At 43.9% G+C, this 288,358-nt stretch overlaps 1 protein-coding gene and 3 long non-coding RNA genes across 7 annotated transcripts; 2 read left to right on the top strand and 2 right to left on the bottom strand.

The window, feature by feature from the left end:
* The first annotated feature begins 81,839 nt into the window (after positions 1–81,839).
* LOC122910513 lies at positions 81,840–167,898 on the top strand. Of its 2 annotated transcripts, none has more exons than XR_006385233.1 (3): positions 81,840–81,902; positions 165,490–165,568; positions 167,847–167,898. It is a non-coding gene; the product is annotated as an uncharacterized LOC122910513 (long non-coding RNA). The 2 variants fall into 2 exon arrangements; XR_006385232.1 differs by lacking the exons at positions 165,490–165,568; positions 167,847–167,898 and adding exons at positions 103,060–103,151; positions 103,847–104,063 and having other exon boundaries at positions 81,872–81,902.
* LOC122910514 lies at positions 108,304–113,741 on the bottom strand. The gene is made up of 3 exons (XR_006385234.1): positions 113,596–113,741; positions 112,432–112,568; positions 108,304–108,327 (listed from the first exon to the last, which is right to left on the bottom strand). It is a non-coding gene; the product is annotated as an uncharacterized LOC122910514 (long non-coding RNA).
* Positions 167,899–199,345: 31,447 nt separating the features above from the next.
* LOC122908795 lies at positions 199,346–201,488 on the bottom strand. Its single transcript, XR_006385025.1, has 3 exons — positions 201,368–201,488; positions 201,006–201,215; positions 199,346–199,399 (listed from the first exon to the last, which is right to left on the bottom strand). It is a non-coding gene; the product is annotated as an uncharacterized LOC122908795 (long non-coding RNA).
* Positions 201,489–260,336: 58,848 nt separating this feature from the next.
* On the top strand, positions 260,337–282,290 carry BCL6 (BCL6 transcription repressor). Of its 3 annotated transcripts, none has more exons than XM_044251969.1 (10): positions 260,337–260,408; positions 271,008–271,046; positions 271,889–272,060; positions 273,598–273,819; positions 275,444–276,415; positions 276,971–277,155; positions 278,521–278,688; positions 279,781–279,911; positions 280,040–280,177; positions 281,997–282,290. In XM_044251969.1, exons 3-10 carry the CDS (start codon positions 271,900–271,902, stop codon positions 282,138–282,140), a joined length of 2,121 nt encoding a protein of 706 aa, XP_044107904.1. In that variant the 5' UTR covers positions 260,337–260,408; positions 271,008–271,046; positions 271,889–271,899; the 3' UTR covers positions 282,141–282,290. The 3 variants fall into 3 exon arrangements, with proteins under 3 accessions (XP_044107904.1, XP_044107906.1, XP_044107905.1); XM_044251970.1 differs by lacking the exon at positions 260,337–260,408 and adding an exon at positions 268,620–269,833; XM_044251971.1 differs by lacking the exon at positions 278,521–278,688.
* The last annotated feature ends 6,068 nt before the right edge of the window (positions 282,291–288,358 follow it).

Below are 288,358 nucleotides of genomic sequence, written 5' to 3'. Positions count from 1 at the left end.
TTTCTTGATCCCTTAAATAACTATCCCTGGTCAGTCCATGCTGACTTTGGGTCTCAGGTCCCAGCTCACTGGGATCTTCCCCCTCCCCCAGGCAGCCAGTGGACACTATTCTTCCTGCTGTCCGGCCCAGTGCAGGAGGCTGGAAAAGGCGGTGAGCCAAGCCTGGAAGAGACTCTTAGGCCCGTCTTTATCCCACTGGTGAGAACCAGGCCTGCTGCATCATCTCACGCTAACATGAACTGGACAATCCAGTTTCTGGCTAGTCTGCTGCCCCTTGGAGACAGCTGTGCACAGGGAGGGCACCTCTGCAGGGAAGCAGGCCATCCATGCCAACCGGAACAACTTCTCCACCTCCCACGTCTGAGCTGCCAGCATGGGGCAGATGTTAGAGGCTGGGGATAGGGCTCCCTCTGTTTCTAAATCTTCAGATTTAGAAAGGCACCCCTTCTGGGTCTGTGGCCATTGCTGTAGAACACCTGGATTATGATTGGCTTCACATTCTCTTGAAATTGAATCACTTTTTATTGTAGCTTTCCCTGAATAATAATATCTGGGAAGTCAAGGTTTTGATGTGCTAATTATATTTTTCCAATAGACTGATATACTCCAAAATAAATTTATAATTATTCCAATAAGATCACATGTACGTAGACCTTCTGCCTCTCCCCCAATACTTGCACATGCTGGTGGTATGCATTGCACTTTGTGGAGGATACTGGGACTGAGTCTGGATAACACCCTCCGTGATGTGGCCCCTGCCTGTCTCTCTGCCTCATGTTCTGCTCCTTCCCTCAGGCTCACAGCCCTCCAGGGACACGGACTTTTTTGTTCCTCAAACCCGCCAAAGCGATTCCTACCCCAGAGCTTTTGTGCTGGCCGTTCTCTCTGCCAGCAACACTTCCCGCATGTGGATGGCTCTTTCTGGATCTTAATATCCATCTATCTGATCTAGTGGTCTGACACCACACCCCACCCCACCCTGCATAGCCATTCCTCTCTGTCCCTTGGAAGCAGTTTCCAAGGTCTGACATGGTCTGTTTGTTTGCCTGCTGATTTATTATTTCTCTGTGCTCAGTAAAATGTAAGCTCTGTAAAAACAGAGGCTTTGCCTACACTGTTTAGTCCACTTTCCCAGCACTTAGCACAGGGCCTGGCCCATAATACATGCTCCAAAAATGAACTTGTTAAATGAACGAAAACTGTAGAGAACTGATACTTAGGTCACTAGTCAAATGATTAAAAGACAGTTTGGTTAGTTGCTTGGTAATTTCTTTTTTTCTTTTTCCTTTTTTAAAAAGATTTTATTTATTTGAAAGAGAGACAGAATGAGAGTGAGTGAGCATGAGAAGAGCAGAGGGAGAAACAGACCCCCTGCTGAGCAGGAGGCCCAATGTGGGACTTGATCCTGGGACTCCAGGATCATGACCTGAGCTGAAGGCAGTTGCTCAACCAACTTAGCCACCCACTTGCCCTGCTTGGTAATTTCTAAGAAGAGACTGGTCAACTGCTGAAGTGTGGCTACTGGAGGGCACCCAACTCCATCCCTGCAATTCACAGGGGCATAGGCCACCTGAGTGGCTCACCCAGCCACAGGAGCTGACCAACGGAGAGCAGGAGGGTCAGAGCCACCTCTAGAAAAGGTGAGCAGACAACGGTCCAAGGACCAGTCATCCCAGCCTTAGGCCACAAGTAGCCACACCGGCTCAGAGACTCTGCCCACAGGGAACACGGTGGGAGCTAGAGGTGGGATGGAGTAGAAGTAAGGGATGTCGAAACACCTAAAATTGTCCAATCCATATCTTGAAATGGGAACTGGGAAGAAAGGTGAAAACCCCCTCACTCATGAAGAGGGTGGACATGGTTTTCCTTACAGAAGGAAGGATTCAGTCCCCCAAAGAAATCCAAGACAAGGTTAAAAGCCAATGTTTCCCATTTCCCTCTCTCTCCAGAAGTACAACTGTCATGGATGCCATCACATACCACCCTGACCCCTGCTTCAGAACAGAGGCACTCTTTCCAGCCACTCAGTATTGCTGGGATCACAGCTGAGTCTCTTCCCAGGGATCATCCTGTCTTACTTGGACCAACACCTCCACCCTGGGGACCGTTCATATTCAGTGTCTAGATGATATGGGGTACAAAGGCTGGCCCTTTGCCTCAATCAAGGGTGGTTCTGAAGGGCCATGCCAGCTCCCGACCAAGCTTGCTCCCTTCACGTTCCCAGTAAACTCCCTGCTCACAAAGTCTGAGAGTCTGTCTCACAGGGAAACCTAGACATATGTAAAACCCTAGTGGGCTGTGTCCTCCACCATCAGTCACCATATCACTGACACAAGAACTGATTTCCCACCAAAGACCTGTATGAGATTTGCTTCCTGTACTTGAAGTTGAGACAAATCATATCCAAATAAATGACATGTTGGACACCTGAAAGAATGGTGGATCATTCCTTTAAAACTACTCAAGACAATAAAAGTTAAAATTAAAGGAAGACCATGAAAATAGCCACTGTAAAGTAGTATTTGTGTGGCAGTTGACATTTTCCAAATCTGTTTCACATGAAGCACTTGACCCTGTTTCTGTGCTTCTCCATTTGCTTGGCCTCACCTGTCTCCCAGAGCCCTCAACATGCTCATGGTGGAGTCCCTGACTCTCTGATCATGGCCAGCTTTCTTGGATAACCCCAGACCTCCTCACACCAGGATGGATCTCTGGCTTGTTGTCCATTACACTCCATGCATGAGCCCCCCTGTAGCACTGCAGTGACCAGGACCACATAAGCTTGTCTCTTCTCACTGTTTCTAGGTTTAAAAGATGAGTCTGATCCCAAATCCCTAGGGGCTTCCCGGAAGGGCAGGGTGATGTCACCTGGAAGTTCAAATAAGTTCATTCTCCATGGGTGGAGACAGAGCAAGGGTTCCATCAGGTCTATCCAAAGACATCTCACAAAAAAGATCACTGACTGCATTTTGTGGTGATGCTGTGGCTAGGGTGGTACTCACCTTCTTGCACTTGTTTCCTTCCCTTCTTTCTCTTTTCCCCTCACTCTTGCTACCCTGAAATTATATCTCCTCCCACCCCCAAGAATGCATGCATCAATATGTATGCTTAATATAAGCTTTGTTTCATGTGGTTTTTCCTAGACAACCCAGGGGAAGAAGCAGACATTAACTTCTTTGCTTGATTTTTCACAAAAAGTCATTCTATGGGGGTAGGAATTATGACCACCACTTTCAGGTGGGTGAGCCAGAGGTAAAATGAACTGCCCAAGATGAAAGCTACCCACCAAGTGGTAGATCAGGACTTAGTCTACCCGTTCTGACTTCAAACTGGGTGTTTCTCTTACTTTGAAAGTGAATTTTCACCAAAAGTTGCGATTAGACTTGCTTCCTCTACTTGAAGTTGAGACAAAAAAAAAAAAAAAATCATATCCAAATAAAGGACATGTTGGACACCTGAAAGAATGGTGGATCATTCCTTTAAAACTACTCAAGACAATAACATATTCTTTTCCCAGAAAGGAGGTGTCTTGGGGGTGGGTGTGGGGGAAAACAATCCCCAGAAAGGAGATTGAAGAACCTCCTGCAAGGAGGCTGATGTGTTGAGATTATACACCCATGGACTCTTACCAGCTTCCACTCTCCACAGGTTCATCATCACACGCGGAGGTACCCTGAGGGCTGTGGAGAAAAACATGGCTGCTGGGTACATTCATTTCCTGAGACTGCCTTGACAAATTGCCACAAACTGGGTGGCTTAAAACAACAGAAATGTAATCTTTCACAGTTCTAGAAGCCAGAAGTCTTAAATCAAAGTGTCGGCAGGGCTGTGCTCCTCTGGAGGTACTAGGGGAGAATCTGTTCCTTGCTTCGTCCAGCTTCTGGCAATTGTCCTCAGTCCTTGATTTGTTGGCCACGTCTCTCTGATTAGTATTCACCTGGCCTTCCTCCTGTGTGTCTGCCTTATCTGCCTTCACCTCTTACAAGGCCACTTGTGAAGGCCTTCAGGGTTCTCTCGGATAATCCAGAGAGATATCCTTGTCTCAATATACTTAATTAAATTATGTCTGTGAAGACTCTTTTTCCAAAGAGGTAACATTCTTAAATTCCAGGTGTTAGGACTTGATCTATTTGGGTGGCCATTATTCCACCTAGGACACTATATAATAGGTCACCTTGCCCGGAGACATTGGCGTGTCCTTCAACATTCATGAAAACAGTTTCTAGTGTTCCTTTACGTGATACTATTTGCCTCATGGGCTGGCACCGAGAAGGAGTCTGGGCTGCAGAGGTGGCTGACGACAACGATTTCTGCTCATTGGGTTGGGCAGTGATCTAGGGTGGGGGAGGGGGCACCAGAACTGAATTTACCCTCCGGGCCCTTCCAGCCGTAGGTATGGGAGAAATCTGTGTCTCTGATGTTTTCTGGCTGGTGTCCCCACCATTCCTCTGCTGCAGGGATCACAGAGGATGCTGGGCTGCTGTGCTTATGTTTGAGTTTTCAGTTACTCAATCTGCCAATCACCCTGATCTAATATTTATGTTTTGCAGAACCGTCTCATGGCAAGTTTGGGAGAAGAAAATCCGCCTAGTCACAAATATTTGCAGTACTTGGCTTCGCTGCACTTGGGCCAGCGATGTTGAAAACGGGGTCAGGTGCTGCCCTGAGGTGACCAATAGATGTGCCTCTTGGAGCAGTCTCCTGGCAGAGTTGTTTTCCTTGGCTGCCCCTGGAGCTCATGGAGGTACTGAAAGGAAAAGGAGAACAACTGGGCCTGACTGGGGGGCCAGATGCCCTTGGAAGAAAGGTGTAGCCAATACCAACGTCCTTCCTTTGTTTATTCTTCCTCCCCATCGTCCTCCAAGGCCTCATCCACATTTGTGAATTACCATCTTTTTCTTCAGGTTCCCTTCACAGTTTCCGTCTCCTTGCTTGCAGGAGTCAGCATCCTTTGCAGTTTCTAGAAAATGGAGGCACTTGGATTCCCACCCCTACCCCCGCCCTGTGACCTGCCTCACACCCTTCCTCCCCTCTTTCTCTTAGAGCCACTCAAAGTCAGGTCTTCCACTGACACAGAGGTTCAGCCTTTCCTGTGTGCTCGGGGTCTTCTTCCCAAAATTAGTCCTCCCTCTTTTCATCAATAGTGTTACTGTTGACATATATCTCATATCCCATAAACTCCCCCTTTTTGAGGTTTAAAGCCAGTGTTTTTTAGTCTATCAATCAAGTTCTGCACTGATCAGCACTGTTTAATCCTATAATATCTTTTCTTCTTTTTTAGAGAGAGAGAGAGAGAGAGAATCTCAAACAGACTCCCTGCTGAGTACAGAGCTGGTTGGGGGCTCAATCCCTCCACCCTGAGATCATGACCTGAGCCAAAATCAACCAACTGAGTCTCCCAGGTGCCCCTAATCCTATAGCACCATTATCATCATAAGAAGAAAGCCCAACCCATTAGTAGTCAATAGTTCTTTGCATTTCCCACCCTTATACCCTACTCTCCCCACCACCTATCTCTTTTCTGTCTCTGCAGTGTTTCCTATTCTAGAGAGTTCCTAGACTCCCACAACTGGTGATTTTTTCTAAGTGGCTTCTTTCAGTCAGCATGACATTTGCAAGGTTTACTTTGCAGGTAGCATGTATCAGATTTCATACCTTTTTATGGAAGAGTAACAGTGGACTATATTTGTTTATCCAGGCATCAGTATGTGGAATTTGAGTTGTTTCCACTTTGGGCTGTTATAAATAACAATGCCATGAACATTCATGAATGAGTTTTTGGGTGGACATATGTTTTCAGTTCTCTTGGGGATATACCTAGGAGTGGAGTTGTGGGGTCATATGGTAATCCTATATTAACATTTTGAGGAACCGCTACACTGTTTTCCAAAGCAACTACACCATTTTACTCCCCATCAGCAATACATAAGGGTTTAAATTTCTCCACATGCTCACCGACACTCATCTTTTTAATTTTCCCATGCTGGTAGATGAGTAATGGTATCTCGGTGTATTTGTTATTTGCAGTTCCCTACTGACTAATGATATCAAGCATCTTATGAGCTTATTGGTTATATGTAAGTCCTCTATAGAGAAATGTCTATTCAGATGCTTTGCTCAATTTAAAGTCCATCTTTATCTTTTAATTATTGAGTTGTGGGTATATATTTATTATATATATATTACATATTGTTTGGATTTATTATATTATATATTATAGATATCAGTCCTTTGTCAGATACATGATTTGCAAATATTTTCTCCCATTCTGTGGATTACTTTTTTACTTTCTTGTCTTTTCACGTTTGTTTTCTCATGCTTCTAAAAGCAGTTTTAAAATTTGATGAAGTCTAATCTATCTATTTTTGTTTTTGTTATTTGTGCTTTTAGTGTCCTGAGGAGTCATTGCTTAATCCAATATTACAAAAATTTACTTTTATATTTCTTCTAAGAGTTTTAGAGTTTTTCTCTTATCTTTAGGTATGGGATCCACTTTGGTTTAATTTTTTTTAATATAGTGTATATTAGGAGTCCAAAATTATTCTTTCATGTGTGGATATCCCATTGTCCCAGCCTTTTTTTGTTGAAAAAGCTATTCTTTCCCCATTTGATTTGTCCTGATGCTCTTGTTAAAAATCAATTGATCATAAATATAAGGCATTATTATGTCTAGGTTCTCAAATGCGTTGTTGTCTTGTTTATGGCAATATATACTATCTTGATTACTACAGCTTTGTAGTGGAGTTTTGAAATCAGGACATATGAAATCTCCCACTTTGCTCTTTTTCAAAATCATTTTGGTTATTCTGGGTCTCTTGCATTTCTGTAGGCATATTAAGATCAACTGTCAATTAGTGCAAAAAAGCTAGCTGGGATCCTGGTAGGTAGGGGTTGCACTGAGTCTGTAGAACAATTTGGGCGGTATTTCCCTCTTAATATTCAGTCTTTGAATCCAGTAATACGAAATGTCTTTTCATTTATTTAGATCTTTTAAAATTTCTTTTTTTTTTTTTTAAAGATTTTATTTATTTATTTGACAGACAGAGATCACAAGTAGGCAGAGAGGCAGACAGAGAGAAAGGAGGAAGCAGGCTCCCTGCCGAGCAGAGAGCCCGATGCGGGGCTCCATCCCAGGACCCTGGGATCACGACCTGAGCCGAAAGCAGAGGCTTTAACCCACTGAGCCACCCAGGCGCCCCTTTAACAATGTTTAACAACTCTTATGCTTTTGTTAAATTCTTTCCAAAGTATTTTATTCTTTTTAATATTAAAATAGAATTGTTTTCTTAATTTTATTTTTGGATTTTTCATTGCTAGCCAGTAAAAGTTTAACTGATATTTGTGTAGTGACTTTGTATCCTGCAACTTTGCTAAACTTGTTATTAGTTCTAACAGTATTTTGGTGGATTACTTCAGTTTTTCATTATACAAGATCATGTCATCAATGACTAGAGATAGCTTTACTTCTTCCTTTTCAAACTGGATGTGTTTTATTTATTTATTTATTTATTTATTTTTGCCTAGTTTTCCCAGCTAAAATTTCTAGTGCTACATTGAGTAGAAATGATGAGTGGAGGTCCTTGTCATATTCCTCAAGTTAGGAAGGAAGCTTTTGGTCTTTGACCAAAACGTTTGATTCTATTAACTGTGGGCATTATAGATGCTCTTCCTCACGTTGGGGAAGTTCTCTTCTATTCCCAGTTTGTTGAGGGTTTTTATCATGAAGTGGCGCTAGATTTTGCTGAGTGCTTTTTCTGGGTATATTATCCTTTTTTTCCCTTATGTTATTTATTTATTTATTATTTGTTTATTATTATTTAATTAATTTATTTTAGAGAGGGAGACAGTGTGGGGGGAAGGGGCAGAGAGAGAGGGTGAGAGAGAATCTCAAGCAGGCTCCATGCCCAGTGCAGAGTTCAATGTGAGGCTCCATCTCAGGACGCTGTGATCATGACCTGAACCAAAAATCAAGAGCTGGATGCTGAACCTACTGGGACACCCAGGCACACTCCCCTTCGTGTTATTAATAAGGTGCATTGCTATTCATATGCTGAACTGATCTTTCATTCCTGGGATAAATCCCACTTGGTCATGGTATATGATTTTTTTGTTTCTAGAGTCCTTTGTTTTATATCTGCCATATTTTTTTCTCTATTGATTTCTTTTCTCTAGCTGATAAATGCTCATTTTTTTTTTCAGTAATAACAGAGAACCAAATAAACTTGTTTCATGGGTCCTATGCCCTGTTCTTAAGCCACTGCCCCATCTCTTTTCTTCTATTTTTATTCAAGTTTTGGAAAGAGTTGTCCTGTTGTTGGCTTAATACTGATTTGTAACTTAACCAAAATGGAAGATTGTTTTTTTTTATGATTTATTTATTTATCTGACAGAGAGAGAGAGAGTGAGTGAGAGATCACAAGTAGGCAGAGCAGCAGGCTGAGAGAGAGGAAGATGCAGGCTCCCCACCAAGTAGAGAGCCCAACACGGGGCTCAATCCCAGGACCCTGAGACAGGACCTGAGCTGAAGGGAGAGGCTTAGCCCACTGAGCCACCCAGGTGCCCCTGGAAACTTGTTTCATTAAGATCATGAAAGACTTTCCAACTACCAAAGTCCACGAACACTTTTTAGATCTTATTTTATTAGATTTATGTATCATTCTATAGTTTGTTTCCTGTTTTCTTCTTTTTTGAGACTTTCAAATCCCTCGTTTGATCTGTATCTTTTTTATTATAGTTTATTGTTTTCCTTTGTGGGCATTTCCCCCACTGCCTATAAATATCAGATTCCTTAAGGTCTTGTCTTTGGTGTACTTCTCTCACTTTATATCTTGTCTGGGAAGTCTCATAGATGCTCATCATTTTTATTATCATCTGCATGCTGAGCAATAATGAATCTTTACCTTTTCTCAGATCCAGCCAGGTATATCTCAACACCTGGACATCACTATTTGAGGGTGCCACATGTTCCTTATATCCAAGAAGTCAAAATAAAACTCCAAAGCCTTTTTATCCTGCCCAACCTGTTCTCCTTCTAGCATGAAGCAAATTTCTGGGATTTAGAAAAATTTAAGCATCATTCTGAGTGAGGTGAGAATTGACTCAGTTTACCAAGACAGGTGACAATCCTACCTTTTCATTGCTGTGAGATGCTGTGTAGTAGTAAGAGATAATTCAACATTTTACCCTTTCCTCAGAGAACTTTTAGTCTTAACTAAGAGACAGGAACAGATACAGATGACTGGAATCCAAGGCAGTTGAGAAAAGCAAGATAGGGTTAAAAAAAGAATGATGATAGGAACTCAAAGGAGAATGAATTTGATTCTGCCTGGAAAGATGCCATATGGAGGTGGGGAGACCTCCCAGAACTGATGACTTTTGAACTGGGACAGGAAGGTGAGCGGGACTTAGATGGGGCAGGGTGGTAGAGAACTGGCTGAGCTTCGGAGGGGGGGTGGGGGTTAAGCCAGTGTGTACAGGGAGGAACATACGGTTCCATGTGTCTGGTGGGAGATTGGAGGGAAGTAGCAGGTGTTTAGGTGGAGGCCAGGATTTGAAGTGCCTTGGATGCTTGAGATCTTGGAGAATTCAAGATTTTATTCCATAGACAGAAGAGACTCTCTGAAGCCGTTAAGAGGAGTAGTGACAGCATCCATGTCACGTCTTAGAGACATTCGAAGAGTCCTATGCATCCAGTGTTTACATGACTTTAAAATAATTACTCAGAGTCAGTGAAGTAGACGAGGTCTTGAGTGATCACCTTGTTCTTGTTTTTGCTTTGGAAGGTGTGGTTTCTTATATTTTAAGATAAAGGGATGATAAGTAGCATCGGACATTAACCTGCTAAAGTTTGGCCACTTCTGCACAGGAGTTCTTCTTCCCCATGCTCCTCTGGCTTTGTCCCTTGCCAATCCTGAAATGTGTGTCACTGTGTCCTGAAGGCAAGAGGAAAAAATATACATTAAACAAACAGGAAAAACGGGGCACAAACAAAAACCCACCAACAGCTGTACATGGCAGGTGTACAGAATCTTCCCCAACAGCCCTCCCCCACCCCTCCATCCCGCAACATTGCTGAGGTCAGAGAACATAGGCAAAGTGGGGCTTCCTCAGGGCACAGAACTTGAATTTCATGATCTACTCCATGGCTGCCTTTATGCTTCCCTAACAGGGAGACATTTCTCCCTCCTCTGCTTTCATAAGTCACTCTGGTTAACTGTGAAGTTCTCATGGCTTCTGGTCCTAGGCTACCTATGAAATCCAAGGGCAGGACTCTGTTATCCATTGCTGTATTCTTTATGGTGTCCAGTGCAGAATCCTGTGCATTCAGGTGCCTTAGAACAGTGATTAGCAAAATGTGAGCAGCCTGGGGGGATGTAAAGAACATTCTGGGGAGTGAGAAGAAAATATAAGAACTTCATTCTTACATTCTTATATGACTTCATTAAATCAACATAAGAAATGAAGCTTTATTATTCTTGAATGTATAGACTGACAGAAGTGTGTACATATAAAATATAAATAAATGTATTGGGATTAATGCTTAAATTTTTTTTGGTAAGTTTTGATTAAAAAATATTGCAGATCATGTTCTAGGTACAGAATTAATGATTGTTGTGTGAAGTAACTCTAAAGTATTTGGTGATAAATAGGAAAATTCATTACCAAAGAAAAGCTGGATCATTGATTTATCCATTTATTCATGCCAGCAAATGGATATGAATATTAAATAATGCCTGTATGAGCCAGGCAATGTATTAGGCTCTATGGGTTGTTTTGTTCAAAGATGAAATAATGTATGTGGAGGGACTTCGATGAAGTTTTAACTCCATATACTATGAGCAAGGTTATAGGGCAGTATATGGGGAAATGGATAACCTCATTGCCTCTTGGGGGGTGGAGCGTTTAGGCACCACTTTTCTGAAGGACATTTTGAAAAACATGGCAAAGACCTTTAAAAGTTCATACCTAGACCCAACAAGTTCACTTCTAAAAATTTATCTACAGTATAACTAAGGATTTATGCAAATACTTAACTGTAAGAACGATTGTCACAGCATGATTTCTAATATTGAAAAATCAGTAACAGCTCAAATTTTCAACAACATGGGATTGCTTACATAATATGTGTTGCTTCCATTCACATTAAAAACTGATATGCAGGTGCACATTTAATTACATTACAACTTACAATGTTTTAAAATTAAAATGAGTTATAGAGTATTATCTAATACACAATGGTTCTATTAATATGCATGCATATAGGAAAATATATGCTAAGGGTGCTAAGACTTTTTTTCAGTATTAGTTTTGAAATCCACATATTGTAAAATACAGTTCTGTGAATTTTAACTATGTGTAAGTTTGTGGAACCATTACAGCGCTCAGGACAGACAGTTCTACAGCTTCAAAACACACACACACACACACACACACAAACACACACACCCTTGTGCTATTGTCTGGGGTTATACTGAAATAGCTGGCAACTGCTAATGTGTTCTCTGTTGGAATAGTTTGGCCTTTTTCCAGAATGTCATATAAGTGGGATCCTATAGGATGTAACTTTTAAAAGTGGACTTCGTTCTTTCAGCATAATGCCTTGAGGATGTGGTGCTAATAGTTTTTCTTTTATTGTCGAGTAGTATTCCCTCTTTCGGCTGTACCACAGTAGTTTACTCATGCATTTGAAAACATTGGGCTGTTTTCACTTTGGTGCACTATGAAGAAAACTGCCATAAACATTTGTGCACAGATATTTCTGTAAACATATGTTTTGCTAGTTAAGTGCACGTTTTTCTTTGTAAGAATCTACCAAACTGTTTTGTCTTTATATTTTTCCACCACCAAAGTATAAATGGTAGCAATAATGGGTTATTGTCAGATTCTTTTCTGCATTGTTTTGTTTTGGTCTATTTTCACCATTCTAATAGGCATATAGTGGCATCTTAATCCTGATTTTCATTTTCATTTCCTAATGGCTGATGATGTTGAACACTTCCTTATGTGTTTATTTGCCATCTGTATATCCTCTGTGATGAAGTGTCTATTCAAATCTCTTGTCCGCCTTGAAAAATCAGATGTTGTACTTCCTTATGGTTTACTAGTGAGAGCTCTTAATTTGCAACTATATTCTCCCAGTCTTCCCTTGTATTTTCATTCTCTTACTAATATCTTTCACAGAAAAAAGTTTTTATTTTAATGAAGTCTTATCCATGTATTTTTTTTCTTTTATGGACTTTGTGTTTAGTGTCATAACTAAGAAATCTTTGCTTACCCCAAGGTCATGAAGATTCTATCTTATTTCACTTACAAAACTGCTATAACTTTATATTTTATATTTATGTCTGAGATCCATTTTCAGTTATTTTTTCTTACAAGATATGAGGTTTAGGTTGATTGACTCATATTTTTAGATATAGAACTTCAATGATTCCAACATGAGTTTTTGAAAATAAATTGCCTTTGTGCCTCTGTAAAAAATCCATTAGCCATATTTGTGTGTGAGTCTGCTTATGGCCTCTCTATTCTATTCCAACGATCTCTGTGTCTATCCTTTTGCCAAAACCACGTGGCCTGACTGCTTTATGGTGGGTCTTGAAATCAGTAGGATGAATTCCCTAATTATATTCTTCTTTTTCAAGTTTGTTTTGGTTATTATAATTCCTTTGCCTTTTCATATAAAATTTATAATAACCTTCATTGTATCTACAAAAAATAACTTGCTGGGATTTTGACTGGAGTTTTATTAATTTTGTGTAACAGTTCATAAAGAATTGACATCTTAAGAATATTGAGTCTTCCAACCCGTATGGTATATCTCCCTATTTGCATTAATTTAACCAAGTTTGGGGTTTAGAATGTGGTTATTTTCTTTTTGTTTATTTGCTTATTTGGATAGTGTCTCAGTCCTAAAATTTGTTGTTATTTTTAAATTTAATAAGCAGGTCTTTCCATAGGTAATGGAAAGGGCAGATCAGAAAAAATGGACTAGAGATTAGAGATGACAATCGTGGTGAGCTGCAGGGAGACCCAGCTATCTGTGGGTAAGGAATTTTATAGACAGACATGGCATCTGGAGAGTATGGTGAAAGGTGGGTGTAGGTCAGAATCTGGAAGAAGCAAGGAAAGATGGAGGTTCCAGCAGAAAATCTTCCAGTGATGAGACAATGTTTCATGTTGATTCAGGCAGGGTCTGAGCATCATAAGAGGTCAGGAAACACGGTTCTAGCTACTGGGAACCAGGAGGGGAACATCCAGTCTCTAGTGGGAGTGGAGATAGTTAGCAAAGGCATGGGATAGATAGCAAATGCCCCAGACACTAAAACTGGAGCACACATGGGAACGAGGCGGTGACCCAAATATGGATTCATATCACCGTGGAAGGATTGGCCAGGTATACTAAGATCTGAGTCTTTTGAGAATCTGGACTAAGGCCCCTGAAATTCAACTTGACTACATCCTAAACTGGTCCTAGGAATGGTATGGTGTTGATCCCAAAGATGGAATTTGAGTGGCCTCAGTTGTGAAAAGAGGAGGAATGTTAGGGTAGGAAGCCAGGTGGAGCATTGCTCATTTGTTCACTTATTCACCCCACATTCACTACATGAAAGGCATTCTTACATTATTGCTACAATCCATGGTCATGCTGTCTCCTTGTGGAATGAGTAGATAGTATGCCTACACACGATCGAGCACACACCCTCTCTCACACACGCATGTGCTCATGTACGCATGCATGGGTGGTTGCACGGAGGAATGACAAGCATTGGCGAAATGCCAGCTGGGAAACCCACGGTACTAAGCCTCAGGCACTAGGAGCCCCATGCATCAGTTCACAAGGTAGCCGCTAACATCAAAGAGTGTTGGGATTGTTCCAAAACTGGGGCAGAGGATATCTGTGACCCTGAGGTCTTGTGACACCAGAGAATAAGTTGATGCATTTCCTTGGGATTGAAAAAAATTCTAGATGGTATTTGAACAGCTGAGCCTAAGGACACAATGAATTGAACAAAGAGGGAAAGGGACATATAAAAAAAAATTAAGTAGTTCTTAATTTAGATAGCAGCATGAGTGGGGGTATTTTTTTTTTTCCAGCAGGAAAGGAGATTAGCAGCTTCTTTTTAGCATCTAAGAATAAAAAGACAGCCAGTCTCTTGACTTGAACTTGCTTATTCTAAGCCCTTATCATAAACCATCACTCTCCTTGTATTGATTTCTAGCCAACGATTAACCAGATGTGACCTTAGAGCCTTGATAATAGCTGGGGAACTCATTCAACAGAGGGAAGCCTGCTAATTTATGAACAAAGCAGGTATTTACAGACCCCCTCAGCCTGGGGTGAGTAATTTTCCATCCAGGTGCCATAAAAAGTCACAAGCACAGAGCTCTGATGGGTCCTTGAACGTGACCATCGGGAAGGATGAGGTGGTCTAGACCTGACTGGAGATGATTTGATGCAAAAATCACGAAACTAGCCTCCTGCTGTGGAGTACTGAAATTCAGTGCCTAAGTCCCCACCTAATAGGATTACTATTACATTCACTCTTGTATACATTACGCTTTACAAAAGTTTTTTATAGCCATTATCATGGCAATATTTTTTCTGTATGATTCCATTTATAGGTTCAAAAATAAACTCAAGTAAACTATAGTGTTTAGAGATGCATACTTAGGTAGTAAAACCATATAGCAAATCAAGGAAATGATCACAATAAAATCCGGGAGCAAAGACTCTACAGGGAGAAAGCAGGTGTGATAGGGAAAGTGTGATAGGGAAGGCACATGTGTAGTCCTTCTGGGTGTTGGTCATTTCTTCCCATGAGCGCAGCTTGCTCAGGGATTCGCTTTGCAATAATTTGTTAAACTGTACACGTATGACCTATGCATTTTGTGCACTAATGTGTGCTTTATTTTACACACATCCAACAAGCAAAAAGTCAAGAAAGAAAGGAAGTCATTTCCTTCTCTGTGTCCTTTGAATCATAATTGATTGTTAGTGATTTGAGATTCTAGGCTAGAGATGGCTAAAGCTATGCTACATATAAAGTGGGAATCCCTGGAGAATATTGTGCATGAACTGACCATATTCCTTATTTAGAAAAATCTCTCCCTCTCTCTCTCTCACAAACACACTACACACACACACACACACACACGCACGCACGCACATACATATAGTTCTAGTCTGAGAGTTTCATAGAACGACTAAGAGGAACGACGAAGAGGCTTCCTCAAGGTTACCAGATAATGTCAGAGTTAGAATTGGATCTTAGGAGTTCTTCATCTGATGCTCCTCATTTAATGCTCTTGGGTGAAGATCGTATTCCACTTACAGCTTAAAACATTCCCCACATCTGTTTATTTCAGATGGAATGGAGTGGATATCTTGGCTGATTTTGGAATTGTCTGCTGGTTTTCAAACTTGCTTTAAAAGATGGAGACTGTTTGGCTCTGTATGAGTTAGACATGTCAAAGAAAGGTTCACTTGGCATTGTGGGTTAAGCCAGTGAGAAAGATGTGCTTGATTTCCTAGTAACAACAGCATCTTGAAAAATTAGACCCTCTTTTACATATGAGATTAAATCTCATTACAGTATTTTCGTACACCAAATATATTATGTGTTCACTGTAAAGCGTTTAGAAAAATTCAGGAGAGATAAATAGGAAAAAATAACCACCCGTAATCCCAACTTGCGGACATAAACATTGTTAAACTTTGGTAAGTCTTTTGGTTTGTTTAAAAAGTGTTTGCCAAACTGATATCCTAAAATACAGTTTTGAAACTTGTATTAAAAAAAAATCTTACCAGTGTATTGTGATTCTGTCTTCATATTAATAGTTCTTCTATAACACAATTTTTAAGGTCCATGTAATATAATGTTGTGTAAGTGAATGTGTCATGTTTCTTAAAAAAACAATTTCCTTTTGTTGACTATTTGGTTTTTTTCAATTACTGCTTTTGCAAATAATGTTGCAGTAAGCATCTTTGTAATTAAGTCTTTGCACACGCCCAGTATTATTCCCTTAGAATAAATTCCTAGAGGTGAATTCACTGGGTCTGGGTCAAAGGGTGTGCACACTTTAAAGGTTTTTGTTATGTTTGCCAAATTGCCTTTCAGAAAGATTATCTCAATTTATGCTCCCCCAAGGAGTGAATAAAAGTGTTTTCCTCAGCCATGCCAATGCTAGATATTCTCATTTAAAATGTTAAAAAAAATTTTTGTTTACTAGTAAGGTTCCAATTTTTTCCTGTGTCTTTCTAGCCCTCATGCTGCTTCAATTCTTTTAGCTCATCAAGTAAAATTGTGTGCTATCTCTTCTATAAGAGTCCTGATGTTCAAACATAGATTACAGGACGAAGAAACCTCATGGGTATGTATGCACTTAAAATTTTCCACTTAAAGCATGGAGAGAATCCATTATTAACGAAAAGAAGAATAGATTTTTGTCCATGTTAACACTATGGCTCTCAGCTGAGTCGCTTATTTACCTAACTAATGCCCCATTAGGCGTTCCAAGCACATTCACATATTGTTAAAATACCTAACGATCATTCATAGAAATGAGAAGTCAAACAAGCCCAGAGTATCAATTTGCCAAATCCAACAAGCTCCTTGGCAATGTGCTTACAAGACCCTATGGGGGACAGCAGGCATGAATAGGTTAGACAGCCCATTAGCTTATGAAAAGAGCTGTCGAAGCCATCATAATCTATCTGCCAGCATTTCACTGACATTTTTTTCTGAGCTTATGGTGATAGAAAGCTATTTCCCACATTCCTACTCAGGCACTCAGTGGAACGATGGACAGGTTAAATCCCAATAAAACAAATATTGCTACGATGCAAATCTTTCTGTAATTGAAAGAATGTTAGGCCCCAGGTGGAATTCCATTTATTTCAAATATTTTTTTGATGTCATAAAATCCTAACACAACAAAATAATTGGGACAATGCTTGGGCCTACATTCTATTGGGATTTGACTTATTAGTGATAGTTTGATTAACATGGCTTCTGGAAAGAAATCTCCTTTGATTAAAACAGCAGCCTGGGGGGGAGCAGCTTGGGAGAAGTATGGACTTGTTCTTAGTTATTGCTGAGGTCTAGAGGGTAAAACCGAGGTCAGTGGGTAGAAGTAACAGAGTTTGATTATAGATAATCTTAAGGAATACATTTCCAACAATCAGGGTTGTGCCAAGAATGGCTGCATTGTGAGTTAGGAAATGCCCCTTTACCTGTCAGCGTCAGAGCTCCCACTGGAGGAGCGGTAAGGAATGCCAAGGAGGCATTTCCTTTGTTGTGGGGCCCAGGATTTGGGTTATCAGAGCAAGTCACATGGACAGAGCTGGGGTGGGTTATTTTACCAATGACTGTTTTTTAGTAATAAACATGAGTAATTTCAAGCTAATATTTTTCAAATAGCTTATTCTCTATTTTGTTTTTGAATAATAAGCTAGTCAAAGACAGATTGCCAAGGTGAAGGCCGTCATCGTCTGAGTTAGGCCATACCGTCATGTTAGATTATTTCCTCCAAATCTCAGAGGTATCAAAGCCTTTCTTTCTAGCAGAAGCTTCACTGAAGGCCAGATGGTTCTCCAAGGTGGCTCCCTTTTGACCAGTGGTCTACTTTAATTTTGTGCCTCCCCTGTCTCAAGAGGGGACGTCTAGGGCCTCTGTGGCAAGGGAAGACAAAGCCTGGAAGCCTCACAGAAACTCCTCTATGCCTTCACGTGGGCCACGTCCATTTACTACAGTCCACTGGTTAGCATTACATCGTCACCCAGACCGACTGGGCTGCAAAACTGTCCTCCTGTGTCCCCAGGAAGAGACAAATGAAGCAGTCCTTATGGACCCATAGTGTTATGTTTTGCCAAGGTGCCATAGATTTTCTTTACTTTCATATCTTACCTTGAGGGAAACATATTTTCTTTACCCTATCATAGAACAAACTAAAGCGTGATTCCTACTTTACCACACCAATGACTGTTTTCTTTTTTTTAAGATTTTTATTTACTTATTTGACAGAGATCACAAGTAGGCAGAGAGGCAGGCAGAGAGAGAGAGGAGGAAGCAGGCTCCCTGCTGAGCAGAGAGCCCAATGTGGGGCTCGATCCCACAACCCTGGAATCATGACCTGAGCAGAGGCTTTAACCCACTGAGCCACCTAGACGCCCCCCAATGCCTGGTTTTACATAGCTTTAGCAGTTAACTTGCTCCACTGTTGTAAAAAGTTTGTTCTAGCTGAGAAGTTGGGGTATGTATTCTCCATGACATCCATACCCTCTCTCCTGATGCAGTACTTATCTGGAATAAAGTTACCAAAGATGGTTTCTGAGCCTCTTGAGTAATCCTCATATTTTTCTGACTTTCAGCTCTGGATCCCTCCTTGCCGGGTCTCCTTAATGCTCACTGTTGAGGAAAAGGAGTGTGTTAGTTTGTTAGGGTCATTGTAACAAGGCACCACAAACTGGGGTGGGGGGTGGGGGGTGGGGGGCATAAACAACAGAAGTTTATTGTCTCATTGCTCCAAAGGCGGGGAGTCTGAGATCAGAGTGTCCCTTCTGAGGCTGTGACAGAGAATCTGTTCTGAGCCTCTCTCCTAGTCTCTGGCGATTTGCTGACCGTCTTTGGTATTCCTTGGCTTGAAAAAGCATCTTCCTGATCTCTGCCCTCATCTTGACATGGCATTCTGCCTGTGTGTGTGTCTCTCTCCGTATCCAAATTTCTCCTTTTATAAGGACACCCATAATACTGGCTAAGGACCACCCCAATGACCTAACTTCAGCTTGACGACCTCTGTCAAGACCCCATCTCCAAATAAGGTAACATTTTGAGGCAAGAGACCTGAGTTTCGACCCACTTTCCTTTTTTGAGAGTCTGTGCTTTGATCTGTTAGAAGAGGGGGTTGGGCTGGCGCACTTGGAAGTCCTAGCCTGCTCTGAGACTCCGTTACATGATTGGTGACACTGTAAGGTACAGAGGCATCATGTTGGAAGAACCCATGGCTAGAAGGGTCTGTGTGGCTTTCTGGGTCCCTAATCCACTACTACGCCATGGCTAAGGTGCAAGGAAGAGAGGCCACGCAACGTGGCTTACATGCTGAGGGACTTATTTCGGCAGGCAGGTTTAGATGCAGGGTCTTTTCTCTTTCACACATATATATGTATATGCACACAGCTTTGTTGTTGGATAGGGGAGGGAGATATTTTTAAGAGCAGAGTCTTTTATCCCCCTTTTTTTTTTCCTGGAAAAAGATGAAATCATCCATTTATTCTGGACCAATTACAAGCACTAGAAAGCACAGGAGGAACAGAAAGCCTGATCACAAATAAATATACACTGGGGGAGGGGGAAACAGAGGAAACTGTTATTGATTGGCCTTGTAAAATCTGCTGCTGAATCGATAGCAATTTCTGGAAATGCCAGACATTTATTTTGTGTGGCTTGAACAGCGGAGATAATAATAAACGTACTTATGAAGTGAGTCTCTTGACACCATTTCCTTGAGCCCCTTATAACAACACACATACATAATAGGTCTGATAGCTCCATGAGCCACAGCGAGCGGACTTCAGACTCACAGCCCCAGTTGCCCACCACCAGCCTCCCCTCTGTGCCAGGTACAGCATTCAAATAAGTCTCTTAAGAAAGCACGGACTACTGAGCTGCCTGAAGAGATGGGAGAGATGTCCTTATCAGCTGTGGATAGACAGGCTGGGGTTTGTTCTGAGACTCAGAGAAGAAAACCAGATACTAAAAATGCTGGATCCTGCCTGGCCATTAGGAATTTCTGAGCCTGCCCTCTCACCTGTCCTCTCTGAGCTCTGTTCGGCGTTTCTTTCTAACGATGGGCAGCTTCCCTGAAGTGGATGCCCCCTCATCCCTATCTGTCCTTTGTGGCCAGTCCCTTCTCTCTACTCCATGTGCAAGGACAATTGAGAGCCTCGTCAGGGCCGTTACGTCTGAGAGAAGTCTCAGCGGTGTTACAGGAATCAGGAAGTTGCTCAATGTGCTTCCGTGTAGTCAAAATAGCTACCATTTATTGAGCACCTATTACGTGCTATGTGCTTCATACTCAGGGCCTCATTTATTTCTTCGCACAGAGTTTGAGTCACTATTATTCTTTTACCAATTTTTCTGGTAAGAAACTGGGGCTCATAAGGTTAAATATGTTACCCCAGCTTATGAAGCTATTATGAAAGAGCTGCATTTGAACTTAGATCTGACTCTAGATTCTGTATTCTTTCTTTTCTGCTTTTGCCTGCTAAATGCAAGCCAGGATGTTGGGAGATGGAAATATAACATTCAGAGGGCCTTGAATGCCTGGTGAAGGCATGTCAACTACTCTTGTGCATTAAGGATTGTATGAAGTTTTCTTGGAAAATATAAATAGGACAATCAGAGCTAAGTTTTAGGGGCAGTCATATTAAGGATGGATGGATGCAGGGAAACAGGCTAAGAGATGAAAGGGTACAAGATCAGATGTGATAAGGTGGTTCGGACCAGGAGAGGAGCAGTGGGATCACCAAGGGATGGATCTTGACAGTCACAAGAGTGGAAAATGTTTCCCCTTCTCTCCACTTTGTCTCATCCCTGCCTCTGCCTCCCTTCCCAACCACTTCACCTGTTCCTATTTTGGGATGGTGGGAGGATTCCCTGGAGAATATTTATTCCCAGCCTGGGCCTCTTGATGCAAAGTCATTCTCAATGATACTGTTGGATACAGATGCCTGCTGAGCTGGGAATAGATGGAGATCACTTTTCCATCTCACTTCCTTAATATATCTCCATTTAGTATGGTACTGCAAAGAAGAATTTGAACTTCTAATTTGGATGGCAGGGGAACGTGTTCTTTTTGTAAACTGGTAAATTTCCGGATCTCTGGCTATGTCCCATCTCTTCATAATGAACCTGTAACTTTGTGAGATAGTCTTCACGACTCTGAAAAACACAGTGTGTCTTCCCCTTGAGATCTGAGTTGGCGTTGAGAGTGACTCTTTCCCTCCAAGCACTCAAGGAACTGGCTTTCTTCAGATGTTAAGTCAGTCCCTGTTTCAGAGAAATAGCTGGGAGGGTCACTTGACAGCCTCAGTTGGTAGAGCATGTGACTCTTGATCTAGGGTTTATGAGTTCAAGCCCCACTTTGGGTGTAAAGATTACAATGACAACAACAACAACAACAATAATAATATTTAAATAAATAACTCAGAAAAATATCTGGGAAAGAGCTCTCTGAAAAATTGAAAGTAAAAGTGGCTTCTTGGGTGACTATCATGTGAGAACCCAAGTGAGTTAGTTCTTCAGATGTCCTTTGGGCATGTGTTTTGTACCATACCCCATGCCAGGGCCTATGGGAGAAGCCAAGAAGAATTGCACAAGGTTCCATCCTTCAAAGAGCTCGCTGCGTATTAGGAGACATAAGTTCATGTTCACAAATAATATCTGTAAAAGGCAGTCTCTGGTCCACACCATAATACTGCCATAGAAAATAGAGGCCAGGAAAGATCAAAGGGAAATAGAAAACAGAGGTTGCAGTTTTTTTTAGTAGCCCTTGAATAAGAATGGAAAAAAAAATGAAAATTTGGGGTATTCCAGGTGTAGAGAATGACGATGGCAAGGCGTTGCAATGAGAAAGCACAGAGTGTGTGAGGAATCCCAGAGAAGAATCTAATTCTCTGAGATCCAACATGGAGATCCACTGGACCTCAGTGGAAGGAATGGGTAGAAGATTGAAAAGGTGGATTAGAGGAAACTTTAAATACCAGACAGATGCAACAACTCCGCACACAAAAATCTGACAACTTAGATGAAATGGACCAATTCCTCAACAATACCACAACTTAAACAATATGATACAGATAACTTGAATAACCCTATAATTACTAAAGAAATTGCATTCATAATTTTAAAACTCTCAAAAAGTAAATAACCAGTATCAGAGGGTTTCAATGGAGAGTTCTGCCAAACATTTTAAGAAGAGTTAACGCCAATTCTACACATCTCCTAGAAAACAGAAGAGAAGGGAATAATCCCCAACTTATTTAATGAAGATAGAATTACCCTGATATTGGGGCGCCTGGGTGGCTCAGTGGGCTGGGCCTCTGCCTTCAGCTAAGGTCATGATCCCAGGGTCCTGGGATCAAGCCCCGCATGGGCTCTCTGCTCAGTGGGGAGCCTGCTTCCTCCCCTCTCTCTCTGCCTGCCTCTCTGCCTACTTGTGAACTCTGTCTGTCAAATAAATAAATGAATAAATCTTAAAAAAAAAAAAAAAAAGAAAAGAGTTACCCTGATACCAAATGATACAAACAGTGCAAGTAATGACAACTACAGACTAATGGGCTTTATGAATACAGAGGAAAAATATTTATAAAAAATACAAGGGGTGCCTGAGTGGCTCAGTGGGTTAAGCCTCTACCTTCGACTCGGGTCATGATCTTGGGGTCCTGGAATCGAGTCCCTGCATTGGGTTCTCTGCTTGGTGGGGAGCCTGCTTCTCCCTCTCTGTCTGCCTGCCTCTTTGTCTACCTGTGATCTCTCTCTCTCTCTGTCAAATAAATAAATGAAATCTTTAAAAAAATACAAAATATGAAATAGAATTCAATAATTATGAAAAAATTATATGCTATGACCAAGTAAGGTTTATTCCAGAGGTGCCAGACTCACTCCAATACTAACAAGTAGATTAATATTAATCCACCATATTCACTATCTAAAGAAGAAAGAAAAATTGATCATCTCAGTCAATGTAGAAAGAACACATAACAAAATTCAATATTATTTATGATAAAAATTTTCAGAAATGTATGGTTAGAGGAAAATATCAACTTGATAAGGAGTATCTGGAAAACCCTGCAACTACTATTATATTTGATGTTGAAAGGCTGCATCCTTTGTCCTTTAGATCAAGAATGAGGCAAGAATGCTCACTCTGACCTCTTTTATTTGTATTGTTGGAAGTTCCAGCAAATGCAATGCATCAAGAAAAGGAAATGAAAGGAATAAAGTTCAGAAAGAAAAAAAGTCCCTATTTATAGATGACATGATTAGCTATATGGAAAATTACAAGGATTCGAAAACAAAACAAAACAAAAAACAATCCCTCTTAGAATAAGTGAGTTAATCAGAATTGCAGGATACGAAATAAACATACAAAAGTTGATTGTATTTTTCTATACTAACAAAGAACATAAAGACATTGAAATTCAAAATATAACATCACTTACCATCACTCAAAAAATAAAATATTCAGATGTAAATGTAATAAAACATGTACAGGACTTGTATGCTGAAAAGTAAAAGATGCTGAAAAAAGAATCAAAGGAGATCTACATAAATGCACAGACATACTATTTTTGTTCATTATTTATAAGACTGAGCATAGCTGTACTAGTTTTCTATTTCTGCTGTAAAAAATTACTACAGGCCTAGTGGCTTTAAAAAATGCAAATTTACTTTCTTATAGTTTTGAATTTCTGAAGTCTGAGATTGGGCCTTATGAGGCTAACATCAAAGTAATGTCAGGATTGGTTCCTTCCAGAGGCTCTGGAGGAAGAATCCACTTCCTTGCCTAGAAGACACCAGCATTTCTCAGTTTATGGCCCCTTCCTCTGTCTTCAAAGCCGGCAGCATAGTACCTTCCAAGCTCTTTCTGTCCCCTGCTTGCATCATCACATGTCCCTTCTTCTGACTCTGATCCTTCCACCTCCTTTGTAGAGGGACCTTGTGATTACACTGAGCCCATCTGAATAATGCAAAAGAATGTTCCTACGTCCAGGTTTTCAAACACATCGGTAAAGCCCTTTTTGTAATGTAAAATAACATATTTATAGTTTCCAGGGATTGAGACGGAGAAATATTTGAGGGCCCATTATTTTGTCTACCATACTAGTAAAACCACCAATTTCCTTCAAATTGATGTAAAGATTTATCACGATTTTCAAAATTACAGTAAGATTTTTTTGGTTATGTATCAAAAAGATAAATAATTCTAACATGATACAAAACTCTAAAAATTTGTATGGGAAGGTAAAGAAACTTGAAAAGCTAAAGCAATTTTGAAAAAGAAGTATCAAGTCAAAGGAATCTGTCCACCCCATTTCAAGACATATTATACAGCATGTAAGCAAGACTGCATGGCATTTGCAGAGAGATGGACACACAGATCAATTGAACAGAACAGAGAGCCCAGAAATAGACTCACACAAATATGACCATCTGTTTTTTTGACAAAAGTACAAAAGCAATCCAATGGGGAAAAGATAGGCTTTTCAACAAATGGTGCTTGAGTGATTAGATATCCAAAGGCAAAAACAGACAAACAAACAAAAGCAAATGAAGGAACAGACCTCAACCCATGTTTCACATCTTATATGAAAATTAGCTAAAAAAAGACCATGGATTTAAATGTAAAACATGTAATGTCATTTACAAATATCTTGTCCCATTCCATGGGTTGCCTTTTAGTTTTCTTGACTGTTTCCTTTGCTGTGTAAAAGGTTTTTATCCCAATGTTCATAGCAACAATGTCCTCAATAGCCAAACTATGGAAGGAGCCAAGATTCCCTTCAACAGATGAATGGATAAAGAAGGTGTGGTCCATAGATACAATGGAATATTACCCAGTCATCAGAAATGATGAATACTTGCCATTTGCATTGACATGGATGGAACTGGAGGGGATTATGCTAAGTAAAATAAGTCAAGCAGAGAAAGACAATCATCATATGGTCTCACTCATATGTGGAACATATGGAATAACATGGAGGACATTAGGGAAGGAAGGGAAAATTGAAGGGAGGGAAATCAGAGGGGGGAGATGAAGCATGAAAGACTATGGACTCTGGGAAACAATCTGAGGGTTTCAGAGGGGAGGGGAGTGAGGGGATGGGGTATCCTGGTGATGGGTATTAAGGAGGGCATGTGTTGCAATGAGCACTGGGTGTTATATGCAAATAATGAATCATGGACTGTATGGCGAATAACATAACATAATAAAAAGCAAAAACAAAACAAAACAAAATAACAAACAAAAGCCCCCCCCAAAATGTAAAACATGAAACTATAACACCTTTAGAAAAAAAGATAGAGAATCTCCCAGATCTAGAACTAGTATCTAGAAATATATCAGAACTAAGCAGAGTTCTTAGACTTGACACCAAAAGTGTAATCTGTAAAAGAAAAAAAATTGATAAATAAGACACCATCAAAATTAAAAAAAAAAACACTTATTCCATAATAAGCCCTATTTAAAAAATGAAAAAACAAACTATTCACTGGGAAGACGATATTTGTCAGATATTGAAAAATACCTGCCATAGAATTAGTATCCAGAATATATATAGAACTCTCAAAACTCAAAGGTTAAGAAACAAACAACGTAATGTGAAATCAACAAGAGACATGAAGAGATATTCTGCCAAAGAGTATGTACAAGTGGCATGGAAACACACAGAAACATATTCAACAGCATTGGGGTTCAGGAACATGAAAATTAAAAACAGATGTGATATCACTCTACACCTATCAGAATAGCTGGGATAACCAAAGGTAAGGACAACACTAGGAGCTAGCAAGTAGGCAGAGAAACTGGTTCACTCACAAATTGCTGGTGGGAATGTAACATGATACAGTCTTTCTGGAAAGCAGTGTCTTCAAAAAGCAAAAATTGTCTTCAAAAAATAAAAAGTTAACATGTAACACGGTCCTCCCCAGCAACTGCACTCCTGAGCATTTACTCCAGAGAAATGAAGACCTGTGTTCACACAAAATCCTGACCACGAGTATTTATAGCAGACTTGCTCCTGACAGTCCCCAGCTTGAAACAGATCAAGGGTCTTTCAGGGGGTAAATGAACTGTGATATAGTCCTACATGGAACAGTACTCAGTCATAAAAAGGAGCTAACTTGACCCTTACACAACCTGGGTAAATCTCTTCTTAAGAATTATCGTGGTAGGAAAAGAACAATCTTAGCACGATACATATACTCGGATTCCATTTACATTACATTCTTGAATTGACAAGATTTTAGAAATGGCTAGCAGAGGGGGGGTTGCCAGGCGTTCAGGAGGAGATGGGAGAGGGAGTGAAGTGTGTTTGGCTGTAGAGGGCCCCCTCAGAGATCCTTGGGGTAACAGAAATATTCTCTGTCTTGACTATATGGATTCCAATATATTAGCTATGATATTGTGCTATGGGTTTGCAAGATGTTGACATTGGACAAAGGGTACTCAGTCTCCTCTGTATTATTTCTTACATATGAATCTACAAGTACCTCTAGATAAAACATTTGATTAAAAAAATGCTCAGATGAGACTCAAACTAGGACGCTAAGAGTTTTGGAGGGAGGTGATGCAGAAATGTGTGAAGGAGAGCAACCACTCAGGAGCCCTTAGCTCTCCCCGCACTACCACCCCCCCACCCCGATCATGACTTGCCTGGGTTCACTGAGGTGGCTGGCATGTGTCTGAGTAATAGCATCTTCACTCTTGTTTGTTCACTTATTTGATAAGCATGGTGATCGACTTCTCCACCTAGTGTCCATGGGTGACTTGAAGTATTGTCCTATTCTGATCTGCTTCAGTGGTTCTGGAGGGAAGTCAAGGAGACATTTATAAAAGACTCTGTGGGACTGAACTCTGCATTGGCCCCAGTGATAAAGTTTGGGGAAGTCACACCAAGAAATCGTCTAAAACTCTCCAAAGCAGTGGGGAGGTGGTAATGGAGCATTATGGGCATGAGTTGTCTAGGAGCTTGTCCACTGAGCCGCAGGATGAATAAAGAGAAAGAATAAGAAGTGAAAGAACATTGGCTTCTAGATGGTGAGGCCATTCTCTCCCCTCCTTCATGCCCCCATCTACAGTCACAGGAACACTCTACCCTCAAGGATGAGCCACGGTCAAAGGCAAGTGTATGATGGACTCCTGAGCTGGAAAGGGAGCTTTTGCAGGGTTGAGCTGATAGCTTGGATGGCTTGTCCCCGCTGCTTGGGAGGGGGCTCTACTTAGAAAGCCACAGTCCCTGGGAAGCCCGGGGAGGGGAGGGGAGGCTCAGGAGGGTTTGTTTCTGTTTTCAGCCTGTAGCCTGAGCAATGGAAGGCCTGTCCAAAGAAGCCCAGAGCAACAGGAATCTAACTGAGTTCTGGGGCCCAGGCCTAAGCTTGTGGTAATAACGTTGCTCCTCTGCCTGACTTTGCCACTGCCTGGCTCCCTCAGGAAGTGGTCCTGGCAGTTGGCTTGAGGGTTTGGATCCTGGATCCAGATTCCAGATGAGAGAGAAAGAGAGAGACACACCCACAGAAAGAGGAAACAAGTTAAAAAAAAAATACATGTATGGTTACTTCTTCGCTTTCTTTTCCTTTCTACGTGTCCTTTGCTTATTCTTTTCCTGTCTTCCTTACCAACCCTAACCTCCAGTACGGGCTTCTGTTGTTGTTTTGTTTTATTTCACATTTTTTTAAAAGACTTTATTTATTTATTTGACACAGTGAGAGAGAAAGAGATCACAAGTAGGCAGAGAGGCAAGCAGAGAAAGAGGGGGAAGCAGGCTTCCCACCGAGCAGAGAGCCTGATGCGGGGCTCGATCCCAGGACCCTGAGATCATGCCCTGAGCTGATGGCAGAGGCTTAACCCACTGAGCCACCCAGGCACCCCTTATTTCACATTTAAATCCTTGTTTTGTTTTATAGTAATTTTTTCTGTTTGGTTGTTTGGTTGGTTGGCTTGGCTTGGGTTTTGAGTAAACGATAGCAAATTCTCTCATCCGTTCCATGTCTGAATAATGATACGCAGGACTCTCCCCAGCCTCCATTCTTCCCCCTGCCCCCTTTCTCCCTCAGGCCCAGCCACACCTGACTCCTGTTCCCTGCACGTGCCAAGGAGGTACCACCTCAGGGCCTTGGCATTTACTCTTTCTTTTGCAGGCTTCTCCACCCCACAGATCTGTCCACAGGGCCTGCTTGCTCACCGCTCCAGGTCTTAACTTAAATGTCACATTTTCAGGGAGATTGTCACAGAACATCTTGCATAAAATTCGGTCACCCCTACTTCCAACACTGCTTACCCTCTTCTCGGTTTTCTTTATTCTTCAAAGCATATACGACTCTCCAACACTCTGTATTTTACTTTTATTTCATTTCCTTTCTCAATTCCTCAGTTCAATGTAAACTTTATGAAAATAGGGCTTTTTGACTGTTGTGTTCACTATGGAATGTGTCTAGAATAGAGCCTGGCAGAGAAAGGACAGTATCAATAAATATTTGATGAATGAATGAATGGAATGAAGGAGTGAATAAAATTCTCTTTGGTGTTAGGTAGAACAAACAAATATATTTTTAATATTTTAAATTAAGTATATTATTAATTAACTTAATTATTAAGTATATTTTAAATATAGTGTGTTATTAAATTAAATAATATAAATTAATTATGTATAAAAATGCTATAGTAACAGATATATTGAGTTGAGAATATATTTATATTTTAAATAAATACACTGTGTGTATGGATATGTTGATCTATGCAATATATAATATTATAAGCCTTATTTATTTTAAGTCTATGATGTTGAAAATAATCCCAGACTGGAGTTTCAAAGGTTGGGGTCAGTTCTGGCTTCTTCAAAACAGATCTCATGGGAAGAAACATTTTTGTACTTGTGAAACAGGCCTAATATTTCCCGTGTGCCTTGTAGGAGTATGCTGGGAATCAAATAAAATATTAGATAAGGATGTATAGAAACTAAAAAGCAAATCACACACCCCCTCTAACCCTAACCTCTGCGAGGATGAAGCCCTGTTATAGCCACGTTTGGTTAAAGAATTCGGACAGTACTTCCTTGTCCTGGTGATTCTAGAAGCACACACTACGACAGGACCGCTGGGTGTTCCGTGGGCCTTAATTTTCCCATGATCCTGTGAGGCCCTCCGAGAGACTCATGTTCTGAAACCCAAGTGTGATTTGGGAACTTATCAGGAGCGTTTCAGGAGGGGAAAGGAGAGCAGAGCCCAGCGTGTCATGGAATATTCCTTCCTTTCTTCCATTCCCCCCGAGCCCTGCGCCGTTGCATTTCTTGCTGTGTATTATTGACAGAGGAAATGCTGATTCATGGTCTGAGTTACAGGAAACCTTGTTTCCTGGTGAAGGAACAAGCTGGGCGGTGCTGCCAGCAGGCTGCTCTGCCAGTTTCTGTCCCATGCCCTTCTCCTGGGCCTGCACCCAGAGCGACTGAGAAGGGGTAGGGCCAGCTCAGGCTGAACCAGTGAGGTCACTTTCCCTTGGAACTGAATCCGGCACAGGCTCCTCACTGTGCCTCTCTAGCCCCTTCCGGCTCTGACCCCACGATGCCTTTCCATCTCATCTCCCACCACTCCCTCCTTGCTCTCTGCGCTGCGGCCACACATGACTACTCCCAGTTCTCTGTGAACACCTTGTATTTTCCAGTCGCTGTGCCTTGGCTCACGGTGTGCCCTGCCTGGAATGGCCCCTGACCCAGTGTCGGCTCATTGAAATCCTACCCATGCTTCACCTCTGCTCAGGGCTGCCTGCTGGGTGAAGCCTGCTAGGTTACCCTCTATTATTTTTCGTTCTCTCTTTTGGTAGATGTATTTTCAAATATGCACAAAAGTAGACAGAACTATCAGGCCAACATCCACATACCCACTTCCCGGCCTCAACAATGAACTGGTTTCTCTTCAGTAGCACTCGATCCCTCCTTCTTTGAGCTCTGCGAGGCGCTCTCATGTTCTGTGCTTCACTCAGCTTTGCTGAACTGCGTGGGAAGAAAGTGAGTCAGTCTGTTTAGAATGCTGTTTACTCACCTCCCACAATGGGGAAACTGAGGACCCAAGAAGTGAAGTGAGTTGCCCAATCTCCTAAGACAGGTAGTGGCAAGCTGAGGCCAAATCCTTCCAAAGGGCCTCACAGTCTAATTGGCAGGCGTGGATAATATACTCATAACAAGTATGTGCTATTGATCTCGAGTACTACAGGAGTTCAGGTTAAGTGATTAATAAGTATGTGTTGAATGAGTAAGTTAATCTTCTTTCCAGTTGATTAATAAGATGACCCCTTCAGCGTGGCCCCACGCAGCTCCCCGACCTCTCCATGCTATAATCTGATGTCAACATGCAGAAGGCTCTGGAGATACCTGATTTTTGTGGAGAGAAAAGCCGGTGGGAGTTAATGAGAAGTTTAAAATGATGAATAGTTTCAAATAAGCTCTGGGTTATTCCAACATGGGGTAGAGAGTAGGTATTCTGTACCTCCAGAGCTAAATACTGCTGACTTAATTTGGGCTAGAAAGGAGGAAGAGAAATTAAGAGAGCCTTGTCTTCTGTGACATGGAGTACATGTGTATTAGCTCATCTGGGAGGAAGGCATGGAAAAAAGGGTGGAGAGATAAAGCAAGAAATAAAAAGCCAGCAGAGGCAAAATGGCAATTTTTCATCTCGATCCAGATTTGGCTCAAACCTTGATTTTGGAAGTACAGCAAGAGGTCATCTCGATGTCCAGTCTGTGGCATCCTGATTTACTATCTCAGAAAAGAAGGGAGGGATCTGGTCATCAGCCAAGAAACTGTTGCCAATGGGGTCGAAAACACAATGTGTGTGGATTTTCCTTGTAACATGGAGTTAAAATATAATTTGATAATGCATTCCCTTAAAAAAAAAAAAACAAGGGTCACGTATAATCAGTGTCTAATCACTGTATTTCTTTGTGGGGCGAGAGAGAGAGAGGGGGCTGTGTCAGACCGCCATCAAGCGCTCTGTTTATACTGTCTCACTGACCCATTAAAACAGTGACAGTCACACCAGCAATGCCCAGGTTGCAAGGAGGTTGTGAAGTTCACCAAAATAGTGGACAGAAAGTGATTTGTAAGCTGGGAAGTGCCTCAGTAAGGTCATGACATCTGCCATTTCTAGAAGCATGCTAGTAGTAATTTGATGACAGAGAAGACATTGCCCTGAAGGCAAGAGAGGAGAAGAAGGGACAAAGAAAGGTTATTAGAATGATGGGCTCATATTTCACATTTTTGTATGCGCCAGAGACCTAGGTAAAGAGAATATAGGAGAAAATTCTGGAACTTTTGTTCCTCTCTCCCATTCGTCGCTCTCTGTTGGTATCCCTGTGAAGATCATCACTAAAGACATCAGCATGAAAGCATGGTCTCTGGGTCTGTTTGGGGGGCAGCAAATCAAGGGGTGGGTATACAGAGGATGTGGGGTAGTGAGAACTGTTCTGCATTTGGTAGATAGTCTGGAATTGTGAAGAGAGGAAAATGGGTCGAATTTATGGATCCTGTGAAGAAAAAAAAAGATTTAAGGTTTAATGGACAGATGGATGGGGTATACTCCCATTTGGGCTGTGAGAATACTTCCGAGTACAGGCAGGAACCACGTACTATTAAAAGGTGACCCAATATATATACCATGGAATACGATGCAGCTATCAAAAGAAATGAAATCTTGCCATTTGCAACAACGTGGATGGAATTGGAGGGTATTGGGCTGAGCGAAATAAGTCAATCAGAGAAAGACAATCATCATATGATTTTCCTGATAGGAGGAATTTGAGAGTCAGGATGGTGGGTCATGGGGGGTAGGGGAGGAAAATGAAACAAGATGGGACTGGGGAAGATAAGGGACTCTTAATTTCAGGAAACAAACTGAGGGTTGCTGGGGGAGTAGGGAGGTAGGAAGAGGGTTGTTGGGTTATGGATATTGAGGAGGGTATGTGCTATGGTGAGTGCTGTGAAGTGTGTAAGCCTGACAGAGACCTGTTCCCCTGGGGGAAATAATATACTATATGTTAATAAAAATAATTAAAGTTTAAAAAAGCAACAACAACAACAACAACAAAAGGAGACCAATAAAAGTCACTACGATAGATAGGGTTCTACTACAGCAGAGGATGATTTGTTTTCTGAAATCCATGAGAAAACATTTCCTTCCTTTTATCTTTTCAAAGATTTTGTATATTTATAGAGTGAAAGAGAGAAGGGGAAGCAGGGGAAGAAGGGTAGAGGGAGAAGCAAAACCCCTGCTGAGGAAGGAATCCGAAGTGGGGCTAGTTCTAGGACCCTGGGATCATGACCTGAGCTGAAGGCAGACGCTTAACTGACTGAGCCACCCAGGTGCCCCAGAAAAGAAAAAAAAAGAAGAAAGAAAAAAAAAAAGAAAGAAAGGAAAAAAAAAGAAAAAGAAAAGAAAGAAAAAAAGAAAAAAGAAAGAAAAGAAAAAAAGAAAAAGAAAAAAGAAAAGAAAAAAATCTTTCTAAAAGGAAAAAAAAAAAATCCCTTCTCCACCTCATCACGCATGCTCATCTGCCAATTTATTTTCTTAAAAGAGTCTTTCTTCAAGGGCATATACAGGTAGGTGTGGCTGACACTAAGTAACCATTACAAATTCCAAAAGTAGTCCTAGGTACAGCAAATTGGAATTTAACACCTCTGAAGAGTTAAGCGCTTGTTCAGGCCTCTGAGGGACACAAATTGGAAAAGGATTCGGGCCCTCAAAATGCTTACACATTAGCAAACACGTGTCGTTTCGAGTCCTCAAAACAAGGAGGAAAGGCAGGGCTTCCTTTTTTAGCTTCACAGGATTCATCTTCTGCCACCACCATCTTTGCGACAGGACACCAGTGTTTCCAAGCCAGAAGCATTCAAAGAGTGGCGTGAAGGTCATGGTCATTTAGGGCCTGGAAGATTTCCATCCGAGAGCTCAGGTGAAGGTCTCGGCCCCTGGAGCCGGCATCACCAGGAGAGAGCCCAGCAGGAAGAAAACGCTTTGGCTGGGCTGTGCAGAACTCTTTAGTGGTGGGGTCAATCCCGAGGTTAATGTATATTTGTTAGACTTTTTTGTTTCCTGGAGTCACGTTTCCATGCCTAAGCCCAGAGTTGCTCTGTAGACTTTGGCATGGATTTAGTGGCTTTCTCGCTGAAAGGCAAGGCCGGTCTCTGTATGCAAGATGACTTCTGACGTCTGCCCTTAAAAGGACTACATGTGATTGTTCAGATCAGGCAATCAGGCCTCGAGAAGGTACACAAAGAATGAAGGATCCACGCTAGTGTGCTTGCAAATGTTTCACAAGAGATCCTCCAGGGGAAAGAGTCTGATTGGAGGGTTTGCTGATGTCAGTAATGTAATAGTCCCCCTACAGCCAAGTTCAAGCTAGAAGCATGATGGTCCCTGAGTGTGGAATGTGGGAGAGCTGCCAAGGACCAGCACACCAGCGGCCAGCAGTCAGAGCAGACATAGCGGGGCTCACTCAGAGGAGCAGGGAGAATTGGAACTCAGAGACCAGACGAGGCTGTTAGGCAGGTGTGGGTATGGGCAGTGCCAGCAGCATCGGAGGACAGGAAGAAGGTGACAGGCCAGGTGGCAGTCAGCATCGTGCCAGCTATAATAGACGGTCATCTGCAGAGAAAGAGCTACTGCTCACTGAGAAAGACGGTGTGATCAGGCCTGTGCATGGTCACAAGCTGTCTCCCAGCATCTCTGTCAGGCTATTTTAATTCTATTTTGCAGATGGGGAGACTGAGGCCCAGAGAGCTCAAACGGCTGGTCAGGAAAGAAGTGGTGGAGTGAGAATGGAGTCTATTTTCCTCTACACTATCAAGCCAGGGAGAAGCTGGGAGTGAGTCCCGTCCCCAAATGTCTTGGACAGGATGTGTGGTTGCTGGTGGCTGATGGTGATTCCTGGGAGTCTTGACAGCAGTGTGGGAATGAGGACACCGGTGCATTACAGAATCGGGGATTTGGTGTCGGGACCTAGGGTGTGGGGTCAGAAAGGACAGACTCCAGGCTGCATCAGACTAACAACCCTCAGCCTGGAGCAAAGCTGAACACCAGTAAGCTGGCAGCTCTCGGAGCCATCACCTGGGCAAGATGTCAATCAGTGAGTCCTGGTTGTGGTCCTTGGGTCCTCAAGAGAGGGCCCTACATGGGATGACTACAGACATCTGTGTTTTATATCCATATGATGTCTAGAATACTTCAGAACTGTAATCTAGACTATGGAAGCTCATTTGAAAATGCAAATGTGCATTTAGTTAATATATCTCTTGTGACCCTACATGACTCACGAGCAGAGCAGAGGCTGCTGTGAGCTGTGCGCCGTGGAAGGCATGCAAGCTGAGTGAGGGGAGCCGTGCGACCACTGTGGATGGAGGCCAGGTGAGTGAGCTGTGTTGGAGGGGCACAACAAAGTGTCCAGAAGGTGGTGAGATAAGGGATGAGGCCCAGAAAGAGAGAAGGAAGGAACTGTGTTAAAGAAAACCAGAGGAAGACCACCTTCCATTTGGAAGATCAAGAAGGTCCAGTTCTGGAAGAAACTGTAGGGCCTCTAGGGACTTAAGGTGGGGCTAACTCGAGAGATAAGCCTGACCTTGAGAAGTCACTGAGGGATCAGACTTCACCAGCATTTCTCATCTGTAGATAGTTTATGTTCCGAAGCTCCTTTCCTGAGTAGGAAAGTTCACTTGTATCTCTTAACCCTAGTACCTAGGTGTTAAACTGCAGTGGCACAGGGTGGGAAATGAGGGGAACATATAAAGAAATCCTGTGGGAGATTGAGGTGAGCTGCTGTCATTATGGATGTCCTATGAGAGATGAGCCTCCCTCTTCACTCTTGGGTATGAGTATAGCCCCAATCCGGGCCATTATAAAGGTGATTTCATTTCACCCTGCTAATGAGTGGCAAAAGGAGGGTCTGACCCTCGGAGACTCTTCAGAGCCAGAACCTATATTATGAGGCTAACCCCATAATGTGGTCTTTCTTTTACATCATTCAGACTGAATATTGGTAATTCTGTCTCCAGCTATTTTGGCCTCTGGGCGTTAAGTGTCCTAGGAGTAAACAGATCTCGTTGTTCCAGTGAACAGACCCAGGAATCAATCTGAGCTGCAAGGTGACGTCCTGTCTCTCGGGTCCCATGTGATGCTAGCAGTAGGAGAGAACTTCTTCAGAAACAGAGGTGATGGATGTGTAAGATTTTTCAAACCCGTGGAAGTTCCCAGAATGGATTCCCTTCAGGTACTGGACATTGGTTAGAGACCCAGAAAGGGAGAGCCCAGATGGTGAGCTTCTTGAGAACCAGTGTGGTTCCTGGCGCAGAGTGTCGAGTACATGGAGAACAAAGAACTTACGTTTGTGGAAGATTTCACACTGAGTTACATAATCATACTGCTCTCCCCTGGTGAGTCCACTCACCACTCACCAACTCGGCCTCCAGGCACATGGTCGAGACTCGGGACCAGAGCCGATTTTGGCAGGGCAAATGGTGCTGAGGTGGAAGCGTCAGCATTTGCCTAAATTGTTCTTCCATTGGCTGAGCCAGGTGACTTCAGGAATATTGCTTACGCTTCCTAGGGCCTCTGTTAAGTGGGAAGGCTTATTCTTTCCAGCTTTCTCTCTGGATCATTGGGAGGATCTCAACAGCTTAGAGAAAGTAAGTCTTTGTGAGCTTGGAAAGAAAAAGCAAAACAAAATGCTTGAGATAGGCGACGGAAGGTTTCACCTTGTAGGCAAAAAGACGGACAACATGGCGGCTAGCTTGGAAGTCTGGGAAGGCTCACCATTAGTGAGATAGTAGTTGGGTCAAAGGGGAGAGTGATAAAGCATTCCTGACACTTTGCCCAAACCTGGCCCAGTGCCTGAATTTCTACTGAAGCCACATCGCCGGTGCCTGCGGACTCTGACTCAGGAAGTTCACCTGCTGCAGAGGGCGATTAGTGGCAGTGCCCACCACCACAGCTGTGGGCTTCCTGCCCCTGCCTGCCCCCCGGGGCCCCTCTCAGCCTCATTCCTCCTGACCTCCCTCCCCCTTTCTCCTTTTTGGAACAACTGTGCATAATCCCCTCTCCCCTTCCTGCCCCTTCCCCAGCGCCCCCACCTGCCCTTTCTGATTCTGTGCCAGCAGCTGGCCGGTGAGCAGTGCCAAATCAAACAGATGTGTGTGGTACTGGCCGGCACGTGTCGCCAGGCTCTCTGTCCAGCCCCGTCCCTGAGCAGAGCTCTCCCACCATGGTCGAGGGCTGAGCACCCCATCCCCTGTCAGGGGCATTGCAGGATCTGAGCAGAGAAGTGGCCGGTCACCATGGCCTCCTGACCGCCTTCATCTCCCTCCCCCTCTTGGCGATGTTTTTATTTCTTCCAGTGTAGCACTCCTTCCTTGTTCTTTGTTGCTTTTCTTGTATTTTTGTTTCTCATTGAAAAAAAAAAATTCTTCCTCATTAATCAAACTCATGAGACTTCTGTACATTGCACTAGAAAAGAAGGCAAAACAGGGTATTTAAAACAGGTTTTTAAAGTTCAAGTTCTCCTAGGTGAATCAAAGACATCACAACAGGCCAGAAACCAGCCAGAAGAAGAATAACAGCTGGTCGGCCTCACCGCAGCCCGCCCAAACCCGGGGCCTTCAAGATGTCACTTCCTTCCTTCCTTTCTTAGTCAGTGGCATGCAAAATTCATGGTAATTCTCAGAAGTAGGTACCCTTGCAAGCAAGTGTCTTTGATTTTTCTGTACAATTGCCCAATTCTACTCACTCCCACCCACCTAAGTGGGTATGACCTGTAAACAGCAGCAATTAAGCCAAGAGAGCTCTGTGACACATCAAAGCCCTCTGGCATAGCGAAATCTCATTGAAAATAAAACGAGCCGGTCTAGCATTATGATGCAAAAATTGCTCTGAGTTTTAAAGTATATATATCTCAAGAATATATATTTTTTTCTTATAAACTTACTTTCTGCATAGTTGCTGGCTGAGAAAACCGTCCCAACAGAATCGAAAAACAGCAATAGTACAATAGTAATTCAAACTTCAAATCATAGTCTTAAATGTTGATAATGATTAGTGGCTTACCTGAATGTCTCAAAATTCCACAGACATGCATGCCCTTGGCATTTGCCAATTGAATAGAAAGTACCAGATTATTGAAATAAGACCTTTCATGGGTTTCTGTATATTGCTTAAGAAAGTGGCCGCATTAAAGAAATAATAAATTATAAGAATGAGTATCCCATTTTGCCCTGACTTCCAGGATGCTCAGAGAAGAAGCTGAATCTGATGCTTAACCCAACAATTATATTAGTCTTGCCATTTCTTCTTGTTTTAATCCAAGTTTCTAGTTCTAGGTTTGTTTATTGTTCAGTGTTCATCTTCTTTTATGTCATAAATTGCCCCAAATTCTTTTTGGGAAAAGAGGATGGTATACCAAGTACGGGGAATCCCATAAAAAGGACTTCTAATAATGATGATGGTAATGATTCATGACACTTCACTTTCTACCTTTAATTAGTTATTTATGTACTTGTTGTAAGGTTCTCATTAGACTGCTGAGTCCCCGAAGGCTGAACGCGCTTCAGGGAGCAGCATCTCCCCTGGGGTGGGTGTTTAGCAAGATTCTGCTGGATAAATACAGACTTCAGGTGAATTTTGGAGGAAATAGATTGAGATTTTCGTCCCCTTCCATTACTCTTTCTTTGGAGAAGACTCTATTGATGTAACTTCTGCAGACAGGGAGCTCTGAGCTAATATATGGGGCCGCTGCTGTGGTGCTGGGTGAGAAGTAATCTTCTCTTTCTCCTTTGAAGACCGTCGTAAATTTTTCCTTTCTCTGCATTGTTCTCTCCCTCTTCCTGAATAAGACTCAGTAATGTTCTCCTACATAAATAATAACCACTTACATTTACATAAGCACCGGTAACATTGGCACATCCCTTCCAGAAAGGATTTGAGATGGGCATCTTAGAGGATTTTAAATTTTACAGCGTACTCTCAGCTGCGGTGGCGGCCGTTGGTAGCTGATATTTATTGCATGCTCACCGTGTGCCAGGCACTCGGCAAGGGCTTTTTGGACACTCATTTAGTCCTTACAATAATCCTTTGGGGGAATTACTGATGTCCCCACTTACCATAGGAATAGATGGTGAGGAGAGGGTGGCTGGCTTATGGACATTGGGGAGGGTACGTGATGTGGTGAGTGCTGTGAAATGTGTAAGCCTGACAATTCACAGACCTGTACGCCTGGGGTTAATAATACATTATACCTTAATAAAAAAAATAAAAATAAAAAAAATTTCTCAAAAAAAAAAAAAAAAAAGAATGGACGGTGAGGCTCTGGAACTTGCCCAGGGTTGCACTGGTCGGTGGGAGCAGGACTGGGGTTTGACCCCTGACTTCTGAGTACAAAACCCAGGCTCCTACCCTCTTACATATATACTCCCTTAGGGTCATTGCTCCAACCCAGTTAAACAGTCACAGTGGGGGCAATGAACCCTGTTGTACAGATGAGAGGAAAGAGGAAGAGCCGTGTTTGAGTGTCAACGACATCCAGGCCATTGTGCTCCGCTCACAATAGTTCATTTGCTCCCTCTGGTCAGCCCACGAGGCAAGCAGTGATGGCTGTGTCACAAAAAAGGGGGCCCAAAGCTTCAAGCACTGAGTTAACTGGCACAGGCGCCTGGACGAGAAGGTAGGATTTGATCCTGGATCTATTTGGCTCTAAAGTCTACTCCCCCTCCCCTCCCTGCCCACTGTCCCCCGGACATGTTGCAGAACTGGCCCGAGTTCACATCGTGCGGTTAAGAAAACAACACCAAGTTGGGTCTAAACAAGAGTTCTTTTAAGTGCCCTTTTCAGGTTCTGGTGTCTTGCTGGGGTCAAAAAGTGCAGTGTCTGTCTGTCTACTGAGTGTCTTTCCCCATGTGACCTTGGGTGGGGGGAGCATCTTATTATGACTTGACAAGGCAGATGCAATTGAATTTCCATCTCATTCAGAGCAGAGAGAGAATAGCTTTGGGAACGAGGCTAGTTTGAAACAAGGGCTCCTGAAGCTAATTAAAAGCTAGGCTGGAGCTGTGCTTTTCATTCCTTAAGAATGTTCGACCTCATTAAATAGGAAAAAGCAAATGGAATTTTCTGATTTTTTTTTTCAGCTTCTGCAGGGGGTGGGGACTTGGAGCAAGTGAGACATACTTCTACAGCTTCTAGATTGCACATTATCTACGACGACATCACTGTTGCAATGAAGGTTTAACCCTTCTCGAGTGCTTAGTACCCTGGGAGAGTGTAACTTGGCAAAGAAGACATGGAAGGACGTCCTGGGTCATCCTGCTTCAGGCTCCTGGTCCCCTGCACTCCCTTCCCCCTCAACTGAAAGGGATGGAGAGAGTGGTTGCAGGCTCCAGCAACAGTGGAGGAAAGGGCTGGCCTTTGGAAAACGCTCCCTTTCAGACACTTGGAGCTGGCCTGCTGTCACGGCCACAGGGTTCCAGCCAAAGGAAACAGAAAGCTTTGCTGGATGGAATAGAAGAGTCTGAAACATTGTTCTGATGTTTGGACTTGGGACTCCCAGTGGCCAGCAGGAAGTCAGGGACCACATGCTCAAGCCACCGAGATGCCTGGGACCGCTAAGACAGAGGTCAGGCTGGCAAAGGCTTATCCCAGAAATCTTTAGGTTTTGATTTAAAAACCTCCACCTATGGGATCCCTGCGGGGTGCCAGGCACTGGGCTAGAGGCTTTGCATGTATTATATCTAATCTTTCCAGCCACCTTGCATAGTAGGTGTTATTATCCTCATTTTAGAACTGAGGAAGCAGAGGTGTCAGCTATGATCTTCTTCATGGCTCTTGGTCCTGCTAATAGAGCACAGTTGGAAGAGTCCTAGTTTTGTGAAGGATCTGAAATGGAAGGAATATTAGAGGTCATGTCTACCTTCCAAGGATAATGATGAAAAGAGATCGAGAGCCAGAAATGTAAATCAGTCTGCTCAAGGACACACAGCGGAGCTGAACACTTTATGTCCATCTCTTCTTTCCCATGTCCTAGCAGGAGAACAGAGAGAAGTGGTTGCCATCTGGGATGAATGGAGCAAATGTCAAGGCCTGCTCTGGCCCTAAGAAGCAATGATCACCACAGACATGGCAGGTTTCAGAGGTCTTCTCACTCAATAGGGTCGACATCTCTTAAAAACAAGGGAAGGGGAAGCTTGGCAGTTCTGGGAGGAAAAAGTAACTTGCCAATGATAAAAATGGATATCCATGCCCGTAAGACATTTTCAGCCTTTCACAAGAAAAGTGCAGAAGCAGAGTCGGCGATTTTAGAATTGTCTTTTTTTTTTTTTCCATCATCTCGTAATCACTGGTGTCACACACAGCTAAATCTTTGCTTCCAGGGGCTGACAAGTTTGCTTTTCTCTTTCTTCAGCTTGCTCCAAATTGCTCAGGGTTCCAGCAGAAAGCTCTTTTAGAAATGTCCCTGTATTATCTCATGAAGTCTCCAGAGAGTGTATAGCCCACAGTCAGTGCTGTGACATAAACACCAGACTCTTGGAGCCACATGCGGGATGGCCCAGGCCCCAGCATCTTGGAACTCAGAAATGGTGTATGTACTGGGGTCTGGCATCGGCACCATATACAGAGTACTTAAGAAGCATTAGGGCTGAAAGGAACTTGGAGGCTATTTCAAACTCCCATTCTCTGAATTAAATCATACCTATTTTTCATCTGACCAGTGAGTGGCCTTCAGAAATTCTCAGATAGTAACCTGTTGGTTCAGTGATTGGGTCATTTACAAGGGCACAGAAAAAGTAGTTGGAGTGATTGGTTCTATTTTTCATCTTGAATGCTCTTTAAGAGACATTTTTACTTATCTGTATGTGAAAATAATAGTAGCTAAACCTGTTTATCAACTGAAAGAAATACAAAATTGACACACATTCAAGAGTTTCTCCAAGCCAGTTTTAGCCATGCTTCCTACACTTCAGCTACTGGATGACTTGCTGGTGCCTGATTATGTCATGACAGTGCCCACAGGAAATAATAGTAATAGCTTTTTCAGTGTGCTATCTATGATTTACCCTCTTATCAAAAAGGATTTGATACTTGCTAGTTAACTTTTCACATAATATTGTCCCACTTAACTCTAGAAAGGACCCCTCGAAAGGGGCCTCTGTTTCCATTTTGCTGTGGTCAAACCCAGGCACAGACAGGGGAAACATCCAGCTCAAAGTCACTTGGTGTTTTAGATGTAGGAGCATTGGGTCTCCTGAGGGCCAATCCAGAATTCTTTCCTCTGTATTGAATGGGATAAGGGCTTAGTTCTCCCAGATTTGGTGGAGATATTTGACCACTGATACTTGCTCCCAAGATGGGAAAAACACTTGCTGTTGCTTTGCCATAGCACAGTAATGACCACATACCTCATGTGCACACAAGCTTCCCTGCCTTGATTCATCCCGTTCCCTCTCTGGGAATGCCCTCCCTTCCTCTTCTCCAAATGACCAACTCTTCTGAATTCCTTTTAAGCCCATGTGTTCTCTGATTAATTTTCTTTTCTTTGTCCCATGGTGGTTGCATGCCTCCACGTTAGTGGGCAGGAAGCCATAGCTGGGTATGTCTCATGGAGTCACAGAGGGGACAGAACCCAGTGACCAATTAGACGGAAAGCTTGTTCAGATGCAGGATCAAGTCTTCGTTTTTATATTTTCATCACAATGCCTGGAACACTGGGTATTCGGTCGATGTTTGACCAGAAGTTGCTCAGAGCCAGAACATCAGCCTGCTCCTAGAAAGAAACAAGGTGGCAGGCAAGGACTAATGTAGTAAAAATGGAAACCAAGATCTCAGCCTTCAGATTTCAAAGTGAATTTCTTGAGGCTACAGATAACTTCCTGCAGTGCCTATGCATTTCAGATGGTTATGAACACTTTGGAGGGACTCTTGGAACTCTGGGAGATGGGCCTACCAGCAGTTTGTGTCTCGAATGAGCATTAGCTCCCTTAACTAATGCCTAGCTAACTGCTGGTGTGCCACGTACCGTTGCCTTAGCCTGTATTTTTCCTTCTATGTGTCAAAAACAACATTAGACGGAGAAAATGAATTGAATGTGTTGGAGGGCAACCCATGAGCCCCAGACTAACCTCCTGTTTGGTGATGATGTATCCTACTTCATTGTGAATTTTGCAATTAAGCATGAGTACTTTATAAGCCTGAATGACCCATGGATTTTATCTTAATCAAATAAGGTGTCTGTAACATAAGACCGATTCAGTGCTCAACTGTTAGAACGACAAATGATGCAAAGCCTAAGTTTTCTCCTTCCTTTCTCTCTCCTCTCCCCACAAAACCCGCCATCACGAAAGGTCAACTGACTGAAAAGCTGTTGTTTTGAGGGCTGACAGGAGATCCCATTGGTTAAAAATGCGAGAAGCCTGGCTACTTCCCCTCACCCCACTTCAAACCAACTGTATGTGTATGATAGTGTGTGTGTAAGTTTGGATGAAAAAAAAATTGTGGTTAATTCTTCTTGTTGTGTACTTCCTGCCCCTGACATTTGTTGCTGCTGCTGTGTAATGTAGTTGAGGCTGAGTGGAAGAATCAAATGCAAATGACCTAGAGATGTAGTCTTCAGTTATGCCTGTCCTCCTCAACCTCTGTTCTTGGAAAACCTGGAAAGTAGAAAAAGGTGACCAAGGAAGCCAGCTAGACGTTCATTGCCCTGAAGCAACCCCTTAGGATGTTAGATCATTTTAGTTCATAAGTAATTTGAAAATCGTACAATTCTGTTTAATAAAATGATGTATGTTTTAAGACTAAAAGTCACAAATAATGGTTTCTTAAAAAAAGATTTTATTTACTTATTTGTCAGAGAGAGGGAGCACAAACAGGGGGAGCAACAGACAGAGGAAGAAGAGATGTGGGACTTGATCCTAGGACCCTGGGATCACGACCGGGGTTGAAGGCAGATACTTAACTGAGTGAGCCACCTAGGCACTCCACAGATAACCATTTTTTAAGGAAGACTTTGAGTCCAGGACTAAGACTTATGTTTTCCTGGACTTGATTCATCAGCTCTTTGAGGGACTTCAGCAATGGTTTCCCATCCTCAGCAGATCCATTTTCCATGATTAGTAGAGCATTTCTTAGTGTTTATCAGGTCACATGTCTTCCCTATTTAAAATCTTTTAGTGGGTTCCAATTCCACTAAATTCAAAGTGCTTGCCGTATTTACAAGGCCTACATAATATGACCCTTCTTTGCCTTCTGAACTTCCCTTTCCCCCCTGCTACACTGGTCAGTTGCCAGCCACAAGACCTTTGCAAAGGCTGTTTCTACAATTTATTTGCCCCCTGCTCCTTTCCTGGCTGACAGCATAATGGTCACCTCTACAGACAGGACTTCCCTGACCCACCAATGAAAACTATGCCATTCTTTTTGTTAGGTCTCTTCACACTTCCTGACACTTTCCCTTTCATGAATGTATCATAATTTGTATCTTTGTATTTATTTCTGTACTGAATTTTTATTTAATGGCTGTTTACTCACTACTCTACAAGCTTTATGTCTGTTTGATTTGTCACTGTAGCCAGTTCTGGGCATACAGTAGAAGCTTAATTAATAGTTATTGAAAGAGAGAATGAGCGACCCATTGACCTTCATAATACTTAAAATTCCTTAGCCTCAGAATGGGAGTAGTCATCTTTACTTTACAACTAGCTATGGAATTCAACTGGATATTTTTCTTACACAGAACTTTAAGATATTAACATATTGGTTGGCCATGGAAGCCATGTGAGACTGGGAGTTTTTTCTTTTGTTTTTTTCCCCTCTGTTGAGAGTTCAGTGGCTTATATACTAGGGATTAGGCACAGCCCCTCTTCTTCATCTCATGCCAGGCCAGGCTAGTTGCATTTCTTCTGAGTCTCCTTTCCTTTAGTCCCTCTAGTCATTGTCTCTGCCTTTAACCAGCCCAGGAAATCATAAGGAACACATATGTCAACAGCTCAAGGCTCACTCCTCACCAGTCCCCCTTTCTTCAGGAATTTCCTTTTGTCTAAATAATCTTGGAGAGTTTTAAAAAGATGCTCAGAGATTGTTGAATAAGATGCTAAGTGCCAAATGCCACTGTTCTCCCAATCCCTTCTCAGCAGGATCCAGGTCCTGTCCTACTTTCTGCTTGGCCTCCCCTTCCCTTTGTCCTTCTCACTCAGTCCTTAGATGCCAGAGCCTAGAGTTTTTCCAGGTGTATACATAAGAAACCCATGGCTCTGATTTCTTTTCAGTCCAAAAATTTCTTCCAGGATGGATACAGACACCTGAGAGAAGGTGAGAATAAAAGGAGTCATGTTTTCCAAAAAATCCAGTGAGTATTTCCAAACTTTGATTTATCTATGAAATGGTAACTAAAACCATCAATCTGAAGGGGCACTTAATACTAAATTAAATCACATATGTAATAGTATTTTTACAATGTCGGATATTCAATGCTCAGAAATGTCTACTGATTATTCATCTACCATTTTCACTCCTCCCTACCCTTCTTTGATCACTCCAGAATCCTTGAGATTCCTTTAGCCCAGAATGGGAGGAGGATATCATTACAGTTGGTCCACCTGTTTGTCAAGAAAGTGGGAAAGTGTGTTGTGTTTAAAAGATGAATCATGGAGGAGCATTGACCTCTCATAGGATTTTCCATCTCAGCTCTGTGTATGTGCTTGACTTCAGCGTCTAGAATTCCAGTATGCGGAGGGGTTTTAATGGTAAGCAAATTCAATCTCCCCCACTCATTCATAACTAGCGGTCTAGTGAACAAAGCAGTCTTTGCTAGAACCACCCCACTGTCTGATTTTGCAAACATGCTTCATTTCTACTTCCTAAGGGAGAAAATCCTAGAAAGAATGTGAGATGACCAGAAGGGGAACAAGATGCAACTTAACTACTGTCAAATCCTACCATCAGACTAGAATTTAAAGGAAAAGAATGGGTTCTCAATCATGGCGGTTTTTGTTTCTTTGTTCGTTTGTTTTGTTTTTGTCAGTTATGTTAAAGCAGTGAGGTCCCTAACCCCCAAGAAGCTAAGAGCATGAAGGGTGTGGAGAGAGATTTATAGAAGACCAATGATCTGCTTTGGAGTATGATGCCTGCCTGGGAAAAGTGACGAGGCTGGCAATGTCTGAAAAGGTGAGAGAGCCTCCTGGTTTCCAGCCTGTTCTCTCTGATTCCATGTGCCTTCCAGTAGAACTAGTTTTTGGCACTGCTGCCTTTGTTCTTTCCCATGTCTGCTAAGTGGGGTTCTGCTAAGGTTCTCAGGCTGGGAGAGAACTTACTTCTCTTTGCCAGACTCCTCTTCTGGGATTTCTACTCCTTGAAAGGTTCCAGTCTAGAATCGAAGAGTTGGCTAATTTGAGTTGGTGGATCTGAGTTCATGTGCCAGCTCTGCCATTTACAGCAGTGTGACCACAGCCAATTGCTTTACCTCCTGTGACACAGTTTCCATATTGGTGGATGGAGGAAGATAGTGTGTACCTCACGGAGCTGCTAGGAGAGGGCATGGAAGGCGCTGAAGAGTGCCCGGCACTTGGTCAACAGTCAAGGCTGGTTGGTTCCCTTCCTTGCCAGCCCCCCACCCACCCCATCTTCCACTGTGTTCCTTGCTGTGGAAGGAGCCTGGCAAGCATCAGGGACTAGAAGGAAAATGAAGAGAAAAACTGCAGGAGGAAATGGTCTTAGGGACTTCAAGAGGGAGGTGAGGAGCTCCCCTTTATCAGGTTCATTTTGTCTATGAAAGAGTCTCATCATTAGAACTTGCATCAGAGTTTGGTTGTGCAGGACTGGGGCCTGGAAATGAAATTGAAGCTGTAGACAGCTTTCCTAGTTTTGGTTTACGGTACTATTTTGAAATACACCTAAAATCCCAGAGGAAGAATTCCATTACAAAACATATGTACAATTTCACATTTTGTAGAAAGTGGTCTCTTTAGCCATGCTGCAGGCACTTTGAAGTTTATCAGTTAATACTTGAAAAAATAAAAGAGATACCCATTCCTCTGCTGCTGACTTTTCAGCGGAGAAGACAGAATTTTGAGTAAGTAACAACAGTATACATTGAGCAAATGCTCCGAAAGGGGTAGCACACAGTGCCGAGAACCCTTAAGAGGAGCACCAACCTAGTTGGGTGGTTGGAGTGGGGGGGTCAAGAGATCTGGTCAGGGAAATCTTCCCGGAAGAGTGGCACTTAAATTGAGACCTAAAGGGTGAGTGGAGGAAATCTACATGTAGGGTCAAAGGATGTCCCAGGTAGAAAGCCCACTGTTCAAGGGCCTGAGGTGAGAGAGGGCACACCAAGGTCGAGGACTTGCTGGATTAGAGGGCATTAGGTGGGGATTAGTCAGCGAGGTAGACAGAGACCAGCTTGGGAACTTTCTGGTAAGCCAAGCTGAGGGATTTAAACCCTTCCAAAACCATGGAGTGTTTTGCTTGAAGAGTGATCATAATCAGCAAGGTTGGCCTATGGGCGTGGCACATTTTGACACATGTTAAGCAAGAGATGAAGGTGGCCTGGACTCAGGTAGTGACAGTGGAGCAGAGAGAAGAGGAGGGATTGGAGATGTTTTGGGGAAACATTGATAGGACTTGGGCATGGGTTGGATGTGGCGTGCTTGTGAAAGAAGGAAGCGTCAAGGAATCCAGGAATCTGGGGCTGGGTAGGATTCAGTGGACACGAAGCAGGTGCGGACTGAGAAAGGGTGAAATTCAACGTGTGACCTGGGTTGGAGGGTTTAGTCTGTAGACAAGTGCGAAGATGAAGATCAAGATTTTGGGGTTATCAGCACAACAATCACTGTCTTTCAAATTCTATTCCAGGTACCACCGACATCAGACCAACCTGCTCTATTTGATAAACAAAGACTCCTGGAGAAGGCTGGGAAAACAGCTAAAGAGTTGTTCAATATTTTGCCCATGAAATGTGCATGGAGAACAGAAATTTGAACACCTTCCAAAATAAGTAGCACTTAAAGGAATGGTGTCCGCATATTGCTGGTGTGGAGCAAGGGCAAAACTGCTGGTGAAGCGGGAAGGGTCTCTTTCATTTGCCCTTGTCGCTCCCCTTCTTATCCATTCAGCACCCCTCGGCCCCCCGCATAGACTCATCTTGTTTGTTTTGTTTGTTGGGGGGAGGAATAGTACCAATGAGGCCCAGCCCCTTTCAATTTTTCTTTTCTTCTTTTTTTAGTCTAATTCAGGACCAAAAAAGCTTTCATCGAAAGAACAGATGTCATCTGCTTTGGTCTTTTGTGGTGGTTTTATTTTATTTTATTAAAAAAAAAACAAAACGCTTCTGCAGATGAGGCTCATTTAAACATAATGAGGAGGCAACAAAAGCCCTCGCACAGAGAAGCTTCAGATTCGGTTTGACTCAAGGCAGGGAGAGCAGACAAGGAGATGTCCTGTCCACTTGGCTCCCCTCCTTTGGGCCCCAGCAGCTGCATTTCAGATGCAAATGGACGCCGAGGGTGGGGGGCGGAGGAGGGGATTGGAAATGCCCAGGAAGCTGACGTGCAGGTGTTGAGGATTCCAGACATCGTTACAACAACAGGCTCTGCAAACACAGAGCTCACAGAGAGCAGGCCTGCGGGCGCTAGCTGGGAGGGCTCAAGCGGACCCGCAGCTGCGCTGGGCATTCCTTCTCCTAGCCATCAATGGGCTCTGTACTGAAACTAGGAGAGCCAGCAAACGGCACGTTCGGAGAAAGGAAAGGCTTTGGAAGTGGAAGCGAGCATCAGGCTGAAGGGGCTTCCCCTGGGCCACGCTCATTATTTAAACCCACGTGCTTGCGTGAAATAGACGTTTGATACATGGCGTTGGCATCCCGAGGCTAGAAGGAATCCATGGAATTGTCACATTTATCCCTCTCCTTCTGCAAATGAGAAATATGTGCGGGGTCCGAGTGACTGGAGCCCCTGAGTTGAAATGCAGGCGTTCTGGGGGGAGTGACAATTCTGGAGCCATCTGTGTGCTACACACAGCTCAATATTTGGGGGGCATGATTTTATTTAATTTGCAGAGCAGATCTATGAGAGTTTTCCTTATTTCCATTTGTGATGTGTAGAAATTGAGGCTTCAGTCAATTGCAAATTTTCCTGAGTCCAAAAGCTTGTAAGCCATAGTCAGTATTTGAACCAGGGTATTGAAGTCTTATCCTATAACACATGCTTTTTTTTCATTATACTTCATTCCTAACTCCTGGGAAAGTACTCTTTACTCTTAAACACAAATGCGCGTGCGCGTACACACCCTTATACATATGTAAATATAGTTTCTATTCCCATATGTGTAAAATGCATGAACATGCATCAATATTAAAACCTCCAAACAAACATGGGACTTGTCCCATTTTAGAGGTCAGGAAACTGAGGCTCAAGGAGATAAATAATGTTCCCAGAGGAAGCGGGGAGGAGAATGCAGATCTGCTCAGGCCAGCACACTGGCAGAGGCTGTTTACTGAGGGGCAAGGTGCCCAGGAAGGTCAGAGGAAGACAGTCATCAGCCTACAGATGCACCTGTCTCCACCTGCTGAAAGACGCTGTGGTCCAATGTGTAAAACTCCAAAATCTGCAGACAGACAACCCAGCACCCTGTGGGTATGTCAGTGCGTAGGCGGTGCTGCAGGCGTGGGGATCATGGGGACAATGACCTGGGGGAGGTGAGACTTTGTGGGTTGTTCCTTTGCACGGATGTGTCACCCTCTGTGCCTGCCCGAGGACTGTGACAATGTCTGTGTGAGTGCCCACGAACAAGCACCCGTGTGGGTGGGCAATGGCCACGAGGGTGCTGGGGACACAGCCGGAGTCCCGGCCTGGGACAGCGTGGGTCCTGGGTTTCTGGGTTCCTGTGTGGAGCCCTGTCTTTGAGCAATTCTGTGACTTCAGTCGGAGCCACTGAGATCAGCCATTTTGCTGTGTGGGTGGACCCACAGTCCCACTCCTTCCTTGGGAAAAATAACTCAGCAAAATCTCCTACTACTGAGTGGGCCAAGGATGTAAGCTGTGCACTTGAAGGGTGATGCAGTATGAAATTGGAGGCTGGTGGCGTTAGAAGGTGTCTCGTTCAGATACCTATTTTATGGATGGAAACAAAGGCTGAGGATCAAGGGACAGAAGTCGTTTGTTTATTACTTCATACCTGTCTTTGATATTTCATATACTAAAAAAAGAAAAAAAAAGATGTTGAGTAGGCATTCTGTGGAAGGACTCACCTTTGAGGATTTCCCAGTCTAGTGGAGAGAGACATGTAAAAACAAGAAGTCACAATGCCAACAGGTGTTTACTGTGAGTGACTATGTTTTGACAGAGCTCACAGAAGGAGCTGCCAATTCATTGCTGGGTGTCTAAGAGGGCCACCCATCACAGATGACGCTTGAGCCAAGTCTGGTAAGAAAATTTTTTTCCAAAGACACAGAAGTGCTTACCTGTGAGAAGGTAACATGTTCAAAGACCCAGAGGTGCAAAAAGCACAGTGTGGTATGGGACTCGAGGCTGGTTGGAATCTAGTGTGTGTCTCTGTCCACTTGCATTTGTAGGGTGGGGTCAGCAGGTAAAGCCAGGAGGTGGGGAGGGGGTGCTGGATCAAGAAGGGTTTTATATGCCAGACTCAGGAGTCTGACTATTCCCCGCAGGAACTGAGAAAGCAATGAAGGATGTTAAGCAGGGTGATACCAAGATTCAAAATAAGCCTTAAACATATCATTCTGCGGACAGTCTAGAAAATGGACTGAAGACAGACTGGAGGCAGGAAGACCAGCTGGAAGATGCCAGAAAGAGTCACAGCGCATGATGATGAGGGCCTGGCCAGTTCCAGCTGCGAGGAAAGGTGGAAGTGATCGTGAAAGATTCAGGCCCTGGCAGTGACATGGGTCCTGGAGCGATGGGTGGGGGAGGGGTGCGGCAGCACCTGGGTTGGTGATCGGGTAGATGGCAGTACAGTCAGCCAGGGGAGGAGCTGAGTGAGGCAGGTGCAGAGGCCTTTGTGTGTACAGTTTTAAACTTGTTGCGTGCTCGCTTCGGCAGCACATATACTAAACTTGTTGCTTGTTCAGTGCTTGGGGATGTCAAAGTGGTAACGTGGATGGAAGAAACAGGAGAGAGGCCAAGGTTGGAAGTCAGGTAGCTGTCAAGATTTGAACCCATGCGCATTGATTTCAGTGAGATGGAATGCTATTTAAAAGCCAATTCATCAAAAGTGGTATTCAGTTGTGTCTTAGCACTTGGACTGAAAACCTCCAAAGGACAGAAAGATGCCCAACATTTGCTCTGGCAGATCCCTCTGGGCCAGCAGGGAGTTTGCTAACGGGTGAAACAAAAGATGCCCTGGGAAGGCACTCAGGCCCCTACTGTCTGCTCCGTATCTGAGTCAGAAGCCCAGCAAGGCCAACCCCCTTCTCATTCTTCATCAGATGGAGTGTTCATTATTTCCTCTCCAGCCCGTGTGCCCTACCTGCCACCACCACCTCCTCGCCTTAGTCAGTGGAGCTGAGTCATCCGTCCTTTCAGCCTATTCCTATCACCTTTCCCTCCCTCAGGACAGAGAGGGTTTGGACAGGAGCTGCTGGCCATAGGGGGTCAACCCAGACTCCAGGTTCCAATCCCTTTACCACTGTTTCTTCCCAGGAGACAGAATAAGAGTGAGGCTGGCCATTCTCAGCGACTCCCAGGAAGGAAGGGGGAAAAGGAACAACTCCAGGGTGCCAGGCAAATGCCAGATGTGTTAATACAGATATTATTATCATGGTATATTATCCATCATGGTGGAGGGCAGCATTGCCCTCAGAAGAACATGAGGCTCTTGAGATGAAGGCGTTTCTCCAAGGTCACAGAGCAGGTATAGCTGGAATATTGTAAAGCTTACACTATTTCTTCTACATTGCTCTACTCTGTGTTGTCTTTAGGTGAGGATGGCATTGAAGGAAACTTGTCAGTGAGTGCCTACTGTGTGCAAAACCCTACACTAGGGACATTCTTCTCTCAAGAATGCAGCATCTCATGTTGGAAACCCTTGATCCTTTGATTCATTCATTCAGTATTTCCTGAGCACCACCTATAAGCAGGGCCCGCACAGGGGCTGTGCAGATGGATAACCCAGCATCTCAGGCCTGCCAGACTACTATGCTGATTGCGGATGCAGGGATCAAACAGTGAAAGGGTATTTCATATTCTACGAGGAGTTCAAGGAAGATTTCTCAGCATTACTTTGAGGCTGATGTCGAAGGCTGAATCTGGGGAAGGGAAGCCGAGACTATAGGAACTGTAAGCACACGGTGAGAGCAAGTACAGGGAGCAGGAGGTATATAAGCAGAGTAGCATGGGTTGGCTACTCTGAATTAGATGTTGGATAGTTGTTGGGTTGTCGAGACAAGCTTTTCTTTTTCTTAAGATCTTATTTATTTATTTGTCAGAGAGAGAGAGAGAGAACACAAACAGGAGGAGAGGCAGGCAGAGAGAGAAGCGGGCTCCTCACTGAGCAAGGAGCCTGATGTGGGATTCAATCCCAGGACCCTGGGATCACAACCTGAGCTGAAGGCAGATGCTTAACCAGCTGAGCCACCCAGGCGCCCCTGAGACAAACTTTTAAAGCACTACTAACAAGTTATGAATTACTGAAGATTTGACTGTGCTTGTATCCTGCTGTTGACCCATTAGCTCTTTGTATCATTCACCCATTTTATTGTTCACATGGTACCAGATGCTAGGCAAGAATGTGGGGGTACAATGGAAAGCAAAATGCAGGGACTGTGCCTGAGTGCCTGACATGACGGTTAGAGACCCAGGACAGATGGTCACAATCCTATGGATGTTTATTTTTTTTTAAATTTTTGTTTTTTTACCCATGGATGTTTAAAGAGTGTTAAAAATGAAAAGAAGAGGGACGCCTGGGTGGCTCAGTTGGTTAAGCAGCTGCCTTCGGCTCAGGTCATGATCCCAGCGTCCTGGGATCGAGTCCCACATCGGGCTCCTTGCTTGGCAGGGAGCCTGCTTCTCCCTCTCCCTTTGCCTGCCATTCTGTCTGCCTGTGCTTGCTCTCTCTCCCTCTCTCTAATAAATAAATAAAATCTTAAAAAAAAAAAATGAAAAGAAGATGGTGTGAGAGACCATAGATTAGGGGGACCTGTTTTTGGGGTGTGGTAAGGAAGGGCCTCCTTGCAGAAATATCACTTAAGCTGAATCTAAAAAAAAAAAAAAAAGAATACAAGTAATTAGATGGTGTGAGTGAGTGTGTACACGTGTGTGTGTGTGTTGAGGGTGTGGTGGAGGGTGTGGAGGTGGGGGGAGGGATGGCGTTGATGAAGAGAAGACAAGTATTCTCGCAAAATAACAGTGCAGGATTGTCTGGAACCTGGGGCAGCTTGTTGGGGTGATTGAACCCATGGCCTTGTGTCCATCCTGCAAAGCTGCAGCTGAGCTTGGAGGAGGATCTTTCAGCCACGTCCACTTCCGGGTTTGCTCTGCAGCTAGAACCTCTGTGTCCTGACGTCTTCCTCTATGGAATGGACAGCACACAGCAGTGTACTTCTCAGAATGCTGATACTAACAAGAAATGGCAAAATACAAGTCGTCAGCAGGTATTCTCTCAAGGGGTAACAATTCAAGGTTGAGATAAAAGGTCAGCAAAGAACTGTGGAGCGCTGGTTAAACACACGTGCAGCCCAGGATTTCATGTGGTCAGCCGCCAGTAGGCAGCTGTGGCTTCCCATTCCCAGGTTTACCACCTGTAAAGGAAGGGGAAGGGTTGGAATAGATAGGGGCTGGGTACTGACACTGACACTGTGCTTCTTGGGGTGCCCCTGAGAAGAGACAGTTCCCTTCCTTTTACTTCTTTCTGACACCCTTTCTCTTTCTAAGTGACAAAGGGGCTTTGGGTTGGAGCCAAAACACATCAGACATGAGGATTCCTGTCTGAGTTGGGCCTTGGATCCTGATTTCTGCAATACTGAGCAGCTACTTTCTGAGAGCTGAAGGCCTGGCAGAGTTTTCTGGTTTGTCGTACAAGAGGCTAAGCACACTCAGACTCCTCAGCCTTCAGAGGGAAATTAGGAAATGTGTCTATGCCTTTTAATAAGTTCCCATCTCTTGGGAGGAACAATCTTCAGAATGTCAGCGGGTATTTTGGCCTCGAGCCTCCGTTCTGCCACATATTGACTGCGTGACCTTGGGCACAGTCACTTCCCCAAGCTGAGTCTCAGTCTCCTCACCTCCACAGTGAGGTGGTGGGTCAAAGATTTCCGGGTCTTTGCAGGCTGACATACTGTATTTCCAGGACGTGAAGCCCTGATGGCAAGACCCTGGGTAGTACTTAGCCTGGATTTTGGATCACCATTTGCCTCTGTTCATGGTCTAGAAGGGCCCTCTCTCTTTCTTGCTGTTGTCTTGTCACCCATTCTGAAGCTGCAAATAAGCTTTCTCCACAACACTTTCAGTACAAGCATTTCACAGGTGGCTTCTACATCATTTCAAGATTTTCTGTTGATGAGGGCCCAGTGAGTCTGAAGTGATGCCAGATCAAGTTTGATTTATAATGCAAGTAGTGCAGTGATCAATCAGGGTAGGCCAAATGAAGAGCGATGGGTAGCATGATCAGGAATAGCCAGGGTAGGGAGGGGCAAGTTGGTTTTCTTTAAACTACCAGTAATTAAAGCTTTCCCCTTCATGGCCACGATCCAATACTCTCCTTCCCCGTTCCTAATTGCACATGAATTTCTCTGACAGAGTTTGCTTGTTAAATGTGGTAAGTTCTGTAAAAATATATTTACAATTGTGTGTGTGTGTGTGTGTGTGTGTGTGTATGCATAAGTATACTCTGTGATTTGGTTCCTGTGTATTCCTTGGTGTTGATGCATCTTGGATTCCTGGGGTTTGTGAAGATGAGGAAAGGAGAGTGGCAAAAGCCTTAGTGTTGTAAGAAAGCCTAGTTTCAGGGCACTTTCTCAGCTCTCCGCTGTGAAGGACATTTATTTATTTATTTATTTATTTATTTATTTATTTTTAAAAGATTTTATTTATTTATTTGGCAGAGATCACAAGTAGGCAGAGAGGCAGGCAGAGAGGGTGGGGAAAGCAGGCTCCCTGCTGTGCAGAGAGCCCGATGTGGGGCTTGATTCCAGGACCCTGGGATCATGACCCGAGCTGAAGGCAGAGGCTTTCACCCACTAAGCCACCCAGGTGCTCCTATGAAGGACATTTAGAAAATAAGGGTGTAGATTTCGTTCTCCCAACGTGAGTCTGGGCAACCCCCAAATCCTCTTGTTTTCTTTGGATGAGCATGATGATCCTGGGAGGCGGATGGGCCTGGACAAGGAAAGACGGGCCCAGAAAGTCATCCAGCCAGCCAGTTTTGGGGCATGGATTCTTAAGAAAAGAATAATATGTAATTGCCTAAGTCTCCCACAATGCGCATATGAAACCAGCTTTGTCGATGAGGAAACAGAGGCTCCAGAGCTCATCTCCAGATTGTTCTCTGGTCTGTGACTCAGCCTGGCCTCTCCCCAGGACTTGGGCAGAGTCCCATCACATGGGGGTGCTTCTTTTTGCTCCATTATGAGTGTTACCACTCTGGTGAGACAGTTTTAGTCACGGCTTGCACGTTTGTCATTCTCTGTCCCTTTGAAAACTCATTTCACGGTCCAGTAGAGCAGAGTTTCATCCAATAGCACTCTGACTTGGTGGCTTCAAAGTGTGGTGTCTGCCCCCAGCTCGGTTTGGGGCAGTAATGCTTAACAGTTTGGTAGTTAAAGTAGAAGCAACAATAACACTATAGTCAGGTTTGACCCGACAACCGGACGATTCCCAATCCTCACGCTGCCAGTGGAATGGGTCAAAGGGGATGGCTGGGTCTGTGATATCGAATTCCTGCCTCGTCCGCTACAGCTAGACAGAACAAGACAATTCACTTAGTCATGGACCAAAATACTATCTTATGGTTTGGAAAACTTGTGCTGTGTAGACCACTTCTCAAGGTTCAATGCTAACAGGCTAGAAATACACGGGAACAATTAATTCTAAAATTATCCCAAGGGCAAACATTTTCTCCAAAGTTCTAAGTTGGTTTAATGTGTGGAGTATGTGTTGAGTTTTTTCCTTCAAACAGTAATACACTTATATGTCCAGCTCCGGCCTCCAGAGCTCTGGAGTCCCCAGAAATGGAGTGTCCTAACTTGTGTCTGTCCCTGTTCCAGGGGAGTCCTTGCATGAGTGCACCAGTGTGATGAGACAATGGACTTTCAGAGTTCAGTACCCTCAGATGCTCCAGCCACTGAAGTTTGGTAGCCGGTTCAGCTCAGGACAATGCAAACTGAGCTATGCATTTACTGTAATTCTAATCAGATGACTCTATAATTGGAAGAACACCAGTGGCGTTCTGTCTTTGGAGTCTTCTCCATTAAGCGACTGAACGAGGGCCAGGGGACTTTGGCTTGTCCCAAATGCGGTCCTGATAGAGACTTCGGGATCTGGGTACTATGTTCCATTCTGTAATAGGTTCAAGTTCTTTCCCTTCTTTGGGTAAGACTCTTAATCAGTCTGGAATTGGCACATCAGGTGTAAAGGAGTGATTTTCCTGCTACCTCGATAAATTCTGGCCAATTGCTCTTCTCATGGGAAAGAACAAATAGAAAAGGAAACAGAATAGGTGTGCATTTGGCGGAGGGGTGTCTGTGCTCATGCCTGGTGATGGATATTTTAGGTAAACAGCTCCAAGTTCATACCATAATCATATGTGCTAATGGTTGTCTAAATAACAAAAATAATAATGTGAATTTCTTAATTGCTCTGAACACCTCAATTAAAGACAGAAACATTAAAAATGAATGTATTGAAGAATCAGTTTGTGGTAGAAACTTTGCAAAGTCATGTGTGGCTTGGGAAATATAGAAATGAATCAGACCAGATCTTGATCTTGAAGGGCACATAATTTAGAGAGGGAAGTAAAGTATGCTCAGAAAAATTATAATCCAAGACAGAAAGTACGTGGCCTGGGATATGTGGGTCCAGAAAGAGGAAAGATCACTTCTTGGTGGGAAGACCAAATTTGGCTTCTTGGAGGAGGTGGTGTTTGAGCAAGATTTCAAAGGATGGGAAGGATTTGTCAGGGGAACACCAGACGAAGAGATCATCGCAGGAGCCAAGGTGAGAGAGGAAGTGTGAGGATGGGTGGACTGGTAAGTGTTGCCTTCAGGCAGCCAGGGTGAGTAAGGACTTCACCCCTGGGGACAGTGATCTGGGTCATATTCTCTACATCAGTGTTTCTCAACAATCACATGCAGACCTCTAGGGATCTTATAATACAGTTTCTGATGCAGTAAGTCTGGGGTGGGGGCCTGAAGTTACACATTTCTAATAAACTCTCAGGTGATGCTGACGCCTCTGGTCCCTGAACCACTCTGAGAAATAGGGAATTGTTGAGGGTTTTGAGCAGTAGGGAAGGAGTTTCTGCTACACCCAATCTTATACTTCCCTTTGACTTTCTGAATTCACACAGACACACAGACACACAGACACACACACACACACATGCACACACACACACGCACGCACGCTGTAAGCTTGTGCTGCAAGCTGGGCTCATGTGAGCAATTGTTTCTTACCACCCTTTCCTCAGTTGCACTGACTCAAGTAAAAATCCAGGTAGCGGGTGAAAGTGGACTTTAGTCCTGGCTTCTAGAAACCAGATACAGCACAAACCACAACGTAAAAGCGTTTTGGTTTCACAAATGATTTCTCCCCCTGAACTGTTTATTGGAGGGCAGGAGCAAGCCGATGAGTGCCTTTATATTTGAAAGTGATTTAAATACTGGCCCTCTGGCTTGGTCATTAATAGAATGTTATCATAAAATGATAACGTTTTAATTGTACTACAGAGAAAGAATCAGAATTGGAGTCAAAAGATCTGACCTTAAGTCCTTCAACCTCTCTGGATCTCACATGAGTGTTTTTATCGAGAATGCAGGAGAATAAGCCTTTCTCTAGCTGACTTTCTGTTCTTCATAAAAATCAAATGAGCTAGTGGGTGTGAAAGTGCTTTGCAGACTGAGAAGTGCCTCACAGGTGAAGTGTCTTGCAGGTGTAATAGCCACCTTTTCTTCCTACCGATGGAGATAGTGGTCTTTTCTCTGGTCCTGGGAATTCCTGGTAGAATAACTTGGCCTCAGAGGCAAGGTCCCAGGTAAAGAGGTAGGAGACATCCTCCTGTGGAGTCTGCTTCACTGTCAAAGCAGGATGCACCTGCTGCAGGGTCAGACTTACCCTTGCTTCTGGCTGTGTAGCTTCTTGTGATCTCTGGGGAAGGGTTATTGGCAGCAATATTGATGTGCAAACCATCCTCTGGGAGTGACTTCTGGGGTCAGACTCAGGTGCTCACGAGCCATTTCCCAAGTTGTGTCCTGTGTTCTCTGCAGCTTGGTGAAGGTTTTTCTGGCCCCATCCCCAGAGCCAGAAACACAAGCAGGTAGGGATATTTATTAGGTTAGGGTAGATTCAAGAGCATCAGGTCTCTACGGGTTAATAAAGAACAGGTGAGTCACCAAGAAGGAATCCTTTAGCAAGATAGGGAGGAGGACCAATACATGGCCTTCAGGATATGGAGGAGAAAAGGAGATAACTCCTATGAGCCGGCCTGCAAAGTCAGTAACTGGGATCATAGAGCTCGCTTTTAGGGAGACTTATACTGCGTTTCACATGTGATAGAACTGGGTGTTCCTAAAACAAGAGAGAGTAGAAGTAACTGTGGGGGTCAGGTTCATGTGTCATTTTGCACATAAGGGGCTTGTCCTGGTTACTCTGAGTTAATTGAAGATCCCAGGTGAATGCTAGCTCTCTTGACTCTCTATTGCTTTCAGAAAAGGGTCATTGTTTTTGCCTTCCTGGCATCAGTTTCCTCTTTTGGAAAATGAGTGTATTGAAAGGGCTGTTCTCTCCTTACTGTAGTCTTCTAACTCAAACATTCGACGAGTCCCAGGGACCTAGGCTTCCATCTCAGCCTAGAACTTCTCCCCCTCCAGGCTATGCTCCTAGGAATCATACCTTCCCCCTGGCTTTCCCCAGGGAATCTACAATAATGCTTAATCCCTGCTCCCACACTCACTTTCAAAGATGAAATCAATAGATTCTTTAAGCGGTTGGACCACAGGATGATGCCTGGGCCCATTTTGTCAACCAGGTGGCTCTAGTGAGGGAAGTTGTATGAGTCATTGTCGGCCAGAAATGTAAATCTGGCCTGAGGCTTCCCTTGCAGCAAAATTTAGGTCATTAATAATAGTGAACGTCTGCACAGCACGTTACAGTTACAACACACCTTACATACCTCATTTGCTTATCACAGCTATTCAAAGATGTAGATGTTATTGTTATGCCCATTTTGCAGATGAGGAAAATAGACCCTGGAAGTATGGTGACTTGCTCAGGGTGACAGGAAGTGTGTGAGTGGCAGACTGGGTACTTAGTTAAGACTTCGGACTTTATCATCCACACTCCTTGTACTCCATCTCTTTGTGTCAAGCTTCCTGTCACCTACTCAACCTCCATGGAAATAAGAGCAAGGTTGGTCAACCAGCTCAGGGTCATTCACGTGGTGGTCCTTTTCTGTATAAGGGATAATTGCAGCATCAGTGTGGGTATGCCAGTCACCAATCACATCAAATGGTCTGGGAACATGGAGTTGACAGTCATACTATCTTTGTCCCCCCACCTTGCCTCTGTCACCTTCTCTTTCTCACACTGAAGCCCAAGCCTCTGGATTCCCAAACCAAAGCTCTCCCCCCCAACCCCTATTTTATAAAATACGAAACATAATTCAAACATGTAAAAAGAGATGATGAAGACTATAACATCCACTTGTTACAAAAAGACTTCCTTGTCATTGGCCAAAAAATTTCCAACTCTTCCCACTTTGGGGCTCATTGTGGAATTGTACGTCCTGGTCCCCTTGGGCAGGGTAGGCCCATATAACCAGTTCTGTCCAATTAGTTGTGAGAGGAGGCAACTTGGACCACGTCCAGGCTGGACCACATAAATTGCTTTTTGTTTCCCTCTGGTACAGCCAATAGCAAGGGGGTAGTGGACACTCTCAGTTTTAGTTCCTGTGTGACGACAATAAGCACAGCTCCTCTGCCAACCCACCATGTATGAGTGAAAAAGAAATCCGAGTCACTGACATTCAGTAGTTTTGTTACTGTAGCAAAACTGAACCTCACCTGACCTTTACATTGATATTCCCATCATCCTCACTTTTAAGAATGCTAACATTTCCTTACACCTTCAGTTTATTTCATTTTTTTATTTTAATATTTTGGTTTTACTTAAATTCAAGTTAGTTAGCATATTGTGTATTATTAATTTCAGGGTACATCAGTTGCATATAACATCCAGTGCTCGTTATATCTAGTGCCCTCCTTAATGCCCATCACCCACTTACCCCATCCCCACACCCTCCTCCCTCCAGCAGCCCTCAGTTTGTTCTCTACAGTTAAGAGACTCTTACAATTTGTCCCCCTCTCTGTTTTTATCCTATTTTATTTTTTCTTTCATTCCCTATGTTCATCAGTTTTGTTTCTTAAATTCTACATATAAGTGAAATCATATGGTATTTGTCTTTCTCTGACTGACTTATTTTGCTCAGCATAATACCCTCTAATTCTATCCATGTCATTGTAAATAGCAAGATTTCATTCTTTTGATGGACGAGTAATACTCCATTGTATGTGTGCGAGTGTGTGCACATGCACACACATGCACATGCACCACATCTTCTTTATCCATTCATCAGTTTGTGGACATTTGAGTTTTGTCCATAGTTTGGGTGTTGTGGACATTGCTGCTATAAATACTGAGGTACACCTGCCCCTTCAAAGGCTTTTTAAAGAAACAAACATAACCAAAGACAACTGAGTCCTTTCAGAGCCCACCTTTCCATATGTTAAGGATCATTTTGTTTTTTGCGATGTGCATGCTCATATAATCTGCTAACTTATTTCTGTTGTTCTCCTTGTAATGAATGTGTAGGATCCCCACTCTCCCCATATTCTGGGTATTAATCCTTTGTCAGTTACATACGTTGTAAATGTTAATTTTGTTCTTTGCTTCATTGCCCAGTTCTCATTCTCTTGCAAGCTACTGGCTGCTTGCTTTTGCATATATTTGATTTTTGGGTTCACAGCAACTACATGGTGAAAATGGCTTAGGGGTGTATTTTGAAAACCTTATGTGAATAGATGTTCCCTGACTCTAAATTATATGTAGTAAGCTAAGGAATGTGTCTGTGAAAGGCCTATTTTGCTTACTCAAGGATCTTATTTGCTAATATAATTGTGTGGTGAAACCAGAAGAATCCGGTGTAAGTGGAAAAAAACCTTAGTCACTGAAAGTTATTTGGGTGGCTCAGGGCTGAATATCAGGGGTGACTGGTTGCCCACTGCCATGATGAATCCTGGCATGATTTGCCGGGCTATTTTGACATTTTGTAGACCCAACGTATGAGGAAGGGCACCTCGGAGAAATTTCATGCTCAAGTGGTCTTTTCTCTGCCCCCACACACCTCAGAGAGTCTGCACAAGGGTGTACTCATGAGAAGGGCAGACACATACATCAGAAGGTAGGGCAAAGCAGTGTCCTGGAAGTGCTTTGAGCTTTCCAATAGGGAGAGTCTCTTTAAAGCTTTGTTTATCTCTTGGTGCCTCAGCTAACCCCAAGAGAAAAACCTTAACTCAGGACAGGAAGCTCAGAGCACCCAAAAGGATGACTACACAGCTCAGGACTATTTATGTCTGCCTCTTACATGTCCCTCCATGCTATCCCCAGGATGCCAGGCTGTGCTGATGCTCTAAGGGGACCTAAATATATCATTACTCCCTAGGAAACCAATGGGTATGGTAGAAACTGAGCTCTGGGATCAATTATGTTGGTAAAACTACAAATGCAAGGGTGAGCCAGAAGTGTTGTGGCTTAGAACTACTTGCTGAAAAAAAAAAAAAGAAAGGAAAAAAAAAAAACCCAAACAGCTTGATGTTCCCTAGTATCCCTAGTAGAACTCCACGGCCCCAGGAGAGGTAACCCTGGCTGTCTAGTCGACTAGCCAGAGAGCTGGGCCTGAGCAGCTAGACACACCTTCCGTTCCAGTTGACTCACTTGAGTGGCAAATTCTTCCCTCCCTCACAGTCCTCTCATCTTCAAAGGGAATTCATTAAACCCCACAATGCCATCGGCACTTGGCCAGGTGTTGTGCTGGCCCATTAGGTGGACACAGGCCACAGCCTCAGGAGCGTGCCAAATGAGGTGCAGGATGGCAGCTGAGAGCTGTTGACATCCCCCAAGATTGCCCTCAAGCACTTTCTATAAACCCTCCAGCTGTTTCAAACTATTTGTGTGTGGCTCTCTGCACAGGCTGTATTCTTCCTGCAGCACCTTGCTTTTGCTCACTGATCCCTTCTCCGGGAATGCTCGCCTAGACCATACACTTAAATGCTGACTCCTGCATGGGGTCTTCTCTGAGAACTGCAGGCAGAATTGAATGCTCTGAATTCTGTGTTCCCAGAGCACTCTGGATCATTGTTAATATTGCACATATCATTTTGGGCCAGCATCAGCTGCTCAGTGTTTATCTCCCCCAATGGACGTGATCTCTTGGAAGTGGATTCGCTGGTTTATTCACCCTTGTTTCCCTAGCTAGGATTTACTAATTTAGTAGATTCTCATAAATGTGTGCTGGGTTAAATGCAGCAAGGGACACAACTCATGCTCCTATCTGATTCTATCCTCTATTATGACTGGAAGGAGACCAGTCTCTCTGAGTCTTAACCTTCCTTGTCTGTGAAATGGATGGGGAAGGGTAAAGGAGAAAAATGGTCTCTAAGTCTTCCTGGCTCTGTTGTCTGTGATTTTAAAACTTTTATCTCCTTGTGGAAAACTGAGGGTTCTTCATAATTCTTTAAAACCCAGAGGGATATTTTCACTTATGTGTATTTGACGGCCTCGTGTTTCTTCCCCACCTCTGGTTTACCATGTTTAAAAAAAATGTGTATTATTTAGCATTTTGCAAATTCTGTGACTAAAGTTTCAAGAGATTTCTGGGATTGGTTGATTGTAGGAAGGATATAGCTTCTATCTCGCCTGTTGAGTAAAATAGTTGAACTGGTTCTTTTTTAAAAATTTTAAAAAGATTTTATTTATTTATTTGAGAGAGAGAGAGAGCGCGCATAAGCAGGGGGAGTGGCAGAGGAAGAGGGAGAAGCAGGCTTCCTGCTGACCAGGAAGCCTGATATGGGACTTGATCCCAGGACCTTGGGATCATGACCCGAGCTAAAGGCAGATGTTTAACCAACTGAGCCACCCAGGTGCCCCTTAACTCATTAATTCTTTGAAAGGAATTCCTGACTGTATTTTCTAATGACTGTTGTCAGCTCTGATGTGTGTGGAAGGGGTCACCGTGTCTCTGTGTGTGTCTCCCCAGTGTCTCTCTTCTCACTCATGGAACCATGTTGCTCATGTCATGCTCAGGAGCCGACCCATGAGGCCCATGCCACCCACTTTCTATGCTACCTCTCTGTCTCCTGAATTGCAGGTTTGGAGCTTCCCGCATGGAGAGGATTCAGTAGGCCTCATATTTCTATTTTAGAAGATGCTATTAATGCACGGCTATGAACTTCATAACCAGCCTACAAGCTGAGGAAGGACAGAGGTTATTATTGACCCATTTTGCAGATGGAACTAAGGCTCAAAGAGATGAAGTGACTTGCCCTCAGGCCACATGGCTAAGAAGACTTTCTGAGCCTGGCCCAGTGAGACCTATTTATCTTCCACCGTTCTGATTTTCACTGACTCCTTGAAAATTATTTAGATTTCTGCTGTATTGCCTAACCACTCTGAGGCAGGTGATTCTATCCGAAAGAAAGAAGAGGTCCTAACCCATTACTAATTTTGTGAGATCAAGGGGCTGTACTCATTAGTGAACAGGGAATTCAAATGAGCTAGAGTTGTCCATTTGGTAGTTTTTATCATTAGCATCTCACTGTGCCAGTAAATAAGTTGCTGAAGGCTGGAAGCTTCAGAGGACTGGTGGTAGGGGACCATTTCAGGAGCACAGGATCTTCAAGCCCTCCCCTGAATGCTATGAATCCAGGTATAAGGTATTGTTGTGCAGAGGGAGCACAACTTACTGGGGTACCTCTCTGAGATGCAGCTTCTGTATCTATGAAGTAGGAATAATAAGTGGCTCCCGGCTTACCTCAGGGAGGTTGTGGGGGAGTCACCTATTCTGATAGGGTGGGCGTGTTCCCAAAGCTGAAAGTGCTGGGCTGACATTCAGGGAGCACCATGTTTGCTTTTGTTATTATCCTGCATTAACTGTGAATGGTCTCAGTGGAGGGAAGTAAGCCCAGCCCAGTGTTATTTTCCTAAAAATGGCTCCAAGAAACATGATGCAAGAGGACACATCGCTGTAAAAGTGTGAGTAACCACAGTTCCTGCCCTACCTGCCAGTCAGAACATCGAGGAGGATTAAGTTAGGTAATGTTTCAGAGCATTAAAAAAAAACAAAAAAAACCAGTTGCTATTATTATGGCATATTCTTTTTCCTCAAAGGCTAAAGGTAACCCTTAATAACCTGAAAGGAATTTGTCCAAACCCTCTATGATGCTATTTCTGCGGTGGCCCTGCCTCATGTTGGGAGTAGAGAGCACCGTGTTGCTGAATTGGGGGAAGGGCTGGCTGGAATTCCTCCGCTCAGATTTTGCTCCTCATACCTTTTTGATGCTCTTTTTGAATCAACAGCTCAAGCTTTCTGTAATGATCTGTAAGCTTCTAGCCCCCTTGGTTCTAACTGCTCTCTGAGGATTAATTCCCTTTCTGAAGAGGGCCTTTTTTGGTTTTCTTTCTTATACCTGGGAAGAAATAGTTACTCTCATAGACTGTAAAGAGGAACTCCTTCTCAGGGGCTTAAAACACATTTGAAGTAGATAGGACCCAACCTTGGTGAAAACATACTTCTTATTTCCAAAGAGAAGTAGAGGCAACTTATAATACGGGGCATACACTGAGAAGGATATATTGTAAATAAAAAATGAAAGCCATAAGAATGGCAGGAAAACAAATATATTAGTTATAAGATTTAGTATAGTTATTGCAATGGAGCCTTAAACGTAACTCTGAGCTTCCTGGCAGGCAGGACAAAAAAGTAAACATGATGACTTACATCATTTTCTTTTTCTGATTGAAAGGGGTGTCCTGATGGAATTTTTGAAAAGGAATTTAATGCTGGATGACTCAGGGGTGATGAATATGTCTATAGCAAGAGTTTTACAACAAATGCAAGAAAGTTCTTAACGTTCCATCTCACTTCCCCTTCTGAACTCCAGGATCCTCACAAATATTGATGAAATTTCTTCACCTACATATTCTAGAGTCACCATAACATATTCCATACTGAACTTGTTAACTTTTTTCTAAAACTAGTTCATCCCCCTGTGTTCATTACCTCTGTTAAAGCATCACATACACAAGGTGCCCTTGCCAGAAACGTCAGCTTATTTAGATGACTTCTCCCCCAAACCCCAGCCCATGACCAGTCAATCCTGGGGACTCTATGTCCTTGATTTTGTTTAAACCCCTTACTCCCTCCCCACTTCCAAAACACCACTACTTTGGGCCAGGGCACCCCATCTCTTACCTGGGCTACTGCAATGGCTTCTTAACTGGCCTTCGTCTTATTTCAACCTATTCTCCACACTGCCTCTCTTTGGACAGATACATAAAAAATGCAAACCTAATCCTTCTCAAAACCTTGCCAAGGCTGCGCCTTGTGTTCAAGGTGAAGCCTAAATTCCTGACATGGCCAAGAAGGCCTTTCGCATGCTTACTTACCAGCCCCAGCTGCTGCCACACCTCGTACACAGTCTCTATGACAGTTCACTTGTTTCCTCAGAACGCACATCCCCCCTCCTGTCTCTATGCTTTGTATGGGCTATTGCTTCTTCCTAGAACCTACCCCTTCTTTAAAGACCTGGTGTCCTCCATTCTGGGAAGCTTTTGTGATCCCCTTTTGATATTCCACATGTTTAGGTTCTGCCTCCTCTGCTTCCCTCAGTACCTGGGATATTTCACTTATGCTTAACCATGTGCTGCTGTAACTGCTTAGTTTCTGAGTCCTCCGAGGATATCAGCTCCTTAAAGACAGAAATGGAATTCCACTCATCCTGGATTTCCTAGACTCTGTACATATGCCTGACATGGTTGGAGTCTGATGAGTAACTATTGACCAAATGGGTGGAGGGGAAAATAGAACCCTTGAGGTAGAGTCTGGGATGTGTTGATTAGTGATACAGGGATCGATGGAACTTCCTTTATGATCTCTGGGGGAGCGGGTCCATAGATTGTGTTTTAGATATATCTCTCTGAGATCATCTATCTCTCTGCAGTAATCTTTGATAGGATCTGGAAGCAGACAATGAAGGATTTTGCTATTGCACAGTCCTCACTGGATGACCTACTGTGTGCCTGACCTGGTAACCTGCATACCTTGATCATCCTGTGTGTGTGTATGTGGGTGGATGGGTGGGGACAGTCATATTATGTTAAGGAAGGCAGAAGCCCAACCAAGAAATGGATTATAAGGGTGTTTCCCTGCACACCAGCATTTCCCTTAAGAGAGATTGCTTTCTATCAAACACTTGACACACCATCAATGGAGAACCCTTTCTTTACTTCCCTCCATCAAGTTTCACATCATAAAGAGTTTTTGTCAAGTGCACCTGAATTAAAGGGGACCCTTGTTTAAATGCAGATTTCTCAGTCCCTCTGACACTCTCCCCCAAAACATCACTGCCTCAAAGATGGTCTCAAAGTTGGCTGGGGAAAATTTTCCGAAATGCTGCATTATCTAGCTCCTTGGTGGTACTGTGACAACTCTGTATTGGCTGAACCTGGGCTCCATTTTGCTTTTAACCTTCACGGGCCATTTGGAGTGTGGACATTGGTAGGCATAAGCAGTTTCCAGTGCAGTAGAGCTAGGCCTGGTGCAATAAGAGCCCAGAGGCTCTTGGGGGGCATTCTTGGATTACACAGGTCTCACCTGAGCTTGGATTACACAGGTCTCACCTGAGCTTGGATTACACAGGTCTCACCTGAGCATGGCTCCTTGGCAGAGACATGAGAGGGTGTCCAGATGGAGGGTGCTAGTTCCTGTGCAGGATTTGGCCAGCAAAGCATAGGTTGGTAATTAATATGAATAATAATGTCAAGCCATCACTATTTGAAATAAATGAGAATTGCTTATGGCCCAGATAGGATTTTGCTGTTCTCAAAACTCTTGAATTTGCATGATCTTCTGTTATCTCACAATAATCCTATAATGCAGGGCTATTCTCTTTTTACAGATGCAGAAGCTGAGACTCAGAGCAGACAGTGAGGTGACCTGTCCAAGTTCACAGATGGAATTGCTACCACTTGATGTCAGGTTTTTTCACTCTGTTTCATGCAATGTTCCATTCTGCCTTGCTTGCTGATCTCTTATGTTATCAGATTTGAAAATTGAGGAACATTACTAAGAATGATAGAACTATATTTGAGGGCTCAACAATGTCCACAAAGAAATTTATGATTATGATTTGCTGTAAAAATGTCAAGTACGAATTTAAATAAAAATAAGAATTCCCATTTTTTTTTGAATTATTGGAGGAACAGACACTGTGGCTCTGTTAAAACTTTAGTCCCATGTGTCAAGAAGGCTTCCAAAGCTGTCAGCAACATTTCTGTGGTGTGCTGCTGCTAGCTTGTGCCTGTTAGTGAAAGCCAGTTGTGGGCATCTCTTTTTTACTTCATGGTTTAGTGATGTCACGTTGCTAGCTTGAAATCAACCATGGAGCAAGAATTTACACCATGGAAATCAGCAAATGCTACAATTCAGGGCATTTCCATCCCAGAGAACCAGCCATTAAACATTTACCAGCCTATCACTGCTTATAGTTAACAGTGACTTGACTCTAACTAGAAGTTCAAAAGTTCTCCTCTGTCATCTGCGTGGGACCATCTTCAGTGTTGATTTTTCGTCTAACCACAAGTCATACTTCATTCATGGGGTCATGCCATTCCTTAAATAGGAGGCTCTTTCTGTCCAAGCTTGCAAAATCAGATGAATGGGTTTCCACTAATAAGTTCTCAGATATGTATAGTTTGCAAAGTGTTTTCACATCCCTAATCACGTCTGCACTCTGTATGGGACAGAGTGCATCTATGGGACAGATGCCTTCTCTTGTTAAAGAGGAAGAGCCTAAGATATGACAAATGATGGGACGTCTTCCAGAATCATGGGCCTAGCAAGTGGAAGTCAGGGGCTTGGGCTGGGTCCTCTGCCTTCTTGCTTTGTGATCTTTCCTCTTGTAATTCGTCCCTCTGTCACTCATAGCACTTGTCATAGTTACAGCTCAGGTTGCTGTCTGGGACAAAGAGAAGGGATGCCTAGCAGCAGCCTGGGGTATACCATTTGTCCTAGCCCTTCACAGAAGAGGACAGACATGTTAGCTTGGGAGTGTCTGCAAATAATTGCTAGCCCCACTTTACTGATCTCATGCAAGGAAAGGAGTCTACTTTCACTCTTCCTTTGTTCTTGGTTCTGTCTTTGATTCCTTTAAAAACTTTTATGGGGATTTTGTGTCTTTGGGTCCTGCTGTAAGTCCTGCCCTCAGCAGGAATTTGGAGCCTCCGAAGTGACTGGCATTAATGCCCTGCTTCCCCTGTTGCACAACTCCTAGCTTCTCTACTGTCTGGTGATGGAATTATTGATTGGCAAGCATTTCACAACACATTTTCAAAACATGCTGAAGGTCAAGAATGAATGACTCATGAGCAGTCACATTTCTTTCTGCCTCAGCCCCTCTCTATTATATTGGTGAGGTTGGTTAATAGAAGTCACTGAAGAAACTGAGGTCAAAGTTAACTGTGCCAATCCTTGACCAGTAGGACTCCTAACTGACTTGAAAACACAATTTTTGATCCTCTATTTGGCGACTAATCTGCTGAATCGCTTTGGTCTTTGGTACCAAAGACTCTAAGATGGAAATGAAAGGATTTCAGTGCTGATTTTACCACCAACTTGTCCCAGAGTTTTAGAGGACTGGAGTACCAGAGAGGTACTCACCTGAAGAAGAAGTCTTGGATAATATGTAGGGAGAACTTCGCTCTGATAGCTGTGACTCTGTATCAGCCCTTTGGAGAACAGAGCCAAATCCCTGCTACAGGCTTGTAGATAATTAGCCACGTCCGTGCTTGAGGCCAGAAAGAGCTCTGTATGGGACAGGGCGGAAGAATGCCTTAGAGCGTGGTAGAAAGAGAGAATTCCAATCAGAAGGCAGGGTATCTGGATTAACTCTCAACCTTGCCACCTAGGATTTGGATACACTAACAAGTTGCTAGACCTGTTAGGGCCTCAGTTTCTTTACCTATAAAACAGAGACAGTGACAAATGCTTTCTTTCTTTCTTTTTTCTTTTTTAAAAGATTTTATTTATTTATTAGACAGAGATCACAAGTAGGCAGAGAGGCAGGCAGAGAGAGAGAGGGAAACAGGCTCCCCGCTGAGAAGATAGCCTGATGCAGGGCTTGATCCCAGGACCCTGGGATCATGATCTGAGCTGAAGGCAGAGGCTTCAACCCATTGAGCCACCCAGGCGCCCTGACAAATGTGATCTTTCAGAGGGCTCTTCCAAAGGGCAAGTGATATAAAGCATGTGAACTTTTTTTGATACAAACTATAAAGTGTGGAGAGACCTACAGTATAGTCCTACATGGGCTAGTTGAAAGTTTTGGAGAAATGAATATCAAGGGCACATTGTTTTTCTTCTTGAAATAAATGTCCCACCTTCCCTCTGCGTGCCATCCCCTGAAAATAATCCAATTTGCAGAATTAGTTCCTAAATGCCTTTTCAGGAGCAAGCACGGGATTGGAAATTTCTTGATAGTTCTCCTATATGTTGTTAAGCTTTAAGTACACTGAAGGTCCTGTAATTCAATATAATATAATCCCAGAACTAAGAAATATGATGAAGTGGAAGTAATAGTGATGTCTGCAGTCCTTGACTCGGCAGCATAGCCCTCACCCCACATATATTCCCACAGGTTCGACCTCTCTAATCTGTGTGGGCACCATTTCTCCCCTGCTCCTGACTAGAGAATGATCCAGTAAAAAAGGAAGCAAATTCAGCTATGTAAAGCATATCCTGGGTGAAGAAATGCAAGTATGTGTCTTGACTTGATTGAAATTGCTTTTTTTCCCCCACCACTTTGTCCTTGTCAGGACAGGTCAGAATTTACCGAGACCTTGGCAGTCCCTGCTCTCACTCACCCCCACCATTGTATTGAAGAGCAACCTAAGGTTTAGTGCCTAGAGGTGACTTCACCAGGGTCACAGAGCCAGCTTGGGGCAGAATCAGGATTCAAACACCTGTCTCCTGAATTTTCCTGTCTCCTATCTCCATTATACCATCTGTGGAAAGAATGCAGAGAATCTAAAAGAAGACAGGAAAAAAAAATAGATCCTTATGGAATATCTTGGGTTACTGGTTTTCAAGGACAGTGTTATGGCTATAACAACAGCAGTGGTGCCTTAAGAGCAATGGTAACTAGCTTGAGTGAACTTATATAATAAACATTTATCATAGAACTTTTGTCATCCAAAACCTGCTAGATCTGAGAATTGGAGCCAAAATGGCTTTTATTGTCAAAAAAAGGAAGGGGAAAAGGAATTTGGCTGAACAAATCTGGAATACTTTTTACTAGAATTTTCAGAGGCAATTTCTGGAGGAATGGGAACACATTCCCAAAGACTTCTAAAATTTATATAAATGTGATTGGGTGAATTTAGTTGTTAAAGAAGTGAAGGGCACTAAGGATCATTTGGGGCCTGAGGCCTCTTCCAGACAGGTCTCTTCTGTCTGCCTTGGTCACAAGGCCCTAGCAGCCTCAAGATGCGCTGGCCTAGAGGTTTCCCAGAGCAATGTCTGAGGTTGCTGGTTTCCATTTAAGCTCCCATGCAAACACATAGCGAAATACTCGTGGTTCTCACTGCGTTCTCTTCTCATTCATAGAACATGACCAGAGTCAAAGAGACATGGGCCATTTGTCTTTCCAACTGAGTCTATCCAGACAAAGTGGATTCTTCAGCCTGTTTTGGAGGTCAGCCTACATCAACAGAATGGGACATTTGCCAAATACATGGTCATTTCCCTTTGGCTACCCACAAATTTTTGAACAGAAAGAGCTGTTCATTTATTTTCTCACCTAACAGTTATGATCAAGGGAGGACTGAACTAGAAATTTTCTGCAGGTATAATGAGCTCTCCACACCTCAGTTTTCCCACCCATATTTCCCACCATTTTCTGCCTGGTGGAACTTACCTTGTTGCTGTGAGCATCTAATGAATGATATGTGGAAGTACTGTTTCAACTCTATAACCTGACACGAGGGTGAAAGTTTGTTGCTACCACTCTGTGACCAACAGTGAGTTAGGCACCAGGTTGGTTACAAAAGAAGAGGAAGAAATGGTCCCTACCTTCCAGGAACTTGCAGCCCTGGGTTGGGAAACCAGCATACACCCAAACAAAACAGAGATACAAAGACGTATTTACTACTTCAATAGGAGCTAATGACTCTGAGACCTCTAGGACAGTAGAGAAGGGGAAGATCATGAACAGGCTGCAGAAGTTGGGAATGCCTCTTGGAGGAGTTGAGTTGAATGACGAAGTAGACAGAGAAGACAGAGAGGGTCTTTTTGGGTGTGGTGCCACTGAGTCAGCTAGTGGAAAGTTTTCTTGGTAGCTCAATCTACTTGGAGTTGAAACTCCCAGTTGAGCTGGAGTTATGGATTTTAGAATTTGAGGAGAGTTATGGGAAAGAGAAAGTCAGAGCATTTTGCAGACCAACTACAGGTTATGATGACTGGGGAGGCCTCACATGTGAAGGATAGACTTGTGAGGAAACAGAGGAGGGAAGGGGGTTATAGCAGGGGGATGGTGTGTTTCTGCACCAGACCAATAGAAATGGCAAGAGGGAAAAAAATGCATGTAAGTGAAAGATAGTTCTGTTTGTAGAGGGAAGACAAGTCATGTTATTAACCTTTTCTCCTTTCTTGGTGTCTATACATTGGGATTTGAGTTAAATTGGGCAAGGAGGGGCAAAAAAATGGGAGTGTCTTTATATGTACATTGGAAGATTTTTTTTGAAAACCAGCTCGGTCATACAGTGGCTATTTGTCTACTTATCAAAAAAGATTTGAAGTTGTTGGCTCATCCATAGAATGACAGGTTTTCAGAGTCAGAGAGGATCTTCAAGTTTAGCTGGTCACATGGTGGTCAATGTCAGAATTTCTGCTCCAGTATCCCCAGCAAATCCTCATTCCTCTTCTTCCCAAACCTCTCTATCAAGGGAGTTCATTAATACTTGAAGAAGACCTTCTCAGGACTAGATATATCTTGAGCTTAATAATATTTTTATTTGGAACATTCATGAATTTCCCTGACTGGTTTTCTTATTGGCTCCAGGGCCACACAGAAAATTTGAAGAGTCTTTTCACAGCTTCTGGAGTCAACCATTTAATTGAACATGCAGGGCCTGTCTTCCTAAATGCATCTCATCAACCTCATTTATAAATTACCTTTTACATTGGATAAGTAAAGTTATAAAATTTCATTATTTCCATTTTTATTTATCACTTGATCCAAAGACAAGTTGGATTCTGGATCTTACAAGGGGGAAAAGAGGGGAAAAAAGGGTAAATAAATAAATAAATAAGGCAGACTCAATTGTGGGATCCTTCTTATCTTTCTTTTTTTACTTTAAGAAAATAAAATGGGGGTTATTTTTGTGGGAAAGGGAGGTTTGCACAAAAGTCAGATTCCATGAACTTGTGAAATAGGTGTTTTCATCTCTTTCCTTTTTGAGCCGATCAGCTGGATATCTTCCACAGATTTGGTGTCAGAAATCAAATCTGATGAGTGACAAGTTTGACTGGATTCAGAATAGCCTTGCCAAATCGCAAATAGAGTGAGTGGAGTCAGGTGGGTAGCAAAAAATGAAGCCTAGGATGGACAGAGTGTATATTTGAGGCACACAAGGGCTTAGGTCAGTAGAGGTTGATATTAGTAAGATACAAAAACAAAAGAACTAACAATAGTAATAAACAGTCAGGCAAACCCTGAAACTTCTTAACTGATCCGGAGGGAAGGAGATCTGTATAAACACACCATTGACTCAGGATGGTCTTCCTTGTTGGTTAAGCAAGTGATACGGCCATGTCTGTTTCAGGCTGTGTTACAGCAAAACTTCAGCACCCGCTTTAGAAGTTCAGAGTAGAAAAGATCATCTTTACCAGACCATAGAAAATGCTCCATCATGTCAAAACACACAAGCAAACAAACAAGAAGCAGGTCAGTTTTCTCTTTTTGGCACTGTGTGGGACCATATGCTTCCAGAGATGAGGATTTAAAAATAGCCTGTCACACAGCTCACATTGTAGCTCCGGGACATGCTGGGGGTGGGGAGGATTGCCTCACACTTAATAATAGTGACACTTCACGTTTATACTAACCTCTTTTCAAAGTAGCCGAGAGTACTTTCCAGTTACCTGTTTTCTTAAAAAAAAAAAAAAAAAAAAAAAATCGAATCCTCCAGATGTCCCTGTAAGCTGATTACAATTATTCCCACTGCACAGAGAAGGTGACTGAGTTATTGAAAGGTTAAGTCACGAGCTTGGGATCATAGCCTGACTCAGGAATTAGTGCCGTGTGGTTCTGAACACAGTGGGTTGAGGGCTGCAGCAACATCCTGGGCTGTGAGAACCACGAGGTCATAGGATGTTGCACAAAAGAGAAAGACGCTTGCTTCCCATTGCTTCTGTTTTGAAATGCACTTGCCTTTCATTGCAAGCATTTCGTCAGTTTCCAGTTCTAAGGCAAATTGCTTATAAGCCATGATGATCTGTATTTGTAGATCAGTTTACAGAGTCTTAATAACATGATTTCTCTTGTCTCCAGAATTCCTTACACTCAAGATGGTCTTACACTCACCATCTCGTCAGATCTGTGAAACAGGTTATCATTTAGGCAGGGTCAATGTTATGAAGAGCCAGATCAGAGGCCCAGAGTGTGGGGGAGGTTTTTTATCTGGTGGGGGAACAGACGCTGACCAATACATGGGTCTTCTCTCTGCAGGTCTGAGCCCGTTTCCCAATGCTGTGAGACTGGGCTACACGATGTATGTTACCAGGGAATATGTCTTCCTTTGTACTCGGAAGTGACTCTGCTGCCCCATTTGGTGCCCAGCACTCAACAGCACCTGAAAGAGGGGATTCTAGATGTGGCAAAACCCAAGGGAGTTGGGGTAAATTGGAAGGGGAGGTGAATCACGAGAGACTATGGACTCTGAAAAACAATCTGAGGGGTTTGAAGTGGCGGGGGGGTGGGAGATTGGGGTACCAGGTGGTGGGTATTATAGAGGGCACGGATTGCATGGAGCACTAGGTGTGGTGAAAAAATAATGAATACTGTTTTTCTGAAAATAAATAAATTGAAAAAAAAAAAACCCAAGTTAGTGACAAGCTCCCTTTTTGGAGGAAGCACAACTCTTGGCATTCTGATCATTCTGGCAGATGATTTGGAGTGAGGTGGAGTCCAGTGAGGTTGTGTTACTGACCAGTCTTAGCCCCTATTCTGACCCAATCTCCCACTGCTCTACCATAACTATTCTCTTGCCAAGATGCTAAATTCCTTTGCTGCTTTCCCCTTCATTGGGCAAAGGCCCAGTCCTGATGAAAGGTAACCAACTTCTCCTCCTTTGGTTGTATCTAAGCAGTAAATTGTTGTTAAACATTGTACCCATCTGAGGGGTTTGAAGTGGTGGGGGGGAGGTTTGGGTACCAGATGGTGGGTATTACTGAGGGCACGGATTGCATGGAACACTGGGTGTGGTGAAAAAATAATGAATACTGTTATATTGAAAATAAATAAATTTAATTAAAAAATTCCAATTTGAAAACTACTTAGAAACTGACCAACCCTGATGGACATTGGGGAGGGTATGTACTGTGGTGAGCGCTGTGAATTGTGTAACACCGATCAACCAGAGACCTGTACCCCTGAAACAAATAATACAGTATATGTTAATAAAAAAAAAAAAGAAAGAAAGAAATTGGCCAAAAAAAAAACCCAAAAAACATTGTACCCATGCTGGAAGCCGCTTACTTTAACTTTATGGCTGTAGCCCTCAAATGGGCCTGCAAAGGGCCCTATAACACTTCTGGCAAATTCATTTTTTCAATCTTTGAATCAACCCTTTTACACCTTACCCTTCCTCCCTAAATCTCCACCATGCTTTTCCCTTTCCATCTTCTAGGATGATGACTTTCATTGTTATTGGAGGACAGTTACTCCATCTTTCCACCACCAAGGTCTTTACCTACTTGCATCTGTACCTGCATATACTGCCTTCCACAGGTAGTGTTGCTGTTTCTAAATAAAGGTGGCTCTTCCATTTGCCTTCTGGATTCTACCTCCTTTTACTTACTTATCTCTAGCAACATCATTTTTCCTTGTCCTGTTACATCTATGCCATCAACATACAAAGATGCCTGGGTAGTAACCATTAAAAACAACTCTCTCTTGGTCCTGCTTTCCTCCCTTGATCCTCCAGCTTCCACCCCTTTCTTTGATGCCTTTATAAAAATCTTCAGGATCCACGTTCTCTCTCCTTCAGCTCCCATCCTCTCCTCACTCTGTTTCCATTTTTTTTTTCAGATTCTATCACTGTACTTAAGCAGCCATTATCAGGGTCACTAAAGATCTACCTGTTTCCAAAGCTCACATGGACTCAACTCACTGGACTGCTCAGTAGAATGGGACATGATTGATCCTTAGTACTTTCTTGAACATCTCCTTCTTTGGCCTTCTGTGATTCCATGCTCACCTGGTTTGACCTTACCTTCCTGTCTCCTTGTCTGGCTCTTCTTCCTCTACATCAAATTTTGGAGTGCTCTGAGGTTTTTGTGTCTGTTCTGTCTATACTCTTCCCAGATGAACCCATTGGGTCCCATGGCTTTAATACACCATCTATATGCAGATAACTCCAAATCTCTATCTCCACCTGACTTCTCCCTTGAGCTCCAGACTTGATAACTATAATGATATATGTAATAGGCATTTCCCATAAACTACCACCCAAACCAAACAATTGATGTGACCCTCCCCCACATCCAATTCCTCCTCCTCAAGTTTTCCCTTGTCAGAGTAAGTTGTCCTGAACCACCCAAGTATTTGTTCAGAGAAAATACCCACGTCATTCTGATTTATTTTTATTTCCCTTAAATGCCATGTTTAGCCCATAAGCAAGTCCTATTACTGTACATCTAAAATATATGCCTATTTAGATTATTTTTCATCATCTCTATTGATGGCCGTCTTATTCCAAACTGTCAACACATTGTTTATATACAGATTTTTGTTCCCTATTCTCCCCTTTCACACAGTAGCCAGAATACTGTCACCTCTCTGCTAAACTCTCTGACCATGAGTATAAGACTACAGGGCTTGGCCCTTGACTACTTGTCCAGCATCATCTCCCTTCACCCTCAGCAACATCTGCAATGTTCACATTTTGTGGCTTTTTCTCCTCCCTCTAGTCTGCCAATGCTTTCTAATCTGAGGACCTTTGCATTTGCTTTTCCTCCTGTTTGGATGTTCTTCTTCCAGAACTCCAATGGCTGCTTCATCTTGTCATCCTGGCCTGAGAGCAGATGTCGTTCCAGTAGATAATCACCTGACCAAAGCTGCTAAGATATTCTTTTCCAGAACCAAGTAGATGAGTCTTCCATCTCTAGCTGCACACCGCCCGCCCCCCACCCCCCCACCGCCCACTGCCTCAGGAGTGTTTTCCTTTAGTTAAATCCTAGTGAATTATACCCTCAACTTTAGTGGTGACTCAGTATAAAAACTGACATTGCAATTTGGGACTACATTGTCCCTTGGGGTTTCTGAAGACATTATTTTTTCTGTCACTCAGTAATATTTTCTATATAGCCCCCTATGAGGAATCCTTTTAGGTCTAAGAGCTAGAAAATCTCTGCTTCCCTTGAGAACCTGGTCATGACACAACTGGCTTTGCTTTGGTTTCTCTCTCTCTCTCTCTTGGCTTAATAGCACAAAGCTCAGAGCCAAAATTTTATCTTAATTATTGCAAACATATAGGACTCTAGGACATGGTTACCTAACTAGATAGTTTTGCCCAACAGAACTTTCTACAAACATGGCAATATTCTGTATCTGCAATGTCCAATGAGTAGCCATTAACCACGTGTGGCAGCCGAGCCCCTGAGATGTGGCCAGTGAAACTAAGGAAATAAATTTTTATTATATTTATTTTTTCTTAATTCAAATTTAAATAGATGCACATGCCTGCTGGCTTTTACACTGGACAGCACAGGCCTGGATATCCTGGTCTAAGATACTAGAGTTTATTTTTATGCACACTTCATTATTCATTATCGTATTTCCGATAAGTTGTCTCAATCCTCTGTGGTTGGCAGGAGAAAAAGAAAGGAAGAAAACACATCTAAGTGAGTAATTGACTTTGCAGGGCAAGTCAGCATGTTTATAGGTTTGGGTGACATGATCAGTGCGTGTGGACAATGAGCCTTAAATCCTATTTCCCTTTGTGAGCTTGTGGGAAGGGCACCTGCAGCAAGTCTGAGATCCAAGTTCTAGTCTTTGTTTTGCTGTTGAACATGATGTGTGGCTCTGAGTGAAGCAGAGATTCAGTGTGTTCACGTGTTAAATGGGACTTCTTGGATTCATGACCTGGTGCCTTTGGCATCTGGATGCCAGGTGTGTAGTCCCATTCCCATTACTTCTGAAGTCAAGGAATCTGGCCCTTGGCTACTGACTTGGAATATGAAGCAAACCTTTAGAAGGTCATCTCACTCATGCCTGCTCCTAAGGCAGGGTTACTGGTAAATGAATTTAAAACAAATATGATCAGTCCAATCTTTAAAACATCATCAGGAAAGGAGAACCCACCCTAAGTGCTTAGGAAGTTGGATGATTTTTAACACAGAGTGGCACATCATTCCCTTTATTATAAAAAGCACAGAACTGAAATCAGAAGACTCAGAATCTAGTCTCAGCTTAGCTACAAACAAGCTGCATGATTTTGGTCAAGTCAGAAGTTCCTTTTCTCTCAAATGAGAGGATTGGACCAGATGACCTTTAATTTCCTGTCTTATGTTAGCCATAATAATAACGGGCAACATTTATTGAATCTCCAGAGTGTGCTGAGGGGTGTTATCTTATTTAGGTTGAGAATATTACTATTTCCATTTCCAAGACAGAGAAACTGAGCTTTAGTGTTTCCCAAGGGAACAGAATTGGCAAATGTGGGATTCCCGACCTGAGTCCTGTGATCTACTTTCAGAACTCACCTTCCTACCTGTTCTGCCTTCTCTAGAATTTTGTATTTTTTAGTAGGCCAGAACACCATTCTTCTTGCTAAACAAAGAGTTACCTCAATTTTTTCAACCAGAGCTTCTCAAATCTGGGCCCAAAGATTGTCTTCCCAGACTTTAGAAGGCGAGCAAAGGCCCAGTACAGCCAGGATTAATGAGTTGGTTAAAGCCGGGCAAGAGCAGCCTCATTCATTTGCCCAGTATGCTGTACAGATAATACCCATTTTAAGTATGCTGTGATATGAAAAATATTGGGAAGCATGTGGGTTCGGGCATATGTAACTGACTCACTGGCAGGGTGTAATCTTGGTCTTCTTGTAAGTCACACCAGACACATTTCCCAAGACTCTATCATGAGGGGATGCTCTATCCCCAAACTCTCAATCATTACTCCCTGAGAGTGGGATATCTCAGTCATCCCTGTATCTCCAACAGGTCCATCTTGGAACCTGGCCCTAAGCTGATCCTCAATACAGAGCTTATTTTGTTAGTGGATAGAGCAGTATCCTTATGGTGGTTAGAATCCTCCAAATTTAGGGTCACAAGGAGCTTTAGAAACATTAAGTCAACCCTGAAGAGGGTAGAGGATTTTCTCAAGGTCAGTTCAAAGTTAGAACCAAAATTCTGTTCTCCCTCATGCCCAGTCCAGACCCCCTCCTTTTCAGACTAGTAGTCAGAACTACGTCCTTAGGAAATGAGGAAGGGACAGCATAACTGAAGTTTCATCCTGCCTCTGCAGATGTCAGGAGCAATGGAGCACCAAGAGTAGAAGAACAGACCTCCTCTGGCTCCATCAAAGGCCACAGACCCATGAGAACCATCCAGCTTAGCCTGAGCCACATGCCCTGAGGCCACAGCAGTGCGCAGGAAAGTGAGAGGAAGTGGAAACGTGCGAGTGGAGGGCTCAAAGCAACGGGCTCACCACCGGAAAAAAAAAATAAAAATAAACACGCTCAGAAATAGTGTAACTGATATGCAAAGAAGATCAAAACAAGGGTTTTAAAATATCTTGGCTGCTTTAGAGGAGGTGGGGGTGGTAAATGAAGCAAGGTTGCAAGTGTGTGTTAGGGGAGGGGAAAGGTTATGTGGAAGGTTCACTGCAGCTAACTGGGCCACGGGAGCCTGAAAGCCTCAGATTCTCAGATGAGAATGTGGGATATATACCATCCCACTGGTAACTTGGAGGGAGGCATGGACTCAGGAGCAAAACCCCTGAAACTCCTCAGCCCCAAACTCCTCCGTCCCTAACCTCGTTGCTGTTCCTTGAAAATCTGTCCTATTTGGAGTCATGGCCATTTGTCCTATGGCAGGGCATTGAGGCTCAGACAAGCTGTCAGTGAAGGCACCCTGAAGTCCACCCAACTTGGCTGAACTTCAAGGCTCAAGTAGCAGTTTGGAACAAATGTTCCAGGGTTAAGGACTGTGGCTGAGCAAACCCAGGGAAGCAAATTCTCTAATCTTGCAAAGTATAATTCCCTTTCCTTTCAGTCTGTTGGGAAGAGCTACTGAAATGCACTCTCTTTTAAGGGAAAGGTTTTATTTTGAAACTGGTTCCTGAAATGAGAAACCAGAAGTTTGGTGATGGCCATGCTGCCTGTTTATATTCTCCCTCTGCCAATTTAACCAACCCTAATAATAGCCCAAGGGTCATGGGACATTTCCAGCATCAGACAGCCATCAGTCAACAGCATAGGTACAAAAGGGAGTGTTCACTCTTCTGTGGACCCAAATGGTCTCACGGATTTTCACAGAGGAAAGACACTGGGCAGGGCTGGGCTTTGGAAATTAGCCATCCTTTGCATATGTCTGATACTGACACTTACAAAGCACATTTACATGTATTACCCAGTGAGATGGACAGAACAGGGACATTATCCACTTGAGAAAATAGACACTCTAATGTAAAATGGCACAAGGACTCTACTCCCAGTGGTCCATGCTCATAGTAGGGCCCCGAGGAGCCAGAGATGGGAATCAGGCTCCTTGGGTCTGCACTTGAGCTATCCCTCTCCATATCTTCCTCCTCCTCCCTTCCTTCTTCCTCCTCCTTTGACAAAGAAGGGCACACTTAATACTTTAGGGATGAAATATAAGGGCTTTTTTGTTTGTGTGTTCCAATATTTTTTCTATTGTGTTTTTTGTTTAGTCATGAGAAGGCACTTCCTACCCCAGACTCTTCATGAAACTGATGTGTAGTAGATAACCACCAACAGATGCCTGTGATGACCCTTTTCTAGCATGCAAAGCCCATTCAGCCTTGGGCTGAGGTGGAAAACAAGTGGTAGAGTCAAGCTTCAATTTCTATTGAGCAGGTTTGCTCCCTAGGTCCAGAGAGCAAGGTGATTGACATGGGCTGTGGAATTTCACAAGGTAGAGTTCACTGTGGGCCAAGGCTATCTAGGAGAGACTTTTAGCAGGAGGAACCCCTACGGAAGCAGCATCTGAGAAGGTACGTGTGGGTTGAAGCATGGGGAGGTCTAGAGAGGCAACAGGATCAAGGCCTAAAGGTTCAAAGTACACAAGGCATTGTAGGGAATTTAAAAAAGATCTACCAAGCTGAAGACATGGAATTGATGTTGAGGGGACACTTTGGAGTCACAGTGCGGAGGACGTTGAAAGACCAGCTGAATCATCATGGTTTTATTCTGAGGGTATTTAGGAGGATCAGAAGCTTTGTGAATGTGAGGGTTGTGTGAGAAAACTGATGTTCTAGAAAGCTCCTTTTGTTGGGTATTCGAGATGGGTAATAAAGAAAGAAAGTGGAAAAAGAAAGTCAACATGGCAGTGTATTTGGGGTCAGGGGACTGACTGTATTGTTTTCTAACCATGTAAGCTTGCTCTCAGATCAGTTCCAGATATGTGCAGAAATATATAGGTTTAGCTACTTCTCTAATGTGAGCACCTGCCCTGCCTATCCTTCAGAGAGGTCCTGGATATCACTTGCAAAGAGGCTGAAATGATTTGTAAACTATACAACTACAGAACAAATGTGGGAGATAGTGCCCCAGGCTGGCTGGATGCAATGGAAACAAGAGTTGGTTGGTGGCCATGGGGATGGGTGGTTGGGGGTGTTATTGAGTCAATGGTAAGTCTCTGTTTGGGATCATCTTCCCTCTGGAGGGATATCTTGTTTCCTCCCCAGCACATCCTGTGTCACCTGGCACAGACTGGGAGCTAGCTGAAGATTAAGGTATGCTGAGCTACTGGTCAGGAGTCAAAGACCAGAAATCCCTTAGGTCCCTAGTAACTTCCTCAAGGGAAAGAAAGAAATACAAAGCTAACTTTTCAATCTTGAGTTTGAAGTACAAATAAATAGTTGAGTTACTGTTTTGCAGAGTTGCCAAGTAATGATGAAGGGCAAGGAAGAGTCCGTTTGCACAAGGTGATTGCTCAATGCCAAGGTCTTGCCAGTAGAGGTGTCCGGGAAGGTGCAAGCAGAAGTCAGCTCAGCTGTTCTCAGGAGCTGCTCCTTGGAAGGCAGTCCATAGCCTCATGGAGAAGAAGGGTTAACACGAATGTATGAAAGGAAAACTGTGGAATTGAGACTAGGTTAGGAGTGGTAAAAGAGAGCCATCTGGGCTTTCAGCCAGCCCTGGGCTTCTAGTGGAAGGATTTCACAACCCCTTCTTTCTTCGTGGGTTATGTCCTTGGAGTGAACAGCCGGTAGGGGCATCTCGGGGGGGAGTGGAAAGTACGCTGGACTGAGAAGCGGAGCTCTGCGTTCAGGCTCTGGCTCCATCACTGCCGGGTGGTATGACCCTCTTTTTTGCGGGTGGGGTCAGACCAGAATGCTTGATCCCTGGGACTAGATTCAGATCCAGGTTCCTGAGGGATGGGGGACAGGGCAGCCTGTCTCTTCAGATTGAAATTCACAGAGGACAGCTACTGTGAGTGAACTGACCTACGGCCCAGGGTGACTGAGTCCTGTGACCATGATGGCAACATGGGGAATTTCAAATAAGGTCAGCTTGGGGCAGAGGCAACAGTGTGCCTGCCAGCCCAAGCTTGTGGTTCAGATGAATCAGAGAGCGGGGAGCCCTCCGAGTTCACCCTCATCAGGTTGTGGAGCTCTGTATAACACAGAGGAGAATTTCTCTGATGAACTCCATGTACAGGAGCAGTGTCTTCTTTTTGAGCCTTGGACAACACAGGTCATTTCCTTCCTACTCCCATATTCCTTCTGCAAGTCTCAGAACATAGGAACTCTTCCCCTCTACTTCTCCCATTTCCCAAGCAAAGTCTCAGTGGCAAAAGCAATTGCTCTCTTGCACACACTTCCCCTGTTCTTTCTGGTGACCAACCATAGCACCAGTCCAGGCTTTGAGAAGTAGGGTGTGGGGCACGAGGGTGAAGATCACGAGCTGATCCCTGTGGCTACCCAGGCTGTGCCATGTGTCCCTACAGGCAGACACCCATACTGGGTGGCTCTGTCTCATTTCTAAAGAGGGATCCATTACTCCTGAGCAGCTCAGGAGCACCATTCACTTTCTATGGCCCTCCCTCCAGGGCATAGAGGGAACATCCAAATGAAAGAAACCTTCACTGAGCACCTACTAAGTACGAGGATCCATTTTTGGACCAGTCATAGTTCCTGCTTCCAAACGGAGAGACAGGGTAAGTGGGAAACCACAATAATATTATGCAGAATAGGAGCATGGTCACAAATTCAGAAAGACTTCAAATGAAGGAGGAGTGGTGCTCAATTGGGAGCTCACAAAAGGATGTGACGACTTGAGATAGAACAATCATGCCCATAGTCTTTATTATTATGGCTATTACTATAACCACTTTTATTGAACTCTTACTATATCCAATGTACAGTGCTAAAACCTTGTACATTACCTCTTTATGAAAGCCCTTCCATCTTAGATAGCATCACTTTGTAGCTAAAAAACATGAGACTCAGAGAGGTTAAGTAACTTTCTCCAGGCCACCCAGTGAGTAGATGGTTAGAACCCATGGTTTCGACTCAAATATGGAGGTGAGGTATTCCTACTGTAGGATGAGGAATGACAGCTTGGGGTGGCAAAGGATGGCATAATTTTGTTTGGATAGGGAAGCTGTGGAGGTAAGATAATCGGGACTTGAGGGCCAGTGGGGACCTGGACTTTGTCCTGAAGGCTGTGGGGAGACCAAAAATCAGAGCAAGACAATGGTACAATAAGAAGGTGGCTCTAACTTAGCAACAAGTACAGGTGGGCTGCTGGACAGTGGTTGGGCTGAGAGACTGGGCTGTAGGATGGGAGTTGGGGGTGCTGGGGGGAAGGAGAGGAGCAACCTAAACCTGAACACCTGTGCATCATCTCTGGCTGTCACCATCAATGACATAGTAGAGAATGAGGTATCTGAAGACAGCCTGTGTTCCTCTGAGGTTCTGCAGGCATCTGGGGAACTTTCCTGTCATTCAGGTCCATGAAAGGCACCAGTGCAGGGGCTGGTACTCTTTCCTAATCTGCAGTGAACAGAGCATCTTACAAATCAGGGCCCTTTGTGCATGTCCAACTTGTACTCTTTCTCCATCACTCTCTTGTCTCCACTCCCAACCCCCCACAGCAGCAGAGCCAAATGAATCATAGAATTCTTTTAATGGAATCAGACTCCAAAGGAGAATACCTGGGTGGAAGCAAAGGGAGGATTCTGAGTCCCCAACCATCGTCAGAGGACAAACATGAGGTGGATCAGAGAGAGACAGGGTGGAGGGCAAGCAGTGAAGAGTGCCCAGCAATGGCCAGCTCCATGATACCTGACAGAAACCCCCTGAGACCACCAGTGGGCACACTCTCCAGTCCAAGCTCCTGAGGAGCTTCCTGTAATAACTTTGGCTAAGGCCAAGGCAAAAATCAAAGTCATGGAGATCTTTGCCTCAGTCAGGTGAGTTATTCCTCTGTCACTGTGTTCTTCTTGGTGCTTCCAAAGAGCTGTTTTTTCATCTCAGAGAGCGGTACACCACCCATTCCAGCAAGGGATGCCACCACCATGATAAAAAAAATAAGGGGGCCCCTAGAGACTATCTAATCCAATCTGACAGCATGCTGAGTGGGCATAAAACTGACTGAGACTCACAGAAGGTCCTGTCTTCTTAGTTTATTTATTATAAACACATAGTGCTTGGTTATGTGCCAGGCACTGCTCTAAGCACTTTGTTAGTTATGAACTTACTCAATTCTCATGACAGTCCTATAAGGGAAATACTTTTGCTCCATTTTACTGATGAGAGAACTGAGGCACAGTGATGGGAAGTGGGTTGGCCAAAGCCTCACCTTAATGGCTAGAACAGAGTTGGGCCTAGGTAGTTTGGCTACTGGGTCCAAATTCTGTACCCCAATACTCGGTTACTTTTTATTCTAAGTTCCAAGCTAAGACTCTGGCAATGCCTACAAGAGAAAGGGAGAGCAGAGCAAATGATTTCTAAAGTTACACCAAACTAATACTTTGTGATTCAGTAGAATCAGCAAGCGGTTAGGGCTTAGGCTGTGAGGTATCAATGGACTGTTAAATATGCTTTGGTGTGACATAAATCACCTACGTCTGTTAATTTCACTGAGTTGGGGCATGGGCTTGCCATGACCCGGACTGTGAATTGAGTGGATCTATGGACCCACTGCAGGGCCCCAGATCTTCACACAAGGACTCCCTTATATCACACCTGTTCACAACCTTTACCTGGTGAGATCTTGGAAACAGTGCTCAATCTAAGCAAAGAAGTGAGGTGGGGAAGTAACCGTGAAGATTTGGGCTGCAGGGGTACAGTGATTCAGCGAGATGTGGCCAGGAGGGAATGCTTGGCCCTAAGTGCTGGCCATGGAGTCAGAGGCTTCAGTTTCCTTAGCAAGGAGGGTGAGCCCGATGATTGGCTGTTGGCAATGGGGTTACTTGAGTGGAAGAAATATAATCTTTCTGGTGGCCCAAATAAGAAAGGCTCTGTATGGAGATACAAGCTCAAATTTCCCAGTTTGTTTAAACATTCAAATGGGATATAGCTAAATTCATGATGTGGATTCCCTGGTGGGAAGATAGGAGATGCGGTGGAAAGAACACTGGTCTGGTGTTGGGGGCACCTAGGTTCCAACCTTGCTTCTGTTAGGAAACTAGGTGAGAAGCATTTGGTGAGTCATGGCCCCCCTTGGCCTCAGGTCACTAGTGACGGTGACTATTGAGTACCTGCCATCCCAGGAACTGTTCTCAGAGCTCGAGATGTATTATCCTAATTCTCATTGTGGTTCCATAAGTGAGGTACTGTGATGACCACCGTCACTCAGAGGAGGAAAAGGAGTCTCAGACAGGTGAAGGAACTTGCCCAAGGTCATTCACTGGGCCACGGAGATGGGAACTGTCCCAGACTACCTCCCATGCTCTGAGAGAAACCTATACTCCCTTTGTCCTGACCCTCAGAGTAGTTTGGGCTCTCTGGATATACTATGTACAATTCTGTTCAGGATATTTGTGCTGAAGATAGTCCTTCCAGGAGCAGCACGTGTTTGTTTAGCACTGGACTCTTGACCGAGCCAATCTTTGCTCCCACATTTGTTTCAGTGAAATCTGGATGATCAGTTCTGTGCAGGCAGGGTTCCTCATGATATCCCTCATGATAAACACAGTGCCTGACCCACAGTATGTGCTCAATTAATATTAGTTAAATGAGTGTATAGAAGAACAATTGAACATGGTGGGGGCAGAGGGGCAGTTGAAGAGATGGGTAATAGAAGGGAAGAAGAACAGAATGAGCTCCCTGGGGTGTGAGCCGGTCCACACATTCTGAAAGCTGGAGGTCTTCCCTAGGAGATTTGGGCTTTTATTTATTTAAAAATTTTTTAAAAGATTTATTTATTTGAGAGAGAGAGCGAGTGAGCAGAGGGGAGTGGCAGAGTGCAAGGGAAAGAGAAACTCTAAGCAGAATCTCTGCTGAGCACAGAGCCTGAAGCAGGCCTCAATCTCACAACCCTGAGATTAGGACCTGAGCCAAAACCAGGAGTCAGATGCGTAACTGACTGTGCCACCCAGGTGTCCCTTGGCTCTTAGATTAAAAGCTGCAATGTGGCATGTGATCCTCTTGTAACAAACTCTCCACTGAAGAATCCACAGATGGAGATGTTTCCTGAAGCCTGCCCATTGGGGTCTGTCTGCAAAAGGAAGGCCTGGAGAGTGGGGCCCAATTCTGCCTGCTCTCAGGGAGAATATGGGGGAGCCCATCAGCTGTTTAGGGCTGGGCTTTCCTCCTCTACCTAACTTCTCCTCTAGCCAGCTGGGGTTGGGAGTCTTATGTACCCTCTTGGGTCCCTACCCAAGCTTTCCTTCCTTTGTAGGGAGCATATCAGGCTCTGGTCTTTTGTGCCACCTGCTGCCCATCACAACTTACCTGTGGCCTCTGGATCCTGTCCTCTGCAAAGTGACATTTCTCTTGACTCAGATGAACACTCCTGATGGTTGCTCATGAGTGTTCATGTGCCTTATCCTGGTCAAATAATCATACTTTCCAGTGCCCTGGAAGACATGGTTAATGATGGGACTTTTCCACCCTGGGATAGATTGACGGGGGAAAGATTGCTATTAACTGCAGTGATTACCACCACTGATACAATTGGCAAGACCTTACCTCATCCTTTGTCTCACTGACTGTCATGTGGAAGGGGCAAGGACCATGGGGGCACACCATGAGGCCATAAGAGGATGCCTCCTGGTCCTATCTTTGCCACTGACTGTGTCACCTCTTACTTCTTCTTTTTAGATGGCAGAAGGTTGACATGGTGAGTCTGGGAATACTTTGGCTTTATCCTGCCTCAAGTCTAGGTATTAGGAGCTGGATTTTACAGAGAGAAAATGAGGCATAGATGGTCCAGACCATTTGGATTCCACCACATTTTTACATGACTTCCTTGCGTGGCATTCTTGCCATGTTCTTACATCCTGACCTTGCATGGCTTCTCGGTGTGTAATGTGCCCATCTGTCCTGAGACAGGCAGGATTATCCCCACAGGTGAAGCTCAGAGACTCAGAGACATTAAAGGTACTGCCCAAGATCACACAAAGCAAAATGGAGGAACTGGGATTTAAACCCAGGTTCCAAGACAGCCAACACTGCCTGTGGGGTTGGTTGGGCCTCTTGGGAGCTATTAGTCTGCTTTTATGCGTGTGTGTGTGTGTGTGTGTGTGTGTGTGTGTGTGTGTGTGCTTCCCTGAAACTTGGGGCCAGAGTGGCCCCAGGGAATGACAGCCGGGCTCTGGGGTAACTCTACTTTGGGAGGACCAAGCTACCAGCTCCTCCTCAAAATCCAGCCCACCAGACTCCGTTATGCCTGCCCTTCTTCCACCTCCACTGCAACCAATTTCTTGGCTATCATAGCTATGTGCCTGGTGTTCCCTATTTGACCCTCTAAATCCAACCTCCTTCTCTTCCCCCTCTTCAGGAAGCTGATCTTGTAGAGATCAGTAAGTTCCATGCCCTCTGGCTTCTGGTTGGACTCACTGATTAAGTGATCAGAGGGTGGGAGGAGGGAGAAGTGAGGATCTATCATCCCATATCTCCCTCCCTGCTGGCTGGATGTTAGTGGAGGCTGTATATTGCCATGAAAGGCCACATTTCCTATCAGTGGCCCTCTCCTGCAGCCTCCTGGCATGGCCACCAGATCTTGGGAACTGCCTCTCTCTTTGTCCTTTTAGATGGTGGACTGGTAGCAGCTCCCAGTTGTTGTTAGCCCCAGTATGCTTCACCATCTCTTGGGTTTACTTAACCCTGATCACACCTGTATATATTACTCTTTAATTAATCTCTCTTTGGTCACCCTGTTTTGAGTGTGTCCTCTGCTTCGTCTGAGGACCATGACTGATATACAATGTGCCTCATTCTTCCTTGCTTCTGGTCTTCCATTTTTAAAGAAACACTTCTCACCCCAGGCTTTTCACATGAAAGTCTGCAGATTTTGCTCCTCAAAATATTTCAGTGGAAAACAAAACAAAGCTAGAAGGAGAAGCCAAAGGTTAGAGTTGTGTGGGGATTTAAAGGCACTGGGGTTTGGACCTGGAGGCCGGAGAACCAAGTTTGTTACCTCCTGGATCTGTCACCATGCCGAGTCTCTTGGCCCTTCCTTTAAATACAATAAGAGTCATTTTTGCCTTATCTTTCCCATATGCCTCTTGGGAAGATCAAATGAGGCCAACACCAGTGGAACTGCTCTATAAATGCTGAAGCATTTTATGAGCATTAGGTGTTACTGTTGTTGTTTTTATCATACACAGCATATGGACAAAATCCTCAAAAGGCCATGTGCTTTATTTTCCAATGCACTCAGATTTCTCTGTCGCCTCTGTGCCTCCTGGATTAGAAGAGCTGGCATTTGCGGAATCCAAGATTGATGTCTAGGAGAATTTGCCAAGCATGGTCCCACATGAACAGTGCTAAAAATACGTTTGACCTCAGTGGGAGCATTTCAGTCCCAAGGGGGTGGGCCCAAGGGACAGGGACTTTGTGAGGAAAATGACTTCCGTCATTCATCTGCTGGGGTTACGAGAGGGCAGGAAGAAAGTGGCTGTCACAAGGTCATACTTTTGAGAGCCAGTGGGAACATTGATTTGATCTCACTGTGTGTTAAGGTGGTGGGTGGGTTGGAGAGGATTTACCTTAACCTTTTGTACTTCTCTATTAGAAGGATATGGCTTAGAGCTCTTCCTCATGGCTACACCTCTCGGGAATGTTTCCAGACTGCCTTGTAGAGATAGATGGTAGACACCCAGAGCCAGAGGGAGGTAAGGAGGTCATTCTAGGATCTTGGTTTATAGTTGATTGCAGAAGCTGAGTTCAATCCAGAGAAGAAACATCTAATCCAGGAGCTTTGGTTTAATATTTCCAGATCAGTGGTTTTCCAACCAATTCTTAGAACCCTAGACACTTGCTATTTCCAATGTGATCCATAGATCACTGGCATCAATGTCAACTGGGTCCTATCCCAGATCTCTAAGTCAGAATCTGCATTTTCACCAGATCCATCCAGATTATGATGGGCATTAAAGTCTGAGAAACACTAGTTTAGGATCTTTCTGAAATGCCTGAGGAGGCTACATGTAGGTACCTTCCAGCTATGTATATAGGGTTCCATGAAGAACAGCATGTGAAAAAGGGGACCATTGACATTTTAATTTTTATTATTTTTATTTTTTTTTAAGATTTTATTCACTCATTTGACAGGCAGAGATCACAAGTAGGCAGAGAGGCAGGCAGAGAGAGCGAGAGAGCTGGAAGCAGGCTCCCTGCTGAGCAGAGAGCCCTACTCAGGTCTCGATCCCAGGACCCCAGGATCAAGACCTGAGCTGAAAACAGAGGCCTTAACCCACTGAGCCACCCAGGTGCCCCCTATTGACATTTTTAAAAGAAGAAAAAGGTTGAGACCAATGTGGTCTTTCCCTCCCTTTGGTAGAAGAGGAAATTGTGCTGAGGCTAAGACCCTGTTCTCCATCTCTCCTGAGGCCAGACCCTTGTCCTCCTGCTGTTCTCCTGAGCTCCTCAGATGCCTAGCACAAGCCTGCTGCAAGGGAGGCTCCAGAATCAGGGGCTGGGTCAGGGCACTAGTGGGACTTTATGATGTTTCCCAAGCCATGCAGCCCCCAACTCTGAGGGTCTAGACTTGCCAGGGTGGCCTGGTGGGCACCGAGGACAAAAAAATAGTTTGTCATGACCTGGGAGTTTAGGGCTCAGCTTGGTACTTTGAAAAGAGAAGACAGAAGGGTGTGGAGTTCCTCCTCTGTAGGTAGGATTATGTGGGGAGCTTAGTGTTTGTTGTATGAGGAACAGCCTGGCAGGAGCTGAGAAGAGATAAGTCTGCTTCCAGCTGGGATCTGGGCACAGCCTCAAGGTAGCAGGTTTTTAGGATTTCCAGCAGGAATGCTTGGCAGCCCACAGTAATATCTTTTGGGTTTCAGTTTGCTGCAATTATAAATATCTGTGATTTGCATTTCCTTTCCACCCTACCCTAGAGGATATCAATGCATTCCGCTATTACTTCCTCCTGCCCCACTCTCACACAGGTCCCTCATAGGTGACATTCATGGCTTTCATTGTACAAAGGGGAAACTGAGATTCCCCACAAATGGGTGCCATCTATGTCTGGGCTGATCTGAAACTGGCACTTTCAGAAGAAGGAAGTCCCTTAGATTCCTTTGAACACCAGTCCCAGACTTTCTGGCTTGAACTCTAACCCGAACTCATACTGCATCCTACCCTCTGGCAAGACTGTCTGCCCCTGTTGACCTTCCCTGAATGCATAGGTCCCCTAGTTATGGGCACATGCCCTTCTCTACCCTCCCACCTCTGTACCATCAGATACAAATCCATGTCTTTCGTTGGCGACTCAACTGTCCTTCTTTGATTAGAGCTCTCTGACAATATGTCTCCCCCCACCCTCATCTTTGCCAACCTTCAAAACCTCAAAGGCAGGGGTGTGTTTCAGCCCCTCAGTTCCAGCACAGTGCCACCGTCAGAAAATGCTTGGGCCATGACAGATGAACCAAAAGATAACACATATGAGCTGGAGGATGAAGCAGAGAGACAGTGTATATTTCACAGACTTTTCTGGGTGAAAGGATCACTGCACAGTTCTGATACGTAGCAGGAGCTGTGCAAAAAAGGATGTGGAGTGGAAGCCGCAGCTCCCTCATGAACAGTCTCCCCATGGTTCAGAGAGGCCCTAGGCACGAACCTGGCACCAGCTTGCAACTCAAGACACTGGACTTATCTGAGTCTTCAGGTTTGTTTTTTTTTAAATTTTTTAAATTTTATTTTTATTTGACTGGAAAATGAGGATCATGACATTATTTACCACCCTTGGTTGTTATGAGCATGAAACAAGGTGAGGTACATGTAAAATCTTTGTTGGAGAATTAGCACCTCAAAGCCACTGATACTTGTCAGCTTCTTGCTAGTAGGGGGAATCATCCTTTCTCCTCTTATGGAGCCCACTGATGCTCGAGAAAAAGCCAGAAGGGTGACAGGCAATCCCACATTTAGAGCTGAATCTTCCTTTTGAGGACATGAATGCTCTGGACTTTAGGAAATAGTCACCTAAGATTTTCAACATTATGTTTACTAGAAATGGGTTCTGTTCCAACCCACACCGAATTCTTTCTTAGTTTCAATTATGGAACTATTGACCAATAATGCAGAGGTTAAGCAAGCCCCGTCTCCGGGCCAGTGGTTTCCATTCTGGCTTCAGTTTGGAGAATCAGGGATGTGAGGTGGGAGAAGGCCTGGTCTGAGATGCACAGGACCTGGGTTTGACCTTGACTCCCCTTGAGACTCTAGGCCATTCAATCTTTCCCTTTGTGCTTTGGTTTCTTTCACCTGTCCAAGGAGGAGACTGATCTAGATGCTTCATATGACCAGTCGTCTTAGAACTTTTGCGGAAAACAGGGAACTCCGCAGCGGTGCTCTCCAGACATCTATATTTCTCTTTTTTCTCTCTATCTCTACCTGTCCTAATGAATGGCATCTGAGCTGAATGAGAATAAGCCCGTGAAATCTTGTTTTACATATTCAAAGTGGTTCCATACACACCTTATTCTAACTTCACCAACAGCTCGATGAAGGCAGATAAGGGGGGTGTCATAATTTGTATTTTATAGATGACAAATCTGAGGATCGGAGAGAGACAGAGAGAGACTCAAGGTCACTTTGCTCATAGAGGTAAAGTAGTGTCTTCGTGTTTCCCGTTCTGATTTTCTCGGCCAGTGGCTCCCAGATCCAGAGGTGGACATACAGCTGGGTTGGTTCCCTGGACGAAAAGGAGTCCCTCTTGGTTCCACCCAATCTCCTTTCCCTGCCCAGGCTCTGGCATCTTAGTCCTCACTCGGCCACACGAGGCCACGGGAGACTTTGCGCGATTATTCTCGGAGAACACAGATGACGGAGATGTGCACAGGAGCAACATAGGCCAAGTGTGACAGTGAGACTACTGGGCTGCACGGTTGACCTGCTCCGATGGGTTGAAGACAAGTAATTAGGCAGAAAGTCATGCACCTGGAAGATAAAAAGATAAGCTTCCAGAGACGGGGCAGGGAAGGTAGCATGACACCCGCCATGAGAATGGGTGTATGAGCTATGGAGGAGAATTAGTCAAGGAGATCTGGAGGCATTTAAGCATCTCTGTTGAAACATTTCTCACTCCCATTCCTCCCCTCCATGTTCACTGCCACCACCCTCTTGCTTCTCACCCAGAGGGCTGCAGACGCCTCTCAACTGGTCGCCCTGCTCCAGTCTCTCCTGTTCCATTCCACCCCCACATGGAGCTCAACCTACCTGTTGAGCCATATTCCTCAGTGCTCTGCCTGAGCATGCAGTGCTGCAGCTGAGTGAACTAAGTGAACTACTCGCTCTGCCTGTTCCTGTACTTTTCCATCTCCGGGCTCAGCTGGTGGGTTGTTTTTTTTTTTTTTTTCCTTCTGCGCAACTCCCCCTTTAGTGCAAATCCAACGTCATTCTTTCAGGACCACCTTAACGCCACCTCCCCCATGATGTCTTTCCTTGTCCTGCCCTCTCCCCTCTCCCATGGGAGGGACCCCTCACGCCTGAGTGTGTATCACATCTGGTGGTCTGGGCTCCTCAGTTACTGCCATCTACCTGGTATTGTAATGATCTCTGGGCGTGTCTTATCTCCCCTCCTAGACTGGGATCACCTTGCAGTCAGGGAAAGGGATCATGTTCAAGTTCATATTCCTCAGGGTCTTGGCTGCTTTTTAGTTATCGGATGATTAATAAAGACGCAAGTGAATGACTGCTTGTTGGGATTGGGAGACAGAAGAGCTCCAGCTTCTAAGCTTCAAATAGTGTCCATAGAACCGAAATTAAATCAATGATGTTGTGTGGGGGAAATGCAAATAAATGCATTCGGCGAAAGGTGGGTGAGAAAGTAAAGATCCTGGCACAGGAGTGCAGCCCAGGGGACCAGGAAAATAGGAACGAGGGAAACAACAGTGTTTGTTTTATGCCTGGTAACAGGAGAAGTCAACAGAAGCTGGATGCAGCGTCTTAGGGTGGGACCAGGTGAATCATAAGGCTTCCAATTAACCCTTAAATGGCCTCGTATGTCTTTCCTATGGCAGAAGGGTGGAAAGAAGAGTGCCTAACACATTAGCGGCCACCGAGAGTTCTTGAATTCATCTACATTTTAGTCTTTACCTTGAGTCAGTCCGGTGAAGACTATTGACACAGGCAAGACACAATTTTTGCTCCCTGGAAGTTCGCAGTCTACTTGGTATAAGATAGCATGGTGGCAAATAATCAGGACAGAGCACCTTATGGAATGTATGCATGTGTGTATGTGTGTGTAAGAATGTGTACAACATGTGTGTGTGCCACGGGGCTGCGATAGAGGCAACAGGTAATTTTAAGTAAGGTAAGAGAGAAATGAAAACAGAGACGGCGAAGATGCTTTGGAGAACGTGTCTGTGAAGCAAAAGCTTAAAGAATGGGCCAGAATCTTGCCAGTCTTCAGAAGTTGTATGTGAAGAGGCATCACTGTGTGAGTTCAAGTCAGGAGATTGTGTAAGGGAGGCAAACCTGACTGGGTCAGGGAACAGGGCATTACAATGACCAGTTGGGCCTGTCTTTTCCAAGACCCATGGGTACTGACTGACCAGTGTTTAAGTTTTAGAATGACTAAAAAAGCCCAGCTTTATGTGTGTGGCTATATGTGTGTGTGTGTGTGTGTGTGTGCACGTGTGTGTGTGGGGGGGGGAGCTGGAAGGCTAAATAACACTCTGAAAAGGAAAACACTAAAAACTAAAAACTAAAAGTTTCCTTCTTAACCAACCCTAGTCCTACCTGTGTAGGTGGAGAGCAGGATTGAGTCCCTGTAGGAGGGGGATGGGTTGGAAAGGGAGCCTCACCTCAGCCACTCTTGGCCTCCAGAAAGTGAAAAGCTGAAAAGAATGTGAATAAATTTTTTTTTTAAGATTTTATTTTATTTATTTGAGAGAGGGAGACAGTGAGAGAGAGCATGAGCGAGGAGAAGGTCAGAGGGAGAAGCAGACTCCCCATGGAGCTGGGAGCCTGATGTGGGACTCGATCCCCGGGACTCCAGGATCACGCCCTGAGCCGGAGGCAGTCGTTTAACCAACTGCGCCACCCAGGCGTCCCAAAAGAATGTGAATAAAGGAGGGCCCTTTCACTTGTTGCAGACCCTGTTTATTCATAGCCTCATCTGCATAGGTAAATTGGAGCATTCATCAGTGCAGGAGGCGACAGCTGTCCTTGTGCACCTGCATGGTAAGGCCCGGCAGCAGCCGCCATGGGGACTCCCCACAGTCACTCTGGGCTGCCAGTGCTGCCGTGTGTGGCTGGGTGGAAGAAAAGAGGGAATAATGTGATAAGAGACTGTCAGGGAGGAAAGGGACCTGGTGTCATGCGGGCTAACTCCTCTCTCTTACGTGTGGGGGAACTGAAGTCAAGAGAGGCAATGGGCTTGTTCATGGTCCCACAGTCAGTGATTATCGGGATGTTGCTAGAACCCATGGCTCCTGACTTAAGGGCCAGTGCTGCCTTCTGTCCCCTTGGAAGACTGGGATGGAGGAGAGGGACCAGTGCGGTAGATGACACAGGTGATGAGTCCCTGGGGACCCCACTGGACACACTGGCCCTCGTTCCTGACAGACCATTCTTTTAGTCAGTTTCTGTCTTTATTCCGCTCATGGTCTGGGCCAGCATTCTCTCAGGGCCACAGGAAGTTTGGGGGGGACTGTGTCTTCCATAAGAGAGATAGTCGAAGTTTCTGTGAAATGCGCAAACTGGTTTTGTTTTATTAAGTTTAGTGGGAACTTTCAAATCTCTCTCATGTTACTTTTGTGGGCAGAAAATTTAGTCAACCGTTCTGTGAGAAGGTTTTGAATGGCGAAAAGATTGGCATTAAGAAATCAATGTTTGTTCCACAAATTTTACTTTTTGTTTTGGAGAGATTAACTCCAGTTTTCTTTTAGGTTTTTAAGGCGATTAAGCTGAGAGATAGCTATGTTCTATTAAGAGCACCAACCTTGACATCAGAAAGCCTGGGCTCCATCATCAGCCCTATTGCTTCCAGATTTTTTTTTTAAATCATCAAGTAGTTTATCTCTCTGAGCCTCAACTTCTTCATCTTTAAGATGGGATTATTAATACCTACTTTATTAATTTGCCTATTTAAATTCATTAAACATAAATTTTTTCAGCTGTTATTATTATATGCCAGGCGATGTTCTTGAGAGTGAGATAAAATCATGCCCAAGACAGCTGAAATCCCTGCTCCCTCAGAATTTGTATTATATAAACTATAATAAAGATTAGAGGAGATTACAAATGCTCATAAGCTTAGTACAGTGCCTGGCAGGTAGTAGTTGCTTAATAAATTATAAAGTTAGACTTCTTACAACATCGGGTGAAAGGGGAGCTGTTCTAGTTTTAGTGGTGCCACTAGCCAACTGGGAGACCTTGGAAATCTCTGGAAACCGAAGTGCCTCCCAGAATGGGTCCTTGGCTAGCATAATCTTCTTGAGCACTGATGCTCAGGGACACCGCTGTGTTTCACCATTTTCCCATGGTCTTTTTATGGACAAGAAAATTATTTGCTCATGTAATTTCCATTCCTATAGGAACAAGACCAGGGTCACTGACTTTAAAAATGTTTATTGAGTGGTCCTTGTCTCATGGATCAGATTCAAGATCTGAAAATAAATGTCAAATTGTTATTTCTGTGTGTTGCTTGCTTTCTACTCATTAACTTATCTCTGGCTATTAGCAAGCAGCTTAGCTGAAAACGAACAAAATTCTGATGAAATCTGCTCTATCCTCAGATGAACCTGCTTTCACAGGGAATGGGGGTGGGGGAGCTAGTGACCAATAATCATGGTCAATGAAATTTCTACCCAATTGTGTTGGTTCATCTGAAGGGACTGGTAAAACTCCTTTCCGGAGACAGTGTATTGAAGGGAGACTCAGAAGTGGATTTGGGTGTCGGAACCACTACTGGTTAATTAAGTTCAAGCCAGAGAATTGTAGACACAAGGGAGAATAAACAGTGTTTTGTTCAATCTCTTTATCCTACCGTTAAGAGAACTGTGGTCCATTATCCACAACAGCCGAGACATGGAAGCACCCTAAGTGTCCATCAACAGAAGAATAAAGACAATGTAGTATTTATACACTATGGAATATTTTCCAGCCAGAAGAAAGAAAGAGATCTTGCCATTTGTGACAACATGGATGGACCTTGAGGGCATTATGCTAAGGAAAATAAGTCAGAAACGGAAGGACAAATGCTATATGATCTCAATAGTATGTGGAATCTAAAAATGCCAAATTCATAGAAACAGAAACAGGAGTGGTAATTTCCTGGTGCTGGGGGGGTGAGAGAAAAAGGGAGATGTTGATCAAAGAGTATAAACTTCTAGTTATGAGACAAGTAAGTTCTGAAGATCTACAGTATAGCATAGTGATTAGAGTTAATACGGTATTATATACTCAAAAGTTTCTAGGAGAGTAGAACTTAAATGTCCTTACCACAAAAAGAAATGATAATTATGTGACATGATAACAGGTATTAGCTTATGCTACTGTGGTAATCTCTGAGATATATAAGTGTATCAAATCAACACCTTCAGCTTACACAATACTATGTGTCAATTATATTTCAATAAAGCTGGGGGGAAAGGATGCATGTGTGGTGAAAGGGGATGAATTTGGTGTGGGACATACTGAGTGTAAACTGTTGGGCATGAAACTAAAGATATCCAAAAGGCAATGAAAAGTGATCCTGAAGGAGAGAAGGATGTGTTAAAAGAGAGAAACGCAGAGAGAGAGAGAGAGAGAGAAGGGGGAGAGAAAAAATTGTGGTCCAGAAATGTGAGGTCTCTGTCCTCTAATTTACATCTGCTAATTAGCAGCAGATACAGTGACGTGGACTTCATATAAAAAGTCACAGAACCCAAACAGAACCTAGGTTTCCTGCCAGCCAATACTTATTCCTTTTGCCTTCTCACAGTTGGGCATGGCACAGGATACGCTTCTTTCCGAATTTTGAAAATTACCCTTAACAGTGGTTGGGTAAAAGTGATCTCTGTTCATGACTTGACTTCCACCACTAGTTGAGGTAATTAAATATGGCTCTGAACTCCTGGAGTGAAGAGCCGGATTTAAATACTTGAAGGGGGTATTAAAAAGGAAGACTCTTCAGATTTATTGTGTGAAATTTCAAAGGCAGAGATAGAGCTAACATGGATATAATAAACAGAAAGGAGTTTTATTAAGCCCAAGAAAGACCTTTTTGACATGCTGAGCTGTCAAAAGCTGGAATGATTTGCCGTGAGGAAGAATGAGCTCTTGGCCATTGGAGGTGAGCAAGTAGATACCTGTGAGGTAGTAGTTTGGGCCAGGTGACCTCTAAGATCTCACACGTACTTTAATAAACCTGTGAGGAATTTATGAGTGTTTATGGCATCTGAATAATTCCTCCTTAAACCCATTTGTGCTGCTGCATCCTCAACCGGTTCCTATCTCCTGGGTTCTTAAGTTTGCTATCCACTCTGTAAAGTAATACTTCCTTCTGTTTCCCTTGAACTCTGGGGTAGAGGCAGGTTGGGAAAGTTCTGTTCTTCTGAGATTTTCAGGTTAAGTACCTAGTTCTGTTCTATCAAATATTGTCATATCCCCTCAGTCTTCTAATTTTGTTGTCCCTCTTTATACCAACAAGCTCTATCATGTTGGTCCTTTGAATAATTCTCTTTCTCCCATTTCCCCCATGGCCACTGATTTTTTCTTGAAATAGAATAGAATAGAGTGGTTACATTTGTCCTGAGCCTACACACTGCTGTCATTTGAACAGGAGATAATGCCTTTCCATCTGAATCCCATAGTCATTCCGGTGAGACCCAAAATTCCCATGAGCCCCTCAGCTGCAGCAGCTACAGGAGTTCAATCAGAACTGATCTCATTTTTCCCTGTCATTTATTACTGTGTGACTCTGGACAAGTCACTGGTTTTCCTTTGCATAAAGAGGAAGACAACACTTCAAAAAATTGTTAAGAAACTCAAGGAAGAGAAGGCCCATGCAAGTCCTGCACTGGACCTGCTACAAGCTCTGTGCTCAATACCTGGTTATGGAAGTGAAATGTAATCAACTTAAGGGAGTTTCCTGAATTGTGATACACAAGAGTCCATGATTCTAGAGAGACTGGGGTATATTTTACTCAGGATCTCTGCTTTGTATTTGCCCAAATTCAAGCTTTGTTCTGACTTCTTGGATTTTTATGCCCTGAGACTTAAAGTCAGGGGACTCCAGCTTACATTCTTTCTCTCTGATTTATTAGCTCTGTAATTTGTGGTCATTAACATCTCTAAGTCCATTTCTTCTACTGTAATATTGAGATGATAAAAATACTTGACCTGGAAACACGGGCTTTGAACTCAAATCCATTCAGGATTCTAATCGTAGATCCATCAGTTTCTAGCCCTCTGACCATGGATGAATGGCTTAACCTTGCTTGGTTTCCTAATATACAGAAAAATAACACCCACTTCAGAGAATCATTGCCATAGTTCAACAAGATAACCATGCCCAACATCTAGTACTGCCCCCGGGGTCACAGAGCATGCTCCTAGCAATTAGTTGCGTTCCTTCTCAAATCACAGAGTTGTCCAAATGTTTTGTAACTTTTAAATGAGTGTTCAGAATGGTAGGAACTATTTCTTTATGTGTGGTATTTCTTTACCTAGAAACAACATTGTGAAATGGAAAGAACATTGGATTTAAAGTCCAACTGGGACTGAAGTGATGAAAGCTTTGGATAAACACTCCACTCCCTGAGGCTTGGGTTCCTGGTCTCAGATAGGGATGATCGACCTCTGTCTACGTACCTCACAGGGGCATCTTGAGCATCTGACAAAATGTTAATGGTGAAACCAGTAAGGTCTGAAAAGGAGATGCCATGATGACTAGAAATGTTCGGTGATATTCATAAAAGTGGAGGTTTCACTATCTTGTGCCCCTTCTTTCAGACCTTCGATTAAAATATGGATGAAGGAAAGCCTAATTCAGAGTGTTTTCTGAATTCTGGAGATACTTTTGTTAATATTCTCTATCTGGGGAGGTTGCAACAACAGTACCAAATTATTTCCTATGATCCTTGTCAAAAATGAGGTAGTATCATAACAACCAATTTTGGAATCAAGCTGATCTTTGATGTGAAAGTCCAGCCACAGACATCTTGAATCTATGAAAATTGAAAGCACTGTGTTTCAGTAGTTCCCCACCTAGATCCTAGCCCTAATCTCCTTTTAAAAATTTTATTTCAATTCAATTAATGAACAAATAGTATATTATTAGTTTCAGAGGTAGATTATAATGATTCTTCAGTTGCATATAACATTTCATTACATCAAGTGCCTAACCCCCATCTCTTAAGAACATGTTGGTTTATTAAAGTCCTTCTGCTTTTCTCCCCATAATAGTTTATGTTGTTCCATTCACTTGATCTTAGAATCCTGGATTCTAGACATGGCAGACCAATTCATCATCTTATAGTAGTTCCCTAGCAACCCTTCACCTGGGTGGAAATCCCATTGGCAATATGACATTCTCTCTGGGTGAGTGACCATTTATGAGAGGATGTGCAGTCTGAATAATAGCTCCACATTTCTACCTGTGACTCACTTCAGAATTCTGGGGTAAATACCGTATGATCTGTTAAGTTAGGTTGTCCATTCCATTGAGTTGGTGGGTGGTGGGGAGGAGACACACAGAATGGAGCCCTGACTTGAGAGGCAAGAGATTTCAACTCTTGCCCAAAATATGCTATCAGTTTGTTGGATAAACCCAAGAAAGCAATTTTCCTCTATTGCTCAGAGATTTGAAAGGGTTGGATGAGATGATGTCTGATGTCCCTTCTAGTGTCATCATTTTGTGACTCAAAACACACTGCCATGCATAGTTCTTCCTGGCAAGGCCCCTGAGGGGGCAGGGCTGGCATCACTGAAATATTTGATAACATATCTCCCTTTCCTTACCAACACTTTGAAGCTCTCTTTTGAAGAAACTCTGGGTGAATATCCCTAATTGTACATACTAGGCTCTGTGGAACTCGGCCACTAGAATGAAAACTTAGACCAGACAAGAGGTCAAAGGAGGTGTGGGAAAACCATTTGTATTGATTTTCTGTTGGTCAAGTAAATTGCAAAAATACCCATTAATGAAAGTTCGAGTAAAAATGAAAAGGGAGAAGACCTTGCCCTACTAGTTTCATAGTCCTGGCCTGAGACTGTATCTTCATTAGGGCCTCATGCAGAAGAGACTTGAACTACAGAGGCTACTGAGATCCATCCTAAGGTAGTCTCCTGCTGTGTGACCTTGGGCAGGTCTAGCTCCCTCTTTGAGCCCGCCTTGCCTTCATCTGCTAATGAGCACCTTGGACTAAGGTAGTCTTTCTCAAAGTATAACATACATATGAAACATCCAGAAATCTTGCAAAAATGCAGATTCTGATTCTGTGGGTCTGGAGTGGGGCCTCAGATTGCACAGTCCAAACAAGCTCCTTGGTACTGCTGTTCCTGTGGGCCCTTCACCCACTGGGAAGCCGAGGGCTAGATCATTTTTAAGGTCCATTTTTTTTTTTTTTCTGGCTGTGAACACTCCACAATGCAAATAGTCTCCAATACTAGGGTGGGACACAGAATAGAAAAAGCTCTTTAGAAGGCACACCATCTAGATTAAAATGCCTTTTTTATTGTAGACAGGTATAGCATTTCTAAGCCTGTGCTTAAGCAAGAGGGAAGGTGGGCCCTGGTGGGGATACTGGCTCTGAAGACTGAGGGCATCTGAAAAGATATTAATGCTTGAAAGGAAGGGAGAGGAATGAGGCAGAAATTTGACTTGACGCAGGCAGCAAAGTCAGGGAACAACCATTTGCAGAAACCACAGGTGACGGTGTTGAAAATAGTCACAGAAAAGCAACAAAGAGCTTAATGCTAATTCTGCAGAGATGCATGGCTAGGCCTGCGTTTTATAGATCCTATCTCACGTACCCTCACAGCATTCCTGCGGAGCTTCAAGGGAACATTAGGGCTTTGCGCATCATGAAGTGCACCTAGGAGGAGGGACGGAGGGGATGAAGGTTGAGAACACTGATAAAGAAGCCCTTGAGGTCAGCAGGCAGAGCCTTGGCTGTGACATCTCAGTGACCAGCCTAGGGTCTGGCATGTGTCCACATACACTCGGGCATACCCCGCTCAGGTGCTCCCCATGTCACCCGTTTGGAGCTACCCGTGGGCAGCGGTGTGGGGGAAAGAAAGTGCCTCAGCACAACCTTGGTTTCACTTCCTGCCTTGAACACAGGGAGTCATTATATAAATACCAACCCCAGCAGCTGCTGCTCTCACCCCTCTTCTCACTATTACTCCCGAGGCCCAGCTCACAGGCAGGGTGCTGCGGCCTGTCACTTTCCCCTGGTCCCACAGCCCTTGCACCAGGCCTGGCCAGGTGGGTGCCTGGGGCAGAAATGAATCACAACCTCTCTCTGACTCTCCAGCCAGCCGTGCCGGTGGCCCGCGCCTCACTGAGCGGGGGAGGTTGTCCTGACCAGTGGCCCACGTTAATCAAATGATACCTCATTTACAGACCTGACAGGCAGTCAGCCCATCTGGAGAGGCCACAGAATGCACCGTCAGCACTCGTACTGATGGAGTTGGGGCAGGTTCATGTATGTGTATCTATCCCATGAAATGAACTCAAATCACCAAATGTTCAACCGTGTTTTAAGTCAGAAAGGCTGTGTAGCATGATAGAAAGAGTGTCTGGAATGGTAGATCAAAGATGGGTTCAAGTCTCCACTGTGCTATGAATGAATAAAATCTTCTACTAATCTTCAGCCCAAGGAATTCCTCTTTCAACACTGGCTCATTTTTCTTTGCTTATCTTATTTCTTCAAATATTATTTTAAAAACAACACAAAATCCCAAGCGTGTACATGTAATCCCCTGATCCTTAATTTCTTCATCTTTAAGTTTTTTTAAAAGATTTTATTTATTTGACACAGAGAGACACAGTGAGAGAGGGAACACAAGCAGGGGAAGTGGGACAGGGAGAAGCAGGCTTCCCACTGAACAGGGAGCCCGATGCAGGGCTTGATCCCAAGACCCTGGGTTCATGACCTGGGCCAAAGGCAGATGCTTAACTGACTGAGACATCCAGGTGCCCCAATTTCTTCCTCTTTGAAATGGCACGAACCTTGCTTCTCTTCTAGGGTTGTCATACAGAACGTAAGTGATATATGAAGTCTCCTTCTATGCCTACTGAACCTATTGATTGACTTATAATAGGGTGTAACAAGGAACATGACTGTGTGTGTGTGTAAAGAGGTTAGCAAACTGAAAGTTGTTATTCCAAGCTCTTTCAATTACTCATATTTTAACAATGTTATAGCCATGGCCATCTTAGAAACAAAAGCTCAGACAGAGCCTGGTGAAAAATGGTTTCACCAGGCTCTTGAAACAGTCATTAGAAAGCAGTGTTTGAGGATCTCAACATCTATGTGTTACTAAGCAGATCAAATGTTGTCAAAATATTATGCTCGTTCTCCCTCTTGATCCACTTATGGCCCAACTAGATATTTGTGATTTATTATAAATGCTAAAAATAGATCACTAAGCAGTTTATTTAGTATGAATCTACTAAACAGATTATATATATGCTTTGACAAAAAGACCCAAAAAAGGATGGGTGTTCAGTAAAATATTAACTACTGTTATAATTTCCGGGTGGTGATATTTGGTTGGTTTAAAGGTCTTTCTTCCTTTTTAAAAAGGTTTTATTTATTTATTTGAAAGAGAGAGATCGAGAGAGAGAGGGCAAGAGAGAGTAGGGTCAGAGGGAGAAGCAGACTCCCAGCTGAGCCCGGAGCCCTGTGTGGGACTCAGTCCTGGGTCTCCAAGATCAAGACCTTGAGCCAAAGGCAGTCGCTTAACCAACTGAGCCACCCAGGTGCCTAAAGGTCTTTCTTAATGCTTTCTTATAATCATTCAAACTGGATATAATAACATCAGAGTCCTGAGCATCTGAAAGAACACAGAGTTTTGGAGTTCTTAAGTTTTCCCCCTTCCCTTAAACACGTATGTGAGGCATCTAGTAGAAGGAAACCACAGGCAACAGAGCTGAAACATGTCACCATGGGTTCAGGCAGAGTAAGGGTCTGGAGTTAATTATTTTCCTAAATTTTTTTCTCAAGAGTGAGTGATTGATTTCTATGCCTGTCAGTCTTTCATTCATTCACCCATCCTGGCATTATCCATGCACTTGGTCATCAAAGAGTTGTTAGACTGTTATTATGCAGTGTTGAGGTGGGGCATGGACTGGTTGTCAAAAGATTGAAGTTCAAGTTCCGCTACCATTTTTCTGAAGCCACAAGCCCTTAGTCCCTTCGGGCCACCTGAGGCTCCCTGATCTATAAAATGGGACTTGTGATGAGCATGAAAGCTCTTTGGGAACTCCAGAGTGCTGTGCAGGGAAGGAGTTTCCGTGACATGTGCCAAAAAAATGCCAAGAGTGCAAGATAGTAAGGTTAAGTCACATGGAACCTGTGCTCTTGAGAAGTTTGCACTAGTGTGGTCTGCTGGCTTAATGCCAAATCCAGCAATAGGGAGTATGGGAAGAATGTCTTCACCGGAAGCCAGGAAACCTGCTGGCAAGTTTAGTCTGGGCTGCTGACATGATGTGTAACTATGAGCTACTCAATGACCCCCTCTGACTCTTGACTTTTTGTCTCTCTTTATAAGGAATTATTAAGCCTGATTATCTCCAAAGCACCTGCCAGCTTGGACATTCTATGAAACAAGTGAGATCACGAAAGACGTGAAGCATGTTAGAGGTATTCATCATAAGCTGATATGCATCACATACTGCTTTCTGTTTGTACAACAAAGACACAGGAACATTTTAGACAGTGCCAGCATCCCATAGGGCAGGTCTTGGGTCTGTTGAAGCTGGTCTTCTGCTGGGTCCCTGCTCAGTGTCAGTCCCTGCAGCAGACACAGAGAGCAAACTCTAGTACAAGATGACTAGGAATCCACTTTTACGTCCTAAATAAACATGATTTGTCAATTTTATTAGCTATTTCTCAAACCTCACTAAAAAGCGAGTCTGGATAGGAGAAACTGAAGGCAGGAGCAGTGGGTAGCCCATGTTTGTAATCTGGCGCCCAGGGTCTAGGGTCAGCTCAGCCAGGGGCTGCATAGTGATATTCATTTATTCATTTGTTCTTTTATTCAGGGGACATTTATGGTGTGCCTACTCTGTGTGTTAGGCACTGAGTTAGACATTTGATATAATAAGATGTGTAGAACATAGTTTACTAGACTATGTTTTTCCTGAGAGCCAGAGCCTTGTCCTTATTTCTCTAGTGCCTGCACATGACCCTATCTTGAGGAGCATGTACACGAGTGGGTCTTTAGAAAGGTAGTTTTCTTTCCTGGAATTCAGTGTTCCCATTTGTAAAATGTCTTTTTTGGGGGGGCGGTGTCAGACTTAATGATATTCAAGATCCCTTCTAACTTGGGTGTTTAGCTCTGCTGCTACATTTAGTTGGTGTCCGGCAGTGAAGGTTTGCATACGGGATGGAGCAAAGGTCACAAAACACTCTGCTGCGGAGGTAAGCTGCGACCATCTAGCCTTCTGGGAGTGTGCGAAGCCCCTAAACCACAAGGATCCAGACTGGGAGCAAGATGTTGTGTCTGAACACCCTCAAGACAGAGAACCAGAATCTCTGCTGAGTTCCTGTCACCACCCCCGCCCCCTGCTTTTACCTGTGTCACCCAAACTCTCCGGGGATGGCAACACCTACCTCACATATTACTGTGATGATTAAATGTGAAAACACATATGAAAGGTCTTTGTAAACTCTGAAGTGCTTTATACATGGAAAATAGAATTAATATTCATGAAAGAGGAAGAAATAGAAGGGTACCTTAAAGGATAGATAGGCACTACCTAAGTGAACAGCTGGGTGTCAGACACTAAAGTACATACTTCATAAAAATCAATCATTTAGTCCTCCTGACATGAGATAGGGGTTATTATTTTTCCCATTCTACAGATGAAAAAACTAGGTCCCTGGGAGTTTAAGTAACTCACCTGGGATTATCCCCACAGTAAGTAGCAAAGCTAGGGCTCACACCAGAGGAGGCTGGCTGCACTTAATCAATGTGTCCTTCTGCCACACTGCATGGAAAAATGTTTTCTAATCCAAGTTAATTCCAGCCAGTAAACTTGACCTGAGAGCCAGACTGGGCCCTGGGCACATGCTGATGAAGACACAGGAGCGTAAGCCAATAAGGAGAGACTCTAAGGAAGAAGGAAATAGATACCACAAATATGACTGGCATTGGAATAATGTAAACAAAATGTGGAGATGGAAAAGAGGAGGACTGTTCCAGAGGCTCTGCATTTAACAGACTAAGGAACTAGGTAGTGGATGAAGAGAAGTTCAAGGTAAGGCTACGAAGGAGAGGTATCGGAGCCTGGTGGTGAAGGATATTGAATGACGCAAGAAGCGATTGGAGCCTAGCCTGGAGTCAGTAGGGAACTATGAAGGGTTTTGGAGCTGGTGAGTAGTGCATCAAAAGTGGAATTTTAAAAGAGTTAAGCTAATAAAACAGAAGAAAGCCATTTTTCTTGGATCGACACTATTGCCATAGTCTGTAGACTTGTAAAGATGAAGTTAGATTCAAGTTAATTTTTCAACGTTGACCTCTTTGGGAAAGGGAGATAAAACTTCAGGGATTTGGTACCATCACTGATACTCAGAATGGTGAATAATGGAGAGCTGGTTCCAGTCAGGAGTGGTGTGTTCCCATCCATGCTTGCCTATTTTCACTTCTTTGTTGGAGTTGAGTGGTGGCCTTGCCTCTGATGGACACCTCCAATGATGGGGAATCTTTACTCCACGAAGCAGGCTGCTATTCTTGGCCAGCTCCTACCACAAGATTGAATTTCTTTTTCCTTCTTTTTTTTCCCCCCCTCTTCCCTTCCCTTCTCTTCCCTTCTCTTCTCCTCTCTTCTCTTTCCCTCTTTCCTTCCCTTTTTTCCCCTTTCCTTTCCAATTATTCAACTACAAGTGCTCACATTGCTTTATTCAAATCTAAGCATGTCTTTATCTCATATCGCCATGTTGGTAACCCCCACATCCTCAGATTTGTCTGAGCTGTCAAGAAGGGAATTTTGTGGGTGTCTGAAGAGGTGGGATCCAGGAACAAGGGAGGAAATCTCACAGATCATCCCTGCCACCACCAGTGCCACTGGGTACCAGGCAATGAGATTCACAAGTGAGTTAGCCATGGCTCTTGACTCTGAGGATCTCACACACACTAGAGGACAGAGGAAGGGGGTAAGCAAAAAAAAAAAAAAAAAAAAAAAAGTATAAAGAATCTGCCATGTATACATAGGAGGCCCCCAGTCTAAGCTTCAGGGGATCAGGATGGCATCTGGTTTTGTTTACAACACTGTACCCTCAGTGTGTAGAATGAGACCTGGCATGTTCTCAATAAATGTTTACTGAATGAATGAATGAGCGATTGAATGAATAAGCATCTGATAACATCTGATCTAAAACCATAATGCGTTTCTCCCGACTGTCGACTTAATACTTAACTCATATAGGGGCACCTGGGTGACTCAGTGGGTTAAAGTCTCTGCCTTCGGCTTGGGTCATGATTCCAGGGTTCTGGGATCAAGTCCCACATCAGGCTGTCTGTTCGGCGGGGAGCCTGCTTCTTCCTCTCTCTCTCTTTGCCTGCCTCTCTGCCTACTTGTGATATCTGTCAAGTGGATAAATAAAATCTTTAAAAAAAATAATCAACTCATATAATCTGCCAATCCCTATTTTGTAAGGTCTCCTATGAGGCTTGTCTTAACAGATAGATATTAACCAATTGAGAAGAAGCACAAGGGCATCCCTGCTTTATGTGACAACACTGTCCATCCCAGCGCAGACTCCTTGACCACATGTTGAATCCACAGGAGCCTGACTTGTTGAGTGAACATGAGCAAGCCACTTAAACTCTTTAAACTTAGGTTTCCTATCTCTTAAAGCAAGTGTCTATCACGTCTAGTTCACATAATCGTTCACTAATCTCCTGCTGGGAAAGAACTTGATCTCCTGGAGAAACCATCCGCATGAAATCGGTGGACCTCTTTCCTAAAGCAGCTTGATCTTTTCAGAGCATTCAGACTCAAAGTTTAGCCCTACAGAGCAGCTGACATTCGAGGGGCATTTGAACCTGTGAACTTTTGGCTTGAAAGTAAGAGTTCAACTGTCCCCAAGTTCTCTCTGGTGTTGCAAGTTGGCCGAGGGTGGCTGCCGCACTCTGCGTACGACCGGAAACCCCAAATTGGGTTTGCATCTATCTGGCCGAGGTACCTTCCCCAGCTCCACCTCCAGATGTTCCACGGGGGTTTGAGGTGTGGTGGGGGAGTTAACAGAGCTTGGTGTGTCTCTGACAGAGGCGAATGTGTGCACCCGCATGCACGAGAGAGCTGGGGGTGGGCGTGTCCCAGCCTGTTTCTGTACAAGGGTGCCGCAGACAGCCTCAGGTCGCGCTGGGCAGAAGGAAAATTCTTCCGTAATCACAAGAGAGAGGCCTCCCCATCTTCTCTCCGAGAATGTTTGGAGGCCATTTTTTTTTTTTTCAGCAAACTGCCAGGCTTTCCCCCCCCACATCAGTAATATTTCAATGACTTTTACAAACTCGCCTGCCTGCTTTTTAATAAGCAGGGCTTTGCATTGATGGTACGTGTGCAAAGTCTGACCTTTTCATAGGAAAAAACATTCATAACCAAAGCCTATATATAGAAGCTTAAGACTGGAGCAGATAAAGATGTAGGTCATATGACTTTTTGTGTGCGAAGCATAATGTACGAGGGATGCAGTAGACAATTCAAAACTCATGAAATACTGCCACTGGTTTGAGCCCTCCTAATATTTATCAAAGGCTTTAAATAATGATTTTGTTTTCAACTGGGAATTATAATGCCACCTTCTATCCCTGAGCACAGGAATTTTTTCCAGAGGGGAAATTTACTTAGTTTAAAAATATATTGTGCTATCTAGTTAACTCTTAAGGGAAAAAACGGTTACCATAAAAATGCATTCAATGAACAAATATATAAAATAATATGATAGTAATCAAAAGATCTGATTTGTGGCACTTATCAGAGGAAAACATTTCCCCAGGCCCGACATTACCCAAGTGAACATAAACCAGATTCCTTAGCATTCAAGGCTAACATGACGTGGGAGTTGTCTGCCTTTCCAACAATCCTCTCAACACCCCTTTATACTCTTTGTTCCACCAAATCTTACAAGTCTATGCCTCTATGTTCCTTTATTTTTGCCTTTGCTCCCTTTACTCTCTCTTCTTGGGACTCCGTTTCTCCGAAATTCTTGCTTGCCCAAGTCTATTCTGAAATCTATGGTTCAGCCACAGTGGCCTCCTTGAATTCCCCCTTCTCTTCCTTTCCTGCCCTTCCCAAGCTCTTTGCTTTTTCATGAGCTAGTCACAGCTTGTTCTGGACTATGACTACTGGTGTTCATGTCTTATATCTCATTCCACTATACCAGGAACTCTTTGAGGGCAGGGCAAGAATAATGTTTGAGGCACTCTCTAGCAGCCTTAGGTATAGCTCCTAATACTGGAGACCACATACAATAGAAGGCACCTATAAAATACATTTCTGCAAAATGTTTATTGAGTGAGTGAATCTGGCTTTGGAAACACTAATAGTGATTTGTTGAGTATTTCGCGTGTATGGCCGCTCTGCTAAGCAAAATCTCATATAAGCATCAGCAGTGAACCTATGATGTTACTGTTACTGTTACCAGAGCTGAAAAAAAAAAACAAAACTTGGTGGGCTTGGGTGGCTCAGTGGGCTAAAGCCACTGCCTTCGGCTCAGGTCATGATCTCAGGGTCCTGGGATTGAGCCTTGCATCGGACTCTTTGCTTAGCAGGGGGTCTGCTTCCTTCTCTCTCTCTCCGCCTGCTTGTGATCTCTGTCAAATAAATAAATAAAATCTTAAAAAAAAAAAAAAAGAAAAAACAGAACTTAAAGAATTTCAAAACCTCACTCAACATCAGATAGCTGGCAGAACAATAGGCCAGGATTCAGACTTAGACCTATAGGGCCCAGGGGTCTGTGGAAGCTGACTTGTTCCAGCTTGTAAGAGCTGATTGCTAAATTATCAGTTCTGTGGGGAACCTGGGTGGTTCAGTCGGTTAAGTGTCTGACTTTGGCTCAGGTTATGGTTTCAGGGTCCTGGGATCGAGCCCTCCATCAGGCTCCGCATCGGTGGGGAGACTGCTTGGGAGTCTCTGTTTCCCTCTCCCTCTGCCCCTCCCCACTACATGAATCCATGAGCATGCTCTCTTTCTTTTTTTCAAATAAATAAATAAAATCTTTTAAAAAAACCAAATTATCAGGAATTTTGTGAACTGGTTGAAAAGCACAGCCATTACTAAATATTATATCATGTAGACATACCAAAAATTATATTAAAAGCAATGGTAATAAATAATCAAATTCACCACTTTCTGTTTATTTTATGACCTTCTGTTAAATATGCTCTTGAGGTTATCAATATTCCCAATATTGGAAAATATGACACATGTGGGCCTCCCCTTACCACAGCCCTCCCCTTGGAGAGCCACCTGTTGAGCATTTACCAGAACACCACTGGCCTGGCCCCAGAGCCAGATAGTGCTGTAGTAATAGGCCTAGGGCCCAAGATGTACATGGACTTCACTGTTTCCTGATTTAGCTTTCCAGTAGGGCCCCACTTTGGGCCACTGCAGGTCAGCCGCTTCTTGATGACAGGAAATTGACTTTCGTTAAACTCTTTTGGGCTTTGGGGTTGGAGTGAAAATAATTCTAGACATGTTTTATGCCTATATTCACATATCCTAAACCTTACCACAGATTTAATTATTATCTTCATCATACCCTATTCATGGGAATATAGGATGTATCTCTTGCAGAGGAAAATGGGAATTCCAAAATATGGCTATAAAGCGATTTCCCCTGATTTTCATGAATGCAATAACCTGTTGTTTTGGGTACATGTCCTTCAAGCCTAGGTTTCATGTGCCTGGTGTCTGCAATATGTATCTTATAGGTACCTTACCTGAAATGAAATATGAACTTCATTTTTTTTTTTTAACAGATTTTATTTATTTATTTGACAGAAAGAGAAAGAGAAAGCACAAGCAGGGGAAGCAGTAGAGGGAGAGGGAGAAGCAGGCTCCCCACTGAGCAGGGAACCCCATGTGGTGTTGGATCCCAGGACCCTGGGATCATGACCTGATCCAAAGGCAGAACCCACTGAGCCACCCAGGTGCCCCTAATATATGAACCTTGAATCAGAGGTTTCAGTACTAGTTCTTTAACTCAGGGCAAGTTAGTTAACATCGCTGGGCCTCAGTTCCCTCATCTGACCAATGAGGAGTTTGGCCTAGATGTCCTTGAAAGGACCTTCTGGCTCTAGTTCCAAATGACACAGCATGCTGCTTCTCTTCTCTAGGGCTCGGTTTGTGTATCTGTAAACAATGGGGTTGAACTAGGGAGTTCCTAATGTCCTTTGCAGTGCTAGAACAGGATGAATCCTGGTGGAAAGCCATGTTTTCTATCTAGCATGTCATTCCTATCAGATACTTACCATGCTTCATCACCAGAAACATGCCAGATAACCTGCGAAGTACCCAGAACTCCGGTAACCCAGAGGACTTGGAGATGGTACAGGAGCTCTAACTGCCACAGAGAGGCCAGGCTGTGCTGGCCCTCAATACAGAGGGAAATGTGTAGCTGCAGGGAGCACCCCTGCCGTTTTCTTTTAGATGGTCTAAAAGACTAAAGGAGTGAGGGTGAAATACCTGTACAGGGGTTATGATTTGACATTCCAGTTGGGTCTGCAGTGAAGGGCGGGGAAGGGAGGCCTGAGACATAAGACAAGTGATGATTTCTATTAGTCTGGGGAGAAGAGAAAGAAGGGATGAAGAAAGGGAGGAAGGAAAAAAGGAGGGAAGGGAGGGAGGAAGGAAGGAAAAAGGAAGGAAAGAAATACGTAATTTCTGGGTGAGAAGAACACAAGTGCTCAGAGACAATGTCTCCTTCCTTAGCCTTGTCTGTTGACCCCGAACCTTTGTATATTTGTGGAAAATCAAAAAGCATTCTTAACTCCTCATCAACATCTTCATCTTAATCCCCACCCACACAGCTCCATATGCTTTTCCGGTTATAAGCACTTTCGCTTCCATAATCTCATTTAACTCACAAAGATGACTCTGTGAAGTAGCTATTATTACTTGGACTCTTCAAAAGAATTGGAGATTCAGAAAGGGAATTGATATTGCTCAAGATCACCTAAGTGTAGGGCTGAGGCTGAGCCCGTTCATTTGACTCAGACTGGTTTGCCTTTCTAGCCCCCAAATATCCTTACTGGTAGCTGAAATGACAAATTTCTGAGCTGCTGTTCACCCAAGGGCCTCACAGAGCCACACTAGAGAAAGAAGAAATTGAAACACTCATAGAATAATTGAATCCTAGAAGTGGAAGGGACCTCACACATCCCTTGGTCTACCTCTTCAAGTTTCAGATGGGGAAACTTCAACTCAGAGGCACATGCATTTTCCAGGTTCTTGTTCAGGATCACAATCAAAGCTGGGACTTCACCTCTTGTCCTTGTCACCCACTCTGGCATAGTCTACTTTTCTTGGATTTTTAGCCACCAGCAACATTAAGAGGTCATAAGTACTTCAAAATCCTTGACTATTATTGTGAGGACAATGTAACATTTTGTACCAGCGTAGACACAGACTGAAGAACCTTGGATGGAAGGAGTCCAACATGCTCCAACCTCAGCTGTCATTTTGCATTCATCCACTCTGTGCCAGCAATTGGATTTATTGCTGGTGAGAACAATGACTCATGCACTTTTGATGCCAACCAACTAATTTATCATGCCATGACTTGGTAGGTACAAATGTTTAGTATGTGATCAAAAATATAGACTCCCCTGTCATCCAATCCCTTCAAATTGGTCTTGCCTGAGCCTGAGAAAGTGGACTTTCTCAAACCCAAATCAAACTTCTATCCCAAATGTAACCAGATAGACTTTATCTTAATAACTGCTTACTTGTAATCTAGTCGTAAATGCAGGCAAAATAGAATAGGGACAGTTGCCTCATATGGGAATTACTGTCCTGAGTCTATCCCTACTGCTTTTATTAAATTGATATGTTAACTTTAGCAACTCTTCTTTTTTTTTTTTTTTTTCTCTTTCAGCCACATTATTCCTATCAGCCAAGTGAGAGGATTAAGGTGGATGATCTTTTGGTGATTATCCATTTCCATGCATGAACTCCTTATAAGATCATACCTTTATTAGAGCCATCCTGATACATCCCAGTTTTTCTATACGGTCATGCTATGCTTTGGAAGTAAGGTTTGGCCTCTGTTCTCAAAGGGTTCTTCTCTGTTTTTAAAAGGATGAGGGACTTCTTAAAAACTAAGGTGAGCTTTGTCAATTTAACCTGCTTGAAGTTAACTTCAGGATCAGCAATGAGAGTAAAACAAACAGAAATTGATATGACTTAAGCTCTCTCTCTCTCTCTCTCATTATGATGTATTCTTTTGAAACCCACTTGGCAGGCCAGAATGACAGGCCACATGCCATCACAATCCAAGGAGTGAAGATGAATTCAGGAGGGGGAAAACCAAACAAACCAAAAACTCCAAAGGGCTAAAAACCAATAGAATGTTTTATTTTAAAAGTAACAGGTAGTTGTCTCAAGATTCAGCTGCCTTTGATCCTAGAGATCTGACTGTCATGATTTTTCTAACATGGTTATGAGAACTCAGGTCTAAAACTTGGGTCTCTTCCTTCATTTACTCAACTGGTATTTCTTAAGTGCCTCTGCAGTGCCAGGCACTTGGTTATGGCTGTGGGGAAACAGGGATGATTTTATTATCACTCTGATCATAAGGAACTTGGAGTCTTATGGAGATGATCTGGCATGTGCATAGATTACTATAGTTTAAGGTAGTGGCTTCAGTGCCATGAGAAAGTTCTGGTTGCTGAAAGGAGAATAAGATTCTGTCTTACCGAAAGTACTTCCCAGAGGAGGTGACATCTTCAGTCTTAACGGTGGCCAGGCAGGGCTTTCTTTCAATATTTATGAGCCAGGGACTGGGGATCTCATTTCTCAGGGATCTTGGTGTTTTTTTAGTAGTATGTTTCATCTGTAGAATGGGATAATAATTGTATCAACTTCATAGACTTGTCGATACTATATGAGCTCATACGTGTCAAAGCTCTTGGAAAGGTTCCTGGGACATTGTTAGTGCTCCAAAACACTAATTCTTATTTGTAGTCTTAACATCTGACTGAAACTACACAAAAGTTTCTTGTCGTCTTTAAAGAGAGATCAGTGGAGGGAAGACCCATGCTCACAGAAGGCCTTTGTTGTTACAATAAAGGCTACTCCGCTATTCGCAAGCATCCGGGCTACCTGGTCCCCTTGCTTCCTCTCTTGGTCCTCTCCTCCACTGATGGCCTTTCTTTGGCTCTCAGTCTCAGACACACACACACACACACACACACACACACACACACACACACACACACATCTATTTCTTTCTGTAGAAGCTGGACTGTTTATCAAAAGCCCCGGGTGTGGGAGTGTTTCAAATGATTTTTGGAAACTGAAATGATTTTAGAGATAATAGGCATCAAGACTGTGGGTGCGAAATAAAAACAATAAGCGAGTTCATATCATTGAAGAGAGGTGGGTTTTCCTTTTGTTGTTTTTTCTTTTTCCAAAAGCATCATCATTTATGTGGTTTGAAAATAATCTTTCCTCTGGAAAGTAGACATCGCAGCATACGGCACAGAGATGTAGCTGATTAATTGCATGAAGGGCTCAGTCTCTTTTGAACGAGGGTTCATTCTCTTTCAGGCATGGCAGCCTACAAGAATGAATTTGCTTTGACTCATATATTTTACATAAACCAAAGAGGTTATCCCTACGACGACCTGTCTGGCTTACTGCTCCCCACCCCCACTGCGTCCCACATACCGTCACAGGAAGGCATTAGCGGTTTCAAAACTTGTTCAAAACTTCAAAACTTTCTCTCAGAAATGTTCTTACTTCAACCGAGCCGGATTTCTACATTAAAACATAATCTTTACTGTGCCCATTGTAATTAATGATTGTAGGCATATTATCCTTTTAGATGTGAAAATAAGGAGACACTCTTTTTCACTTACCGTGAGTGCGGGCAAATCGTGAGCGAAGGTTTGCCTTCCTGGATCCAGCTGTGGTTTGTTTTCTTTGTTCACGCTGTCAACAAGGATAAATACATGCAAGAAGCTAAACAGGACTGGGATTCTTGGAGCTCCTCTAGTTCACCCCACCCACACCTCCATTTTACAACAAGAGAAGCTGAGGGTCAAAGAGAGAAAGTGACTTGTGTAAGGTCACACAGGGGTTAGAACCCAGGACTTCTACTGCAGTCCAGGATTCTAGCAATAGAACAAGAGATTCAAAGGCTAGCACATAACCACAGCCTCAGAAACATCCGTAGCCTCACAAAGTGTAATGACATGATGCAATAGTTTCTGACCTGAAATGGTTATAAGGATAAATAAGATAATGAATGCGAAATACACATGTAGAATCTTAAAACACTAACTAGATGGTTGATAAAGATGGAAGAACATCTAGCCCAGTCAAAGGAAAACTTTTGTTTTCCTAAATAATTAGTAACTTTCCTAAATAATTAGGAAAACTTTGTTTTCCTAAATAATTAGTAAAATAAACTAAATAATTAGTTTCTTCTTGCAAATTAAACAGAAGTCTCAAGGCCATTTTAACTGTCTCTGTGCTTTTGTGTCTTCTTTCAGCCTGAGTTTTTTTGCATAGCTCGGTACTAGGAAGTTTCATGTCATTCTAGAACTAAAGATAACTTGTCTCAGTCTATCCTACCGCTAACAATTTTCAAACGAGCACACGCGCGGCTGAGATCAAAAGCAGATGCATTCAACTAAACTTGAAGGTGGCATTTGCGGACCTAAACCCAGGGCAGGAAGTCTCAACTCTGAGTACAGGGTTCCCCAGTCAAATAGGTCAATCATTTCTTTGGCACCAGAAAGGCTGTTTCCCTCTAGAGCAAGGAGGACTGGGAGAGGTGGGTGAAGGTTAATCCGCAGGGTAAGCTGGGCTCAGGAATGGAGGTACACGCTGCTCTTGGACCTTTTTAGATCTGGATTTCAGACAAGTAGAGTCACCTGTAAGATTGGCAGAGACATAGTTCATGCTTGTAGAAGCAGGATCAGACGTGTTTGGAGCCAACCACAGGAAGAAGTTCCCACGAGACGGAGTGTGGTTCTGAACTTTCGAGCAATCTAAACTCTTCAAACGTGGAGCCAGGTTGCCTCTGAGAGAGCAGGCTCCTCACTGCAACAGCTGTTCAGCAGAGGCCGTGGAGGGGATGCTGAAGGGGAAGAGTCAAGCTGAGAGGGCTGCAGACCAGATAGGACTTCCCGCGGTCTGCCACAGCGCCCAAGTCTCTCCAAGAGTCTAGATTCCTTTTCTCACAGAGTGAAGATGCTGGGGGAGCCACGGGAGGCAGAAGGACTACAGGCAGGACAGGAAATCCTTGAGCAGCCTCACCTTTCTTTCCCATAATAGGAGAATGATGGGGTTCTGCTCTCAGGGAAATGAAGGGTCACAACTTTCCAAGGCAATATAAGGAACTGCTGCTACTCCTATATTCGGGCAACATGTGGAAGTCCTTGTTTTCAGATGTATTAGGAGGTTTTGTTTTGGGTTGGTGTTTTTTGGTTTTGATTTTTTGCTGTTGTTTTTTGTTTGTTTGTTTTCAGTACAAAGGCTTCCATCACTAAAGGGCTGTGATCCAGATTGTGCAGCTGGGTTGCCTGATGCTAGGTGGTAGCAGGTTCAGAGGACCACCCTCCACTGCCTAACAGGTGCAGTCCTGGTGTGGACTGTCGTGGAGGGAGGTGGTGCTGGGCTGGCTGTAAACTGTTACTTGATATTTGTGCTACTGCTTTGAGAGGCCAATGGGATCCTTGGAGAGTGTCCCACTATTAATGAAAATGCTCCATAGAATGTTAATTCCATGAGATTCCTATTCTAGGGCCAACTTAGAGGAATGTTCCATATCCATAGCCCCCTTCCCCTGTAGATTTGCATGCAAAGGCTCTGAGAAGGGCTGGAGCAAAGCAACGTTTCATTTTGAATAATCCTGCTTTTTTCTAACTTATTTGGCCGCAGCGACCATTTTAACCTAATGCTACTACCATCCTGAGGACTGATGCTCTGTAATGAGCGCTCAAGTACTTGGGGTAATGTTTTTGGGTTGTCCCATAGATTTGGCAGTCCCTTACACAGGGACCAACAGACTGTTAGAACTGAAAGAAACTCAGCATTTAAAACTCTGTATTTTAAAGAAAGAAAGCCGAGGCCCAGAGAGTTTTACAAAAGTAATGACCAACAGCCATTCACCTTGACCTACAGAACACCTGAAGTTTAAACATGTCAATAAATGACTGTGTGGCACGAGGTCGTGGATTTTGATGTCATATTATATTGTATGTACAGTCAAATGGGAGCTACAGGGATACGGTACTTGGACCTGGCTTCTCATCGGGGTTTCTGGCCTTTTCCACTACCATCACTTGGGCCCATCATTCTACCTTTATCAGCACTGGGTCCTCTTCTCTCTGAACTGGGGAGGATAATGCCTGTCTGGCTGGTTTCACAAGTTCTGGTGAGAATCAAGAGGAAGGATGTGGAAGTGGTTTATAAATTGTAAGATCCTATATAAACAGCAGAGGCCTTTCCTTCTACGAATGTGTTGATGCTCTGGCCGGCATCAAGAGGATGCATGGATTTTCCATTGCTCTCCTCTTTTGTGAAGATGGTTTGCACGGTATCTCCACAGATCCCATTTTTTAATCTGCTTTCATGGGTTAAAGAGGTAAGCCGTGCGTGGGAGCTCTTGGGACATCGAGTCAATGACTTTACACTCACAGGCAGCCAAGTTGACTAACAAGGGACGCAGAAAGTTATGAGTAAGCCCAAACTCTTAGTAGAGTTTTAGCTATTTGGCTCCTAATTCTCACCAACACCTGTGAAAAAGCAAAGGCCTCCAAGTCCTGTGTTGTCCGGACTAACACAAAAAGAAGAAGAGGAAGGCACTAACAAGATCACCATGAAGAGAAGAGACAGAAAGACGCGGTGGATGAAGTCTTGGTATCTCATATTTGGAATGTTATTGATGATCTGAGGGTAGTGTATGAGGGCTTAAGTGAAATGAATCGGTGGTTTCAGTTCCGGATATGGTATGCAAAGAAAAAACAATCACTCTGAAATTTAGAGCTTCCTCGTCTGTGCTTCAGGAAGCCGTACACCTGAAGCTGAGCGTGGAAACTGACTCATTTCTCACCCTTTGAGATTAGCCTCTCTAGCCCCCAGACTGTGGGTAGGATCTGAGGCCTCATGGGGAACCAACATTGAGTCTGGCCAAACCTGGCGAAAGAAATCAGAGAGAAGGGTGTTGAATGCGCAGCTCTTTCAGGGTGCTTGGCCTCTCAGAAGTCTCTACAGGCAGCAGACCCTCTGGACAAACTGTCCTTGAAGCTTTTTGGTACAGTTGCTGTTGGGGGTAGGTGCGTGGCCTCAAATGGGAGAAAACCAAAATACAAATGCAGCACCTACCTTATTTTCAGAGTCACATGAAAGCAGGTTGGCTGACAGACTCACTCGGGGAGACAACACTACCCTGAGGCTGCATCTAAAGGGTATCAAAGTGCTTTCACACCAGCAAGGCCCAAGAAGCAATGAAGTGTTCTCCCTGACTGTCTCGGCAATCTGTGAATTTGGTATTCAACCTGCCACTCAAGTACCAGAGAGGTCAAGAAGAGGTATTTTAAATAAGTTACTTAAGAAGAAATGCATATTAGAGTTTATACTTTCTCCTTAAATAATGATGCCCATGATGCACGTAGAGGGCCAGGAAGTTTGCGATCCTCGCCTTTATACCTCAAATACAGCTGTAGGGGACGGGGCAGGCAAACTGAGGCAGGAAACCCGGGATGATGCAAGGGGGCTCACAACTTCTAGAAGCAACCATTTCAAGCTTGACCCTTTAGACCTTGATTCAGCAGTTCCCAGACTTTCTGCAGACCTACTTCAGCCAGAGATATAATCACTAAGATGGCCTTTTGCTTCCAGCACATTAAAAAAAAGAAAAAAAAAAACACAACAACTTGTTTGAGGACAAGGAGAAGAACACTGGCTCAAATGAGAAGTCATTGAGAAACAAGGATGCCGGGGGGCACAGGGGTGAAAAATTTGGCTTAGGGTCAGAAGATCCAAGTTTACAAGGTTTGTGACCTCTGACAGGTCACTGAAGCTCTCCAAACCTCACTTTTCTCATTTGTAAAGTGTGAACACCAATTACAAAATGAGAACACATGTTTGAAAGCACTCACCTAACAAATGGCAAGGGCTAGGCAAAGGTTCATAGCTGTGACTATATCTAAGCTTTTAAATAGTAATGATTAATTTGTGTTAGAAGTGAAATTTCAGACTTCATCATAGGATCAGCATTAATCTTCCAAATATTCTCATCTGCAAAGCATTTAATGGAACATGCAAGTCCACGTGATTGATTTATTCCCATGCCACTTCCAAAAAGTATTTAAAATAACTTATGAGATATAGAGATGATGGTTTCATCAAAACATGGGACAAAAGGCGAAGATGTGGTCATGAAAGGAGAAGACAGTGAGGGGGAAGAAAACTCAGAAGCAGAATAAATGTAATGAGGCGTATAGCATGACTTTGAGCTTCCCAGCAGCTGAGACAAAAAGGGAAATGCATTGTATTACACAGTCCTAGTAAAGGGAGTAATAAAGGGAGAATAGTTATGGTGGTCGGGGAGGTGAGGATTGCAAACTTCCTGGCCCTGACCTCTACGTGCATCATGGGCATCATTATTTAAGGGATATCAAAAAATAAATTGTGCAGGATCTACAAATGGCAATGCAGCAGAGATACTGTTCAAGTCTAACCACTAGGCGATATTTTCCTCTGAATCAGTGCTTGCCTCCCAGAACAAACAAACCAAGATGATTAATAGAAGGAGCAGGTTGCCTTTTAAAAAAATAGGACGGTGAAAATCAGAATATTTGCCCCTGGCTGGGGTGTGCCACTGGCCCAGGTACCCACAGAGGCAGTCACCATTCATTAGGGGAGTCAAGTAGGCAAGGCAATCTGCAAGGTGCCTTGCACAAGGTCACTCGGTGTCTCTGAGACTGACTCTGCATTCTGAGTTCCTTAATATGATTTTTTAGGTCACAGTGTTCTAGGCAAAGCTCCCTGTTGATGTACATCTCTCATGCAAGATTTAGATCACCTCTTTTCGGGCAGAGCTCCATGGAAACACCGCCCATGATTTCTGAAATGGAGTCTGATTGGATCCCGGCTTTGCCCAGCTGGAGTGGAGAGTGTTCTCTGCAGTTGACACATTGCTGGACAGTTGGCAAACCTGAGACTACCAGAATCTAGTCCTTGGAGGCTATTATTATTTTAATTCCATAGTAAATTCCTGTTTACCTAAGATGGCTAGGGACTGGGGTATTCTGGGCGATGGAAAATTCTGGTTCATCTGGTTACCATTTATATCATTTACTGATTTGTAGTTCCCAAATAAGTGAATGATAACACACTTTGCTAAACACTTAAATCATACACTTATGATTTAAGCTTTTTTTTTTTTTTATAATTCATAAGATACTTCAGGATCTATTGGCCTCCAATACCATCATTAAGATTGTAACCTCTTTTTCTGGGATCCTGGGTGAAACTCATAAGGTGTGGGTAACTGGGCTGTACCCACAGTCACTCCCAAACAGGCCACTGGGGTTGCTGTGATTTAGTTGAATCACTCCACCTGCAAGATCCACTTGTTGGCAAGTGAAATAATAAACGTATTAGCATTGAACCTGGTGTATAGTAAGTTCTTGTTTTGTCATCCCCTCCCACTCCCACCAAAAACATCAAGGGAAAAAGGATCTGTTTCCTTTAGTCGGCCAATCTAGCATCTGAACAACTTCAGTTCATGGTTCACTTCATTAGGGACCACAGAAATAACATGCCTAATGCCACTGACTCTTATGCAAGAAAACTAAGGCCCAGAGCAGGTGTGTGACTCTGCCACAGTCTCGTGGATGTTTAGGGTTAGAGCTGATGTGAGAACCCTCGTCTATCCGGGCTCAGGATGGGCCTCTTTTGAATTGCTGGACTCCTGTGTTGTGCATTTTCCATTACAGCGGGAGACAGAGCTGGAGAAGAAACGTGCCCTTCGCGCAGGGACTCTGGGAACTCACAATTATCAATACGGCTTGAAGGTCATCTCACACTGTTTGCAAGTTCCCTTCTGTATAAAAGCCCTGGCTTGGGCTCTGAGACAGTTCACAGGACGAATGGAGTCCCCAGGATCCAGTCAAAATAAAAACTTTTCAAAAACAGCAAAGAGCCATACGACTCGCTACATCTGCGAGAGTACATTGATAAAAAGGCACCAGACAGGTTGAAATTCCCAGCATCTTTCTCTCCATTGCCTATGTTTTAAACTTGATTCACTCCCCTCTCTGCCTCTTTGGTGCTTTCAAAGGTAAGTGTGTACTCACTTAACTTCCAAATTAATTTACAGTAAACTCCTCCCTGTGTAGGAAGAGGAAGAAGGAAATCAACGATTTTAATGCCGATTGCATTTTTGAAAGGCAGAACTCAATCTCTTTGAAATGAGCTGCTCTGTTGGTTTAGAAGTGTTTTCTTTTCTGTAGTTTCAAATTCTGACTTGTCTCTTTTCCTCTCACCGTGCTCAGTGCTCTCACCGCTGCCTTGGATCATGGGCCTGGAAATCTGCTGTTTGTGCTGGAGAAACCCAGAGAGGGCTGAGATTTCTATTGCCTCCAAGAGTGATGGGCGAAATCTCATAGGAGACCTGCCCTGGAGTCCGAGGGCCCCAACCCGTGCTATTACTGCTGCCAGAAAGGCGCTTTTGATATGTGGCCTTCTAGATGACATCTCTTTAACTCCAGGAGCTTCTCCGAGGGATCTCTCTGTGTGCCTGTGTGCTTGTGTGTGCACACGTTAGCCCGAAAGCCTTGTGCTGATTGCCAGTAGATAATTGATCACAGTACCTTCTAGGAAGGGATCATATGAGGTCATGGGTCAACTCTCCGTGAGGCTTGAGTGATGTCACTCCCAACCCTCTGCTGCAGAAGTCAAGTCAGGGAGAAAAGGAAGCAAGTCAGAGCTAGGTTCCTCATCTGTCTACATCATCGCCTCTCCAGATCCTTCAGTGACCCGCCCGCCTCCTTGGCCTATAGGATGCATTCTAAACCTTGGAGACTGGCCCTCACAGGTAGAAAGAGGGCATGGCAAAAATAGGCACTGATAAATATGTTTGAATAAAGAATAAGGCGGATCTTCAAGAGCTGGCTGACCCCTTCTTTCCCGCCTCCCCAGTATGGTGAGGAATTCCCCTTCTTTTTCTTCTGTACCTTCTGCTATAGCTGAACACATTGCCCACCTTCCTCCAGTGTCCTGCACTCGGGACTGCACTATAGCTATATGCAAGCACTTTTCCTGACTGCCATGGTGAAGGCCATTTCCATCTGTCAAATACCCTTCCTTCTTTGGGAGGTATTCCCTTCTTCCTTCACCAAACGTGTGTCCCCATTGGCTTCCTTCGCTCTCTGCTCTTCAAAGAACTTTGCTCTGCTATCTTACGTACGTTATAGACCTCCCTCGCTAGAGCATAGACTCCTTGAGTGCAGGACCTATTTCCTGGCTCCTTGCCTTCCTTGTGGTACCTAACAGAGGGCTGAACATGTGGCTGATGTTGAGCTCAGCTCTGTGGCTAGAATGGAATCTCGGGTCACCTTCTCTAGTCCAATAGAGAGAGAACAGAGTATACTCACTCTTTACTCCTCCATCGAAAGCTGAGTTAGGGATTATTTTAGTCCTCACCTCTGACCTAAATCTATATGAATCTATCCTGAAAACCACACCCACAGATTATGCAGTAAGCAGAGGTAGCCACTGGAGCTATGTAACATAGCGGCACGGACTGGCCTGTCCAGGCCCTTGCATGGCACTGGAAATTTACAGGCATGTATAGCTATGCTGTTGCTGAGCCAGCTCGAAACTTGTTTTTCTTGAAGCTTCTTTCCTCAGCAGGTATGTTGGGGTAATGGTGAGCCTTGCCAACTGGGACAGGAGGACACCCAGCCTGTGCCCAGGTTTTATTTATCCCAGTACAAGCCGGGCTCCACAGGCTTTTTGATCCTTCATCATGAACCCGGGAGACCTTGAGTTTGCTCAAGCGGCCACGCCAAGAAGACTGATTCCATTGACAGTAACCACTCATGATTTATGGACTCTCCAAACCTGGAATATCAGAGCTGGAGATAACCTTAAAAAAGCATCTAGTCTGATTCTCCATTTCACAGATGATGAACCAGGTCAGAGTTGCCTTGTTTTTAAAATGAGGGAGATAGACTCTCCTCATCCATCCGCCCACCCATCCTTCCATCCAGTGATCTATGAACCAACCCATTTGCTAGAGAGCCACCAACACTTCGGTGCCCCACCTGGGCTTAGCTCTAAATATAAAAACATGACTAAGACACGGTCCCTGCTCCCCACACATATATACACCAATGATTATGATTCAGTGTGAGGGGTTATAATGTAAGTGTGAAGGAAGCATGCTCTGAGCGCCTAGAGGCATTCTGCTCTGCCTGGAAGAGTGAGGGGAGACTTTTAAGAAGAGCAGACATTCAACCAAAACATTAAAGTGAGGGGAAGAGTTCTACGAACAAAGAGGGAGAAGAGGGATCAAAGAGAGAGAGCAGCCCGTGTGAACCTGCCTCCTTAGTAGAGTGGGCAGCAAGCCAGGAGACCAGTGAGCCTCCAGGGGGACTCCTGAGGAGACTGCGTGTGATGGGGTGCCAGACACGTGCCACGGCTGGCCAAATGTGACCTCCGAAGCCTATGGTGGAGACCTCAGTCGCTGTGCCCACCACTGCAGCTTTATCTTGGGGGTGACAAGGAGCTTTTGAAACTTTTCAGATGGAGTAGTGTTGGATCAAATTCGCATCTTGTTGAGAATTCCTTGGCCAGGGTAAGAAGAGGCAGAGACTATTGCCGGCGGGGCGGGGGGGGGGGGGGGGTGTTGCAATGGTCCCAGAATAATAAAGGCAGCCAGTGAATGTTCAAATCCTTACATTGGATCAGATCGCTTCCATACTCCATACTTGGGCCCCACCTGCTTATGCTTCATCACAAATTCCTGTTGTTGTTTTTTAAATAGTACTCATTACAGTGTTAAATCCTTATTTGTTTGCATGTGAATTGACTGTCTCCAATTCTGAAGTGAGAGCACCATCAGAACTCTCTCTGAGTTTCTTTCTCAGCTTAGTATCTTTGGGTTCAGAACAGCTCCTGGGACATAACAGGTGCCTACAAAGTGTTTATAGAAAGATTGGTGAGACCTTGACCTCAGGAAGTGGTAATGAGGATGGAGAGGAGATGGCCTTTAAAGTAGAAATGCATCCTCCCTTTCCAGATCCATTATGTACTTAATGAGTGGATGGTAGCTGGTCTTCAGTAGACAGAGGATGTTACATTCTCAACTGACTGGACTTACTACCCACATCTGAGAATTTTTATGACAGGCAACATTATTTTTTCCCCTCTTGCCCTTTTCATGCCATGTGTTTCCACAAATTATCAGTCTGAAATGTAACATTCCAGGGATCCTCTACTTTGCACCTTCCATGTTCTAGTCCCAGCTTTGCCCCTAACCTTGTGGGACAGACAGGTTATTTTCTCAAGACTTCAGTATCCCCGATTGTAAAATAAGAGTGTTAGCCAAGGACCCATGCGATGCTTTCTAGCTAATATGCTGTGAGTCTCTGATTACTCTAACTAGAACAAGAAGGCTTCTCTGTTTTCATTTTTTTTAAGTATACAGTGATTATATACAAAAACCTCATAAAACACATCGTTTGTCTATTTCTCTGTTGTCCCTTTCAATTTCCAGTCATAGGTATTTTTACAGAGTTATAATCAGAGCACATGTACAATTTTGTGTTCCACTCTCATCCTTGAACATTATTTGTTATATGCCTTTCATGTTGCCACAAAGTCTTCTCATTTATCATTTTAATGGCTACATAATTTTTCATGGAGTTAACATATCATAAATTATTTAACCATTCCCAAATTGTTGGGACTTTGGATTCTTTCCAGCTTTTGATATTTTAAAGAGCTTTGAGCGTACAGGTTTTTTTTTTTTTTCTTTTTTAGAGTTATTTTCCTTAGGGTAAATCCCTTGGAGTGGGATTATTAGATGAGTTTATGGCTCTTGAGAAGAATTGCCAAATGGCTCTCCGAAAGGATTGTTTCAATTTGTATTCAATTTGTGTTTCTCTCACTGAGTGTGCCAGCTTCACAGAAACCTTGCCAGCATGTTTTTAAAAATCAATTTCCTTTATTTTTTCAAGTTGAACTTGTATGAAATGGGGCTTCCTGATTGTTTCTGTATCAGAATTATCATTAGTCAGGCTAACAGTATAATATAGTGCCTGGCGAATAGAAGCACTTCAAAACCAGTATTGTTATTATTAGAAAACGAGGGATCTTAGGAGCGCCAAGTGCGCTTGTCTTACCATTGAACTCAATATTTTTCTACCTCTGTCTCCAGTTCAGTTTACAGCAGATACTTACCCCTTGCCTTCAAAGTTCCTCTAATGAAAGTGCTGCCAAACCTTCTCTATTTCAAGTTGTCCATGGTTCCTTAGACTTAGAAGTTGGGCCAAGCTCCCTCCCCTATGGATTCTTTCCTCCTTCGATTTCCTATCAAGAGATGATCCTCACTAGAAATGGGGCCCTGACTACCTTTCCTACAGCTGCTTCCTATGTTCATCTGAAGTCGTTCTTCACTTAGGTAGCTTCTCCTATTCTTTGTCTTCCCCCAAATAGTCTGCTGGGCATTCGAAGATGGTGATGAATTCCCCCACGGGTATTTCGTTCTCCATGTTGGATACTTTGTGTTTTAAGCTCTCTTTTATCCTATTCAAAATTTTACAATCCCTGCGGCTTTCCTCTGTGTTCTAGTTTGTAAAGTTCTCCCTTTGAGTGTTGGGTTTATTCATTTGGTAAAATTTACCGCGTATCTTCCAGATGGCAAGCGGTCGGAGAGGAGCATGGCCCTGCCAGGTCTGAGTCTTCGAGAACTCTCAGGCAGCATGCTGGTGGGTAGGTCATGAGATGACACCCTTGGGAAATTCTGATGGCCTCTTGTACAACCAACCAATGTATACTTCATTGGTAAAATGATGACTATCCTACGAAGAAAAAATACCATATAACATTAGAAATGTCAAAGCACCCCAGAGCCTGAATTTCTGAGGCTTAGATCATGGGAAGAGTTCTAAGGACTGAGCAGAGCTGACCCGGGACCATACTCATGGTGGAGGCTAAAATACACAGGCAAATGTGCTATTGAGGTTGCTGGCTAATCAAGGAGCTGGTATGAGTCTAAAGTAAGCCAGTTTCTCAGGTAGGAAGAAAGGGAGCCTATCATTAACCAAAAAGACATTGAATGGAGAAAAGTCTGGTCCTAGTCTGCCATTGTTGGGTGACCTGGATTATGTCACATAATTTCTCTGAAGCTCAGTTTCTTCATGTGTACAAATGGGTAGGGTTGGACTATTCATCTAACCTGTAATGTCCTTTCCAACTTTGACAACTTAGGACCACAGAACAGCAGATTCTGATTTGTCGCTCTCAACAACTTCTCCCTTCATTCTCACCCATCCCAGAAAAGCTGAGAAAATGTGACCTCATCAGTCACTGGGCATATGTCAGAGAGTCCACCGGGATTCTATGACCTCCATAGCTACTAGAGAGATCAAGTCCAGTTGCAGCTAAAATCTGTTGCTGGCAGGGCTTGTACCCAGTTTACCAAGCCTGCTGCCATAGCTCCTGCCTCTCACTTCCTCTCATTAAGGCTAACTACCATCTTATTTTGTTTTGTTTTCCCCACATGTTTTGAGTTTACTGCTTCCCAGCTCTTGTTATTAGAACAGACATAATTAATAACTCCTGGCACACAGAGCAGCCAGATTGGACAATCTGCCTTTTGCTTTCTCGAACTGTCTTCTTAGCAATCTGCAAGCCTGAATTTATAGCCTGGGCCCCATACAATGGATTGTTTTGTAATCTCCAGAAAGAATCAGGAATTCACCACATTGCCAGCTTGAAAAAATAACATTCTCTTTGTAGTTCATGGTGGAAGTTTCGTCCAGACTCTTTAGTTAAGAACTTGAAAGCAATATGTGGTCTCATACTGACTTAAACCTCTATTGAGAAGACAAGTCTATGAACTTCGTTGGTAACATTCTAGAATTTTCCATTCTGGATCATTGAGAATTGGTTCCTAAGGTCTAACCCACTCAATTTCTGTGGCAGCTTAGACCCATTTCTTTAGCAGAGATTAAAAACAGAGACACATCAATCTTGTTCTACTTTTCTAGTGATTGGAGAAAAGTGTTAAGGACCTTATCAGTGTCCTCTAATTTTACCCTAAGCAGTCACAACTCCTTGGCCTTGTCCAACTCAGGAAACACTCCGAGATATCAGAGATTTCTAATCCTGTCATTTGGGTCTCTTGTTAATCTGTCCATGTTTATTTAAACTGATAAAACCTAAATTGGACAAATGTGATTTTAATAATATTCACTGAATTACTACTTTTTTCTTCTTGGTGCTATGGGAGGCACAAGTTTGAATAAAATAATATTTCAGCTCTCAAGGAGTTTATATTTTATAATAATTATGATACAGGGCTGAGTTCTGCCAAGTTATAATAGTAATATACATTTTTCTGTACATTGAATCTCTGGGGAGCTTAAGAAACTGTATCCCATCCCACAGAGATGAGATTCTGATTTAATTCTTTTGAGGTACATTCTCAGCTTTGGAAGTCTTAAAAATTCCCAGGTGATTCTAATGGGCAAACCACATTCGAATGTTTCAGTTAAAGGACTGGGAGACACACACACATAAACACACACACACACACACACACACAAACACACACATTTTAATAGAGAAATTGAGAACGTTTTCATGAAAGAATTCAGAATAAAATTCTATCAGAAATTCAGTTTAACCATGAGGATTAAGTTACGGGCTTTGGAATTGTTTGGAATTTGGAATTTGAACCTCAGCTCCATCTTTTAGTGGCTGTATATTTTGGGTAAATTACTTACCCTCTCTGAGGGACAACCTGAGCAACAGCACACAGAATCTGGTGGAATGTAGGGCACAGGAAAGAAGTAGTGCCAAAAAAGGGGGACAGTAGGAGGGGGCATGGTTTTCCCTGCTGTGAGAAGGTAGAGATTTACAAAGGGCAGTCTCAGAGGGGACAGAAAGGAAGTGGTAGGTAAAGTGGATGTTATGGAGTATAGACTTTTCCTAATGTCCAAAATATCTCTAATCTCTATCTAGACCCTCTTAACCTTAGACTGAGTTCCTGTTATGACCTAGAATACAGATCAAGAGGCTACTGCTGAAGAGCCGGACCAGAGTCCTCCTCTGAGCAGCCGATTTTCACGAGTAGAGTATACATGGTAGCCTCTTCATTAGCTGCTTCCTACGTTTTCTGTTATCAGGTCCTTAGACATTCTCAATGAGAACAAAGGAAAGTATCAGAAAAAAAAATTCATTCCAAATACATAATGAAAGGTTGACAGACTTAGGAACTGAGAATGGAGAAGGCAGAGAAGAAAATACCTCTACTCTGAATAAACCTGGATCTGCCCAAGTTAGCATTAACTGTTTTTTATAGTTCCATTGTAAGCTTTACTGATAACAAGTGGTTATTACACTGAGCATGTTGGTTCCCTGAGTTCTGTCATGAGGCCATGACAAGACTGAAAGGAAATAAGCCTCAACTTCCAAATGAAGAATGAGTTTTGTCAGAGTAAACTGACAAGTTTTGATGAGAATGTCACATGAATTGTGAATGTTCAGATATGGAAGTTGTAGACATTTTGAGAATAGAATCAAGTCATAAAATGTAGGGACTAGAAAGGGCTTTGGAGCTCACGTCGCCCAACCTTTTACGTGTACCGACAAGGAGATGGGGACCCTGAGCAGTAATGTAGTTTGTATCTGGTCACACAGGAAAAAAAAAAAAAACTGCTGAGGAGAGAAGGGAAATTAGGTCTTTTGTCTCCTAGTTCTCTTTGCCTTAGGGGAAAAACTTTTTTGTTTTTTGTTTTTTTGTTTTTCAATGAGGAAGGATTGGGCTTCTCTTGAGTGACAGGTTACATCGCAACTGCTGAACCTTATCACACACCTATGTCATGGCCACAGGATTCTGTGAGCATCTTACAAATCAGCCTGATTTCTTGGGTACAACTGACTCTATCACTAGACATTGCTTTGCCTTGTTTTCTTTGCCCTTTTTTTGCATTAATTTCACTTTGTTCTATTAGAAGTGTCTGTACAAATTGTCTTAATTCCCTTGTGGAACAAGGTAGGGTAAAAAGGTAAGTAGCTTCGCCTCACTTGTACCCTACTCTCAGCATAGAAAAGGTTTAATATTTACTGATATCCACATGCTTATATACAGTTCTTTGCATTCTCCCGACATTACCATGTGGTATGCACTATTATTATCTTTACTTGGCCTGGGGAATCTGAGTCTCTTAGAATTGAAGAAATTGCCTGAATCTCACAACTGTCAAGTGGGAAGGATGAGGTTAAATCCAGGTCTAACTGACCCTAATGCTCGTGTTCCTTCCCCTCATTGAGTGACTCTCCAGAGATATTTATTGCCCTAGAGCAGGAAAGCTGCCTCCAGTCTGCTGAATGGCCTGAGTGTGCTGTTTTCCCACAATGCTTTGCTACTTTATTCTTTAGAAGTGCCTAATTATTTCACTCAGCGAGACCTCAAATCTTACTCCAAACAATTGGCTCCCAAAAAATTGGCTATTTTCCCTGCTTTTAATGTTGGAGAAAGAAACCCAACCAGCTATTTTTCTTTTTTACTCCATGACATTACAAGAACAAAAATAATCATATTAAGATGTCAAAAATAAATTTTAAATGTGCAAATGTGGGAGAAAGACACCTCCTGTCTGGGAGAATCCAAAAAACTTTAAATAGACTCATGTGTGTTCTTTGTGTGAAAAGCAGTGGCCACAATTCAAATTAAGATGTTAACAGAACATTAGTAAGAATGAACTGGGGATGAACACAGGATTGCAAACTAAGTTCACAAAGTCATTTCAGTGAGGAGCACACTGTGGGCTTGGAAACCTGAACTACTCTGTCCCTATTATCAGCGTTGGTTGACTACACAGAGACTGGCCCCTTTCTTGTCACTTCTTCTCCTGAATAGACTGGAGAAGACTGGAGATCATACCCGAATCTGAGCCAGATTCTACAAGAAAGCACAGGCACTAGTTTGGGCCCGTAAGGGTCCCCAGTAGGATTGATGACTTTGACTTTGGGTACAGTGTCAAAGCTCCTATCCAAGAAACAATTACAGTCCTTCTTTCTAGGCAGGGTAGTTTCAGGGCTGAATGCAGATCCCAGCAAGCCTGGACTGCTGTAAAGACTTACAGTGATGGCACTTGAGGGAAACTCAGATATGCTCATCTAAATCTCCATCTCATACAAGGAGTTTCCTAGGAGGCCTGGGAAGAGGAAAGGACTGGCCCAGGGCAATGCAGCTAATTCATGGTAATAATCATGGTGATTTGTTAGGTACTAGACCCTGTACCACACACTTCACATTTAACTTCTAATGTAACCCATGACAATGCTCTGAGGTAGTGATGATCCCTATTTGGAGATAAGAATACTAAGACACAGAGTTGGAAGTTGCTTGTTTGAGATCACAAAGATAGTGTGAGTTATAGAGGTGGGCTTTGAAAGTCAATACCTTTGACTTCAAAATCCATCTCATTTCAACCAGTGATAGCAGAGCTGGGACTGGTGTCCTGCACAAAGTTCAGTTTAGTGTTATGCTTCCTTTAGTGTAGAGAACCCTTGAGTGTATTCAGTGATTTATTTGATACATAATTTTCTGGGAGCTCACTGTGAGCATATCTTGGGTTAGATCTTGATGATATAAGAAATTAATAAGTGCAGGTTCTTGACCTCCTAGATCTTAAAGTATAATAAGGTGACTGAGACATGAAAGGAAAATTACAGTAGATTGTGGTCAGGGATATTACAGAAATATAAACAAATGCGGTGGGAGATTAAGAGAGAGCAAATAGTTCTGCCTGAAAGAAGTACGTGGTGATCTCTCAGAGATGGTGAAAGGTGTGCTAGGTCATGAAATATGACTGAGTTTACCAATCAGAGAAGGGAAGAAGTACCTTCCAGAAAAGGGGAATAGCAGGAACAAAAACCCTGAGTTGTGAAAGACATTAGTACTCTGGGGTAAGTAGTTCAGGGTGACTATGCAGGCTGAGGAGGCAGGAGATGAAGATTGGGATCAGACAATGAAGGGTGTCACATCTCACCATTGAGGAATTTTGTCTCAGTTCTTCAGGTGGTGGATCATCAGGAGGGATTCCTAAGCAAGAGCATATCTTGGTTAGATTTGCTTATGAAGGAGGCAACCCAAGGAGGCATAGAGGACAGAGAGCAGATGTCGCTGTGGTCCTGCTGAAGGAGAGCTGGAGCATTGTGGATGGAGAGGCAAAATGGGAGAGGGTTAACTGTTTCTGAAGTTAAGCTCCTAGAGCTTGATGATTGGCATGTGGAGGGTGAAGGAAGGAAATGTGTGACGATGACCTGGTGATTTTCAGCTTTAGAGGCAGAGGATGCAAATCCTATTAATGGGGCTGAATACAAAGAACGTGGACCAGCTTTGGTAATGCTAGGGTGAGAGGTGGGAGAAATGAATTCTTTTTTGCACATGCTGCTTTAAGCCTTGGCAAAAACTCCCCACTGAATATGTGGGGTGCATACAGACAAATGCAATGGTTGAAGAGAAGTAGTGGAGATAGAGAGTCAGGAGACCTCAGGATATCAATGGTACCTAAAACTCGAGACCAAGTGAAGTTCCCCAGGGATCTCTGGGGGGCCCGGGGGGGTGGTGGGGAAGAGATGAAGACCCAAAGAAGCCCGTGAGTGTACTCTATAGGCCCTTCTTAGACTCTGAATCCCATAGGCAGCCAGGGTTCCCTTCGGGCAGGTTCTCACTGGTCACCCTGGTTTCCTTGAGTGGGATGTGGACAAATAGGTGATCCCATGCAAGCTTCAAAGTCTCTATTAATTTATGACTCCTTCAAATAATTTTCTAAAATTATTAACCCAGTAAATATTGGTTGAAAGCGTAGTGTGGGGAAGGGGGGATGGATGGAGTGACAAGTCAGATACAATCTCTGTCTTCAAGGAGTTTCTATCTAATACTAAAGAAATCTACATAGCAAATTAAACAGCAAGTGTGAAAGTGCTTAGCAGGGTGTGAAATTTAATAGTTGAGAAATTATTTTCATTTAAAAACAATATGCATAAATATCTGAGAAAAGAGAATGATGGTTCTCAGGAAGAGGGGATTTCTAGATTTAGCTGAAGGGATGAGGGAAGGCTTCTTGGAAAAGGTGGAATCTAGGCAGGAAGCATGAATAGCATTTGAGCAGGCAGAGGTGGTTGTTGGGGAGAGGGGTGCATTGCAGACGGGGAGAAGTTGTTTGAGAAGCAACTGTGTTTACAGGTGGAACCAACTGTTAATAGAAACCCCTGGCAGTTTAGTGCTTCTTACCCAGGAGTACAAAAGTGTAGAACTGAGATTCCCTTCAAACACCGGACGGCCTGGACTAGGTGGCCATAAGCAGAACTAGTTCCCAAGGAGGGTCAGAGAGCTCTGGGTGTCCGTCCCTGCCCCCATCCTGACTCATTGTGGGACCGAGCTTTTTTAGTGCTTCATTTCCCTTGGTCAAACCAGGATGATTTGAATGCACCTGCCTCTCTTCCGTCCCCCCGTGCCTGGCAAGGGTAGCCGTTGTGAGGAGTGGGGAACGCTTCCTAATTGCGGTCCTGTGGCCCAGGCCCCACGTGAAGGCTCTTGGCGGTCTCACTCAAATGAGGTGGGAGCCCGGCTGACTGCTCAGCCACCCCAGGAGGATGCCTTGGTAATTCCTTCTCAGTAGTCCCCTGGTCTGATTTTGAAGTTGCAAATTTTAGAAGCTTGCTGCTGCTCTACAAAAAAGGTGCAGGGAGGGCAGAGAGGAGAGAAATGGAGTTCCACCCTCCAGAGATGGGTCAGGCAGCAGCTCTGCTTTCATTCTCCCATCCCTACCAATTACCTCCTAACCCGTCCTCCCCACCAAATTAGACAGAGCAAAAGGCCTCATCACAACCGAAGAAGACAGACAGGAGAAAACAACAACACAGAAGGAGTAAAAGCTATAAAATATTACCATGCACCTGGAAGGGTCAGTGTCCTTTCTCACAAAGTGGATTTTTCTGTCAATTCCTGCTCCATAGAGCAAGGGGCCACCTTGTTTATCCACAAGGGCACAAGAATTTGGCTTATCTATTTGAGGCTCTGCTCCCTCCAGCTACACCTGCACAGTAGCCAAGAAACCACAGAACCCTGAGATGTGTTGTTATGACGCTTTCCCCAGGGACTGTGAGATAGTTGGAGTCAATGTTTTAAGAACAGCAATTAGCGGTGTTGAGCTGTTTGAATTCTCTTGGTCTCCAGGGCAGATGATGATGGTGATGATGATGAGGAGGAGGATGATAATGCCATCAATAACTTTCCGTAGTAGTGAGTCATACTGCTACAAAGCACTTTCACATTTATTGACTCATTTTATCTCAAGAACACACTGGCGATCCCAGTCACCTTTATAGTATCCCCAAAAGATAAACTACCACCTCTAGTAAAGTGGACTTAAGTATAGACTCATTATTTGAGCTGCACATGATGAAACTTTTGAGATTTGCATTCCGGTCTTGCCCTTTCCAGCTGGGTGACCTTGGACAAATCACTTCACCCCTCCTAGCCTTAGCTTCTTCATTTGTAAAATATGTTAATAATAACTGTCTCAGAGGGTTATTGTAGGGATTTAAATGACTTCATGTAAATAAAAAAGGACATAACTCTAAAGCATTATGCAAATATTAATTACCATCCACACAAGGGTGAACTATTTGCAAAAATGAATGTAAATATAGCTTTGAGATGGTGGGTATGATGTGCCTGAAAGAGCACTTTAATTGGAATCAGAAGATATGCGTCCTATTTTGGCCCCTACACATCAGGTGGCATGGAGGAGTGTGCCTTTCAGACAGGCAAACACAGCCATGCAAGTGATGCATTTACCAGTAAAAGAAACGGCTGCCATCATCCACCTGTTACCTTGTCACTTATGGTAGGCTGAGGAATGGCTCCAAAGATGCCCATATTCTAATCCCAGGAACCTGTGAATATGTTGCCTTACATGGTAAAGAGACTGTGTAGATGTGATTAATGCTCTTGAGATGGAGAGATTATCTGGTTGTGACCAATGTAATCACGAAGGTCTCTATGAGAGGATGTGGGGGAATCAGAGCCAGAGAGGTGGCCATGTTACGATGGAAGCAGTTACCGGAATGATACTCATTGAAGAAGGGGAAGGGGCCACATGTCAATGTAAGTGGCCTCTAGAAGCCAAAAAATGCAAGGAAACAAATTTTCCTTTAGAACCCTCAGAAGAAAGACTACCCACTGACATTTTGACTTTAAAGCCCAGGAAAACTAACTTTGGACTTCTGGTTTCTATAACTATCAGAGGATAGCTTTGTGTTGTGTTCAGGCAATCAGTGTGTGATAATTTATTACGGCAGCAACAGGAAACTCATACACCACCTCTACCTTGAGTTCCCCAGTCCTGTGTATTCCTCAGTCTATTTTCTTCCTCCTAACTTGTATGTAACTTCTCTAGAGGCTAGTGGTTTGTGCCCAAGTCTCCCTCCACCTGCTCCCCTTCTTTCGTAGGCCAGCATGGAGCTCATGCAGTACTGGGATTTATAATTGAGGAACTTCTTGCCTCCATGCCTTGAGTTGACCAGAGGTCTTCCTGGGGCACTCCAGTTCAGGAAATGCAGCTTGATTTTGGATGAATCACTTCAACATCCAGACTTTCTTTTTTCTCATCTGTTGTTGGGGATAAAATGTCTTTCCATGTGAACCTCACAGAGTGGTTGGGACACCCAAGAGAAATGATAGCAATGAAGGCTCTTTGCCACATATAGAATGCTCTACAAGTGTGAACTCCTGTTACCATCACCAGTATTATTTTAGAAACATAGACTATTCCAACTTAATCTCTTCTTCCCTCAACATGTTTATGTGGCAAGTGACAAATACTAACTCTAGACAAGGGGATAAAGTTTTTGTATCAAGAATATCCAGTTGGGCATTGGAGTTTGGTATTTGGACTATCCATAAACTTGCAGTTTCAATATGGACCTAAAAATATTTTTAAAAGCAGATGTTGTGAGGACATTAAATAATTGTTCAGTAATATCATCCATTTGGAGATAGTAGTGTAGGGCAAATTTCACTTGCCTTTCTCTTTGTGGAATTAAAAATAGAAATGACACTTTACTAATTAGTAACAGGGTCATCTGAACACAGGGGCTTTTAAAACATCTTTCAGCCACAAGAGTGCCGAGCGCAGAGTAGCTCTGCATTACTGCAAACCCATGCTTGCAGCATCTTACCACTGAAAAATGGAAACCCCCACTAGTTACAGGTTCTTTCTCATACATTAAAACCACAATTTACCTAAAACTTGCCCTCGACCCTCAGCATGGTTTATGCACCATGACCTCACTAACCTTCTTTGACTTGATTAAGATCAGAAAAAAAATCAAGCAACTGTCTGGTAAATTTGGTCAAGAGAGCAGAGAGTATTAGAATGCAAGGGGAAGGAGATGGTGAAAGGGAAATAACATTTGCCACCCACTTAGTTTAAGTTGCAAGACTACACTTTTCTATACATACTGTCCAATTTAATTCTCACTACAACCTTGTTATAGAGCTGTTTTTCCCATTTTACAGATGTGGAAGCTGGGGCTCAGCATGATGAACATCATAGCAGAACATGGTAGAGTTGGCTTTCTAGACCATTTCTCATTCATCCCTCTAACAAAGAAAGGAAAGCGAGAGGAATTGATTACCCCGAAGTCATACATTTGTTTAGTGCAGCTACAACTTCTACAATTTAGATTCACTTAATAATTGGTTTGACTCTCCCCTTTGAAGCTACTCCAGAGCTCTCTAAGTTCCCAGAGAATTGAATAGCACTCCAGGGACTTCTTCCTTGGACCCTTGATTTGGTACTTCTCAGGTGTGTTACCTGGGGTTCTGAGTATATTGAGATCCACGGCTATCCCATGGGAGGCTGGAACCCCTTCCTTGACTCTTTGCCCAGGTCCTGCTTTATGATGACAAGCATCCACTGGAAATGATGAACAGAACTTTTGCAAAGTTTTTTCCTGTTCCCAGTGAAAGGAGTAAAACAAATATTGGCTCTGAAGCCACAATACTAGATGTTAAGACCCACTGGAGATTAAGAGTACAGGCTTCACTTGATCTTACTATACAGTTGTGGGCAAGGCAGGAGTGGGACTAGATAACTTCCCAGGCTGGATTTCTCTCTTCCAGAAGTTCCGTTTAATGGGGTTGATTTAAATCTCAAATATGTGAAGCTAATGAAGGAAGCTCTGGAAGCATTTGGGCTTTGTCTGAAATCTAAACTCTTGTTCACTGGTTTCAAGGCAATTCAGCCCTCCTTCCCAAGAGGGTGTGTCTCACATTCCTTTGAGAGTGATGATTTAAGGAGACGTTATAAAGCTGTGAAAGACTGAGTCTATACCAAATTTGAGGAGCTAAGGATGAAGAGATAATGGTTAGGGGCAGCAGGCAAAAATGGAACAGAATTTTAGGGAAACAAGCGAGGATACAAGTGGAGAAGGAATTAAAGCAACTAGGAACCTTGATACTTCATGATATTGTGCAGACCAGGGCCAGGTTCTGGAACATGGATGATCTGCTTCCAACTGGACCAGTAGCTCCTGTGACCTATCTAAGTCATTCAGCCTTTCTGAATATCATTTTCCTTAACTAGGCCAGAGGGATAATGACATCTTCCCAGCAACCTCTCGAAGTTGTTGTAAAGATTAGATGAGGCAGTGTAGATGAACATTCTCAAGAAAACGTAGAGTGTTGTGAAGTCCTCAGATTGTCTTCATGGACAATCTGTTTCCCCTTTCCTGTTGAGGGAAGCCAGGTCTGAGATGTCATGAGATGTCCTAAGAGCATTCATGTGATAGGTGGTGGAGCCAAGATGCGTTACTATTAACAAAGAGCTGATGAAAGAATCATGGCTGAACATCTTCCCGGATACTAATAATGCCCTGGCATGTGTCTATGCTGCTGTAGTCAGATTGGGCAGAGGGATGGAGAAAAGGGTAAGTTCCAGTTGTTTGGGCTGCAAACAAAACACCCCAGAACATAGTGGTTTAAACTATGGGTTAGGAGTTTAAGAGGGCTGGGCTGGGCTAGGCTGAGCCTCTCTGGCTCAAGGCTCAGTTGCTGTGGTTGTAGACAATGGCTGGAGGAAGAGCTGGGGAGGGGGCACTAGAGCAGCTGGGAGAAAGCCAGTCATCTCCCAGGGCTCCTTCCTGTCATCCCTCTGTGTGGCTCTCTTCAGGCTTCCTCACAGCATGGCAGCCTCAGGGCAGCTGGACTGCTCACTTGGCAGCTCAGGACTCCATGTGAACAAAGAGGAATCGGCTTCATCACTTTTTATGATGTGGCTTCAGAAACCATAGAGCATCGCTTACACAGTATTGAAATGATTACAAGCAAGTCGCGACCCAGCCAGATTCAAAAGGAGACTCAGACCCCACAATGTGATGGGAGGAGTGACAGGTTTCTGGAAGAGCACATGGTATGGGAGAGATTGTTGTAGCCATGGCTGTTCTTTAGGAAGCAATCTCTGGTTGACGTATGAGTCCCTCATGAAGACAGGCTGAAAAAACACCAGCAAAGTCCCACCACTTGGGGTGTATTAGGGAAGACCTGAAATTATATTTGGGCAGATGGATCAGGTTGGTGAAAAGCTAACAGAGATGTTTATGGAAGCAAAAAGAAAGCGCTTTTTACAAATTGCCATATTGTATCTGATAGATTCATCTTCTTGTTTGAAAACTTTTATTAACTCAGGTTTTCTAGATGGCCTAGTTATCTTGGAACATCTCTATCCTCTACCTGGCTTAGCCGGATGTTGGTAGATTGTGGGTAAAAACCAAAAACCCTTTCCAATTCAATGATTCCTCCACCAAGGTATTTCTAAAAAAGGAATATTAATGTATCTATCAGGTTGCCCTTTATTTTATTTTCATTTATTTTTAACTGATCTTGACCTTGTATGAAGTACTGGACTGTCTCCTGGGGCCAAAAAACATGATATACCCTGCGCTCAATACCAAGGAGCCGCTAATTCAGTAGAAAAGGGGTGAGTGAGACAAAGGGGGAGCCAAGTTTGGCCTGGGAATAGACCCAGGGTTGAAGGTACTCTGTGAGAGGTTACATTTAAATGATCTGGCTTAAAAATAAATAAATAAATAAATAAATAAGTAAATGATCTGGCTTAAATCCTGTTCCAAGTATATGGTTACTAGTGAAAGTCTTTCCTGGGTCTTCCTAGGATTTAAAGAAACAATGGATGTGGAGTCCTTGGCATGCGGCGGGCACTCAGAAGAATACACTATTGTTATTATTAGGTTGTGTTTTATTATAATGTAATACCAAGATTAAAGTATGAATAATGATTTCCTGTTTATGGATCACTTTGATATTTTTCAACTCATTTAATTATCCTAACAGTCCTGTAATTTTGGCAATGTAGCTGTGACCCCTTCAATTTTACAGATTAGGATATTGCTATTCAAGGAGCTCAAGTGACTCAGCTGAGGTATCTTAGCCCATAAGTGGCAGAGCAGAGATTTGGGAGCGGGTTAGCAGCCCAAAGCTCCCCCTTTTCCCCCTACTGTGTGGTTTCCTAAATTGCCGTGTGACCTCGTACAAGCATTCCATGTCCTGTCCCCCGCCTGGCCTTCAATTTCTACATCTGCTGTGAAGTGAGAGGAATTAAATCATGCTAAGGTTCCATCCAGCTCCCAGTGTCTCTGATTAAAAACGTATGTTTAGGGATGGACCCTGCTTGTTGCCGAGCTCCCTGTGCCTATTGGAGCCCAGGCTCGGAGGGGCCTGGAGATGAGCCCAAATCACAGGCCTGGCTTGGCGTTCATCACTGTATCTGACTGCCAAAAGGACAGAATTCTCTAGAGGCCCCGAGTCCAATCTGGCCAACTTCTGATGGCCTTAAGTTATCCTTTGACCTCAAACTTCTGGTTATCTGAAGCTTATTAAAAAAAAAAAAAAAAAAGACTTAGGAAGAGGCATGATATCTCTCTTGAGACTTGCTTCCTTTCTTATTTTCATTGTGTCCCTCCAACAACACGCACTGGGGCCAGGGAGACAGGCAATCTCTATGTAATTTTTGCCTCTGCTACAGCCTTTCTTGGGACCTTGAGGAAAGCGCCTCAAAAGCAGGATCACCAATTAGAGTTCTCCTGGCTTGAGGGTTTGCGAAGTGGGAGACGTAGGTTATGGGTGTCTTTAAGATAAGACACCTATCGGATTTTCTAAGATTCATGCCCAAAATTCAGAGCTGGCCCACCTCAATTCCCCTTTCTAAAACAGCTTTTCTTCTGCATGGCAAAGGAGTTAGGTGAGGAAAAGGCTTTCTGTTTCTGGACCCGAGAGAAGTTGTAAGTCTCAAAGGTAATGTAAGGTATAAAGTAGGAATCCTTTTCCTTCCACCTACCTCTTTCCCCATTTCTAGATGGGATTGGAAGTGACCCAGAGTCACTCAGAAAGATGTCTCTGAGCCAAGCTGGCTGAAGGCTTTCCACACCCTGACTCCAGTGTTGCTTCTGGGTCAAGTGCCTTGCTCTGGTTCTCGCTCCTCATCTGGCTTCACTCTGCAGGGATGCAGGTGGGAGCTCCACGTGCCCCAGAAGGGCTTTTGCCCTCACAGACCCACGGTGCTGGGGCTCTGCAAAGCAGAGGCTGAGGGTCTCTTCCTCTGGATCTCTCCAAAGTCAAAGGGTTTGGTTTTGGTTTCATTTTACTGAAAGGGAAGAAAGCACGGCAAGGATTTGACCCTTGTTCCACTTCCAGGGCGAAGAAGGCTCAGACCCTCTTCCTGCAGTCCTCTGCACGTGGCCAGTAGTCTCAAGGGGATGGAGAAGAGGGCAGTTGCAACAGACCTCGGACAGCAATTGCACAATTCCCCTCAAGGCCATAGGGCAGCTTGGAACAGCGGATTCCAGCCACGTGGGACCTTAGATAAAATGCTGGCCTGGGCTGTGTTCACCACTGTGCCACCAACACACTGTGTGACCCTTAAGCAGGTTACAGATCCTCTGTAAGCCTCCTTTCCTTCACCTGTCAGACTAGGAAATGGGGTGTTTTGTAGACTAGGAAAGTATCAAATTTGAAAAGTATGCTTGGTATTATCTAACCAACCTATTTGTTTTATATCCTTAGAAACTGAGGACTGGAGAGGGCTGGTGATTTGAATGTGACGTGGCAGGTAAACAACAGGGTCCTTTCTAGAAGACAAGACTCTTCTCTCAGGTGGCAGTGCTGCTTCCTCTTGTGGATGCTCTCCAAGGCTCTCTCAGATCTAGGAATCTGTCCCTCTAAAGACACAATCTTCTACCAGCTCTGGCTGCTGTCTTTGGGCTCAGTCTTTTGTTCGTCACCATGTGGTTCCTTTGGAACTCTTGGTGACACAGCATGTCCAGCTCTTTTCAAGCTCTTTAGCCTCATAGAAGGTGGGTGAATGATGCGTTCAGCAAAGCTTCCAGCAGGTCTGTTGTAATGCCTGTCTAGGCTCTTTTGGGGCAGAATTTTAGACAGGGTTTGAACAAGAGCAGGGTCAGCTTGTCAACTCGGTCTTGTATATAGACAGGAACACTGCTGTGGCCACTCAGAGACTGTGTTCGAGGTCCACTCACTTTGTGACCTTGGACAAGCCTCACCCCTCTTCCCAACCTCAGTTATCCCATATTTAAGACAAACTGATTAAACTAGATAATCCCTAAGGTATCTTCCAGCTCTGACATTTCACAGCAGAATATTGCCCAATCTTTCTATTCTTTAGGGATTTTGTTTAGAAACTAGGAGGATGATCTTTGCCACAGGACATCTGGGGATGCTTGCAGGTCTTAGGCTCATAAAACAAACATTAGAAAAGAAACATAAGAATTTTGTGCTGTCCTGTACTTTGGGCTCATATTTTCTAGGGTCCATATCAGGTCTTCACAGCATAACCACACTTTAAGTTTCATATTGCAGAGAAGAAGAAGGGGGAGAGAGGAGTAACACTTGCTATGGAAACTAGGCACGCTTTATCAAAATGTTACTGCATTTGATCATATCTGATGGAAGACATGATTGGATCATCAACGTCTTAGACACAGATCCTGTCTTCAGAGCTCCTATCTCCCAGGGAGTTCAGACATGGATATAAATAACTCAAATATGAAGTACCACATTTTAAAGCCAATACAAAGAAGGTTTAGAGTAGAGAGAGATCACTTAACTGTTTTGGGGTATCAGCAAAGTCTTCGTGGAGGGATTTGCACTGGAGCTTGGTTTGTGGAAACAAACGGTCATGAGGACTAGAGGAAGCCTGTTGGAGTAAATACTGTGAATAGAGGCAGGGACACCATGGGAAGTTTGATGACTAGTGAATGGGTGGTTTGTTTGGCTAGAGCACAAGGCTGTGAAGTGAAGTAGTGGGAGAGAAGACTAATTATATTTATGCACCATATCTTCCTGGCTAGTACGGAAGTTCTTTTAGGCCAAAAATCTTTGTTCGACTCATCATTGTATCCTTTTCAAAGGTAACACATAATCATCTCTCAAAACTCGTTTAATGAACAAATAAATTCTATTATGTGGTGCTTTTCCCTCCAAATCATCAATACACTGGGTGACATAACTATATCTTAGAATATCAGCATTTAAGTTGAACATGGTACTTACCCTCTTGATTTATATGGATGTGACGTGCCATCCTTGAAGCCTGTAAATGTGGAGAGATGGCAACTCTCAAGTTGTGACAATTTGTTACAACTTATGGGTGTTTTCTAAGATCTCCTTTCTTCTGTTGTCCATAGAACTGGCCCCACACGGCCATTGCAAGGAACTGTGGTTCATGGGCTTATTTCTGCATCATGGTTGCTGAATTGAACGTCTTGTACATGTCCTATACAGGTCACATTTTAACTGGTAGAAGCTGATAAACATGACGCAATCTCCTTCCACAGTTTATTAGATGGAGAATTGATATTCATGATCTCTAACAGGAAGCAAATGTGGAGCCTCAGGCCAAGGTCCTTTGATCTCAGAATTTCAGATATTGACTGCCACTGAAAGATTATTAGAGTGCTCTCCTATCTTCAGCTCCTAGTGGACGAATATAATATAAATGTTAAGTGTTCCTTTGATTTGTACACAATGTTACAATGTTTCATATCCATCATTCTATTTAATGCACACACCACACTTTGGAGTTACTCAGGAAGATATTCCTAATGAGAAGCTTTGGTTCAGAAAAACCATGTGCTGACCTCATGCTGCTAGACGGAGCATAAGACACAAGACTGGTACCAGCCACCGTTTTCTGAGCACATGATTTGTACCAGGTATTTTATGTAAATCATCTATTCATTCCTCAGAAAAAAATCTTTGATTCAGTTTCTACTGCTACTTAAAGACTACCCCCAAAACTTAGCAGCAGAAAACAACCATTTTATTATGAGTGTGGGTTCTATGGGTCAGGATTTCAAAAAGGGCACAAAAGGGAAGGCTAGTTTCTGTTTCATGATGTCTGGGACCTCTGCTGGAAGATGCAAAAGTTCAGGGGCTCACCAGCTCCAGGTTGGAGTCATCTGGAGGCATCATAAATCATGTGTCTGCAGTTGCTACTGTCTGCCTACTGGGATGGGAGCACCTCTATGTGGCCTCTCTCTGTGGTCTGGGCTTCCTCATAGCATGGTGGTGTCTGAGTAAATGAAGGTTTTGTATGGAGGTTCAGCACTCCAAAGCAACTGTACCAGAAAACAAAACAAAACAAAAGGTGGAATCTGGGTCACCTTTTGTGACCTTGCTCTGAATTCACATTGCATTCCTGTACTCTGTTGGTGATAAGCAAGTCACCCCCCCACCCATATTTTAGAGGAAGGAATGTAGATCCCACTTTTTGTGGGAAGACAGCTCAGGTGGGATGGAAGATATTTAAGTGCCACACTTGTAAAAGAAGAAAGAATGAGGAAATCAAAGTGCAGGGAGATTGAAAGACTTGGCTCAAAGTCACAAAGCTTCTGTGGGAGAATAGCTTCTTACCTAGGGTTAGGATTTCAAAACCAACATGTAAAGATAAACATTGCTCATAGTCAAAATTACCTGGGAGGTCCTTTAAGTTGGTACAAAACGTGTGGTTTTCCATAAGCAACAGATTCTCATGTGTCTTCTCATGCTCACTGCTGAACATCGCAAACTTGATGAAATGATGGGCAGAATCATTTGCACTATTTAAACTGTTCTCTCGTTTTTCTGAGTGTTGAGGTTTAAAGTCCCATAGGTTCAATTCATTTTATTTTTTATTTATTTTTCCCATAGCATTTTTTTTATTATGTTCAAGTAGCCGACATAGAGTACATCTTTAGTTTCTGCTGTAGCATTCAACGATTCATTAGTTGCATGTAACACCCAGTACTCATCACAACACGTGATTGATGCATTTTAAAGGGTAGATGCAAAATGACTCAAGTTAGTCTGACTCCAAAGCCCAAGCTCTTTCCATACTGCTGTCTGGAAACCACCTCTGGGAGACTGGAAAAGAGATCAGAGTTTCAAGCCCTACACAGGTGGGGAACACCAGAATGAGGTCTCAGTTGCAACCAGGATGTGATTTGCAGGCTCTGTCACTGGCTTGACTCAATGTCTACACTTTGTCTATGGGAAAGCTGTAGTTATACCTGAATACCTAGACATTCATAACCTTTCTAACCACTGCCCATTCTCTCTAGGTCTGCACAGAATAGGAAGGGGACCTGAGATTTGAAAATGAATGGGATTTCAACAGATGAGGGTAGGGGTTTTGCAAGTAGACTGAACAGCATGAGCAAAGGCTCAGTGGTATAAAGATGCAGGAAATATTCAGGGGCTGGTAGTATTGCAGCACTCTTTTACTGGGGAAAAATCACTGAGGTCCTACAAGACCCAGCCAAAGACTCGATTCCAGAGATAGTGATATAGGAAAAGATGTCTGCTTAGCTTTGCTATTTAGGAGTGACTGTCTGGAGGTAGCAGGCAGAACAGTAAGGGAGGGTGGGGCTTGGATGCGGAGAAGGTTAATGTACTCCCACTTTGGAGCAGCAAATGCATGCCTCTGGCTAATGTCAGGTATCTGAGTGTGGAAATGTAGGGTCTTCGCCATGATCTTTTTTTAAAAATCCAGTTTTTTTTTTTTTAAGATTTTATTTATTTATTTGACAGAGAGAAATCACAAGTAGGCAGAGAGGCAGGCAGAGAGAGAGAGAGGGAAGCAGACTCCCTGCTGAGCAGAGAGCCCGATGCGGGACTCGATCCCAGGACTCTGAGATCATGACCTGAGCCGAAGGCAGCGGCTTAACACACTGAGCCACCCAGGCGCCCCGCCATGATCTTTAAAGCAGTCTTGGTACTTATATTTAAGGTACTAGGCAGGCCTCCAGGGCTCATGGAATAAATGGCCACTGAAGTGCATGACTCAGATAGCTCAGCTCTCCTGCTCAAAGAAATCACCTCCAGGGCCTCAACACCTGAAGTCTCCCATTTGAAATATTTCTTTTCCATCTCAGGGACTTAGAACTGGATTAATCATAATCCCTATGTCACGTATGACACTATAGTATTTATTTGCGTAATTAATCTGATGTAACAAGCCTTTGTAAATGGCCCTTCAATGTGGAAACTAGGACTCTCACAGTCCCTTGCACACATCTGCCTCTGTGGTCCACTCTGTTCGACCCCTGAGATTCCCCACTGAAAGAAACCATCATCACGAATCTTGTATTCATTAGTCCTTTCTTTTTTAAATCATTTTATCTCATCTGTTTGTAGTCCTTTAAAAATATATTTTATTATTGTTTAAAATATATTTTATTATTGTCATTCTTAATACTACAAAAAGGACAAATAGTTTTGATATTTTTACTTTTTAATTACTATTATATTGGAAAGACTTGTCCATATTACTGCTTGTTGGTGGAGTTTATTTAATTTGAATACACCATGACCTATTCATCAGCTCCTGTGTTGATGGGAATTTCGTGTCTTTGCTAGTGTGAACCGCAGTGCTCTGAGCATGCATAGCTGTGTGTTCTGGCATACAGCATGCCAAGCCCTCTTCTAAGCACAGAGTTAAGAAAATTTCTGGGTTTGGGGTCCATGAAGTTCAACTTTACGAGACAAGATCGAACTGTGCTTCTAAGTGGTTTTACAAACTTCCAGCGCCAGCCATTACTACCCTTCTCACCAAAAACAACTATGAAATATGGTCCAGGGGCACCTGGGTGGATCAGTTGATTAAGTGATTGCCTTTGGCTCAGGTCATGATCCCAAAGTCCTGGGATTGAGCCCCATGTTGGGGGTCCCTGCTCCACAGGGAGCCTGTTTCTCCCTCTCCCTTTGCTGATCCCATGCTTGTTCTCTCTCTCTGTGTCCAAGAAAATCACGTATTTGAAAACAAGGCTTATTTTATGTCTTCTTTGTCAGTTCTTATTTCTTTTCTCTTTTAAAGATTTTATTTATTTATTTGACACAGAGAAAGAGATCACAAGTAGGCAGAGAGGCAGGCAGAGGGGGCGGGGAGCAGGCTCCCTGCCTGCAGAGAGCCCGATGCAGGGCTCAATCCCAGGACCCTGAGATCATGACCTGAGCCAAAGGCAGAGGCTTAACCCACTGAGCCACCCAGGCACCCCTCCAATTTCTTTTCTTAATGTGCTAACAATATTTAGCTGATCTGGTGAATTATTTTTATGGATTTCCTAACTGGAAAGTTATTCTCATATACTTGGGAAAAGCTCATTGTGGTATATGATAATTTTAATGAACTATTGGATTTGATTTACTAAAATTTCCTTGGAATTTTTAGATCCATAACCATAAGTAGTGGAGCTATGTAATTGTCCTTTCTCTCAGACCTTGGCTTGTTTTGGAATAAAGATTGTGGTCTTCATATTACCTGATAATATTATATTAACACCAACTTCATTTTGTTCTACTTGCCTGATTAACCATTTTCATCCTTTGTTTTCATCTTGAGCTTGTATATTACCTTACAATGTGTCTAGCAAATAGACACATTGGGTTTGGGATTTTATTTGTCAAGTTAACCCATAGTAGTTATCCATATATTAGGACTTTCATTTTGTGGATATGCTTTGCTTTCTCTTTTCTTTGGTTTTAGTTTTTTTTTTTTTAAGACAACCACAAACTGTGGTGATAACAAAGATGTTATCACCTTCACATATTTCTTCCATCATCCTTTAGATTTTTTTCTATCTATATAATCACATCACTAAAAAATGTTTTGCATGTGGGTTTTTGCATGGCAAATATTCTGAGACTCTGTATGTCTTAGATTATTTTTATCATATCTTCACATTGGGATGAAGGTTTAGCTGGATATGAAATTCTGTACTTTCTGAATTTTGAAAAGACTTCATTGCTTTCTTGTATCCTACTAAAAAATTTGATAACAGTATTTTTCTGTTGAAAGTGATCTGCTGTCTTTCTTTCGGGAAGTTTTCACAATTTTACCTTATCTCTGAAATTCTTAAATTTCAACATAATTTCTGTCTAGGAGTACAATTTTCCTTATGTCTCTCTTTTGCTGTCTATGCTTCCTTTCAATCTGAGTCTTTTTTTTTTTTTTCAATCTGAGTCTTTTATCTTTCATTTAATTCTCGGGGAATTAGCTCCATTATTCCTTCAATTATTTCCTCTTCTTCCTTTGTATCTACTTTTTTTCTTTCTGGGACTACTTTTGCCTTTTATACCTTAACTTTTCTATTTTCTATTTTTAAAATAATTTTCCACTGGGAGAATTCCTCATCTGATCTCCCAGTTCATGAATTCATTCTTCAGGTGAATCCATTCTGCTAATTACCTTCTATTGTATTCATTATCTCAACTATTATATTCTTATACTTAACATTTCTACTTGATTCTTTTTGTGGTTTCTTATTTTCATTGTATTGCTAACATCATTCTTTTAAATATTAAAAATTAAACAAATTCTTACAAATACATGTCAATTCTTGATTTATCAGTTCTAATGCCTTTGCTTCTTTTGGAATTTGTAACTTAGTTTGTGGCTTTTCTTTGGAAATATGAGCATTTCTTTTTTCACTCATGAACTTCCATTCCTCTTGGATCATGGCAGTGCTGATGGCAGAAAAGCAGAAGGCCAGACTCCCATCTGCATTGCCATCTAAGTGTCCAAAGTGGAGGACGAACCTGGAACGGTAGGTTCTAATCACTTCTCACCCCACCAAACAGCTTCTCAGATGTGTTCTAGACTTTAGGACGAATTAATATTTAGAAGAGATTACAATGAGTTTGGAAGGAGAGAAAAATCACCACCTGAGACTCGTCTTTCTGCATGTGTGCACCTCTCGGGTGCAGGGTTCCTGCTCAGCCTTGCTCTCATGCCTGAGGAGCACTCGCTCAAAAGGCCTGAGCTCCAACCCTGCCAGTCCCAAGGCAATGGAAGCTGGCAGCAGGGCAGGAAGATGAAGAGCCTAAGAAACAACAGCTCCCATCTGGGTTTATCCTGCTGTAGCAGCCTGGATACCCTCTGCCCTGGGTAGGGACCATTCTAGATGTTCCATTGTTCTGAAAGGACAAGATAAAAACTGTTGCTTCCATCTTTCCTGGGGGCGAGGTGGGGGGAGGGTGGTTCTCACAGCTTTCTCTGCAACTCAGTGCTTTTCCTCTGTAGTTCCCCAGAGTAGATCTTGGGGGAAGGAGGCAGTAGTTCAGACTAGTCCAGCATCATCTTTAAAAAAATTTTTTTTTAAGATTTCATTTATTTATTTGACACAGAGAGAGAGAGCATAAGCATGGAATCAGCAGAGGCAGAAGGAAAAGCAGGTTTCCCGTGGAGCAGGGAGTCTAACATGGGGCTTGATCCCAGGACCATGGGATCATTACCTGAGCCGAAGGCAGCATTTAACTGACTGAGTCACCCAGCACCCAGCCCAGCATCTTCTTAGAAACTCTTGGCTTTCCTTCTCACAAAAGATAGCCTGTCCTTCCCGTTCTGCCTTTCTTTCATACCTAGATCTCCTGGAGATGGCAGCACATCAAGCACAGTGTGAGTGGAACATTAGGTCAACTCATCCTCTGGAGCAGAAGCAGGGCAGCGGGCAGGGGAAGTGGAAGGAGCACTGAGCCCAAGTCAGGGCTGGGCTCCTGTTGTCATTCCCTCCTTGACTTCCTGTGCAGCCTTAGACAAGTTATTTCACGTCTCTGAGCTTCAGTGTCTTCTTCTGAAAAGTGAAGTTAACAAGAACACTGACATCACTGGGCTGATGCAAATGAAAAACTGGATGCGAAAGGGTTTTGTAAACTCTAATGTGAAGCGATTTCAGTGATCATCTGAAGGCAAGGAATTACCTGAAGGCAGGGAAAGGAGTCCTAGGCGGGGTAAAAATTCACTTTGCCAGTGTTGGCCTTGCAAAAAAAAGCCTGATACAACTGGACATTCTCTCATTATAGAAAATGACAAATCTGTGTTTGATGCCAGGGTTGTCACATTCCTCCAGGAGTTAAGACTTTTACGGGCCCCTGGAAGCTCTGCCCGGACTATTTCTCAAGACAGGGACATTGTGCATTATTGGCAGGGCTTATTAAACCAAGGCCACTTGTGGTTATTGAAGAATCTAGGTCTGCCTCTGCAATGGTGGGAAAGAATTATCAGATTCTGTCCTCTGATGTTTGTGGATTTGGTTTCACTGCTTCTACTAAGCTAAGTGCCTTTTGCTTCCTTGTTTGGTGAGGGTCTTTTTTCCAGTCTAGTTAGGGGGACAGAGAAGTGGGAGAAGAGAATGGAGCAAGTCCAAATCAAAGACAAGTAGCAGAGGTAGAAATGAATAAGAATAATGTGTTCTCTCTGGGAATTTGTACAAGGACAAGGCTAATGAGACTTTGTTTTCAATTACTTAAAATGTAGTCTGTCATTGAAAAGATGATGTAATGACTTTAAAACAGAAAACAAGCCAGAATCTTAAACCACATTCAACTACTTGTATTTTTGTACATTACTGCCTATTTCTGTTGTCATCATCATGCATGCATAATGCACATTTAATTTTATTGCCTGATTTTTTTTCACTTGATATTAGATAATAAGGGTTTTCCTTTTAAAGCCTGCATTTTGATGAATAGACAATCCAAATTCAGATATTATATGATAATAAATAAAATTATCTTCCTACTTTGTGATATTCACATTTTCTTCAAATATTTTGTAGTTTGTTTATTTTTTTTCTTGTTATCCTACTAAACACCATCATGGACATCTTGGGACATTTTGCATATTTTATTTGTTGTTGTTGTTGAATTCTTACCTTTGCAGATATTCTAAAATTCCTATGAGTGACATGGCTGGGGAAATAAACCCAGGCATCTTTATGACTCTTGGCTACTATATAAAAATAAAAGTTTTAATTTAAAATACCACTTCCGCAATTTAATCACAACCCTTCCAAGTATTGACTATTGAAGTTTTTTTCCCACTTTAATATAGAAGACACAGTGCTTCAAATTTGTTTTCATTTGTACTTCTCTACTTAATGGTAAAGTTTAATGCTTTCCATGTGTTTTGCTTTTTGTCTGGATCATGTTGTTAAAAATAAGCTGCCATAAACTTTCAGAATTTTTTGAAAGCCCCCCCCAATTGCCCCCCCAAGAAATATTTCCTAAGAAACTCAGATTTCCAAATTAATCAAATATATGTGCTTAAGACCAAAGCAGAGAGAAGTGTCAAGTTAATTTGTCTTCTGTTTAGCTGGTTGAATGCCTTTCATGTGTAATTCAAGTACTGTCAAAAAAATTTTTTTTAAGATTTTATTTATTTATTTGACAGACAGAGATCACAAGTAGGCAGAGGCAGGTAGAGAGAGAGGAGGAAGCAGGCTCCCTGCCAAGCAGAGAACCCAATGTGGGGCTCGATCCCAGGACCCTGGGATCATGACCTGAGCTGAAGGCAGAGGCTTTAACCCACTGAGCCACCCAGGTGCCCCCCTGTCAAGAATGTTTTAAGGGATATTGAAAATAAAACATAGACATCACCTCCCAAAAGTTTACATTCCAAAAGAGCTATCATCATGTGACTGATTGAAAAATTGCTAAACGTTGTAAGATAAGGATAGAACAAGAGCTGTGGGGATTCAAAGAGTAGAGAGATTAATTCTAACTTGTGCTTTGGAAGGCGAGGAGTCAGCGAAAGTTTCTGGGAGGAAATTATCAGAGCTGCATGAGGAGGATCTGAAGTAGGAGCCTATTTCAGAGAAGTGAGGGAAGTGTGTCGGTGAGAACACTTGGCCCATTTTATGTGATGGAGCTCCTGAGATTTTAAAGAAGTCTTCTAACATGGAGCTACTCTTCTCTAGATGGCAATTGAAGCAGGCAAGGATGACCTACAGATTAAAATTATATTGTGTACTTTGTACATTGTGTATATTGTGCCTAAAATTTACTGTGAATCTCAGTGTTTGTCAACCCCTTCCATGACAAAGTACCCGAAGAAGCTGGTGGTATTTCTTTGTTATAGTGGGGTCAACAGACAAGGCTGCTTCCTACTGGAAGAGTCTGGTCCAGAATTCCAGCTGCTCCCAGTCAGAAGGCTGGAAGGATCAATTTCTTGTAAACGGTTGGGCAAACACCATGTGAGCAGTTCTACAATTAGATAAAGATGACTTATAAAAATAGTCACCAGATTTACTCTGCATGATAAATAATCAATGAATTGGGCATTGGGATTCGCAAGGAAAAAATAACCATACAAATTATGTGGTTTTGATTGGCCCTACCTTGACAAGCTTGTCTACCATGGGATAGAGAAATTTCCAGTATTATTCAGAAAATGCCATATTAGAACCCTGGAACTGTAGACATAGCAGTCCAAGCTTGGAAAACATCCAGGGACAGGAAAATTACCAGTGGAATATGTTACAGGACTGGCTGAGGAGAATTATGTTTCACATTTATCTAGTAGTCTCATTTCATTGAGTTCAAAAAATGGGATCAAATCATGTTCACATGCCAAACAGGTAAAAAGATATCATATAGATTTTTGAGGATCTCCATTCAACAAACGGAGCCAGTCATTTTAACTATTTGTTTGTTTAAACCCTGTCTTGTTCTAGAAGTACATTAGTCACTCAAGGATTCAATAGTTTAAAGGTTGGGAGGTTAGAAAACAATTTAATGAAGGTCTTTGCATAAGAGGAAAAACAACCAGATTTGCATGGATATGAAAAAAAAATTGCAGTGCTCTTGTGGAAAAATTCCTGAAAATCTTCAGTGCACCACTATGCTTATGATTATATTAAAAATTCTAGCAGCTGTGCTTTTCTTCTAAATTAAGAAAATAAAGCAATATCATGAGCTAATGCCACATCAAAGTGGCATGTTTCAACACTTTGGCCTCATGTGTAGCCAGAGTCGAGCGCTCCCGGAGGCCTGGCTCACCCCACTCTTCCTGGAGGCAGATGCTAGAATGGTCACTCCAGGCCTGGGAAGTCAGCATTTCTTGGTTCTCCTTCCAGATTGTGGTGAGGCCCTGGACATGCTTTATCCCACCTCAGTTTCTCTGGTGAGGCCCTGGGCCATGTAAGGGGATTGTGGTTAAATGGAAATATTTGAAGAGTTGCCACATGGAATAGGGATTTAGGTCTATTCTGCATCATCCCAGAATTGAATTAGGACCAAGAAGGTGGTAATTGCTACAGAGAGATGGATTTAGACTCTACATAAAGAGGAGGAAGAGAGAAAATTACGTCCCCTTAACACAACTTCTTACTAGGGCAAACAGCTCATCTATGCTATTTCATTTCATTCCTTTAGCAACCCATGAGGTGAGGACTATTGATTTTTACAGACTAGGACACTGAGAGAGGGTCGGTAACATTACTAGGTCATATCCCTACCGAGGGCGTCAGGACTAAGACCAGGGTCAACTTAAACCTGATCAGTTTTAGGAAATTAGCTCATGGAATTAACCACTAACTTTCACTCCCTTAAAGAAAATGGAGTAGGAAAAAAACCCCAAACAACCGTAAGGTTAGACTTTACTTAACAAGCAACACGCTACTGTGGGATTTGTGAATGGTCAAGAAGAGCCTAAAATGTCAAGGCAAAGATTTAGGGTGGGTGGGGAAGTTGGGAACACTGGCCAAGGCAGTACCTCCGCACTTATGATCTATATGGAAGGATAATCCTCCAGGGGAAAACCCAACCATTTTGTAGGAGACAGATCGCAAGGAACCAGGTGGTGGGCTGACCACCGGCAACACTGAGGCTTGTTTTAAATAAGGAACCTGTCAGCTTTCCTTTGAAGAATTTTCTAATAAATAAAAATGTCTCAGATGCAACTGGCTGCCTTGGGAAGACAGTGAGACCCTTGCTTCTGGGGATGTTCAGACAGAGCCTGGATGTCAAGACAAAAGAAGGTCAAGAGGTAAAGACCCTAAGGTCTCTTCCATCCTAGAGAATCTATAATTTCCTCTGTGCAGTGTGTCTGAGCTAAAATATTAACAAACAAACAAACAAATGGGAAAGGGACTACGTTGGAAGAAATTAGAGGAGACCAAGGTCTGTAACACCCTCAGGTTTCAGGATCGAGGCATGGCCTGGATCTGTACCTCCATGTAGAGTATCTCCATGTAGAAATGAGCAAGGTCAGTCATGTGATTCATGTTTTGAAGAAAGAATCCCAAGCAGCAGGGGAGGGAATCCTCTTGCTCCCCCTGTTAAGGGAGAGAAGATCTTCCTTCCATGACGTTGTGGAAGAATAGGCAGTTACAACTTAAAACCAAGGAAGTCCAGAGAAAGGAAGGAATTTTCCTAGATCTGCTGACAAAACAATGTCAGGTTTTGCACAGAAACCCAGGTCTCCTGACTCCAGAGCTTAGGATGGCTCTTTCCACTGAGGAGCCCTGCCTGCATCTCATCATTGGCAAGGATGCCTTCTCGCCCCAGGCTGCCCGCCGTGTAAGGGCCAGGCTTGTATCTCACACTTTGCCCTCATTTTTAACCCTTGACGTCCAGGGGTAGGTCCTCCATCGATCCTTGGGCCCCCTAGCTACTTCCATAATCCTGATACTTTGCGCTACCCTTATTTACCAAACTGAGATACTCGGCTGGCCTAAAAATACCTGTTAGAAATGGGGAGTGTCTCGGAGATCATCTCATTGAATCCTGACATTTTACAGATGAGCATAATCGGAAATTTCAGGGAAAAGAAAGTTGGCATCCCGGTCACTGAGCAGTATTGTGCCAAGTGCCTATTATGCGTCGTGCCCTTCAGGTGGCAGGCAGGTGCTAGGGCTACCACAGCCCACGAAGACCCAGACTCTGCTCCCCAGGAGGCCACAATGCATGGACTGGGAAGACTGGGAAGGGCCTGGGGGCTGAGCTTGAGGAGCAGGAACCTGGACCGATTCCCGGGTTCCAGTAGTTTACAATACAGATTCATGAGCAGATGACAAAAATCTTTTCTGGGCTTTGGTGTTTCCAGTGATATCCTGAAGGGGGGATATCACTTCTTCTCAGTGATATCATTTCTCCTTTCAGGGCTGGTGTGGCCATACCCTTGGAAAACTTTAAAGAGGGCGTCCCAAAGGAGCTGGAGGCGTTTTGGGATGTTTGGCGTGCCCCTGCAGAGGGTTCTGCCTATAAATTTAGCTTGTGGATTCAGAAGAGAGGGCCTGGAGAAAACCTGGGGGTGGTGGTGGCAGTGGGGGGGAGGCATCCACATTACTTAATGTTGTAGTAATCAAAACAGATTTGGCTTGGCACAGGCCATATCAAAGGGACACTCCCTGAGTGAGTCACTTCCTCTGGGGAAACTCCCTTCCCCGGGGACTTGCTCCTGGAGCATAGGGACCTCAGCTCCTCTGCTCTGGGTCCAATAGCCCGCTCACTCCAGGCACTTAACCATACTGTTGTGTTGTGGGTTTTCCTCCCATCAGGAGCATCTTAAGGAAAGGACAGACCATGGGCTGCTGTCTCTATTTTTTCAGGTTACAAAAGTGCACACTCATCCCTCTTTTGCAAAGGATTCTGAGCCTGTTGCTAGGGCAGCTGCAGCTTCTGGACGGTCTCCAGCACTGGGGGCTGTAGGCGGTATTTACCTGGGAGTCAGGATGCCTGTGTCCAAGTACCAGCTTCGTGCTGGGAGAAACAAGTGAGGCAAATACATCTGTACTTGAGGGTGTCTATGCATGGACATGATTTTTATACAGCAGCCTTCTGTGTGTGCGTTATTTCATGACGCCATCTCATTTTATAGAGATGGAAAGTGAGTCCTGGGAGGTTTAAGGGATCTCAAGGTCCCAGGGGGCAGGGGTGTGCGTGTCAGTGCTTAACCTTGATGTCAGTCCTTCTAACATCAGAGCTTCTTTCCACAAATGTTCCCTTTATAGCCTAGGCTCCAGGCTTCCTCCCTGCAAATAAGGGTATTGGACAACCTCTACCATCCCGTCCAATCCTGACATTCTGTGGTCCTGTAGATGGGGTCCTGTGCATTTTCTCTCTAATACTGTGTCCTTAACAACTGAGTTTAGTACTATGTTGCCATGATGTAGGGCCAGAGAGAGAGAGGGCAAGGGGAAGAGCGACAAGATCACCATCACCTTTAGAGGGTGGGGGTCATGGAGTGAGAAGGGGATTGTCCTGGAGCCAGGCCAAAAAGCAGGGCGAAATCTTTTGTCTTCCGTTTATTAGCCCTGAGACTTTGCTCAAATTCCTATACATCCTTGAGCCTCCGCTTCCTCTCCTGAGACATCAAATGGGGGCAGTGATACTGACTTTGTAGGTGGATGCTGTGAAGGTCACATGAAATTGCTTTAAAAGGGCTGATATCCTTACTACCTATAAGCAGATAATGGTGCTTCTTAAGAGTTAGTTTCCTTTCTTCACTTCTGCCTGCTGGCTACCAATATCCAGCCTGTTGTCCAACAGAAAGATTTGCCTCTCTTCAGGCAGTTAATACAGCATGAGCCATATCTCTTGGACAGGGGCTGATGACCACAGACATATGAATCCATTGCACTGTGTCCAGGGGCAAAGAACAAATATGTATGATTTGCTGGGGTCATGAGTGGGTGGATGTAACCAGAAGTGCCCCTGCCCGTGAAAAATAATTTTAGGGACCCTTGTTTACCTTAGGTCATATAAATAATGTACATTTCCCCAGAGTGTATCCATATTTACTTTGATATTAAAACACTGCTTGAAACAGTACCTGGCATACAACCAATGCTCAATAAATATTTGTCGAACACATAAATTGATCTCTGAATGAAAAACAATGTTTTAAAGTGTTTGCCATCAGGTAAAATGGATGTTCCAGGAAGATGTGCCACCCTTCACTGGTCTCCAGTACCTTGCTACATAATCGTGCACCCTCAACTCTCAACCCGAGCAAGATAAACCCTGCAGAGACTCCTCCTTTTACTCTAGGGTTGGGAAACCTAGATCCACACGTGAAAAGGAGTAAGACCCAGATTTCCTGGGTTTTCCCATCCCAGACTCATACGATGGAAATGCACGGCCTTGTCCTCAATGTTCAAGATCATCCTTTTGGTTTCTCGACGTCCTGTGCTCCTTTGTTTCCTCCATACACAACACTTAATGGCTAGAGTTCTACTTTGCTGGGCTGAACTTGCTGAGGCCATGTTTCACGGTTCAGACAAATGCTTGATGCTTGTTTTCAGTATCCTCGATACAAACTTCTTGGATAGGTCTACTTGTCAAGTTCTCCGTTTCGGTTATCTCTTCCACTTTTTGTCTCAAGAATATTTAAGGAAGCATTCTGGGACTTGTGGGAAAAATTCCAACTCTGGCCTTATTTCTAAGGAGAGGAAACATTTCTGGAGTAAAGAAAACTCAACCAGAGGTAGCCCCTCAAATGAGAATGTGAGTTCTCTAATTTTGTTCCTTTCGGAGAGCTGTAGCTCACCTGTTTGCCTGCGTGGGCACAACCTCCCTGAAGCTCAAACTGAGAAATCATCCAGAGACACCCAGTGTTTCAAACCTTGCTGCTCCCTTTCGAAGGGTATTCTCTTCCCAGATCATGGAACATCCTCTTTCTTCCCTTCGCTGCTGTCCCCATCTCTTCCTCTGCTGCCTCCGCCACCCACCCAGAACCCTTCCTCTGCCTAGCATTTCCCGGACTGTCAGAACTAGTTTCCTGTCAGCTGTGTCTCCCTAAACATAGATACACCCCAGCCCAGTGTCCTGACAAAGCAGTGTGCTATGGTGATGCAACAGCCAAGGTGTCAAAATAATTTGGTAATTAAAGCAGGGGAAGGTCAGGGTTTCTTCTGTCTGGAAAGACAAACACTCAACACAATGAGAACAGCTAAACAAGAAAACTAGTTTCACATTCCCTTGTCTCTCCTTTGCCCCTTGTTCTGATCCCAAAGTCCCACAGCTATAGTGGATCTTCTCAGGGCACAGGATGAAGAACACACTTGACTTAGAAGGTGGGGGAAGTTTGAACACCAAGGAATAGACCATTTTCAAGGTTTCAACACACCACTTGTTTTTGTCTTCCCTGTTTGTTTTTACACCAGCCCCACCCTAAGCTCCTGCTGGTGCAATGGCCCTAGATCATGGCTCAATGCCATGGATGGGACATTGCTCAAAGGGGGCTGTGGGTGCTGAGGGCAAAGTCTCCTCCCAGGAAACCAAGCCCTCAAGATCACCTTTCCTTGGCTCTTATTTGTTCATTCGTTGAACACTGAACATTCATGAAGAGCCCGTTATATTTTAGGGATAGTGCTTAGAACACCGGATGGGGGTGGAGAAAATGAAGACATCAGTATAACATGGCCTCTGTCACCCAGAAGCTCACTGTCTAGTGCACATATGGGCATAAATCATAGTCTGCTGTGATGATGGATGGGGTTCTGAGTCAGGTCACAGTGAAGTTCTAGAGGCCTCAGAGGTGGTTGTAACCAACCTCCTGTGGGGCTCTAGGAACAAGTGACCAAGGAGGTGATCTTTAAATTACAACCTGATGGATGTACAAGGTTTCTCCAGATAGGTGAGAGAAAATGGGGCTTTCTAGGCAGAAGAGCAGTGCATTCAAAAGCAGGAGGGGAGAAAGAGTGTAGAGTTCATGGAGACGGAAGTTGGCGCTGTGCAGGGGGTCAGTGGGGATGGAAGGGAGATCATTGAATAAGTCAGTTGGGGTAAGACTGGGAAAGTTCTTGACAAGATGCCAAGCAGTGTGGCCTTTCTGGAAGGTGTCCGTGGTGAGTTCTGGACAGAGTAGAGATGTGAGCAGACCCATGCATCAGAGGCAGCAAATCTCACCCAGGCATCTTTCTACCAGGGATCAACACTCCGAAGTTTTAACTCAATGGCCTTCATCTCTCCTCAGCCTGAAAGGAAGGCAGTTATAGAAGAAACCCAGGATCTTGGCTTCTCCTCAGCTGATTGACTCCAGGGAGCCAAGGCTCTCCTCTCTCCTCCTCCCACTCCCACAGCTCGGCTAGCTATCCACATCAAGAGAGACTGTGGAAGGATTCGGTAAAGAACGTTGGCTTCAGATAATCCTGGTTTTGAACCTTGGCTCTACCTTTTATCAGCTCTGTTGTCTTGAGTTAGTGACTTTCCTCTCCTAAAGCCTCAGTTTGCCCTTTCTAAAATGGGCTTGAAGGATAATATAATAATACCTTCCTTCTTGGGCTTCCTTGCAGAGCACCTCATTTGTAGCTCATGGAAATGTTTCATCAATTGTATATGCTATAGGCCTGTCCAGCTGGCTTTCCCTAGCCCTGTCACTTAACACACCCATGTGAGTCTGGACTGTGTGGCTTTGAGGCCCAGGCCAGAGGGCCCCCAACTTTACTTTTACCCCTGACTTTACCCTCGACTGTGTATATTTGAGGCCCAAGCCAGAGGGCTCCAAGGTGTATTGGACAATAATGCATACCATAAACATGAAAACAAAGAAATGAGAAAAAGAAAACATGGACACTTTTGTCATTCAGGATCCAGTAGTCAGAGCGGACACAGCAAGACCCATAACCAAAAACATCCATTCTTTGACAAACACCATTTAGGTCCGCAGATCTTCAGATCTGCCCCATGTCCTTGAAATGAAAGATAACTATGTTTGGATGTTACATAAGTTTGGGGTCGTTCTGCTACCGGCTTTGCAGATGGATACTGCTTTGGATAACAGGGAGGGTTTGAATCATTACAGCACTTAGGTCAGAGAAATTAAATAATTAACTTGTCGAATCCCTTTCTCTCAGATGGCATAAGTGTGATAGATTCTAGATAAGGAAGTAGTGCTTAGTGTCCATTTATTTGTTGCTCTTTATGCTCTAATTCATGACTCCGGAGGTAGTCCTCAATTAGCATGGATTTCCAACTATTTTACATGACAGCTGAGGAATATTTTGAAAAATTGAATAACTCATATTACTCTTCAATTTGTATATATGTAGATTGAGACATAATCTATATGACAAGTTTGATAGAGATGCATAACATTTTCCACCAAGTAGGCATTAAAAGTTAGCATAGTTTAATTTTTCAAGCAAATAAATAAGACTTAATTAAAAATTTTTTAAAATTTATTTTCAGCATAACAGTATTCATTATTTTTGCACCACACCCAGTGCTCCATGCAATCAGTGCCCTCTATAATACCCACCACCTGCTACCCTAACCTCCCACCCCCCACCCCTTCAAAACCCTCTGATTGTTTTTCAGAGTCCATAGTCTCTCATGGTTCACCTCCCCTTCCAATTTCCCCCAACTCCCTTCTCCTCTCTAACTCCCCATGTCCTCCATGCTATTTGTTATGCTCCACAAATAAGTGAAACCATATGATAATTGACTCTCTCTGCTTGACTTATTTCACTCAGCATAATCTCTTCCAGTCCCGTCCATGTTGCTACAAAAGTTTGGTATTCGTCCTTTCTGATGGAGGCATAATACTCCATAGTGTATATTTTTAAAAGTAAATTTAAAAATGAGCTTTACTTAAATAATTTTATTTAAAATGCTGATGTTGTAATTTATTCATCATTTCTTTTTACACTTTAATTAATAATGTTTGATATTTAAATGTTTTGGAAGAAATATTTTCTGAAAAACAATCTGAGGGGTTTGAAGTGGCGGGGGGGTGGGAGGTTGGGGTACCAGGTGGTGGGTATTATAGAGGGCACAGCTTGCATGGAGCACTGGGTGTGGTGAAAAAATAATGAATACTGTTTTTCTGAAAATAAATAAATTGGGAGAAAAAAAAATACATGGAAAGTTTTTCAGAACAATCTGAGGGGTTTGAAGTGGCGGGGGGGTGTGGGAGGTCGGGGTACCAGGTGGTGGGTATTATAGAGGGCACGGATTGCATGGAGCACTGGGTGTGGTGAAAAAATAATGATACTGTTATGCTGAAAATAAATGAATGAAAAAAAATACATGGAAAGTATTTTTAGTTAAAAATTTTTTTACATTTACTTTTATTTACATTTTTAATGAAAACATATTCAAGTTTTATACATTTGGAATGCAAACAAACAATTTATTCTAGAATTCTTTAGATCAGTGCTATCCAGTAGAACTTCCTGCTATGATGGAAATATTCCATGCATGCAGCCAACATGGTAGTCACTAGACACATGTGGCTATTGAGCATGAGAAATGTGGCTAGTACAACTGAGGAATTTTATTTATTACATTTTAATTGATTTAAATTTAAATATCCACATGTGACTAGTGGCTATTACATTGGGCAGCACATTTTTAGATCATTGAAAATGAAAATGAAAATAAATCTAGGTAATAATTGAAATAGAAAAGTCACGGGAAGATCCAAGAAAATAAGAAAGGTTGAAGAAAATGAGAAAGAAAGGGGTGATCTGCCTAATTCTTTAAGAGAAATAATAAAACTGAACAAATTGACTTGTATACAGAAACATATCTATATGATTATGTGAACTGCAGGGAAAAGCTAGAAAAACAATTGATAAGATACAACAAAGACAAACCAATGCTTGAATGTTAGCATGAAGTTTTGAGAATATTCTTATTTAGCCAGTACTTAGCCAAACATAATGGTGTTTTTCATGAGACAAATGGAGGAATCTTTTCAGGAAAATTTCTGGATCTAGTTATGAAGTTATTTGGAATGAGGTATTGGAATTTCTGAAACATGGAGACAGATAAAAAGTAACAGAATGAATTTTTATTATTTGGGATGGCAATTTCAAAATGAGGTTACTAACTAAATAGATAAGGGGTGCCTTGTGGCTCAGTTGGTTAAGCATCTGTCTTCAGCTCAGATCATGATCTCAGGGTACTGGGATTGAACCCCACATTGGGCTTCCTGCTCAGTAGGGAGCCTCCTTCTCCCTATCTCTCTCTCCACTGTTTGTGCTCTCTCTTTCTTGCTCATTCTTTGTCCCAAATAAATAAATTAAATCTTTAAAAATATAAATGGGTAATAAAGTGCAAAAAAATGTGTAAAATTTTAAAAAAGCAAATATTGTCCAATACATCTAGATTGCTCCAAGGTGTATTGGACAATGACTACTTATGTCATTGAACTATACTAGCTAGGAAAACAAGGATGTCAAAATTAATTTCATTAGTTTTATATCTCTTATAAAAAAGAACAGGTTTTGATTTAAGAGAAAAACTAAGAAAGCAATTTTCAGCTTTTGGCTTTTATTTAGAAGATTGCCAATTGTATGTCTTCTTTAAACATAGATAAATAAAATTATTTTTGGAGGAAATCGAAATTAATTTTGAATTTACTCTATCCCCTGTTATTTGGTATGTATTATTGCTTGCTATTAATTTTGTTAGCAAACTATTATAACAGAGCAGATCAAAGCTTGAGTTTTTCACTTTTAAAGGTATATTTATTTAAAGAAAGTGGTATTTCTAAATTGAAAACTACTCTGTCAATATGCAATATAAGCTATAATCCAATAAAATGTAGTAAAATCAGAAGAAAAAATTAGGAGAGAGAGATTCATATATAAATAATCCCAAAACAAACTATAGAATCTATTTTCTGGCTATGATAGATCAAGGTATGCTTTCTGTTAACAAAAAATTGGAATAAATGGAGCAATATACTGCTATATTCATTTTTGCTATAATATTCCTACATTAAAAAAATACTGAAGAAAAAGTTACGAAATACTGCAGGCACCAGAACTTTGAATGTCTGTGAAAACTGTGATGTAGGGAATAGAGGTATGTAATTACTTTCTATGATATTGATACTGAATAATATATGATCCATAAAAATGCTAAAAACTAGTTTGTAAAACTTACATTTTTAATCTATGTATTGCTTCAATAATTTTATTAATAATTCCAGTTGCTACTATCTGAGGCAAGTGGTCAAATGAGCTAATCTGGTGGAAAGACCCAGAATTTCTTTCTGAGAGCTAGAGAAATAGGATTCCTGAAAGACACAAAGCCAGGTCTTTAAGGAAGGGGGGAAGGGGTGTTTTTGGTTTTATCATGATGATTTGCTTTTTACCGTTGACTTTGGTACTGAGAACCTAGACAGCTAATCGTTTGTGAGCTCCAAAAAGAAGTCTGAGTCTTCCAACTGCTACAATGCACTGCAGGGCTAATTCCCAGAACTTATGGACAAGGGGACCTACCTGGGAAAGAGAATGTTGACTGGGTGTCTAGAGAACATTTGAAAACAAGACCAGAACTTTTTACCACTTGGATTCCTTAAACACAGTCTTCCTGATTTTTAAGCTCTCATTCATTTTGAAGGGCATTAAATGTGCACATCATAATCCCTCTGCACCTCACACACGTGTCATTGTTCATAAGACATGTGATACATGAGAAGGCTCGTCCAAGGGAAAATTATATCTATATCCATATCTGTATCCATCGCCATCTCCATATTCATATCTATAGCTATGTGTCCTGAGTCTTTCTGATTTTCAAGTGTGTAATTTCAAACTTGTTACCAGTGATAGAAATCTAAACTAGACCTGTGCTTGAAGACAAGGGTATGAAATGGAGTGTGTCTAATGTTTAACTTCTCTGACATGACTGCTGGGTGCAACACACCTTTTGTTAAGGTGTTTTTCTTTTAAGCATCTGATTAACATAATTTTTATATTATACAAAAACATAATACCATGATTATGGAAATAAAAAGCCACCCACAAGCTTACTATCTTTAAAATCATCTATTTTCATTCTTTTCTTTCTTTTCCAAAAAAGCATATTTTTTTTCACAGTGTTGGACATGCAACACAAATATAATTTTGCGTTCTAATCTTTTCCATAAGCATCACACAATGAACCATTCCAATGTGGTCTTTCGAATGACCTACTTGAATGTCTTCAAAATATGACTTTGGTGAATATATTGTTATTTATATCAGCATTCCAACACTGTTATGGAAAATTTACATTATTTTCAGTTCACTTCTATTATCAATAATACCTCTTTGGCCACTTTTTTGCTATCCTTTTTCCAAGTCTTGGATTATTTTCTTAAAACAAATCTCCAATAGTGGAATTTTCAGGCCAAAAGAGATGGGAACTTGTTGACATTGTTGGTTGTTACCTTCCTTTAATTTATTTATAGAAAACAGTCTTCCTCCTTCATTTAAGCAAACTAACTTGCTAGTTTACCAACTCACTAATTAACTAGCTCAGTGTCCCAGTGTCCTGGTTTGTTTCTATTCCCATCCGACTGGTTCACAGAGTTCCTTATATTTGCTCCTTCCTGACAGTGAATGTCTGGTTCACACATCATCTTTACACAAATACGTTGCAGTGATAACTTTTTGCCCTGAAGCTTGATCACTTCAGTGATCTATTGTCTGGCTTCAAGGAATTCCCCATCTGCAAAAGTGTCCATGAGACACAGTTTCAGTGATTGCGAAAGAAGCATACTGATAAGCCAGGTAAAGACTGGGCTCCTAGCCATCTGTTCTTTCTATCTCTTACAATTAGGTCTCTGCCAAGGCACCTTGGGCTCAGCCACCAACCAGTCCCACCAGCTCTTGCCAAAGTGCAGGCATCAATGTGAATGCAGGCATGGACGCTTATCATCTATCCACTCCACCTTGAACTGGCCTAGATCCCATAAGGGACCTATTGGACACGCAGATGTAATCTTTACCCTCAAGAACTCTCTAGGCTGAAGAGATAAGATATATGCTCTAAGAATATAGCTGAGAGTCTATGATTCCACAGAGGTTCAGAAGCAATGGATAACATCAAGGGCCCTAAGCTTCGGTAGAAGGACAGAGAGGAATAAAACAGGCAGAAAGGATTAAGGAGGGCATTCAGTTTGGAGGCATTCATTTCTTATCATCCAGTCATCCAATCCAATGAGCTAGGTTCTGGGCACACATAGAGGAGTTAGACAGCATCCCAGTTCTTTAGGAGATCACAGTCTTGTGGAAGAGATGCTCATAGGAAGATCATCACCATATGGCATAATGCACACTGTCACAGAGGGATTGACAAACTGATGTGAATGCACTGGTCAGATCTGACTGTCAGAGACAAAATGTCCAATGGACCAGCAAAGTTCCCTCCAGACCAAAGGGATCTGGTTCATTGTATGAAGATCATGTGACCCAAATGGTGAGGTAGCAGTGGTAGAGGAGAAAGAAGACTCTGCTTTCAGCCTTAGACCTGGGTTTTCACCTGACACTGCTACTTCAGAGCTGTGTGATTATGATTACATTCCTCAAAGTCTCTGGGGCTCAGTTTTATCACAAGGATTCTAACACTTTTTCAGGAACTGTTAGGAGATTGAACGAGAAAGGGGGTGACAAAGGGCCAAGTAAAAGAATTTATTCTTATTATCACTTTCATTGATGTCATCACATATGAAAGCACTTTGGGAATTCTCTGGCCCAGTACAAAGAAGTAAAGTTATTGGTGTGACAACTAATTTATTCCTACAATTACCTGTCCTTGTCTCTGGGCTCTTAGATCTGGAAACAAAAAGGTGTGGCTACAAAGGAGCAGGCTTTGATCCTGCCACCTACCCTATCATTTTTCTTCCCATAGATCCCACCCTATAAGGTCCCAGAATGTTCACTTAGCCTCGGTATGTCCTCCTGAACATGATTATTAGCCTTTTTTTTCCTCTAAGGAAATTAAATCACGTAGTGTCCACCAAACCCAAGGATGGTTAAAGTGCATGGAGAGTTGGCCACATGCCCAGGGTTCACCTATTCACCCAGGCATTACTGCTCAGGCCATTTATTTCATAATTTCTCACAAGAAACTGTGGCAATATCCAGAGATGACAGAAATGACTGATGAGTCAAGGAGAGAAGTTGACTCAGAGGCAACCATCTCAGCCCCCCCCACCCCCCAACTGACATCCTTGAGCTTGCTGGCTTCCGTAGAGATTTATACTTCTGTTTGGATATTGCTTTAAGGAGATTAAAGGATCTGTATTCCTGGAAACCTCCTTCCCTATTTCTTCCCTGTGGCCCTTCAGACCATGCTCCAATTCATTTCTTTGTAATGAGAAGAACTCACATTCCTTGGGAATTTGTTCTATGCTAGGGACTGCACTGTCTTTTACACTCATTACCTTATTTACTCCTCAATGTCATTGCATAGGTACAATGATTATCCGCACTTCACAGATGAGGAAACTGGCATAAAGAAAGGTGAGCTAAGGTCAGTCCAGGGATGACTAGCAGAGCTGGACATGGGTTGTCGAACTCCAGAGCTTGTGCCTCTGATGATTCTGGAATTCTGCCTCCTATAGGTAGGAAAGCCTGGAACCTCTGTGAGGAATTTAGTCACTGCAACTATGAGTCAAAGCTGAAGACCGGCTTAGGATTGGCTTTTCCTAAAGCAGGACCTATGGAGGAGTGGAAATTAGCTGATGGATGATCTGGGCAGTCTTCTTCCTGGGCAGGGAACATGTCCTGCATAGCTCCTGCTGGTTTGAGGCAGTCCAGGGTTTACCTTAGCAGGGAAAGGAGAACATTTTTGAAAGAGGAAGAACCAAGTTGTTTAATGACTCTCTTTAGACCTCACCTCCCTGTATTCCCTATGCAACACTTTTTTTTTTCCTTGAGAAAATGTGGTGGCATTTATCCCCCTGAACATAGCTTGTAATCATACTTCCCACTACTCAAGAGCCTCCAATAATGGTTTCCCATGGCCGCAATCAGCAAGTCTCCAAACTTTCTTAAACCTACTGGTAAACAAGATTTTGCTGTGCACCCAAATGGATTTATAATATGTGTGTGTGCATGTGTGCAAAGCCATGCCAACATATTATGCACACTATAAAAATAAAGCCAAACAGAAATTATAAAAGAAGAGATAAATATAAAATAAAGAATACAATGTATGCTACTCTTCACAATGTCATTCTATCACAAGAAACAATCAACACTCTGGGCAGAGTTCATCATTAATAGCAATGAATGTGAACCCATATTTCAAGTACTTTTCCTGAGAATTTTGTGTTTTTTTTTTTGTTGTTTGTTTTGGCCTACTGCTTGCTCTATCTGATTAGATCATTATTGGCTGTAACCCCTGAAATGTGGCCAGTGGAAAGCCAGGAATAGGAGAAAAGTCAGCTCTGCCATTTTCTTGTTGTTTGCTTGGGTCTTTACAGGAATTTTTAAAAACCAGTTGTCTATTTTGTCAAGGTTTGTTTAGTTAAATCAAGGTAAGGAATCCATAAATTTAAGAGACCAGCTACATGAAAATGTCAGTATGAATACCTCTTGGGCTATCTAGGACAAAGAATCGCCACCCACCCCTCAGAATGAGCTTAGTTGGAGATGTGATGTGAAGTCATTTGATGTGGAGATCCAACGAGGGTCCCGCAATCAATCTATATAAAAAATAATAGGACTTCTAAACTTTTCTTATGTAAATAAAAGTAAATATAAATGATGACTGCACACTTTCCTGGAAGCATGCACACTTTCTTGGAAACCCCTTATCTACCAAGATCAGATTCTTTAGCTTTCCATGATTGGCCATCTACTCCAGCCATCACCAATCCCCCCACCCATTGCTATGATTACGTCTGTCACTGCCTGGTACATATGGCTGGACATGTTTCTCTGAAAACTTTCATTCCCTGGGGCTTTGCTATGACTGTTTCTTCTGTTTGGAACACCTTGATTTCCATTACTGTCTTTCAAAATTTTATGCCTCCATTGAGGCTCACCTCAGCCTCCACCCACTGTGTAAAATAATATTTTTTTGACCTTTTATTACTGGACAATGTAATATGCTGGACAATGTATTATCTCATTTAACATTCACAACATTTCCAGGAGATGGATACTATTATGAGAAAGCTCAGACAGAACTGTTCAAAGCCACAAAACTAGGAAGTGAGAGAGCCAGGAACCAAACCCATGAGGACTCCAGATCCCCACACTCTTTCACTGTATATGTGCTTTAATTTCACTTGACTTGTTCGGACAGGTAAAGTTAACACGAAACTCTCCCCCTCTTCCTTCTTGTGTGGAGAGAGAATTAGTTGCTTCCACTTCAAGTTTCCACAGCAACTTGTTTGCAAATATCATGTAGGAATTACTTCACCCTGCCATATAGTGCTATCATGTGTGCATACCTCTTATATCCTCAGGTATACTGTGAGCTGTTTGGCCAAGGGACCACACTGGATCCTTCACAGCACGTAACAGAGCCATAGTAAACAATGTCAGGTAATGAATGAATTAATGAATGAATGGAAGAATAAATGCATGTGTGGAAAACAAAAGAACAAATGTCCTAGGTTGGGTATGATTCCTTTAAACTGTAATTTGACATTCTCCTAGTGATCTGACATACAAACTATACAGACATATGAGTGTTGGTCTGTTAATATACAACAAAGATTTCAAAATGGAAGACAAGAGTTCCATTTACCAACATTTGAAGAAGCACTTGAAAGTTATGTTATATTCTTTAATATATATGGACTGGATAATAAAGACTCAAACTTGTGTCTACATAATCCAACTTTCCAAACAACTGAGTGCAGTAAAAAACTGTCACCTTACAAAGTAGCACTTGATATCTTGGACAACTGGGAAAGGGTTTATTGGACAGATCATTCTAAAGGTGACAATAGTTAATGAAGTTTACAGAAGAAACTTTAGCTCATTTAATCCTGAAAATAATGTGTATGTGTATACACACACGTGCGTGTGTGTACACACACACACACACACACACGCACACCCTTCCCCACAGTTTAGGCATTTTTCTTTTTCCATTTTACTGACTCAACAACTGAGACTCATAAGGATGATGTGACTTGTCCAAAAAATCACATAATCAAGCAGTGTGACACAGCCCATACCCAAACCCAGGCTTTTAGACCCAAATCCCTTAATCTTTTCCCACTCTGCTCCTGAAACATAAAATGAACCCTAGAATGTCATACATTTGAGCTATCAGAAACTCTTTGCCAGGGGCATAGAATAAATCATCTCCTTCTCAGTGTTTTTTTTTTTTTTTTTTGAAATGCTCTTCAGTGTAAGTCTACAGTCTTGAGGATTGTGCGTGGCAGGGAGGGACTAGTGGCTCGTAATCCCTAGATGACTAAGCAGCCCAGTCCATCTGTGATAAATATCCCTTCAAAGGGCCACAGGTGTTCACAACAGAGCAAGCACCATTCTTTTCCACCTCAGTGCAGAAACCAACATTTCATTCTCCACTCAGTCAATGAATCCATCCTTCCTTTTTAAATTTTCTTATTAATGTTTGACTGTATCCTTATGCAGAGGAGCAAGAAATAGCTCTCTGGCTGATAAGCTGTGTAGTAAAATGGACTGGCCGCCATGCACCCAGTGGAGTCATAGATGTTAGTTACAGATGTGAGAGAGGGCCTCAAAGGCTGGAAGAGACAAAGGCAGAGCCCAACACCTCAGTGTCAGCTTTTCTCCCTCCCCCGAACATGGTGCCCACATGGCAACAATGGGCTCTTGAAGGATAGGCCCCTGAAGCCATTCTCAAGTACATCATGTATATGAAAAGTGTGGAAATGGAGGTAGAAACTAGATTTCATTTGGGGTATCCCTAGAGGACAGGACTAGAGGCAAGGGGTGAAATTAAAAGTCATCAGCTTTCTACTCATCCACCTAACAGAGATGGACAACAGAGAAATGAAATAGTGAGCTCACTGTCATAGGAAGCATTCAAACAGAGGCTGGACCATCCTTCCCTGAGAGTGGTATAGAGAGCATATATTTAGAGAGTGGAGTGTTTTGCTAGATCACTGCTAAAATACCCTTCCAGCAATGGCATTTTGTGTTCCTCCAAATATTCCACACTTGAATGCCTCGGGAGATGGGTTCAGACAAAGCTCATCTGTTCCATAATACTTGGCCACAGTACAACGCCTGCTGCCTGGTCACAAAGCATTTCATAGACAGCTGTTACTGCCCCTATTTCAGAAATGTGGTGAAAAGGGAATTCAGAGACAGGTGAGGGGCCTGCCACTACGTGAGCAGGTGGGAAGAGGTCCCCAGCTCCAGAGCTGCCCACTTCCTGAACCTACACAATTCTTATCCTAACTCAGTGATCTGTGACCATGTGCAATAGTCCCACCACCTCCGGGAACACCTTTGTTTCTCCCTCCTAGGTTACAAAATTACACAATCTCAGTATTTTAAATAGTCCTTGAACTTACGGCGTTTATAGGTAAGTAATGTTTCCTACTGACTCTAATTGAGAACTAGAAAATGCATCAAGCTGCAGGGAACTGAGGGAATTCTGTCTGGGCTTAGGGATAAATATGGGAAAAGTCACAGCCAAGTCTCCTGCCAGCTTGTCCCAGGAAAGCATGCGGCCAGTGTTTACGAAGGGAAAATGGTGAGTTCCAGGAGTGGGAAATGTAATACAGTTTGTGAATGTTGCAAGCATTTGGAGCTATAAGAAACAATAATGGTACAACTAGGAGTAATCTTTCTCTTGAAAGGTCTTTGTATTTCACAGATAGGTAAGCAACAGGCCTTAGGAGAAAACCAGGAATGGGGAATCAGCAAACCGGGACCACCACTGACTGCTATGTGATCTTGGGAGGACCCACAATCTCCCTAAGTCTTGGGTTTCTTCACCAAGAATGACGATTTCCACCCACGATTGATTGGAGGACCAGATGAGATCATGGATATGAGATATGTTGTATCTGGTAACATGGGACAAATGAGAGGAGCTAACATGATCATGCCTGCTTTATGTGCTTTTTCAGAAGTGAGCTGATATAATTATTCTTTATTTCCAGAAGTGGAAAACAAAGCGTGGTGATGGGAAGGAACATGGGTCCTGCTCTATAGTGTCGGGACCAAAAGACGAGGTCTCCCTATAGTGGCTGCCCACGCATGGTACTTTCTCTCCTTCTGAGAACAACACCATTACATAACTGTCTGGGACAGAGTCTCAGACCACAGAGATTTCTTTCTGCCCAGCTGCACCAGACACACATACCTGGGATGGAATCCGGAAGATGGCCACTTCCACGTCAACTGGGGAGCCCCAACACCTACCTTTCTCCTCTCCACCTCCACTACGTGCCCTCTCTGCTACCGGGCAAAGCATGCAACCTCCGATGCTGCCTTACATCAGGGAAGTAATCTCTGGCCTGTCTGGTTCTCTGCCCTTAGAGAATGTCCCAGCCATCATCTACCCTTTATAAGAGTCCTCCAGGCATTTCTCCCTTCTGCTTCTCCACCAGTGCGGCCTTTTCTGTGAAGTTCTCTAATCATGGGCTTCCCCAACACCCACCCCTCACCATCATCTTTACCTCAGAAAGTGAAATAAAGAAATTCAAGTGACTCATCTATCCACATAGCCAGAAGGGAGAAGCAGAAAGTGCAGAAACCATCATAGAATGATGAGTATGTCTGCAGGTCTCTTGGCTGCTTCATACGATCGGCTGAGCTTCATGAAAGGGAAGACAGAAAAATCTGAGTGGTGCCATATTATCTCCAAAAGCGGCCAGCATGAAAATGAAGTACGACTTCTGCCTTCCTGAGACGTAAAGTGTCACCCTCCTCACGTGATCAAATGGGGCTCAGCAGCTGTCTGGTCAGCCTTGGGAGAGAGCCTACCGGATCAGCACCACTAAGCCTCAGGGGCCCTCCCCCAGCCAGGGATACCCCCATACTTCGGTGGTCCCCTCCCCAAGGCCTAGGACCCCATTCCACATCAGCAGAAACACAGCAGTGTCTACTGCAGACACTCAGCAGGGAGCCAGTAGGGTGTGCCCTGCTTGGTAAGCACTACCCACTGGCAGCACTGGGCATGACAGACCCCAAATTCTGTACTCTTCAGCTGACCAGAGGTCTGCTAGACTAGTTTGCATGATGAGGGAGAATTAGAGAGGCAGAGTCTGAGAGTCAGCCAGAGGGAGACTCGTTCTAGTCCACTTTACGTATCAGGCATCTGCCTGAGATTTCACTAGGAAGACACAAAATAAACAAAACAAAAACAGGGTCCATCACAATTACAAAAAAAAAAGTAGGGAATAGCCTTGAAAACCCCCACTGGTCTAGCCCAGTGTTTCTCAAACTTGAGACAATCTCAGATCTCCTAGAAGGCTGGATAAAACACAAATGGCTGGGTCCCTCCCCAGGGTTGCTGCTTCAGAATTTTGGGGTGAGGCTGATGTTCTGGATTTCTTACAAACTCTCAGCGACTCCAATTTTGCTGCTCTGGGCAATAAACTTTAAGAACTATGATATAACCCAATTTTCCCTTCAGAGACAAGAGAGGTGATTCCTCCCAGGTGCCTTAGCCTGTTGGAGATGAACCAGAGTTGAGCCCCAGGCTCTGAGAGCCCCCAGGCTGCGACAGCCCCCAGGCTGCCTCTTCCACAGCTCATCCATCATACCCCATACCTGCTCTGACACAACAGTCCCCTGGGCAGAGAAGCCCACTTGGATCTGGGCTCTCGAGTAGCTTCACCCTTGGGACAGTGATCATAGGGGAGCATTCCTAACTCAGAGCCCATGCTCAGCCCACCTGTGTTCCCAGTTTGGGAAGTGGCATCAGGACCCCAGCACTTCAGGGTGCTGGGTTCCCCACACTGCACTTCTTTGAGCCTTTAGTCATCATGGAGCCTTCCAGGATCACACTCCTGTATTCTGTCCCCCAACACATCTTAATTGAGAGCTGCTGGGTGATGGCCACTAACTTCTGAGATCCATCCAGGAACTTCTGAGGGACAGGTTCTTCCCTGCCCTTAAGGACTTCACAGGGAAGAAAAGTAATCCTAACCAAGTTGTTACCTCGTGAAGGACAAGGAATGGGTAGCTCAGGGGAGTGAGGGAGAGGAGTGAGGAGGGTTTCATCAGGGAGACAGGCAGGCAAATGTTAGCAGACAAGGGACATGGGGTAGAGAAGACATGTTCAGTGCAAGGATAAAATTATAATAAACATTGATTGAATATCTACTATACATCAATTGTTTTCCATACTTTTTTCATCTTCAAAACCATCCCTACAAACATCCCTACATTATAGCATCCTCATTTATGTACCAGGAAACTGAAGCTCAGAGAGGTTTTACAACTTAGAGAAGGCCACACAGCTACTCAAACTTGGGTGCTCTGACCCCAGAGCCTGATCTCTTAGGTACTGTACCATCTTATCATTCTCAACAAGGGATGGGCGCTTGCACCTGTCTGGATGGCTGTAGGTTTACCAAAGTCCTGGATAGATGGGCGGGGGGGTGGGTTGCGGTGGATGATAGTTGGGAAAATAGGCTGGGGATTTTTTTTGTTGAGGTGCTTGACTTCCAGGAGAAGTCATTTGAATCTAACTCAGGAGGCTACCAGGATCACTGAAGGGTTTTGAGCAGGAGAGAGATTCATAGCACAATAGCATTTTAGGGAAGTCCCTCTAATAGCAATAGGCAGATTTGGTTGGTGAGGGGAAGATCTGGTGACCAGAAGATCACACTGGAGGGCACTGTCAAATTTCAGAAGCAAGAACATGGGTGTCTAGCTTAGGGTGGGGTGGTAGGCACAGAGGGAGACTCAGGGGCAAGTGCTCTTCTCACCACTGTCACTACAAGTATTTTTTGTCCCCTGATGACACGCTTTACCCATATTAACTCATTTAATCCTAGCAGTAGGTTTTGCATCAGATCCCTCTCCTTACATTTCTTGCCCCTTCTTTCTCTATATAGATGCATCCCCATGCCTGGCAGTGTTCATATTTGGGGATCAAAGCCTGAAACTTTTTCCTTGAATATATAGACATCAGGGGTTGAGACAATTGAAGATCAAGAAATCATAATCAATCTCAGAATTATTTATTCTCTTGATTTTATAGCCGAGGAAGCTGAGGCCTAGAGAGGACCATGACCTTGCCTCTTTGTCCTCTCTAGGAAGTGACAGAGGCTGGACCAGAAGCAGGAGGTCTTCCCCAGACTTCAACCCTGGTTTGGTTCTCCTGCTTCTTGAGGCCAGAACAGAAGCCTTGCAGCTGTGGTGGGTGCCAGATGGCATCTCAGTCACCAGTCTGGAGGGCGCCTGAGGCCCCTGTGGTCAGTGCCAGGCTGGCAGCCCATTCCCCACATGGGCAGCAAGGGCACAGTGCAGAAGGACTGAGTGAAGGCAGCACGTGCGGTGAGGGGAACAAGAATGCAGTGACTCAGGCCCACATTGGGGCATTGTTCTCAGCTGTCCGGGGAGCATCCCAGCCTGGAAGAGACAGCTGCTATCTTCACTTTGTTGAAGTCACTCTTGACCCAGGGAGCTGACACAGTAAGAGCAGAAGAGAGCAAGACCGACTGCACCCAGATGGCACTGGGCAGAAGATACAGTGCCCACTGCAGAGTTAGAAAACAGCTCACCTCCCAGCTCTGCTCTTGCCCTTGTCACTATTGTGACCTTGAGCATGATCTCACCTGAACCTGATGAGTCTTACCCTTCTCATCTGTTTATGGGTGCAATATCTTAGAGATGTGCAGAATGGCCAGTAGGCAAATGCATTTAAAAAAAAAAAAAGTCTTTTGCAAACCTAGAGAATTCTACACATGTGTTTTAGTCTATTCAGGCTGCTATAACAAAATACCACAGACTGGGGAACTTATAAGGAACAAAGTTCTATTTCTCACAGTTCTGGCAGCTGGGAAGTCCAAGATCAAAGCACCAGCATGGTTACATTCCACTGACAGCTCACTTTCTGGTTCACAGCTGATACCTTCTCACTGTGTCCTTGCATGGTAGAAGGTCAAGGGAGCTCCCTGCAGCCTCCTTTGTAAGAGCAGTAAGCCCATTCATGGAAGTTTCTCCCCCATAACCTAACCACTTTCCAAAGACCCCACCTCCCAAGAGGGAGTTGGGGGTTATGATTCCCACATATGAATTCTGGTACTATTATCATTATTAACGCTAAGAGTGATATCATTAAAGTTTCTTAAAGGAAACCTGATTAGAATGTGAACCTAACAATAAAAACAAAAGGAAAAAAAAAAAAAAGAATGTGAACCTATCTCCACGAAGGGTTATGTTTGAATCCTCTGTACTATCTTTGTAACCCTTAGGTAAATTTGAAATTACTTGAAAAAACAGAAAGTTAGGGATGGGGCGCCTGGGTGACTCAGTCGTTATGCGTCTGCCTTCAGCTCAGGTCATGATCCCAGAGTCCTGGGATCAAGCCCCACGTCGGGCTCCCTGCCCAGTGGGAGGCCTGCTTCTCCCTCTCCCACTCCCCCTGCTTGTGTTCCCTCTCTTGCTGTGTCTCTCTCTGTCAAATAAATAAATAAAATCTTTTTAAAAAAGGAATTAAGGAAATCCTCCTTCATTAGCCAGGTTCGCCATGAGGCAGGCATACTTCAGTGAATGAGATAGAAAAGTCTCTTCCCTTGAAGAGCTTACATCCTAGCCGGCAGAAATGGACATTAAACCATGCAAGAAACTTGAAGAGGGTCTTTTGTGTAAGTCTAAAGTGGGATGAAGTAGAGCAGCAGAGGGGGAGTGAATGTCCCAGCTTGGGGACAGTGGGGAGAGACTTGTGGGCTGACATATTGCTGGTCAGGGAAGGTCTTACTGAGAAGGTGAAATTTGAGCAGAGCTGAAGGAAAGGAGGGCTTCAAGGGGCAGCCAGGTGAGAACAGCTGGCCCTGGGAAAGCAAGAGAATTACTCTAGGGACAGCCAGGAGACCAGCCATGCTGATCCGAGCATTGGGGTTGGGGAGGCTTGCAGGAGATGAGTTCAGAGCCAGGTCCTGCAGGGTCTTCTAGGCTATTCTGAGGACTGAGATTTTTCTCTCAGAGAAATGGACACTGAGGCACAGATTTCTACTGAGGAGTGAAATGATTTGAAAGGGTCATTTTCACTTTTGAGTTTCAAATATACTGAGAAGCTCAAGGAAAGAAGCAAAAAGACCAGACAGAGGTGATTCCAACTATCAGGGAGGGGTCACTGCAGGTGGTGAGAAGTGATTAGAGTCTGGATATGTATTTTGAAGGTGGGGCCAACACAATTTCCTTATGCCAAATGTAATCTCTAGGACCCCTTCCAGCCCTTAAACACTTTGACTGTCCTAGAATCCCTCATCGCCTCCCCAAACATTCCCACCAAGCATGAGGAGAGAGACAACTGTGCTACTTTAAAAAATAAATCCAAATTCTCTCAATGGTTCTGTTTCTTGACATGAATGTTAAGCCCATGTGGAAGCTGTGACTTTGATTCCATGGCCCAAGGTTTCTGGGATGATGTTGACTCAGCCCTGTTCCATGCCCAAATATAAAGACAGCATGAGAGAAATAAGAAAGAAAAGGCTGTCTTTCCCTCTATCAGAAGAACTGCCAAGCCCAGAGGCCACCCAGGGAAGACAGTAATGAGGTGAAAGGGGCAACAAAAGGGAAGTCTGAATAAGAAGGTAGACTCCCTATGAAGTGCTTGGGTCCCTGAGAACAAACTCCACTCTGGTTCCTCTTTCTGACTGAGGCAGATATGTATGATCTGTCCCCTGGACAACCCTAATAATTGACTGCCTGGTTCTCCTGACCCAGGATGTCCCCCGCCCCCCAAACCTTCCCTCCGCATTGCTGGCAGACATGCAGTTCCCAAGCACAGTGAGGATGGCACTCTCTTGCTCCTGACCTGTTCTCGCACACAAGTATCTACATCAAGCCAGAGCTTTGGGAAGGACTTTTCCTCCGAAGAAAGCCATCCCTGCTCTCCCAGATGCCCCAGGCGGTGGTAGAGGACATCCAGTTGGGGCAGGAGACTGAATTCAGTTTTGAGGCATCGTGTTCTCTTGACCTCAGTTCCACCTGGCCATGTGGCTTTCTTCACTTCCTGCCCTAATTGCTGTTAAACAGCAGCCACCTTGCACCCCAGACCTGGATGTCATCCAAAGGCAGGTAAAAATATTCCTCCCTTCACATGATTTGTCAGAGTCTGGAAGAAACCCGCTCAAGAAACAGATAGCATTACTGTGGCCCATCTAGTGATTTTGGCCTGTGCCTTGTTCTTTGGAATTGGTCACCCTGTTGGCTGTTCTTCCCTCAGCTGCCGCTTTTTCAAAGTCGGGGGCTGAAAGTTTTGGTTTGGAATCATGGAGGAACACAAAACATTTCAAATGGAGGGAACTCAAAAGTCACTTTTTTTTTTTTTAGCAGTAAAAATCTCCTCACTCTTATCTTATCCCCCAAACACACCTGACCTAGGTCCCCAGCATACACAGTCTATAAAGGCAAGGTGCCTTTAATTGAAGAGGCATATGGGGGCTTAGTTTAATGGTCCCCCTCCCCACCCCAGTAGCACAGAGGCCAAGCTACCAAACCCACAAGCCCCTAATTTGTTTGTTTTCATTTTAGAAATGAAAGTTGTTGAGGCCTAGAGACTTATCTCAAATCATTCAGTGAATCAAAAAAGTACAGATGAGAACCTTGGTTTCTAATGTTCAGCCCAGATGGTTTAAAAGCTCAGACATCATTAGGTCATCAGGTGCAAAGGACTATGGGCCTTGACTGTGGAGCACTGGGAGAGTTGTGCAGTGGCCAACTGCAGTCACCCCACCAGCTTCCAGAGACAAGGGCACATACCTCTCACCTCCATTTTCAGCGAGTTCATGTCAAAAGTTTGAAATTGGCCATGGTGGGAAATTGGCAAATACTATAAATTAGGGCTTCCCCTTTCCCCAGGAGAACTGATTAAACACCATAGGCTTGGGCATATGCAGTCTGGTTTACCAGGTCCTGAAATAGACCTTCTTGCAGAATGTGACTCTTGCTTCTTAGTCTTGAAAGATTTCAGGGAATAGTTCTGAAATGTGAGTGTGCAAAGGAAAACTTTGGGAAGGTCTCACCCAGGGAAGACTGACTGAAATGTCTAAAGAACCAGTTGCTAAAGTAAATGGGCCAAGCAGCTGAGTGGCAGAACATGGAGAATGATGAGAAACAATGTGGAAAACATCAAAACATTCGAATCAACAACAACAGGGGCCACCTGGCTGGCTCAGTGGGTCAAGCCCCTGCCTTCAGCTGCGGTCATGATCTCAGGGTCCTGGAATCAGGCCCGATATCTGCTCTCTGCTCAGCAGGAAGCCTGCTTCCCCCTCTCTCTCCCTGCCTCTCTGCCTACATGTGATCTCTCTGTGTGTTAAAAAAATATAAGATCTTAAAAATAACAACAACAATAACAACAACAGTGTATGAGTTTACCAGGGCTGCCTTACACACAGAGGGTTCTGAAGGGTGTGGCTCAAACAACCAGGCCTGGCAGAATTGCTTCTTTTGAGGGCTGTGAGGGAGGGATCTGTTCTAGGCCTTTCTCCTTGACTTGTAGGTGGTTGTCTACAAAGTCACGTGGCTTTCTCGCTGTATGCATGTCTATTTAATATGGACACCAGTCATGTTGCATTAGAACCCACCATAGTGATTCCATTTTAATTTGTTTCTCTCTTTGAAAAGACCTCAGCTCCAAATAAGGTCACATTCTGAGATACAAAGGATTAGGACTTCACCATATGAATTTTTGGGAGGACATGATTCAGTCCCTAACATACAAGCGGGATGAAAACATACTGGGAATCACATCAGGCCTGCTGACTTCCCTGAGGTCAGTCAATTTGCTAAATTTTGCAGGTGTGGAAACTAAAACTCTCAGAGGGAAATAAGTGGTTCCCTAAAGGTCATGGGGGAGAAAGGGAGAGGCAGGCCTTCCAGTTCCGGCCAGGGGTTTTTCTCTTCCACTTGTCTGCCTCCTCTGATTTAAGGTTGTTTCAGCCATATGTGCATGTCCCTTAAGTAGCCTTGAAGAGCTGGTAGGCAGACTGAGGGTCAAGCTGTATCTGCTGCCCATCTCCAAACTCCCCATGGCTTACAGCATGGGTGAAACACACAGCAAACACTCAGAAAATCCATGTTGAATGTCATCAACCTCATCTCTGTCCTTAGTGGAGGTTCTGAATGCTCCTGGGCTCCAGGCTAATTTCTAGCCCCTGCACCATGGGCTGGCCTTACATGCTTTGAGGCCTTTGTTTTTCAGTAGTGCTTTCTTGCTATAGACCAACAAAGGTCTATATGAGGCTGGAGAAAATGGACATGGGACTTCAGGATTCTCCCACTTTTGTTGAGAGCAACTATGAGAACAAGAACAATGTGGTTTAAATCCTAGACCTGCTGGAAAAAACATCTACTCTACAGGGTGACCATTTACCCTCTCTGAGCCTCATTTTTCTTATATGAAAATTGGGGGTTAATAATACTTGGCTCAGTCAATAACTCATTCATTTGTTCTTTTAACCAGACAGTCTGTGTGGTTAGAACCACCCCATGCACTGGGCTCATCGTCTTGAAAAAGTCATGGCCCCTGTCCTCTTGAAGCTTGCCCTTGAATGAGGAAAGCAGACTGCCATTAACATTATGGTCTGCAATCGTGCATGCTGGAGGGAGCTCTGGAGACTGAGGAGACATGCAATGGGAAAAACAAGGCAATCTTGGGTCCAAGCTGAATCTTGAAGGAGAAGATATGTCCAGGTGAAGAGTGGAATGAGAGAGGCAAGTGTCACTGAGGGAGCAGCAGGGATCTAGAAAAACGTGCTGGGCATGGGGAGTCCCATGTCCAAAGATCTAGACAGGAGAGAGTATGGGGGAGAATTAAGGAGGTAATGAGATAGGGTATTGAAAAAATGCATCCTGTAATGCCTGGCACAGAAGATACTCCAGGAAAGGTCACTTGCTTTCCTCTTTTCACAACACACTTATATTTTTATTTTCTCAAATCTGAGACCAAGTGATGTAGGCATGAGACTGAAAAACACACTTTAGTAATATGACTCGAAAGCTACTGGAATCCGTGTTCTCGTTTACAGTATTCTAAATGAGGCATACTTATATATTGGAAAAGGCATGCATTATATTTTTCAGAAGCATGGAAGAAAATTGTTGTCAGTATATTCACAGAGAGGGGTGGGTGAGCCTGGTGGTGGGTATTAAGGAGGGCACGTGTTGCATGGAACACTGGGTGTGATATATAAACAATGAATCCTGAAACACTGAAAAAAATAAAGTTTAAAAATATATATTCATAGCTGTCCAATTTTTCCAGCACCATTTATTAAAGAAGACATACAAATGGCTAACAGACACATGAAAAAAATGTTCATCATCATTAGCCATCAGGGATATTCAAGGATATTTAGATACCACCTTACACCAGTTAGAATGACCAAAATCAACCAGACAGTAGACAACAAGTGTTGGAGAGGATGTGGAGAAAGGGGAACCCTCTTATACTGGTGGGAATGCAAGTTGGTGTAGCCACTTTGGAAAACAGTGTGGAGATTCCTTAAGAAGTTAAAAATAGAGCTATCCTATGACCCTGCAATTGCACTACTGAGAGTTTACTCCAAAGATACTGATGTAGTGTAAAAAGGGTCATTTGTACTCCAGTGTTCATAGTAGTGATGGCCACAGTCACCAAACTGTGGAAAGAACCAAGATGCCCTTCAACATACAAATGGATAAAGGAGATATGGTCCATAAATACAATGCAGTATTATGCCTCCATCAGAAGGATGAATACCCAACTTTTGTATCAACATGGATGGGACTGCAGGAGATTATGCTGAGTGAAGTAAGTCAAGCAGAGAGAGTCAATTATCATATGGTTTCACTTACTTGTGGAGCATAAGGAATAATGTGGAGGACATTGGGAGATGGAGAGGAGAAGTGATTTGGGGGAAATCGGAGGGGGAGACAAACTATGAGAGACTGTGGACTCTGAGAAACAAACTGAGGAGGGGAGGGGGGCGGGATTGGGTGAGCCTAGTGTTGGGTATTATGGAGGGCACGTATTGCATGAAACACTGGGTGTGGTGCATAAACAATGAATTTTGGAACACACAAAAAAATTAAATTAAATTAAATTAAATTAAAAAAATATATATTCGTGTGTGTGATTTTTTTTTGTATGAAACTAGTCCACATGAGAAATTTACTACCTGATGCCTTGAGTGAACATAGATATTATCGTTTGTTCTGTACCTTCTAATTATATTCACATACCTTTCACTCTGATCATTCCAGGCTTTTCACATCAGAATTCTGGGCCCAACTGGTGACTGGACTATGGAAGCTTTCTGAAGCATCAGACTTCAGGAAACCCACTCAGGGACTTGCTTAATAAAAACAAGAATGAGAGCAACAATCTTTTTTTTTTTTTTAAACATATAATGTATTATTTGTTTCAGAGGTACAGGTCTGTGATTCATCAGTCTTACAAAATTCACAGCACTCACCATAGCACAAATCCTCCCCAATGTCCATCACCCAGCCACCCCATCCTTCACACCTTCCTCCCCTCCAGCAACCCTCAGTTTGTTTCCTGAGATTAAGAGACTCTTATGTTTGTCTCCCTCTCCAGTTTCATCTTGTTTCATTTTTCCCTCCCTTCCCCTATGATCCTCTGTCTTGTTTCTCAAATTCCTAATATCAGTGAGATCATATGATAATCATCTTTCTCTGACTGACTTATTTCACTTAGCATAATACCCTCTAATTCCATCCACATTGTTGCAAATAGCAAGATTTAGGGGTTTTTTTTTGATGGCTGCATAATATATCTATATATATCTATATATAGATCTATCTATCTATCTATCTTCATTTTCCATTCTTCTGTTTGTGGACATCTAGGCTCTTTCCATAGCTTGGCTATTGTGGACATTGCTGCTATAAAAGTTGAGGTGCATGTGCCCCTTCACATCACTACATTTGTATCTTTAGGGTCAATACCCAGTAGTACAATTGCTGGGTCATAGGGTACCTCTATTTTCAACTTTTTTTTTAAAGATTTTATTTATTTGACAGACAGGGATCACAAGTAGGCAGAGAGACAGGCAGAGAGAGGAGGAAGCAGGCTCTCCACTGAGCAGAGAGCCCCATGCAGGGCTTGATCCCAGGACCTGGGATCATGACCTGAGCTGAAGGCAGAGGCTTTAACCCACTGAGCTATCCAGGAGTGCCTATTTTCAACTTTTTGAGGAACCTCCATGCTGTTTTCCAGAGTGGTTGCACCAGCTTGCATTCCCACCAACAGTGTAGGAGGGTTCCCCTTTCTCCACATCCTCACCAACATCTGTCATTTCCTGAGTTGTTAATTTTAGCCATTCTGACTAGTGTGAGGTGGTATCTCATTGTGGGTTGGATTTGTAGTTCCCTGATGCCAAGTGATCTTGAGCATTTTTTCATGTGTCTGTGGGCCATCTGATGTCTTCTTTGCAGAGATGTCTGTTCATGTCCTCTGCCCATTTCGTGATTGGATTATTTGTTCTTTGGGTGTTGAGTTTGCTAAGCTCTTTATCGATTTTGGATACTAGTCCTTTATCTGAGATGTCATTTGCAAATATCTTCTCCCATTCTGTCAGTTGTCTTTTGGTTTTGTTGACTGCTTCCTTTGCCGTGCAGAAGCTTTTGATCTTGATGAAGTCCCAGTAGTTCATTTTTGCTCTTGCTACCCTTGCCTTTGGTTATGTTTCTAGAAAGAAGTTGCTGTGGCTGGGGTCAAAGAGGTTGCTCCCTGTGTTCTCCTCAAGGATTTTGATAGATTCCTGTCTCACATTTAGGTCTTTCATCCATTTTGAGTCTATTTTGGTGTGTAGAGTAAGGAAATGGTCCAGTTTCATTCTTCTGCATGTGGCTGTCCAATTTTCCCAACACCACTTGTTGAATTTCCATTGGATAATCTTTTCTGCTCTGTTGAAGATTAGTTGACCATAGAGTTGAGGGTCCATTTCTGGGGTCTCTATTCTGTTCCATTGATCTACGTGTCTGTTTTTATGTCAGTACCATACTGTCTTGATGATTACATCTATGTAATAGAGCTTGAAGTCTGGAATTTTGGTGTTGCCAGCTTTGGTTTTCTTTTTCAACTTTCTTCTGGCCATTCTGGCGTCTTTTCTGGTTCCATATAAATTTTAGGATTATTTGTTCCATTTCTTTGAAAAAAATTACTTCTATTTTGATAGGATTGCATTATATGTGTAGATTGTGAGAGAAACAATCTTAAAGATAGACAACAACCCGAGGGTTGATGGAGGGATGTGGGTGGGGGATGGGCATTCAGGAGGCCACTTGCGACGAGCACTGGGTGTTATATGTTAGTGATGAATCATTAAATTCTACACCTAAAAACAACTTTACCATATGTGTTAACTAACTAGAATTTAAATAAAAAAAACTTGTAATTTAGAAGAAAAGATTAGTTGACCATAATCTCTATGGTCAACTAATCTTCAACAAAGTAGGAAAGACTATCCAATGGAAAAAGGACAGCCTTTTCAATAAATGGTGTTGGTCTGGAAAACAGCATGGAGGTTTCTCAGAGAGTTGAAAATAGAGCTACCTTACGACACAGCAATTGCACTACTGGGTATTTACCCTAAAGATACAAACATAGTGATCAGAAGGGGCATGTGCCCCCGAATGTTTATAGCAGCAATGTCCACAATAGCCAAACTATGGAAAGAACCTAGATGTCCATCAACAAATGAATGGATAAAGAAGATGTGGTGTGTATATATATATATATATATATATATATATATATATATATATAATGGAATACTATGTAGCCATCAAAAGAAGTGAAATCTTGCCATTTGCGACAACATGGATGGAACTAGAAGGTATTGTGCTTAGTGAAATAAGTCAATCAGAGAAAGACAACTATCATATGATTTTCCTGATATGAGGAAGTGGAGATGCAACATGGGGGTTTTAGGGGTAGGAAAAGAATAAATGAAACAAGATGGGATTGGGAGGGAGACAAACAATAAGAGACTTTTAATGTCACAAAACAAACTGCGGGTCGCCGGGGGGAGGGAGGTAGGGAGAAGGTGGTTGGGTTATGGACATTGGGGAAAGTATGTGCTATGGTGAGTGCTGTGAAGTGTGTAAACCTGGCAATTCACAGACCTGTACCCCTGGGGCTAATAATACATTATATGTTTATTAAAAATTTTAAAAAATTTTTCAAAAAAGAAAAAAAAAAGAAATGAGAGCAACAACCGCCAATGCATTGGTGGTTTTCTTTGGGGGGGGAATTTTTTTGAAATGTATGTGCCTGTGGAAAATACATACCCTCTCTTTTCTCTTCTTTTTTAAAATTAGTTAATAAATTTAATTGGTTAATGGAATTTTTAGAGAAAACAGTCTCTCAAATTTTATCAGTAATTATGTAACAAAACTCAACATATTTCTATTCATAAAGAAAATCACCTCTCTTTTCAGAGCAATGTTGGCTTATATTGCACAAAATAATACTACCATCTTGACTGTTTCATTGTCTGGTAACAGGATACCAGTGTGAATAGAGACAAGAGGGCGTAGAAAAAACCAAGAAAGGTTTGATAGGCATTTAGTATTTTTCCAAGATAGGCACATCAGTAATGAGTTTATTCCTTTCTCTCTCTGTCCTTTCCTTCTTTGCTTCCTTCTTTCCTTTTTTTTAAAATAAAACATCTCACTGATGACTCCTATTTGTGCAGTACTTTTCCAATTATAATTGTGTATTGCCATTTTTTCCCTCCACACTATACAATAAGGAGGGTAGTTCTTATTTTTATCATCATTTTCACTCTGCAGTGACATAAACTTGTCCCAGGTTGTATGGGTTGTATGTGACTGACTGAATCATCACTCCAAATTCTGGCCTCTATTTAACAGCCTTAGTTTCTTCTCCCATTATATCCACCCAGACAATCTCCAAGATCTCTTCCAGCTTTGACATTTGGTAGAATAAAAGCTTTATGAGGGAGAGACCTTGACTGTGTGGTTCAAAATTCTATCTCCATCATTTAGCACCTGGGAAGTCCAAGGAGTGCAATAAATAATTTTTAAAATTAAATTGAAGTCCATACCCTATACCCCTTTTATAGCCTCAAGAGTTAATGCTGATGGGATTACTGGCTGAATGATACTAAGCAGCTGGGCCAAAAAAAGTGACAAACTCAACCCTATATGAGACCCAATGATATGCAGAATTACATAGAGCTCTGCCACAGCAGTGAACACAGCATCCACAAGAATGGAGATTTCCCATGGCCGGTGATGTGGGGGTTGGGATGGGGAGACTGGCGGGACATCCCCTGGCTTCCATTATTATGTCTTCCTTTCCCTAACGACATCATGATAGAATACTGGAACTATGAGAGTTTCCTATGATTTGGTCTGAAAAATTCACTGGGTTTTTCCAGCCTCGTAGTACTTCCTCATTAAAACTTTAGCTTCTCAAATTGGTAAGCATTTAATTTCAGTTACAAAATCAGTGGCTATTAAGCTGATACTCTACCCTGATATAACTTCCATAGCATTTTCACAAGACAACCATTTTATAGAGAAACAAGGAAGATCAGTAGAGCAAAAGTGTTTTGCCCCAGATCACACAACCAATAATTTATAACACCAGATTCAGGCCTTCTGACTCAATATGCTCAAGCCATTCCATTATGACCCTCTCACTGTGACACTGGTGCTGTCTAACCAAACAATCCTTGAAAATCACAGGCTAGAGGGAATCATGGACACTTAATTGCTCCTACCTAGGATCTTTCCTGTATTCATGATGGATTCTAAAAACATAGCCCACTCTATCCCAGTCCCCCCTTCCCAGCTGCTCCTTATTAATCTGCAGTAGCCAGTGTTGGTGGTAGCAATGTCTGTGAATTCCTAGGGTAGAGTCACAGGACCTCTCTTCAGAGCGCCTTCCCCTTCCCTTCTTGTCACCTTTATGAGAATGTTCTCCAGACATGTACCCTCAGCATATAAAAAATAAGTTCATCATATTCCCCCCAAACTTTCTCCTGTTCCTATGGTCCTCAGCCCTGTTCATGGCATGCTCACTTTCCTAGATGCTTAAAGTAGTAACCCAGAAGTCATCGTAAGCTCTTCTCCCTCACTTTCCTTTCTCCACCATCTGGTCTCTAAGATGGGTTGACCCTTCCTCTGAAATCTTCCTTCAATCTGTGTCTACTTCCTGACCTTAATGCCACTTTCAAGTTCCTGTCATGTCCCACTGGGTTTCTCCAGTAGTCTCCCAAACATTCCCTCCACCAGCATCTCTATAAAACAAAGAGGGTCATGTCTGACTCTGCTCTATACATCATGAAAGGATGGGCCAATGTTGCATGCTCTACAACTCCTTCCAAGAACAGACAGCGGACAATGTCAATGGGTGGTTGTCCTTCCTTGCCAACTTCCTCCCCTCCTTGTTCTGTTCACACTTTTCATCAAAGAAACCACACTGCTGAACAATAGTTAGACATTCTAAAGTGGGACACTTCGCCTGGTCAATAGAAAGTGGCATTCTGGCCTATATCAGGGGAAAGATCCCAGGCAACAGCGCCCCAGAGGAGGCAGATATAACCGCAAAACACATTATGCCTGTTTGCTGGGCAGGCGTGGGGCTCCCCCAGAGCAGCTGTCTGCAAATATACCCCCAAATAATTGCCCCTCAACCTTCCAAGGGTGCTCACAGTCGGCTGTCAGTCTGTGTTTTTACTGCTCTGTCCTGCAATTTCCTGCTCTCTGGGGAGCTACTCCACAGCAGGAACCAGGTGAGGAGGAAACAGCACCAGACATGAAGCCAGAAGGCCGTTATTGAACATGCCTAACCCCTTTCACCTCTTAGAGCCTGTTTCCTCACCTGGTAAATAAGGACAGGGAGCCTCACAGAACTGACCTCTTGGGTCACAGTGGAAATTAAGAATCATGTGATATATTGAGGTCAATGCTTGAGGGGACTAGAAGAGACATTGTTTTGGAAGTCAGAAGAAACAGGATTTAAGTCCAAGCTATGTTCATCCCTGTAGAATCTGGGCCCCACCAGTAAGCCTCTCTGAACCTCAGTATCTTTATCTATTGAATGTAATAACAATATATCCTTTATGCAGGGCTCATGCAGGTGAGACACTGCCTAGGGATCATAAAACACAGTAGATACATGGTGTGATAGTATTATTCTAGTGCATATGGAGTGCTTTCTAGAGTGTCGGTCGTATCATTGCAGGGTTCCCTTCACAGTCTAGCTCGGCATCTTGCTCCTCCGAGGTGCTCACTGGGAGTCTGCTGTCTGGGACTCCCTCACCTGCTGGGGAAAGCATGCCCTGGGGTGTCTGTGTATGATGCAGGGCTGGAAACTCCCAAGGGAAGAGATTCTGGCTTGTCTGGAGATGACCTTTTGCTGTGGGTGGTCTGGTCAAAACAATAGTTAAGTATGAATCAGGCTCCGGCAATGGTGCAAGGACCACAAGACAAGGCAGATCCTTCAAGAGTGGGAGCTCTTACAGAATGCCCAGGAGCATTTTGGTTGGGATTGCCTGTTTTTATGTGAGTGTGTGTCTGTGTGTGTTTCAGTGATATGTGCGTGTGTGTGTGCATGTGTGTGCTTGAGACGAGCAGACGGTAGCAGCCTATCTTTGACCTGTTCAGATTCTTCAGCCAAGTCAGCCATGCCTTCCTTGGAAGTAGGGAAGAGTAAGGTGTAGGAGAGCTGTGCAGGTATCCCAAAGCCTGGGCTTCCTCTGGGCCCTGCTTTGTCTCCACCAGGCTGGGTCCCAGTCACATCGTTCACCCTCTGAGACTCAGCTGCCCTTCCAGGAGAGCTCGATCCGTCTCACTGAAGTGTGTGCAGGGCACGGCTGGTTTGAAGGAGCAGGAAGCCCTGTATGAAAGCAGGAGAGTCCCTGTCTTGCTTCCAGGATGCTGTAAGAAGCAGGATCCATTTCTGTTCTTTTACTGCTGGCAGCACCTGCCATGAAAGATTGGCTTCCGCAGCTTCTGGGAACTGTGCTGGGACTCACTGAGTATAAAAGGCAGTGTGACCAGGACTCTTAATTGTTTACGGATCCTAAGTAAATAATTAGGACACTGTGGCCTAAAGCCAACGTAAGGAAAACTGTGATTGGAAATGGCTAGGACTATAAAAAAATAAAAGAATGCTTAGGAGATAAGCTTAACCCAGTAATGAGAATAAACCAGAAGAAAGGCTGCCAGACCCAGGCTCAGGAAGTCTGTGTTTTTCCTTCTCTTCAGAGGAGAGTTTGACCTATAAGCTCCCTGAGGACCGGATCATCTTTTGCTTTATGATTTCATCTCGCTGTGCCTGGCCCGGACTAGGAAGCTGTTTAAAAGTATGTACTTGTTGGCAGATTGGCACGCTAGTACATTCACAATGTATCACTGCAGGTGACAAAAGCAAGCAGTATGAACAATACGGATACATTTCCATAGGAAAAAAGCTAGAAAGGCATTAACATTATTAAATGTAGCCTTATCTTCGCATGATGTGATTTCAAGTTACCTTAACTTTTTTCCTTTTTTATTTCTATTCTGTAACTTCCTACATATAACATATATTAGTTGTATAATTTAAAAGATTCAAAATACACATATAAATACATAACTATATTTTTAATACCTTCTTATGCTCTTTTAAATTTCCTTTTGGATGGTCACAGTAAACTGTAAAAGAGAGATGGAAATAAAATGTTATTTCATATAAAAATAAAAATTTTGCAAAAAATTTGCATCTCAAGGCAATAATGGAGGCTGGTTTTGTTCCCAGGGATACACAGAGCACAGTTCAATGTGCAATACTAACACATAGTTTGAACTAGGAAAGTCTTCATACTTTCTATTGGCTAAATCGTTGAAAGTTGAAAACAACTCAAGTACTCGAAATAGATTCCTGGCTCACCATACCTCAGGACATACATACTTTGGATCATTACAGTGCCTTAAAGATTGTTTATAGTTTAAAAATGTCAAGTGCACAATATAACATTTTATAGAAATATTTATATGAAAGTTGCTAAGTTGCCCACATTTACTTATAATTCTGTGAAAACTCGTATTTTAAAGAAAGACCAAATTCAGACAATGTAAGCATAGAACTAAGTCAGTCCCTTACTTTATGGTATTACTTAGTTTCATGACTTTTGTTTAAAAAAAAAAGTGGAAATAGTGAATGGCAGCCCACCAGTAATTAAAATAATTTTTTAAAAGATTTTATTTATCAGAGAGAGAGAGCACAAGCAAGGGGAGCTGCAGAGGGAGGGAGAAGCAGGCTCCCCGCTGAGCAAGGAGCCTGGTGTGGGACTCAGTCCCAAGACCCTGGGATCATGACCCGAGCTGAAGGCAGATGCTCAACCAACTAAGCCACCTAGGAGTCCCTAAACTAATTTCCAAATTTCCTTGGAATTCCAGAAAATGATAAGCAAAAGATAATAGAGAAACACATGCTCGAATACTATGCTGTTATTAGGAATGTAAATAGACCCGAGCTTCCTGAAGCATGACTTGGAAATACATATGTCAAATTTTAAAAGTGTTGTTATCTTAGTTCTACCAACTCTATTTTAAGAATTTCATCCAGAAATAACCAGAGACCCAGAGACATTTATCTCACTATCATTTGTGGTGTGGAGAAAAAAAAAAAAAGTTACAAAATTGTCCAACAGTAAGAAATGAGTTGAAGGGGTACACTAGTAGAGTAGAATAATCATGCAGCCATTCAAAACATCCCATGGAGGGGCGTCTGGGTGGCACATTCTATTAAACTATCAGCTCTTGGTTTCGGGCCAGTTCTGGTCTCAGGGTCCCGAGATCAAACCCAGCTTGGGCTACCTCTGAGTGAGAAGTCTGCTTGCATTTCTCTTTCCTCTTCCTCTGCCCTTCCTACTGCTTGTTCTTTCTATCTCCAATAGATAAATCAATCTTAAAAAAAAAAGAATCCCACGGAATTGTATTTAGTGTTAGGGGGAAAAAAAGCTTCATTGGAACATAACAATTATTAGATTACCAAATAGAACGTGGCATATAATTACATTTATCTAAAAAAGACCTCAAAGAATGTAAACCAAAAGCTTGACAAAGGTTGTTTCTGGGTCATGGAATTATGAATAGTTTTAATTCCTTTACATTTCATTTAATATCTAAATTTTCTCTAATAAACATGTACTACTTTTACATAGCAGGCAAAATCGTGGGGCAGACCCCTCATTTTTGGTTCAATTGAGGATAGAAATTGCATCCGCCATATGCAAGTCATTTTGACCCCATCTGCAAACATACTCACTTCTCTCTTCCACTCTCCACCCCATACGATATACAGAAACATTTCTCAGCGCAGTCCCAGCTCCTGACATTAAATGCATGGGCACACATGGGTGTTCACACACACACACACACACACACACACCTGCACACCTGCATGGGGCCAGTTGTACCTGGCAAGAAGAGCAGTGCCTAGGCCCCAAGAGGCCTCCCCCTGCCCCAGCCAGCCTCACTCTCTGCAGGCTCCCTCTCTGGGCCTCAGTTTCATCCAATAAGGAAGTGAATTAGAGGAGAATGTTTCTAGCAGCCCTCTGTGCTGGTGGTATTTTATTCCAGGGAAAGACATTCCTGGATCAGAAGAAGATTTCTAAGGGGAAGAAAAATAAATCTCCTTAGTGCTTCTGTCCCCAACCTTTGGGCCTCTTTTCCTCTTTGGATTTGGCATGAAAAAGCTCTTGCAATGCTCCAGTGTGCGGACTTGGGGATATGGCAGCACTGTTTTGGAAGGCTAGCTCTCAGAAGAAATGGGAAGAATTAAAAAGGTTTATGAGCATGGGATAAAATGGCAAGAAGGTTAGGACATGCTGTGGGCTGGGTGACAGGATCTTATTTCCAACAGGCCCTCGGGTGGGCACATTCTGGATCCACAAGGCCAGGTGCCATAGGGCTTGGTAAAATTTGTGGGAGAAGGGTGGGTGCTGTCCTTGGGCTGCGGCACTGGGTCTCTGCCGGCTCCCCTGCTCTGGTGCCCAGAGCAAAACCGAGGGCCGGCTTTGCTCTGGGCCTCATCTCAAGTCACAAGTATGCCGTGAGAATGGGAGCATCTCCCTTTCCAGAGCCTCCGGTTTCTCATCTGTGAAATGAAAGTTTGGACTAGATCAATTCAGAAGTCCTCCCCAAGTCTGGTCCTGAAAGAAAGCCCTGTATGTGAAGATGATAAACCCTCTTGTGGTTTGGTTTATGCAGAATAGGCACAGAGTATTGAATGGGACATGAATGATGCATCGCCCGTCATGAGAGTTTGCCCTTCTTATGTGAGTGCTGGAACACTTCAAGTTGCACGACTCTTCTGGACCTTTACCTACCTTCCTTCTGTGTCCTAGAAGAACAAAATAGACATTTGATATTAACAATTGTGACAACTCATTTCTGCTCCTTACCATCTGTTCTACATACTTCTATTTTCTCTCCCTTTCTTTCCTACTTTATTTCTTCTTCCTGGGTGGCTCAGTGGGTTAAGCCGCTGCCTTCGGCTCAGGTCATGATCCCAGGGTCCTGGGATCGAGTCCCACATCGGGCTCTCTGCTCAGCAGGGAGCCTGCTTCCCTCTCTCTCTCTCTGCCTGCCTCTCTGTCTACTTGTAATCTCTGTCTGTCAAATAAACAAATAAAATCTTTAAAAAAAAAAAAAAGTTTCTGGTGTGTCATACATATGATAGAGGTTATAAGTTTCCCTGTATCTCTTCCAGACTGGGGACAAGGCAATGCCCAATGTTATATTGAACAAGAGACTCTACTGCCCAAGATACTCTGACTTGGAATCTAAACTTGAATTTCCTTTTTAAAAAAAAAAAAAATAATAATTATTTATTTATTTGACAGAGATCACAAGTAGGTAGAGAGGCAGGCAGAGAGAGAGGGGGAAGCAGGCTCCCTGTCGAGCAGAGAGCCCGAAGCAGGGCGTGATCCTTGGACCTTGGGATCATGACCTGAGCCGAAGGCAGAGGCTTTAATCCACTGAGCCACCCAGGTGCCCCTACACTTGAATTTCTATGCTAGTTTGACATCTAGACATTGACAATCACACTGAAAATTGAGTATGTGTCCTAGTCCATGTATACTACATGGACAAAGGACAGTCTTGAGGTCACATTTTATCATGACTTATAAAAAGTGAAGTGTTAAACACTAATTGTATGCCTGGCACCTGTGTGGGACTTTTTCCCTCCAGTCAGGCTCAGCCCTCCACTCCTAGGGTAGAGAGGGCTCCACCCTGGGTGAGGCATCGGCCTGGACTGGGGAGAAAAGCAGGCTCTTCTGGTGGTGACCTGCATTGCCAGAATTTACTGCTCCCAGAGAGCATGCTGATGGCTTTTGGGTGACACATACTTGGTGCGTAATTAGGTCTCTTGTCGATTAACGAGACCTTGACTGTGGACCCTTCATAATCTTTCCTTCCAGTCTGGGAAGGATGGCATTCAAGGATTCTAGACTCCCAAGCTTCCATTTTCATCAGCCTTCCAGCAACTGTGTAGGCAAGACATTTTCTCCTCAAATAAAGTAGGTGGATAGTTCATTCTTGTTCATTCATTGTTCATTCATTCATTGACTCTGGTGCCAGGGGGATAGGGCAGGGTTTGGGATAGGGCAGGGGTTGCTGGTTGAAGAGCTCCGGACGGGGAGGGGAGGAGAGCTAGCTCTGGACCAGGCTACCTGGCACTGTGAGTCCTGGGACTGCCTCTTCCTAGCATGGGCGAATCACTTCACTTTTCCGTCCCTGCTTGCCTTGTCTATAAAATAGAAATAATGATGACAATACGGACCTCATCAGGTTGTTTTAAGGATTAAATGAGTGCTCAAAACAGTGCCTGGCACAAAGTAAGCACACAATCCATGTGGGCTCTCTGCGTTAATGAGAGAGGGACCTGTCAATCATTAAACCACAGGAAAGGGCATTGGGCGCTTTCATGGAAGAGCACGGCTGGGAAATGATTGATTCTGGGGGATTCACAGAAGACTCCTCATCAGTTAGGGCTCCCAGAGAGGAGCAGAACCGCTGCATGGTTCTAGAGAATCAGAATTTATGAATAAATTCTCTATGAATAGAGAATCAGAGATTTATTATCGGGGCTCCAGGCTCACAATTGCAGGGATGGGCTAGGCCTGTCCGTCGGCCCGAGGCTGTTGCACCACAGTGGAGTCAGCGGGGCAGGGGGTAGGGAAGGAGAAATGGGCACAAAGTGGGGGAAGCAATGACAGACTGCCACCAGTGTGGACAAACCAGAGCCCGTTCCTGCGTCTCACTGCTTCCAGGTGACGTTGTAAAGGAGCTGTAAGACACACAGGCCTTCTGCTGCTGCTCCACAGGTTGGTCCAGGATTCGGAGGAGCTGCAAGACGAGGTCTGGTGTGACCTGGAGATGCTGAGGGCTCAGCGGCTACCCCATCATAAAAGGTAAGCCTGCAGATCGGGGACACCCCGTGTGACAGTGCAGGGCACGGTGCCCCGCACCAACCCTCTAAATACGAAAACCTAATAGCTACACGTCTCTATCCTGAATGCTGTGCAAAATGTCGTTTGTGGCCAGTGATGCTACGGAGCTATGCAGGGAACCGTAGTCACCCAAACTGACCCAGAGCCAATCCACGGCCTCTACATAAAAAAAGTGGTGGATTTGGGTCTGAGAGTGGTAGCATTTGGAACGAGGAGAAAGGGGAAGGGTGTTCCAGAACCAAAGAATAGTGTAGTATTAATAGCCCGGTGTGGATGTTCATAGTGGCTGCAGTATTAAGGGTTCTTATGTGGTCACGGAATCCATCAGCCCAATATCACCATAAGGATGGAAGCTGGAGGAAGTAAAGATCTATCAGTCCACTGGGTTGTAATTTCTCTTGAAACAAAGACTGACTTTTTTGTTTCCAGGCTAATGTTTTTCCCACTACCAAGGCATTTAAACAGCAGCAGTGAAAGGGACATTGAACCTATAGCCGGAAGACTGCCTGTTAGTGCCCCCCCCCATATCCCACTCTCAGCGGTGTCCTTGTACAATACTTTTACCCTCTGGAAGCTCTTCTCTGAAAGTAGACATGTGAACTGAAGTTATAGCTAAATCTCTGGAGTCATATCAGACCTTAACATTTTCTAGCAATTACCAGGAGACAAAAGGGTCATGGGAATTTTCATTCCAGTGAAAGCCACAACAGAAGATGTAGGGCCCTTTGCCACATCACCTGACTTTGATCTCTCAATCCTGGAGGCAGGCGCAGGACAAAGCAGCCCCCTCCCTGCCCCCATGGCTGTTCCTGGGATCTAGGCCTGAGTTCGGTGTTTCAGGCCAAGTTAAGGCTCAGTTCCGTTTGTCTTGGTAGCACGCTCCTTGCAGTATGTCAGGAGCGTTCGGGGCTGTGGATAAGTACTGGATGAATGAACCTGTGAGATCTGGTCCTGAATGTTCCATAGGTTTGCCATTGGGATATGGGCCACTTTATGGAGACATTACAGAGACGCCTTCACAGGGGAGACTGAATTGGAAACAGTTTCCTCAAATCCACTTGAATCTTGTCCTGTACCCCTGGGAGGATGACAGGCTTGAATAAGGAGGGAGGGTGTCAGGACACCACCTGTTTGAGGTAAGGTGAATTTTTCTTTTTGAGGTAACATGAATTCTAAGCAAAGAAACAGCCACCCGATCTTTAGTTGTATGGGTATGCTAATAAATATTTCTGCCTGGACAATTTCTAGACATAGTTATCCTCTCTCTCCAAAATTACTGGGGAAAGTCAGACTAATTTAATGTCTTACATTTTTCAAAGATGTTCAGATGTTGGAGCCGGGAAGCCACGGGATGGTTCTTCATGGAACACAATAAAGTCTTGATGTATTTAGTTTCCCTCTCTTATTTGGAAAATGGAGCTTTGGAATCTTTAAATCTGGGCTTTCCTTTGTAATAGTCATGTGTATGCCAGGCGAGGTATTTTATATCTGAACTTCAGGGCCTTCTTCTGTAGAAGGGGAAGGATAACACTGATTGTTTAAAAATCTTAAATAAGGGGCACCTGGTGGCTCAGTTGTTAAGTGTCTGCCTTCAGCTCAGGTCATAATCCCAGGGTCCTGGGATCGAGCCCCACATCACATCGGGCTCCCTGCTCTGAGGGAGGCCTGCTTCTCCCTCTCCCACTCGCCCTGCTTGTGTTCCCTCTCTTGCTGTGTCTCTCTCTGTCCAATAAATAAATAAAATATTAAAATAAAATATAATTCTCAAATCAGATGGCATACATAAACTATGATACATGTTCAATATTATTTATTTTTCTTACTATACCTCAAAAAATAAAAATGATAAAGACATGTTTCTGAGTTTTCCTATTGCTACTTATCTGTTATTTGTCTCTTTGTTGTGTTAGATATTTGCCTTTGAAAACAGTTAAGTGGTAACAGGCACGAAGAGCTTGAGAAAAAAAAGAGTCCCAGAAAAAAAGAAAAATGAAATTGGTGGGGGTTTTTTGCACACAGATTGCAAAAAGACACTGTATTTCTGTTTTGGAGGCAGAACCCATTCATTCCTTACAGTTTGAGAATGCTGGGGATATGCCTCATAACAATTTTTGACTTCACACAGTCATGCTTGCTAGAGCCACAGACCATCAGAGCTGAATGTTCTTAGAGGTCATCCAGCAAAGTCCTTCCATGAGTGGGGAAACTGAGACTCAGAAAGGGAAATGAGTTGCCTACAATCTCTCACATGGGTCGAGATAGTGTGAGGACTGGAATTTATGTCTTCTGAATAGTCATACTGTAAAAGCATGTTGCCTTAGAGCCTTTGCTGATTTATCACGTAATCTAGGAAAATTCCCTTGTTTTCTGATACTGGTCTTTCCATGAAGATGGCAAAATGACTCACAATCCATACCTCGTGGATAGTCCACAGGCTAGTCAGACCCAGGGTGCAATAAGCATTCAGCTCCCTGGAGTTGGACACACGCCATCAGTTATTCCTAAAGGAGATCCAAGTGTTATAGAGGAAGCTGCCTTGTACTTGTCAGATGGAGGGACCCTCCTTCCACATGGTTGGGAGAACCAGTGGTCGTAGACCAGTAAGGTCCTGAGTGGTCCCAGGTAAGTCAGTTGCCCTCTTTCACCTCCAGCATACTGTTCTGTAAACCGAGGGATATGATCCAGAGTGTCACTAAGCTTCCTTCTTGCCCTAACAGAGTGATGTTCCATCAGTTACTTCAACGTAGGACCCCGTCAAAGCCTGACTAATTACATGTCCCAATGACAGGAACCCACACCACTTAGAATCACTAGCTAGAAAGTCAAAAGCCCAGGAAAATGAAATTAAGTAGGAAAGGGATATAGATTTCCTTTTAAGCATCGCTTATCTGGTCTTTAATAATATCCATTTAAAGATACACTAAGTTCTTTTAACCTGGAGAAAGATTTCCAACCAATGTTCCAGAACTATTCCAGGTTTCCCATCTCCCTTCTTTCTCAGGGTAATCCTCTTTCCACAGACTCAATCTATGAACATATATTGACCATTGACACTGAGGAAAAGCCAGGGGAAGTGGATCCAGGCCAGGATAAGGACCAGGTGTCTGTCTATATCCAATCTCACTTTCTCCCAGGATGAAAGACAGCATGGTGAAGAGCTATGAGTGGGCTCTGGCCAGGAGTGGGGAGGCCTGGGACTGGCTGGCTTCTCAGCCTTGGCCTTGCTTATTCCACTTTGGGCCTCCATTTTCTCCTCTGTCAAAGAAAGGGGTTAGATCAGATGCTCATTAAATTTCATGTAAGGGCTAATGTTCTACTACTTGGCTTACTTGGGGTTTCAGAGCAGGGTCCTCAAAGCAGGTATCCTTGGCCAGGCTTTGTCTCACAGCCTGAAGACCCTGTGTTTTTCCCCACCCAGGGTTCTAGCACACAGATAATGCTTAGTCCGTTTGTAACTGAAATCTGTTTCCTTGCAATGAGTATTTGTGTTCCAGTAGTTTTTTTTTTTTTAAAAAACTCACACTAAGGAAAGCCAAAAGCATTCCTAAGTGGCTTCCATTAAAAATGCATTAACGATAGGGGGGAGGGGTAGAGGGGGACTGGAAGAAGAGGACTGGGCTTTCCCCTGAAATCTTGCTGGGCACAAGCAGCCATAACCCTGATATCCCGGAACCGCTGAGCTGACAATGGCTTAATGACATCAACTCCTGTAACCCCTGTTTAATATGTTCCCGCAAGGAGTCCTTCATCTGTGAAACCGGGCACAAGTTGATACATTCATAAGGACTTCTTTTAAAAATAAGCCTAGTGAGTTCACTCTGATTTTAGAAGGCAGGGAAATTAATCCGTGGACGAAAGAGTTAACATTTCACTGGCTTGAGTTTTGCAACAGGCAAGCCCCAGCTGAACATCTGAGAAGCGAACATGCAAACAAAGATGGGCAAAGTTCTTCAGGCTCCGAAGCTTGTTTTGGAAAAGAACCGCCAAAGTTCAGATGGTTTTGCTGCACGTTAGCTGATGAGTCAAGCTGAGGATGGGAGAACACAGCGGCATCTGTGGACTCAACCAAACACGAGATGTGTTCTTGTCTTGATGTTGCTACCTCTGCTTTTAAGCACACTTTGAGCAGAAATCTGTCTGCATGTCTTGCATCCTTTGCATGTGAACACTCGGAGGTGCTGGTTGGTAAGAGAGTGGTCCAATTGGCCAGGTGACTGCTCAGCTGTAAGGAAATCCTCCAAGCAGAAAGGCATCCAAAAATGGACATCAGTCGCTTCCCTGAGTAGAGGCGGAGAACGAGGCAGGAAGGCAGGAAAATGGGGTGGTGGGGGTGGCAAGGAAAGACAAACAAACAAGAGACAGGACAGGACATAGTCTGTATAGAGAGTGGAGGGCAGTACAGAAACCACAGAAGCAGAAATTAGAAGACTGGGGCTTGAACGTCTTCCGCAAATCTGGCCTTAGTTTTCTCACCTGTAAAGTGGACATTTTGATCAATAATTCCTATTCCATGTGATTGTGTTTAGAAGAGTCTATGGTTCTGGGTTTGGCACAAAAGAGGCACTGAGTAAATATTTATTGCTTTTTAATGTTTAAGTTCAATGCAAATCCTGTTTCCTTTATGTGTTCCCCAAACTGGTTTCCCCTGTCTCCCACACACAAACCCTAACTGTCACCATGAGAGCGGCAAGAAGTACACTCTCTTGCTGGAAAACAATATAAATTGGCTCACGTATTTTTTTCACACCAAACAGTATGATTTCAAAATGTTCAAAAAATCCCCAGAGCCAAAGTAAATTCTCTCTCTGCACCTTCCCCCACCCCCTCACCCCACATGCACATGAACTTTTAAACCTTGGAAATCAGACAAGAGAGAGAGAAAAAGAGAAAGAGAGAGAGAGAGAGAGAGAGAGAGAAAGCCCAGCTTTCCATTGCTTCACATTCTATATATATCGAGTTCACTTCACAAACACAAGGTGAGCCATCAGAAGTGCCTTGGGCAAAGTTTGTACTCTGCTTGAATTCGAACTTTTGTTTACCAAGGTAATAAACCGGTCCTCTGCTGCTCCAGGTGTAAAGCTATTATGAAAAGGCATATTTGTATTTTACCCCACCTCAGATGTACGGTATGTGGGACATCCTGCACTGTGAGAGCAGCCGGGATTTATGTACAGAGAGAGGCGCCCGAGCACAGGAGGAATGTCAGGAGGCCGGGCAAGGCCTGGGCCCCTGCACAGACCTGGCCACCCAGCCTCCCTCACTCTGTTCTTCCAGCCCCTTCCCACGCCTGCACCGACCTTCTTCGCGTTGGCCCAGAGTGACCCTCTGGGGGCATTGCCATCTCTAGTGAGACCTAAGATTTGTCTCTTTGGCACCTTGACCTAAGCTTCCCAACCAACCCGCTCCGGACACATTTTGTACAGCTGGAAGAGAGCCGACACATGCAGCGGCTGCAGAAACTTTCCCTCCAGTCCCGTGACTGAAAATCTCCCCGGTGTTTCTTCCCCTCCTTCGCCCTGGCTGTCACACCCTGCTGGGTTATCTGCGGCCTGGGGTGGCTAGGAGGAAACTTTCACCCAAATTTTTGACTGAGCTAAATGGCCTGGAACCCACTGTAGATCGTCTCCTGAAATCTTGGCACGGGAAAGAGGAAAGAATGTATGGGAAAGGGCCGGCTCAGAGCGCCAGGCCTATTAACCTGGGCAAGTGGGAGAGCGACTAAGGGCTTGCTGGGATGTCATTGCCTCTGGGCACGTCTGGCCGACCACCTAGAACCTGGTGCTAAGGCAAAGCGCAGCAGCAGCAGCGGCGTCCCGCTAAACCCCCGCTGGAGGACACAGGCAAACTGTCTTGATCTTTGGTCTGTGGCTGGAACTGGGGGCCTCCCTGTCATCTTCTGGGAGGTTGTTCCAATTTCTTTGGAACTGTCCGTTCCTGAGCCCCTACTACGTGCAGAAGACTGAGCCAAGGGCTAGCACATTGCCGGCATTCCAAAAATATTTTTGGAACAATGAATTCCTTCTAGCTTCCTCGCTTGAAAAAGTAAGATCTGGAGCAAGATTATTAACCCCTGTGAGCTCAGATTCATCTTCTGGAAAGTGGGAATCATAATAGTCATTTTTTTTTTCTTTTTGGAAGGGCTTGGTATAAGGACCAAGTGGAGAGCCCCTGGTTAAGTCAGAGGACCTGCACAGCATTGGGAGCTACAGTGAGGTCGAGCTACTCCTAGAAGTCACACTTCTAGACTGTGCTGTGCCACTCCTGGCTCCCTCACATTGCCTAGAAACTCAGAGCAACACACACCCCTTGAGCATCTACTAAGTTCTAGGTCCACCGAAAGTCATTGAAAGTATGGAGATGTTCGTAATACTTCCCTTTCCTTGCACAGGTTGGTGGGGAAAGAGGGGGGGGGGTAAGAAAAAGACACTGCATCACTGAACGCATAATTATTGTGTGTCTAAAATTCTGTCACTTCAGGGATGCCTGGATGACTCAGTCTGTTGAGCTTCTGCCATGATCCAGTGTCCTAGGATCAAGTCCTGCATCAGGATCCTTGCTCATCCGGGGAGACTGCTTCTCTCTCTGCCCGCTGCTCTCCCTGCCTCTACTCTTGCTCTCTCGCCCTCTCTCTGTGGAAATAAATACATAAAATAAAATAAAATAAAATAAAATAAAATACAGTCACTTCATAACTACTAAGGGCCACTTGCAGGGCAGGCATTGAGAATTCTTTGTCCCTGGGAATTATTTTAGTTCTGGTAGGTTAATGTAATGACTCCACACCGAACACCTTGATTTCTTCTCTGGCAGAGGCTACAGCAAACAAGTGCAAGGTCCCAAGGTGAGGCTTTCTGGCAGGTGGAGAACAGAGCAAAGGCCAGTGTGGTGGGAGTGTTGTGGAGAAGGAGAGAACTTTGGAGAACGAGGGCAGAGAAGTCAGGGACTGGCCAGATCACATAGGATTTCAGAAGCCAGGTAAAGAATTGGGATTTTCAACAATAAAGTGTGTTTTGAGATTCACGGTGATCCATGTGGGAAGGAGGTGTCTTGGTCTTACTCATCCTTAAATCCTCTGATCTGCAGACTTGCTCTTCCCCAGCTCAGCTCTGTGCTGCAGGAGGGCTGACCCCGCATATCTCAAGCTCCCACTGCAGCTACCTGTTGTCTGGGAACAGCCAATGGGAGGCCTTGGCAGAAGATTCGAGAAAGGGGGTACCTGGGTGGCTCAGTGGGTTAAAGCCTCTGCCTTCAGCTCAGGTCATGATCCCAGGGTCCTGGGATCAAGCCCCGCATCAGGCTCTCTGCTCAGCAGGGAGCCTGCTTCCTCCTCTCTCTCTGTTTGTCTCTCTGCCTGCTTGTGATCTCTGTCTGTCAAATAAATAAATAAAATCTTTAAAAAAAAAAAAAAAAAAAAAAAGAAGATTCGAGAAAGGAATTTGAGAAAGGGGGAATCACAGGGTATCTCTCTCCTCCTTTCTGCCTCAGAAGCCTCTACATTAGGTCTCTGCCCTGCCTGTGGCCCCAGCACCTGCTGGAGAGGCCCACCATGGTCCAGCTTCCACTGTGTGACACTGACCTCTGCATTCTGGTGCTATGACCTCCTCTCTATGTCCTTCTGGCCCAGTGGCCACTCCTGCTATAGTTAGTAGATGGATTGACTTTTCAACATCTTCTATCACCTCTATAAGATTCCCTGTGTTTAGACTCACAGAGTGGCTTGCCTCCCTGGTTGGACCCTGATGACTGTTACACCCTACAAACCACATGCTGTGGGAATGTTCCCTGGGCATGTGACACCAGGCCTGGCACGTGCAAGTCCACAGTAGCTGTCTCAGTTTCCTACTGCTGCGTAACAACACCGATATTACAGTTCTAGAGGTCAGAGGTCTGAAGTGGCCTCGCTGGGCTAACATCAAGGAAGCTCCAGGGAAGGATCTAATTTCTTGCCTTTTCAGATTCTCTGGCCCATATTCCTCGGTTCAAGACCCTGTACTTTATCTTCATGGCCAGGTTGAGTCTTTCTCTTCTGCCTATTTGGGGACTTTTTGATTGCACTGTGGCCACATGGATCATTCTGGATAGTCTCTATGTTTGAAGGTTGGCTGATCAGCCAGCTTCATTCCATCTGCAACAGTAATCCCTCCTCGCTGTGTAATATAACAGTCACAGGGTCTGGGTGTTAGTATGTGGCTGTCTTGGGGGAGCAATTCCTCTGCCTGCTGCAATGACAGAGCCAAGGCAGGGTGTGGGGAGCAGGGTCATGGAGATTTGCTCAAGGGGATAGCAGCCAGCTGCCTTTTACTGCACACAGTGAGGCCCAGATGCCCATGCACTGAACTGGACACAGAGACTGCAGCGCCCCGGAGAGAGCAACTGCATCCTCTGTTTTGGAGGGTCTCTCCAGAGATGTGCAAAACACAGCTCCCTGTTGGAAAGCCCTCAGTGAGCTCTTGCCTGCCATGCTTGGGATGCGATGCTGGGACACAGCTCTTGCTCGTCTCTCACCCAGGATGGCACGTAGGTTTCTTGTTTTCCCAGAGAAAGGTTCATTTCGGAGAGGGGAGTGGGTGAAGGCAAACTGTTGGCTGCGGCACGTGAGGCCCATCAGTTCCAATTCGGGGACAACTGGAGTTGATGCAGGCGTTCCATCCAAATGTAATCAAACGCCTCCTGTTGCCAGACGACGTGTTATTCAGTGGGGGGTTGGCGGGGGGTGTTGTGAATCCGAGATGCCTTCTGTAACTTTCTCAGATGGGTACTGGGAGGAGAGGAAGGAGAACAGATAGAAATTCACTTCACTGGTAAATAAACTTCCAAACTGAAGCCTGATTCCTGAAAAACTCTGGGAACTGCCTACGGGCAAGAAGCTCCACAATGAGGTGGTGGGTGGCCTTCTCAGAGGAGGAGGTTCTGTGACAGTGTAAGCCCATGGGGCAGCACAGGGCACCAGATCGCAAGGAAAATCCTGGGAACCGCTCCTCCCCTTTCTTGTATGTGGAGTGGGGAGGTGAGCTTGAGTAGGACAAAGTTTGGGTAAGTATAGAACGGCTTTCTCTATTTTAAGCTAGATTTGTGGCAATGACTTTCTTTAAACTGTTTCATTGGAACTAGAATTCCCCCACCCACTCTTCCCACATCTCGCAACCTGGTACCCTGGGGCAGAACAAAGTGAGGAAGTCCTGGCCAGGTCGGGTCTGGGGAGAAGGAGAAGCCTGCCTTTAGGGTCATGATCTGGCCTTCATGTCTTTCTTAGCTATACTACTATAACCCAGACACGCACAGACTGCGATTTCAAGGTCTACATTCTTTTAAACCACTAGGGACCACAGGGAACATCTCAGGACATCTTTGGGACAGGAATCTGTTCAAAGATTATATCTTGGTTGAGTACCTCCAACCACCTTTGCCAACTAAGAATGCACTTTTTAAGGGATGGCACTATCTAATTCTGCTGATGTGACTGACGGAGGTAGTAAAATTTCATCTTTTCTCAGCACGCGGATGCTACATGAGACACAATGTTTGGTTCCTGAGAATCTTGAAGGATTAGGGCTGCTAACTCACTCAGAAAACTGCCCAGAGGTAGGCATAGGACTCCTCTGGAAGGATGTGTGAGGGACCTGGGAGCAAGCTGAGTGGGGGAAGACAGGAGTGAGAGAGACACTTTTCACTCCCTGCCCTTTTGTGCCTTTGAGCTTTGTACCTTCTGCATGTGTTATTTATTCAAAAATAAGTAAAACATATTGTGAGATACACGGGATCAGATTGATCTCAACTGCGTCAAATCAGTCAGGTAGGACAAAGGGAACAGTAAAGAAATGTAAGAGTGCTTAACTAGGATGAGAGGGTTTCTCTTATCTCTAACTTTGGACCTTTTCTCTATCTTCCTCAATGGACAATAACAATAGTTTTTTCAATGATTTAAAATGTTATATTTTGGGGGGTGCCTGGGTGGCTCAGTCTTGAGGCTCTGCCTTCAGTGAAGGTCATGATCCCGGAGTCCTGGGATCAAGTCCCACATCAGGCTCCCTGCTCAGCAGGCAGTCTGCTTCTCCCTCCCCCTCTGTGTGCCTGCGCTCGTGCGCGCGCTCTCTCTCTCTCTCTAATAAATAAATGAAATCTTACAATTTTTAAAAAAGTGACTTTTTTTTTTTTTTTTTAACCATCAGGGAAACAGTATTTCCACAGGCCAGGCTACAATAATCTATAGGTCAGGATCGAGCTGATTAGATAGGCTCCGCCCATACGCCTTTTCCATTCCCCGTTTCTTTCCAGTGTGCCAGCAAGTGGGCCACGTTTCTAGGTCTGATTCGTGGATCCCTTGTTGTTCACTCAGTCATAGTGAAACACGCTACACACATTACCCTTCGCAGCGGCTGGGTTTCGGTTCAGGTAACCTCCGTGTCACCGCGCTCTGCTCTGCTGTCACTCAGTCACTCAGCACCATCACCGCCGGTGGCCAGCTCTCCTCCACTCCATGCCCCCCACGTGCTCCCGCACTTGCAACCTGCGGCCGTGGGCTGGGGTGGGGGCGGAGGTGACTCTGAGCTGTTCCGCCCCCTGAGACGCTCTGTCTGGCAAGGGAGAGCATACGTGGAGATAGCTTTGATTGGAACCAGAACGCGAAGAGGGCTTTGCAAGGTCCCATGACGTGTTAGCCCAAAGGGTCGGGAGAAGCCGCAGCAGGCCTGCTTCAGTCTGCAGCGGTTGTGGGTCATGTCCTTACCATGGTCCTTTTTCTTGCCTGGTGTATGGTCCGGTGGGTGCCACAGTGCAGGGGAGATCCGAACAAAGTGCTGTGGAGCTTGGAGGAAGCCGAGATGAACTCTGGAAGCAGAGTTTGTAGAGGAGCTGGTCTGGTGGCATTCAGGTAGCAGAGACGCAAGGAAGAGTGACTTAACAGAAAGACTAGGGCAAAGGGGTGTGGGGGTGCTGTGTGGGGATGCACTTGTCTGAACTTCAGATTCCACATCGGTAGCGGGAGGGCAATTACATCACAGACCTCAGAGTCGGCCATGCAGCACATTCAAGGTACAGTTAGCATTTGCCGTGTCCCCACTGCCGGGTGCCCACAGCCGTGCGGCTAGCTGGGAGCAGAGCCAGAACACACACTCGGGGTTCAGAAGTGAATGCCCTGAGCCACTCTTCTGTACAACCCTCAGAGGGCAAAGAAGTGGTCCATAAACCAAAGCGTTTACCAGTGGGAGTTATAGTACCCCTTCTAACGAATACCTACCTGCTCCTTGGACCCCAGAGGCTTCTGATGAAATTCTAGATTGTTTCTGAGCGAATGAAGCATCCTGGATGGTCATCAGCCTATTGACGTGGTACTTTGCTTGTGAGGCTGTTACTCTGGGTGGGCATTTTCCACAACTGGAGAGCGCCGTTCAAACCCTACACCCAGAGTGATTTGGCCGGGTGTGACATGTGGGGAGGGCGGCCCCCTCTAGGCCTGATTGTGGCCAGAGCTCCTTGATGCCTGCTCTGAGGAGCCAGCCACCATTCAGAAGCTTCCTTGTAGTTGTGGAGTTCTCCGTGGCTGCGGACATGAGTCACCTGGGCATCTTCCAGGTTGACAGCCTGGTTGAAGAAAGAGCTAGCAGAGGCTCAGTTACTTCCGGGTCTGTGAACAGCCAGATGGCACATTCTCACCTTGGCCTGACAGCATAATGCCTTTTTTGAGGAGGTCTTTCATTTTCAAGGGAAAAATGCTAACTCATGGCCCAGTAGAGATCAAGCCTTAAAGCTGGTACCGTCTCAAGTATTCCTTGAGAATGTTCTCCATTATTTATTTTCATCACTGCTGTGGTGGTACCTGCAATGTCACTATGACTGCTCGTGACAGAAAAAATTATCCAGGAATAAAGTTCCTTTTCTGTGCTTTCTCGGGGGAAAAAAAAAAAAAAATCTTTAGAGCGATGTGTGTATTTGTCTTGTTTTTTAGCCCACAGGGCTTTCACATACATTAGTTCTAGTTCTCCTGACAATGTTTCGGTGCGGAGGATGGCAGGAAGATCCACGGAGGAGAGGTTTTGCTTCCTTTGAATCCATTAGGACTCTGAGGCTCAGAGAGGTTAAGCGGTAGAATGAAGGTTGCACAGACAGTGAGTGATAACACAGGGACCCAGATGTCTGCTTCCTGCTTCCAGACTGCATGCATTTCTAATTTTCTTGAATTCCCAGGGACGCCCCATCCACAGATCCTTAGGAGTGGAGAGAGCCTATGTGCCTGGTTTCCCATACCCATCATCAGCAACCTTATTCTAAGGGATCTGCCAGTATGGGTTGAGGATATGCTCAGGGCCTGCGGTTCCCAACAGAGGCTGATTTGGCCTCCAGGAAAGAGTTGGCAGCATCTGTAGACATTTTGGGTTGCTGCAGCTAGGGAGAGGGAAAGGGATGTTACTGGCACCCAGTGGGAAGAGATCAAAAGCAATACAAAACATCCCCTGATGCACAGGAGACCCTCTATAGCAAAGAAGTATTTAACCCAAAATGTTAACCGTGCCACGGTTATTGAAGCTTTGGGTTAGAGTAAAGGGGAAAACCCTCTGATTCCCAGATTCCCATGCACATGGAGAGCTTTCCAGAAATGTCTCCTTTTCATAAACAACTCTAGATGCTTTGTACGCATTTTTTTTCTCCTATCATAAAGAGGATCTGCCAAATACATGAGCACTAGAAGAGGAAACTGAGGCCCAGAGGAGGGAGGGCGCTGCTCAGGATTGCCCAGATAATATATGGTGGAGAAGGAACAGGCTCGTTCAGCCCCAAGTTGAATGCATTTTCTACTTGATCATGCTAAATTCCCCACTTGCTAGCTCTGCTTTAAGCCATTTTCTGACTCACTGACTCAAGAAATGTTGTGATCTGAATATGCTCACCGACCCAGGCCTGCGTACAGCTTATTCTAATACAAAACAGTACAGTATGAGAAAAGCCTCTCAGATTCTGCCTCAGTTCCCTCTGTATCTCCAGACCCAGGGCCCTTGCACAGCTGCTGGGTGGAGGGGCTTTTCCTCTCTTGTGAGGAGACAGAAGGTGGAAGCTGGAAATGAAACTGATATGCTACCCGAGCACTCAGGTTTCCCTGCAGGAGGCACATTACTGAAAATAACTAAGTTTCTTGGAACTGAAGTTTTATTTTTCTCATATTTGATTTTCATAACTTGTTCTATTGGTTTTATGTTTGCTTTTTACTCAGGCAATCAGTGAAACTAGGTTGGTCAGTGAAATTTCTAGCGTCTGGAGGTTTCACTTTCAGGGTATGAAAGTTTGGGTTTGGGTTTTTAAAGCCTTCACAGAGGCAGGGAGGGGATACAGCATTTGAGCCAAGAGTGAGTTTAAAATGACATGAACACGGAAAATGCTTGGATAGTACCTCCTGAGTAGGTTAGTTTATACAAAATATTGATTGAATATGTGCTCTGTGTTAGATTCTGCCATGGGCGACAGAGGTATGTATAGTCCCAAACAAGACCAGGATGTGTCCTTCCCTCAGTTGCTTACAGTCTGGCTAGGGAAAGTGAGTCAATACCTAGCTCCCCACCTTTCCCCCAAACACTCTTTATTCACTTTATCAGGGAATTAGCTCAAATTTTATTCTCAAATCTTAATACTCTTACCTTTTTTCTTTGTCAAATTTCTACTCAGTCTTCAAGGGCAACATCAGATGCCAACTCATAAAAAAAAGAAAAAAAGAAAAAAACACCTCTTAGAAGATGAACATAGGGGAAGGGAAGGAAAAACAAGATGAAAACAGAGAGGGAGATAAATCAGAAGAGACTGTGAATCATAGGAAACAAACTGAGGGTTGCTGGAGGGGAGGAGAGTAAGGGGTTGGGGTAACCGGGGGATGGACATAAAGGAGGGCACGCGATGGAAAGAGCACTGGGTGTTATAGGCCACTGATGAATCACTAAACTCTACCTCTGAAACTAATAATACACTCTATGTTAATTAAGTTGAATTTAAATAGAAAAAAAAAAAAGAAGATATCTCCCTAGGGAATCAAGATATCCTTGTTAAGTATAGCTTCAACCTCTCCTTTAAATGGCTACAAAACTATCAGCATTTATTGTGCCTGCTTGTAGGGAAGCAGTGTAGGCTGCTCCTTATACCTGTGTTCAAATCTAAATGGTATCATGTACCTTCTGGTGCCTTGGGCAGGTTACTTAGCATCTCTTGGAGCCCAGTCTCCCAATCTGCTGTGAGGATGAAATGTCATAAAGCCCGGGTGGTACCTGGCATATGGCAACTGCCCAGTACACGAGTGAGCTTGTGTCAGGCTCTAGGATCTGTGCTACAGAGGATCCCAACACCCAGGTGACATGGGCACTTCTTCCCAGGAGCTCATAATATAGGAAATGCACAGAAAGGTTCAGAAAAATCTGATAGGTTTTTGACAGATGATAGACTGCCCATGTGTTAGAACATTGGTTGTAAGGAATATTTGAAAGCAGGTAAAAATTAAGTCTGAATGAGTAGATCTGATTCTTTGCAGGTTCTTGAAAAAAGCAGAATTAAAACTGGACCTTAAGGAGAGGCTAGGACCCTCCAGGTAAATCGCTGCAGGTGGGGGAGCCCAGGGTGACAAAATGTATTGGGTCTTCTAGGAAGAGGGAACGTTTTACCCAAAGGCAGTGAATGTGGAAGTACTGGGTGTGGTCAAGCTGCTGCCTACCTATGGGAGGAGATTCTAGAGGTTACGTCAGGGTGGGAGGAAGCAGGTGTGGGACTGGGATGGAACTGAATATGCACTGATTAGCAGAGTTTATTGGAAGGATAGACCCAAATACTTAAGGGCCTTATATGTCCACTATAAAGGTTTGGACTTCTCCCAGAGCACAAAAGGAAGCCATTCAAGGGTTGTGACTTAGAGAACTTGAGTTGACTGGATCCCTGCCATCAAGGAGCTCATCGTCCTGTTAAGGAGAGAAAGTGGGGAATGAATGGTAACAGGATGTGATGAGTGAAATGCTAGAAGCCATGAATAAAAGTGCTGTGTAGAGGGAACATGGAAGAGGGAGTAACTGAGGAGAAGCCAGTACCCAGAGAAAAGAAGAAATCTAACCTTCTGTGCCCTCCTGCATCATGGCAGCTTGGCCTCGTATTATCCTTATCCTTTGATTTTTTCTGCCCTCCTCTCTGGATTGTGAGCTCCTTAAGGGTCCAGGCACAGTGTTCACATTCAACAAACCTTCGAAAGATGTTGATTAAAATGAAAGGTTGGAGACAACTCTAGGCACGGCATGTAGCGTGGATTGGGAAGGAAGACTATTGAGGCTGGGAGATCACTTACAAAGCAGCTCAGGTCACAGCTGGGGAGACTAGAAGAGGAGCAGTCCAGTGGGCAGGGAAAGAATGGGACTGACCAGAGGGACCCAGAGAAAGAATAAACGCTGCAGACTGGTTGAAGGTGAAGTGGGTGAGAAAGTAAGAGGATCAGAATTTACACAGAATGTTGAATCTGGGTGCTTGGAACGAGGATGATGCCATCAATCTACTAACCCAAGGCTAAGGCTTGAATCCCATGGACATAGCACAAATAGGAATTCAATAAATATTTGTGGAAAGAATGGATGGATGGATGAGTTTTCAATACCAATTAGGAAATCACAGACTCATTTATTACCAGGAGTTGAAGGGGAGATTACATAGCATCAAACGTCTCATTCTATATATGAGTGAAATGAGGTAAGATGGGGGGAAGTGACTACTTTTGATCACATAGCTACTAGGTGATAAATTTAGGGCATGAAATTAAATCTCTGGACGCCTAGGCTAGTGTTCTTTCCAGTATGTTATATGGTTATTTTCTTCAATTCTTAAAAAGAATTTCAGAGGAAATGGTATGCATGAATATCATATACCACTTGTAATTTTTTTTAAACTAAAAGCTACATTGGAATTTCATTTCCGTTTCGCTGATTAAAATAGGAATTCTGAAAGTCATGCATATTGATTGAAGAGTCCTCAGCTTTGGGGCCAAATTCTCCCAGTGGCTGTTACCTTCTAAATCCCATTTCCCCAGACATTCTTCTCTGGCCCTCCGGGATACACAGCTTGCCGCTGAAGCCGGTGGGGCGTGCCCTAGTGAGCGTGGGCAGCAGAGGCCAGCCGGCTCTCGGGACAGTTCCAACAGTGCAGCCAACACTCTGCAAAGGTAAAATGGCCTTTTAGATAAATAGCCACATGCTGATTTCATCAATCAACACGAAGCACATACCCTTCTAAAGCAAAGGAGCAGGTTTCCTTAAATCACACCAAATACCAGTCCCATTACTTTCCCCCCCTTTGCATGTATCTGAGTGTCTCCTGTGTGCCTTCCTCAACACACTGGTTGTCATGGTGGAAACGATGATAAAAGAAGTTTGAGATATGATTCTTCTTTTTAAAGAGGCTGTGTCCAAATTGAGGAGAGGAGACTCACGTGATAATTTATGGTGTAATGACTCTTTCTTTCTCCTTGGTAACTTTCAGGCACTAAAAAAATAATGGAGCAAAAGAGTCTCAAACTCAGAAGTTTATGGTTTCAAATTCTCTCTGGGCATTTGAGGGAGACTACAGCATCCCAGCCCATGGGTCATCACTCTCCGATGTCAGAGAACATACCTCTCGTCCTCCAGGGAACAGTATTGTGGTGGAAGAGATGAATCAGCTAATTACATGGAATGCAAAGAGGTTAAGTGTGGGACTAGGCACAGAAGAAGGGCATTTCACTCAGCCTGGGCGGAGCTACCTGAGGCCTCCTGACCTCTTCTCTCTCCTCTCCAGTTCATCTTCTCCACGGAACCAGCTGTGAACGCTTCTGGTACATCCCTATCATGGCAACGATAAGAGCAAGAACCAGTATCCAGTGAGCCCTTACACTGAGCCAGGCACTATCCTTAATATTTTACATGTGTTATCTTGTATAGTAACCGCAGATCTGAAGTCTTGGTACCAGCATGGCCAATACCTCTGTGGGTATTATTAGACAACTGCCAGTTCCCTCAAAGTGATGAGGTAATTTCAGGGCAGGAGGCTGAGCATGAAAGAGGCCCTCCTTTCAACTGCTGGTTGGAGTATCGACTAGTACAACATTTTTCAAAGGAATGATGTAATTCCTAGTAAGATGTAAAGTGTATGTATTCTTTGATTTAGCACCCTCTAGGAATCCATCCTATAGAGATGATAGCAAGAGTACATAAAGACTCACATGTAAGGATGTTTGCAGAGGCATCACTGGTAAAGGCTAACAGGGTGAATCATCATCAGAAGTGCCTATTAAGCCAAAAAATAGTTGAAAACCTATGGTACATCTAGTCTATGGACTGGACTGCATATGAGGCATGGAGTTGGGAATTTTTTCTACAATGTAGCTTTAAATAAAAAGCAGATCAATGTGTGAGGCGTGATTCCTTTTCTATAAATATGTGTATGTGTGTACACCTGCCCTCTGGGGAAGGAGGATAGGAAGCCCTGGTCTTCCCTGATGCCTATTGGTACCCGGGGGAGGCCATGAGAGACAGCTGACTGGGCTGGGGGCTGCCTGGAGGGGTGGATGAGGACTTGAGATGGGAGGAAAGGCCCCTAAGAGAGAAAAGCCACTTAGAAGACAGAGACAGGCCACCACACCAGGTAAAGCGGCCAGGCTCTTAAGAGAAGAGCAGCAATGTATGTTGTTCAAAATAATCTGAGTTGCTATCATGTCCCTTCCTCTGTGACCAACTCAGATGGTGTTCAATAATGTCTACTTCACCCACACACAAAATCAAAAATAAAAATATGGGGGCGCCTGGGTGGCTCAGTGGGTTAAAGCCTCTGCCTTCGGCTCAGGTCATGATGCCAGGGTTGTGGGATTGAGCCCCGCATCGGGCTCTCTGCTCAGCGGGGAGCCTGCTTCCTCCTCTCTCTCTGCCTACTTGTCATCTCTGTCAAGTAAATAAATAAAATCTTTTTTTAAAAAATTTAAAAAAATAAAATAAAAATATGAAGACAAAAATGATTCGTATCATCTCTAAGCTCCCTTTTGACTAAAATGCTGAGTGTCTCTGTGCCTTTATATTTGTCTGTCCTTACCTGGACCCACCACCATCCCAGCCTTATTTGCTGCCAGGCCTGCCTGTCTGCTACCATTCATCTTCCAACCTCTTGGGTTTATACACCTTTCCACTTTTACCTGCGCTTCTCATGCCTTGGGATCTCTTGGCTTTTTCTGCCTGCCCTTTGGATCCCACTCAACCTTTAAGGCTATGCTCAAATGGGTACTTCCTGGAAAACACGCTTGTCCTTGAAATGGGATCAGTCATGCTCCCCTCACCCCCAAGATCTGTGGAACATTCTGTTCCTGATGCCTTCTGCTCCACCCACTAACATGCCCCAGGATCATTCCATCAGTTGGAGGTACCAGGCCCTGCTGGCCCCCAGAGGGTCCTCACAATCTGTTCAGATTCCCAGTTTCCCCAGGCCAAGGGGTGTGGTCTAACTGGGTGCCAGATCAGGCCTGGAAGATTGGTGGTGGCAAGGCCAGCAGAGGTCACATCAGCCCAGGAAGCGGGTTTTTCTCAGAGCAAAAAGGTGCTTCTTCCCTGAAGCTGATGGCCCTTTAATGACTTAGCCATCATGTGAGAGTCCTTGGCCTGGCCTGGTCAAGCACCGAGAACTGGCAGTGCCAGGCCTGGCATAGGGGAGTCCACCCAGGTTAATTAATCTGTTCTATCCTCCGACAGGCCCTGGGCAGGAGTCAGCCCATTTTCCTCTGTGTTCAGATCTTCCCTCTGCCAGGCTCACAAAAGAAATTCTCCTGAGCCGAGCAGGTCAGGCTGGTGTTAGGTTGTGCGTGTCTTGTGTGTGTACCCATACTCCCTTATTGCTTCCCCACTTCTCTTTCCTGTCCCCCAAATTTTCTCTCATTCCCACTCTAGCTCTGATGCTCTCTCTGAATCTCTGTCCCTATCTCTTTTACTCTGTTTTCCTTCGTTCGTTTGTTCGTTCCTTCCTTCCTCCTTTCATTCCTCCATCCCTCCTTCCCTCCCTTCCATGTTGGTTTGTTCTCTTTGTTATCTCTGTCTCTCATTTCTCTACCCTTGGTCCAAACACTTTCTCTCCTGTCCACAAGGACTTCCTCTCCCTCCCCAGCCCCACGCCAACTCTTCTTTCACCAACAGTTAAGAGTCTCCCCTTTACTCTCCTGCTTGCTCTTTTGGACAGAAGTCAGATAAGTTTTTGTATCATCTCCCCCTCCTTCTCCTCCTCCAAGCTCTGAGCAAAGAGGCCATAGGGTCCCCCACTCTATCCACAATTGTGTTAGGTACCATGCCTGTGCTGGACCCATGCCAGGATCCCCTCCCAGTGGCCAGGTTGACCAATCCTGATGCACAGAAAACAGACTCAGGACGCTGGCCAAAGCCAGTGGGGGGTTGGCTCTGGTATGCCCTCATGCTGAGACTGGCAACTCAAAGTTTAGGACTTGGCTTCTTGCTCTTTTCCCCCATCTCATAAGCCTGGGCAGGATCCCTCTGTGTACTCTGATCACACCTGAGTGCTCATGGATAAGCACTGAGTTTACAGCCATAGAGACATAAGGAAGGGGATCTGAAGCCTCTAAGACAGATTTTCCCATTCTCTGACTATTCCTGATTCCTTATAAAGGATAAAATGGAGGCTACTAATAAGCTTATCATCACTCTGGGGGTGCTTCTAGGGCACAATCTGGTTACAGATGAAATGCCTCTTCCTTCCATTAATTTATTCAATAAACAACCGAGCAGAACTTCTGGGCTTGGAAATAGGGATACAAAGATGTTTCTAGTTCTCAAATAATTACAGGTTAACAGAGGAGGTGGACCTTTACACAGGGAGCTTGGAAAAGTTTGAGGTAGCTGCTAAAGAAAGTATAAGTGAGGTGTTGGAATAGAATCTGACTGGTAGATGGGAAGAGAGCCAAGGAGATATTTGAGCCCTCAAATTCTGGAAAAAAAAAAATTGTATGTGCAAGGTAGCCAGGGCGACTGGTATTAATCCAAGGGGAAAGAAGAAACTTGGAGGAAAAGAAGTATGAAAAAATGAGCAAAATCCTAACAAAAATTAATGGTCAAAGATTTAATCCACTCCCTGCCTCCCATCCACCAGAAGACTCTGCTGATACTCTTATTTGAAGTAGACGTATGTTTGTCAATCCCTCAACCTCGATTCCTGGTCAGACATCCCAAATCTAGAGAAAGAAACGTATGGTGGAAAGAGGATTTAGAACCAAGAGGTTGAACTATAGCTGCCTTTACCACGCCACTCTGAACAAATGTTTTCTCCTTTTTCCCTTGATTATTCTCACTTTGTATGTGATGGTTATTTCTCAGACTCATAGCTTTCTGGTGGGTTCTTCCATGCCCCTACCAAATAAAGCCTCTGTGTTTTCCACGTCAGTCTTGTGTTCCTAAAGCCACCATCTTTCAGGGAAGAAAGAATTTTCACACATTTTACATATGAGGAGTAGAAAAACTTGAGTCCTATACCCCACCCCCCAACCTTCCATTCACCACTCCTTTTTAAGCAAGTAGATGGAAAGAGGTGGATGAAAGACTTGAATTATGTCTTTAAAGGCAAAAAAAAAAAACCAAAAACCAAAAAACAAAACAGCCACCACAAAGCTATATGGACTAAAGCAAGAAGATAACACAGCTCAGCCCCTAATTTTAAGGATGGGGAAAATCTGGCTGAGAACATTTGGCTCTGCCAGGTTTCCACAGCAAGTTAGTGACGTAGTTCACCTCAGACTTATTGAGCCAGATGCTGGTGTGCTTGATTTCACCAAACCTCCCCACATCTCCACCTCAGTGCCTCAGCTGCTCCGTGGCCAGTTTGCCTCCCATCCACACAGCCAGGGTCAGCCGTGAGGCTCCATCCCAGACTGAGGCATGCCATGTTGTAGAGAGCATGTCAAAGGCCACTCTGGAACATGCACTGGTCAGTCCATGGGAACTGTTATTATTCTTCAGGATGAGGCATTGGGGCTCTCTCTAATAGGCAGGTGTTTTGTTAGCAAAGGCCAACTCGGCTTTGTATGAGTGGGCTCCTGGGGGCAGATCTGCTGACCATCTCAAGACATAGCAAACCTTTTTCTCATCAATCCAGAGGATGCAGTGAGGCACAATGAAGAAGTAGGGCAGAAGAGATGAAGCCCTACCTGTTTGTTTGCCAGCAGACACACACCTCTCAGTTCCAACCAGGAAAACATGCCGAGAATCACCATTCTCTCTTCTCACTCCTAGGAAAGAACACTGATCCTTTAGCCACTGAAATAACGTGACTGAGATCATAAAGTGTGACTGGAAGTCATCATTGTGGACATTTATATAAATAATAATTTTCCAGTGGGAACTGTGAACTCTCCTTTTCCCTTCAATTTTTAAATGCTAATTGCTTTTGATTTTGTTTACATAGGCGGAGCTAATAAAAATGCTTGCTTCTTAACCATTGAACTTAATGTATCTGTTTTTGGACACTTGTGATTTATTTTTGCACCCATGCTCCAAATTGGTGCTAATTACTTTAAAGGATCAGGGTTTCTATTCCAAGAGGGATGACGACAGAATGTCAATTTGCAGTCTCTGAGCATAATGTCCCAATTATCAATGCATTCCAGACCAGAATGGACTTGGCACCTTCTTCAAGGGGTTTGGCTGCACTTTTATCAGCCAGTCCCTGGACATCGTTTCATTAAAACCTGCTTTCTAGTAACTGTGGGCCTGCCTATACTTTCCTCTGTCTTGAAGGTCCTTTAGTGCCTTCTCAGTATCCAAATACCTACCTTCCCATGGCCAGATTACACACTTCTCCCTCCGAGCCTTCTTTGATCTCTGGCTGAAAATGAACTTTACTCCCGATGAAAGCCCCAGAGCACTTTGCTGATCCCTTCCTCAAGAAACTTAGCATTTTCTACATTGAATCCGAATTATTTATTCTCCTACTTACTTCCTATTTCCTCTCTGCACTATAAGCCCCTTAATGACAGTAACTTATCTGAGTTATCTTTGTCCCCGCTGCACGCTGAAGCTTCTGCCCCATGCATATTAGATGCTCTGTGCATAGATTTAATTGAGTTTTTTCTAATTTTCCACCTGTTCCAGAGAAGTTTTAAAGTAGGTTTAAATATGGGGCACCTGGGCGGCTCAGTGGGTTAAAGCCTCTGCCTTCTGCTCCGGTCATGATCCCAGGGTCCTGGGATCCAGCCCCGCATCGGGCTCTCTGCTCAGCAGGGAGCCTGCTTCTGCCTGTCTCTCTGCCTACTTGTGATCTCTGTCTGTCAAATGAATAAATAAAATCTTTTAAAAAAATAATAAAGTAGGTTTAAATAAACAGTTGTGGAAGAGAGGACTGACTACATCTCTGCACACACAAATAAAATGACTAAAGTCTATGATGAATTAGATGAAGTACATCTGGATATTCCAATATTTAACTATCATATCTAGGGAAAAAAACAACAACAACAAAACACCGTGCTGTGAACCATGGTTGGGGGTAGTGAACCACAAAGGACTCAAAACTTGACCCCATCTGCCAAAGGAACCAGAATTGCTGGCATGGTATTTGCTCAACATAACTGTTTAGTTGAGCACAACAGATGAAAAACCAACCTACTGAGGGTTCATGGACTACATAGAGTGGATATGGAGCCTATTGTGACCAAGGAGATATGACTACAGGAGAAAGAGTGAACAGGTCTGTCCTAATTTGTTCACTTACCATTCACTTATTCACCCAGCACATTTTCATAGGGAAGCCTCTATGTCAAGCACCATGTTTGCATTGTGGATACAGAAGTAAGTAAGAGCCTCGTAGTTTAGCTCTTCAGACCAGGGGTCAAGAAACTCTGCCCATGGGCCAAAGCTGGCTCACCATCTGCTTTTGTGAATAGAGTCATGGAACACAGCAGTGTCCATTCATTTGTGCACTACCTATGGCTGCGTTCCCGCTACAACTGCAGAGTTGAGTAGTTCTGACGGAGACTGGATATCCCCTGCAAAGCAAAATATATTTGCCGTCTGTTATCTGTCCCTCTACAGAAAGTTTGCTGATCTAGATTATACCGTAGTTTAAAAGTCACTAATGTACACTGGAGACAGTGTCATGAGGGATGAGGACAGGGTTCTGTGGGAGACCTGCACAGTCTTGGAAAATCAACGAAAGCCTCTTGGACTAGGACCCTAGGGACAGAGGCCCCATGTGCCTTGCTTACTGTTGTATCATAAGTGCCTATGTGATGCCTGGCACAGTAGCTTGCTCAGGAAGTACTTACCGAATGCATGAAAGAACAAAGTCATTTCTAAGGTGAGAGTGGAAGAGTGAGTGGAGTAATCCAGGACATGTGTGGAAGGATGGGGAGGGTAGGGGACAGACAGCACATGCAATGGCCCTGAGGCAAGTACAATGCAACTGGCGGGGGTGTGGTGTGTTGAGTGGGGTTTGGGAGTAAGAAAGAGGTAAGGCTGGAAGATAAAAAGAACCAGACCAGGCAGGGCTGTTAAAGCCTCATTATGGAGTTAGGACTTTATGGTGAAGATCATGGAGAGCCTCTGATAAGTTTCAGGTAGAGCAGGTACAAGTTTCAAGTGTTGCTTCAGAAAGACCACTCAGGACGTCAGGTCCAGGGCATAGCTGGTTACGTAAGATCTGTGGCAAAACCCCAAGGACCTGCACTAAGGAGGTGACACTGATGAGAGCCAATAGTGGAGTCACGCTGACAGGATGTGAGGGGATCAGGAGTCAGAGAGAGGGAGGAGTTAAAGATGATGACAAGATTTCTATCGTGAGAAGCTGGATAGAAGGCAGGGCCCTTCACTGAGATGGGGAACCCATGAACAATAAAAGATTAAAAAGGAGGAAAAATGCTGGCTCGATTTGGGGCATGCTGGGCTTGAAGCTCAGGTGGGTAATCCAGTCGGATGATCTACAGTTGGGAGTCTTTAGAACCTAGAAAGCAATGAAAGCCATTAGAGCAGATAAAATTTGCCTGGGAGAACATGTGGAGTGAGAAATGAAAGGGTCAAAGAAAAAAAATTTGTAAAACCTGAGGAATGCCAACCTTAATAGAGGAACGGAGACCAAGCAGTCCTTCACTGGGACTGAGAAAGAGCATTTAGGATGATAGGAAAGAAAATCAGTAGAGTTTGGTGTCAGAAACCAAGGGACATGATCTAGTGAGGACAAGTTTGAAATAATTAAGAAATGTCGAGTGCAATAAAGATGGGAGTTTAGACAGAGCCTGGACAGCTTTGCTGTTGCCTTTTGTGACATGATGGCAGCTTGGGCAGGCAGAAGGGAGAGAGCTGAAGCAAGGTGCAGTAAGTGAGCCATGAATGGGAGATGAAGAAGCCGAGCCAATGCAGCCCATGTAGGAAGGTATTGGGGTGGGCAGGACAGCCGCTGAGAGGGGTGGAGGGAGCTTGCTGTTCTTTCCCTGTCTTCTTTGGAGTTAAAAGAGATTTGATCATGCTTATACATTAACTGGGAGCAAACAATAGTCTCATTTTAATCAATCACTGGGAAAACTTGACTTCCACAGAGGGCTTCACATATTTTGTCCTATTAGACAAAGAAAATTCAGTAGCCCAGGGTGTTCTCTTTTTATACTTTGTTTCCAGGAAGCTTGGAATCAAGTTCAGTTCCCCTCAATGTCTGGTAGTATTTCATACCACTTCCTTCACTTGCTTTCTGTTCTGTTTTATATCTAAATACCTTGTTTTTAAAGAATAATTGTTGTGAGCAGGTTACAAGCTTATAAGCACAGCATCTGTCCCTCAATCTTCCCATGCTTTCCCGAGTGCCCACTGTGGTTATGCCCTCCGCTCCAGGCAGCAGACACAAGATGAGGGAAATAAGACAGTCACTGCTTCCACAGTCCAATAGAGGAGACAGACGTGAATCAAAGGATTGTGTTCATAATTGCAACTTGGTGAGTGCAGAAAAGGAGAATACTGGAAACCCTACAAATCTGAGGGATCAGGAGAAGCATGCTTGAGGCTGAAGGATGAACTTGGAGATGAGCACCGTAACCTCCATTCTGAATGGATTCTTTTCTTGGGAGACATTGTAAGTGATGGCTCATCTCCTACCTGGACACCTGTGGTAGTGGGAACCCATGCTGCATTTTTGCACAGTGCCAACAGTCAGGGCAGAATTTGACTCATGCAACCTCCACCCAGATGTCTACACTTGAATCCACACAAATAAGCTGAACTTTTGTCTCGTAATGTGCTCTGTGCCTGGAGATGGTGGTGATAAGCCCCACCTACGCATACTTATAGGTAGATCTGTTCTGTCACAGTTAAAAACAGGTTTTCCAATTTTCCTTTTCCTGTTTCCAGATGATGTCATGTTTACAGAGACTTCTAATGGTTTCCAACTATCCATTTGGAGCTTCTATAGAAATACAATTCCTTGTTCCCATATACAGAATTGTTAGCTAGAAACCTAGCTGTCCAGTATAAAAAAAAAAAAAAAGGATAAAAAAAGACTACATCTTCTAGCTTCTCTTACAGCTAGGTGCTGTGGGTTACTGGCAAACTTTAGCCAGCTTCTCTAGAAGAAAAACACAAAAGCCCTGATTATTATCTGTAGTGTTAATTCTCCTGTAGCCAATTTTAAGCAACTCAGCATGACTCGTGGAACATGGAGCTGGGAGGAAATGTGCACACCAGGCCCTCACATCCCACAGGGGTGGGGACGGTAGCAGAGAGCTCACTAGGCAGGACCATACCACAGAGTTCTTACTGGGATATGAGTGAAAGTAATGTATGTCACTGCCCAGTTGTGCCTTCAGTGGAAGTAGGGGAACTCTACTTCCCCTTCTTCTTTTTCCAAGGGTCTAGGATACAAACAGGGTAGATAACCTAGTTTATACCCCGTAGATAAGGACAACATACTAGAGATAACAGAGCAGCAAGACTGGAAGAGCCAGACTTCCAAATATTTTAGCGCTCCCTGGCTAGACCTAGTCTCCTTGTGGATGATTTTTTTAAGTAAACAAGTAAGAGATTCCTAGCTTGTTTCAGCCATTATCATTTTAGGTCTGTGTTAGAAACAGCTAAACCTGTATTTGAACTGACAGACACATCCATCACAGAACGGCAACCAGACTGTGGCTCTAACATCATGCAAAAGCCTGCAATTCACAAGATGCAGGATGAGCAGGGGAAATAGACACTCTCCCTGCTCCAAGGAGCCCAGCCTGGGACAAGAGATGGCATGTACTCAAGTTGCTGGGAAGCAAGGGGCAGGTCAAGAGTATTCAAGGGCAGTGCGTGGAGGCAACTACACAGAATTACTATTATTCTGAATGAAGCAATCTTTGAACTCAGTCCTCAAAGATCGTTAGAATTTTAAGGAGTAGAAAGGAGTAGCAGAGCTTTCCAGGCAAAGGGATTGTACTTCTCCTTCAGACTGTAGATTCCAATCATTCTGAAAATGTGATCCCTCAAAAAAAAAAAATCTCTAGACTGTTATTTTCCCTCCTTGTAACATAACAAATTAATATTGTAGAACTATGACAAAAATGTTTAAAATACTGAAGAGAATCAATTGTTTTCTGAGTTTCTGATCCCCCTCATTTACAAAGAAGCCCTTGATTTGTTCATTTCAAAGCATTTTGGTGGATTAATTAAAGCATTCCTCTGTTTTCTGAGGCAGCATTTTCTGGCCTTATTTTGAATGACTAAAGGTGCATAAAGACACTAAAGCTTCATCCCTTTAAAAAAATCTATAACGCAAACTTTTCACTAATGCACACAGGCCTCCTTTCCAGTTACTTTTTCCTAAGGGAAGAAATGACATGTTTGTTTGTTTCTTTTTTTTTTTAAATTTATTTTTTATTTATTTTCAGCATAACAGTATTCATTATTTTTGCATCACACCCAGTGCTCCATGCAATCCGTGCCCTCTATAATACCCACCACCTGCTACCCCAACCACCCACCCCCTGCCCCTTCAAAACCCTCAGATTGTTTTTCAGAGTCCATAGTCTCTCATGGTTCACCTCCCCTTCCAATTTCCCCCAACTCCCTTCTCCTCTCTAACTCCCCATGTCCTCCACGCTATTTGTTATGCTCCACAAATAAGTGAAATCATATGATAATTGGCTCTCTCTGCTTGACTTATTTCACTCAGCATAATCTCTTCCAGTCCCATCCATGTTGCTACAAAAGTTGGGTATTCATGCTTTCTGATGGAGGCATAATACTCCATAGTGTATATAGACCACATCTTCCTTATCCATTCGTCTGTTGAAGGGCATCTTGGTTCTTTCCACAGTTTGGTGACCATGGCCATTGCTGCTATAAACATTGGGGTATGGATGGCCCTTCTTTTCACTACATCTCTATCTTTGGGATAAATACCCAGTAGTGAAATTGCAGGGTCATTTATTTTTAATTTCTTGAGGGATCTCCACACTGTTCTCCAAAGAGGCTTCACCAACTTGCATTTCCACCAACAGTGTAAGAGGGTTCCCCTTTCTCCACATCCCCTCCAACACATGTTGTTTCCTGTCTCGATAATTTTGGCCATTCTAACTGATATAAGGTGATATCTCAATGTGGTTTTAATTTGAATCTCCCTGAGGGCTAGTGATGATGAACATTTTTTCATGTGTCTGATAGCCATTTGTATGTGTTCATTGGAGAAGTGTCTGTTCATATCTTCTGCCCATTTTTTGATATGATTGTCTGTTTTGTGTGTGTTGAGTTTGAGGAGTTCTTTATAGATCCTGGATATCAACCTTTTGTCTGTACCGTCATTTGCAAATATCTTCTCCCATTCCATGGGTTGCCTCTTTGTTTTCTTGACTGTTTCCTTTTCTGTGCAGAAGCTTTTGATTTTGATGAAGTCCCAAAAGTTTATTTTCGCTTTTGTTTCCTTTGCCTTTGGAGACATATCTTGAAAGAAGTTGCTATGGCTGATATCGAAGAGATTACTGCCTATGTTCTCCTCTAGGATTCTGATGGATTCCTGTCTCATGTTGAGGTCTTTTATCCATTTTGAGTTTATCTTTGTGTACGGCGTAAGAGAATGTTCGAGTTTCATTCTTCTACATATAGCTGCCCAGGTTGTCTAGCACCATTTATTGAAGAGACTGTCTTTTTTCCACTGTATATTTTTTCCTGTTTTGTCAAAGATTATTTGCCCATAGAGTTGAGGGTCCATATCTGGGCTCTCTACTCTGTTCCACTGGTCTATGTGTCTGTTTTTATGTCAGTACCATGCTGTCTTGGTGATCACAGCTTTGTAGTAAAGCTTGAAATCAGGTAGCGTGATGGCCCCAGTTTTATTTTTGTTTTTCAACATTTCCTTAGAGATTCAGGGTCTCTTCTGGTTCCTACAAGGATGGTTCAACATTCGCAAATCAATCAATGTGATAGAACAAATTAATATGAGAAGAGAGAAGAACCACATGGTCCTCTCAATCGATGCAGAAAAAGCATTTGACAAAATCTAGCATCCATTCCTGATTAAAACGCTTCAAAGTATAGAGATAGAGGGAACATTCTTGAACTTCATAAAATCTATCTATGAAAGACCCACAGCAAATATCATCCTCAATGGGAAAAAGCTTGCAGCCTTCCCATGGAGATCAGGAACACGACAAGGATGCCCACTCTCACCACTCTTGTTCAACATAGTATTAGAAGTCCTAGCAACAGCAATCAGACAACAAAGAGAAATAAAAGGTATCCAAATTGGCAATGAAGAACTCAAACTCTCTCTCTTCGCAGATGACATGATTCTTTATATGGAAAACCCAAAAGACTCCACCCCCAAACTACTAGAACTCATACAGCAATTCAGCAACGTGGCAGGATACAAAGTCAATGTACAGAAATCAGTGGCTTCCTTATAAACTAACAGTGAAAATACAGAAAGGGAAATTAGAGAATTGATTCCATTTATTATAGCACCAAGAACCATAAGATACCTGGGACTAAACCTAACTAAAGAGGTAAAGGATCTGTATTCAAGGAACTACAGAACACTCATGAAAGAAATTGAAGAAGACGCAAAAAGATGGAAGACCATTTCATGCTCTTGGATTGGAGAATAAACATTGTTAAAATGTCTATACTGCCTAGAGCAATCTATACTTTTAATGCCATTCTGATCAAAATTCCACCGGTATTCTTCAAAGAGCTGGAGCAAATAATCCAAAAAAACATGTTTTTTTTTTTTTCCGTTGTTTCATGGTGCTCAATATGGCAGTGAGCACAAGAGAAGGTCTTAGTAGATATTAATCAGTGTGAAAAGGAGTCACAGAATTTGAGACTATGAGGGAGGACGCTGAGATTGTAGGTGAGGAGAGGACTTCCTCTTCCTAAAGGGCCTGTAGATGGGAAGAACAACTCTGGTAGGTGCATGGTCATCTTAGGCATGAGCCTCTGAGATCCCCCAGCAGATCCTGCCAGCAAAGCCCCAGTCTCCTCTTCCTTTTTTTTTCCCATGTCAGAAAACCCAGAGGCCCTGGGGAGAAATGGCACTGATAAAGTGTCAAGGCTACTATATCCTAGAGCCGGCTAGCTTTCTAGTGCCTTTCCAAGTCCACTGATCCTTGTTCTCAATTTTTTTTCAAAGTTGTGGTACCCAAAAACTTAATTAAAAGAATCCTATGTAGTTTTTGGCATGCAAATTCATACCATGTTCTTTCCTCGGAATATTAATGCACAAATAAATATATAGTAGTGGGAACAAAGTCACATATTGAAATTCCAAGGCTTGAAGATGTAAATCCTTTTCATGGGGGAATAAAAAGAATGGAGTTTGGGGGTTCTCCCAACTCATCAGTATATCAAGGTGCTGGGGCACCTGGGTGGCTCAGTCAGTTAAGCGGCTGCCTTCGGCTCAGGTCATGATCCCATGGTCATGGGATCGAGCTCTATACTGAACAGAGTGTTGACCTCTGCAGTGGGGCCCTCTGCTCAGCAGGGAGCTTGCTACTTACTCCCTCTCCCTCTGCCTGTTGCTCTGTCTACTGGTGCTCTCTGCCCTCGCTCTCTTTCTGTCAAATGAATAACTAAAATCTCAAATAAATAAACAAATGAAAAACTATTCAGGTGTTTCCTCCTTAAATTCTCCCTCTCTGTAGAGTGAACAGAAAACAAGCCAGGCAGATGGATTCCCCAAGGAAAAACATACAGAGCTGAAAAACTTGAATTCTCATAGAGCTATGTGAGGATAAGAGTGTGAGTCAGAGAAAGAAGAGCTCAAGGAACCAAGACAGTGTCGTCAGAACAGCATAGATGGAATCCAATTCTTGTGAGGTGCTGAAGAAATGGACAAGCCTGGGGTTCTTTTTTTTTTTTTTCCAATTTATTTATTTTCAGAAAAACAGTATTCATTATTTTTTCACCACACCCAGTGCTCCATGCAAGCCGTGCCCTCTATAATACCCACCACCTGGTACCCCAACCTCCCACCCCCCGCCACTTCAAACCCCTCAGACTGTTTTTCAGAGTCCATAGTCTCTCATGGTTCACCTCCCCTTCCAATTTGCCCAAATTCCCTACTCCTCTCTAACGCCCCTTGTCCTCCATGCTATTTGTTATGCTCCACAAATAAGTGAAACCATATGATAATTGACTCTCTCTGCTTGACTTATTTCACTCAGCAAGCCTGGGGTTCTTAATTGGAGCAGCCATAAACAATCTACTTGAACCCCTCTAATATATTAGCGACAAGATACGTTTATAAGGAAAACCTTTTTTGGAGAAGGCAACATGAGAGCCATGTTTGGATCACGTTCTGGTCCAACTTTAGTAACACTTGGACAGTTTATCTTCTTTGAGTCTCAGTTTCTTTATCAACAAAATGGGTTCTCTTCTAAAGCTAGTGACTTGTGCCTTTTTCATATGTTTAAGATAACAATATTTACATTCCTGAGAGAAATTCAACTTTTCTGACTACAGTTACTCAGCTTTATGATTAACATCTGCAGTCCCGAGACTTATTTTCTTTTGCTTCTTTATCAACTTAACAATTGGCTAAATTATTCAGTTCACAGCACATTTAATGATTGAAGTCATACAAGAACCAAGAAAAATGATATACAATGTTACTTTATTTTTCATAGTTGGAAGGAAAAATTGCCTATATACTTAGCAAAGATAACATTTATTTGCATTATTCTAGAGAGGTAGAAATAGTCACATAATTTTAAAATTGGGTGACTTTACATTTTCCTGAACTCTCATCCATAGTTCAAGCCTTTAAAGACAAATTATTCCTAAATTTGCTCAGCTATTTCTCTCTACTTTGGGCCAGTGGCATAGACTATTATGGTCCAAGCCACAGTCATTTCAAGCTTAAACTCATGGAATAGCCTATTAATACATCTCCCTTCTCCTCTCTATACCCACCTCCCTTCACTGCCCACCCCATCGAGTCTATTCCCCACATAATAGCGAGGTGCCATTTAAAACCCAAGTCAGGTCATGTAACATCTCTGCTCAGAATGCTCCAGTGACTTCCTGTCTCACTCAGATTCAGAGCCATAATCCCGATCAGGCCCTGACATGCCCAGTAGGCTCCCCTGCTGCCTCTCAGACCTCATCTCCTACTGCTTTCCCTTCATGGACTCTGCTCCAGCTACAATGACTTCCCTGCTGTTCCCAGGACACTTAAGCACATTCCCATGACACGATCTTTTCAAATCATGTCCCCTCCACCACCTCCCCTCCAGATGGCAATAAGGACTAAGGTGTGCTCTTACCCAAAGACCTTGATTGAAATCTCACCTCTACTGAATAGTAACCCTCCGCACCCATGGCTTTTTATCTCCCTTCCCCTGTTGCATTCTTCTGCATAGCACTCAGCACCCCGTTTATATTTCCTATTTGTGTCTTTTCTGTCCATTTCATCCCACTAGAATATAAACTCTATGGGCTCAGAGATTTTGTCTATTTGGATTCATCATTTCTTATATCTCTAGTGTTTAGAAGAGTATAGCATATAGTAGGCATTCAATAAATATTTATATTAAAATATTCAGAGTGAACTATTTTTCTTCATATATTGACTATTTTATTAGACAATGTGCCATCTCTCTAACACAATGTTTTGAATGAAAAATTTATTTTTTCTCTCAGATATGGAAACAATGACCACAAAAATGTCCCTCTGAGATCATTACCAAGAATGGCAACTGTGAAAGGGCCAAATGAGCTGTCAACTGGATGAATTTCAGGAAACATGAAGGGCCAGAAGTCCTATCGCATCATCCATCATAGGGCCTTTGCTACCAAGTTGTAGAGCACATACAAATAACGGATGTTTACCTGTCCTCCGGGGAAACTGAAGCAGTTTTACAGACAGAAGTACTAACTGTCATCCATGAAAGTGATTATAGTGATGGGCAGATCTTCTTTAGATAGGAAGGCTGTCATATTATTTTGATTCTATGACTGTTCCCATTGTCAGATGGCTTGGGCGCAGGCAGTATGTATCTCTCTTCAGTTGGCTGAGACATTGCGAGGTGTCAGAAGGACACATAGAAAAAGAACGCTGAGAACAGGGCCCAGAGCTTCCGGGGAAGATTTCCAATCTGAGCTCAGCCACCCCACAATGGGTGAGCCCAGGGAAGCCACTTAACTTCTCCAGACCGCAGTCTTCTCTTCAGCAAAATGTGAGTCACAAACAATTCCTGTTTTGCCACCTCATGGCATGAAATAAGCAGTGTGAGAATTTCTCTAGGTATATAGGACTGTGTACTAAGAACTCCATAAATGACTAAATGCCATTACTTGAGTCCTTGGGCTGATTCCTGAAAAGATGGATGGGCATGTCTAAGTAAACGGTCCCACCTTGTCCTGCCCATCACCAAAAGAATGGAATTAGGGAATAGAGAGGCCCATCTTACAGCATCAGATTTTAGGTGCTCTACCTGGGGATTTGTTCATTCACTCACAACACATCTACAGAGCACCTACAGTGTGGGAGGTGTTGAACCTCAGTTTTATAGGGAGAATAGATTTGAATGTAATCTGGTCTTGTTCTTAAGGTGCTCGCAGAGAATAGTGGGGAGCCTGTCATAGGACATAGAAAGAGAATTGTTAAAAGAAATACCCCTGGAATGAAATCAGTTCATATGGCCTTGGCAGTGACTTCAGTTCTCTGGGCTTTAGGTTCATCTTCAGCAAAAGTATAATAATCACAAGGGGTTATAAGATCAAGATGGGATATTATTTTGTTTAGGTGCTTTGTAAACTGTGAATTGCCATCCATGAGTCGGTTCTCTTATCTCTCTTCCTCTTCCTCCTCCTACTCTTTCTTTTCCTTTCTTCCACCCACTCTGCTTCTCTCCCTCTTGCTCCTTCTTTTCTCTATCTTTGTTTCGGTAGGAGCCCCACTGTGCATCACTGAGACATTCTCACAATTAACTGGATCTAGTGTGATCATTAAAGTGACAGCCCAGTTGGATATCTTCGATCCAGCATGTTTCCTTATTGTATCACATGATAGCTAAGATGCTCAGGGATCTAACCCTGGCCTGCTTAGATGACATTTTTTTCCCTAGTCTGTTGCTAACCATAAGATATAGAACTGAATGAAAATGAATAATGATCCTTATTTCCTAAGAGTTTGAATATAACTGGAGGTGGTGGAAGGGTTTAGACTCAAAATGTAAAGTGCTCAATATTTCAAATTGGTTAGCATTTTGGAAAAAAAACAGACACACCTACAACTTCTGGGTTCAACCCTTTCATGTTTGTTCTCTTCCTTCAGTGAGGTCCTGATTGCTTAAAATTTATGACAAAATATCAAAGTAGAAAGTAATCTTAGAGATCAGATTATTTGATATCTGTCTGTTTTTCAATGGTCAACTGTAGCTCAGGAAGGGGAGCAATCTGACCAAGATCATACAATTAGCAACGAAAAGTCTAGACTGCAGATCTCCTGATTCTCATTCCATTCTTTTTCTCTACCCTCTCTATCCTCCAGGTGCAATGGAATGGGTAGCCACAGGTTTGTACTCTTTCTGTAAGTGCCTCCTACCCTTTCTTTTACCTGGGTTTAAACATTCCTCCCACTTTCCCCGCCCTTACTCTTCCTTTGGAGTCACACCTACTAAGAGCTAAGACTCAAGTCTCGAAGTTGAGTCTGTGGATAGCCAGATGTCATGTGCTCCACATTTCTGTCTGCACAGTAAGCACTTTTTCATTTAATCTTCACAAAAATCAGCAAGGTTTCATTATTTTGACCTTACAGACTAGCCAACTGAAGCTCAGAGAGCTGTCTTACTTGCCCCAGGTTATACAGCTAGAAAATTGTAGGGCCAGGATTTACATCAGATCTAATGCTGGAATTGACTATTGCCTTATTGCCCCTTTGGCACAGCTCTGATCTTGGAAAAGGGGACCCAGTGGTTTAAGTAAATACCAAGGGGTAATTGACTCCTAGCTCTTCCGCTAGCGGGGGAAGATGGCACAATGATCCTGGGCTCCTGAACATTTCTGAATCTCTTAACTATGTACTGAGCAATAAGAACTAGGGTGAGTCACTTTACTCCCCCGCAGATAGGATAAGTAATAATGCTTCCATAACAAGAGTTGTGAAAATTAAGGATTACAATGGATAATGTTTGGGAAAATATTAGGTAGTCTGCAAAGGACTATATAACTATTTGGTTTGAATAAATAACTCGTGATTTTCTTAATCCAAATGTTAATGATGATATTATTTACACTATTTTATTGTAAGCCTTTTCAAATATTTTGATTAAGTGGATAGGCTAAGATAATAAATGTATGAATAATTAAAATATTTTATTAGATTTTTTTTTTGTCTCACTCTTTACCAAAAAAGAAGTTGGCTTATAGCTTATAAATGCATACATGTCATGGTGCCATTCCATTTTCCTAGACAAAAAAAAAAAAATACTGCTGTCATCTTAACAAACATTACTGAACACAAACTCCGTGCTCCAAGACTGAGGTAAATACTCTGTTTCTTATTATTTCTTTTAATTATAAAGAGGTAGGTACCATTACTATCTCTACCTTATAGATGGGAAAATTGAAGCTGAAAACATCTAAGTGACTTGACTAAGATCACACAACTAACTATTAAGTGAAAATGACAAGTTTGTAGAGGCATATACAGTATATGTGACATAACTTTATACCACCTTTGTCCAAATAAAACTCGTCAAAAACTTGAGTGGCTGGTCATCAAGGTATCTAACAAAATGGAACACAGGAAAAATATTAAAAACTGACTAGTAATTTGTGTGTGTGTGTGTGTGTGTGTGAGAGAGAGAGAGAGTGAATTAGAGAGAGAGAGAGAGAGAGAGAGACAAAGAAGGGATAGGAAACAGGCAAAGACACATAGAAACTCGTATGTTTCTATGAATTCTATTATAGGTAATAGACCACAAAGTATAGGTCTTCACTTTTTCACATAGAGTGTAATAGACCACACTGTAATAGACCACAAAGTGTAGGTCTGAACTTTTTCACATAGAGAGACAGTGCACACTACTGATTCATTTACCGACAAATGATAGAGCACTTACTATGTACAAGGACAAGTGTTCAAGTTTACAGAATAGGAACACAAAGTCACCGAACCTCCTCCTTGGACCTCATGAACTCCTAGATAAATTGTCAGATAAACACACTTGAATTTTGTGTGTGTGTGTGTGTGTGTGTGTGTATATACCACTTAAGTAAATTGCCTCTGGGGTGTGCTCAAAAGTTGATTCTTATCTGAACTGTTCTTTTGTACAACTGCTTAAGAAAAGGAACAAGGGAGAATGTTCAACATTGGGAAATAAAAGAATAGGATTTGGAGAAGAAGGTGAGTTACTTAAATTTGCCAAGACATTGGGACATAGACACTTTCATTTTTAGTAGAACTTTGAGCTCTTTGGAAAAAAAAAAAAAAAAATCCAATGTCCTGAAAGCTAAATAAAGCAAACTGGGCCTCTGATTCCCCAAGGTTCAGATTAAGAGCCCAACTCTTCTGTGGAGGACGGGAGGTATAAGAGACTGGGTTTCCATTATAAATAACCCCAGAGTTCAGTCAATAGCAATTTCTTTTGAAGCCTTTTAAGAAACCTGGGTTGAGGCCAGCAGAGAGGTACCCACTGGGCCAAGCCAGGAGAGAAGGGAAATATCTGTAGCTGATTTCACTTTGCATAGCTCTTACTGCTGCATCACAGCAAAAGAAGGCAGCCAGTGGTGGCAGAAGTGTCCTCTGGCTAGAGGGCCCTGTCATCAAAATTTCTCTCCTCCACCACTCAGACAATATGCCTTTGGCTCCCCTCTCATAGTATCTTCACATCACTCAGAAAACAGAAAGTCTTAGAATTAGAAGCCTTGACATTGACATCCCAGTCCACCCAAGCAGCTCTTGGCAGAGGTAGGTCATCCTACCTGTTCATGTGCATTTCCTTGTCTCCCCATGTGGCCTCCTTTATAGCCTACGGAGTCATTCAGGCAACCTATCAAATGCTAAAGGACATTGGGAAGTGATCGAATTTGTAAATAAGAAGGAATAATTAAAAATGCAAAAGGTTTGAATACAGATGTCCATATCCACCCACAGTTGAAAACAGAAGTGAAACTAGTGAATTCAGCATACAAATTCACCAATACACACCCATCTACATAGAATGGAACCCAAACCCCTTGACTGGTTTTCAAATTCCTCCCCAACATATTCCCAATCCTTCTCTCTAGAAATGTCTCTCTATGTAAACTTTATGTCTCTTATAGTCCTATCAAATTAATCACCAGTGACTCAAGAGCCCAGATTATGGGCTTGTTCTTTAATACTTCCATTTATTAGATATGGTATCTCTACCTCCTAAAATGCCTTTGCCCTATATGGCTATACATCCAAACCTGCTTAAAGGCAGCCTCCTTCAGGAAATAAGTTATCTGTGATTTCCTCTGTTGTAAGTCATGTTTACTTAATCAGAGCACCCCTAGCATTTATTTGTGCCTCATATTCTAATAGTGTGTATGCTTGTGATTTGTCCGTTTCCTTGAGAAGGATTATGTCTAAGTCTTCTTCATTTCACCTACCAAGGAAATGATGCCAGCCAGTGGCTAAGATTTATTGAGAACTTAACATGGGTTACTTCCTTTATCCTCTCAGCTAACTGAGGATGTTGATACTTATATTTCCCTTGTTTTTGCAAATGAGAAAACAGGGAACCAGAGAGGTTAAGAAAGCTGCCCAAGTACACAGATATTAAATGGTCAAGTAGGAAAATGGGTATTTCCAGTTTGAATCCATTTTTTTCATGTCTATGTCTTTAATTATTGCATGTTTTTAGCATAGGGAGAACCTAGTAAATACTTAATTAATGGAGTAAATGAACAAAGGAAGAGAGGAAGGAAGGAAGGATGGAGGGGAGGAAGAATCGATCTTTAAGCATAAACATTCCTATTCCACGCACAGGATTTCACCTTCTCTTTCAGAGAGTAGCCACTCAGTGAACATTTGTTGAATTAATGACTGAAGGATTGGTCCTAGAAAAGATGTCTGGGGACTGCTGAGTCCAGAAAGCTCTCAAAGGGGAGTCATTCACTCGTTCTTTCAACACTTACTCATCATCCATTCATTCTTTCAATATTTATTAAAGGCAGCTATGTAAAGGGCAGATGGTATAGGAATAAAGAATGAATCATCCATGAGCGCTGGTCTTTGGGTACTTACATTTTGATACCATGGGACTCTACTGGTGTTTTTCAAATCTAAGAACAGACACTGGCAGAGTAAAGATAACTGGAGCTCAGGAAATGACCGACCTAATACTTGGAGGCAACTGTTAAGGGTAAGTCTGGTGCCAACCATGAAGAAGCCTTCCCTTGAAGAGGAAATTCAACTAAAGATCATGAAGAATAACTAGATGACTCATTCATCAAAATAGGAAGCTTTGTCTGGTAAGGAAGATGGTGGCATCTAGGTGGCAGAAACCACGAAGATCCCGCTCAAACACACACCACAGCTTCACCCTGCTCCTCGGGCTACTGTATTTGGAGTGGATGACTTACCTGTTCACTAGCCAGGGCTGGACAGAAACAGGGCAGCATGTGGTAGGAGATCCCAGGCTCTGGGAGGCACTGCCTCACTCTGAACAAGAACTCCCTCATGTAGAAGCTGTGCACACTTGGACATATATAAAAGTGGAAGTAATATCAATCCTTCTTTCACAGAGCTGTAAAATGCATAGGGCAATGCCTGGCTCACAGGGAGCACTCACAAAACATTGGTTATTTTTACTGTCCTCTATCATTGACTCTACTTGTTTTTATATTTGAACTGAAAAATTCCCAGTGATTTTTAGAAGGAAGAAGATGCTCATATTTCACTTGGGTATGAAATTAGAGTATAAATCGTACATCTTCAATCTTATAAAAACTTTGTTCATAAGAAGATAGTTCTTCCATCAGCCAGAGGCTGGCTTATCTGAACTGCCATATCATTGTTCCCTACAGAAGAATTCCAAACGGATCATGATGTTTCCCATTTGTGTACTTTAACACAAGACTTTAAGAGGAGCATAGAGTGATTCAGCTAAAACCGCTCAGTTATATTTTCTTTTACTCTCCCAGACCATGACTCCTATCAGAATCCATGATCCATTTTTTTATATATAAGTGTTACTCTAACTTAGAAAGTACATATTTCTTTATTAAGGCATGTGTTGACTTAATCCATGTATTTTTTCCTATTTTAAAAAATAAAAAAATATATTTAAAATATATGCATTAAAATTATTTATGCAAAGAATTTATAACCAAGCTACAGATCTAGCTTTGCTCAAAAAAAGTTCTGATTTTAAATTTTGCAGCTACTCTTATTTTTTTTTCAGGGATTCGTTCTATTATACACACAAAAAAGGATCTCTCATCTTCCATAAGCTTTGATCAGGAAAGCAATGGTTCTCCTAGTGGAAACTCTTAAATAGCCAAAATTAATTTCAAAGACATAAATTCAAAAGTAGCAACACAACTCTTTTGATTTCTTGCAAATGCTGTCAAAGAAAATACAAGATTTTCATCCTGCATATTTTTTATGTTGCTAATAAAGTCTGTTTCCTTTTTTTGTTAAATCAATACTTCTGTTGCAAAGAATAAGAATCATATACTAGGCAAATCAGACACTATCTCTTAAAAAATTTTCAGACAGTCTCAATATAAATATATTTTAATATAACAGTTTTAAAAATTATGATTAATGAATGAATATTTTCAGAATGTTATTATTTCTATTTGTTTATTTATGTTTACATATCAAACATTGCAAGCTATCAGCAAATGCTTGGGTTTCCTTTTGCCATGTTCTCTATAAGATGCGTTAAATAAGAAGAACACACTGGTAAATGGGGGAGATACTTCCCAAGCTGACTGACGAGATAACTAAATTGTGTAGTCAAGGAATTCCATGCCTGTATCTCAAGTTCATTCCACCAGTGGCAGCCATCTGAGATGTTCAGGGCTTGTCAGTAGGTCGGGCACAGGTGTGGGTTTGAGATACGCTGTAGGAAGGTGGTGACTATGGGGAACATGGCACTGGCTTTGGATCCAGCAAGACTGGGCCCCAGTTCTTGACTCTGCCTCACTAGCCCTGTGCCTTCTGAGCCTCAGTTTGTTCCCTTAAAAAACCTCATATCAACATCAACCTCATAAAGTCATTAGGAGCATCAGAATATAGTAGGTGCTCAGTAACTGGCAGTTCTTACGAGGGCGATAATTTTGTTATATTCATGTACAGATGTAATTAGATAGTGTTTGCAGTGTGTTTATGTGTAATGTATGGATATTTTTTTCCAAGGCTATCTTTTTTTCATAACATATAAAGTATTATTTGCCTCAGGGGTACAGGTCTGTGAATAATCAGGCTTACACATTTCACAGCACTCACCATAGCACATATCCTCCCCAGTGTCCATAACCACCACCCTGTCCCTACCCTCCAACCCCCAGCAGCCCTGTTTGTTTCATGAGATTAAGAGTCTCTTGTGGTTTGTCTCCCTCCTGATCCCATCTCATTTCATTTCCGCCCCCACCCCTCAGGCCCCCCACCCTGCCTCTCAAATTCTTCATATCAGGAAGATCATATGATAATGTATGGATATTTTAAAAAGCATGTTACCAATCCTTACTCCACGAAGTTGCCAAATGGAATACAGAAAGGCTGGCACATGTTCTTGTTTCATAAAACTTTCTCTTGTTCCAAAGCACACTGGACATACCATCACTCTCTGTGCATACTCAGCGTATTATCTGGGGTTTGGTCCTGGATCCAGGACCAGGACTGTGACCTGAGCTCTGTGACCTTGGGTCAGTTACCTCCCCTCTCTGGGTGTCAGTTTCTTAGTTTAAAGATGAGGAAATCACCAGGAAATCTTCTAGTTCTAAAACTATTACTAGGCACCCGAATCTCTGATTTTCTGACTTAGGCAGAGGTTCAAGAAGAAGAAAACCAGTAAAGATTACGAAGGTGGTGAGAGAGATAGACTGATCATCTCGTGTCTGAAATAGTGTGATATTGACCTGATTTTTACATGTTCTCTTAAAAGCTAAGATTAAAGTAGATCAGATCAAGTTCCTTTTCTTGTGACCAATGATGACAGGGAGTTGTTGCAAATGCTTCTCTAATCCTAGAAATATGTGTACACTAAGTTCAGCATACAATTTTGTCTGTTCACAGTCCTAACCAAGGCCTTATATACACATTGGAATTTGGAGTATAGTCTGTGGTCATGGATCCACTGAAGTCACCAATCACACATAGCCCCAAATATCTTTGGTAAGTGCTATTTTGATGTGGTGGATCCCTTTCTATTAGCGACCATTAAATAAATCCAAGTTTAAATGGTCCAGCTTCTTAATCTAACCAACCATGGAATGGGCCACATTGGAAGGAAAGAGCTCCCAGCCTGGAGCTCTTTAAGAAGGAGATCAATGAGTACTTAGTTCGGCATGTTATGTTGGTGATTCATGGAGTGATTATGTGGACTGATTTCTAAAGGCCTTCTGAATTCCAAAATTTTATGATTCTTCTAGTTTTATGGATTCTTTTTTTTAAAGGTTTTACTTATTTATTTGACAGCGAGAGATCACAAGTAGGCAGAGAGGCAGGCAGAGAGAGAGTGGAGGAAGCAGGCTCCCCGCCAAGCAGAGAGCCCGATGCGGGACTCTATCCCAGGACCCTGCGATCATGACCTGAGCGGAAGGCAGAGGCTTAACCCACTGAGCCACCCAGGTGCCCTGGTTTTATTGATTCTTACCAGGAAAATTCTGGGAATATGTGGGATGGGTTTTACCTTCATATTTATATTAAAAAAAAAAAGATATGAGTTGTTCAACCCTGTTGAGGAAGAGAAAAAAGCCAACTCTATACATAGAGGATTCTGAGTTAGATTAAGAAGCTGGACCATTTAAACTTGGATACAACTCAGGATTCTGATACAACTCAGGATTCTGAGCCATGGGGTTTTGGGTAATAAATTTTGATTAAATGTGGATGGCAGCAGTGTGAAAAAAAAGTTCAGTAAAGGTGACTGACATGTCCAAACCTGGACTTGGCAAATGGGAGGGTGCAAGATCACCTTGCCCATATTTATGATACTTGACAATTACTTGCCTGCTCATTTCTCCCTGAGAATTCCTCTGAGATTCCCTGAGAATTCTCCCAGAGAATTTCTCCCAGAGATCCTCTGAGAATTCCTAGACCTGACTCGGTTTGTATTCAGCTCAGTACCCATGGCTTAAAGGATTGTTCTATAATTTAATCCAGTCCTTCTCCTTTTGGTCTGCTGCCTGCTCCAACTCAGAAGTTAAAAGGTTGCACTTCCTTAAAATGTAGTATTTCCCAACTGAACTTTCATCAATCAACCGAGTAGTATAATTACACAGGCACTGCTCAAGGCTAAGCCCTGGTTAATGATCCCTGGCTTTGTCTTATTCCAGGCTGGTCTTTCTTGATCCAGCTGAGAACTGACCACTTGAAAGGAGGTGCATGGGAAGATCTGAAATGCAACTGGGAGAACCCCACGTCCACCTGTCATAGTCGTTTGAAGGGCAAACTTTGCAGCATCTGTCCAGATCTGGTAAGTTGGTGGAGTCTCGGTTTGAACCGCGGGGTGCGAAGAGTGACAGAGTGACTCAGGATATAAAGAATGTCATAGTAAAGGAGCTACTGAAGAGGGTTCCTACCCTAACTCTCTCTTCAGGCTCTTTCGAAGGTCCTGTAGCTCCTGTACCTTCCTTTTGCTGGTTCCCATCACTCACTGTGGGTTTGTGTTGATTTGCCGGGTTGGGTTAAGGAGTAGTACAGTCTGGTTTGGTAGACACAGCAGCTTGGTCTTTTGGATCTGGAGGATTCATAATCTTTTCAGGACTCACCCTGGATCTAGGCAAGAACCCAAGGCCAGGGAGATAGGCCCATCCCTAGAAGGACTGTACCTGAAAGGCCAGGTCCATGCTTGCTGCTGTAGAGCTGGGTGTGAAGGCCTGGCTCACTCCAGCATTCTCTCTGAAGAACCACAAATGGGTGGTAACACCATTAGCTGGAAAGTAGGGCTCATGTTTCTGCTCCTGTCTGCTCCTGTCTGGGATTTCTGTGAACTTCTTTGTTTGAAGAAAACTATTTGGCTCTAAACTAAACTATAAGTCTCCATAGCCAGGCTCTTTCCAAAGAGTACAGTCCTCTCTCTTTCTACCCTCGCTCCTCTCCCTTCACCTCTGTCTTCCTTTTGGTTTTTAGATTATGGTACATTTTCAAGTATGGGGCTTACATGTTTCATGAACATTTTGCCAGAGTAGCCCGCACAGAAGAGTTTTGAATCTCTTAGTGAAAGAAGGGAAGTGATACCAGCCCTTGGGTGGTGAGATCACTGAAGCCTGTGTTCTGTTCCTTGCAGTGTGGCTGGGATTTTTCACTCCAAGAAGAGGATTAAATAATAGAGCTTTCCAGGAAAAGAGAGACTTTTATTATTTATTTATTTATTGCTTCTAACTTCTTTATCCAATCCATTCAGAAATATAAACACTTGATATTGGAGACCAACTTCATTTTGTGGAGAAAGCCGATGCTATTGAAAACTACCACTAAAACTATGAGGAATGCAAATAATAATATCTGAATGTTTTTTATAGCCACTGTGTTGATCCTATGAATGACAAAGCAGGGTTTGAGAGGACAGGTATGGACAATATCCCCGATTGTCATGGAGAAAAGCAGGGCTGGAAAGAGAAATGTCTTGCTCAGGGTCATACACCAGATAGACAGAAGTACAAAAACAGAGCCACTCTTCTGACTTGAGGCTCAGTATGTTTTTTTCTACACCTTGCTGCTTCTTCCCACACAATAATCTTTTAAGATTAAGTTTTTAGGCTTGAGAGTTGGGTCCATGGAATTACTAAAAGGACTAAGAAAATGAAGCTTTGAAAAGATTATGTTCTCATTCTTCTTTCTCTGCACAGTGTCTGGGTATCAAGGAAAAGGATTATTTGTTAAGACTGCTTTGAAAATTCTCTGGCCCATGAGTACTTGACTAATGCCAGGAGTAAAATTCTGTATATCAAAACCACACTCTTTTTGGCTTTTCTTGGCTCATTATTGTCTTAGCTGAGTGGCGAGCTATGTGTGAGTTTACTGGTAGGAAGGTTTTCTGGGAGCAATGACTGGTTATGAGGTTTCTGTTGAGATCCAGGTAGCAACTTCAGGCAAGTACACATCTGTTACCAGTAAGAGAGTGAGAGAGAGAACTCACATCAAGCCGATTGGCTCTGCCCAAAGCTTTGTCTAGCAGAGTCTCGACTGAGCACCACTTACCTGATCACCTCTGGAATTCTGGGAGAAGATATAATGATTGTTGATCAGAAGCTGGGTCTACTACTGGGGGAAGTACAGGATCTTGAAGGAAACTAACAAATTTTGTGTTTTCCAGTTTCTACCAAATAAGAATGGAATTTAAGGGCACTTCCTTCCCTCTCTCCTCCTCTCTCACTTATTATCATCATCAAAAAATCAACCAGGGTGAGACCCCAGAGAGATCAAGGTGTGGTGGATGGCATACTCAGCTGGGATTATGAAGTCCCTGCTTCTCTCCGGGCTTTGCATGGTCTCAGACAAATAATTTGACTCTGTGGGGTTTAGTGTCTCCATTTATCAAATGGATAGTTGAACTGCATGGTCTTTGATACTTCCAAGCCTGACATTCTTTGATTCCCTCTAGAATATCAGATTCTGGTCTAAACCTGCTTGACCAAGAATGCCAAAAATATGTCCAAGATTCTTATTTCTGATTTGTCTCTTTCTTACCAGAATTGCTAGGATGACATGAGCAGGGGAACTGCCCCCCTTCCCCATAGTAGTTAGCCCATAGTAGTTAGGTAGAGGTCTCACCGTGATCAACCAGCATCCCCCCAACCCCAGTCCTTCCCTCTGCCAGTGACCTTAAGCTATGGCAAATGAAACACACAGACACAACAGGAAAACCCTGATGTGGAGGGCTTTTATTTTAGAGAGGAGAAAGGGAGACAGAGAATATAAGACCCAGTCAGTCAGTCCCTGAGATGGGCCTTGATTCTGTGTGTGTGTGTGTGTGTGTGTGTGTACACATACATTTTTTTAAACTCTCACTTGAATAATATCTTCTTTCAGACTCTCAGAGTCCAGAGGATTAAGTTTACTAACTTAAATATAGTGATTATCTACCCTGTGTTCCTACTCTGTGTCTATTCTAACTCTTTCTTCCACCATGCCTCTTTCCCATAATTAGCTTTATAATTGCAAAGTCATTTTAGAGGAAAAAAAATGTTAGGTAAATGAGCAATAAATATTAACAATTAAATCACTTCTGATTTGAATGTGAGTGTAGTGTTCAAAATGAGAAAGCAAATAAGTGGAAGTAAAAATAAAACCTCTCATGATCCCATCACTCAGATATATCCACTGTGAACATTGTGGCGAAGTTTCCTTCCAGTCCTGTTTCTTATACCTGTTTCTTATACATATACATGCATATTTACTATCAATATTTTGTCATTGGTATTTCAAATGGGTTTTAGGACTTCTCATTACTACATACCTTTGGTCTTTTATCAGTTGTGTAAGATCTAATTCCTATAATTCCATATCATTGTGGTGGCTCTCCTTCCTAGCTGAACCCTCTTTGATACAGAATATGTTGCTAAAACATGTCAGATCTGAATTTTAGAACTGGCTTCCCCACCTGGACATACTGTACAGAAGAATTTTGAGGCATTGGACAGTATGTTCCAAAAAAGCTCCAGGGTTTTTTAAAAGTCACCCATTGACCATTACATTTAACATTTATTGAACATCTGCTACACATGGCCAACATTACAGTAAGTGGTATAGATGTATTATATAACTTAATCCTAACTCGCTTGGAGTAAGTATATCTTTGTTTCCATTTTATAGATGAGGAGCCTGGGGCTTAGGGAAGCCACACGGCCCAAAGTTGCAGTGCTAGTAAGTGGTACAATCTTGCTTCAAACACACACAGTTTGGTTCCAGAGTCCATGCTCTGAGCTCAAAGCTAAGTTACTCACTAACACACCAAGCTGGAGGGGCCTCACCTCTTGGTATGAGGGCAGAGTCTTGGGGCAGTCACTTGGACTGTGGGTATACATGACCTTGTGAGATGAGCCCTGCAGACGAAGGCATCAGGTGTGCTGGAGCAAGAACACTGGACTAGGAGTCCAACAGACCTGGGCTCCAAACCTACTCTTCTAACATACCAGCCATGTAACTGTGGCTATGTCACTATTCTGTCTGAGCATCAGTGTTCTTCTCTATAAAAGGGAGATAATACTATCGGTCCTAAAGGTTGTGGTGAGGATTAAGAATGACAATATCTAAAAGCACCTGGCATGTGTCCAGGCATATAGTAAATGCTCATAGAATTTAGTTGAATCTGAATCTGAGCAGAAAGTTTTGAGTTGAGACCTGGTTTTTAGCCTTGGATCAAACACACTTGGTATATGATCTGGAGCCTTTCTAGACCCAAGTTCCTCATCTTTCTAAGAGGTGGTTGGACGAGACGATCTCTATGACCCTATCTAGGAACGGAGCCTTCGGTTGGTCTTTAGAGAAAGGCATGTGGTCAATGGTGTCTTTTCTTCTCCTATTACTCAGAAATAGGAGTACAAGTTTCTCTGAGTACAATGTATTTTTCCTCAGCCCCCCATCCCTGTGCATGCTCTTGACTAGAGCCGTGCACTTGAAGCTTTCTGAAATGTTTAAGGTCTGATGAAAAAAATCACAAATATTTCTTAGAAAGAAGGGGTGAGGTTGTGAGTATAGGTTGTATTAGCCCTTCCAGGGAAGGAGGGTCACAGCTTTACAGCTCTCAATAGTTCTCTCAATAATGAGTGAAAATAGCTCCTTGACTTGCTCCAAAGAAAACTGTTGGGAAATCACAAAGCCAGACTATTCTTTGGGTCTCTTGTACTCGGTCATTTTATGATTCAGTTGGAAGACAACCACTTGAGTTTTAACTGAAGGGCTCCTAGATGCTAGGCTCTGTGGTGAATGGAGAACTGATAGGAGTCTCACTCTAAAGATGCTTCTCATTTGTCTCCACCAAGGAAACTTCAACCCAGACCTGAAGAGCATAGACAACATCTTGTTAGGATCCCATAGAAAAGACAATTAGGGATTTGGGAGGCTTTTTTTTTCCTATTTCCCGGCCACGTCCCATTCTTCTTGGCAGGTGCCTCTTCCTCTCCCAAACCTCTAACTGAGGAGTGTCCCAAGGCTCAGCTATTGGATAACTTCTTGCTCTGTGCTCACTTCCCTGGGGATTTTATTCAGTTTCATAGTTCTAATAAAATCTTAACACTGACAACTCCTGGATTTCTGTCTCTAGCTTAGATTTCTCTCTGGGACATCAGCCTCAGAAATCTAGCTCCCACTTAGGCACCACTTTTATTTATTTATTTATTTATTTATTTATTTGATAGAGAGGGATCACAAGTAGGCAGATAGGCAGGCAGAGAGAGAGAGAGAGAAGCAGGCTCCCTGCTGAGCAGAGAGCCCGATGCGGGACTCAATCCCAGGACCCTGAGATCATGACCTGAGCCGAAGGCAGCAGCTTAACCCACTGAGCCACTCAGGCGCCCAAGACACCACTTTCTGACTGTCTATTTGGGTGCTTTAACTGAGCCATCGAAATTAGAGTTCCTCATGTGCCCCAAACTCCTTCAATTCTGCTCCACCTGCAGTCTTTCCTTTTTGGGCAAATAAAAATTCCATCTGTTATAGTTGCTCCGACCAAAGAAAATGAAGCCAGGCTCGATTCCTGTTCCTCCACAACCAACATCCAAACTATCAGGAACAGTATTGGCTCTGCCTTAAAAATTATACAGAATACTCCCCAACATTTCCTAGTCCAAGCCACCATCAGCTCTCCAAGATTATTATAATAACTCCCTGGATGCTCCTGATGCTGCAGCCTTGCCTGTCTGCACAGAGTGGCTAGAGGGATTCTGTGAAAATAAACTTTGGATTCTGTCCAAGCCATCAATGGTTTCCATCACATCCAGGGGAATAGAAAGTACTTCCAGTGCCCAATAGGATTTATATAACGTGCCGTCCTTACCTCTCTGTCCTCTTCTTTCACTGCTCTGCCCTCCTTCCCTCTGTTCTAGTGGCACCACCAGCCTCCAGGTATACAGCCCCTTTGCTGTTCCTCATACAACAGGCATGCTCTGGCTTGGGGCTTTGGTGCTCATAGTTCCTTCTGCCTGGTACCTCTTAGCCTAGATATCCAAATGGTTCTCTTCTTCATCTCTTCTCAGTCTTTTGTGTGACCTACCTAGTGGCACCTTCCCTAGAACCCTATTTTACACTGCACCTTGCCCAACACACACCCTGCCACTTTTCCCTGCCTTCTCCCTTTCTAGCATTTATTATTATCAAAACTATTACATATTTACTATTGAGTGTATTGTCTGTCTCCCCCTCCTGTTTTAGAGGAAAGTCCAAAGCACAGGGGAGCACAGTTCCTGGCATTCAGTAAATATTACTTGAAGAAATGGGTGGGGTGGCTGGCCAAAGGCTTTATGGAAGAACCTAAGTTTGAGAGACCCTCTGAATCACAGGAGGATCTGAGTGACCAGGGGCTGCAAAAGGGGTACTCAGGAGAGAGGGATACTGGGCAGAGGCTGAGTTGGGCCCCATGGGATGGATAGGGCTAGACTAACTGACTCATTCTTTATCAGCATGTACCTATCTGGTTTTATTTTTTTCCAGAGCACCCAGTGTCTGTCTTTAAGTATGTAGCAAAAATCTCATGGCTGCTTGGTATAATAGAAAGCTCATGAATGGAATTCAGAGTCATAGACCTAACTCTAGAAGTGTGACCTTGGACTAGCCACTTGACCTCTCTAAATCTCTACTTGCTTATCTGTCAAAGAAGGAAAATGACACTGGCTTGTGTTCTTATGGTGGGGAGAGGGACTGTTGTAAAGATCAAGTGAGGTAAAGGATGGAAAGTGCCTCACACTTTGAAAGCTGAACCATGTAGTAGGGATTAGTGAAATGCATGAGTGTATCACTGAAATAGTCACTCAGACTCACATATAGATTATCTACCTCAGTGACAAGGAAAGGAGGAGAGGGAGTTCCAAATTGGTGACTAATTCAAGAAACAGTTCATCTGAGTTTTCAAATAAGGGAGGGACATGGGAGGAAGGATTGGAAGATATGCCTTCCTGAGCTCATGGCTCATGTCCAAATGAGATGCTATTTGTTCCCTGTACACCAGGCACTAGCGATTATGTCTTCGTTCGTCCTTACATACATTTGTGAGTTGGGTATTATTACCACTTTCTTTAGAGATAAGGAAGCTGAGGTTCAGAGAAATTAAGTAACTTTCCTAGGGTCACACAAGTATTTGGTGTCACAGTTCAAAGAAGTCAGTTTTAAGAGTTTGTTCTTTTCCTAAACTAGCTTTTCAGAGACTTGATGCAATGAATTGAGCAGCTGCCTCAGTAGCCCGAATTTGGGCAAGTAAATAACACATGAGTCTAAAACATCAAGGGCCCATAGAGATAACAGACCCTAAGCTATAAAACATAATTCAAAAAGTGAAAAGGAAAGTCCATGTGCCAAGTGTGAATCCAAACTCTTCTCTATGCCACTATCTTGTGCTGTGAATGGCTTCTCGTGGCAGTACATGGTAACCATTTAGAAGAAAACAGGATTTTGAGCTAAACTTTCAATAAGAGCAGAAGACTAATATTGCTGCAGAACAATGCCCACTGATCTTATTAAGCATCGGAATTTTTTTTAAAGCAATGACATAAGTGATGACATGCCTAGCATCTCAGACTAGATTTTATTTGCTTGTTTGTTTATTGGAGTATAGTTGACATATATATTGACATATATAGTTGACATAATATAGTAATGTTACATTAGTTTCAGGTATTAAGACACAGTGATTAGATAAGTCCACATGTCATGCTATGCTCACCACAAGTGTGGCTACCACCTGTCACCATGCAATGCTATCACCATACAACATACAAATATAGTACCTTTGACTATATTCCTTATGCTGTACTTTTCATCCCTATGACTTATTTTATTCATTTTAATAACTGGAGCTCTGTACCTCCTACTTCCTTGTACCTATTTTGCCCATCTCCCCACCCCCCTCCCTTCCAGCAACCATCTGTTTGTTCTCCATATTAATAGATCTGTTTCTGCTTTTTGTTTGTTTACTTATTCATTTGTTTTGATTTTGGAGTTCACATGTAAGTGAAATCATATGTTATTTGATTTTCTCTGACTTATTCCATTAGCATAGTACAATCTGGGTCCATCCATGTTCTTGCAGATGGCAAGCTCTCCTTCATTCTCATGGCTGAGTAATATTCCACTGTGTGTATATATACATATATATCACATCTTCTTTATCCATTCATCTATCAGTGGCTACTTGGGTTGCTTCCATATCTTGACTCTCATAAATAAAGCTGCAATAAACATAGAAATGCCTATATCTTTTTGAATTAGTGTTTTCATTTTCTTTGGGCAAATAATAGTGGAATTATTGCATCATATGGTAGTTCATATGGCATTTGTCTTTCTCTGACTGACTTATTTCACTTACTATCATATCCTCTGGATCCATTCATGTTGCAAATGGCAAGATTTCATTCTTTTCATGGCTGAGTAATATTCTATTATCTATCTAGCTATCCACCTAACTAGATTACTAATTTGGGGGAGGAACCTCCATGCTGTTTTCCACAGAGGCTATACCAATTTGCATCCCACCAACAGTGTGAGAGGGTTACTTTTTCTCCACATCCTTGCCAATGCCTGTACTTTCTTTCTTTTTGATTCTAGCCATTCTGATATGTGTGATTTCATTGTAGTTTTAATTTGCATTTCCCTGATGATGAGTGGTGTTGAACATCTTTTCTTGTGTCTGTGGTCATCTGTATGTCTTCTTTGGAGATGTCTATTCAGCTCCTCTGCTCATTATTTAATTGGATTGTTTGGTTTTTTGGTGTTGAGTTGTTTAAGTTCTTTATATATTTTGGATATTAATCCCATATCAGATATATCATTTGCAAATATCTTCTCCCATTCAGTAGGCTGTCTTTCATTTTCTTGATGGTTTCCTTCACTGTTCAAAGGCTTCTTATTTTGCTGTAGTCCCAAACATTTATTTTTTCTTTTGTTCCCCCGCCTGAGGACACATCTAGAAAAATATTGCTAAGGCTGATGTCAAAGAAATTACTGCCAATGTTTTCTTTCTTTTTTTTTTTCCCGAGTTTTATGGTTTCCTTCTCACATTTAGGTCTTCAATCCACTGAGTTTATTTTTGGTTATGGTATGAGTAAGTGGTCCAGATTCATTCTTTTACATGGAGCTATCCAGTTTTCCCAGTATCATTTGTTGAAGAAACTCTTTCCCATGTGTGTTCTTGCCTCCTGTTTTAGGCATATAACAACTGACCATATAAGTGTGGGTTTATTTCTCTCAGTCTAGATTTTAACTGGTGGCACTTATGCAGTAATTCATAATGGGATTTAATCAATGTTCACCAAATATATGCAGGTTTCTCTGTATGTATGTATAACATGGTAACAGGTTTGGTTTTGGTAATTATGCTTTTAAATTTATTTGGGTCAATGGTGGGTATACAGATGAATTGATTCTGGACCCACAAGTTGGAGAAATGCAAAAAGAACCCTCAGCAAAACCCCAAAAAAAGCCTATAACATGCTGACCGTATACTTGCTTTGAACATTTATGTGCCAGAAAGTTTATTGAGCACCTACTGTCTGCTGGTGAAAAGATATGGGAGGCATATCTCTTCGCATTGGTCTCAGGCAACCATAAGAAAAATACACACAGAATTTTAAATAAGTGATTTTTGTAGATAAAAATTACTTGGATTTGGAGGCAAAGGGGACCCATTGCCCCTTTGGTGTAAAGCACCAATTCCAGTGTTAGGAGTGAAAGTGAACTAGGTCATCCTGTGCACTTAGCCTTTTTAGATTGCAAGATCGAACTTCATAAAAGGAGGGTTACACAGTGACTCAGACATATCTTTAAAAAAAGAATATATATATATATATATATATATATACATATATGTGTGTGTGTATATATATATATAACCCCTTCCCTAGCCACCATCATTCTCTGTTGGTTCTCTGGAAACCCTGAAAAATGGGTCTTCACAAGGAAGCAGAACACGTGGTGGGATGGTGTAAGGACAAGAGCATGGGCTTTGGATTTAACTCAGGTGGGATTTGAATTCCCCTCATCTACTTATTAGCTCTTTGATCTCAGGAGATTATTCCCATTCAGAACCTCTGGCCCTTGCCTTAGGAGATGAAGACACCTGCCTATGTCTCCCAGTAGTATTAAAAAAGGTTTTGTTGTAAGGGGCTCAGCAGAGCAGCTGGCTCATAGAAATTCTCAGTATCTCTCCCCCCCCACCACCACCACATTCAGCTATCTGCCAGCGGTTCTGTTCAATGATACTAACTGTCTAGCTCTGTTTTGTACCATATGGCTGGGCTAGCTGGACAGTACAACAAACAGCCCACTTTTTACACATTTTATATTAATGAGCCGTTGACTGTGCTTCATGGCATTTAATCCTCAAAAGAATACCTTGTGGTAGCAGTAGCCTTCCCTTTGTACAAATGAGCAAACCAAGGCAAGAGGCAAAGAGAGAAATCATACTAAACCTCTGGTTTGTCATCCAGTTTGCAGAGAAACTCTTTTTAAAGGGTTGACAACAGCATTACAAAACAAAGCCCTTTATTATAACCCCATCCTTGAAAATCAAGTTGGAATGTCCCAATTTTCACTCCATCCATTCTCCTTCCTCTTGTGCTGAAAGCTTAAGTCATCTTATCTTTCTTTTTTGTTGCCTCTTTTCAATGATGCCATTCTCGGCTAGGATCGTGACCCTCCTAAGAGTCTTAACCCAACCCAGAAGGCAAGAGGACTGAACACAGAGTCTTCCATACCTGGTTCTCAGACTGAACACGCACAAAAGAGGAGGGTGTCCCGGAATCCAGCCTCAGTGCCCAAGTCTATGGCTTGGGCTTTGAATTTTAACTGGCTCTTGCCTGATTGTCTGTCTTTGGTATTTAACATACTTGTCATTGGATCTCTGGTAAAGCCGTTCTCTTTCTCTAGCCCCTGATTCATATTCCCCACAAAGGGGCTAGAATTATGCCCTACACAGCAGGTGTGCACTGAGCTGGAAATAGTGCCATCAGCCAGGTCATTTGCAGATTACATCGAGCCTTTCCATGATTGCAATGCACTGTGGGCCAGCCTGCAGTGTCTGGTCAGTCTCCTTCCCAGCCTTCTCCTCCTAGATTCACAAAGCCCAGTTTCAACTAATTCTTAATAATGCAATTAAATTTTTGGAAACCAAAGCCGAGTTTCATATTTAAATGTTGACTTTCAGCACACAGGAAAGGTTGGCCAAAAGCAAGACTGACTGAAGATTTTGGCAAAGAAATTAATTGGGATTTTCCATTCTTAGTAAAGCTGCATGTGTTAACCCACAGGTAATACTCTGTCCTCAGGGGTTCCCAGGGACCAAAGAGCAGGCAAAGCATGAAGCTGAAAACCAACATGCCTCATAGGAAATTGTTCTAAAAAAAAAAAAAAAAAAAAAAAAAAGTCAAGTAGAGGCAGACTTGAACTGCTTCCTCTTCTGAAATGTAACAACACCTACCTCTCAGGGCTCTTGTGGGGATGAAATTAGAACATATATGAACAGGCTAGCACAGGGCCTGGCTCAGGGTAGGAGTGATGGATGTATTTACTTGCTAATACTTCAGTCCATGAAAAGGCACTTATCTGCAGTTAAATGACCAGATTTTGAACCTCAAGCTATAGCTATCAGCCCAGCTGGTGCCTTCCCATTCTGGGTCCCCGTTTACTCCTCTTTCTAATTAGAATAACAATCATGGCTTCACAGGGTCATGAGGAGAAGCACATTCAGGAAAGGCTGAAGAAGTTCTCTGCAAACTAGACAGCGTCCTAGACAAAATAAAGTACTGTTACATGTACACCTCATCTCTGGGCCATTCTTTTAACTCTTCTCTGTCTGGAATATCCTGCTTCCCTATACCCCTTCTCTTTAACCTGCTGTAAGTCCCTCCCAAGCTTACCTGTGTGAAACTTTTGCCTTCATTTGTAAGGCAGTACAGCATAATGGCTAAAGGCAAAGACTTAAATCCCTAGGGTTCAAATCCCAACTCTGCTGTTTGTTAGCTGCTCGATCTTAAGTAAGTTACTTGACCTTTCTGTACTTCAGCTTCCTGGCTATAAAGTATGGATGAAAATACCACCCCTTTTACAGGGCTAAATTAAGTAAGTTCACAAGAGTGAACATGAATGTATTAAAACAGTACATACTAAGGACCATATATATCTAGTTTTCCTTATTTCAAAGCTATCCTTTTACTTTTGATGTTTATGTCAAGAATACTTTCATTATCTTACATTCTTCTGTTTTCTTGTTTTTTTTTAATTTATCTATTTTCTTTAGAGAGAGAGAGAACAAGGGGAGGGGCAGAGGGAGAGAATCTTAAGGAGATGCCCCATTGAACATGGAATCTAACACAGACTTCAATCCCACAACCCTGACATCATGACATCAGCTGGAAGATGTTTAACTGACTGAGCCACCTAGGCACCCCTACATTATTTTATTATGATGTTCAAATTCTACCCCTCCAAGAAACTTTCCTAGATCTCTTGGTTTGAAGCAATCATGTTCCCATGGTCAATTTAAATAAACCTGTTGCTGCTTAGTGATAGCCCTTATCATTGTGTGTTTGTCAATCTTGCTCTCCTGCACTGGTCTTAAAGCCCTGAGTGACAGAGGCTTCCTCTTGCACCTCTGTACATACGGTCGATGTGCATTAAATATTTACTGAATTGGATGAAAGGTATGCAAATGTACACCTAAATATACTGGATAAGAGCTAATAACAATGCCCATATAACTGTATTTTAAAGGCTGAACATGACTGCAACGTTTTAGCACACATAGTATGTGCTTAGTAAATGTATTTCTTTGGAAGGATGGAAAGATTACTAAAGGTAGGTTGAGTCTAACGAAAGGCTTCCATGGATTGGGTCCCTCTCATTGAAAACATGTATTAAATTGGTAAGTCATTTATCCTAGGAGCCAGGGCTGAATTAGGATACCAAGGAGAAGAAAAGTAACTCTTGAAATTCAGGCACTCATATTCAAGAGGAGAGAGAGTCCAGTTGCTAAATAATCACAGGGCTGTGGGCACTAAGCTGCGTAGGATGGAGCTTCACAGGGATATCCCTTCAGCCCCTTGGTCACTGCTCTAAACCTTAGACTTCCTCGATATTAAATTGCACAGGTATGTCCACTGGAATGGCGGCACCTTCTTTTTCAGTAAGTAGGGAACCAGGAAAAAAAGGTTCTATGTTGGGTGCCTGGGTGGCTCATTTGGTTGGGCAGCTGCCTTCGGCTCAGTTCATGATTCCGGCATCCCACATGGGGCTCCCAGCTCCACAGGGAGTCTGCTTCTTCCTCTGACCTTCTCCTCTCTCATGCTCTCTCTCACTGTCTCTCTCTCTCTCAAATAAATAAAATCTATTTTTAAAAAAAGGTTTTATGTTGGCTAAAGGAAGAGGGGAGCAAGTTAGTAATGAGTGTGGGTGGATCACATGTGGCAGGTGAGACTATAAGGTAGAGGAGGTGACACCATGAGTCATACCAATAGAGCTATACAGATTTCTTAGTCTCAAATATTTTGATGTCAAATGTTAACAAAGCAATGTAAAATAAACCAACAAAAGTGATAATCCAAAGGAAGAATTAATCTATCACTAACTCTACTTCAACTGATAGCTTTATTTCTTTAACTTCCTATTTGCTATGGGATGAGAAGTGAGTTTGGACTGGAGCATCTCTAAGGGTCATTTCACCTTTACTGGTTTTTTATTCTGTTTTGCATGCCTGGCCTGATATGAAAACCAATCCTTTCTCCCAGCTTTAAATACTATGTCTATTTTGACGAATCCCAAATTTGTATCTTCAAACCAGACCTATCTTTTGGGTTCAGATCTTGCATATCCAGCTCCCTACCTTGACATCAGAGACATCTCAGACGTATGATGTTCAAAACCAAATTCTTGATTCCCAACTGCCATGCAGAAACTTTTACTTTGCAGTGTTTCAACTCAGTAAATGGAAACACCCACTCAATTGCCCAAACCAGAAGCTTGGGATTTGTTCTTCGTAACCCTTCTCTTCCTTACCCCCCACTCTTGATCAATCCAATCTTTCTTTCAATCTTGTCAATTCTACCCTCAACATGTACCTCAAATCTTTGCCCACCTCTCCACCTACACTGCCATCTCCCTTCCTCTCTCACCACAACTCCTACTGTAACCTCTTAAAGAATCTACTCTCACCCCTTTCTAATGCAACTTCCACGTGATAGTTGGGATGCTTTTCTCAAAATATAAATCAGATCATGTCATCACCTAGCCTAAAAAACTGAAGTGATTTCTCAATATACTTAGAATAAACTCCCAATTCCTGCCCATGGTCTTCAAAGGCCCCTGTGGTTTAGCTCCTGTTTCTCCCTCCAAATCCATCTTCTACCAGTCTCTCTGTTCATGCCATGCTGGCATCTTTCAGGTCTCTGACCATGTGGGAGGCTTAGAGGGTTGTTTGACCTCTGTTCACTCTGCCCAGTACACTTTACCCCTCACTCTTGGCCTGGCTAACCCATCCTTCTTTTTCAGCTTAAAGCCTACTTTAATAGAGAGGCTTGTACCCTGAGCAAATGATGTTTTTCCCCCACCTTATGGTACCATAATATTTCCTGCATTTCAGTTATCATATTTTATAGTAAACATTCCTCTGCAGATTTACTTGTGTGATGTTTGTTTCCTCGACTAGACTATGGGCTCCTCCGGGGATAAGTTTGTCAATGTTCTTTGTATATGCAAAGTCTAGCCCAGTGCTTAGCACACAGTAGGTACTAAATTTGTCATTTTTGTGGTTGCATATTGATCAGACCTGAAAATATCAACAATGCTTATCCCATGCTAAAAAGGTCCAGCCAAATGGGTGATAAAATAATGAAATATATCTGACTATGTTCTGTTTCTTCAAACTTTTTAGTTCTAGAACCTTCCAGCACTCTTCCATTTTCTTACTAAAACTTTCCAGTTTGGGGAGGGAGTTGAGATGAGAAGTATTTTGGTGTTATGTTCCTTTGCTTTGCCTCCCTCCCCTCCCCAGACACATTTAGTTTTGTGCAGGAATGTTGCTTCTACAGGTATGGTTGGGTGCGAGGTGTTGGGAACAGGAGGGGTGGAAAGGGAAAAAAAAGGAATCGTATGGGGGAGGTGGCTGCCCTTGCACAGCTTGGACATCGTCCCAGCTCACCCACGTTGGAGTTTTTTTTTAATGCCATATACATCCAGTATTCTCTTCTTCCCACCTCTAGGAATCCAAAAATAAATGAGCTGTTGATCAAGGGCTTGGTGCTGGCAAAACTGGCAAGTACGGGCAGACAGGCTCCCAATTCTAGAAGTTTCCTCTTGTTGCTACCACCCGCTGCCCCCGGCCCTCTCTTGAGATCATTGAGCACCTATTTCTACTAAGTCCACTGGGTATTTCGTTCCATGTAGGTCCCTATTGTTATAGACTGCAGGAACCAGGATATGGGCTTTTGAATAGTTTTGACTTTAACAAAGGTCTGTTGCTTCATCTGCTGAATTATTGCTTTGCGCAGTTATTAGAGCGAAGGCCTTACTTCTCTCCAGCACCTGTGCTCCTATTTTCTCTCTTCCCTATCAAGAACAACTTGCTCCAAATCCCTTTTTATATTCACCTCATCATTCGTGGATCCACTCTGCATTTGTTATGGAGATGGGAGGGCTAGATGCGGGGATTCTCTTAGGAGGATGTCACTGGCCCAGGGCTCCCCCTGTCACTCAGGTCAACCCTTTGGTAGAAAGTTATCGACCATCTTGTTGTAGTAACTCACCCATCAACTCAATTGCTTGAAAAATGTATAGAAATCCACCTTGTTGATCCTAGAAAACCGCCCTGATTCATTTGGACTTTGATTATATCTTTTGCTAAGATTGAAGTTAACTAAAAACAAATGATTTTTTCCATTTGGGTGCAGGGGAGGAATAAGGAGGGGCTAAGGTAGAAGGAGGAGGAAGAAAGAGGAAGAAGGTACCGAAAAGGAGATCTAGTACTGGATTTCAGTTCCCACTACTGGGAAAAGGTTCATTTCCAATTCTGCATTTCAAGAACAAAAAGACTTTCTGATTATCTTTTTTATTCTTTTTGGATCAGTATGAATCCTTAGCAGTTAATTTATGTCTTCCTGAACTTAAAAGGTTAAAATATTTTGGGAAGTGAAATGAATATATTTAAGGATGGTTACAAAGTCAAGACAGGGCACTTTAAATCACTGTTCCCCAGACATAATCTGAGTCACAGAATCTGTTAGGGAATAACCTGAAGGCTTTACTTAACTATGATAGTTCACTCCTTAGTTTGTCCATTCATTCAACATTCAGCAACTACTTTGACCTGTGCACTGTAACATCCAAAGAACTTTTCCCCACCTTATTGTCCTTAATTCTCACAAGAACCCTGTAAGGTAGTCCTTTAACAGAAATTACCATTTTAGAGAACAAGAAACTGAGACCCACAGAAGTTAGTCAGTTATGGAACTTTAACTGGAACCCAGATCATTAGACTTCGCATCAGATTCTCTTTCAGTTCTACCTAACTCGAACTTAACCAGCATTTCTTTAAGTGAGCAATGTGTTGGGCACAAGTGTCGGAAAACAAAAATGAGATACTCTTACCCTTGAGGAGCACCTAGCCTATTGAAGAAAGGCAGAGATCGAGGCAGGGGTATGGGATGAGGTAAGTGCATGGGTCCTCGGAGTCTGGTGTAGAAAATGGTTGTAGGAGGCAAGACTGGGAAAACTTGGAGGGACTTAAGCACTTGATTTCTCGATTTGTCATCACCACCACCAATTTTTCTTACTCTGTCATCATCAAGTATGGCTTTTATTACTATCAGAAGTTATCTTTTTCTGTCCCCGCTTTCTTTTGAATATTTGGCTAGCATTGCAGTGCCAGTGTCTCCAAGGAGTAAGGTTATTCTTGGTACCCTGAAGTTTCCTCATTGAATGCTGCTGGGCTAATTAATGGTGAGACTGCCGCAATCTTGTCCGGTGGTGTTATGCGTGTATCATTATATCCAATCCATCCTTGCCTGGCCACAAAGAGGAAACGGTTACAACCACTGGCAGATAGGCCCAACCCTGGGTGGGCTGGGTCTTGGTAACGACAGTGCTATAGAAAGTGGTCTGGATGCAGGGCTGGCAGCTGGAGAGATCATCTACCCATTTATCACACAAAGATCTGGGATGGCCAGAGCGAACTTGGGCTTAGAGTGAAGCAGGCATCAAGGTGTATTAAGTGTGCAATTCCTGCTAGGGATGCTGTTGGGTTCTGACATCCAGGCTGCAGATGTTACTGGAGGTTGTGTGCTCTGGGAGAGGATGATGCTGGATGATATGACCAGTCATGGTGGAGCCTGTCAGTTTCAAGAAGATACAAAAAGCAGGTCCAGGCAAAGCTCTGGCCTGCAGACTGAACCTAGCTATTGACTGTGGTGGTGAAGATAGCCAAGGCTCTGTATGTGCCCAGGCTCATGGGGATCTTCCCACGTTGGGTATTGGGTACACTGAGATGGCTGTGTTATTTCTGTTCTAACCAATATGGGGTGAAAAATTCAGAGAACAGAACTGCCGAAGTGGGGGATCTGAATGCGCACACTGATGGCAGAGTGGGAGGTAGGACACAGCATCTGAGAAGAAGCCACAGAGTTTTGTTTGGTTCAGAGTCAGGACACACTTGGGGCCCTGTCCCGGCTTGGGGACTATCTTTTGTATGACCTAAAGCAAGTTTTAGTACTTTTCTGAGTTTCTGATGATTCAGTAGGTTCTGTACCCCCTGGGGTATCAGATCATATTCATATTGGTTTCCGAGCATCTAATGCAGTGTCTCCTTCACAAGAGACGGTTGGTGAACTTGCGCAAATGGGGTGAGGAGTGTGAGGAAGGACATTAGTTTCAGGGGAGTGGGGCTTCTGAGAAGCATGGTCCTCACCCTCACCCCCTTGATTCTGATGTCTACCCCCATGCCCTTTGCCAAAAAACCAGTGATTCAAATAATAATATACTCCCCAAAGCTCCTAATAGACTGTGATTCTCTGAAGGGGAAAATAAAATTGTTTTGCTTTAGCATTCACGAGTCAAACCTGTTATAAGAATCAAAAATAAATGGCCAGTAGCCCCCAGAGAACTCCAAAAGGCAGTCTGTCCACTAGGAAAACTCTGGGGGTGGCCTCAGAGAGACACCAAAGTAACAAGAAAACCTCTTGACATTTGCAGATGCTCTGAAACACCAACAAACAGGAGCAGCACACTAAGACCCAGGGGGCAGGGATAGATAAAAGATTTACAGATCACCTAATCTCATTTAGGTTAACGTGCTCCGTGCTCTGCAAGGGTGCTGTTTGTTGTTGTGGAGACAAGTGTCTCCCAGAGTGAAAGGTCTTCTCGAAGAGTGAGTGCTCTGTTCTCACTTTTGCTATAGGTCCTAAAGATGTGGACAGCATTAACTTTAGGCCACACATTGAAGACCTGTGAATTAAGCAACTAATTGCATTTAAAAGAATTCACTTAGGGCTTTTTAGTGTCATAGGTGTGTGCTTGTGAGATAGGGAGATAGATAGAGAGGAAGAAGATGGATATCAAACTAATATATAAACATTACATAATTTAGAAGTTAAAAAAATAAGGGAGGAGAAAAGCATTCATAATCCTACTACCCTAAGACAACCAAACTATTTGTTTATTATGTATTCTTGTTTATATCCCATTTATTTTCTATGAAGAGTATTTTTAAACATAGTTATAATATGCCATATATATATATATCCTACTTTTCACTTTATTATTACCATAAGTATTTTCCAATTCCAATTTTTAAAAATTAGATTACACTTCATCATTCTCCACCCAACACCTTTTCTCTCAAGTCAGTCACAATGGGACATGGAGGTTGTGCGTATTTGTTGTTGTTAGATATAACACTTAGATACCTATATTCATATAACGACTTTGACCCTATATGTTTGAGTTTTTTCCTGTATGTTGTATGCACCTCAAAGATGGGTTCCTAGAAGTAGAATTACTAATTCAAAGGGCTGAACTTTGATTCTTGAGACATGTGACCAAATGGATCACTGAAAGAGTCATGCTAACCAAAATATAGTATGACGGGATTCAATCTCATTGAATTTCACCAAGAATTATTTAAATGTCAGCTTCCATAGTGAACATAAGTATTGGTCCAAAGATTTTACAGCCACTTGGCAGAGAGGTTGATAGATGTGGGAAAAGATAGGAAAAAAAGGAAGAGACACTTAAAACTCAAGTAGTGCATGGGAACTAGACACCGTTGGTAACTGACAACTGGTTAGAAATTAATGAGGCATTACGGAAGTAATGTACATCAATGTAATAGCAGCTTTCAGCTTTCCAGAGTGGATATAGCTGCAAAATAAGTGATTCAGGGTGGACTTGTTGATGGGAATCAACTCTACCACTAATTTTGGGGGTTGTCTTTGCAAACCATTTGTCTCTCTGGACCTTTCAACTACAGAACTAATAGGCTGAAGGCTGAGGAGAGTTTAGATTATAGTGTCAAATCCAGATGATGAAGACAAAGTCACAGAGTCATGGGTCCAGTCAGCTATTTCCCCTCGACACCCAGAGTTACAACTCTGATGAGATCAACAGTTCTATCAGAGCTGTACAATGAAATGGCAGACATCCTGGGAAGCTCTTGGGGCTCCTCCCAACCTCCGTTATCAATCTGCAAGTTCTGTATGCCCCATTTGGACTGATGGCAAAGATTCTTCAGGGCCTTGTTTTCAAGAGAATCTCCACAGGAAAATGTTGAATAAGCAGATCAGGGAGGTGGCTTGAGTCATTGACTACCATAACGACACTTGGCCTTTGGTGCCTCCCTAGTGCTCTCCATCCAGATGATGACACACAAAAATTAGCCATACTGCTTTCAATTTAGTCAACTGAAAGAATAAAGGCAAGTTCCCTCATTGTCCAGACTCGGTTTTGCAGGCAGGACCTCTCAGATTTCAAGAGAATCCTGGGGCACTTTTTGGAGGCTTCTAGTATGGGGGGAAAAAGAGAGAAAAAGAGAGAGATTATATATATGTGTATGTGTATACACATATTTTTGGTTTTGTAACATAAAAAATGTGAAGATAGTACAGAGAATAATCCTGTACCCAGTTTCCCCCATTATTAACATTTTACCTTAGTATGGTACTTTTGTGACAATTGATATTCACACAATATGATTAACTAAAGTCCATCATGTATTCAGATTTGTTTAGATTTACCTTCTGTCTTTTTCCATTAAGTACTACTTTACATGAAGTTATCATGTCTCCTTAGGCTACTCTCGGCTATGGCAACTTATCAGCATTTCCTTGTTTTTGATGACCTTGACAGTTTTGAGGAGTACTGGTCAAGCATTTTGTCCGACATCCCTCTACTACAATGTGTCTGATGTTTTTTCATAAACAGACTGGGGTATGGGGAAGACCACAGAGGTAATGACCCATTTCACCACCTTATATCAAAGGTACATACAATCAACATGGTTTATCATTATTTGTTTGGTTGGTTGTTCATGGTTTATCATTGTTGATATTGACCTTGATGTCCTGGCCACTGTAGTGTTAGTATAGTTTCTCCATATAAAATTACCTCCCCCTCTCCCCTTATTATACTATGCTCTTTGGAAGCAAGTCACTATGCCCAGCTCACACTTAAGAAGAGGGGAATTATACTCTCCTTCCTTCAGGGGAGAGCATCTACATATATTATTTGGAATTTTTCTGCATGGGAAATTTGTCTCTTCTCTTCCATTTATTAATTTTTCCCATAATTTATTTATATCTCTGTAAATGTGTAGACATTTATTTTATACTTCAGGTTATCATCTAATATTATTCTATCTTGTCACTCAAATTTTGCAGCTTTGCCCCTTGGAAGCTCTTCAGGTGGTGCCAGTGTCTCTGAAATATCCCCCAGCAATGTAGGGATTTTTGTGTACTTGTTTGGTGTCTTTTTCATTCCCCCCCCCTTTTTTTTTTTTTTTTAGCAAATCCTTATTTTATGGTACAATCTGGGTATTAGGTGTGTTCATTGCTACTGTGGCATCATTGCTTCTAGTCCAAATATATTTTAAAATTTACATTTTAAACATCAACATACACAGGTTCCAATATAATCACATGATTCAGGACAACTCTAGATTTAGTAATAGTGTGAAATCTCAGCACCATGGGAGACTGGGAGGGCTCCTACACTGGGTCCTGCAGCAGGATCTGCACACAAAACTTACATGTGAAGGTCTTCTTGTGCACCACTAGGACTGAAGCAGAACCTCAGTGGAGAACATATCAGAAGTCCAACTCTGAGGTCTGCTCTGAATGTAAGGCCACACCAAATGGCTCTTTTGCAGGGTTGCCCACCCTATATCCTCTTTCCATGATGAGCTATGGAAAACAACAACAACAACAACAAACCACAATGATTACAGAACCAGGGCATCAGAATTCTAGATTGGCTCTGCCAGCGATTCAGTAGATGTGGAAAATGCCTTCTGTCTGGGCCTCAGTGTCCAACTGCATACTCTCAGTAACATTGGATTGGATGTTTGCTAAGGACCCTCCCACTTCTAGCACATTATAACTCAGGAGTTCTATACTGAGAGTGTAATTGACTCCATGTCTCCGTGTACATGGACAGCAGTATTTCAGAGGGCCTAAGCCAAAGGAGAAACGGTGGTGGTAGGATGTGACTGCTAATGATTAGGGGCTGTTTTATTACTTCCTGAGGATGCCAAGGTCTGACAAAGACCTTATTTCATCTAGACAGTTGGGTCTGAGAAGTTTAGACCTTTGTCTTAAAGAACGGAGATCAAAAAAAATATAGGAAATACTGATTGAAAGTATCTCTTTTATTGTCTTCAAGTTTGTTCTGGAAGATCAAGGGTTTTTTGTTTGTTTGTTTGTTTGTTTTTGTTCTTTTTTTTTTTTTTTTTGGTAAGGGCAAACTCCTCATCTGTTATTTCCTCTAACTTCAAATCATTACTTTTAAGGCAGTTATGGCTGAATTACCTCTAAGTTTCTTACTAGGAATCTCTCTCTAGGTTTTTTGTTTGTTTGTTTGTTTTTTCTTTCCTTCCTTTGTGTGTGTGTGAATGTTAGGACACATTTTTCATATCCACATGGGGCCCAGTGGTTTAAAGACTGCCCAGTTTACAAGTGTCATCTCTTTCCTATCATTGACTGGGACAGTTTCCAAAAACAAACAGAAGGCAAAAAAAAAAAAAGAACGATAGTGCTGAAAAGACACTTGGGAACTGTCACAACTGATTGTGAATGCTGGAAAGCAAAGGTACAAGGTCTTAGATCCTGTCTCCTCCAACTCAACATCAAAAATCTTCAACTGGTTTTTGGACCCACTCAGCAAAACCCCAGACTTTGGTCTACAACTGGTTAAAAATTGATAGAGGTGAGGTTCTGGGACTGCCTTCTTTACTTAGAAGTTTAAATTTTAACCCCTTCCCCCATGCCAGGTACACATATGATACAGCTCCTTTCCATTGCCCCCCCATCTTAAAGTTATATAAATATGTATTTGGATATAAAAGTATAGAATTTAGAACAGAGACACGTCATGCAAATCATTGGAGTTATTTCTTTGCAAGGCTGAGGAAACTGAGTCCTGACAAGTGGTTTTGCTCTCCATAAGGGAGTTTCAGGCAGGACTGTAATTAGAAGCCAAGGTTTTTTTGGCAACAAATCCAGGTTTGTTTTTTTTTTTCTTCCTACCTCACACCATGCCCCTGCGGAGTTTCGTGTTTGTGTGCATGTGTGTGGGTTTCTGTATGTACCTATGTTACATAGACACCGACATGTAGGAAACATGCACCGAGCATCTGTAGTCTGACCTCAGGGAGCTGTGTAATGACTCGAATTTCAGGCAGCTGAAAGGTTTCTGCGGGTGGAGGGTGAAATAAACAAGAAAAGCCACTGTGGAGATGTGAATGGAAAAGTACCGAAGCGCTCCCTCCCTCCGCACATTCTTCCGCTCTCCAGCTCTGCCTGCCAGCGAGCTGGCTTCAGATAGGCTTCTTCAGGGTCAGGTGTACAGAGGGCGGTGTGGAGAAGGGGGAAAAAAATGCAGGCACAACACGCAAATCAAGTTTTTCCACTTCTAGCCTTAGGTAGTAAAGACAGCTAAGTACAGGCAGGCAGCCGCAGGGAGGGTGGGCCAGCTACCCAGAGTTTACAAACACTCAAGTGCTTTCCTCTCTTCATCCCTTCCTGGTCCAGCTGCTGCTTTCCTTCATGCTAGAGTTTCATAGGAAGTGAAAACCCTGCTATTCAAAACAGTGATCCAATGCAATAAACAAATGATTAGGCACGCCCCCCCCACTTCTCTATTTTAAGCTCCTGATATTTATTTCCATTTTTAAAAAGTGAGAAAAGTGTGGAAAATCAGTGTTTGGGGGGAAAAGTCTGAGCTAGGCTAGAAAAGGTTTCTAAAGAAAAAAAAAAGTCTCAGAATAAAACAGGCTGAAAGCAGGCAGCATATGGATCAAAATTAAACGTTGACACTTCTTTTTCAGAAGGTAGTAGCTGGAAATCATCTTCTGTTTTTTTCTTTTATTGTCTCGAAACTTTCTGCTCAATTTCTGTAAAATATACCAAGAAATCTCCTTTCTCCAAGGATAATATAGAGAGCGTGTCTACAATAACTCTAAATGAAGCATTTGAGAGAAAAGGAATAGGTAAAATTTTCTGCAGCAGGTGGACAGCACCACCCACACCCAACAGAAGTAGTGTCGAGTACCACAGCTTAGGTGACAAACATAACCAAACCCAAATGTCCATCAAAACTCAGTAGTAGCATCATGACCAGGAGTTCGTTTTGAAGACCAATTTACAGTTAACGAGGAAACCAAAGCAGCTTCGCTTTCCCCAATTCTGCCAGAAAAACAGGACACCCTCCTCCAAAGCCAGGCAGTCAGATCACCCTCATTCTGTGAAATGACGCAGGACCATCAAACGAGGACCCATTTTCAGTTGTGTCCTGGGGTCACACATGCCTGGGGTCATACATGCTCACACACACAGGGCCAGCCTGTCCTCTTGGAAGGGAGAAGCCTGGGGGAGTTGTATAATTGATTACAAGGTTCTTTCCCATTCTAAAATCTATAATTCTGAGATGTGATAGTTGAAAGATCTACCAAAATACCATAAGTTCCTAACAGGTGAAACCGACTTCCTGTTTGGAGCCCCCTTGAAAAGAGGACAAGACAGTATTTATTCCAAGGACAGCTTCCTTTTCAGCTATGACTGAATTATGGGGAACTGGATATAAAATCTGTCCCTTTCCTTAAATAGATGTAGTATTAGGACCAGGCTATTTTATTTGTAACAAAGCTTATATTTACCCAGCAGCTGCGTTCAGGAACCTAGTACTATGCCCAGTCCACTGGGCAAAGGGAATGGCCTGGTCCTCTATTCTGAGTATTACTAGCCAGTGATCATTAAATAACAGGACTGGGTAATACATGGTCCCTCTGAGTCTGCAGAAATCACTCATAAGACCCCAGACACAGAATCACTCCTTAGAGCTTCTTAAGGTTGATTTTAAAGAATTTGAATATATTTAAGTCAATCCTTTCTTTAATCCTGTAACATAGCACTGCTGGAGTAAGGGAGCCCACACAGTGATGCCAACTGGCTACTGATGGGGAGAGATCAAGAATGAGAGAAAGGAGGACAAGGTGGAAGAAATTCAACTGATATAAAATCCGACAGTTATGTTCCCAGGATTTGAAAGGAGATTGAGAGACGGGTGCACAATTTTCCTCACTGTTCATTCGGTAGAGAGAAAGGGATCTACCTAAAGTCTCTATCTTTCGAATATTTTCAATATTTTTTTCCTTTTAACAGTGCCCTTCTGATCAATTTCTTTCAATGTAAACACTGATTTGGTTAAAAAAACAAAAACAAAAAACCACCATCGTAGAAATGTGGGACTCTGGCACTTGATTCCAGAAATAATGTGCTGAGAAGGTTTGAATTCCGTGGTGGTGGGGTTAATTGTCTATAAACTAGACCTGGTGGGTTTTCCTTCCAAGGGCTGCCTGCAAAGAATTAAAAAGGTCTGAGGTGCAAGAAAGGTGAATTCCTTCCCAGCCCCCATTCTGGCTAGTTCTACTGCCAGTGGGAGCAGATTTCCCTCTGCTCTGCAGCGCCCCCATGGGGCTAAGATTGAAGTGGCAAAGAGAACGCAGGAGGGACAAACCGTGTTTAAGGTTGGGGTGGTGGGGGGCGATGGCAATGGACCAATGAGGCACGGTGGCAACTTTGATTAGAAAAGTGACCAAAAATCATAAAAGTAACTCCATCATAGGATCAATAACAGAGCAGAGCCATACATTTCACATTCCAAACCCTATACAGATACACCTGAGAAAACTTGAAGTTCTTCCTACTCTCAATGATAAAAAAATATCACACATATAAATGCACAGAGAAAATCGCTTTGGCAAAATCGGGGTATCGTTTTGAATCCAGTGGAATTCATTTAAAACTCTGAAAAGGGAGGGGAAGGAGACAATAAAAAAGCAGATAGTCCGCCTTCTGGCAGAATGAATCTGCACTTGACAATATCATGTGTCTTTGGGGGTAAAATGTTCATTTCAACAACAGTGACAGGATTAGGCCTATGTATATTTTTCAAAAATCCTTTACAAGACAGGCTTTTCTGCAGAGGCTGCAGTAATCCATCTGTCAATAAGTATTAAAATATTCAGATTTCATAGGAACAGACACTTAGGCATATTTTCTAAGCTCCAGAACTTGTGGAAAATAATCAACCCCTTTGGACCTCTTCTGGATCTAAAATTCCCAACACGGCCTTTTAAAAGTGGTGGCGGCGGGAGGGGTGCACTGACAATAACATTTTCAGCAACAGATCTGAACTTCTTACGGACTTTTCCAGGGAAAGAGATCCCAAATATCCCAAGAAACAGCCCGTAATCTTTCGTAGCTCTGCTCACTTCTCCATTTTAAACCCAAATTTAAGGTTGGGAGAGGTAGAGTATTTTGGGACATATCTTTTTTGGAAATTAACAAGTGCAGAAATTTTGTGGAACCTTTAAGAACTCATCTGTAATTTAATGAGTCGCCTGAAGGACTCTCATAGCCAAGGCTCAGAACAGCCTGACCTTTGAAAGCTGCTTCTGGTCCAAACATTTTGGGTTAATTCTTGAGGAATCTGAAATATTATTTTCCCCTCACACCCTTTTTTAAGAGAGAGACATAAAAGAAACAAGAGTCTCCCTCATTCGGGGATGAGTAGGAGGGGAAAAAACCCCAACCAACATTTAAATAGGGAAACTGGCAGTTCTGAATAAACAAACCAAGGCCCGCAGTGAAATGATTCCGCACTGCATTTGCCTTTAAAAAGAAAGGAAAGAAGGAAGAAAGAAAGAAAAGAAAGAGTTCCCCCCACTTATCCTCCTCCTCCTCCCAAGTGAGCTCGGGAGCTAAGGAGCCTGTGCTGCGTGCCGCGCGCTGTAGTTGTAGCACAGGCTGTTCTAAACACACGCAGTATCTGTGATACTGGCACGGCAGGCCTTTAGAATTCCCTCCGGCTGATCTCTTAAACACAGACAGAAGAGATTTTTTTACAACGACCTTGAAACGAGCCGGGCGTGGGGGGGAGCGCGGGGGATCGAGACCTTAAGAAAAAGCAAAACACAAACATGTATTTGGTTCACCTAATTTGGTAGAACACACGCGTACACATACCCAAACACACACACGTTTCTTTCAACAAGAAATGTCCGAACAGTCAACAATAACAGAAAGAGTAAACCCACCACTTGCTGTCCTGGAAAGAAATAAACCAAACCAAAACAAATCCTTTGAACATGTCCCTCAAGTGCAGGAGAGCCTCCTCTCAGTAAAAAAAAAGAAAAAAAAGTCCAAGGGAAAAAGAAAATTGCACCCCCCCCCAAAAAAAGTGGGGGTTGGGATTGTTACATGCGATCAAAAATTGAAGCCGCTCTCAATAGTCTCAATATTAAAATAACACATCTTCTTTAAAGCGCTTGAGCGATTAGAAAGTGGGGGTGGGAAGCACACACACACAAAACAAAATCCAACCGACGCGGGATCCTAGTATTTACGTAACACCACAAACTTGCAAAAGGCAAAAATCAGAAGAAGAAAAAAATCCGAAAATCATCAAAATACAACCACCAAAAAAAGGAAAAAAAAAATCCCAAGCCACCACATCAACAAGGAAAAAAAACAACAAAAGAAAACCGAAAGACGTCCCAAATAAAATAAAGCAAATGAACCCACCGAAAACTGCTTGGCAAATATTTTTCTCGTGGTGCCTAATATTCTAGCTGGAAAGAGCTGTGGTGTTTATTGTTTTTTTCTCTTACTCGCCTCTAAAGCTACTATATATAACAGACTTTTTCCAACGGGTCGAACCTCTCTCTCCCTTTTGTGTATTTAGCTCGAGTAGCTGAGTTTATGGGTAAGAGAGGAGGAATTAGCCCCAGACCCCGGGAAAGCAAAGCGCACTCCCCCTCTTATGTCACCGAATAGCAAATTAGTTCTCAGAATTCCAGAGGCCGAGCTTTGCTACAGCGAAGACGCCGACGTCACAGAGGGGGCGCCCACGTGACGCTGGCGGAGCAGACTGTACCATCGTGCGGGGCCCCGGGAGGGAGGGACGCCGTCTGGCCCCTCGAGCCTCGAACCGGAACCTCCGAATCCGAGACGCTCCGCAGCTGAGGACCTCGAAATCTTCTGGGAACTGGAAAAATATTGTGGCTTTGAGGGCTTTCCATGGGCTAAGAGAGGCAAAAGTCCCGGAGAGCTGACACCGAGTCCTCCCCTGCCTCGTAGCAGTGGTAAAGTCCGCAGCTCAAATTCCGAGAATTGAGCTCTGTTGATTCTTAGAACTGGGGTTCTTAGAAGTGGTGATGCAAGAAGTTTCTAGGAAAGGCCGGACACCAGGTGATTATTGCTGTTGCTGCTGCCGCTGCTGCTGCTGCCGCCGCCGCCGCTGGTGCCGCTGGTGCCGCTGCCGCCGCCGCTGCTCATGATCATTATTTTACCTTTTAATTCTTTTTTTTTCCGCTCTTGCCAAATGCTTTGGCTCCAAGTTTCCTATGTGTATCTATTGATATAAATGTATATATTTATTTATTCTAGCTGTCAGGTGTTAAAATAAATGCCGAAGATTAGTCCCACGTCTCTCCCACTCTAGGATATAGATTTTTATATATTTGTTATTTTATTCTTGTTGTCTTTGAGTGAATCGGCCGGTTTGGGGAGGCTTTTGCCACCCTCCCTTGTGTTGTTTTGGTTTTGGAAAAGGAGGTGGAGGAGAGGAAGGAGGGGAATTAGGGGGCGGCCGGAGCCGAGAGGACGAGACAGTGTTCGGGGGGTGCTCCGGGCAAGTCTGGGGGCTGTCTGGCCCCAGACGACGGAGAGGACGCGCGCTCGCGCTCTCGCTCTTTCTGCTGCTGCTTGCGTACGGCTTGTGATCTCGCTGGATTCGGGCGGCTGTGTTTTTTCCCTCTTTTCTCGCTTGCAAACTGCCTTCCTCGCTCCCTCGCTCCTGCCTCCTCTTCCCTCCCTCCCTCCTCCTTTCCCTCGCCTCTCCTTCCTTCTCCTCTCCCGTCCTTCTTGGTGACTCCGGGAGGCGAGGAGGGAGGCTGCCCGCTCGCTCGCCCCGCTGGCTCCCTTCCACCGGCCTCGCTCCTCTAGATTCCCTGCCTCCGAGCCGAGATTTGGGAGGAAAAATGCAAGCGAACTCCTCGGGTTTTGTTTTTCTCCCCCCTCCTCCCCCTTAAGCCCAGTTGAAGTATCGTTTCTACTATTTCCTTTTAGATCCGCGGTCTTCCTAACGAGATCCGAGTGTTCTGGTGTCCCCTTTGGTGGACCCCTTTGGTGTCCCCTTACCCTGTGTTTTGGGGGAGGTTTAGCTTGCCTGGGGGCGGGGATGTTGAATACTTTGAAAATTATTCTTTCTTGGTTGCAGTCAAGGGAGTCGGGAACCCCCGCGCGCTCCCTCTCCTCATCCTGAGGGGAGAGACTGGTGGCGGGACAGGGATTTGGGGGGTGGGTGGCAAAGGGGTGCGCGTTTGCACCTGCGGTGCTGTTTAGCGTGCGGGGACTCTGGGAACCTTCACAGGACGGCCCAGCCGAGCGGGAAGGTGGCGGGATTTCTGGCGGTCGCGGTGTTTGTGTTTTGGGCGCTGCGTGACTCGGTGTTAGCTCCCAATGGCTGTTCCCCCGCCTCTCCTAATTTTGTTTTATTTTTTCCCATGGTGCGAGCTTTGTAAAAAGACAACTGCAGACCGGAGAGTAGACGACGTCAGGCTTCAGGTTCCCGAGGTCCTTGCAAGGGGCTAGGGGAAAAACAGCCCCAGCCCGCGTTCCTACGTGCAAGACCCGGGAGGAGAGAAGGGCACGCTGTGGCCCTGGATGAGGGACCCGGCAAGGGAGGAGGGGGCGCGGGCGAGAAAGGGAGATCTTTGTGAGTGATTTTGCAAAAACGTTTTGCGAGGTTGGTTGGATTTGCAACCTGTGGCTCTCCTCGAGGGAGTAAGAATGGGGGAAGGCGGCGGCGGCGGCGGCCCGGGGCGGGAGCGGGTGGGGAGTTGGATCCTCGGAAATGAGCTTCGCTCTTGGGCAGCGGGAGCTAGGGGCCACCCCGCTGCGAGAGGTAGTGACCGTGGTCAGTGTCTTGAGAACTGTGGATTGCATTGCCTTTATGATGCGTGTTATTGGAACTCTGGCGAAAAATGGATCTAGTGTTACAATAATGAGTTTCGAAGCTACTCCACGGAAAACAAAAACACAACCCAATAGATTAAAAAAAAAAAAGAAAAAGGAATGAAAAAGACCCCTTTAATGGGGTGCCCCTTTTTGCAGTGGTTAAGAGTTGGTGGTAGGGGTCCAGCAACTGAACCTGGACAAGAACCCCAAATAGGGTATGGAAAGTCCAGAGCTGTTACTGGGTCCCTGTCCATCACAGAGAGAGAGAGAGCTGGTCATCTACCCGCCCCCCACCAGCAGCCACAGGAAACTGATTTAATCTTCTGTGGATTTTTTTTTCCATTCAGTTTATAGTTTCCAGGAGGAAAATGTTGTGGCTCTTTACTTTTTTTTTTTTTTTTAAGAAAAGTATCAATAGATGCTTTTTTTTTTTCCTGTCAAAAAAAAAAAAAAAAAAGCCAAAAAACTGGGGCAGGACAGAGGGAACCAGGGAAAGGGCTGTTTAGAAATACAGTTTGTGGCTCTGAGCGATGCCACTGGCTTCCTCTACAGAGACTGCCAGTTTCCCTTTTCTTTGCAAGGTGTGTGTGGTTTTAATAAATAACTTAAAAAAAATAAGAGGGGGGGCCGGCAAGATCTGTCAGGAGACAGGTATCTATTTTGCTCACTATTTACTACCAAGAGCCTTTGGCACTGGAACAGAACCTCGTAAATCTGCAGCCCAAGTTGAAGTTCATCTGGCCCTAGTCCACACGCTATTCCTGGAGGTAGCAAACATGAGCTCAAAGGAATGAGGTGAAATCACATTCTTGCTTTAAAATATATACCTTTTTTTTTGGTTAAGGAGAAAGAATATTGTCTCTGGGGCAGAAGGAAATGGAAGGAAGGGCGCCAGGAGATGGGCATTCCCTTGCTAAAATGACTCCAGTTGGGTCCTCAGGCTGAAATAGAAACCTGTAGATGGGAAATATTTCCTCCTCCCCCCACTTATAAATAGAAGTTTCCAATATCCTATTTGGAAGACTTTCCAATACTGCAGGCCCAAGCATTGGCTTATCTTAAGGGTCTGCTGTTGGTAAGGCCAGAAGCTGTTGGTAAACTGGGGAGCCTGAAGAGAAGGAAGCCAGAAGTGGGAATTCTCCAGTTGGCCTTTTCTTCTGTGCTCACTTGTGCAGGGTTTTACCCCATGCTTTCTTGAAAAGATTCTCCAGTTTATTCTGGGTTTGCTGGACAGGGATGGGACTCTAACTCTTAAGCTGTCGTTTCCTGAGCCTTAAAGAGTTCCAGTTATTGGTTGAGTAAATGGTAGCCAGGACTAGATGTCAAAATCCTTCCTTCCCTCTCTCCCCTGCCCGGTAGCCACACTCACAACCCGCTGGATTGTGAAAAACTTGAAGAGATTCAGAGGAGGTAGTGCGGCAGCGCCACCCCTTGGTGGGTGAAACTCTCTGTTTGCAAAAGTCAAATATTTGAAAAACATTGTGAAATGACCTTAGGAGGAATTTTTTTTTCTTTAGAAAGGGGAGATAAAGCCAACTTTTAAAACAGGACTTTGTAGTTGATTTCTCAAATGGGGCGGGAAAGTGTTGCTTTCCAGCTAGGATAGTGTCCTAAGAGGCAAAGAAGTTCCTATATGTGTGGATATGTGTGTGTGTGTGTGTGTGTGTGTGCGCGCGCGCGCGCGCGGGGGTGGGGGGTGCTGCCTAGTAGGCTTTAAGTAGGTGAGTTCTCCAGATGGAGGTAGCCTCCTTCCCCCTTGGACTTGACTTCTCAGAGCACCTGAATTCTGTTGCCATTCTGACACTGAGATAAGGAAGAATGTCTTGGTGTAAAAACCAACCAGTGATTGGAAGTCCTGTAGCTTTGCCGGCGGTGATGGTCGCGTCTATGGCAGCTGGGTTGGGGACGGAGGTTTGTGGATGACGTGGGGGCAATGGTAAGCTGGTCTGTAGCTGGCTTTGGAGCCTTCTGGGAGTCGAAGTACTGTGGCGCGTGCCGGCTTTCTGCACTGCGCAACAAGTGGGAATGCCGCCGCAGTGATCCGAACGAGGGTTCTGTGTTGTGGCGAAGCCGGCCCCTTTCTCTTCGCCCCGTTGGAAGCCAGGAATGGTTCTTCCCAGTCCTCCCCGCCTCCGGGTCTGTGAGCAGCAGCCCCGCCAAAAGACCAAACTCACCCCCTCCCACTCCCCGCCCCCCCCCCGCCTTTACTGAGCGCTGTAAGCCTGGGTAGAACCCTGCCCTTGGCCTCCAGGACCCCTCTTCTCCATGGGGATCAGGAGTTTATTCCCGACTTTCTTTGCTGTTGGACCAGTGTTTGGCAAGAAGCTCGCCTAACACCTTCGAGTTCCGTTCTGCTTTTTGAAGACAAGCGCACCCTTTCCTTCCCTTCTAATACATTCAGCCTTTGGGACTGGAAAAACCAACGTATAATACGTGAACGCAGCTCCAGAGACCGCGTTGTGGTTGTTGCTAGAGGAGTGAGCATCGGGAAGAACGGAATTACATCCACTAAATTAAATGCTTTGCAGCGTTGCTTATAGAAGCAACCTCCTCCCGCTAACAGATTAAAGAAAAAAAAAAAAAAAAGTGGGGGTGGGGGGCAGTCGGTTGTGGAAGGCTGTGGCTGCGCGGTGATTTTCGAACGGACCGAGTCTGCCACCTAGTGGTAAATCGTAGCCGAGTGCCCCGCCTAGGGCGGCGGACCGACCCTGTCACCTTCAGGTCTCCAAGTATCCCTACCAGGTGCTAGGACTGACAGAAGAGGGCAACATCCAATGAGGATGACATCTGACCTCCAAAATTTTGGAAAGGTAGATGACAATTCGGAAGTCTTCATATGTTTGCCCTGCCCACCGTCGCTCAGCGAGTGGAATCTGCCTCCACTAAGAGAATAAGATAATAAGATAAACCGTTTTGAACACGCTTTCTGTCGCTGTGGCGTCTCCCTGGGTGAAGTGGGTAGTGGAGAGACGCATGGAGGCTCTAGGACATAAAACTGTCGGACAGTTGAGAAAACAAGCGGCCTCATGAGAGGCGGGGCGCCTGTTGCTGGTGAGTTAGAACCCTAACCAGGAACAGAGTTTTAACTTCTGAATTCCAAGTCAGTGACTTAAAGTCAAAGGCAAGTTTATCTCTGCTCCTTTGAAGTATCTAAGAGAAAGGAGCAGCAGTAAGAGAGACCCATGGCTTTAATGTCTCAGGTCATCATAGCTGGAAACAGTACCCCAGATGTCTTGGAGGAGTTGTAGAAAGTACAGCATAAGATTTTCAGTGACAGATAAGGGAAGTCTACCGCAGTGCTCGGGGGTGGGGGGGTCCCAGATCTTGAGGAGTGTGCCTGTGTTAGTGGGTGACTAAGTCCCAGTCCCTAGGCTCGCATTCGGATTCTGAATCACCATCTTCCCCTTTCTTCCAGACTGCTTAGTGGCTTGGGCAGAGTGTGTGTGTGTGTGTGTGTGTCGGGGATGGGGGGTTCATGTGGACAGGCAGGGTGTAGTCCTAATAGAATTTGAGCCACAATAGCTGCTTATCAAGCAAAGTTTTATTTTCTCGGAGTTCAAAACTTAAGGTGGCAAAGGCGCATAGGGGTACCGGCGACCCCTAGCGACGGCCGCCGGCGCGCCCACTCGCGGGAGATGCCGTCTCCACCGCCCTGGTCTGAAGGAATCGAGTTCAGCCTCTCCCACAGCGGGAGCAGTCCGAGGCCGCGTTGGAGAAACGCGCCTCTGTTCGGGTTGGAAACGAATCTGGGGATGTGTTTGAAGAGCGGTCAAGTTTGACTCATCGCTTTCCAAGGACAGTTAGTGCCTTCCATCTTCATTAACGTGAATAAAGACCTTGGCTGACTTTTGTCCAGATCGGATTTTTAAAGGCATTGTTTGCTTGGGGACATCATGCCGCTCCCCTCCCCCGGAAGCCTTTTTGCAAAGGCTGAGCCCAGTCCAGCCTGGATGGCCGAGATATCTTTGCTCGGGGACGCGGTTTGCTGGCATTGTCTGCCGGCTCTTTCTGGAAGGCTGTCGCGAGCTGGGCGCATGGGGAGCGTCCCTTCAGCAGCTCCTCTTCAGATCTGGATGATAAAACACATCCCTCTATTTTATTACATTTCCTAGAAGCTTGCAGGCTTGAAAGAGCGCTGTTGGCAGGAAACGTGATAGAAATAAAGTTAGGACATAATGTCCCCGAACACCTCGGTCACCCAAAGCGACTGCCGAGCCTACCGTGTTATCAAATTCGCTTTCATTATTGTCTCCTCGGCCCTTCCGCCCCCCTCCCCGTCAAGAGAGCGAAGAGTGTTTCACTCTTAAAGCAAAAACAGAGGCGCGGTTTAACCCCACCCCCTACTGCTGGACCACCGTGGCTAAACTGGAGCGGCTAGTTAGCTGAGCCGCTGCGCAGAAAGGGAGCGCTCCTGGAGGAGCCCTGATGCTGGTTTCACTAGGGCAGCTCCAGCCTTATCAAAATTCCTAGATCCTGCCCCTGAACAGTGCTTTGCGCTTCAAGATTCTCCTTCGGATTTCTCGGCGAGTTATTGGAGTTATTAGATTACCAATAATCCAGGGGCCGGTGGGATTAGAAAAGGGGCGGGTGGGGGGGTGGGTGCGAGAGGTATTCTCCAAATCTGGAGACAGTGTCTAAAGTAGGTCAATGGGAAGGAGAGGCGGAGCTACATGGGGGTTGTTGGTTTCAAGCCTTGATGGAGGGCTCTCTCTAGTGTTTAGCAGCGGTAGGACATGATTAGGTTTGAGCTCCCGGAACCACGGGAATCCTAATTTCCAATAAGCGCGTGTACTTAATTTTCACTTCCCTTCCTAGATACTCACCCCATTCCATATTAAATTTCAACCTTCGCTTTCCCCTTAATTCCACCGGGCGAAGGGATGAGAAAGTCTCAAGGTAGGGCTTTATGAGGCGGAGGAGGCCCAGTCTTTACCAACCGCCCTGACCCCGCCTCCGCTGCTGATGGGATGCGCGGCGCAGTGTGACGCCACCCGCCAGTTTTAGGACTGGACTGCGGCCTTACGTACTGCGTCTTTCGAAACCCCAGCCCCGAAAAAGCCCTCTCGGAACCCACTACTAGGACCAGTTAGGAGAACGCGCCCAGGGTTTATACTTCTGAGGAAGGCCCAAGAGAAAGCAAGCCAACCTTGGAGCGCTCTCGTGCGCGCGCTGGGGTCAGCGCCCCGGTCTCTGCGGAATCCTAACTGCGTCTCTACGGTTTCGGAGAAATCGGATTCCGAAATCCCGAAATCTGGCAAGGTTCGGCCTTGCAGCTCCTATTCTAAAGAGTGGGGCGGAAACCGAGCCTAGCAGGGTTCCCCTATTTGCCAACGTAGCGGAAGGGGCTTTCTGTTTGGTTTTCCTACAAGTCGTCTGGCGCGCGCAGGATGGAGACCCTCAGTCCTATGAACTCCCATCTTTTTGACCTTGATGCCTGGCGTAACCATCCTCTTAAAGGGGGCGGAGGCAAGCAAAAAGCAAAAATAAATAAATGACGCACCGGGCAAACAAAGGCCAGAATTGGGCAATTTGAAGTTATAAAATCTCAGATTGGACCCGAATTCCTGGGTTCTAGACTGACTCTGCTACTAACTTGTGCGACTTTCCCCATTTATAAAACTTCTGGGGAAGGGCTGGACCGGGTGAACTCAGAGTCCTGGGCCGGGCGCGGGCGAGGGATTTAGAGGAAAGTGCGCCTATTCCCCGCGAGCCTCCCGGGGCGGCCCCCCCTCCCCGGGTGAATCCCCGGCGGCCCTGGCGGCGCAGGCGGCGATCCTGGCGGCCGTCGGGGGCCGGCAGCTTCCTGGAAAGTTACTTCTCGTTGGAGCCGGTGATAGGCAGAGAGTGTTCTGTGAAATCCGTTGAGCTGAGATCGACTACATTCCGGGAATGAGAGGGCTGTGCCATTCCCCTCACTACCCCCTGCCTTGACGGCGTAACAGGAAAAAAAAAAAAAAAAAAAAAAAGAGCACACACAATGTTAGCTACCGAAGTGCACGAAACGTTTTATTTGAATGTAACTAAATTAAGGGCTGACACGATCTCACCACGGGGCCTCCGACGCGCCCGCGGGGGCTTCGCGGCAGATGGGCAGCGGTGCCAGCAGAACGCCCGGGGGTGGGCGGTGCCTGGCGGGCAGGTACGGTAAGGTCGGGGTGGGCAATGTAGCCCGGGCTTGCGGCGGAGCGCAGGATTCGGGTTTGTGTCCCTGTGTGCGCGCGCCAGGAAAGGGCTGCTTAGTGGCCGCCGAGTGGAGAAGCCAGGGACTGGGGAAAGAATGGATGAAGCCTTTAGTAGTGGCTCACTCTCGCTCTCGCTCTTAACCTCGCCTCTTGTCCTTCTCTCACCTCCTCTCTTGTCTCTCCGTCTTCCTCTTCTGCTGTCTTCTCTTCTCTCTCTGCCCTTTTTCCTTTCTTTTTTTAAAAAAAAATTTTAAAGGAAAGGGTCCCTCTTTCTTTCTTCTCCAACTCCTTTTAAAAATCTGCCTTCTCCTCAAGATGCCAAATTGCAAATCCAGAAAGTTTGAAAAGGCAGAAGAGAGAAAGCGTGTGGGTGGAAAGACCAAGTTGAGGTCTGGCTTGGTGGTCACTGCGGCTGGGGGCAGGACTGGGGTCCAGAGAGTTGGGGTCCGGGCCCTTGCAGTTCAGTTTTCTCTTCAACAGCCCTGCTCTCTTGGCAGTTGTTTTGTGTTATGAGTATTGCGTGTAGCATCAGTGGGATGGCTGGAGCTAGGCAACAGAGTTTGTCCAGGACTTTGCTGAAGATTAGCTTCCAGTATTGGACGAGGCTTGTCTGGTGGAGCCTCAGTGACCTTTTCAGTTAATCAGGGCTGTTACAAGGATCCCATACAGTAACAGATGGGAAAGGGCCAGTTGGCCGGTAAGAAGCAAAGCGGCTGCTAGGTGCTTCCACACTTGGAGCTTCCGGAGGGAGACACGGCTTCCCACATCCACCATAACACAGGTTCACTAGCTATGGGGCATCCCAAGCTAGAGCTGGTGGAAGAAAGAGTGGATTTAATAGGGATGTCGGCCTCAGTGTGTGTGCATTTGTTTTTGACCAAGCTGGGCAGAGGCAGAGGATAGAGATGGCCCAACCCCAGGGCCAGGCTGACAAGTGGACCCCTGGGAATGGCGAATGTTTTGTTTGTTTGTTTCAGTCTACATATGGAGTGAGTCATTTTGCCACTTGCCAAGGTGAAATTGCAAATCTGGGCTTCCAGTGATTCCAAAGTCTGTGACTGGGAATTCACAAGCAAGCTGGTGGTTGAAGCTGGCTGAAGGACATCCTTAGGTGTTTCAGAAGTGTTCAGGGATGTCTTTCATGGGGGAGGAGGAGATGGTTTATAAATGAAACTCAAGTGTGTCTTTAGCCTTCTTTTTCAACGGCAACAATCACTGAACTTTGGTTAGGACCGATCTAGTGTATCTCTCTTTGCCCATCTTGAGTTAGGATGGGAGAGGAGGAAATAGGTTCTTTCATCTCTTCCTGTCCTCTCCCTTCCCCCATTCCCTTCCCTCATCCTCACTCACTCACATGCACACACTAACCCTGAAGCCGATGGGATTGAGTGACTGGCACTTGGGACCACAGAGAAATGTCAGAATGTTTGGTTACAGACTCAAGGAAACCTCTCATTTTAGAGTGCTCATTTGGTAAGATTCAGCAGCCTGGAATGGGGGCAAAGTGTTTGTGTGGGGGAAGGAACTTAAAAATGAGATTCACCCACATTAGGGTGCTGTCTTGCATGTTCTACAGCACGTAGGCTGATTTGGAGAAGGGACAGGAATTTGAGCCAGAACACCTTGGCCCAGGCCACTAACCATTTATGTGGCCCAACGTGACCTCCCTGGCCTCAGGCCCCTTTACCCGGAAAATAGCTCTTAAGGGCTGTGCTTAGGGGGGAAAAAAAATGGATGGGGGAAGTGGAAGAGGATTCAGATATTGTTTTGTTTTGTAACCCACATGTGATCATAAGTGAGAGTCTTACACCTGTACTTTAAAATCATTATGCTTTAGAGAAACCAATTTGGAACAGGTACATATGTCATGAGTGCTACTGGGCCAGTTCTTAGCTAAAGCACGCAGCTAACTCTTTGACCAGTAGGGGGAGCACAAGCTTGGAAGTGTGTAGCCCTATATCTGGTCTTCAACCCCAGAGGAAAAGAAGAGGAAACTTTGGAAAAGATAAAGATATTCAAGGAAAGCATAGTCACACCATCTCTGGGTGTATTCTACAGATCCTGTATTTAGTCTTAAAAGATCAGACAGTCAGGAATTACTGCCTGACTTTTTGTCCTACCCAAGCCACTTAAATCGCTGAGCTTCCGTTTCATCAGCAGTGAAACAGGGATAAGTGTATTGACTCCAGTAGACCTTGAGAAATCATTTTTAAACTCTAAAGATAATATTTTAGCAGGTTTTGGAGATTGTTCAGAGTTCTTGGGCCCCCAAAGGATCATTCTCATTACTACTGAAAAACCACTTTTCTTATATTTTTCTGTCCCATAAACACAAATGGCCTTTGGATGGCTTACATCTTCTACTTTGACAAAGGAACTCTATGTGTATATGTACCTATGATTAATGTATGCAGTTGTCTTCCCAGTGCTCAGGGCAAAAATATGATTATCGCATAGCTTCGGGTGCCTGTTGTTTCTGTAAGAGTAGAGCTGGAAAAATGTTTGCTAGCTTGTGGTAAAGCCGCTCCAGCTGGCAGGCTGCAGCTATCAAAGTAAAACTAAGTACGTGTGTCCTAAAATAAGACCATAGTGGACAATCTAACATTCATGGAATCAATTTCTGTTTGCTTTTTTCCCTTCCCTGCAGATTTTAAGCAAAATTTTGGACTGTGAATCAAGGCGTTGGGTAAGTAAATCTAATTATATGCTTTAAACTTTTGTGGACAAACTGTTTCTTTGACTTTGCTGATACATGTGTTGCCGTGAACTTGGCCACTTTTCGTTAGTGGAGATAAAGGATAGCCGATTCCCTCTCCCTCACCCATTTACCCCTGTGTAAGACTATCTTAACTGTTGTACGATCATTCCTTCCCTCACTCATTTTGGAGTTCAGAGCCAATGTAGTCACCTACTATGCACCAGCAGTGTGCTAGGAGCTTGGAGTACATTCAGACAATTCGAGAGCCTAAAGGAGGAAGAACAGATGGTGACTGGGATAATGAAATGAGATCCTGACGAGAATAACTGCGATTTTTGAGAACCTACTAGGGACCAGGCACAGATCTCTAAATTTTACAACCACATAGGTAGTACTTCTCCCATTTAGGGAAACCAAAGCCCAGAAACAGTGAACAGTCTGCCCCAAGTCACGCAGCTAGCAAAAGATAAAGCTGGCGGGCTAACCTTTAAATCGTGGTTTCTCTCCCTGTCACACACTCACTGCTTCTCCGTGCTTGGCAGAGTATTTGGTATGTGGGAAAAGCACTCGACAGATATTCATTCACTACTGCTGTCCCCAAAAGGGCTTTCTAGTCCAACTTGTTAGAGAAAGATTTTTTTCCCCATCTTACAGATGTGAACAGTAATGCACAGGGATGGGCCCACAAATTGGTCCAAGACCAAGCACAAGCACCTCGGTGTGCAGCCCATGTCTTAGCAGGCTGCGCCGTCTGTCTTCACCCCCTCCCCCCCGGTAAGCAGGAATGGGGTTCTGGAGAACTCATGAGATTTTGACCCCTTTCTTTCCAGGTGAAGACAAAATGGCCTCCCCGGCTGACAGCTGTATCCAGTTCACCCGCCATGCCAGTGACGTTCTCCTCAACCTTAATCGCCTCCGGAGCCGTGACATCTTGACTGATGTTGTCATCGTGGTGAGCCGTGAGCAGTTCAGAGCCCATAAGACAGTCCTCATGGCCTGCAGGTAAGGGGGGGGGAGAGGAAAGATGGACATATAAGAGGGCAGCGGTGGTGTGGGCAGGTGGCCAGGCAGGTCGTGTGGGCCTTTTGCTGTGTTTGGGATTACGTCTCGTTTGTCTCCAGACTGCCAGCGTGTGGCCTGGAGGAGTAGGCTCCCAGGAAGCAAGTGAATGAACACACGGTAGAGAAGAGTTTCTGTTCTGTGGGAAGAGAGGGAGCAGAAATGGCATACTGTCTCAAGAAAGGATGTGTTTGGGACAAACACAGAGAATAACTTCCGTCAACCAGTGAAGAAAGGAGATGTGAAAGGGGGTTTTACAGTATTTGAAGCAAAGGAATTTGAAGTCTTTTGTCCTTTGATTCTGTAACCATGTATTTTATCCCATGGCTCTCTTTCCATGGGTGTTTCAGGCTATGTGTGTGTGTGAGAGTTAGGGAGAAAGAGCCAGCCGATTCTTCCTATTGGTCGAGTATTTCGAGTTTTTGGAGCTGCTTCATATTACCTCATCTCCCTGGATCTCTGCAGTAGCCTTCCGTGTTACGGAGGCATAATTACTTCCCTTTTACAGACAATAAAACGAAGGTACAGATAGGTGAGCTGATGTAAAGTCGGGGATCGCTTTTGCCAGGAGAGAGCTTACCCAACATCTACAGCAAACACCTGTGTTTTAACAGTGGCAAGAACAGAGGTTTATGGAGATGTAAAAGTAATAGAAGATGCTAACCTAGTGCTTCCTCTGGGCCAGGCATGCACGACCCTGTCGGATGGACGCTGTTGTTCCTGCTTTGCAGGGAAAGAAACCAGGGTTCAGAGAGGTTAAGTATCTCACCTAAGGTTGCACAGCTCCTTACTGGCTAAAGCCAGGCTCACTTCTGGCAACCCATTCAGAACAAGCAGAATTGAGATGCCAGCCTGAATCCTGACTTGTAATTGAGCCCTCTTTCCTCTACCAGACAACAAGGTCCCTGGATGTACAGCCTGAGGATTAACTTTTTCTCCTAGGAATATTGATCTTGAGAAAGTCTCCAGACTTGCAGAAAATCAGTAGACTATAGACATAGGCACCATTTTATTTATTTGTCGTAGATACCCAAGTTGTTTCTAAAAACAGACAATAGCATTTTAAAAATAAGGATTGTGTGTTGGAATAGGAAGAGAAATGCTTATCTCAAAGTTATAGACTAAAAATGGTTACTGCAAATGAGTGCACATTTCACTCTGGTAATCCATGCGGTTAAGATGATAAGGAAAATAGCTTCTGTGACTTTTAGTACATCATTTGCCTTCTGATCTGGGTTCCCCCATGTGTAGAGGGGAAGAATGGTAATGTCTACCTTGCAAGGTTGTGAGGAACACAGGATAATGTATGTAAAGTGCTTAATGACTCTGGCGTTTAGTAAGCCGTCTGTAAATGGCAGTTATTATTAATTGCCGTGGAAATTCTGGAGCGAGGCCCAGGGGAGAGGAGACAAGCCTTGACACTGACTGTAATTGACCGCCAGTCTCCTCCGTTCTTGTGACACGTGTGTTTGTGTTACAGTGGCCTGTTTTATAGCATCTTCACGGACCAGCTCAAATGTAACCTGAGTGTGATCAACCTGGATCCCGAGATCAACCCTGAGGGGTTCTGTATTCTCTTGGACTTCATGTACACGTCCCGTCTCAACCTGCGGGAGGGCAACATCATGGCCGTGATGGCCACGGCCATGTACCTGCAGATGGAGCATGTTGTGGACACTTGCCGGAAGTTCATCAAAGCCAGGTGAGGTGCTGCTGAGGGCAGAGCCCTTGGAAGTGGAAGGCACCTAAAATCCTTGGTAATGCATACGTATCCTCTACGATATGCCACAGGCTATGGTTCCGCTAGCTTTTGCACACTTCTGCCTTCTTAATTCTTGCACTGCTATCCAGGTATGCCCTATGCATTCAATCCCCTCTTGCTTTCTTCCATTCCTTGGATGGGCCCTTTCCTCCCACCCATCCTGCCAGGCCAAGCTTGGAAGCCGGCTCCTCTGTGGATGTTTTTACGATTGCCAGTCTTCCTCCCTCAGCTCTTCCTCTGTATCCCTGAGCCGCCTGCCTGTCCGTTAGAGCTTCCTCCCATTTTAACTATTTGCATGTGTGTTTCAGTTCTTTCGACTTCTATTCTAATGATTTACATATGCGCCTTAGTTCCCCTTCCAGACTGTGCGCTGCTTTCCTCATCTTTCGTGTTGCCCTGTTCCTCCGAGAGAGGATATTTATGGACTTAAATTGAGTTCACTGGGTCTGATCCCCTCTTTGAGGGCTGGTCAGACATGCCCATCGTTTAAGGCAGGCAGAGGGTGGAGAGGGGGACCTGAGAGCCCCAAAAGCAAAACGCTTTGCTAAGTGGAGCAGAAACTCGGGACTTGATTTTTTTTAGCGTGTTTGATTCAGCTGCTCTAGGATGATTGCCTCCCTTCTGAAACAGAAGTGTTTCCAGCTTCTGTTTGATCACCTCCAGGAGCCAGGAACCCAGTGTTCCCAGAGCCTTGCTGTCTACCTCAGACTGTTAGAAAGCTCCTCTTTATGGCGAGTGGAAATCTGGCTCCCTTAACCTTCGCTCATTGGTTCTAGCTCTGTTAACTGTGATCATGTTGAGCTGACCTACTTTTTGCCCGCATAATGTCCCTTCAAGTCTGTGTAGCGAGAGCTCGTTGTCTCCTACGGGTGATAATGGTAGCGAGGTCATCATCGCAGTCATTTTCGAGTACTTTCTCTGGGTCAGGCCTGGTGCTTAGAGCAGTTAAGTAACTTGCTCCAGGTCCCGTCGCCACTAAGTGGCGCAGCTGGGATTGGAAAGCAGGTCTGGCAGCTGCCTGTCCTCCAAAGAAAGCTGCCCCCAAGCCTCTAGGCAGCTTGCAGGGTGAGTCCTTTCTCCCACTGGGCACCGGTTCGTCGGTGACCCTCTGAACATGCATTGTGTAACTTCTTCCTTCCCTGAGCCTCCATTTCCATGGGTGTAAAATGAAGACAGTAATGCCTTTCTTCCCTTGCAGGATTTTGCATGGATGAAATAAGGGCTTTGAAAGCTTTACATTGTCTAATATCTGAAGAATGACAGATTCACGCACATATACACAGAATGTGGCTTAAACATGGGATCATAGGTCTAAGCGGGCACACATTGTGTGGCTGACTCGCTGCTCTTGTCTGGGCCCAGTCTCCCGCGCTGTGTCCCAGCTTGTTAGATTTCTAGCATAAAAGCCTTGTGACTGCAAGAATTTCCCTCTTCCCAAGCCACAGCCCTCATGTCTGGCTGACCAAGCACAAATGTGGCTACGTACACCAGAGTCTCTCGGAAGGTCCTCTGTTCACCAGTTCTCACTCGGAGGCCCGTGTCTCCTCTCTGTTTTCTCCTGCAGTGAAGCAGAGATGGTGCCTGCCCTCAAGCCTCCCCGTGAAGAGTTTCTGAACAGCCGGATGCTGATGCCCCAGGACATCATGGCTTATCGGGGTCGGGAGGTGGTGGAGAGTAACCTGCCGCTGAGGAACGGCCCCGGGTGTGAAAGCAGAGCCTTCGCCCCCAGCCTGTACAGTGGCCTGTCCACCCCGCCGGCCTCTTATCCCGTCTACAGTCACCTCCCTGTCAGCAGCTTCCTCTTCTCTGACGAAGAGCTGCGGGATGCCCGGATGCCGGTGGCCAATCCCTTCCCTAAGGAGCGGGCCCACCCCTGCGATAGTGTCAGGCCCATCCCCGGTGACTACAGCCGGCCAGCCATGGAGATCTCTCCCGGTGTGTGCCACAGCAGCATCTACTCACCCAAGGAGGCGGCCCCAGAGGAGACACGCAGTGACATGCACTATGGTGTGGCCGAAGGCCCCAAGCCTGCCGCCCCCTCGGCCCGGAGTGCCCCATACTTCCCCTGTGACAAGGCTGGCAAGGAGGAAGAGAGGCCCTCCTCAGAGGATGAGATCGCCTTGCATTTCGAGCCCCCCAGCGCGCCCCTGAACCGCAAGGGTCTGGTCAGTCCACAGAGCCCCCAGAAGTCCGACTGCCAGCCCAACTCGCCCACGGAGTCCTGCAGTAGCAAGAACGCTTGCATCCTCCAGACCTCTGGTTCGCCTCCAGCCAAGAGCCCCACTGACCCCAAAGCCTGCAACTGGAAGAAATACAAGTTCATCGTGCTCAACAGCCTCAACCAGAATGCCAAACCGGAGGGGCCTGAGCAGGCCGAGCTGGGCCGCCTCTCCCCTCGAGCCTACACGGCCCCACCAGCCTGCCAGCCACCGATGGAGCCCGAGAGCCTTGACCTCCAGTCCCCAACCAAGCTCAGTGCCGGCGGGGAGGACTCCACCATCCCTCAGGCCAGCCGACTCAATAACATTGTCAACAGGTGCTTTCAGAGGCAGTCTGGGCCTGGGGTCAGGGGCTCCCACGGGGGCCACTTCTTCTGACGGATGCAGGGGCCATGTTCTGTTCTGTCTGAATACTGGGTACAGTAGGGGTGTGGAGTAAGCACCCATTGATGGAATTGACCTCAGTAAGGAAGCATAGTAAGCTTTGGTGTACTTTGTCGTAGCAAGAGCGAGAACTCCCAGCTGTGGTAGAAGAACGTTCCAGGAACCCCAAGGGCAGCTTCTTTGGTCTTAGGGTGGCAGGGTGAGCTCGTACTCACTTTGGACTGAGTGGACCAACAGACTGCAGTACCGAGGGGAAGACATTGACCTGGGCTGGGGTTTTGGTCTGGTTCGACCCCACCAGTGATCTCAGGGCATATCCTCTTTGGAAGTGGGCTTAAGGATAACTCTGTGGCCCCAGATCCAGAGGGAGGCAGCCCAGCTCTGGCCTCTGGGTTCCCTTGAGCCCAGGAAGGCGGGGGCAGCCTCCAGGCCAGGCGGAGTGCGTTACCCTCTCCAGCTGCTGACGCTCTCTTTCCTGCTGCCCACAGGTCCCTGACGGGCTCCCCCCGCAGCAGCAGTGAGAGCCACTCCCCACTCTACTTGCACCCCCCCAAGTGCACGTCCTGCGGCTCTCAGTCCCCGCAGCATGCAGAGATGTGCCTCCATACCGCCGGCCCCACGTTTCCGGAGGAGATAGGAGAGACCCAGTCTGAGTATTCGGATTCCAGCTGTGGTGAGTCCCTTCCCGGAGATAAGCAAGGCCCCTGCCTCTGCTCCCAGGGGTTTGCATTTCCGTTTCACTTACGCTGTTGTCCCTGATTGGGAGACGTCCCCGACCAGAAGGTCACTGGCACATAGAATCACCAGGCTGTCACCCCACGCTTGACCTCTTGAACCAGGTTGACCTGAACAAGGAAAGAGGTATTGGAGTTAATCTGGGGTAACAGAGAAAGATCAAACAGCCTCTTCAGTGGCATTCCAGCCAAGGTGGTCTGTGGGACTGGCTCTAAGTCCCAGAGCTTTCTTAGTTGCTCAGGACCTAGCTGCTCGTACTGACCCGTGTTGGCTCCCCCTGCCTTCTGTAAGGACAAGCAGCCAGCCTTACTTGTTCCCGAATCTCCCTCAGGTCTGAGAGAGTTTCTAACATGGAGTAGGTGCTCAGTTAATGGTAGCTGAATTAGGTCAGCTGGACTGAATTATTAAATTGAAGTTTTGGACACTCTGTGATTGGCATCTCCAGTTTTTATTAGGTAAAAAAGGCAGTCTTTTCCCTCTGGCTGCAGTAGGGTAGCCCCGTCATTCCTAACCAGGGGTGAGCCACCATGACTCGTCATTTTCAAAACGTTCTCATAGAAGAGAAAAATCAGTTACTTATACTGTGAGATTTGGCACAGGGTTGTAGACATGTAGTTGGAGAGCAGGGACTGTCCCCGTCTGTCCCCCTGGCTATTTGCCTTTTCTCTGGATCTAGTCCCTTCCCTCTGGGCCATTTCTACTTCTGTTCTTATTGGCTCTCCCAGTCTCATAGAAGTGTTTGGGGGACGTGGAATGCAGAGAGGCACAGGGTGAATCTGTTTACTTCCTCCTTTAACGGCCTCCACGTGCTGTTGGATTTTCTAGCTCACATTCCTAGAACGCTTTGTGTCCTACAATACGCTCCTCTGGGTGTGCAAACCGGGGTTGACTATCCTGATTTGAAGACGGAGATGGAGATAGGCTTAGCAAGGCTCAGGATCTTGCTTGAGGGCTCCTGCATATGGATGTAAATAAAACCATGAACCGAGAAGAAAAGTCCGTTCTCAGGGCTCTCTCAAGAAGGAGGAGCCCTGCTGAGCTTCCCTGAAGCTGGCATAGGCCTCTTGGGTAGCTGTTGGTCTGAGTTTCCCCTCTGCACCTCAGTATTCAACTCTGTCTCTTTTCTCCTCCATGATGGAGACTCTAAATGCTCAGAAAGATAAAATGCCTACAGACCCCGAATATCGGGTGGGTGGAGCTTGGGGGTTCCATGTGGTGCTGAAGGCAGCTGCAGAGGGGAGTGGCCTTGGAGCCCTACCTCCCTTCCGCATTCTAACGGTGGCATCCCCCCCACCTCCAACAGAGAACGGGGCCTTCTTTTGCAATGAGTGTGACTGCCGCTTCTCTGAGGAGGCCTCACTCAAGAGACACACACTGCAGACCCACAGTGACAAACCCTACAAGTGTGACCGCTGCCAGGCCTCGTTCCGCTACAAGGGCAACCTCGCCAGCCACAAGACCGTCCATACGGGTATGGCCCTACTGCGCCCCGCCACAGCTGGCCAGGGTTCCTGCAGGTGGAATGGGGGGAGGACCCTAGAGAAATCAGCGTGGAGCCTTGATCCCTGGTGGGCTGAGGCAGGGAGCAAGCCCTGTTCGGATCTGGAGGTGGGCCTAACCCTGTTGTGTTTAGCTTCGCAACCCAACCACTCCCTCGGTTCTTTGTCTTTTCTTGGAGACGCTCTGTCCTGCTTCTCTACCATTGCTGGGGCAGAAGTGTTAATCCTAGCACACATGGGGAGCAGCAAGAACCAGGAAGGGGAAGCAGATTGGGTTTTTGTCACCTCAGAAGAAAATTAAAAGCCTCTTGATTTCCTCTCAGGGCTCGCTCCTTATCAACTCACATTCCTTTCTTTACCAGGCAGCTTCTAATGACCCGATTGTTGGCCAAAGTTGACTCTCTCTTGGTACTGTAAATGTGTCCATTATCCCAGAAACTTTCCATGAAGGCAGGCTCAGGCCTTCTATTGGCTTCTCCAGCCTGAGCATCTACTGTGACTCAGGCCCAACCTTCTTGCAAATGGAATCCAGCTGTTGTTGCCACAAAGTGGAAAAGCATGTGTTGTTCTAAAAGAGAAACTAGAGCATCCTGATTGTATCTTCCTGGTGAATGGCTTGATTACTGAATCAGTCTAATCCAAGGGAAGAGCTAGAAGAGCCTTACTATGTCATCTAAATTCACCCCTCAAATTCCAAAAAGGGAAACTGAGGTCCAGAGAAGGAGAGTGACTTATCCAAGTCTGCAGTTAGATCATCCTAATGACATAGCTGTTTCAAAGGCCTCCTGGAACCTCCCTCCCTGCTTCCCTGTCCCACCCCCAGTGTTGTGTCCCCTCTGCCCCAGCCTGCTCCTTGATCCTGGCCACCTGCAGTCTGTGGTGGTATGTGTGTGTTTGGCGAGGGCGGGAACTGGCAGGCCCCTGCATCCTCTATCAGACATCTTCCGAAGGAGAGAAAGCTGAGATGGCCCAGGAAGGGCAGGTGGCTTTGAGATCCAGGGACCCGGGACTGTGGAGACCTCCAACAAATATGGCTTTCTTTGTTACCTTTCTTTCGGGAATAGGTGAGAAACCCTATCGTTGTAACATTTGTGGAGCCCAGTTCAACCGGCCAGCCAACCTGAAAACCCATACTCGAATTCACTCTGGAGAGAAGCCCTACAAATGCGAAACGTGTGGAGCCAGATTTGTACAAGTGAGCAGGGCCACGGGGAAGAGACCCCTCGGCCTCCGTGTGCTGATGAGGGACTCCAGGGGGTGGTGAGGGAAGGGGGCCCACAACCCACCCCAACAGAGCCTCTCATGCTTCGCTTTGCCATTCAGGTGGCCCACCTCCGTGCCCATGTGCTCATCCACACTGGAGAGAAGCCCTATCCCTGTGAAATCTGTGGCACCCGTTTCCGGCACCTTCAGACTCTGAAGAGCCACCTGCGAATCCATACAGGAGAGAAACCTTACCATGTATGTGAGCCTCTTGTGGCTGTCACCTGGCCTGGGCAGGGCAGGGTTGGGGGAGGGCTGGTGGGGGAGAGGCGGGCAGCAGAACTGTTTGCTCCAATCTCAAGCACACAGTGGGGGATGACCACTGAACTAATGGTCGTAAGATCTGTTTTAGGACTGGTTGTCAGACATGCTGCTGGACATTGGCTAGGTCTCATTTTGCTCATCTGTAAAGTGGGGGTATTGGGCCAGGTGATCTGGGCCCTAGGAAAGAGGTCCGGACTGTAGATACATCGATTCTGGAGTCATCCATTCATTCCACACTAAGTGTTCTCACAGTATGCCGCTGTGCCGGGCGAGATGTCTCCTTAAGAGGACCTACGGTGTTTGGGAAGGGGCAGCCATGAGAGTGGGAGGAGACTCAGAAAAGTGTGGTGATATAAGGAAAAAAAAGAAAGACAGGGAAAAGGCCATGATAAGAAGGAGCAGGTGACCAGCTGCACAACAGGGTACCATGAGTGGGCCATTGGAATCCTAGTGTTCAGGAGGAGGGTTTCAGCCAGATCTGATTTGCAGGCTAATTTTTGAACATTTCATAAGCTAAGAATGGTTTTCATATTTTTAAGTGGCTATAAGATGGAGAAATAACATTTTGTGACATGTGCAAATTACATAAAATTAAAACCTTAAGCAAAGTTTTATTGGGACACAGCCATGCTCATTTGCTTACATATTAACCCTGGGGACTTTCCTACCACAGGGGCAAAGTGGTCATTGAGATATATTCACTGTCCAGCTCTTTCCCAGTTAAAAATAGTTAGCCGATCTCTGCTACAGAGGGGAGAAACACTGGTGGGCTGCTGGGGTATCTGCTTCTTTTTCTGACTCTGAGAAGGACCCTTTTTAGGGCCATAGGCAAGCTATGACCCTCTCTCAGGGGACCACAGTTTTCTTTCTCTATAAAAGGATGAGGATGCCTTAGGTGAATGAACAGTGTCCAGACTGTGCTCTTTCAGTCAACCCCACCGCCTCTTTTACCTTTTGAGTTTCTGTTGAACTTGAAAAGAGAGTCCCGTGGTTTACAAGCGTGGAAACCACTATGATCGATGACATTGACTTGGGTGGGTGTATGGCCTCACTGTAGGTAGTGATGGACACAAGAATGAACCAATGAATGGTTAACCTGTGTCACAGATGGAAACCTGCAAATAGAGGTATTTTTATCCACTTATTTAACAGTCCCTGAATGAATGTTTTCTCTCTTGCCTTTTGTTCTTGGGCAAATTAGTTCTCCTCTTTTTTAAAAAAAAATTTTTTTAAATTCTTAAATTTTTTTGATTTTTAATTTTTTTAAATTTTAAAAAAATTCTCATGATCCCCTTATTTCCTCAGCTATAAATGAGCCTGATAATAGTACCTTCTCCATGGAGTTGTGTTCAGATAAAAAATTCGCTCAAGTGTCAGGATAGTCCTGGCACACAGTAAGACTACAATGAGTATTTGCTGGAAGTTTAGATGCACCAGTGTCCGGTGAAGAGTGACCTTCAGAGCGTGTCGACTCAGTCCTTTACTGAAGGGGAAGCCAGGGCCCATGGAGTGAAATGAGGCACTTGGCTAGGGAAAAGCAGGAGCAACAGTTCCCCACTTTGGAAAAGAGGGAAGGGGCATTTGCACAACACTTCCTTATCGCTTAGTTGGAGCCAGAATTCTCAACCTGGCCTCCCAGAGGGATGAGCTGCCCAGATCTCTCTGAGGGAGGATCTCCTTCTCTGGGTCTTCGGGCAATGACACATCCCTGGGGTTGGTGACAGCTAACGGTTTGCCTCTGGTTTTCCTTCAGTGTGAGAAGTGCAACCTGCATTTCCGTCACAAAAGCCAGCTGCGTCTTCACTTGCGCCAAAAGCATGGCGCCATCACCAACACCAAGGTGCAGTACCGCGTGTCTGCCACCGACCTGCCCCCGGAGCTCCCCAAAGCCTGCTGAAGCATGGAGTGTTGATGCTTTCCATTCGAGTCCCTTCTCAGAATCTACCCAAAGGATACTGTAACACTTTACGACTTTCATCCCATGACGTAGTGCCTCTTTCATCCACTAGTGCAAATCATAGCTGGGGTGGGGGTGGGGGGAGGGGCGGGGGTTGGGGGGCCAAGGCAGCTTCCCTTCCCCTACTGCCATAAAACATTAAGAAAATAATATTGCTTCTTCTCCTATGTGTAAGGCAAACCATGTCAGCAAAAAGCAAAACCATTTTATATATCAAAGTGGGGGAGTAGGCAAAAGTTTTGACTTGACTTGGTCTGCAAAATGAGGAATGTATATGTTTTGCGGGGACAGATGTTTCTTTTGTATGTAAATGTGCATTCTTTTAAAAGAAGAGACTTCGGTATGTTATCAAAGAGAGGGCTTTAATTTTTTTAACCAAAGGTGAAGGAATATATGGCAGAGCTGTAAATATATAAATATATATATATATAAAATAAATATATATAAACCTAAAAAAGATATATTAAAAATATAAAACTGCGTTAAAGGCTCGATTTTGTATCTGCAGGCAGACACGGATCTGAGAATCTTTATTGAGAAAGAGCACTTAAGAGAATATTTTAAGTATTGCATCTGTATAAGTAAGAAAATATTTTGTCTAAAATGCCTCAGTGTATTTGTATTTTTTTGCAAGTGAAGGTTTACAATTTACAAAGTGTGTATTAAAAAAAAAAAACACAAAAAGAACAAAAAAAGCTGCCGAAGGAAAAATGTGTAGTTTTGTTCTAGTTTTCGGTTTGTATATACCTGTACAACGTGTCCTACGGTGCCTTTTTTCATGGAAGTTTTCAGTGATGGACGAGCGCGCCATCCCTTCTGAAGTGTAGGCAGACACAGGGACTTGAAATTGTCGCTCACTAAGCTCTCCTTGGGAATGTTTGTCTCATCACATTCTGCGTCATGCTTGTGTTAGAACTACTCCGGAGACAGGGTTTGGCTGTGTCTAAACTGCATTACCGCGTTGTAAAATATAGCTGTACAAATACAAGAATAAAATGTTGAAAAGTCAAGTGGGCTCATTCCAGAGGTATTTCCTTGTGTGGGGATCAGGACTTGAACGGGTCTGTTTTCCTCTGCTCTGAACCTAGCGGGACGGGCTCGTGGAGAAGAGCGGCTGCTGGCTGCTGGGGCCTCGGGCAGGCTGAGACCGGGGCTGGTTCCTGGAAGCTGGGCAGGGACCCACGGTCGGCTCCCAGACCGGGACAGGCTGCAGGCTTCAGACTCTGGTCAGGAGGAGCTCCGGCGGGGGATATTGGATGGACCACCTCTCCCCTCTCTTTCTGGCTGGCTCTTGCTTCTGTCTTTCGCTCAAAGCTCTAGGCTAAGCTTTTGTGACTTCCCTTTTAGCCCTTCTGACATGAAAGGTATAGGCGTCCCTTCCTTCTCTGTGTCTTGGAGAATTTGCCCGTTCTGTGAAAGCGCCTCTTGCCTCCCGGCTTCATAAACGATTTCTCTCTGCTAGGGTTCAGGGGACAATATGAACAGGTCTGGCCCTGCCAGACATTTCTCAGCGTTGGTGCCTTTGGAGGGTCTCCGGTACCTGCTGTGTGATTGACGACTGACAGGTATGTATAGACTCACGTCCAGCCACGCAAACCTCCATCCCTGGAGAAGTGCTCTTGGTCCAGAGAACCCTGGTGGAAAGCAGTCCTTTCCTCCTCTGTGACTTGGACAACCATTTCCCCTTTGTGTCCCTTTCCCAACCTGTGCATGAGAGGATTAGATTAACTAGATAATTTATGAGTCCATGATTCAGACATTAGTTCACCCTAGCTTGCTTTGGCATCCAGCTTTGTTTCACCTCAAAAAGCCCCAAGAAGCAAGTTTGATTGATGAGCCCTAAGAGCAGTGAGGACAAGCATGGTCCTGGCCCCCGGCCCAGAGGAGAAATTCCGCACTCGCCCTCTCCTGGTTCCTGGGTGGCCGTGGGGTGGGCCTGTGGAGCAGAGCCCCTCCCTGGGCCCTCTGGCCAGTGGTTGGACAGAGGTGGCCCCTGGCAGAGCCTTTGCAACAGGCTCCGGACACGTGCTGAGAGGTCTGTGGGGGCTGAGCACCCAAAGCCCCAGAGAGAGCCTCACAAAGTCACACCACCCTTTGCCAGCCACATGGCCTTTTGGTTCAGGTTTCCTTTGAAAAATGACTTTAGAGGACTTGCCAGCTCGAGGCCTCAGCTCACCCTGCTCTTTGAAAAGGGAGAAGATGATCTCCTCGCTCCCATAGAAACTTGGCAAAAGAACTTACGTAATAGAAGGCTTCAGAAATGACAATTCACAGGCCTGAGGGAGGCTGCCCCAGGGCCCCTCCGCTCCCAGAGGGCCTCCAAATGAATTCGTTTATGTGTCATTACTGTTTAATAGAGAGACGGTGGGCCCAGGGCGTTCGAGTTCAAACAAAATGGAAGATCAAAGAGAAACTGGAGCCAATTGACAATCTAAATAAAAAGCAAACATCTCTAAAGAGATAAGTGAGGCCAAGGGAATATGGAATTTTTATTTAAAAAGCAGGGCACGAATGCCACGTTTTACAAATACGTAACTGAGAGAACAGGGAGCTTGTGATCTTCTTCTCTATATTGTTGGCATTTTAGAGGAAAAGTTTCTGGACACCAGGTTGGTGGTTGGGGGCTAAACTGGGAGAGGCAGGGCACATAGAACCAAGCAGAACTACGAAGAAGCTGGAGGCTCCCTCTGTCAGCTCAAATCTGTCACTGCCCCATGAAGAGACTGAGGCGGGAGAGCAGAGGGAGGTTGCCTACTGACTCCTTACTTTGATTTTCAAAGTACCTTTGTATCAATGATCACATTCAATTCTCACAACCTCCCCTCAGAGTAAAGTTACAGAAGGCTGGAAACCACACGCCCACGTCAGACACTCCCAGACAGTGGCCCCCAGAACTACAACTCAACCTATAGAGTCTCCATAGTAACACCTCAAGCTGCCCCTGCCCACAGAATTTTCCCAAAGATACTGCTCTGTCCTCAGCTTCTGGAGAAGAGCCAGAACTTGAGCTGCCGTGTCCCACATCAGGCAACCCTACTTCCCTGAATGCTGATTTGTCTGAGGGTAGACACTGGATCCAAGGACAGCCACCCCAGGGTTTCTCAGACTTTGGTCATGTGTGACCCACCTTCATGATTTTGCTATAGCATCCCACCCTGACTATTTATGTACTGGTTTCCCTTAAATTGATATACTTCTTAGGTTTGCATTTTCCCCAAATATAAATTTGGGGAATATAAATGTAAAAATAAACGAAGTACTAAGTGCTTTCACAATAAAAACGTTCACTCACGCGTCTTCACTTTTGCTGCCTCGTGTTCTACCAGAAGCATGCCTCGGAGAACACTAACGGGGAAGAGAAGCAGAGAGATGCTGACAGAAGTGAATCCCTGGAGAGCAGTGGGGTCACATGAGCCGCAGAGCACTGGAGTGAGGTCCCCAGAGGAAGCTTGGAAGTAGAATGACCTTCTAGTACCTAGTTCTATGAAGCTTGTCATTGAGTCTCCAGTCTTCGATTTCTAAAAGATTCCAACCCTCTTATAAGCACTTTTCAATCGGGTCCGTGCCTTCACTGCTATACCACCCGCCATCACTTGAACTGGTCTGTGTGAGTCCCCGTTTCCTGGAACCGGAAGAGCATGATTTACCCAGCTGCTCCAGCCTCTGGACTATCTGCCATTAGGAAGATCCTTAGAGACTCTTGTATCAGGTCCAGCCTTCTTCTTAGTGGAGGCTGAGGCATGGTGTGATCCCTCAGAGGTAAGACAAGTGAGCTACTCAAAATACTATAGCCCCACGGAAAGGTAGCATTGTTTTTCCAGAAGCCGCAGGCAGCTTCTAACAGGAATTCTCTGGAGCCTAGTCCCGCCACGGGCATGAGGTCAGGCAAGCGCAGTATAAGGAGGAAGCATCGGCAATCACTAAGGTGGAGGATTTATAGAGAGGTGGGTGTTGAAGTGGGAAGCCCTAGAGCCAAGGAAGGGGACCCAGTGGGGCTGGGAGCCACTGCAGTACATACTGACCCCTGAGCCCTTGGGGTCCAGCCCTCTCATTAAATGAGTCTGACACATTTAACCCCCAAAAGCTGGCTTGTCAGCACATCTCAAGATGCGTTTCCCGAGTCTCCCTTCCTTTTGCATCCCAAGCAAACAGGTTGGTTAAATAACAAGGATGCTAAGAGTCAGAATCACAGAATATGACGACTAGATGGGGCCTTAAAGATTATGCACCTATCTCTCGGATGAAGACACTAGGTACAGAAGGGAGAAGGGACGTCCCTAAGGTCACACCAAGAATATTTTTTTAAGATTTTATTAGAAAGAGGGAACACAAGCGGGGGGGGGGGAGCAGAGGGAGAGGGAGAAGCAGGATCCCCACTCTGGGCTCAATCCCAGGACCCCGGGACCATGACCTAAGCTGAAGGTAGACACTTAACTGATTGAGCCATGCAGGTGCCCCACACCAAGAATTTTTATCAACGAGGGCCCGTGACTCTCACTTTGCTTTATAGCATTATCCCAGCATTCAAGGAGTGTGTGGTCAAATTGGGAAAACAAAACATGGACGAATGTGGAGGTAACATCACAAAGAAACACAGGGATACAACATTATGGCTAATGAGCGACAGTCCTGAGCAGGGTGAGGCTCAGAATGTCAAGTTGTTCCTTGAACGAGGCAGACAGCTTGCTAAGCTGGAATCCAACAGGAACATTCTCAGGGCTTTCACACGCCCCCCTCCTTCCTGTGGGACTGCCGTGCCTCCTGTCTAGAAAGAGCTGTCCTCTTTTTTGCCACCCTGGAGCCGCCTCTGGAGTTGGCTCAGTTTCTTACAGCTGCCGTCACATAAACTGTGTGGCCCAGACAACAGAATGATATTGTTTCACAGATCGGGAGGATGGAAGTTTCAGATCAAGGTGTTGTCAGGATTGGTTTCTTCTGAGAGCTTATTTCCCAGTCTTTTCCCCAGCTCCCAGCAGTTTGCTGGCAATCCTTGGCACTCCTTTGCTGGTAGAAGCATCACCTTGGTCTCTGCCTTCACCCTCACATGCTCCCTGCATGTATGTCCCTGTGTCTCATCTTCCCATTTCTATGTGGACATCGATCAAACTGGTGTAGAGCCCACTCTAAGAACCTCATCTTAACTAATTACATCAGCAGCCACCCTATTTCCAGATCAGGTCACATTCTGAGGTTCTTGGGGTTAGAATTTCAACATACGAATTTTGAGGGGACACAATTCAACCCATGATGGGGATTGTTGGTAGGAGAGGGGATAGTGAGATGCTCTCAGAAGTGACACCATCCTCACCTTCCCTCTTCACTTTCTCCCTGCTGCCAAAGGCAGAGGGAACTGAGATTTGGAGGGTGTTCTCAAGGCCAGGCACTGGGCTTTGCCCCCATGGTTTCAGTTACCTTCACCACAGCCCATGGAGTGGGGCTCGGGTGACCTCTTACAGGTGAGGACGATGAGATGCAAAAAGACCAGGTCGCTTGGCTGAGGTCAGGTAATGCTTCTCCACTTCTCCTCCACCCAACCATGCTTCTCATATCATTGGTGGGTCTCAAATCAGAAAAACATTAGGGGACACAGTAATTGTGCTCAGTAACCACACTTTGGTTAAGCATAAGGGAGAAAAATCTGGATTCACATAGGTCCCTATGGAAAAGGAATTGCCAAGGATGTGTATCCCAGACTATTACAGGTTTGATAAAAGCCCCTTAACAAGAACTGGAGACTAAGAGTCTAATCCAGCAGCTCTCGCCATAAGGAGCATTTAAGTGTTCTGCTGACTGCTCCCCTGGTTACACTCATGTACAGCCAGGGTTGGGAATCTCTAATCTAATCCAGTCCTTTCATCATGCATAGAAGAAAGCCAAGCGACATTAAGCAAAGACATTATGAGGGGGAGGACCCAGCTCCCCAAATACCTAAGCCAGTGTTCTTTCCACTAAAATTCCTGCCTTATGCTGCCATGATTTTCCATTACCAGAAACCTTAGTGCAGCCTCTAAATGATTGCCTTCCTCAAATAGCTTCATATTTCTAATCACTTCCTTGGTATGACCCAAGAGGAACACAACTTGGACCCATCGCTGGGAATTATAAAAATGCAGAACTCCACTGGGTGAAAGAAAGGATTTCTGAACGGATGTGTAAGA

Source organism: Neovison vison, chromosome 6 (assembly GCF_020171115.1).
Source record: "Neovison vison isolate M4711 chromosome 6, ASM_NN_V1, whole genome shotgun sequence".
NCBI classification, from domain to species: Eukaryota; Metazoa; Chordata; class Mammalia; order Carnivora; family Mustelidae; genus Neogale; species Neogale vison.
Note: the sequence above shows the minus strand (reverse complement) of the source record. Positions and strands in the feature narration are given on the sequence as shown.

Coding starts and splice junctions, on each gene's coding strand:
- BCL6 (XM_044251969.1), top strand. CDS start 271,900: ATGGCCTCCCCGGCTGACAGCTGTATCCAGTTCACCCGCCATGCCAGT. Junction 272,061..273,597: donor ACAGTCCTCATGGCCTGCAG/GTAAGGGGGGGG, acceptor TTTGTGTTACAG/TGGCCTGTTTTATAGCATCT. Junction 279,912..280,039: donor GTGGAGCCAGATTTGTACAA/GTGAGCAGGGCC, acceptor TTTGCCATTCAG/GTGGCCCACCTCCGTGCCCA.